At 45.4% G+C, this 277,138-nt stretch overlaps 3 protein-coding genes across 5 annotated transcripts; 2 read left to right on the top strand and 1 right to left on the bottom strand.

Moving 5' to 3' along the window:
- The first annotated feature begins 579 nt into the window (after nt 1–579).
- SHCBP1L (SHC binding and spindle associated 1 like) lies at nt 580–117,359 on the top strand. Its single transcript, XM_044302388.1, has 9 exons — nt 580–996; nt 21,520–21,734; nt 46,137–46,223; nt 67,688–67,906; nt 80,241–80,346; nt 82,606–82,759; nt 93,089–93,339; nt 113,625–113,750; nt 115,245–117,359. The coding sequence occupies exons 1-9, from the start codon at nt 580–582 to the stop codon at nt 115,491–115,493; spliced, it is 1,824 nt and encodes a 607-aa protein (XP_044158323.1). The 3' UTR covers nt 115,494–117,359.
- Nucleotides 117,360–119,003: 1,644 nt separating this feature from the next.
- On the bottom strand, nt 119,004–166,193 carry DHX9 (DExH-box helicase 9). 3 transcript variants are annotated; one of them, XM_044301102.1, is made up of 28 exons: nt 166,079–166,193; nt 163,972–164,107; nt 154,843–154,983; nt 154,536–154,689; nt 152,769–152,899; nt 152,487–152,635; nt 150,079–150,125; nt 149,680–149,816; nt 147,998–148,087; nt 146,504–146,665; nt 144,702–144,779; nt 144,373–144,564; nt 144,160–144,301; nt 143,990–144,072; nt 143,418–143,574; nt 136,423–136,529; nt 135,256–135,469; nt 135,054–135,148; nt 134,749–134,822; nt 133,565–133,717; nt 131,837–131,997; nt 131,644–131,755; nt 131,398–131,559; nt 131,188–131,315; nt 130,845–131,074; nt 129,146–129,261; nt 126,847–127,047; nt 119,004–119,561 (listed from the first exon to the last, which is right to left on the bottom strand). In XM_044301102.1, exons 2-28 carry the CDS (start codon nt 164,080–164,082, stop codon nt 119,189–119,191), a joined length of 3,900 nt encoding a protein of 1,299 aa, XP_044157037.1. In that variant the 5' UTR covers nt 164,083–164,107; nt 166,079–166,193; the 3' UTR covers nt 119,004–119,188. The 3 variants fall into 3 exon arrangements, with proteins under 3 accessions (XP_044157037.1, XP_044157038.1, XP_044157039.1); XM_044301103.1 differs by lacking the exons at nt 152,769–152,899; nt 154,536–154,689; nt 154,843–154,983; nt 163,972–164,107; nt 166,079–166,193 and adding an exon at nt 150,432–150,491 and having other exon boundaries at nt 152,487–152,523; XM_044301104.1 differs by lacking the exons at nt 152,769–152,899; nt 154,536–154,689; nt 154,843–154,983; nt 163,972–164,107; nt 166,079–166,193 and having other exon boundaries at nt 150,079–150,122; nt 152,483–152,602.
- Nucleotides 166,194–172,288: 6,095 nt separating this feature from the next.
- NPL (N-acetylneuraminate pyruvate lyase) lies at nt 172,289–193,299 on the top strand. The gene is made up of 13 exons (XM_044300815.1): nt 172,289–172,368; nt 174,813–174,872; nt 175,025–175,096; nt 178,197–178,270; nt 183,331–183,418; nt 184,404–184,461; nt 185,607–185,682; nt 187,712–187,804; nt 189,293–189,435; nt 189,544–189,590; nt 190,479–190,563; nt 191,723–191,762; nt 192,990–193,299. Exons 3-13 carry the CDS (start codon nt 175,029–175,031, stop codon nt 193,133–193,135), a joined length of 918 nt encoding a protein of 305 aa, XP_044156750.1. The 5' UTR covers nt 172,289–172,368; nt 174,813–174,872; nt 175,025–175,028; the 3' UTR covers nt 193,136–193,299.
- Nucleotides 193,300–277,138: the final 83,839 nt, after the last annotated feature.

Genomic DNA, 277,138 nt, shown 5'->3' on the forward strand with positions numbered 1-277,138 from the left:
CGGGACAATAGCCTCGTGGTAACCCAACATGCACAGCATCATTGTAATCTATGATGCTGTGTGCACGATCAATGCCGCTCCGGGATATATGGCGCGCTCATGGACTGTATGTCTCAGAGGGCATACGGTCGTGTGCATCTATTGAAATGAATGGTTCTGCATACGGTCCGAAAAAAAAAAACTACAAACGGAACGGACACTGAAAGAAAATGCGTTTGTGTGCATGAGCCCTTAGGCTTAGCGAGGGCACTGGCTGTCTCTTCTGGAGGTCACTGCAGATTTTTATGTGAGAATTTGAAAGTTTATAGCAAAATGTAAAATACAAATAAAATGTGCATTATTCTATGCCACTAGTCTGCACCCTATGGCTGAGCTCCCCTGACTACCACTCCCATAATTCTCTGACTTCTCTTCACCATTAGAGCGCAACAGGAGTCAGGACAAGGAAGTAGCGCGGTTCCCGCTAGTGTTACACGTGACGAAATGCTGCACAACCATTGGCTCTCCCAGCTTAGGCGGGAAACGCGAGCGGCGAGTCAGTCCGTTAGACTTGAAATGGCGACAGGAGGCAGTGACGTGATGTCGCAGTTCGAAATGTCCGCGGTCTCTGCAGAGCTGTACGCAGAGCCGGTGTTAAAACGCGAAGAAACCGCCATGCTCATGTCGTCCGCCCGTCCTAAAATACCAAAAGCCAATAATTTAAGCCCTTTCAAATACCCGTTTTCGCCGACAGGGTCGGAAGGCAGTCCCACACTGCGCTCCGTGTTCGCGTCACCTAGAAACCCCAAGATGGCCGGTACCCGCCGGGGGCACCGCAAGCTGCAGTTACCGCCGTGCCTGGACGCAGCTTTGGGGGATGAGTGGGAGGTTGAGGAGCCGCGGCATGGATCTGCCGCCAAGGCTCAGCCTCTGCCGCCTATCTACGTGTCCGGGGTGACGCTGTCTGTGCAGGAGAGGATCTCCTTGTACTGCGATCAGATCCTGCGACATTGCAAGGTGCCCTGACTGGAATGTCATGGGGGGGGTGTACAATATTTCACAATCTGCCCTTCCTACTAGAACTCCCAACATACTCTTGACAGGATGAAGCCGCATTAGTCAGAACTGATGCAAAGGAACACTGGTTTAGTTGCCCATAGCAACCAATCAGGATGACCAAAGGAGCTCTGAAAGGTGGAATCTGATTGGTTGCTATGGGCAGTTAAACCAGTTTCCTTTGCACCAGTTTTGATAAATCTCCCCCAATAAGTTACAGATCTGAGATCTTAAAGGGATATTCCAGTAACGAGTTTTACCATATTCACTGGATAACTTAGATCTGGGGGGCTCACTGATCAGGAGGACATGGGGCCTTGTGTACCCCATATTGACTGAGCATGCATACCGCCAACCCATTCTCTATGGATAACTTAGATCTGGGGGGCTCACTGATCAGGAGGACATGGGGCCTTGTGTACCCCATATTGACTGAGCATGCATACCGCCAACCCATTCTCTATGGGACTGCGTGCTATCTACGTCATTCGCATACAGTTTTAGTGGAGCCGCTGCATGACTGCTCGACCACCATATGGGATAAGGGGACCACCTGTTCTAATGCGTCCCAGCGGTTGGACCCTCCTGCTCTAACAGTTATCCCCTATTCACTAACGGCTTGTAACTGCAGTAGCCTTTTAAGCTGGCCATACACATAAGAGTTTGAGACCAGCGATGTCCTCCGCAGCATGGGGAGGAGGGATCACTATGCCATCTCTCGTCCCCATGCAGGACAGCGGTGTGCCGGCGTCAGATTGTGATTACACATCACAATCTTTCATCCGGCAATCAGAGGCAGTATTAGACTGCCAGACGATCGCTAACAACTGTCATAAGTGATCAGGCAGTAAATCTGCCCGTCTAATATACCCCTTAAGGGGTTGTCCGGGTTCAGAGCTTGAACCAGGACATACCCATATTTTCACCCAGGCAGCCCCCCTGATGTTAGCATCGGAGCATTTCATGCTCCGGTGTGCTCCCTTGCCCTGCGCAGGGCAAGGGCTCTTTTATTTACAAAAACACACTGCCGGGCAGAGGCTTCCACCCAGCAGTTTAAGTGACGTCACCGGCTCTGATGGGCGGGCCTTAGCGCTGCCCTAGCCATTTTATAGGCTAGGGCAGCGCTAAAGCCCGCCAATCAATACTGTTGATGTCACCGGGCTCACTACTAGGGGGAAGCCTCCACCTAGCAGCCCTAAGGAGAGCCTGGTATGTTACCGGAACTCCAGAAAATGCCTTTGCCCTGCGCGATTCAGCACAGGGCAAAGGAGAGCATCGGAGCATGAAATGCTCCTGTGCTCAAGTCAGGGGGGCTGCCTGGGTGAAAATGGGGATATGTCCGGGTACAGCTCTGAACCCGGAAAACCCCTTTAAACAGGTTTTATCACTTCAGCTAGTGGCATTTATCATGTAGTGAAAGTCAATACAAAGCACTTACTAATGTGCTGGGGTTGTCTATATTGCCTCCTTTGCTGGCTGGATCCATTCTTCCATCACATTATACACGGTTCGTTTGTAATCCATCAGTGGTGGTCGTGCTTGCACACTATAGAAATAAATGTCGACCTCTCTGGTGAACGGGCCGTGGGAACTCAAATAGGCTGTCTGTGGAGGTTCTCATTTATCCAGGTCATGGTATATCTGTAAAGAATAAATCAAGGCAACTGGACTTAATGTAGATTTCTTGAAAACATTTCACTCGTTCTTCCAACGAGCTTTCTCAATTCTGAGTGACTGTACAAGAATTCTCTGGGAATAAATATGTAACTGAATCAACATCTGGTAATTATACCCAGCATGGGGTTAAAGGTGTTGATGCCATTATCCTAATTGGAGTCAGTAGGTGATAAAGACTTCCCAGAAGTCAAGAGAATTCTTGTACAGCCACTCAGAATTGAGAAAGCTTGTTGGAAGAACCAGTGAAACGTTTTCAAGAAATCTACAGTACGTCCAGTTGCCTTGATTTATTCAAATAGGCTGGTCCTTTTTTTTTTTTTTTTTCTTTTTTTCTTTTTTCTTTTTAGAATAGCATAAAAGCATGACCACCACTGCTGGATTGCAGGGTGGTCGTAACCATGGAAACGAGCCATGTATAATGTAATGGAGAAATAAATCCAAACTGCAAAGGAGGCAATAAGGACAATCACAATACATTACTAAATGTCTTGTATTAACTTTCTCTACATGATAATTGCTATTTTCTGAAGTGAGACAACCCCTTTAAGCATTTATGACCTCCTATCAAATAAGAGATAAGGGTGCATAAAATAAATAAATAAATTAAGTGAAAGTAAAAAGTACGATTCAATAGTTACAAGAATAGATGCACTATTGTGGTGGATGCAAACAGTAACATCTGACTAAACCCTCACACTGATGTTAAAAATGAGACCTTTGCCAGTATATCCTTATATTAAGGACATACCTGAATCCGCGCACCACGCTAAGGTTTCTCAAGTGGCACAGGACCTAACGCTAAACCTACCTGTACCGTATGGGTAGTACCAGGAGCCAGTGGGCAAATTACAGCAGCGTAAGGTTCGACTCACAGCAAACAGCTCCCAGTTCCCTCCAGTGTGACTAACCACACATACAATGGGAGGAGGCGTAGAGTCCCATGGCTGGCTGATATGTTGCAGGCCTCACAGGTGCACCTAAATGCTGCCTATGGATGGTAATCAAGGCGCATTTAGATTTGAGTATATACACCTCCACATATAAATATACGATTTAAAGAGGACCTTTCATCGGGCAAAAAATTGTGAACTAAGTATCATGACATATACAGCGGCGCCCAGGGATCTCACTGCACTTACTATTATCCCTGGGCGCCGCTCCGTTCTCCTGCTATGCCCTCTGGTATGTTCGGTCACTTGGTTATAGTAGGAGGAGACTGCCCTTGTTCTCCTGGGCGTCTCCTTCTCCTAGGCTGTAGCGCTGGCCAATCGCAGCGCAGAGCTCACAGCCTGGGAGAAAAAAAACAGGAGAACAAGGGCAGTCTCCTACTATAACCAAGTCCCCTAAGTCTCCGCCTACTATAACCCACTGACCAAACATACCGGAGGGCATAGCGGGAGAATGGAGCAGCGCCCAGGGATAATAGTAAAGGCAGTGATATCCCTGGGCGCCGCTGTACAGATCATGACACTTAGTTCACAATGTTTTGCCAGGTGAAAGGTCCTCTTTAAATGACAAAAATGTCATGTCATTCCACATCCACACATTTTACCATCTGGTGTACGATGTCTCTGTGGCACTTGTGGTCTGCTGCGGGCGTCCTCCACTGTATGCATTTTTTCTCGCCCATTTTCCTTGGGGGACACAGACCTTGGGTATAGCTCAGCTCCCTAGGAGGCGTGACACTAAGTAAAACTGTTAAGCCCCTCCTCCATCAGCTATACCCTCAGCCTGGAGATAGAGGCTACCAGTTTTAGCTTAGTGTCCAAGGAGGCAAGACACTCCCTGCTACTGCAGGGCTGTTTTCTCCTTGTTATTTTTACTTTTTCTTCTAATTTTGTTATTTTATTTTTTCCTAGGGATACCAGAGACGCATTAGACCTCTCTGCTCTCCCGGGGTTGAGCTGCGCCAGTGCCAACTTATCTGCACTGCTGCCTCCCCCACAGAAGCAATAGGAGGATCTGGGCAGCAATGGCTCCCCTACATCCCGCCAGCTAGGGGGTCGCCCGCACGCCAAGCCCCTCTTCCAGCTTCCTGCCACTGCGGTGCCAGTGGCTGAAGGGGCGACCCTGCTGGAAAGGACTGAGGGTGAAGACGTCGGACGGTGAGATAGCTATTCCAGCCCATACCCCGTCCCTATCTGCAGCATCTACCCCTCTGGGTAAGGGGGGCACCCGTGGTCGCTCATTCTGAGCGCTCATCTGCAGGACAATGCAGCACAGCAGCATCCTCAGCACCCCCACGCCGTTCCCCCCCACGCTGCTATCTTTCTCAGATCCCACAGGTGCCCCCAAACCCTGGTACCATGCCTGTAAGGAACTTTTTCCGCGTGGGCAATCTGAGCCGCATTGCCTTGCATGTCAGGCCCCGGTGCAGGGCCCGCTTCCCGCTGCGCCCCCCGGTGCCTCTGAACCCCCTGACTGGGCTAGGTCTCTGTCTCAGGCGGTGGAAAGCCTTACACACGTAGTGGGCCGTCTCGTTGATAGACCGCCTCTCCCGCAGGCTGCCACAATCCCTGTCGCACCCGCTGGGACTACCGTTTCTGCCGCCCCCACTGGTTCCCTGCCTCCCAGCGAATCTTCCAGGGCCCGGCATACTCAGAAACGTTCAAGGGTTGAGCGCACATCTTCTCCAGATGCTTCGCTCTCTCCGCCATGCGTGCGAGCTCAGTCAAGTCTATCCTCTCAAAGGGATACGCTTTCTGAGGGAGAACTGGCGGATTCGGAGGTGGACATGGACTCAGAGCTTCCGTCCAAATTGGCGTCCGCGGTGGGGCATCTTGTCACTAGCATCCGTGATACCTTTCAGCTACACGATGACCCCCCCAGCTCTTAACAGGCCGGCGTGTCCTTTCTCCGCCCCAAACAGGCCTCCAAGGTTTTTCCCATACACGCTGATTTTTCTTCTGTGGTATCCAAGGCTTGGACTCGGCCTAACGTCCGCTTTATTACACCCAAAAAGCTGGACATTTGTTATCCCTTTCCAGCGGATTCTGTGACCACGTGGACATCCCCGCCTAAGGTTGATCCTCCCGTGGCTCGCCTGTCCAAAAGCACTACTATTCCTGTACAGGACGGATCTTCCCTCCAGTCTGTTGAGGACCGTCGTACGGAATCCCTCTCCAAGGCCATATTTACTGCCTCTGGTTCGGCCCTTAGACCGGTCTTTGCCTCCGCCTGGGTTGGCAAAGCGGTCTCTGAATGGGGTTTGCAACTGGAACGGGAGTTAGGGTCGGTCGTCCCTGTTCAGGACCTCCGTTCCTTAGCCCAACTAATTGTTCAGGCCGGAAAATTCGTCTGTGAGGCCTCCCTTGATGCGGGTGCCCTCATTGCCCGTTCCTCTGCCCTGGCAGTTTCTGTCAGGAGGGAACTCTGGCTGAAGGTTTGGGCGGCGGACGCCGCTTCCAAACGCTCTTTGGCCGGCCTACCATTCACGGGTTCCCGCCTGTTCGGAACCCGTCTGGACGAACTTATATCAGAGGCCACGGGTGGGAAGAGTACTCACCTCCCCCAGTCCAGGCCAATGGGCGCCCCCCGTGGTCGCGCTGGTTCGTCCCGTTTTCGGTCCTTTCGCAAGCCCTCCGGGTCTAGACCCGCGGCCAGTTCTTCTTCCTCTGGCCCAGCCCAGGATAGACGCAAGAAGCCGTTTTTTCGGACGCAACCTACCTGGCGCAAGTCCCAGCCTGCACGGGCTCCCACAGGCCAGCAGCCCTCTGCCTGAAGGTGCGCCCCCACCCACCCGTGTGGGGGGCCGCCTTCTCCTATTCAGGAACGTATGGCGGGCCCACATCTCAGACGCATGGGCGCTCGAGATTGTATCTTGCGGATACAAAATCGAATTTGCGTCCATTCCGCCAGACCGTTTCTTCCGATCCCGTCCTCCGCGAGATCCCGTACGAGTGGCCGCCTTCTTCGCGGCCATTCACTCTCTAATGGACAAGGGTGTCGTCGCCCCCGTGCCTCCGACGGAAAGGTTCAGGGGGTTCTACTCGAACCTCTTTGTGGTTCCCAAGAAGGAAGGCTCAGTGCGTCCGATCTTGGACCTAAAACGCCTGAACCGTTTTCTCCGACTGCAGAGATTCCGGATGGAGTCTCTCAGGTCCGCAGTGGCCTCCCTGGAAAGAGGGGATTTCATGGCCTCAATCGACATTCAGGATGCATACCTCCACGTTCCGGTTGCTCCATGTCATCACCGCTTCCTGCGCTTCGCGGTGGGGGACGATCACTTCCAATTCGTCGCCCTTCCCTTTGGTCTGGCGACGGCTCCTCGAGTGTTCACCAAGGTCCTGGCCCCTGTCTTGGCCCTTCTACGTTCAAGAAGTGTTTTTCTTCTCCCATACTTGGACGACATCCTGGTCAAGGCACCCTCCTTCTCTCAGACATCCCGCAGTGTGGAACTCACTCTGGAGACCCTGACGCGGTTCGGTTGGATTATCAACCACCCCAAATCTTCCCTTACCCCCTCCAGACGGCTGATCTTCCTGGGGATGCTCCTGGATACAGAGTTGGCGGAGGTCCGCCTTCCGTCGGACAAGCGTCTGGCCCTTCGCGGGTCGGTTCGCAGTCTCCTCCGTCATCACCGCCCTTCCCTCAGATCCAGCATGCGGTTGTTGGGAAAGATGGTTGCCTGTTTCGAAGCGGTGCCGTTCGCACAATTCCGATCCCGCACCTTTCAGAGGGCAATTCTGTCGGCCTGGGACAAATCACCGAGGAGTCTGGACAGGACCTTTCTTCTGCCTCCCCTGGCTCGGGCTTCCCTCGGCTGGTGGTTGCATATCCCTCTAAGGGGGAAGTCCTTCCTTCCACTGAACTGGCTGGTGATTACCACAGATGCCAGCTTACGGGGGTGGGGGGGGGGTTTTCCCTCCCCGGTCCGTCCAGGGCGTTTGGTCTCTATCGGAGTCCAGACTTCCAATCAATATTCTGGAACTGAGGGCGATTCTTCTGTCCCTCAGACACTAGACCCATCTGCTGAGGGGCCACCCTGTTCGGATCCAATCGGACAATGCCACGGCTGTGGCATACATAAACCATCAGGGAGGCAGCGCTGCAGCGATGCAAGAGGTGACCCTCATTCTCCTCTGGGCGGAGACGCACGTGCCGGCCTTATCTGCGATTTACATCCCGGGGGTGGACAACTGGGCGGCGGATTTCCTCAGCCGGTCCACCATCGACCCGGGAGAATGGTCCCTGCACCCAGAGGTGTTCGAAGCCCTTTGTCTTCGCTGGGGTCGCCCCGACGTGGACCTCATGGCCTCCAAATTCAACCACAAGGTCCCCCTATACCTGGCCAGGGCACGGGACCCGAAGGCATACGGCGCCGACGCGCTCGTCCTTCCGTGGCGCGAATTCTCCCTTCTGTACGTCTTTCCTCCTTTTCCCCTCCTGCCACGGGTTCTTCGGAGGATCGCGGCAGAGGGCGTCCCCGCGATTCTAATCGCCCCGGATTGGCCCCGCCGGTCTTGGTACGCCGACCTAATGTTGCTGTTGGCAGACGCACCGTGGCCACTGCCCTCCAGGGAAGACCTTCTCTCTCAGGGACCGATCTTCCACGAGCATTTAGGCTCGCTACGTTTGACGGCGTGGCTATTGAGACCGCCGTCTTAACGCGACGGGGTTTCTCCGCGGACGTAGTCCGCACCATGATCCGGGCTCGTAAGCCCGTATCCTCTAGGATCTACTATCGGGTTTGGAGGTCCTATCTGGGGTTCTGTGAGTCCCGGAGCATCCCACCTCTCCGGTTTTCTCTTCCCACAATCCTGTCCTTCCTCCAGTCGGGTCTGGACCTGGGGCTGTGCCTCAGTTCTCTGAAGGGTCAGATTTCGGCGCTGTCTATTCTTCTCCAGCGTCCCCTGGCCCCTCTAGGGCCAATTAAGACCTTCTTACAAGGGGTGGCTCACTCTGTTCCGCCGTACCGCCCTCCAGTTCCTTCCTGGGACCTGAATGTGGTGCTCTCGGCGCTCCAATCAGCCCCCTTCGAGCCTTTACGGGAGGTCTCCCTTCGCCTTCTGTCCTGCAAGGTCATCTTTCTTGTGGCCGTCACGTCTCTCCGACGGGTGTCGGAGTTAGCGGCTCTTTCTTGCTCCGAACCTTTCCTGATCTTCCACCAGGATAAGGTTGTGCTTCGGCCTGTCCCCCGACTTTCCTGCCAAAGGTGGTCTCCGCCTTTCACATCAATGAGGACATCGTCCTTCCGTCGCTCTGTCCCTCTCCTTCCCACCCCAGAGAACGGGAACTGCACCGTCTGGATGTGGTCAGGGCGTTGAGGATTTACTTGGAGGTCACCGGGTCCTTTCGGCGCACGGACTCCCTGTTTGTGGTTCCGGAGGGTTCGCGCAGAGGGTTGGCGGTCTCCAAGGTGGCTATTGCCCGTTTCATTAAACTGGCGGTGTCTGAGGCTTATCGAGCCAAGGGCAGACCTCCGCCTTTCGGCGTCACTGCTCATTCCACCAGAGCAGTCGGAGCTTCCTGGGCGCAGAGGCATCGGGCCTCGGCTGAACAGTTGTGCAAAGCAGCCACTTGGTCCTCTCTGCACACTTTCACAAAGTTCTATAGGGTGCATACGCATTCATCAGCGGATGCTGCTTTGGGCCGCCTGGTTTTGCAGGCAGCGGTTTCCTGATGCTCTGGTGGTGTTCCGCCTTGGGTTTGTGGTCCCTCCCTTCTTGGACTGCTCTTGAACGTCCCAAGGTCTGTGTCCCCCAAGGAAAATGGGCGAGAAAAGGAGATTTTTTGTATAACTTACCAGTTAAATCTCTTTCTCGCTCTTCCTTGGGGGACACAGCACCCACCCTTCTGTGTTTGGTTACAGGGTTATGGTCTGGCGCCCCGTTGGGTTGCTGGCTGGTTGTTTCCGTTATTGGTTGTTATCCTTTCACTACTTGGACACGCAACTGGTAGCCTCTATCTCCAGGCTGAGGGTATAGCTGATGGAGGAGGGGCTTAACAGTTTTACTTACTGTCACGCCTCCTAGGGAGCTGAGCTATACCCAAGGTCTGTGTCCCCCAAGGAAGAGCGAGAAAGAGATTTAACTGGTAAGTTATACAAAAAATCTCCTTTTTGCTGGGGATCACCCTTAGCAACAGACCACAAGCACAGTATCTGCTCCCCCGAGCATAAATGCACAACTGCATTTGGGGTTGAGCATTTCCTGCCTTTTGAGACCATGTATTTTTGTCATTTAAATCGTAAAAAGTACAATTCACAAAGAAATTGTGCCACTGTGCTTTTTTTTACCCCGTGAAATTTTGGCAAAAAATTGTGCATGTCAGGCCACGACCATTTCCCACAAAGCCATGCCACTTTCTGGTAAGACATGTCCGTTTTCGGATCTAGGCGCAGGCAATTTTTTTGGACCTAGATGCTCTAAATTGCCAAACATTTTGGTGCCATTTATGCCTGGAGGATAGTGCTGCTCAGTCCTGATGAAAGGATCGGAGAATTCCGAAAGCGTTGGATAGGAAGTTTGTTCCTTGCAAGTCTCCGTAGGAGTATGACGTCACATGGGGCCTTGGTTAATGCACTCAGTGGAGTGAGCGGCTGCCGGCCTGCACCATTGATTCATTTTGTGAACCAAGTGGATGCCTGCGCTATCCTTGTGGAGTTTATTACTGTCTACGAGCAGCACTATCCTCCAGTGACCCCTGGTGACTTTACAAGTGGATCACTATAATTACAGCAGGCACCATCTTAGTGATTCTATGGCCATCCATTATTATAAAGTGGTGAAAGTTGATGAGGATACCTCTAGGTATGTGAACAGGAATACTTCTTAGGCTAACTCGTGAGTACTTATCAGTGTTTTATTGTGTTCCCATATACTTTGTGAGGATAGCAGGTGCTTCTCTTGTACTCAGCAGCAGAACCAGCCAGCAGCAGGGTTTATCATTATCAAAGCCAAATATTACTTTTTGTCACAGAATGACACTTTGCTAAATGACTCTATTTTTGCCATGTATAAGACATTTTTATAGTAATGAAATAATATTACTTGTTGAATACTCATTTACTTTGTAATATTTATAGGCTGACGAAGTGGATGAAGCACTTTGTAGGTACCTTTCAGAGAAGTTAAAGAAGAAAAATAAGTGGATTGGGGTTTGGAAAACAAATCCTGAGCTTTTTTTTCATAAATATGAAGAACGTGCTATACATTATGTTGGACTTCTTGTTGAGGTATGTATTTGTAATTTCTGCTTGATATACTAGTAATGAAACCAAACATAGAACATTTCTACCTTACTAGTAATGTAACAGGCATAGAACATGTCTACCTAACTAGTAATGTAAATTGGTCACGTGTAAAGGCCCTTTTAAACTAGTCAAGGATAGGGTTAATTTTAAGGAACAAATGTTTATAAGACTGCTCGGTTATGATAATTGGCCTGGGTAAGGGTGTGTCGCGTTCGGGTATGGGAGGCAAACACCACACCGAACATAGGAGGGAAAGGGGTGAGGGAATAAGGCCTGGAAACTAGGGAAAAGAGATAGACACCTCCTAGTAAAACATTAATCAAAGTCCTGACTGACTTCCAGTATGAACAGACACCAGAGGTAGGTGAGTTCATAGACAGGAATACCTAAAGTCCTAACTCACCCTATAGGACCCTGGTACTAATGTCAGGACTGAGACAACCTGTTCCTCAAAAAGGAAAGACGAACAGGAATCTTCCTCAGGCCTTAATACAAATGGTAAAAATTAAAGGAGTAAGCCAGCACTTCCCATATTACCTCTTGTGCAAGGACCCGATCCAGTCCGTAGCTAGTCTAGGAAAACAAAAAGGAATGTCCAGCACTGAGATGAATAAAAGTCTTCAATCTTTATTTCATAAATTTAAAAAGAATACACTTCTTTAGCTGGACAGCGGTAACACTACCAAAGTGTTACCACTGTCCATCTGAAGAAGTGTATTCTTTTTAAATTTATTAAATAAAGATTGAAGACTTTTATTCATCTCAGTGCTGGACATCCCTTTTTGTTTTCCTTAATACAAATGACAGGGAAATGAAACACCCAAAATAACCCAAACAAAATACAAAAGGGAAAGAAAACACTTAACTTCAAGTGGCTATGGCAGCACCAGGAACTCAGCCAAGATCCACACACAAGCAATTTACAACTGAAACTGAAGCTTTAAACCTCATGGCATAGTGGGAGAAACAACAATAAATAGAGAAGGTTGATGATCATAATAGCCACACCTGGGAAAAGAAGGTGTGGCAGGCACCAGAAACAACACAGACGTCATTCGATCCAAACAGAAAACATGTCAGATCAAACCACGTGTTGCCAGTCTCACCGATCTCCTGCCACCTGTCACGGAAACATCCCTGACAGGGTGATGTTACACATATCTTTTTGTTGTTGTGTGATATTTTTCTGTGTTTTATTTTTTTATGGGTAAAACATGGACATCAAATGTCTTTCACCTGTAAAAACTGCAAAATTATTGCCAAAACCACAGGTGGTGTTTTTGATGCTGTTTTAACCACTCCTCAACCGCAAGATCAGAATAGGCTGAACATATACCGTATTTTTCGCCCTACAAGAGGCACCGACCCATAAGACACACCTAGGTTTTATAGGAGGACAATAAGAAACAAATATTTTTAATTAGACCTCAAGTCAGACCACCAATCAGACCCCCAATGTTAATCAGACCTCATATTGCCTCAGATCACCCCCAGCATCCCCATATTGCCCCAGATAATCCCCTCAGCAGCCCCATATTGCCTCAGATTACCCCCCAGCAGCCCCATATTTCCTCATGTTTTATAAAATTAAAACCCACTGAAGGCTACTTTCGCACTAGCGTTTTCGCTTTCCGTTTCTGAGATCTGTCATAGGCTCTCAAAAGCGGTCTAAAATGGATCAATTTTGCCCTAATGCATTCTGAATGGAAAAGGATCCGCTCAGAATGTATCAGTTTGCCTCCGTTCAGTCACCATTCCGCTCCGGAGGCGGACACCAAAACCCTGCCTGCAGCGTTTTTCTGTCCACGATGTCGTGCGGAGCAAGACACAATAGAAAACGGATCCGTCCCCCATTGACTTTCAATGGTGTTCAAGACGGATCCGCCATGTCTATAGAAGACATAATACAACCGGATCCGTTCATGACGGATGCATGCGGTTGTATTATTGTAACTGAAGCGTTTTTGTAGACCCGTCATGTGACAGTAGCCTTACCTCTCCTGCTCCTGGACGCTGCTGCTCCTCACCACCCACGATCTTCTTCCTTTCTGCTGACGGCTGTGCTGTGAACTGGCGCACAGCTTGTGGTCACAGAGCGCCCTCACGCTTTGCACAGCCACTGCACAGACGAGGACCAGGAAGCGGTGAGTACAGAGCCTTCACCACTTCCCAGTCCTCCGGTACTAATGAGTGCTTCCATAATGGAAGCGCTTATAAGTATTCGCCCCATAAGAAGCAGGAGCATCCCCCCCCCCCACTTTTAGGGGGAAAAATGCATCCTATGGGGCAAAAAATACGGTACATAGGCTTTTTGCAGCGTTTTTGTGCACATTTGTGGTTTTAGTGACTTTTTTTTGCACTAATTAATTATCTTTATTTCAAATGAAGACATTTAGGCCTCGTTCACACTTCAGTGTTTAGTCAGTGATTTCCATCAGTGATTTGTGAGCCAAAACCAGGTGCGGCTCTGAACACAGAACAGGAGCAGATCTTTCCCTTCTACCTCATGTCTGTGGAGGCTCCACTTCTGGTTTTGGCTCACAAATCACTGATGGAAATCCCTGACCAAACACTGAAGTGTGAACGAGGCCTTAAACAGATACCAGAAAACATCAATATGCAAGAAAAAAAAAAGAAAAAAGCCAATATGCCAACCACCAATGTATTTATTGTGAAGTCAGGCACATGTGATTGTACATTTTTTGTGGGGATAACACCAGCTCCAGATGTTAGCTGAAAGTGTATGGGAAATATAAAATGCAGGGCAGATAAGCATTTTGGGGCACATTTATTAAGACTGGTGTTTTAGGCGCTGGTCTTAATAAGCCCTATTGCTGGCAGTGGATCGTCAAAGTTATGTAGAGGCGCTGGTGCTGGCCTTTATATAACTTTGGCGGCTCCATCGTCGCTTCTAAATGTAAGACAACTTTTTTGCTGTCTTAAATTTAGACCATTTTCTACGACTAAACCAGATGTAGAAAATGTAGAAAATGATGAATTAGACAGCCCTGCCGGCCCATCCCCTTTCCCGCCACACTCCCTTTTTCTAGACCTGGCATGAGCGGCAAAGAATTTGCAGATTCTGCCGCACCATGGCGTGCGACAGAATCTGCACCGGATATACGCAACAAAAGTGATTGTTTTGCCTAGTGGCATTTTATTTTCTAAATGGTGGCTTTTTTGTCTCTTACATAGGGAATGTTTTGGTTTTAGTGCAAAAGGGTACACATTTTATAATGTCAAAATTATCCAGTACAAACAGATTAGTGTAATGTTCTCAATCAAAACATCCCGAAAGCAACACAACAGTCTAAACAGTGTGAGATTTGAAGAAAATACATGTAAAAGCTTGTTTTACCAAACTTACTGTATATGCATCACTAGCACAACTTGCATTAAAAAATTGCTGTGTATGAATGTGTAGACACAACAAAGGTCAGAAATCACTTCAAAACTGAACTGGCTCTAAAATTGTTAATTTAGACAGAAGCATATTTTCATTTTGGGCATGTGGAAACATGGGTACAGAGCACTAGAAAGGAATCTTTGTATGCTAAACCAATCATAGCACATCTAGCTATTATCAGCTTTGACTAGTGTAAGCACCAGGTCCAGACAGACTAATGGGGGAATTTTATAAAATATTAAAAGACCAGCTAGGGACTACCTTAACTACAGTATTTAATTCTGCATTAGGGGAGGGAAGCCTTCCAAAGTCCTCTTTGTTGGCTTTTATAAAACTTTTGTTAAAACCTGGCAAAAACGAGTTAAACCCAGAGTCCTATAGATCTACATCATTAATCAATGTAGATGCTAAATTACTGTCAAAGATCATTGCGGTTAGATTAGGATCTATTATGCCTTCTGTGATAGACCCCGTACAGGTGGGCTTTACCCAAGGCAGGGCAGCTGTGACCAACATACAAACAGTATTGGCGGTTCTGGATACAGTCCAGCACTGGCCTCGCCAGGGAGAAGCACCAGCTCTGTTAACGTTGGATGCAGAAAAGGCTTTCGATAATGTCAGGTGGAGCTGGCTGGGGTCAGTGCTGGACAGGATGGGGTTTGAAGGCCCTTTTCGAAAATTGTTGGGACATATTTATAGGCAGCCGCAATTAAGAATTCATACTGTAGGTCCTCTGTCCACCCTTTTTGACTTACGAATTTTTAAGGGCATTATGGTGGGTATGCAAGAAGTTAAAATAGCATTATTCGCAGATAATATTATTTTAATTTTAGATAACCCGATCAAGCACATTCCTAGCACATCCCTAAAATATTTGCTGCACTGACAGAATTTGGTAGATACTCGGGATACAAAGTGAACTTATCTAAGTGTGAGTTTTTAGATTTAGGGGGCAATACAGGCAGAGGCATCTTAATGCACAAGATTCATGGGATTGGACCCAAGGGACCATATTAAGTATCTAGGAATAAAGATAGGTCGCTTCCCTGCTTCCCTATATAACCTGAATTATATACCCCTATTGGAAAAGATATTCTCTGATTTGAAAAGATGGAATCAACTTCCGCTTAATTTGGTAGGGAGATGTCACCTAGTAAAGATGTCATGTTTTGGTAAGCTTTTATACCCATTACAAACGATTGCAGTATTGCTGAAACACAAGGACATAGCAACACTAAATTCCCACTTTCTTTAATATGGGCGGGAAAGAGACCTAGGATTGCCCTGGACAAACTTATGACACCCAAGTTAGAGGGGGGAGTGAACTTCCCTAATGTGAGGGAATATAATCTGGCTTGTTTATTACGCCATATTTTAGACTGGAAAAAGAACACCAGTTATTACCCCAACTTGCCATTGGAAATAAATTGTCACTGCCTTTGGTTGCGCTTTGACACTGTTGCCACACTTGCGGTTGCCTGCGGCAACGTGTTGTTGTGAAAGCATGCAGTGGCAGTGTCTCGGCCTTCTGGGTGATTGCCATGACATGGTTGCCACGCATGCTGTTGCCGGTGGTAACGTGTGGTTGGGTATGCTTGTGTGTGCACTTCATCTTTAAGTGGCTTCCTTCCTCTGTCTGATGTTTGAAGGGTTAACTCCCTTCCTAGTATTTTGTGAACTCTGGGTTTATGTGTGTGTGGCTGCTTGGGCTATTTAGCCTCTGCTTGATGCCTGAAGCTCCGTATTCCTCCAGCCTTGGTGTATGCTGGTGGTTCACTGTTCCTGGCTTTTACCATCTGTCCAGTGAGGGCCACCCTTGTGGTCATTGATGTTATTATGGTGTCTCTTTCCCTTCTTATCTTTTGGTTTGCGTGGGTTATGTTCAGGGTGTTGTATGTCTTGTGTTGTGTTACATGGCTGGTGATGTTTGGTGTCCAGCATATTCGCTAGACATTCCCCTGTCTCAAGTTTATTGCAGCTATGGGTGTCCTGGGTTCCTGTGTGGTTGTGGTTTGTCCTTTAATGTTGGTGTGGACAGCAGCACTTGTGCACGGGTTCCAGTCAGTGTGTCTGTGGCAGGTAAGTGTGTTATGGGTTTCGCTTACCTGCCAACTCCATATGCTGTATGTGTTCCCCTCTCCTTGCAGCCTGGCCTCAGATAGAGACTCGTGTTCCTCCATGATTGGGATGAACAGGTTGTCTCTTCCCGACTCCTTGGTGAGGGATTACCAGGGCGACTCAGCGTCTCTAGGAATCCAGAGTATGAGCCGTCCTACCATCGGGGTCCGCTCATATGGTAAGGAGTCAGGGAGAGGATAATGGACGCTGTAGGAGATGACCTGGTCCCTTATTACTCTTTTTGACCAGGCTGATACCCTTTTACCCTTTGACACCGCACGGTGGGGTTTTTTCCACCACTCCCCACTGTGACAGAAGTATGGTACATCCATGGAACCTAATGGCTTTGGTACACTCCAGAATCTTCCACCAGAAGTGAGACGATCTATCCTTTTTAGAGATACACTTATTACCTAAAAAATTATACGAAAAGTATTTAATCTCTCCTTTCAGTGCTTTAAACACTCACCCTTATGGGAATCACCGGATTTTAGGGAAGGCATGACAAGTTGTCTATACCGAAGCTGGAAGGAAAAGGGAATTTATAGAGTAGGACACTTGATACATGATAAGGAACCTAGGTGGTTAACATTGGAAGAATTATGTTGTAATTATGGTCTCCAAGGCCCTCAATACTTTCCCTACCATCAAATTCGGCACTATTGCAGAGCAAAACTAAGGGATATCTCCAGGGAAGCCCCCTCAAATGCCTTTGACACTCTTCTTTTCTCAAACTCCAAATATTCTGTTTTGAATCTTTACCACTTCCTTAGAGGCAAGTTGCTTTTAGGAGATATCCATACAATATTTAAAGGGTGGGCACAACAGTTGGGGGAACAAGAGGTGGAAAAAGAGATTATAAGCAGATGGTCAGATTTTTTTTTTCCCAACGGTAATTTTTATTGGTTTTTGATACATTTTAAAGTTATAGTTATAAGACAATCGCCCAAAAACATAAAACTATAGCTCCCAGAACATGGAGACACTAAAACATCATTAACACATGTGGAATTATATACATAACAAAAAAGTGTGAAACAACTGAAAATATGTCATATTCTAGGTTCTTCAAAGTAGCCACCTTTTGCTTTGATTACTGTTTTGCACACTCTTGGCATTCTCTTGATGAGCTTCAGGAGGTAGTCACCTGAAATGGTTTTCACTTCACAGGCGTGCCCTGTCAGGTTTAATAAGTGGGATTTCTTGCCTTATAAATGGGGTTGGGACCATCAGTTGCGTTGTGGAGAAGTCAGGTGGATACACAGCTGATCGTCTTACTGAATAGACTGTTAGAATTTGCATTATGGCAAGAAAAAAGCAGCTAAGTAAAGAAAAACGAGTGGCCATCATTACTTTAAGAAATGAAGGTCAGTCAGTCCGAAAAATTGGGAAAACTTTGAAAGTGTCCCCAAGTGCAGTCACAAAAACCATCAAGCGCTACAAAGAAACTGGCTCACATGCGGACCACCCCAGGAAAGGAAGACCAAGAGTCACCTCTGCTGCGGAGGATAAGTTTATCTGAGTCACCAGCCTCAGAAATCGCAGGTTAACAGCAGCTCAGATTAGAGACCAGGTCAATGCCACACAGAGTTCTAGCAGCAGACACATCTCTAGAACAACTGTTAAGAGGAGACTGTGTGAATCAGGCCTTCATGGTAGAATATCTGCTAGGAAACCACTGCTAAGGACAGGCAACAAGCAGAAGAGACTTGTTTGGGCTAAAGAACACAATGAATGGACATTAGACCAGTGGAAATCTGTGCTTTGGTCTGATGAGTCCAAATTTGAGATCTTTGGTTCCAACCACCGTGTCTTTGTGAGACGCAGAAAAGGTGAACGGATGGACTCTACATGCCTGGTTCCCACCGTGAAGCATGGAGGAGGAGGTGTGATGGTGTGGGGGTGCTTTGCTGGTGACACTGTTGGGGATTTATTCAAAATTGAAGGCATACTGAAACAGCATGGCCACCACAGCATCTTGCAGCGGCATGCTATTCCATCCGGTTTGCGTTTAGTTGGACCATCATTTATTTTTCAACAGGACAATGACCCCAAACCCACCTCCAGGCTGTGTAAGGGCTATTTGACCATGAAGGAGAGTGATGGGGTGCTGCGCCAGATGACCTGGCCTCCACAGTCACCGGACCTGAACCCAATCGAGATGGTTTGGGCTGAGCTGGACCGCAGAGTGAAGGCAAAAGGGCCAACAAGTGCTAAGCATCTCTGGGAACTCCTTCAAGACTGTTGGAAGACCATTTCAGGTGACTACCTCTTGAAGCTCATCAAGAGAATCCCAAGAGTGTGCAAAGCAGTAATCAAAGCAAAAGGTGGCTACTTTGAAGAACCTAGAATATGACATATTTTCAGTTGTTTCACACTTTTTTGTTATGTATATAATTCCACATGTGTTAATTCATAGTTTTGATGCCTTCAGTGTGAATCTACAATTGTCATAGTCATGAAAATAAAGAAAACTCTTTGAATGAGAAGGTGTGTCCAAACTTTTGTGTATATATACGTATATCCCATATACACACACACGTGTTTGTTTTGTATATAGAAGGATTAGTTATTATATTTTTTATAATATAGATATAACAGGTAAATAATGTTAACATTAGTTTTGAAATGGTCAGATTTTATAAAACATATCATATCTGAAAACTGGAGAGAAACTCAGTTAAAATTCATGCATAGGGCAATATACCCTTTTAATTTACCTCCTTCGGCCCACATGCCTGATAGACAAACAAAATGCTCCGAACAAACTTCCAATCTATACCATGGCCTTTGGGGGTGCCAGTCCTTAACGGTCTTCTGGGATGAAGTCTACTCTATGGTCAAAAACTCCTGTACCCTGGTGAAAACCCATATTCATACATGTGGAGGGGAACCCGATGCCATAGTTGGTCAATCTACTCATCTGCCTTCGGTGGCACATACTATTATCATGGCAGCCAAAAAATGCATCTTAACAAACTGGCTAATTCCACAACCCCCAAACAATAAACAGGTAATTTTGGCTATAAAAAAGCCTTATGGTTGGAACAACTGTTAGCAGCAAGAGAGAAAGAAAACCAGACAAAAAAGTTTTTCAAGACATGGAAACACTTTATTACTAGATACTGTGATGATATAGAGAGAGAATTGGTGGTTAATCCTTTCAGACACACCAACTGGTATATTATGGAGGAACTCAAGCGTACTTTACGGAAATTACGGAAGGTAACCCCTAGTATTTAGACTATAAATATCATCTCGGCTGTATTATCCTGGATAAGGAAAGACGTGGCTTAGGTTCACACTACTTTATTCGTGCTGAAGTAACATACTCATAGGGACAGTTATATTGTTATGGGTTACAAAATCGTTCACGATTGCTCAATGTGAAATCTGATTGTATTGTAAGTATCACTTTTGCAATAATGTACACTGTTTTCTTGTACTGATACATAATACTTGTAAAATCAAATAAGAAGCAAAAAATAAGTAAATTGAAAAATGCCTCCGCTCCTCTGCTCCAGTGCTCTTCTTCCTCCTGCTGTCGGCTGTGCTGTGATCTGCCGCGCACAGCGTGAGGTCACAGAGCGCCATCACGCTGTGCGCAGCCGACAGCCGAGGACAAGGAAGTGGTGAGTACAGAGCCTTCACCGCTTCCTGGTCCTCCGGTACTAATGAGCGCTTCCATTATGGAAGCGCTCATTAGTATACACCCCATAAGACTCAGGGGCATTTCCCCCCCACTTATGGGGCAAAAAATACGGTAAATTTGATTAGCTTCATAGAATTCAGCGCTTATACTGAGCCATAATAAGTCTGTGTACATGGGGCCTAAAGCCGCCCTTACACATTAAAACATTTGGCCAAGTGCTCAATTTGCAAACCGTGTTTTCTATTAACTCCCGTACCTACACTTGCTCGGGTGACTGTTTATTTTTATTTCAATGGGACAAGGTGAATAGGCTGCTTATTCTCCCATGGCAACAAAGGACTGGGCTTCTTAAAATCCAAATACCTGGTCTTTCTTTTCAGGGAAGAGTCAGGTGAACTATACACATCCATTGATCCCGAAGAAATTGGTAGATTCACCTAAGTTTTAAGTAGAGTGGCCCCTCAAATTTCAATATTAATTTGTTCCAAGACAACCATTGTATTTTGAAATTATTGGAAGTTGAGTAATCAGTTCCAAAGCCCTAAAATGTCATCCAAGATGAAAGAAAATGAAGATTTAAGAAACATAAGCAGGTAACAAAGACAGATAAAACAAGTCCTTACATATAACAGTTAGGAATAGCTGCTAACTAGCAACTAATACAGGTATTAACCAGTGGTCTTGATTGGATGGATCTGAGTCTTAGACATTGTATGCTGAGTCTAGTTTTAACTTACGATGGGTCAGAAAAGACCATTGTATGTTGAAAATATTGTATCTTGAGAGATTAATGTGTTGGACACTTTAAAGGGGTTCTCCAGAAAAACATTGAGAGTTTAAACTCAGCAGAAAAAGATAGTTTTGACAGTTTGTTACCAAATCTTCTTGTTCAGCTGCATTTACTTATAGGCTCCCTTCCCTTCATTGGTCTTTTGGTCCCCACCCTGTAAACTTCCGGATGGATGGAGTCACGTGTGCTACTGCAGTCATTGACAGGCCTCAGCGATGATGTGCCCCCAAGAGGCACATCACTGCTGGGTCACATGCTTCTTGGGGACACATCAACTCTAAAGCTAGTCATTGGCTGCAGCAGTACATGTGACGCCGTCTGTCTGGAAGTATACAGGAGGGGTACCGGAAGACCGCAGAAGGGAACCAGGATGGAACGAGGAGCGGGTAATTATGATTTAAAAAAAAATCTAGATAACCCCTTTAAAGCTGCCATAGAGGAGCAGTTTTAATTGGATTAACAGAGATGTATGGCTGAATGAAATGTCCACCTAATCATTGGATGTTCCAGTAGTCAGAATCATGGTAATTATTGTTGTCAGGGTGCTGTCATATGTAATCTATGATGCTTCATAGTTTTTTTTTTCTTTTGAACATACTCAAAAGTGAAATCCAATAGATATACAAGTTATTTTTGTTTGTTTTTAGGTTACTTGCAAGCCTTGCCCAAATGTATCTTCTTACTTAATAGCCAGAATTCACATTGCAGAACCATTTTCTTCCAATATTGCTAACATGCAAAGAGATTTATTTGATGATTTTCTGGAACAACTTGGTCACTGTGTGCCTCTGCTAGAGATCTACCCTATTAAAGGACAGGATGATGTGACCTGTGAAATTGCACAAGCTTTGGAAATTGTAAGGTACGAGCATTTGCATACTATTTTTTTTTTTTTTATCAGATTTTTATTAACAATTTCCCCCCCCAATGTACATAGAGAAAAGAAAAAAAACAAAAAAGACCATCAGAGGATACATGAATGGGTACATACATTACCATTGGACATTTAGAAAATTAGTAGGACATCTTCATTTATCACATCCAACTTTCGATACGCAATGTACATGATACAGAGAAATACCCCTTCAACTGTAGTACATATTAATTTTACATAAACCACACCAATCCCTCCCACCCACCCCCCATACAGCGATGAGACGGGCACCGCACCACCAATATAGGTATAATGTGTCAGAGCACCAGGAAAAAAAACTCTCTACCTATAAGCTCCACACCCATCCTTTCCTAGATATACTTTTCACTAAGCTCCTTCTCTCCGGGTCACCCACCACAATCCCCCATCCCAGTTCCGATGTCGTGTATGCCTTTTCCAAAATCACACATATCTCGGAGGCCACTCCTTCCAACACAGCCAAAAGATCTATAAGCCAAGCTATATCGCCATGGTCCTGTATGCTACCCATTTGTCCCAAATTTTGGTAAACTTGGCTAAGCATTGCCTTTTAGTATATACACTTTTTTCCAGGCAAAGGATCTCGGCCAGTCTGGTCAAAAATTCAGCCCTAGATGGTGGCTGGGGACTAAGCTAGTATTTAGCAATTAATTTCCTGGCCTGAAAAAAGCAGACGCTGAACTCCCAGGCGTGAATTTCGTTTTTTAATGTCCAATATTCCCAACACACGCTCCCGGACCAGGCGGGACCACAATTTGATATGCATCTTTCATACAAGTTAGTACGCCTGTCCAAAATGTCCAAAGTTCTGTACACTCCCAGAACATGTGTATCAGGGATACAGAACTCTCCCCACATCTAGGGCAGGAGGCATTGTTCCTAACCCCGATCTTGAACAGAAAGGATGGAGTCCAATATACCCGGTGAACAAGAAATAATTGGGACATACGCTGTTCCTCGCACAGTGATAGCTGAGGTGTCATTGCCAATACTGCTTTCCATTGTTCCTCTGAGAGAGAACCAACCTCCCCTTCCCATTTTTGTTTGACTACTAAGGAATCATGTTTCACAGATTTCACAAACAAGTTCCTATATATGGAAGATATTAATCCACTCGAGGAGTCACTGGTGAGAATCTGTTGTAACAATGGGACTGTTGTTCATGTAAGCGACACAGATTTTGCCTGACCCTGGAATGCGTGTCGCAACTGCAAAAATTGATAAAAGGGTGTATGAGGAAGGGCAAACTCATCTCTGAATTGCTCAAATGATTTAAACACACCATCTCTTTGCAAAAACCTCACACCCTTCCGTTCCCAAGGAGAGAACCCTTCCAGGCGAAATATTTCAGATAACTGAGGATTCCTCCATAGAGGAGTGACCTGAGTGAAGCCCCGTACAGACAGCAAGTCACGACACTTATGCCAAACCTTATGTATAAAATTAAGTGTAGGATGTCCCACTAACTTGTCAGCGAGACCGCCATGTTCCAATAGGGCTACAGGAGATTCATTTTCTATAATGTGTGCTATCAGCCGCACAGATGCGTTATCCCCAGCAGTCCTTCCCCAACCCCTAAGCTGCTGCATCTGTGAGGAAATAAATATACCATATTTTTCGCCCCTTAAGATGCACTTTTTTCCCCCAAAGTAGGGGAAAATGCCCCTGCATCTTATGGGGCGAATACTAAAGAGCGCTTCCATTATGGAAGCGCTCATTAGTACCGGAGGACCAGGAAGCGGTGAAGGCTCTGTACTCACCGCTTCCTGGTCCTCGGCTGTCGGCTGTGAAGGCTGCGCACAGCGTGAGGGCGCTCTGTGACCTCACGCTGTGTGCGCCTGTTCACAGCACAGCAGGAGGAAGAGGATCGCAATGTGAGGAGCGGCGGCGTGCAGGAGAGGTAAGTGGGTTTTTTATGTTGTGATTTGAGGCTGAATTATGGCTGGGGGCTGCTCATATATTACTGGGGGCTGAGTACATATGGCTGGGGGCTGATTATATGATGGGGGGGTCTCATCTGAGGTCTGATTGGGGGTCTTCTTTATATTGGGCTCTGATCTGAGGTCTGATTGGGGGTCATTCACATTGGGGTCTGATCTGAGATCTTATTAACATCGGGGATCTGATTGGGGCTGTGAGCTGAGGCCTGATTAACATTGGGGGTCTGATTGCTGATCTGAGGTCTAATGAAAAATATTTTATTGTTACTAAAACCTAGGTACGTCTTATGGGCCGGTGCGTCTTATAGGGTGAAAAATACGGTAGTCATGGACTAGGAATAGAGAGACCCCCTGCATCTTTCCCTCTCTGTAAAGTATCCAACCGGATCCTGGCCTGTTTTTTTGCACCATATCAGGCTTCTAAACAACCTTTGTATTCTAAAAAAGATTTGTTGTGGAATTGACACAGGGGAGTTATGTCTAACATACATATGCTTTGGCATAAGAATCACTTTAAGGAGATTACTTCTATCTATTTCAGACATTGGTAGTTTACACCTCGCATAGATTTTTTTAAGACATTTTGTTCAGGAGTGGATCTATATTATTTTTCACGTAATGCCTAATGTTTGATGAAACCACGATTCCCAAATACTTGAAGTTGCGGGCAACCTGCAGCTGGGTTGACAAGAGTGCTGGCCAGCAGGCATCGGGTCTGACGGAAACAGAACGGACTTGTCCCAATTTATACGAAGACCAGACCGGTCTCCAAAATCCTGTATAAGGGACATTATGGGGCCCAACGACCCTTCCACATCTCCCACATATATGAGCATGTCGTCTGCATACAGGGACACGCGTTCCTCTCTGGCTCCCATGGAGAATCCCACAATTCTATCCGAAGATCGAAGTAAGCATGCAAGTGGCTCAATTGCAATGGCAAATAGAAGGGGGGACGGCGGGCATCCCTGATGTGTACCTCTTCCTAGCTCAAAGACTTCTGATGTACCACCAATAGCTCTGATCCTAGCTTTGGGACTACAATATAATAGTTGGACCCAAGATATAAAGGTGTTCCCAAATCCCATGATTTGCAGCACCTCCCATAGATATTTCCATTCAACGCTATCAAAGGCTTTGGCAGCATGAAGGGATAGTATGGCCCGGCTTCTTGCCGATTCTGTCTGCCTCTGAATATTAAGAAGTAGCCGTCTAAGGGTAATTGAGGTAGATTTATCAGGCATAAAACCAGCTTAATCACTATGTATAATTTGCATACTATTTTTAATAAATAGGTTTACTGATTGTAACGTGAATTGGAATAAGTTTATACTGCCTAAGGGAATAAATGTATTTACTTAGGCTACTTTCACACTTGCGCTTGATCGGATCCGTTCTGAACGGATCCGATCATATTAATGCAGACGGAGGCTCCGTTCAGTACGGATCCGTCTGCATTAATAACTTTAAAAAAATTCGCAAGTGCGCAAGTAGCCTGCGCGGATCCGTTCAGACTTTCAATGTAAAGTCAATGGGGGACGGATCCGCTTGAAGATTGAGCCATATGGTGACATCTTCAAGCGGATCCGTTCCCATTGACTTACATTGTAAGTCTGAACGGATCCGCACGCCTCCGCACGGCCAGGCGGACACCCGAACGCTGCAAGCAGCGTTCAGCTGTCCGCCTGTCCGTGCGGAGGCGAGCGGAGCGGAGGCTGAACGCCGCCAGACTGATGCAGTCTGAGCGGATCCGCTCCATTCAGACTGCATCAGGGCTGGACGGAGGCGTTCGGGTCCGCTCGTGAGCTCCTTCAAATGGAGCTCACGAGCGGACCGACGAACGCTAGTGTGAAAGTAGCCTAAGTGTGATTAAATATAAAACAGACAAATCACATGCAGAATAACAAAAGGTAAATAATCATCAGTACCCTACATATGCAATATGGGGTAGTCCTTCAGTCAGCCATATTATAACACATGAAATGGAGAAAGATAGTAAAGGACGGCTCACCTACTGACTGGTGATGTATAGGTGCTCAAAACTAGTGCTGTGCCCTATTCACCAAATAAATGCAAACTGAAAAATTGAATGGCACTCTGATAGATGGAATCACATAAATTCTATGTAGAATAAATAGAAATGTAATGTTAAATTCAATCAATATCAATAAAATCAATGCATATGTAATATATCAAAATATCAAAAGATATGTAAATCAGGAAATAAAAGTAAAAATAATAAAAAAATATTTTTTAAACACGATAATGTCTAGAATATCGGGTAATGCCAAAGACTTGTGGGTCATATTGGTCCAGATGGTCCAATTGCGCTTAAGGTGTTGTGATATATGATCACCGTAGTAGGTCTTATGATGTTATAGGCGACTTTATATAATAGTACATATAGCTGAACAGAAAGGCCTAGGCACGACGTGTAAGGCCTCTTTCACACTTGTGTTGTCCGGATCTGGCGTGTACTCCACTTGCCGGAATTACACGCCGGATCCGGAAAAACGCAAGTGTACTGAAAGCATTTGAAGACGGATCCGTCTTCAAAATGCTTTCAGGGTTACTATGGCACCCAGGACGCTATTAAAGTCCTGGTTGCCATAGTAGGAGCGGGGGAGCGGTATACTTACAGTCCGCGCGGCTCCCGGGGCGCTCCAGAGTGACGTCAGAGCGCCCCATGTGCATGGATGACGTGCCATGCGATCACGTCATCCATGCGCGTGGGGCGCCCTGACGTCACTCTGGAGCGCCCCGGGAGCCGCACGGATGGTAAGTATACTGCTCCCCGCTACACTTTACCATGGCTGCCAGGACTTTAGCGTCCCGGCAGCCATGGTAATCACTCTAAAAAAGCTAAACATCGGATCCGGCAATGCGCCGAAACGACGTTTAGCTTAAGGCCGGATCCGGATCAATGCCTTTCAATGGGCATTCATTCCGGAACCGGCCTTGCGGCAAGTCTTCAGGATTTTTGGCCGGAGCAAAAAGCGCAGCATGCTGCAGTATTTTCTCCGGCCAAAAAACATTCCGTTCCGGAACTGAAGACATCCTGATGCATCCTGAACGGATTTCACTCCATTCAGAATGCATTAGGATAAAACTGATCAGGATTCTTCCAGCATAGAGCCCCAACGACAGAACTCTATGCCGGAAGAAAAGAACGCAAGTGTCAAAGAGCCCTAAGTCTTCCTAGAGGATACTGGTTAAAGTCAAAGGGTTCCCAAATGGACAGTGTACTCAATATATAAATTGATATAGTTGATTATAATGAAACGGTCTCCCTCATTCTATCTTGAACGTTGTTTCTTATATTGATATTGTGCACAGGATGATACACCTTGATTTAGTCACAATTGTTGCAAATATATCTCTCGTTGTTGGTTTGAAATAGCTTGAAATTCAACTAGAATAATAGTAAGATGTTGTTATTCATAATAGGTTTATCTGTGATTTCAAATAGTCCTCCAATGGATATAGTTTGATCAGACTGTTTGGTCAAACTTGGTATGATAGAAGTTAATGGTACTCACAGTTCAGTGTTCATTCGTGGCGTCCCACGCGTGATGGCTGAAAGGTAAGCTTACCGATAGCTGTATTCAATACAGGGATCCCTCGTTTAGATCATCCATACAGCAGGTACATTCCGCTATGTCTTTGAAGCGGTAAAATACTATACCAGGCTGTTGTTTTATCGCAGTCCCGAAATCCTGGCTTTCTATTCTATCAGCTCAGTTTTTTTAGCGTCCCACCTGTCTCTGGCTGTGTAGAGTTCAGGCGTTAGGAATATGTTGGCTGAGTATTTCTTCCTATAGAGAGCCGGCTACGGGCTACCACTACCAGTAGATGTCTTCAGTGGAGCGCTTCACTTAGTGGTGCATCGATCAATGTTTGCAATCATATCTCCGGCTATTATGACAAATGACCAAGTGTGTTGTCCACGCCAGACGCGTTTCGGAGACTCTACTGTCTCCTTCCTCAGTGGCCTTTACTAGCTCAGTGTAGCCACTGAGGAAGGAGACAGTATCTGAACTTTCATCAATTTATATATTGAGTACGCTGTCCATTTGGGAACCTTTTGACTTTAACCAGTATCCTCTAGGAAGACTTACACATCGTGCCTAGGCCTTTCTGTTCAGCTATATGTACTATTACATAAAGTCGCCTATAACATCATAAGACCTACTACGGTGATCATATATCACACCACCTTAGGCGCAATTGTACCATCTGGACCAATTCGACCCACAAGTCTTTGGCATTGCCTGATATTCTAGACATTAGCGTGTTTAAAAAATATTTTTTATTATTTTTACTTTTATTTTCTCATTTACATATCTTTTGATATTTTTATATATCACATATGCATTGATTTTATTGATATTGATGGCATTTAACATTAAGTTTCTATTTATTGTACATTTATGTGATTCCATCTATCAGAGTGCCCATTCAATTTTACAGTTTGCATTTATTTGGTGAATAGGGCGCAGCACTAGTTTGGAGCACCTATACATCACCAGTCAGTAGGTGAGCCGTCCTTTACTATCTTTCCTCCTTTTCATGTGTTATAATATGGCTGACTGAAGGACTACCCCATATTGCATATGTAGGGTACTGATGATTATTTACCTTTTGTTATTCTGCATGTGATTTGTCTGTTTTATATTTAATCACACTTAGTAAATACATTTATTTCCTCATTTACATATCTTTTGATATTTTTATATATTACATATGCATTGATTTTATTGATATTGATTGAATTTAACATTACATTTCTATTTATTGTGCATAGAATTTATGTGATTCCATCTATCAGAGTTCCCATTCAATTTTTCAGTTTATATTATAACACATGGCTTTATACCATGTTATAACAATGACTGACACCCCAGGGTGTATAAGAGATTGCACAAATCAATACATCCTTCCTAGGATGAAGTTCCAAGTGGAGTCCCAACTTATTTATGTGTGAAACGGAGTTTAAACCTTTTAGCCTCTCCGTCAATGTGCATGTCTCGGAAATCACTCAGGAATGTGATCTTATCAACAAAATGGGGATGGGTACTAACTACGTCTAACCCACTACATTACGAGGCACATCATTAAACTGAAAGGTAATATAAAAGAGACAGAATTAAAGCGGACAGGACCAATCAGTACTTAAAAAATACCCTTACAATACATTCCACGCCTGGTTCTTCAACTTTAATTAATTTTCAATTACTAACATCAGGACCTATTCTACATATATAGCCCAGTCATTTGACAGAAAACCACATTGGAACCATTGGTTTTAAAAAAAATATAAAAAAAAACCTGTGCATTGGACTAACAAGGAGGGAAGGGATGCAAATGAGCTCTTAACAAGCTCTGCCTCTAATGCCACCACATATAAGGCAGATATCCTACCCTAAGGATTAACAAGAAATGTCTCACTGAGGTCTTCTTCACGTCTGATCTTTTTGTATAACAAAGTTTATGGTGCAAAGTCCATTATTTCTATGCACCGTACAGCTTTTACCCCTTCTTTCTTTGTGTTGAAGTATGAGGGCATAGCAGGTGTAATCACAATTCTGAGTGCTGGTTTCAGAGCCTCTTATCAGTGGGTGTAAGTTCATAGCCTTGTCTGTGGGAGGAGCATTGACACTGTGACCTCCTCCTCCCCTCACTGGTCTACAGTTCGTTGCATCAGCACTGCTGGTTGGTCAGGAAGTTTTGGGCAAGGCCTTGTTCAGCATGGCAGACTGGTTTTTGAAGTCTTTTCTTGTTGGGTGGCAGTCAGGTCACTGAAAGCTGTGTCTTACCACACCTTGTCGTTGACTTGGGCACTCCCTGGACACTGCTGAGATTGCCAGTCCTGACTCTGATACAGCCTGTACTTAGGGAAGACAAACTGGCACAGTTCGACATTATCATTTTTATTTATGAATCGTTTTTTTTTTATTGTAATTTTTAATTACAGTACATATAAATAAAAGGTATAACAAATACAAGTCATAAAACAAAAAAAATAAGGACAAAAAATATATATAACTGGACATTAATATTAAGACACAGGTGTAACATATATGCTTTTAAATATTTAGTTTCCCTAGGTAGTTTTTTAAATTTTTCTACCATTCTGCGTGTTGGAATGGAGTCATCAGATTTTCTATTTCGTGAGTTTGCAAATGTGTTTAAATAAAAGTTTTCCATTAAAAAAAAATAATAATTGTTTTTTTCTTTGTTATTTAATGTATCTATTCTCTCCATACACATCATGCATTTCATTTGGGATATTACTTCTGAAGTTGTGGGAGTTGATTGGTGTATCCAAGAGATCATGATACATTTTTTTAGCTACTAATAGTGTGGCATGTATTATTTGTGGAATTTGTGATGTTTGATTTTTTCCCGTCTTTCTTTGTTATGGAAAATATATAATATCGGGTCTAGTGGTATATTTATTTTCCAGTGTGCTTCTCTATATTGTTAGATGTTTTTCCAGAAGTTTTGAATGTTGTTACACATCCATAATCTATACCATCGGTCTGTGTTTGAGTTGCATTTAGGACAGGTTGTTATTTTTTGGGATTTTTATCATTTTATGGGATGTTAATTCCTAGATATGCTTTATGTATTATTTTGAAGAAGGTTTCTTTCCATCTTTTGCTATATGTACATTTTTTAACTTTTGACTATGCTTCTAATATTTTTTTTGTATGCTTTGATATGAAATCTGAAGGGCCTATGTCTTAAAAAGTTTTTGAATATGTGCACATGAATAGAAATTTTGTAAGTTTTTATATAGGTTTGAGATTGATGGATGTGTCTCATGAATCCTTTAAGGTAACCAGTGTTGCGAATGCCCAGGTTCCCATTCGTATTAGCGGGACCAAACTACCCTCTCTATGTGACACCCTAGCCACAATAAGCATATTAATTTGCCCAAATCCCACTTCTGACACCAAGTGTTTCATAACATGAATTCATAAGATTTGAGAATGAATAAGCTTACGCAGACTAAGTGAATAAATATATTTACTAAGTGTGATTAAATATAAGATTACACATACAAATCACATACAGAATAGTACAAAGTAAATAATCATCACTGGCCTTCAATACAATATGGGGGGACTCTTGAGTCGGTCATGTTATAAAACATGGCAGTCTACCACTGTACAACACATGACTCACACCCCAGGGTGTACAAGAGATAGGGAAAATCAATACTTATATCCTACCTAGAATGAAGTCTTCAATGGAATGCCAACTAATGTATGTGTGTGTAACATAGTTTAACCCCTTAGGGACACAGCCTTTTTACACCTTAGGACCAGGCCATTTTTTGCAAATCTGACCAGTGTCACTTTAAGTGCTGATAACTTTAAAACGCTTTGACTTATCCAGGCCGTTCTGAGATTGTTTTTTCGTCACATATTGTACTTCATGACACTGGTAAAATGAAGTCAAAAAAATTATTTTTTTTGCACAAAATAATACCTAATTTACCAAAAAATCTCAAAAATTTGCAAATTTCAAAGTTTCAGTTTCTCTACTTCTGTAATACATAGTAATACCCCCAAAAATTGTGATGATTTGACATTCCCCATATGTCTACTTCATGTTTGTAGCATTTTGGGAATGATATTTTATTTTTTGGGGATGTTACAAGGCTTAGAAGTTTAGAAGCAAATTTTGAAAATTTTCAGAAATCTTCAAAATCCCACTTTTTATGGACCAGTTCAGGTTTGAAGTCATATTGTGAGGCTTAGATAATAGAAAACTCCCAAAAATGACCCCATCTAAGAAACTACACCCCTCAAGGTATTCAAAACTGATTTTACACACGTCGTTAACCCTTTAGGTGTTGCACAAGAGTTATTGGCAAATGGGGATGAAATTTGAGAATTTCATTTTTTTGTCTATTTTTCCATTTTCACCCATTTTTTCCACTAACAAAGCAAGGGTTAACAGCCAAACAAGACTGTATCTTTATTGCCCTGACTCTGCCGTTTACATAAACACCCCATATGTGGCCGTAAACTACTGTACGGCCACACAGCGGGGCGTAGAGTGAAAGGTGCGCCGTTTGGTTTTTGGAAGTCAGATTTTGCTGGACTGGTTTTTTGACACCATGTCCCATTTGAAGCCCCCTGATGCACCCCTAGAGTAGAAACTCCATAAAAGTGACCCCATCTAAGAAACTACACCCCTCAAGGTATTCAAAACTGATTTTACATACATTTTTAACCCTTTAGGTGTTGCACAAGATTTAATGGAAAATAGAGATACAATTTCCAAATTTCACTTTTTTGGCAGATTTTCCATTTTAATATTTTTTTTTCCAGTTACAAAGAAAGAGTTAACAGCCAAACAAAACTCATTATTCATGGCCCTAATTCTGTAGTTTACAGAAACACCCCATATGTGGTCGTAAACCACTGTACGGGCACACGGCGGGGCGCAGAAGGAAAGGAATGCCATACGGTTTTTGGAAGGCAGATTTTGCTGGACTGGTTTTTTGACACCATGTCCCATTTGAAGCCCCCCTGATGCACCCCTAGAGTAGAAACTCAAAAAAAGTGACCCCATTTTAGAAACTACGGGATATGGTGGCAGTTTTGTTGGTACTAGTTTAGGGTACATATGATTTTTGGTTGCTCTATATTACACTTTTTGTGCGGCAAGGTAACAAGAAATACCTTTTTGGCACAGTTTTTTTTTTGTTATTTACAACATTCATCTGACAGGGTAGATCATGTGGTAATTTTATAGAGCAGGTTGTCACGGACGCGGCGATACCTAATATGTATACAATTTTTTTTATTTATGTAAGTTTTACACAATGATTTCATTTTTAAAACAAAAAAAGTTTTAGTGTCTACATAGTCTAAGAGCCATAGTTGTTTCAGTTTTTGGGCGATTATCTTGAGTAGGGTCTCATTTTTTGCGGGATGAGATGACGGTTTGATTGGCACTATTTTGGGGTGCATATGATTTTTTGATCGCTTGCTATTGCACTTTTTGTGATGTAAGATGACCAAAAATTGCTTTTTTTACACCGTTTTTATTTTTATTTTTTTACGGTGGTCACCTGAGGGGTTAGGTCATGTGATATTTTTATAGAGCCGGTCCATACGGACGCGGCAATAACCAATATGTATACTTTTTTTTATTTATGTAAGTTTTACACAATGATTTCATTTTTGAAACAAAAAAAATGATGTTTTAGTGTTTTCATAGTCTAAGAGCCATAGTTTTTTCAGTTTTTGGGCGATTATCTTAAGTAGGGTCTCATTTTTTGCGGGATGAGATGACGGTTTGATTGTTACAATTTTGGCGTACATGCGACTTTTTTGATCACTTTTATTACCTTTTTTTGGGAAGTAAGGTGGGCAAAATTTCAATTTTATCATAGTTTTAAAGGGGTTGTCCCACTTTGCTGTTTCAATCTTACCAGCAGTAAATGTCCTGATAACTTCCTGGTTCTCAGGCAGTTGAGTGAAGGCCACGCCTCCTCATGACTCACCCTCAGAGCTCAGTCCGTGCTCGTTCATGTGGATGAGTCATCCACATGGAGCCTGCAGAGTATGTAAAGCCCATCCCCCTGCTGGGGAATCACTCAGTGACCACTGACCAATGCTAGTGAACTAATGGAGTAACTTGTGGCTGTCCTGCATTCTAATACACTTTTACACATAAAACCTGTGTTACAAACCCATTCTGTGCAGCAAAAACAATAAATCACTACAGCCCAAATGCATGTTAGCTAGTAGCCATATGATCTGTGCTAGATATAGATAGATATATTCACTGACTTATTACCCAGCTTTCCCGGTATCAGATATTATCACTGACTTATTACCCAGCTTTCCCGGTATCAGATATTATCACTGACTTATTACCCAGCTTTCCCGGTATCAGATATTATCACTGACTTATTACCCAGCTTTCCCGGAGTACAATATTATCACTGACTTATTACCCAGCTTTCCCGGTGTACAATAATATTACAGACTTATTACCCAGCTTTCCCGGTGTACAATAATATTACAGACTTATTACCCAGCTTTCCCGGTGTACAATATTATCACTGACTTATTACCCAGCTTTCCCGGTGTACAATATTATCACTGACTTATTACCCAGCTTTCCCGGTGAACAATATTATCACTGACTTATTACCCAGCTTTCCCGGTAAAGCTGGGTAATAAGTCAGTGATAATATCTGATACCGGGAAAGCTGGGTAATAAGTCAGTGATAATATTGTTCACCGGGAAAGCTGGGTAATAAGTCAGTGATAATATTGTACACCGGGAAAGCTGGGTAATAAGTCATTGATAATATCTGATACCGGGAAAGCTGGGTAATAAGTCTGTAATATTATTGTACACCGGGAAAGCTGGGTAATAAGTCAGTGATAATATTGTACACCGGGAAAGCTGGGTAATAAGTCAGTGATAATATTGTACACCGGGAAAGCTGGGTAATAAGTCAGTGATAATATCTGATACCGGGAAAGCTGGGTAATAAGTCAGTGATAATATCTGATACGGGGAAAGCTGGGTAATAAGTCAGTGATAATATCTGATACCGGGAAAGCTGGGTAATAAGTCAGTGATAATATCTGATACGGGGAAAGCTGGGTAATAAGTCAGTGATAATATCTGATACCGGGAAAGCTGGGTAATAAGTCTTATAGACTTATTACCCAGCTTTCCCGGTGTCTGATATTATCACTGACCTATTACCCAGCTTATATGGGGGGGGGGCATCTGTGGAGGGCACTTATGGGGTGGGGGCATCTGTGGAGGGCACTTATGGGGTGGGGGCATCTGTGGAGTGCATTTATGGGGTGGGGGCATCTGTGGATGGCACTTATGGGGTGGGGGGGCATCTGTGGATGGCACTTATGGGGTGGGGGGGCATCTGTGGAGGGCACTTATGGGGTGGGGGGGGGGATCTGTGGATTGCTGCCTGGACTCCTTCTGGGCGCCGGAGCACACGGCGTCCTCGGTTGCTATGACGCCGTGCGCTCCCTCATGCTGCCGGAAAACAGTAATACACTGCTATGATCTATAAGATGTATCACTGTATTCCGGTGGCAGGAGGGAGCGCACGGCGTCATAGCAACCGAGGACGCTGTGTGCTCCGGCGCCCAGAAGGAGTCGGCCCGTGACTAATAGGGCCCAGGGGAGCATATCAATCACTAACCTCTGCCACCGTGATCTTCCAGGGCCCTCCTCCCTCCTCTAGAATCTGCAGGACAGCAGCGTAGCAGGCAGACAGTCTCTCTCCCCGGCACTATCTCCAGCATGCAGGACACGCCTCCCCAGCTTGTAAAACAGCCATGCGTGCGCGTTCTCGAGCGGCCGGCTGGGGAGAAGGTAGGACATTGTGCGCAGGCGCGGCACATACAAGCCCCGCAAGTAGCTGGCCGTATCCATGGGATACAGGTAGACAACAGAGGCGCAGATGAAGGCATTTTTCAGGAGAACCGTGCAAGTTAGGAAATGGAAGTTATTTAGAAGATTATTCAAGGACACTTGGGGAAACTGATTAACAGCAATTAATGAAATGGGACAACCCCTTTAAATTTTTTATTTTTATGGCGTTCACCGTTCGGGTAAAGTAACATTACCGTTTTATAGATCAGGTCGTTACGGACGCGGCGATACCAAACATGTGTAGGGAATTTAATTTTTTTCATTTTTAATCAGTGATAAATGTGTTTTTTGATTTTTACTTTTTTTTCACTTTTTTTCACTTTTTTTTTTTACCCAGACCCACTTGGTTCTTGAAGATCCAGTGGGTCTGATGTCTATATAATACAGTACTGTACTCTATATAGGGTACTGCACTGTATTTTACTTACACTGAACAGATCTATGCTTTCAGCACAGATATGTTCAGCACCATTGACAGCAGGACGCCTGAGCAGGCGTCCTGTTGCCATGGGAACCTTCCCCGTCTGCCACAACTTCGCAGACGGGGAAGGGTAAGGACTGGGGTGTCGGGGGGCTGTCTGGGGGCTCTCTCCCTCTCCCATCGGGGGGCTGCAAAGGCACAGCAGCCCCCCGATCGGAGAGGGAGGGAGCTCCCTGCGCTGTTAACCTTTTCCATACAGCGGTCCGTACGGACCGCTGTATGGAAAGGGTTAAACGGCTGACATCGCATCAACGATGTCAGCCGTTTATACCAGGGTGCCAGCAATGTGCTGGCACCCTGGTATACCCACTCTACACCAACGATTACGCAATGGGAGGCGGGCGGGGGATCGCGATCCCGCCTGCCGCACCGCCTGCCTCCCGCACCGCCCGCACCGCCCGCAACCCTCCCCCTGCACCACCCGCCCACATAATATCATTCAGGGGTGCAGGGGGAGGAATTCTGGGCATTGTAAAGTTTCTGATCCCCGCGGTCAGGGACCGCGGGGATCAGAAACGGCAAAAAGCGCATCAAACCGCAGGTCTGAATTGACCTGCGGTTTGTTGCAATCGCCGACATGGGGGGGTCACGGGACCCCCCCGCGCATTTAGCCTAGGTGCCTGCTCAATGATTTGTGCAGGCACCTTGTTCCGATCACTGCCAGCCGGGCGGCAGTGATCGAAACAACACATGACGTACCGGTACATCATGTGTCCTTAAGTACCAGGGCATCATGACGTACCGGTACGTCATGTGTCCTGAAGAGGTTAAACCTTTTAGCTCCTCCTCCAGTGTGCATGTTTCTGATATCACTCAGGAATGTGATCTTATCAACACAATGGGGGATGGGTACTAACTATCTGTAACCCACTACAGTACAAGGCACATCATTACACAGAAAATTAATACAAAAAAGACAGAATTAAAGGGGACAGAACCAATTAGTACTTAAAAATACCCTTACAATACACTGATGAAGAGATGTGTTCAGACAGATCTGTTCACAAGTGTTGAAAACCAGCAGTTTTATTTTTGCTGTCAGATGTTAAATTGAAGCGAGTTGTACTTTTCAAAAAAAAAATTTTTTGACTCAACTAGGTATAAATAAACAGAGTAGTTTTCTAAGCATGCTGCTGTTTCTTAAATTATGATTTGATATATTCCTCTAGGAGCAACGGGGTGTTGCCATTACACCTAGAGGCTCCGCTCTCTCTGCAACTGTCACACCCTCTGCACTTTGATTGACAGGCCAGGTGTAATGATGTTTTCACTGCCTAGCTCTGTCAATAAAAGTGCAGAGGGCCACGGCAGTTGCAGAGAAAGCGGAGCCTTTAAGTGTAACAGCAATGCCCCCATTGCTTCTAAAGGCTTATTTACATATATTTTAAAAATCGTTTTTCTTAGCAATGTGGGCACATATGAACATGGGACCAACACAGCTGCCAATTGCACATGTAACAGGTCAGCCAACTTCATAGGTACAAATCTGCTGACAGATGCCCTGTAAATGGATTCTTCGAGACTGGAACCCCTTTTCAGATGGCCAGGCAGTGTGCAAGGGTTAAAAAAAGACATCTCACCTATCACAGATACTCTGGGTCCAGTGCAAAGCTCCATTCTCCTACCCTTCCTGCTCACGTCACTGCTGAGGCCATTGATTGGCAGTGGTGACATGCATGTAGACAGCACTTAACACTTCCAGTCCAGCAGTAGGAGCAGGAATCTCAGATCTGCATCCATCCATTCTTGTACTTTGCCTGGCCAACTGAAAAGGGGTTCCCAGTCTCAGATAATCCCTTTCCATATTAGAATTTTTAGGAACCATTTCCATTTACATATGGAAAGAAATATGACTGCAGGATCAGATTCTACAAGATTTGTTTAAAGTTCCTTTGGCAAAATTTTAGTCCACAAGTGAACCTTTGGAGGGTGGTTATATCCATCGTTCAGTGGATTCAGAACAGAAACCATGACACAAGTTTGAAAAGAGCTATACCTTTTCTTTGCATCTTTTCAACAAATGTCTTCTCTATTAGGGTGCTGCCACATGTTGCTGCTGTGCTGCATTTTTGGTGCAAAAAAAATGCCAAAATGTGTTTTTTGTATCAACAAACCCGCGTTTATGCTGCATTTTCATTTAGCAAGGTAAAACTCACAGCAGACTTAAATTACATTAATGTAACTCAATTTTGTTATTAACCTCTTCAAGCGACAGCCAGTTTGGACCAAATGCTGAAGCCCCATTTTTCAAATTTGACACGTGTCACTTTAGGCTACTTTCACACTAGCGTTCGGGCGGATCCGTTCAGAACGGATCCGCCCATAATAATGCAGACGGAGGCTCCGTTCAGTACGGATCCGTCTGCATTATTTTAGCAAAAAAAAGCTAAGTGTGGAAATAGCCTGGGACGGATCCGTCCAGACTTTCAATGTAAAGTCAATGGGGGACGGATCCGCTTGAAGATTGAGCCACATTGTGGCATCTTCAAACGGATCCGTCCCCATTGACTTACATTGTAAGTCTGGACGGATCCGCACGCCTCCGCACGGCCAGGCGGACACCCGAACGCTGCAAGCAGCGTTCAGCTGTCCGCCTGTCCGTGCGGAGGCGAGCGGAGCGGAGGCTGAACGCCACCAGACTGATGCAGTCTGAGCGGATCCGCCTCCATTCAGACTGCATCAGGGGTGGACGGCTGCGTTCGGGTCCGCTCGTGAGCTCCTTCAAACGGAGCTCACGAACGGAATACCGAACGCTAGTGTGAAAGCAGCCTTATGTGGTAATAACTTTGGAACACTTTTACTTATCCAAGCCATCCTGAGATTGTTTTCTCATTACACATTGTACTTCATGTTAGTGGTGAATTTGAGTTGATACATTTTTACTTTTATGCATAAATAAATCCAAAATTTGCCAAAATCTTTGAAAAATTCACTATTCTCAAAATTAGAATTTCTTTGCTTGTCATACTTCATAAATAGTTATCACCTTACATTTCCCTCATGTCTACTTTATGTTGGCACCATTTTGTAATTGTCATTTTTTTTTTTTTAGGAAGTTAGAAGGCTTAGAAGTTTAGAAGCACATTTTTAAACTTTTAAGAAATAGTCCAAAACCCACTTTTTTAAGGACCATCTCAGTTATGAAGTCACTTTGTGGGGTGTACACAGTAAAACCCACCCATTTTAAAAATTAAACCCCTCAAGTTAAAAACTGATTTTACAAACTTTATTAACCCTTTAGTTTTCCTGTAACAAAGCAAGGATTAACAGCCAAAGAAACCTCAATATTTATTACCCTGATTCTGCAGTTTACATAAACACCCCATATGTGGTCGTAAACTGCTTTATGGGCACACGGCAGGGTGCAGAGGGAAAGGAGTGCCTTATTGCTAACGGAGGGCAGATTTTGCTGAAATGGTTTCCTGGTGCAATGTCACGTTTGAAGAGACCCTGAGGTACCCCTAGAAAGAAAACCCCAAAAAGTGACTCCATTTTGGAAACTACCCTCCTCAAGGAATAAATCTAGTGGTGAAGTGAATGCTTTGACCCAACAAGCGTTTCATAGAATTTAGAAACACATGGCTGTGAAAATGAAAAATGTACTTTTATTTCCAATATAAAGTTGCTTTAGCACCAAATTTTTCATTTTCACAAGAGTTAAAAGGAGAAAATGCACCCCATAATTTGTTATGCATTTTTTCCTGAATATGGCAACACCTCATGCGTGGTCATAAACCGCTGTTTGGGGGCATAGCAGCATTCTGAAGGGTAAAAGCGGCATCAGGATTTTCTAACATGTAATTTGCTGAAATTAGTTTAGGGCCCATAACATTTGTATTTTTTTCACTAATGTAGTTGTTTGGGGGCTTGTTTTTTTGCAAGACGGTCTGTAGTTTTTGTTGGTATCATTTTGGGGTACATATGTCTTTTTGATCAGTGTCAATGTCAGTTCTGTCAGTATTTTTTATTGGGTTCCTCTTGTGGTAAATATTATATAATTGTTTTATTCTCTGGGTTGATACTGTTATGGCGATACTAAATTTATGTAGTTTTTTCGTTTGACTACTTTTTCAGCAAAAATCACTTTTGTGTTTAAAAATAAATTATATTTTGCATCGCCATATACCGGTACTAAAGTCCATAACATTCATATCTTTTTGCCAATGTAGCTGTTTGGGGCCTTGTTTTTTGCGGGGCGGGCTGGAGTTTTTATTGGCATCATTTTGGGGTACATATATCTTTTTGATCACTTTTTATATCATTTTTTGTAGAGGTGAAGTGGTCAAAAATAGCAATTCTGTCAGTGTTGTTTACTTCAATTTTTTTTATAGGGTTCCTCTTGTGGTAAATTGTATATGATTATTTTATTCTTTGGGTTGATACAGTTATGATGATACTAAATTTATGTATTTTTTTATGTTTTACTACTTTTTCAGCAATAAAATCAATTTTGTGTTAAAATAAATTATATTTTGCATCGCCATATGCTAAAGTCCATAACTTTTGTGTAATTTTTTTCTACATTATTTTTTATGGCCTTCACAGCAACGGATTAGTTATATGATACTTTTATAGATCAGGTCGTTACGGATGCGGCGATACCAATTATGTGTTTTTTTAATTTAAGTTTTTTTTAATGACATAAATGAACGGATATGAGAAAAGACAATTTTATTTTATTTTTATATACATTTTAATTTATTTTTTACTTTTCTTTTTATTTATCAAGACCCATCTGGATCTTGAAGATCCAGTGGGCCTGATGGCTATACAGTGCATCGCAATAGTCATCTATTGCAATGCACTGTATAGTCAGTGCTACTCTTACACCAAGGCCCCTTTCACACAAGCAAGTTTTTTGTGCGGGTGCAATGCGTGACATGAACGCATAGCACCCGCACTGAATCCTGACCCATTAATTTCAATGTGTCTGTGTACATGAGCTTTTTTTTTTTCACACATCAGTTCTGCGTTGTGTGAAAAACGCAGCATGTTCTATATTCTTCAGCATGTTCTAAAACGCAGCCCTGGCCCCATAGAAGTGAATGGGGCTTCAGTGAAAAACGCATTGCATCCGCAAGCAAGTGCGGATGCAATACCAGGGCTCCAGATGGCGACCAAAATGGTCGCCAATGCGACTTAGTATTTACAAATGGCGACAAGACTTTTTAGTCTTGTCGCCATTTGCGACTAGACCCTCCGCGGCAGCTCTGCAGTTGAACAGCGGCGGGCACAGGAGCTGATAGTTCTCTGCCCCGCCGCCGATGTTCTTCTCAGTCTGATGCAGTGAGTCACAGCACAGCACACATAGAGAGTGAGACGCTGGCAGCAGGGAGGGGAGGGGCTCGGGAGGAGTGTAATCTGATCCTAGAGTGGAAGCTGCTTCTGCCAGCCCCTCCCCTCCCACCAACCAATCACCGACCAGAGCTGAGGGGGCAAGGCAAGCACTAGCAGCTCTGAGTCACTGACAAGTACAGGGAGAAAGAATCGAATGAGTCGCAGGTGAAAAGAACTAAAGATCCGACTTAGTTAGTGACTCATTTGATTCTTTCTTAGACTCCCTGTACAGTGCGCCCCCCCAACTCCCCAGTATAAGAAACATTGGTGGCACAGTGTGCCCCCCCCCCCAACACCCCAGTATAAGAAACATTGGTGGCACAGTGTGCCCCCCCCCCCCCCAGTATAAGAAACATTGGTGGCACAGTGTACCCCCCCCCAGTATAAGAAACATTGGTGGCACAGTGGGAAGTGCCAATGAGGGTTAAATAATAATTTAAAAAAATTAAGTCACCTCCTCCAGTTGATCGCGTAGCTGCCGGTCTCCTGTTCTTTCTTCAGGACCTGTGGTGATGTCACTGAGTTCATCACATGGTCCATTACCATGGTGATGAAATGAATCATGTGACGTATCATGTGATGAGCACAGTGATGTCACCACAGGTCCTTTGACAGGTCCTGAAGAAAGAACAGGAGACGATCAATTGGAGGAGGTGAGTTAATTTTTATTTATTTTTTTAACCCTTATTGGCACTGCCCACTGCGCCACCAATGTTCATTATATTGAGGGGGGGGCACACTGCACCACCAATGTTTATTATATTGGGGTGTTGGGGGGGGGTGCACACTGCGCCACCAATGTTTATTATATTGAGGGGGGCACACTGCGCCCCCCAATGTTTATTATACTGGGGGGGGTGCGCACTGCGCCACCAATGTTTCTTATATTGGGGGGGCGCACTGCACCACCAATGTTTATCAAACTGGGGTGTTGGGGGGGCGCACTACGCCACCAATGTTTATCAAACTGGGGTGTTGGGGGGGCGCACTACGCCACCAATGTTTATCAAACTGGGGTGTTGGGGGGGCGCACTACGCCACCAATGTTTATCAAACTGGGGTGTTGGGGGGGCGCACTGCGCCACCAATGTTTATCAAACTGGGGTGTTGGGGGGGCGCACTACGCCACCAATGTTTATTATATTGGGGAGCACACTGCGCCACCAATGTTTATCATACTGGGGTGATGGGGGGCGCACTGCGCCACCAATGTTAATTATATTGACCTTCTACTATGCATTCTGTATTAAAGAATGCTATTATTTTCCCTTAGAACCATGTTATAAGGGAAAATAATACAGGGAATAGACTTTCATCCTAGCAACCATGAGTGAAAATCGCACCGCATCCGCACTTGCTTGCGGATGCTTGCGATTTTCACGCAGCCCCATTAGCTTCTATGGGGCCTGCGTTGCGTGAAAAACACACAACATAGAGCATGCTGTGATTTTCACGCAACGCACAAGTGATGTGTGAAAATCACCCCTCATGTGCACAGCCCCATAAAAGTGAATGGGTCCGGATTTAGTGCGGGTGCATTCCGGTATTTTGAATGCCAGATTCGGCACTAATACATTCCTATGGGAAAAAATGCTGGATCCGGCATTCAGGCAAATCTTCATTTTTTTTCCGCCGGAGATAAAACCGTAGCATGCTTTTAAACCGTAGAATGCATAGGGATATGCCTGATCAGTTCTTTTCCGATATTGAGCCCCTAGGACGGAACTCTATGCCGGAAAAGAAAAACACTAGTGTGAAAGTACCCTAAAATATTAAGTTTAAATCCCCCCTTTCCCAATTTTACATATAAAATTTATAAAGAATAAATAAACACATTACATAGCGCTGTCCAAACTATTAAATTATTAAAAAATATCTCCTATGCGGTGAGCATTCACCATTTTTTTGTCACCTTGTCACCCCAGAAAATAGGATAGGACTGTTCTATTATGGGCCGAACATTTCATAAAATGTGAAATGCATGCTGCTTTTTTTGGTGTTGTGTTTTTTTTTTGTTTTGTTTTTTGCGCGGTATTGAGTTACGCAATACTTTTTTATGGTGAAGAAAGCGAATCAAAATTTTGGTATCAAAACAACCCTATGCCGATCTGATCGGAGTAGCGTTGTCACGATACCAAAATTTTGATTCGGTTTCGATTTGGCGACTAAAAATTTGATTTGGCTCCTAAATTTTTCAGTTCAGGAGCCAATGGCTACCAGGTATTTTTTTTAGTCTGGAGCACTGAATACGTTTTTCACTGATGGTTGCTAAGAGATGTTTGTAAACCTTCAGTTTTTTATCACGCGCATGAAAAACGCATTGCACACACGTGGAAAAAACTGAACGCAATCGCAGACAAAACTGACTGAACTTGCTTGCAAAATGGTGCGAGTTTCACTGAATGCACCCTGAACGCATCCAGAGCCAATCTGTCACGGTCGTGTGAAGTACATGGCAGCCCGGTGGACCGATGCAAGAGAGAGGGAGCTCCCTCCCTCTCAACCCAATTGATGCCCCGGGGGCGGCCGCTGACCTCGGCAACTATGGGGTTAAATAGCCGTGATCGGTGCCAGCAGATTTCGGCTGTAGCAGCAGAGTGTCAGCTGTAAGTTACAGCAGACACTCTCTGCTGATGGCGGCGGCTCCATTCCTGAGCTGCTGCCATCAGAGCCGGCACAGAGGACATCACAGCAGGGTGGATCTGGGGGCGATGGGGGACAATGGCCACATGTGGGGGCACTTAAATTTGACGGGCACTGGGGGCAAGGTGGCAGTCATGCCTGATTTCAGGCTGTGATCTCCAGCGTGGAGATCACAGCCTGAAACCGGCATTTTTCTCAATGAAGCGCTCCGATTGGTTAGTCTGCAGATACTAACCAATCGGAGTGCTTGCTGGAAAGGGACCACGCTGATTGGTCCCTTGCCGACTTCCCCAGTGTCTCTGCTCTCCGGGAGAGCGGAGACATCGGGGCTGTGACACTTAGCCCCGGTGTGCAGATTGGACGTGACTGTACGTTCAAATGCAGTAAGTTACTTACAATTTGGACGTACAGTTATGTCCAAATGTGTGTAAGGGTTAAAGGGGTTATCTTGGAAAAAAATTTAATTGTTGGCAACACATGCCTTGTGTTACACTAGGGGATGTGCTGCCTACAAACAATATTTTATTATGTCTGAACTAAGGTGGACTGCCCGATTCTCAGGCAGATTATTAGGAACGCTCGCTCCCGACAATCTACCCATCTAAATGTGGCGCCCATCACCTGATGAATGAGCAAAATGCTTGTTCAGCAAAATGCTTGATCACCCGATGAACAAGCATTTTGCTCATTCATCAGGTGATGCAGGCACATTCATCATCATTTCTAGGAAGCCAGTTCATACAATCTAAACAGCGATCTGCTGCCCAGAAACAATGATTCTGTATGGGAATTGGAATAGCGACTGCTTATCCTCATGCTGTGAATGAGATCGCTGTATGTAAATCCTTCACTGAACGAGCATCTGACTGTCGGAAAGGAACGCTTCCTTCCCTACAATCGGCTGTAACATTGTGCGGTGTAAACCTGCCTTAAAAGATTACCCCATGTAAAGGGGCCTTAAGATTTAGCCATCTGATAACATGACCACACAAAGCACAAGGATAACACACATATCAACATCCAGTCTCTGGAAGTTGATATGAAGAGGGATTATATGTACAGGTTGAGGCTGAAGAATAGTGCAAAACTATAGCTTCAGTATTCATAACTGAAGAGAACAGAACACAAGTATATTAACATGAAAAGATACACTATCCAAGTTTTATCTATACACTACACATGTTCAATGTGAGCTCCATTGGTAATATGGCAGATGTCTAGACAGTACTCCAGTTCTGTCCAGACGTGTCAGCATATCCTCGGATATAAACTCCACTTTTTCAGTGATGCATTGTCTCAGGTCGTTCAGATCCTGTGCCTGGAGGTGCAGATACATTGAGTTCTTGCTGTAGCCTTGCAGAGAGAAGTTGCATGGTGTTAGATCTGGTGATCATGGAGGCCAGGTCAGAATTTGGTGAATCGTTCATAAGATACCATACTGTAGTTTGTTGCTCTTGGAGTTTCATAGTGGACCAACAAAAAGAGAAAACATAGATCACACATGCTATGCATTAATCTATTGTTGCTTCTCAGTGTAATTAGTATTACACAGTGCTATAATCCACATACTCTATACACGGTATTTGTATATGTTTTGGTCAAAATGCATAAATCCAGTCATCACATCAAGGTTGCCTCTACGAGTTGGTAACCTATTTTAATTTGATGCCACAACACTGCACCAGCGGGCGGCATGACCCTGCAGTTCAACAGCACCCCTGCTGTTAGACTGAGCCCCCTTGGATCTGGGCCCCACCAACCCACAGGCACAGCAACCATGCAGTATTGCACAAAGTGAACAGATGTCAAAAGTTCAACTTTCCATGAGCTCTCAGGAACTCCAGCCGAGACCTAGTAGGAATTTATTAACCCTTATGCAGTCTCCTACCAGTTGAAAACCCTTAAGCCGAATGGGAGGAGTGCTGATACCATGAGGGAACAAAAAGCATTATAAAGTATACCAACAAAAAGACAAAAACATGGATTAACATTGCTTCTCAGTGTAATAAGTACTGTACAGTCCCATGAACTACATACTGTACACAAGCCATGTATTTTTGTGTGGAATAGTTTCATACTAGTCAGCCTGTCCAACTTTCTAAGACTATGCGTGTACACAGATGGAAACCTGTTCACTGTCTCTTGAAGTCTTTGGGCTCCCAGAATTTTCCCTTTGCCTAAATAGCCAGTGGTTTCAAATTGCTTCACCCAACAGAAATGCAGTTTCTACACAGAGCACATTTGCCAAATTTGTTCAGAAAATTCTGCTGTACTTTCACAACAGACCCCGTTCTTGCAGATACAAATATTTGCATTACTTTAACTACCATCTTCTTTGAATCACCCTTTATTTAGTGTCAGTATTTCCCCCAACCATGATTTAAACTTGTCTGCTCGACTGCAAGACGTAAGTTATCCAGTGTGAGTTTTGTTTTTAGGCTTCACATACTATCATATTGGGCCGTTTGGACATTTTGCTTCAGTTAATCATTGTATTTATTTTAGATTCTTTTTTGATTACCTTTGGAGAGACTGGGATGACGAAGAAAACTGTGAAAATTATTCTGTCGTTATTGAAGAAAGGATCAAATTGTAAGTATTCATTTTTCTGACATTAATTTATTTGTGTAAGCCTTTGATTAAATGGGTTGTCCACGTTTTTGAACTGTTAAAGGGATTCTGTCATCAGATTTGAGGCCTATAACCTAAACATATAGGTCCCTACTAATACCCTGAATCCGAAACTGACCTTATTAAATGCGCCTGTGGCTCTATTATCATATAAAACAGGTTTATATAACGTGTCACTCACGTACCAAATGTGTCCAAGGGGACGTCTCATCATGCAGGGTGCCCGGCTGCAGCCATCTCCTTTTGGTGCTCAGCGCCGCCTTCCGACTAGAAATCGCCGCCCTCCCTTTCAATAGAGCCGCCTACCTCACGTCATCGCCGCCTCTCTAACCTCAGCGCCGCCTCTGAAATCGCTGCAATAAGGCGGTCAAGGCAGGTTTGAGCGAAGTGCGCCACCCGGCGCATGCACACTTCGCTTAACGAGGCCGCTGCCAGGAGTCCACACGCGCGGCATCTGGCTGAGGAGAGCGTATGCGGCGCTGGGGTTAGAGAGGCGGCGATGACGTGAGGTAGGCGGCTCTATTGGCTCACAGGCGCATTTAATAAGGTCAGTTTCGGATTCAGGGTATTAGTAGGGACCTGGCCATATGTTTAGGTTATAGGCCTCAAATCTGATGACAGAATCCCTTTAACTGTCATTAACAGCATGTTGTACCCGTTAAAAACATGATACTCACCTGCTCCCTTCAGTGGTCTTTTGGTCTCTGTCATGTAAAATTCCAGACAGATGGCGTTGTGTGTGCCACTGCAGCCAATGACGCATCACTGCTTGGTCACGTGACTACCCATTTTGTGATTCATACTTACTGCTTATCCCATAGAACTGGTGAATTGATAGAATTGAGAAATGCTTTCTCAGCTCTTCCCATAACTCTCATAGACTTCATTGGGGGAAAGCAACTGGCGTTAATCTGCCAGGACCCTCATACTCCAACAGGTGAGGGCACTGGAGGTGTAGGCATTCCAAGAATGTGTGAGCTAGGAATTGCCCCTTCAACGTATTTTCAGTTTCTACTTAGATTTTAGTTTGTGCAGTAAAAAAAAATAAGTTTCTTCTGTTAAACCTCATTATTAAAACTTTATTATTAAACCTTATTATTATTATTATATATAAATAACGAGATTTTTGTGAACTCACCTGTAAAATCTCTTTCTCGCTTAGTTCATTGGGGGACACAGGACCATGGGTATAGTTATTTGCTGCCACTAGGAAGCGACACTAGGCTGACAACTGTTAGCTCCTCCTCTGCCAGCTATACCCCCTCCAGCCTGGAGAGAGCATATTAGTTTGTGCTTTAGCAGTAGGAGAAGCAGAAAGTAAACTGAAAAACAAACTAGAACTGCACACAGCCTTAGGACCAAACCAGAACCGTGGTCCCAACTGGCAACCAACTGCCCCTACATGCCGCACTAAGAAAATTGGGTGGGTGCTGTGTCCCCCAATGAACTAAGCGAGAAAGAGATTTTACAGGTGAGTTCACAAAAATCTAGTTTCTCGCTCGTATCATTGGGGAACACAGGACCGTGGGACGTCCTAAAGCAGTCCACGGGGAGGGAAAACCAGAACCCTCACGGAAGTTACTACACTGCGGCCTGCAAGACCCTGCGGCCCAGAGCAGCATCTGCCAAGGCCAGAGAATGCACCTGGTAAAATCCTGTGAACGTGTGCAAGGAGGACCAAGTCGCAGCCTTACACAATTGAGACGCAGATGCATGGTGAAATTGAGCCCAAGAAGCCCTGACCGCTCTGGTAGAGTGGGCTGTGATCCCAGGGGGATGTGCCTTGTCCCGGGAGCGGTATGCCTCGGCAATCGCTGACTGAATCCACCTGGCAATCGTCACCTTGGAGGCCACCAATATCTTGTAAGGACCTTCAGGGACTACGAACAAAGAGTCCGTACGCCGAAAAGGATCAGAAACGGACAGGTAGATCTTCAAAGCCCGCACCACATGAAGCCGATAGAGCATGCGCTCTCTCGGATGAGAAGGCTGCGGGCAGAACGAGGGAAAAACAATGTGCTCGTTGACATGAAAGGCCGACACCACTTTCGGCTGAAAAGAAGGCACTGGGCGGATCACCACTTTATCTTGGTGAAACACCAGAAAGGGCTCCTTGCAAGAAAGGGCTGCCCGTTCCGAAACTCTCCTGATCGACGTGATGGCCACTAAAAAGGCCACTTTCCAGGAGAGAAAGTGAAGAGAGACCGCACTCAAAGGCTCGAATGGAGTATCCTGGAGCGATGCAATGGGGGAGTCCCAAGAATGCAATGGGGGACGATAAGGAGGCACTGTGTGAGCCACCCCCTGCAGAAATGTCTTGACAGGGCCTAACCCAGCCAGGGAACGCTGGAAAACAATGGTAGGGCTGAGATCTGTCCCTACAATGAACTAAGCGCGAGTCCAGGTTCCAATCCGAACTGAAGAAATGCCAGAATAATAGGAAGGGAGAACTGTCTGGGAGGGAGACCACGTTCCTCACAGAAATGCAGGAAGGACTTCCAAGTCCTGTAATAGATTTTGGACGACGTGGGTTTTCTGGCCTTGATCATCGTTCGAATGACCGTATCAGAGAAACCTCTCCTCCTTAGAAGGAAGGTTTTAATAGCCATGCTGTCAAATGTAGTGTATCTAAACGCTGGTGGAAGACCGGACGCTGTGAGAGAAGATCGGCCCTGAGCGGAAGGGGCCACGGTGTGTCCCCTAGAAGAAGAATGAGGTCGGAGTACCACGCTCGGCGAGGCCAATCCGGGGCGATCAGGATCGTCCGGATACCCTCCATCCTGATTCTGTGCAGAATCCGAGGCAGAAGAGGAAGGGGTGGGAAGACGTACAGGAGAGAAAAACTGTCCCATGGCGCCACGAGCGCGTCTACGTCCTACGCCTTGGGGTCTTTTGCGCAAGAGAAGAAGCAAGAGATCTTGTAATTGAGTCTGGACGCCATCAAGTCCACGTCCAGTTGGCCCCAACGAAGACAGAGCGCCTCGAACACCTCCGCATGGAGGGACCACTCCCCAGGGTCCACCGTCGTCCGGCTGAGAAAATCCGCTGTCCAATTGTCCACTCCCGGGATGTAAACTGCTGAGATCACCGGAACATGGGCTTCCGCCCACTGTAGGATCTTTGCGGATTCCTTCATCACCGCAAGGCTGCGGGTCCCCCCTTGGTGGTTGATATAAGCTACAGCGTGGCATTGTCCGACTGTACCCTGAGTGGACGGCCCTCCAAATGGCCCGGAGCTTCTAGATGTTGATGGGAAGTTTGGACTCCGATGGAGACCAAACGCCCTGGACTGTCCGGATGGCGAAAACTCCGCCCCAACCTTGAAGGCTGGCGTGGTGATGACCGTCCATATCACTGGGAGAAAGGACTTCCCCACTTCCAGGTGCGCAGGTGCGATCCACCATCTGAGTGCCGACCGTACCTGTCGAGACAGGTGAATCCAGGGAATCCGAGGATTTGTCCCAGGACGACAATATGGCACGTTGAAATGACCGGGTGTGGAATTGTGTGAACGGAACTGCCTCGAAGGAGGCTACCATCGCACCCAGTATCCGCATACAATTGCGAATTGACGGGCTTCGGCACTGGAGAAGAAGATGGACCGACCGCTGAAGATCCAGCTTCTTGTCTGGAGGGAGGAGTACCAACACCGCGCCCAAATCCAATATCATGCCCAGGAACCTGATCTGTGTGGAGGGACGCAGGGGAGACTTCTGAAGGTTCACCAGCCAGCCGAAGCGAGAGAGCATGCCAAAGGTGATCCGTAGACTTCCTTCGCACTGAGCGACTGTTGGAGCCTTGATCAGGATGTCGTCATGATAGGGGAGCAGAGTAATGCCCCTGGATTGCAGAAGGGCATGGAGGGGAGTGAGTACCTTAGTTAATAGCTGCTAAGCTGTCGCCAAGCCGAAGGGCAGGGCGACAAACTGGTAATGGCACGACTGAATAGTGAAATGGAGAAAGCGTTGGTGGGCGGCTGCGATGGGGATGTGCAAGTAGGCGTCCTGAATATCTATGGACGCTAGGAATTCCCCTAAAACCAACAAAGCAACCACGGAGTGAAGGGACTCTATTCTGAATCGTTAACACGGATTAACCGGTTTACCACCTTGAGATCTGGTGGTAAACCGGTTAGCGCCATATTTTTTGGGAACCATGAACAGGTTTGAATAAAAACCCGTAAATCGTTCCTCCAGAGGAACTGGAGTTATCACACCCTGTGCGAGGAGGGAAGAATACCGCCTGGAAGAATGCCGCAGCCCGAACTGGGGGGTTGTGAGAGGAAAAAACAGTTGGGAGGGGTGGATGTGAACTCTATTTTGTACCCCGAGGTTACGATCTCGAGTGCCCATGTGTCCGAGATGTGAGCCCGCCAGGTCTCCTGAAAAAGGAGGAGACGACTCCCCACCCGCGAGGGCGGGGGCGCTCCTTCATGCGGAAGATTTCTTGCTGGAAGAGGAACGTGGCTGCTGAGCACGCGGGCGCCAGACTGGTTGGGGTTTAAAAGACGTTTTTTTCCGCTGGTCCTGTGTGGGCAGCCTGGCAGACATGTTAGCCGCTGGACGGGTGCCAGAGGACTGAGAATGGGAAGCCGAAGCCCTAGGACGAAATATACGCTTTGTTTTTGGCTGTTGAAGATGGGTGCTCTTTCCACCCATCGCTTCCGAAATGATTTTGTCTAGTCGGATACCGAAGAGTCGGGACCCAGCAAAAATAAGGCCCGAAAGTGATCGCTTAGAGGAGGAATCTGCTGCCCAAACTTTAAGCCAGAGTTCTCGGCAGAGAGATACCACAAGGGCCAAGGAGCGTGCGACCATAGCCCCAGCGTCCAGGGCCGCCTCACAAAGATATTTCCCTGCCTGAGAGATTAGAACCGCCAAGGATTAAAGCTCAGCTGGGGGAAGATCCACCGTCAAGTCCTGGTTCAAACGGAGGGCCCACTCCGAGAACCGCTTTGGCCACCCAGGCAGAAGTGAAAATGGGCCGTAGTGCTGAGCAACTGGCCGTAAAGACGGACTTGGCGAGAGACTCTATGCGATGTTCCACAGGGTCATGGAGAGAGGATCCGTCGGCTACTGGAATAGTCGTATTTTAAGCAAGGCGAGCGACCTGGGGATCCACCTTTTGGAGGAGAGGAACATTTCGCCACACACTCAGTGGGCAAAGGATATAGCAGAAGCAGAAGACTGTTCCGGATCCACATCCTAGTCCGAATCTGCAATCTCCCCCTCCGACATTGCGTCTGCCAGGAGGGAGGCATCCATAAATCAACGAAACCGCAGCACTCTCTCGTCTCTTTTTGTATCCTTTATTCCATCAAATGTATGCAATATTTCGACCAGAGCGGTCTTTTTCAAGCAACTGACAATAACTCATTACCAGGTTTAAATATCCTCCTTGTAGGAGGGGCTACCACACATGTCATAACAAATCACAGCAATGTTAAAATAGTATAGGGTAAGGCATCCTTTCAAATCACCAAATCAGCACTTACTTTAGAACGCCCAGTGGAATGCTGGTGGGATGTAGGGTCATCATATCCCAAGGTGTCACGCCAGTAAGTCAGCGTCCCCTTAGCTCCTGTGCGCTTGCGCAGGCGTGTCGGGACAGAATACGTGTCCAAAAACTTTTGTATATCGGCGTCCCTTATTTCACAGTGCGCCGGGTGCCAGAGCGGAACTAGTGCATGCGCATATGCGCGTTCAATGTGCGCAGATGCACCAGGACAGAGCTCACGCAGGTGCACCTGCTTACTGCTAGTCCATGGTCCTATTGCGCAAGCGCTCAAGAAGGGGCTCACGCACAAATACGCAGCTGTCTAGCGCAATATTAGGCATCTAGGTAGTTCAACTATATCATAGGACGGACAATAAATGAGAAGACATACAGTGTTTTATAATGATATATAACTGGGGGTGTTATCAAATAGACAATTATCTGACTCAACACTCTTAATTAAGGCCTCTTTCACACTTGCGTTGTCCGGATCCGGCGTGTACTCCACTTGCCGGAATTACACGCCGGATCCGGAAAAATGCAAGTGAACTGAAAGCATTTGAAGACGGATCCGTCTTCAAAATGTGTTCAGTGTTACTATGGCAGCCAGGACGCTATTAAATTTCTGGTTGCCATAGTAGTAGTGGGGAGCGGGGGAGCAGTATACTTACCATCCGTGCGGCTCCCGGGGCGCTCCAGAATGACGTTAGAGCGCCCCATGCGTGTGGGGCGCCCTGACGTCACTCTGGAGCGCCCCGGGAGCCGCACGGACGGTAAGTATACTGCTCCCCACTACACTTTACCATAGCTGCCAGGACTTTAGCATCCCGGCAGCCATGGTAACCATTCAGAAAAAGCTAAACGTCGGATCTGGCAATGCGCCGAAACGACGTTTAGCTTAAGGCCGGGACCGGATCAATGCCTTTCAATGGGCATTAATTCCAGATCCGGCCTTGCGGCAAGTCTTCAGGATTTTTGGCCGGAGCAAAAAGCGCAGCACGCTGGTCACAATAGGACTGGGGCACCCCCCGGGGGACGGGGGGATGCCCCTTTGTTCCATGCGACCGCCATTGCGTATGGTAAATGCCATCTCCATCCTACCTGTAGGAGGAGGCAATTTGCCATGTACATCTGACCAAAAAGTGGAGGGATGTGAAGTGACCCATCCCTGGGTCCCCCACTCCCTCAAGGGGTTACCATTCACACCAGCCGAAACACCTAGCTATAGTGAGATCGTACAATAATAGAAAATAAAATAATTAATGGCCAATAAAGTAAATAGACTGTCTCAGGGGATTGGTGTGTATACACTTGTTGATACCTATGTTCTGTATATACAAAGAACAAAATTACCCAGTTGATAAGGGTTCTAATAGCACTCAACTTATTGTTATTATAGTCCACTTGTGTGGTCATGTTATAGCTACCAAAGCCCAACCAGTCAATTGTAAGGGAGAATTCTGTCACTGTGACCCTGCCCACCAGACGTCCACTCGGGGTCCAATCTGTTAAAGAGGACCTTTCACTAGAATAAAACATCTAAACTAACTATACAGACATGGAGAGTGGCACCCAGGGATCTCCCTGCACATACTGTTATACCTGGGCGCCGCTCCGTTCTCCCGGTATAGCCTCCGGTATCTTCATAGTTAGGCTCCACCCAGGGGAACCTGCCGGCGTCTCATTCTCCCATGCTGTAGCGCTGGCCAATCGCAGTGCTCAGCTCATAGCCTGAGAGGCTTTTTTTGATCGGCCAGCGCTACCGCATGGGAGAATGAGACGCCGGCAGGTTCCCCTGGGTGGAGCCTTCGCCTAACTATGAAGATACCGGAGGCTATACCGGGAGAATGGAGCGGCGCCCAGGTATAACAGTAAGTGCAGGGAGATCCCTGGGCACCGCTCTCCATGTCTGTGTAGTTAGTTTAGATGTATTATTCTATTGAAAGGTCCTCTTTAAAATAAAGACATATATTTGTCTCTATACTCATAACCAAACGGTTAGGCACAATACTTTAAATGAATTGTGTAGTACTCAGTATGAAAAACTGGTTTAGTGGGCGTGGCTAACGGCCGACATGAGCGGTCGCACCTGATCTGAGCTCCGGCTCCCGTTTACCATCCTGAGCCATCCTGAGTGCTAGAGCAGCTTTGTACTTCACCTGAAGCGGCAGACGACAGCTTGGATCCTTCCTACAGTCCGTGATGGGCCCCAGCAAAGCGCAAGCCGCGGCGGACCGGCTGAAAGAATTTGCGCGCCAGGAGACCCAACATGGCGCCGCGGCGAGTGGAACGCCCCGCTCTCAGCACAACCGAGGTCAGGCGGCGTTGCAGGCGGCTGCGGACGAACCTGAGGCGGTGGAACTTACCCCAAAAGAGGCGCATGATCAGCTGATGGCCGCGATATTGGTGTGCCAGACCTCCCTCACGACTAAGATAGAAGAGGTACGCATGGATGTGGGCCTCCTCAGGCATGATGTCCAGCAATTAAGGGACAGAGTGCGGGGGACGGAGGATGGGATCTCCGAGCTGGAGGACCTTACACGCCCGCTGCCTGCCAAGATCCAAGCCTTGGAGGGTTCAGTTTCCTTATGGCAGCAAAAGTGCGACGACCTGGAGAACAGGGCCAGGAGGAACAACGTGCGCATACTGGGCCTGCCTGAGAGGACGGAGGGGCAGGATCCTGCGGCATTTCTGGAGGCCTGGTTTAAATCGACCTTTCCTGAGGCGGCATTTTCTATGGCGTATGCAGTTGAGAGGGCCCACAGGGTGCCGGCGCATCCGCCGCCTCCGGGAGCCCCGCCTAGACCGCTCCTGGCCCGCATGCTGAATTGGAAAGACCGTGATTTGATCCTTACCCACGCCAGGAAAAAGCAGACCGTCATGCACGAGAATGCCAAGGTGTCTTTGTTCCCCCATTTTTCCGCTGACCTGCAGAAGAGGAGGGCGACCTTCGTTGCTGTGAAGAGGCGACTTCGGGACATGAACTTACCATATTCTATGGCTTACCCCGCCAGGTTGCGGGTGGTGGATGGCGACAGATCAATCTTTTTTACAGATCCCAAAGAGGCGGATGACTGGGTCGCAAGGAAAAGGCGAAGATCACCGCCACCACCATAAAGCACGGCAGCACATCAGCAACCCACCTTTGTTATACCCAAGGGACCTTAAGGGTCGGCCGGGACGTATTCTGCACATACGGGTGGTGCTTAGTTGCCCGAACGAGACACCGGGCTGACATTCTGATTTCGGCGTGAGTTATACTGTTTCACTGTTTATATGCATTTGATGATAGCTGCAAGCACGACCTATATCGTGCTAAGGGAGATGGTCAGATACCGGCATGTTCTGTTTTCCACCCCGTGACATGCTGGTCCCTGAATATGTAGCCACACAGGAGATATTACCTGTATTTTGGTATTATGCAATGTTTTTTAATGCTAGTTTAAGGCATGGTTGGTTCACATTTATGTTGTTTTATTGTGTATGGGCACTGTATGGTATGACATTGCTAGTAGGCGGCAGGATATATGTGACATGATGGGGAGGAGTCTGCACAGGGGTCCCTGGAGGGTAGACGGCCTTGTTTGTAGCTGGATGACACAGGTGATATGGCTGCCTTCATGTTAATGTCGTGGAATGTGAAGGGCCTGGGAGCTCCGGGTAAGAGAATATCCGTGTTTGCGCATGTCCGTAGATATAACCCACATTTGCTTTGCTTACAAGAGACCCACCTCACAGCCGAAACGGCATCTAGATTACAGAAACCCTGGGTCCAATGGTCCAGTCACTCTTTTGGTACTTCCCATTCAAGAGGAGTGTCCATACTTGTTAACCGTTCTATTAGGTGGGAGCCGCATGCAGTTGAGTCTGATACAGAGGGCAGGTATATTTTTGTCCATGCGCATGTGAATACTATGCCGTTTGTGATTTTAAACATTTATTGCCCCCCACCTGCTAACATGTCACTTCTGCAGACCGCGGCTACTTTTGTCGCTCAATATCCACATGCTGGGTTACTGTATGTGGGGGATTTCAACATGGTTATGGACCTGAGGTTAGACCGATTCCATGCTAATCCGGTTTCCACGCCGTCTGGTGCGCCGAGTTTATTGGCGTCCTGGATTGTGGAGATGGGATGGTTGGACCTGTGGAAGGAGAAACATCCGGACTCCATAGAGTATTCCTGTTTCACTCCCTCCTCCGGTGCAATGTCTAGGATCGACTACGTGTTTGGTTCCCCTGAGGTGTGCCTGGGATTGTCAGATATTTCTCATGGTCCCAGGAGTGTCTCAGATCATGCGCCGTTATTAGTAAGGCTGAATGATTCACGGGAAAGGAGGTCTGGGACGAAGCTGAGAATTCACCCTTTCTGGCTCACCCTCCTGAAAGATCAGGACAGGATTCCTGATCAGTTGCGAGTGTTTCTAGCAGTGCAGGATGTGGATACGAATCCATTATTATTGTGGAATATAATGTCCAGCAGTATTGATCCCCTTAAAACATAACTTTTACTAGTCAGATCATAAAAAAGGTACCACTGTGGTGGTTCACCAGTGCATAAGTGAAAAAGACAAACAACAATAATAATAGATGCAGGGATATGTCTGGGAGCTAGTCGTAAAGACTCCACTACGAGAGGGATGAGTGAACACAGGGCAGCAAAATGGGAGCAATGGGTATGCCTATACTCTCCCTAAGCTCACCCTGGCTATAACCTCAGCCCAGGGACGTCCCCTTATGGTGGAGACTCCCTGTCCTCGTTCCTGGGCTGACTGCCCTGCGTTTACCCTCCTCTTTACAATTAACAAAAATTGCTCCACAGACCATAAGTAGGTGTAGTCATGTGTCCCTGGTGGGAAAGAAAAAAAATTCCTACAGGGACACTAGGATGGATAGGACCAATCAAGATCGATACAGTAGGGTGAATTGAATCAATATCACCTATACCCTATAGAGCCAAGCCCGGGTGCACCAGTCAATGCATTCCCAGGTTGGTTCTAAATGAAGCCCCAACGCGTTTCCCCTATCACTAGGTTCATCAGGGGGCATATGTGGTCAGAGATACAACCATCACAGAAAGAATTATATGGTCAGAAATGCAACCATCACACAAGATAGGTTAAAGATACTTAAGATAAGGTGAGGCAACAGGACCAGAGACGCAGATGATGTTTAGGCATAGGACCAAGGGACCCATTTGATATGTCCCACCTGTAAGAAATAAAAATGCTCTCAGTTCATGTACTAGACACAGTACAATGCATTTGTATCCCCTATATCTCCTTCAAATCAGCACTTACTCAATGTCCCGTGCAGTCAGGAGGAAAGAGAGCCCACATGATACGGGCCAATACGTCACTTAGGGATCTGTGAGCAAAAATTCAAGCATGGTGTGAAACACACTACATGCTACAGTGATGTAAATTTTCAATAGATTGTCCAGACTTACATTTAACCTGCGTCCTGGTGTCGTCCTGTTCCTCCTCTCATTCACACACACTCCCGTTCCCTTAAGTAGCCACCCACCAGTTGTGTCTGATTCATGCTGATTAGTATGTTTAACTTCCGGCCTGAGAATCGTGTATACACGTCATGAGTCGTCCCTCATGTAGTTGGAGGTACATACCGGAGCATTCTGAGCCGGCCGGGCCACGTGGAACGCACTCGGAACTAACATCCGGTTGCGTGGAACGCACAGCTACGTCACTTCCGGTCCGTACGGCGCCTCATCCAGGTGGAACGCATGGGGCAGTCACATCCTGTTGTATGGACCGCAGACTCACTCCCCATCCGTTCCATCAGTCGAATCGCTTCTATTCAGCGCAGATATCATCACATTAGAGGCAAGGTAGCGCAATGCTCAATACATTAAACCAGTCACTTACATATAGCATAGTGCTTATTATTCTGGCGTTCTATTCGGGAAAGGGGGCGGGGTCTGGGAGCTATTGATGATGCAGTATTGTACTTTTCACTAAAGGTGTATTACTATTATAAATGAGACACCTAAGGCACATTGGATGAGCAATGTGCAACCTGGATACTTTAAAGTAGTATCCTACTTTTATCATGGCTATTGGTAAAATTACCGACGTGGCGCTACTTTATGACAGCGGGATAGAGGAAAACGTACGGCCCCATGAATAACCGTCCCTGGAGGGAAGTAGATCATAGGAAACAGGAGAACGTAAGTCTCTCATTGATCCCTAATGGTGCCTGGGATCTGAAGCGGTGAATCCACATGCATTCTTTTTGGAGGATTTTACGGTCCCAATCGCCACCCCTTGGAGATACAGGGATGGTTTCCAGGACCGAAAATCGCAAGCACTTAGGGTCGCCACCGTGCACATCAATTACATGTGACGCGACGGGTGTGATCTTTTTCTTCACCACGTCGTTCACGTGTTCACAGATTCGACGCCTGACCTCACGGATAGTTTTGCCTATGTAGTCCAAGGGGCAAGGGCATTGGCACAGATAGACCGCACCCTTGCTTCTGCAGTTGTAAAAATCTCTGATTTCATAGGCTTGACCAGTTACTGAACAGATGTTAGATTTTGCGGTGGATATGAACGCACAGGCTTTGCAGGAGCCACATTTAAACATCCCGCAAGGTTTCCGGTCCAGCCAAGTGCCGGCTCCAGTTGGTGCACTGTAATGGCTATGAACCAAGCGGTCTCTTATGCTCCTCCCCCGCCTATAAGTAACGCTCGGTTGCTTAGTCAGTACATCCTTCAGGTCAGGGTCCATGTGGAGAATTGGCCAGTACCTTTTCAGGACTGACATTACTTCCACATTTGCACAGTCGAATACAGATATTAAGCGTATAGGTTGTTGTACACTCTGTACCTTAGGTTTCGGGACAAGTAATTCGGTACGCTCCCTGCTTGCGGCGTTCCGAAACGCCCCTCCGAGGACTGTTTGAGGATATCCCCTCTCTCTGAATCTCGTCTGTAATTTCCTGGCCTCAGTGTGAAACGTCTTACCCTCGGAGCAGTTTCTCCGGGTCCTCAAATACTGACCCTTTGGTATGCCACGTTTAAGCGGTAGAGGGTGATGGCTCTCCCAATGCAACAACGAGTTGGTCGCGGTGTCCTTTCTGAATAAGTTGGCAGTGAGTTTTTCTCCCTCCCTGGTTATCCGTACATCAAGGAAGGGGATAGAGTGATGGTCAAACTCAAAAGTAAATCGCAGACCAACATCGTTGTTGTTAAGGGACCCCACAAACTCCTGGAGCTCACCCGACCCACCCTTCCAAATCACGAAAATGTCGTCTATATATCTTGTCCAGAAGGTGATCTTCTCGGACCACCAGGTCTCCCTATCTGGAAACACGACAGTGTCCTCCCACCAGCCCAGGAAGAGGTTGGCATAAGTGGGGGCGCAGGGGCTCCCCATTGCCGTCCCCCTGAGCTGGTGGTAGAACCGCGAATTGAAGAGAAAAAAGTTGTGGGTCAGGGTGAACTCCAGGAGCCTGAGCACAAAGATGTTATGCGCCCTGCAGTGGATGTCCCTAGTCTTCAGGTAGTATTCAGTAGCAGAGATCCCCTTCGTATGTGGGATAGAGCTATAAAGGGACTCGACATCTATGCTTGCCAGTATGCAGTCCTTGTCCATATTGATCGCGTCGATCTTGCTGAGGAAGTCCATCGTGTCCCTCGTATATGAGGGTAAAGACACGACGAACTCCCTCAGCACACGATCGACGTAGATCCCACAGTTCTGGGTCAGGGAGTTAACCCCGGAGACAATGGGGCGCCCCTTGAGGGGTATAACCCCCTTATGGATTTTGGGTAATCCGTAGAAGGTAGCAATGGTGGAGTGAGCGGGAAGGAGAAAGTTGTACTCAGCCGCCGAAATCAATCTGTCTACTAGAGCGTCAGTCAAGATGATCTTCAAGTCCTCGTAGAAGGGGGTCAGGGGGTTCGTATCCAGCACCCTATAACCTTCCCTATCTTTCAGAAGATTCAAACACATAGTCTGATACGCTACATGGTCAAGAATGACCAAATTGCCACCCTTATCAGAGGGTTTGATGATTATAGATTTATCTTTCTCAAGGGCAGTCAGGGCTGACATCTCCATTCGAGACAGATTGAAGTGGCGGGGAGACATTCCCTCAAATCTCTCCAGCTCACTCGTCACCATTTGCATAAATATATCCACACATTCGTATTTTATGGGTGGGGGCATCTTTGTACTTGTTGGTTTAAGATTGGTATATGGTCCCTGACCTGGGCACCGGCTACCTTCCTCCCCCAGTTCACAGAGGGTCTGCAAAGAGGCAAGATCACATTCACTCAGGCCGAGTCTGGCACATGTTTGTCTATCATTATCCCTAAAGAATTTGTGCCACTTAAGGCGTCTAGCAAATAGGCTCAGGTCCTTAATCCACGTGAATAGACAGAAATTAGTGGTTGGAACAAATGACAAACCCTTACTCAGTACCCCTAGTTCAAGTACACTTAGGGACCGAGATGATAAATTCACAACTTGGAGCCCATCCTTCAGGTTCTGTCGGCTTTGTTCCCCCCCCCCGAAGATTGTAAGGGATCTGACTTTTCTCTAAAAAAGACGCCGAGGCGCATGCAGGGGAATGTGACGACGGAAAATTGTTGGAGGCAGCACCAGATGTTTGAGATGATGAGCCAGAGGGATAGGATGCTGGCCCGGTGGAGTAATTTACCCCCCCCCGGACGACCCCTCCCGCTTGTTCCTCCCTTCTGCCATCGTCGTCTGCCCCTTCTCCCAGTCTGTGTCGAGCCTCTACCCCTATAGTTCCCACCTGATAATTCGGTGTCGGAGGAGTCCACCTCCGATGTGGACACCTCAGACACCAAAGGTGCGGAGCCAGTGGGTTGTTGTTGGTAGGCCCTGTTCTCTCTAAATTCCGAGAGGTCACGGAGGAACTGTCTATGCTTTCTCTCTTTTATGACAGTTTGAAACCTTTCAACCGACACTTGGAGAGAAGCTTCCCGTCTAGAGAAATCTGGGTCGTCTTTATAGGCGAGGGCAATATCAATTTGTTCCTGAAGGCTAGCAGATGTTTTTTCAAACATCAATTTCTCCTCATCAAGGAGGATTTGCATGAGGTTCAGTGAACTAAGTGTCAGTTGTTCCTCCCACCTGGTTATGAGGGATGGTGATACGATACGTTCTGCCGATTTAACTTGGAGACGAAGTCCTTTTGGGACTATCTTGTGTTCCAAGTAACTCTCGAAACAACGTATCTCCCACCAAGATTTAATGTTGTCTTTGTATTTGTTATAAAGGTCCCAAAAGACCTGTTTACACGAGGCTGATGTACTGAGTCCCGGAATCTCTCTGTCAGAGAAGATATCCTGCGCTTCTTTCAATAAGGCATCGGTAAATAAAGTGCCAGATAAAAAATTTGCCATAATGTATCTAAGAATAAATGTCCAGCTTATTCAATATAGATCAATGAAAAAGGATCTAAAGTTCACAGTATAATGTCCAGCAGTATTGATCCCCTTAAAACATAACTTTTACTAGTCAGATCATAAAAAAGGTACCACTGTGGTGGTTCACCAGTGCATAAGTGAAAAAGACAAACAACAATAATAATAGATGCAGGGATATGTCTGGGAGCTAGTCGTAAAGACTCCACTACGAGAGGGATGAGTGAACACAGGGCAGCAAAATGGGAGCAATGGGTATGCCTATACTCTCCCTAAGCTCACCCTGGCTATAACCTCAGCCCAGGGACGTCCCCTTATGGTGGAGACTCCCTGTCCTCGTTCCTGGGCTGACTGCCCTGCGTTTACCCTCCTCTTTACAATTAACAAAAATTGCTCCACAGACCATAAGTAGGTGTGGTCATGTGTCCCTGGTGGGAAAGAAAAAAAATTCCTACAGGGACACTAGGATGGATAGGACCAATCAAGATCGATACAGTAGGGTGAATTGAATCAATATCACCTATACCCTATAGAGCCAAGCCCGGGTGCACCAGTCAATGCATTCCCAGGTTGGTTCTAAATGAAGCCCCAACGCGTTTCCCCTATCACTAGGTTCATCAGGGGGCATATGTGGTCAGAGATACAACCATCACAGAAAGAATTATATGGTCAGAAATGCAACCATCACACAAGATAGGTTAAAGATACTTAAGATAAGGTGAGGCAACAGGACCAGAGACGCAGATGATGTTTAGGCATAGGACCAAGGGACCCATTTGATATGTCCCACCTGTAAGAAATAAAAATGCTCTCAGTTCATGTACTAGACACAGTACAATGCATTTGTATCCCCTATATCTCCTTCAAATCAGCACTTACTCAATGTCCCGTGCAGTCAGGAGGAAAGAGAGCCCACATGATACGGGCCAATACGTCACTTAGGGATCTGTGAGCAAAAATTCAAGCATGGTGTGAAACACACTACATGCTACAGTGATGTAAATTTTCAATAGATTGTCCAGACTTACATTTAACCTGCGTCCTGGTGTCGTCCTGTTCCTCCTCTCATTCACACACACTCCCGTTCCCTTAAGTAGCCACCCACCAGTTGTGTCTGATTCATGCTGATTAGTATGTTTAACTTCCGGCCTGAGAATCGTGTATACACGTCATGAGTCGTCCCTCATGTAGTTGGAGGTACATACCGGAGCATTCTGAGCCGGCCGGGCCACGTGGAACGCACTCGGAACTAACATCCGGTTGCGTGGAACGCACAGCTACGTCACTTCCGGTCCGTACGGCGCCTCATCCAGGTGGAACGCATGGGGCAGTCACATCCTGTTGTATGGACCGCAGACTCACTCCCCATCCGTTCCATCAGTCGAATCGCTTCTACTCAGCGCAGATATCATCACATTAGAGGCAAGGTAGCGCAATGCTCAATACATTAAACCAGTCACTTACATATAGCATAGTGCTTATTATTCTGGCGTTCTATTCGGGAAAGGGGGCGGGGTCTGGGAGCTATTGATGATGCAGTATTGTACTTTTCACTAAAGGTGTATTACTATTATAAATGAGACACCTAAGGCACATTGGATGAGCAATGTGCAACCTGGATACTTTAAAGTAGTATCCTACTTTTATCATGGCTATTGGTAAAATTACCGACGTGGCGCTACTTTATGACAGCGGGATAGAGGAAAACGTACGGCCCCATGAATAACCGTCCCTGGAGGGAAGTAGATCATAGGAAACAGGAGAACGTAAGTCTCTCATTGATCCCTAATGGTGCCTGGGATCTGAAGCGGTGAATCCACATGCATTCTTTTTGGAGGATTTTACGGTCCCAATCGCCACCCCTTGGAGATACAGGGATGGTTTCCAGGACCGAAAATCGCAAGCACTTAGGGTCGCCACCGTGCACATCAATTACATGTGACGCGACGGGTGTGATCTTTTTCTTCACCACGTCGTTCACGTGTTCACAGATTCGACGCCTGACCTCACGGATAGTTTTGCCTATGTAGTCCAAGGGGCAAGGGCATTGGCACAGATAGACCGCACCCTTGCTTCTGCAGTTGTAAAAATCTCTGATTTCATTCATCTCTGATTTCATTATTATTGTGGGACACCCTTAAAGCTTACCTCAGGGGATGTCTTAAATCTTCTATATCTTATATCAAGAGGGAGACCAGGGAGAAGGAGGACTCCTTTAACACATGTGTCAGGGAGGCTGAAGCGAGATTTGCAGCGGATCCCTCTGAGGGAAACAGGCAGGACTGGTTGCAGAAGGGCAGGATGTATCTGGTACACTTGCATGAAAAGAGTAACCGGAAAATGTTCTTTTATAAACAGCAGGCTTTCGAGGTGGGAGATAGGGCTGGGAGAGTATTGGCGCAGATTGTCCATAGGAATTCGGCAGCCCCGCCGGTTCTGCGTATAAAGGCCCCGGATGGCGAGGTGAGGGACTCTGTGCCAGATATCCTATCGAGTTTTGCCGACTTTTATCGCGATTTATACCGATCACGAACGGAGCACTCGGAGGTAGAACTGGAGGCTTATTTAGCTGAGATAGACCATCCGACTTTATCAGTGGAGGACAGTAGGGTGTTAGAGGAGGCCATAACTGTTGAGGAGATACAGGAAGCTATAGAAGACCTGGCAAACGGGAAGGCCCCTGGTCCTGATGGCCTGCCATTAGAGATATATGCTAAATATGTAGATATACTTGGGCCTCAACATAAGGTGATGTTCCAGGAGGCGTGGAGGTTGGGTAGGTTACCTGATTCTTTGTATGAAGCGACTATAGTAGTACTTTTGAAGCCGGATAAGGATCCAGTGGAATGTGCCTCCTATCGGCCGATATCTTTGCTGAACCTTGACTATAAGATTCTGACAAAGATCTTCGCCAATAGGTTGAACAAGATGATAGCCAGCATAATACATAGTGATCAGACTGGGTTCATACCTGGACGCTCGACCTCTAGTAATATCCGTAGGGCTCAAGTCATAGCCCAAATTGGTACTCAGGATGACAGGCAGTGGGCCTTGGCCTCGCTCGATACCGCGAAGGCATTCGATTCGCTAGAATGGTCCTATCTGATGAAGGTAATGGAGAAGTTTGGCTTCGGTCCTGGGTTTCTTCAGTGGATTCGGATATTGTATAACAGTCCCAGAGCCAATGTCTTGGTGAATGGTACCACCTCAGCTTATTTTGATTTACAAAGGGGTACGAGGCAGGGTTGCCCTCTTTCCCCTATCCTGTTTGCAATTGCCATTGAACATCTGGCTCTTCGCATTCAACGGGATCAGATATATACGGGTGTCGAGCTAGGGGGCAGGGAGGACAGAGTAGGCCTGTACGCAGACGATCTCATATTGTTCATCAGTAGGTTGGAGGTGTCTTTGCCACGAGCGATCAGTATTATAGAGACGTTTGGGCGGTATTCGGGTTTACATATCAACTGGACCAAGTCGGCTCTCATGCCTTTATGGAACGCCGACTGGCCCACTGATTATCATAATCTGAAGATTGTAGATCATTTTAAATATTTGGGGATCTTCATTACCAAGGAGCCGAGAGAGGCGTACGCCAGAAATGTTGCCCCTTTGGAATCTGTTTTTTCTAGCAAGTTTGCAGTCTGGAAATTGCTGCCTATATCTATTATGGGACGGATTAACTTGATAAAGATGATCCTATTACCCAAGGGGCTATATTTGTTGGAACATGCCTGCACTCCAATATCTAGGACTTTTTTTGATCGGCTTCATTCCTTAATGGTGCAGTTTATCTGGGGCAAGGCCAGACATAAATTAGCCTTACACACGTTACAGAGGACCAGGATGCTGGGTGGTGCTGCTCTCCCGGATTTTCACTTGTACTTCCTTGCGGGTCAATTGAGATTTTTGGCTGGTTGGGTTAATGGGCAGCCTCTTGTGAATATGGAATATTACCTGCAGCAGTATTTGGGGTTGTCCAGTTTATGGCCAGTGTTAGAAGGGGCAGGGTCGCTATTGGGGAAACTATTGCAGATTCACAAGCTGGCACATCAAGTTTGGAAAGACTCCAAATTGAGGCGTTATCAGGATTGGGCAGATGATATACCCCTGTGGGATAATCCGTTGCTTCCCCATTTGCAGTCCATAGAGGGAACTCAGGTTTGGGCATCTTTAGGGATACATGCGCTGCGTGATTTGTATAAGAATGGTGTTCTTTGTTCCTTTTCCCAAATTCAGGAGAAATTTGGCCTGGAGCGTACCCAATTTTTTTAGATACTTGCAGATCAGACATGCCCTGCAGGTACAGTTTAGGGATCCGAGCAGGGCCATCTCTTCATATCCCTTAATCGGTGTAGTAAAATCACAAGGACCTAGGGGTTTGATTTCAGCCCTTTATACTTACCTGCTGGGGTTGCGAATGTCCTCACAACCCATTCTAGCCGAAGCCAGGTGGAAGGTTAATATTCCTCATCTTACTGCAGAGGATTGGACGGATGCGTTGGAGGCTGTCACCTCTGTGTCACCCTCGGTTAACAACAGACTGATACAGTTATATATGTTGCACCGTAGTTATTTGACTCCTACCAGGCTGCATAAGATGGGGAGGATGCCTCAGCCTAATTGCCTTAGATGCTTACAGACTAACGCGGACTTCTGGCACATGATGTGGGAATGCTCCCATATCAGATTATACTGGCAGGATATCCTTAGAGTTTTGTCGTCATTGGGTATGGGTCCGATTCTGCTATGTCCCAAGGTATGTCTGCTGGGTGTATTTGACAATGACGGGTGGTCGCATTACAATAAAATTCTACTCAGTGAATCCCTGTTTATGGCCCGCAAAGTGATAGCCCTCAAGTGGATGGCGGAGGATCTTCCTACTGTGGGTATTTGGAAAAGGCTAGTGAATCAGATCATCCCATACGAAAAAGTACTATATGTGAATAGGAAGTGCCCTGACAAATTTCAGAAAGTTTGGGGTCTATGGTGCGACTCTACTTTAACCATTTCGCCCAATTCTGTAAGGTCAGACAACTCCTGAGAGGGGTATAGCACCTCTAAGTTTTCTCCCAATTGATTTGTTTGTCCACACTGTGCTCGCGAAGGAAATGATGACATCTGTATGACTGTATACTCTTTATTTATTGTACTGTACCGTATGACACTCCGGTATGTTTTCATCATTCTTGCTGTACCTACTGTATGTGATTTTACGATATGCATATGTATATGCCATGTATGTGCCTTGTTACAATTTTTTCAATAAAACGAGTTAAAAAAAAAAAAAAAATGGTTTAGTCTATTTCTCATTGCTGTGTTGTTTCACCCACATAGAGTAGCCCATGTGGGTAAGGCACTATATATTATGTACTCTGACTTACAAGTATAGTATCTTTTAATAGGGTACCTTTTCCCAGTTCTAGGGTGTGTGAAACTATCTCCCTTAGGCCGAATGCACACGGCCGTGTTTCACGGCCGTGAGCGGTCCGTGGAACCACGGGCTGGATTCCTGCTGAGAGCAGGAGCGAACGGCGTCATTGGTTGCTATGACGCTGTGCGCTCCCTGCTGCCACCGCAATACAGTAATACACTGGTATGATCTATATGCTCACGGCCGTGTGCATTCGGCCTAAGGGAGATAGTTTCATCCTATATATATATATTTACAGCCAGCGAGGGTCCTTCCTCCACTGCGCTTGCGCTGAATACCAAACGGCACAGGCACAATATTTCCACCGCACTCGGCCAGGCAGGAGGATGTGAACGCTGTCTGGGCCTGTCATTTAAGTTTTGGAGGGCGTGGACAGAGGTGGGAGAAAGGAGTAAGGCCCCACCTGCTCTTAGAGGCTAATTTGAATATAATAAAAGTAACATTTCTGCAGTAACGGGAGCATGTTTAAAACTGGACTAGCCTAGTTAGGTTCAGCTGACATTAGCACATCGCTAATGTCAGCCAGGTTATTAGTGTTATTTCTATTGACAGAAGCCCTTTAAAAAATTGTGAAAATGACTCTGTATCCTTCAAAAATTGCATCACTGCATGCCATTTGGGGATGCCTCACCGCTGAGGCAAGTCATTAGTTGCAGCGGTGCAAGTGACCCTGTCCATTAAGGATGTTGATATGCGGGGACTAGAAGTGCAGTAAAAATAGCCCAGGACCCATGGAGGAGGAACAGAGTGGCAGGGAGCAGATAAATTATACTTCCTTGAGGCTCGTCTCCGTCGTGGCCTGCTATTGGGTGCACCCCCGAACTACCCATGCTGGATGCTTTGATCTAAATGACGGGGAGATGCAGCGGCAGCCATGCAGGGATCTGGAGCGACGCAGGTACCGGGGAGCAGGTAAGTATAATCCACACAAGGGGCCCGGGCATTGGGGGGGATATTTTAGATATCCGATATTCCTTTAAGGAACTTACAATGTATAGCTAGTAGTTCTACAATAGTAATATGTTTCTCTTTAGCTGATTTTATGAAATGGATAAAATTGAGGTTTACTGTTATAGGTATGGTGACATTCAGGATGGAAACATTCCTTTTCCTATTGCCCAGCGTTTTAAGAAAACTCTTGAGAAATACAGGAACAAGCGTTTAGAACTAATTGAATTTCAGAGTAAGATAAAGGACGACCCTTCAGTTTCAGAAGCTGTTGATTGTTGGCATAAATTCTATGAAGTCCAAATGTTAAGTGGCTTATTGAAAATGTGGGAATATTTACGGCTCAGGTAAAAACAAATTTATGATACACTTTAAGACTTTACACAACCAATACCAGTAAATGCTTTTTTTAATCATTTTTTTGTGATGGGGGGGGTGGGGGGGGGTTATTGGGTGTAATAAGTTTCATTATTTTAATAGGTCATAGCTTCTCTTTGAAGTAGCTGATGAAGACCTACTTGTTATTGAGGAACAGTCCCACCTGAGCATCGGTACAGGGAGGAGGAGACACCAGGGTTTCTCAATGGGCGTGTCCTTCTCCCTGGCTGTGATGCTCTCCGCTGTGATTTGATCGCGGCACAGCCAAGGAGAAGGAGACGCCCATTGAGAAACCCCGGCGTCTCCTCCTCCATGTACCGATGCTCAGTATTAACATACTGGGCGGGAAAACAGCGGGGGGCACAGCGCGGTGTACAAGCAATATTTCAAAAAAACAGGCAGAGTTGCAGCATCAGCAGGGAGTACCTGGCAAAGAAAGGTATTTAATTGAACAAAAAAAAATTTCTATGAAAGGTCCTCTTCAAATCATTGATGTTTCATACACATATAAAAATAAAAGGAGGTATTTATTTTCATACCTCTTAACAGAGGTTTTATTAAATTATTGATGTATTACTACCAGTGCTTGCAAGAATGTAAATATATTCCAAGACATTACTTCTAGTATTTGCAAGAATGTCATTATATTCCTAAGACATTACTACTTGCACTTTCAATAATTTAATTATACCCTATTCCTAAAGCATATATTTCTCTACAATTCCCAGTACAGATTTGAGTAAATAATTATTTTCTGTGATTCATGCTGGATACATGTCTGGAAAGTTCAAGCAATAGGTAATATTTGGGGTTTTAGTCATTAGACCAAGACAGATGCGGTCAGGCCATAGACTTTACAGGCATGCCCAGGGGTGCCACCCAAGCCCACGGCCATCAGCCATGTACATAATGATCTGATGCTCTAAGCATTAATTAATGCTAGGAGCATCAGGTGCTTGGCCAACAGCCATAGTAGCCCTCCTGAACTCAACTGTATCACCATCTTCAGGTCAGAAATACAGTTGAATACTGTGGTGAAGGCGGCAGTATATTGTGCTGCACTGTGGTATTTTCTTCTGCTGAGGCAGTATTTTGTGCTATACTGTGCTGTTTGGTTCTGCTTTGGCAGTATTTTGTGCTGCACTACAATACTGCAGGCCCTGCCTACTCGTGTTGGCCCTCCTTTTGTCAATTTGGATCCGCCTATAACATGGGGCAACTTTTATTTCTCGCCCATTTCCTTGGGGGACACAGAAGACCTTGGGTATAGCTCAGCTCCCTAGGAGGCGTGACACTAATTGAAAACTGTTAAGCCCCTCCTCCAGCAGCTATACCCTCAGCCTGGAGAGAGAGACTGCCAGTTTTTTGCTTAGTGTCCAAGGAGGCAAGACACTCCCTACTCTGCAGGGCTGTTTTCTCCTTGTTGTTTACATTTTTATTTTTATTTTATTTTTTTATTTTTCTTCCAGACCATCATGGACAACAGAGACGCAATAGACCTCTCTGTTTCTCCCGGGGTTGAGCTGCGCCAGTGCCAGTCACCGGCACTGCTGCCTCCCCCACAGAAGGCAAGGTGGACCAGGGCAGTGCAGCTCCCCTGCATCTCGCCAGCGCAAGGGTCGCCCGCACGCAAAGTCCCTCTTCCAGCGTCCTGGCACTACGGTGCCAGTAGCTGAAGGGGCGACCCTGCTGAAACGGACCGAGGGTGAAGACGGCTGATGGTGAGAGAGTGGCTTCTCCAGCCCTATGTCCCCCATCACCACCCCGGTCTCCTGCGTGACAGACCCCCATACTGGTGCCTCTGGACCCTTCCCCTGCTGGACCTAGGCTGGCCCCTGGGGTGCCGCAGGGCGACAATCTGCTTCACCCTCTCCAGTTTCCCTCCTGACCTCCATAGCAGAATCTGCAACATGGTTCTGCCGCACTGCCTCCCTTCTCCCTGTGAGAGGAATGCTGCTAAGGGCCTGGAGGCCCACACCTAGCTGCCCCTGACGGAGGGGTTATGCGGCGTCCCTCCTCTATCCTCACGGGCACCCGGTCTCATGGTCCCCCCATCCTCAGGTTACCGGTGCGATGTTCAGGGCCAGGGGCCCGCTCCTGACCGAGACGCAGGGCCCTCTCTTCCGGCCCGCGGGGTGGGCACCCGCGGCCGGCATATACTTTAGCGAGATGCTCCATCAGGCCCCGGCCGACCGCTGGTGTATTCCGGTCGGCCGGATGCCGCAAATTTTGGCCCAGGCTTCGTGGCCTGCTGGGCCCCAATTCTGGCCCGCGGGGTGGGCACCCGCGGCCGGTATGTACATACGCACTCCGGCTCCCTCCAGGTCCCGGCCGACTGCCGGCACGTGTTGGTCGGCCGGGCGCCGCAAAAAATGTTGGCCCCGTCTCGTGGCCTACTAGGCCGCAAATTTCCGGCCTCGGTTGGGGGGGCGGGGAACTTCTCCAGGCGTGAATTTTTCCCGCCGGAGGTTTCCCCGTCCCCAGTGTATCGCTGCGATGCCCCACCCGCCGGACGGCGGGATACCTGTTAACCTTTTGGGTACTGGCCATCTGCAGGGGCCGGCTCCCATCTACAGGAGATCCTCTAAGATATGGCCTTCCTCATAGGCTTGTATGACTGGCCCATTTCCTGCCTCTCGGAGAGGCTGTGCCCCTGTATGGTGGCCCCATTCATGCCTCAGCGAGGCTGTGTTTAAAAAAAAAAAATTATAATACAAAATAATAATAAAAGAAATATATAAAAATAACGGAATTCTTGTTGGCTGCGCAGGATGCTGCAGCCTGATCTCAGTAGTGCTGGCCGTATGCATGACCCCCTCCCATAGGCGGCATGTCGCGCTCCCCAGCTGCGGCGCTGGCTAGGTGCATGTTCCCCTTCTAGGCGGACCCTTGCCCTCTCCTGGGATTCGGCGCTGGCCAAGTGCATGCGGCCCTTTCTATAGGCAGAATCGTCATCCTCTCCAGTTACGGTGCTGGCCATGTGCATGACCCCCTTTCCTAGGCGGAATACTGTACTCTCCCTGGCTGCGGGCTGGCCTTGTGCATGACCCCCTTCTATAGGCGGAATACTGCACCTTCACCGGATATGGTGCTGGCCACGTGCACGACCCCCTTCCATAGGCAGAACGCTGCACTCTCGCTGGATTCGCTGCCAGCCATATGCATGACCCCCTTCCGTAGGCGGAATTCTGCAATCTCTTCCCTCAGGCGGCATACATACAACCTCACCGACTGGGGTAATTCTCTCGCCGGTAAGTTGCTGGCCATGTGCACGACCCCCTTCCATGGCGGGGTGCTTGCACTATCACTGGATCCGCTGCTGGCCACGTGCACAACCTCCTCCCCCCTTCCATGGGCGGTGTGCTGCACTCTCACTGGATTCGCTGCCGGCCATGGGCATGCCTTATGCCTTCTTTCCTCAGGCGGCATACATACACTCTCACTGTCTGTGGTTGTTCTCTCGCCGGTACGTTCCTGGCCATGTGCATGACCCCCATACATGGCGGGGTACTTGCACTCTCACTGGATGCAATGCTGGCCATGTACATGACCCCCTTTTCTGGGCGGAATACTGCACTCTCACCGGATACGTTGCTGGCCATGAGCATGGCCCTCTTCCATGGGTGGAATGCTTGCACTCCCATTGGATACGGTGCTGGCCTTGTGCATGTCCACCCCTCATTCCATGGGCGGAATTTTGCATGCTCACGTGAGTCACAGCTGTCCTTGTATATGCTGTGCTGGACTCGTAAATGTCCCCCTGCATTGGCGGGGTAGTTGCACTCTCACGAAATTCAGTGTTGGGTGAATTATTGCACAATCACTTGATGCTAGGATAACGCTGTGCATGTCCCCCTTTCACTAGGCGGACCTCCTGCGTTCCTACTGGATACTGTGCGACCATGTGCATGGCCCCCTTCTGGGCGGAATATGGTATGTCCTACTTCTCTGAAGTTGGTACTGGCCTTTGGCATCACCCGCTTTTGGGGCGGGCCTTTGCACTCTTGCCGACTGCAGTGTTTGCCAGGTACTTTCCCCCCTTTCCGGGCGGACTGCTTGCGTTCCGTCGCATGCCGTACTAGTCTTGGGCATGACTCCCTTCCAGGCTGCACTTTGCACTTTCGTAGATACTGTGGGACTCTGTGGCTGATCCCCCTCGCAGAGTGACTATTTTGCAGTGAGCGGACGTTCTTGTGCGCTCTGTGCGTTGTTTGGGCCGTGTATGCCTTCTCCTCCCGTAGGTGGGTTGGCCTTCTCATTGCTTAAGGGGCTGCTCGTACGTATGCCTCCCTTCCTCCTGCGACATACTTGTTACTCTTGGGGTACGATGCTTGCTGCAAGTCTTGCACTCTTCTCTGAAGAGATCATTCTGCTTCCACCTAACCCGGACGGGCTCTACTTGCTCTCTGCTGCGCCGAGTTAGGCGGTACTCATTCTCGGGTTTAGATTGTATATTGCGGTTCCGTTGTCACGGTATCCACCATATGTACCCATTCATCCTCCCGCTGCATTGTTTCCCTGCGCAAGCGGTCACATGGACGAGAGTGATGTCTGCAGCGCCCCTCGAATTCTACGTTGGCCCTGGCGGGACTACGGTTCCCTCGCCTACTACCATTTCCTCCTCTTCGGATGCATTGTGGTATGAGTCCTTCCTATTGGCGCCCTCTGCGCTTCAGTTCTGCTCTGCTTCCAGGTTCAGGCCGCTCTTCTCGGGAAGGTCACCCAACTTCTCTTGGGTGCTTGATTACCCAGGTCCAGGGGACCTCCACTTTGGGGTCTTCAGGGTATTCGCCTTCTGCGAGACGGTGAGACGGGTGTCTCACGGAGTAGCAGGTGTTCTACTTGCAGGTGTTCTACCTTTGAGCTGTCCTACTATGACTACCCTGTTACCCACTCCTCCTGTCGGTGGAGGGTGTTATGCCGGCCCATGTCTCGATCTGCTTTTTCTCGCCGTCTCTGTGTTGGCTCCCGCTCGGGGCATATCACTCCGATGTGGCTTCTGCCCTGGCCAGGCTTCAGAGGCTGTTCCTTCACTGCCCTCCCCTCTGGGGAGAACATGGTTGTTCACTTGGATGGTTTCGGTGTTCCTTGTGGCCTCGTACAGTCTCCCTCGTTCACACTGGCTGTACTAGCTGTGCGCCATTTACTGGGTCTACCGCATTCTGTCTCCCGCTTGGGTGCAGATTGCGTTTTTCATTCTAGGCGATGGTCCTGCGGTAAACTTACCTTTGCGGTAACTTGGGAGGACCACCCTTTGGTCAGGATTGTCCTTAGTTCTCCCGCACCGGGATGGTAGAACCCCTCCCTCTGGTGGCAACATCGACAGGACTTTAGCCTGTCTTGTCCTGGCATCTGTGGGTTCCTTCCTTCTGCTCCCCCACTCCGGGTGGATATGAGACGACGTTGCTCGGGGGCCGACGGGACCAGTTTTGCCGGACTCTTGTGCCCGAGTTACTGGTCCGCGCCTGATCACATTGTTTTTTTTCCTGCTTGCCCAGGCGATTCCAGCGGGCACGCTAGTGTTCGCTCCCGACCGTGCTTCCTCCAGGATCTATTATCGGACTTAGAGTTCTTACCTGGGGTTCTGTGGGAAGTGAGGTGTTCCCCCACTCTGCCTTTTCTCTCCCCATGGTTCTGTCCTTCTCCAGTCCGGTCTGGACCTGGGAATCTGTTCCTTGAAGGGTCAAGTATCGGCACTGTCCATCCTCTTCCAGCATTCCCTGGCCCCTCTTGGGCCTGTCAAGTCCTTATTCCACGGGGTGGCTCTTTGGTTCCTCTGTACCGTCCCTACCGGAACTACGTGCTGAGCTCTCGGCGCACCAAGCTTTTCCTTGGAGGCTGTTACAGAAGTTCTCTCTACTCCTTCTGTCCTGTACGGTTGTGTTTTCTATAGCCATCGTGTCTCTCAAACGGGTGTCTGAATGGCGGCCCTTCTTATTCCGAGCCGTCTGTCCTTTCCCGGGACAGGTCTGTTCTTCGTCCCTTCCTTCTGCAGCTGGTATATGCCTTTCACTCAACAAGGCCATCTTCTTCCCCTTTCCACCCCCGGGAACGGACAATTCACTGATTTGACGTTGTTCGGGCCTTGCAGTTTTACTTGGAGGTCACCAGCTCTTGTCGACGCTCGGTCTCTTGTGGTTCCAAGAGGTCTGCACAAAGGTTTGTTGGCCTCAAGGGTGGCTTTTTTCCTGCTTCATCAGATGGCTATAGCTGCGGTTACCGCACCAAGGGCAGGGTTTCGCCTTTGGGGTCACTGTTCATTCCATCAGTGCGGTCGGTGCCTCCTGGGCCGGAGACATTGAGCTTCGGCCGCGCAATTGTGCAAGGCGGCCACCAGTCAGTCTTGCACGCCTTACCAAGTTCTACAGGGTGCATACTCAGGCTTTTGGCGGATGCTGCCTTGGGCCGCCTGGTTTTGCAGGCGGTGGTTCCTTGGTGCCTTCGGGTGCTTCGGCTTGGAGCTGTGGTCCCTCCCCTCTTGGACTGCTCTCGAACGTCCCAAGGTCTTCTGTGTCCCCAAGGAAATGGGCGAGAAAACAAGATTTTTGTATAACTTACCAGTAAAATCTCTTTCTCGCTCTTCCTTGGGGGAAACAGCACCCACCCATTCATAGTTTTTTTCTACATGGTTTCTGGACTTGGTTTACCCCGTTTGGTAGTTGGCTTGTTGGTTCCATTTGTTGGACATTGCCTTTTTCTCACTACTTGGACACGCAACTGGCAGTCTCTCTCTCCAGGCTGAGGGTATAGCTGCTGGAGGAGGGGCTTAACAGTTTTCACTTAGTGTCACGCCTCCTAGGGAGCTGAGCTATACCCAAGGTCTTCTGTGTCCCCCAAGGAAGAGCGAGAAAGAGATTTTACTGGTAAGTTATACAAAAATCTCTTTTTTTTCCAGGGCCACTTTATAAGTTCCCTTTTCATGAACAAGGAAATTTTGGGTCTTCATGACCAGAGCAAAATTTAGCAGGGATTTATTTAAATCCCTGTTGTTTCTATGCTTAGGAGTCCAGGGAGTGGTCTTAGTCACTGACAGCCTTCCCCATATTGGTATGCATTCAGAGAGAGCTATCAGTTACTGATTAGGACAGCCCACTGGACTCCTCTAAGTACAGAATGAGCAGGGATTTAAACAACAAATAACAAGTTTTACTGAATATTTTCCCCAAAACACTGGACATCAATCTGCTCAGCTCCTTCAGCCTTGTAACATGATGCTGGCAGACCAGACTGCTTGTTCAATGCAACAGGTTCACTCTAAATTGGGAGTGAACATCAATTAATTTTGTAGCTCTTAGGCCCCTTTCACACGGGCAAATTTTCCGTGCGGGTGCAATGTGTGACGTGAACGCATTACACCCGCACTGAATCCTGACCCATTCATTTTAATGGGGCTGTGTACATGAGGGATGTTTTTCACGCATCACTTGTGTGTTGCGTGGAAATCGCTGCATATTCTATATTCAGCGTTTTTCACGCAACGCAGGCACCATAGAAGTGAATGGGGCTGCGTGAAAATCAAGTGCGGATGCAATGCGATTTTCACGAATAGTTGCTAAGGAGTTGATGTTAATAAATAGGGATAAGCCCTGGGACCCCATTAAAGTCCATTTACTTTATTATTTTTATTATAACATGGTTATAATGAAAAATAATAGCATTTTTTAATACAGAATGCTAAGTAAAATTTCCATTAAGGGTTAAAAAATAAAAAAAATTACTTATGTTATGTTATGTTACTAAGTCCTTGTATAGCCCTCTAGAGGAACTCAATCTGATCGAAGCGCTTGGCGCTTACTAATCTCATCCACTTGATCGCGCAGACTTTATCGCCTTCTTTCTTCTTCCCTCTTCTTGCAGGTCCTGCTGAATGAAGATAGAAGCGCTATTACGTCATCAAAGGTCCTTTTGCAGGTTGAACGTGTGAATGAAGCCTCATTTTGGGAAAAATAGTTAGTCATTCATTTTGTTATGCTCATATATTATTCAATAAATAATAATTACTCTAAATTAATTCTCTCATTTTCCTGTGCATATTGGTGTCAAATATGTGCACATTCTTTAACATATGGCATTGCTACAGTGCCAAAAAACCTGTTATAGTTTTAAATGTATTAACCTCTTAGCTTTAGATGCAGCCTCTGTACATCTATAATAATCATGCAAGTACAGAAATATTTTAAAAAGTACATAGGGCCCAGTTAGAATATGCAAACATTGGTGGCCATGGGTAAGGATTATTACCGTAGTTTGATGTAACATATAATCTGCATGACAGGAACATATTAATATCTGAGCATCTGACACCCTTGCAAAACCCCTTCATGTCATGCAGAATGTTCAAAATCAGTGGAGTTGGGAGCGGTGGGCACTTTTTGATCCCTGTGTGTGTGTGTATATATTCCCTCCAAACATATATATATATATATATATATATATATATATACACACTTTTTTTTTTACATTTTATGGTATTCATTGATCTTTTTTACTATGGGGGTATAGGTTAGCAGGGGACACATTATTTATGTGTTCCCTGTTGTCCCCATATACAGATCACTGATAACAGCAATCTAACAGTAACAGCCCATAGATCACTGTTGCCAGACCTGTCATGTCCCCTGAGAAGTAAACTGACAGTGTACCTTTATTGTTTGTGGTTGTCACGGATGGTGTAACAGAAAACAAGAAGTTACAAATAAGGATCCGACTGGCTTGATCCGAAACTAAGGAACAAAAGGGTGACCCCTATTTAAACCCTGAAACTCTCCCTGTCTTCTCAGCCCATGCAAAGATCTCTATGATAGAAAATTGCATGCCCTCGTGCCTCGACTGTATGACACCTGAACACCCTATAATAGTGAGGGGACACGACCACCGGCTCCCTACACTTAATATGGAGGGAGTCAGGGTCACCTAGGATCAAGCAAACAGGAAAACAGAAATAAATGAACAGACTTATCTGTAGAAGCATCAGTTGTAGCATCCAGCATGTACACACTCCAGGTATAAACCGCAAAGTGATGCAGTATGGGAGGGGATTTAAAGGGATGCGATCAGTGCAACTAGATGACAGCTGAGAGAGGGAAACGAGATGACAAAACGAAAGCAAAACAAAAGAACCTTAAGCAGGAGGTTCTGAAGAACGTCTGTCAGAGCTTCTCAGATGTCTGGCGGTGACAGTGGTCCTCTGATTGCAGATAATTTCTATTGGCCTCCCCCTTCCCCTGCAATTAATGTGATTACTTTCTGTACCCAATATGCTAATTCTTGAAGAAGTGACAACCGGGTGGACTTCACCACCCACTGTAAAAGGAGTGTGGACTTAGGCCACTCTGACATTGTCCTTTTAGTGTGAACGGAGCAGCTGCAGCATAGTGATCACTCCACTGAAGCTGTTCTGACACTGGGCAGCGTCAGAGCAGTTTAGATGACATATGACATGCTTGTGCTGAAACTGCAACAAGAATTCACATATTCATAGTTTTTTTTCCATTATGCAGATTCCCTTTTCTCTCAGTAATATTGGAAGGAATGGAGCCCGTGTAAAGGTCCACATCCTTAGTGGAGACACTATATCGGCGCAAATGGACGACCAGATTAGTATTAGATTCAAACTTCTCTTTATTCAAGGTTGACAATGCGTTTCGGAGCAGATAATACTCCTTTTTCAAGTCTAAAAAACATATGTGTATCTACAAGCGTGTGATAAGAAGTGCAAATACAAAACATTAAAGACAGCTAAAATGGTTAATAATCATGATAAGATCGAGGATAAGGTTAGTGTTTGATCAGTCTTAGTTACGAAAAAACAATTCATAATAGTTAATAATTGATTATAGTTAATAATAATAATAGAGGGAAAAGCAAACAATTTACAGGTGTTAATATGGATTAAAATATCAATATATAAATAAATAGGGGAATAAATAAATAAATATACATACACATCAGTATGTGGCAAAAATTTAATGGAGGTAATTGCATTTAAAAAAAATCAGGGGTAAATGCCCAATGTATACCTGAACATACATATATAAATATATATACACACACACACAAGTTGTATGTGCATGTATGTTAGTGTGAGGAATACCAAGGGAAACCATAGCACGCTGTTTAAAACCAGATATATTGAAAGAATTAATAAAATAAATATAATTAATAAATTAGTTGTTTATTGTTTGAGTTCCAAATGATGATATTTTGTATATAGTATATAGTGATTGTTAATTGATGAAGTGGGTGAATGTGGCAGGTGTGTAGTGTATGGGGAGGGCATGTGTATGATGGAAAGAGACTAAAGCATAAGAATAGAAGCAGGTTTATTGTATACAGAACGCCAATGTTTGATTTTAAGTGTGGTGTCGTGTGCAGACTACAACATAACACAACAACACAATATGACTATTGGAGCAGTGTGACTGCGACTGGGGAGTGATGGGTACGGGCTGGGGGCCAAAGATAGGAGGGGAGGGGGGAGCTGTAGATATATTGAATTGACAGGGTGCGCTAAAGTGGGTGAGAAAAATGTATTTATTATGTTTATTCTGCGCAGCGTGATGCACACTGGGGGAGAGAAAAAGAACAGTGATATGGTGGAGGAGGCTGGCCGCTGGCGGCGGAGTTCGGGTGCCGAAGGAGAGACTGAGTGGTCTCGCATCTTCTCCGCTAGGCAGCGGAAGGCACGCTGTGATAGCCACAAAGCCGTGGGGGAGAATATCTGTACGGGTGCAGAGGGGGTGATGGGAGTTCAGACAGTTAACCCAGGGCTGATGGAAGGAGCAGTAGGGAAAAGGGGGTAATGGAGGTTACCTTTTGTGCCAGTAGCTAATGATCGTAGGTTCATCCTGCTTCCGATGATGCTGGGCGCGATAGCAAGCTGGACGGAGTGCGCCAATTTTTGAAAAGGAACAGGGGGTGTGAACTGAGGTTGATTGATGGTGGGAGGGAGAGGAACATGTACATTGATTTGGCTGATTGGTGACAGTAAGGAGGGGGCTGGTGTGATGGAGGATGTAGGGAGGGGGATTGAGGATGTGAAAAAGAGAGAGGGAAAACGACTACTGGGCTTGAATGGGAGAGAGAGAGAAAAAAATACAAAAAAAACCTGAGAGCTACAAAAATAAGGTTTAACAAGTTATTATGAGGTGTGATGGCAGAGAGAAGTAGCAATGGAAAAGCGAGGGTGGGTGGGACTGGATGGGGGGTAGGGGGTAACCTAGTAAGGAACACGTACTGGAGGGGACTGGATGGGAGAAGGGTAGCTGAGGAGAAAAATAGGGCTTTGAATAGGTGGACCGGCTGGTTTTAAACAGCGTGCTATGGTTTCCCTTGGGTATTCCTCACACTAACATACATGCACATACAACTTGTGTGTGTATGTGTGTATATATATATTTATATATGTATGTTCAGGTATACATTAGGCATTTACCCCTGATTTTTCTTAACGCAATTGCCTCCATTAAATTTTAGCCACATACTGATGTGTATATATTTTATTTATTTATTCCTCTATTTATGTATTTATATATTGATATTTTAATCCATATTAACACCTGTACATTTTTTGCTTTTCCCTCTATTATTATTATTATTAACTATAATCAATTATTAACTATTATGAATAGTTTTTTCGTAACTAAGACTGATCAAACACTAACCTTATCCTCAATTTTATCATGATTATTAACCATTTAAGCTATCTTGAATGTTTTGTATTTGCACTTCTTTTCACACGCTTGTAGATACACATATGTTTTTTAGACTTCAAAAAGGAGTATTATCTGCTTCGAAACGCATTGTCAACCTTGAATAAAGAGAAGTTTGAATCTAATACTCACCTGGTCGTCCAGTTGCGCCGATATAGTTTCTCCACCAAGGGTGTGGACCTTTACACGGGCTCCATCCCTTCCAATATTACTGTTCAACTCACAAGGGCTGGCAACCCATCAAAGTGAGGACTAGACGACACTGGCAGCACCGACCTCCCACTATCACCTACATACACTTGTGTTGTGCCTACGCTCGCACAACCACACAAGGTGAGCCTAATCATCCCAAAAGACCCTTCCTTTAACGTACATACCACCCTATGAGCGCCTTTCCCCCTCTTGTTGCCCTCTTCTGCTTTTCTCTCAGTTGAATGCTCATGTTAAGCAGTTTTGTACGCAGAATTCTGTATGGAAAATGTGCCAAAATCCACTAAAAAAGTTTTTTTTTTGTTTTTTTCATGGATTTTTATTGCTTGTTTTTATGTATAAACATTGCTTTATTAATCATTTCACTTCTTAAAAATTACAGAGCTCATGGACCATTTTTCCCAAGAGTTCTAAGACGTAAAAAAGGTCCAAGAAATTCAGGAGAAGTTGTGACGCATGTTGTGGCAAAAATAATGACTGCAGACATGGTAAGAACTAAGTGTGAGCTACCATATAGCAGAAATACTTGGCGGTTTTCCTAACTCCTATAGAGTTTGTATGGAGCAGCAGGGCAGATTTAGGACTGCCACTCCATACAAACTCTTTACTTCCTATAGTCGATTGGGTGAGGAGAAAAATTTAATTCAAGAACCTGTTAGTAGTGATCAGTGATGGTCCCACCTGATGCTTAGGTTGGCCTTTCTTTTTCTAAACAATAAGCTCTGCATGTAAAACGTGTAAAAACCTCTATGGGCAGGTGAATTTTATGTATCAAGAAATAATCACATTCAGAAAAGACAACTACTGAGTTACATGCAATCTGTACCTCACACTATAAATTGTCAGTTTATTACCATTTTTATACCTTAAATCTTTTGTAGTCCCTGACAGTTTGGGAATAATAAGAAGCCTTGATATTTTAATACAGAGGCCAGTTTTAGCCATGAGTTGCAAGCTTTTTCAAAGTAATTTACATTATAACACTAATAGTTGTTTTTTGTCCAGATTAGAAGGGAGAGTATGTCACACTGGTACTTTATATAAAGACAAATTATACTTTTCTTCCTGAGTATATGCCTTTGTAAATGCAGTACAATATCCTATTGGCTATAGATGGTACAGATTGTCTTTGCATGTTATTGCCAAGTCTTTAATCTACAAGAATACTTTGATCTTATTCCATTTTGAGATTACATTGAAATGACATATATACTTACTTCTGAAGGCTGTATTACACAGCCCGATTCTGCTGGCGATTGTCAGGTGGGAAGCGTTCCTTCCCAGCAATCTCCTGCTCGCTAGCGGAGAAAACATGCTGATATTACATGCAGCGATCTCCTCCTCAGTATAGGGAGGAGCAATCGTTATACCATCGCTCTTCCAAATACTGAATCATTGTTTTCCGGCAGCAGATAGTGATTAGACACCACAAACTGCCACCTGCAAATGATAGTTTTTAAATTTGTCAAAAGATTTGGATTATCCGATGAACTAGTGTTTTCTCGTTCATCGGGTAATCAGCGGCAGTATTACACTGCCAGATGGACGCTAATGATTATCTGGCAGAAAATCTGCCCGTCTAATACAGGCTTAAGTCTTCAAATCCATTACTATACATTGAATATTATCTGATACTATGCTAAGAAATGTTATCTTTTCCATATGTTTATAGTTCACAATGAATTATTATAAGTCTAAAGCTTGTATTACATGGGTAGATAATCGTGCAGATCATTGCTAACAAGCATGCATAGTAACACTCGTTAGCCATGATCTGGCAGTGTAAACCTGCCACTGATTACTTTCAAACGATAAAATCAATCAATCGATCGTGCTGTCTAATCACAATCTGCCACTGGCAGAGCGCATATTGACAAAAAAACTTTCTTTTTTGGGGAATGGAAACCCCACAAATGGCACCAAAGGTATTTTTTCATGCTGTATATGTGGGTTGTAATCTGATGGTAATTAGTTTACTATGGAAAAACAAGGTGACAGATTCCCTCTAAAGGAAGAGCAGGACAAACATACCTTTTGTGGAGCTTTTATCATCAGGTATCAATATGTGTGAATATGAAGTTTTATTCTGCCAGTTTCTTCTCTCAAGTGCTTATGGTGGAGCTTCACAGTGAAGTGCCCTTTGCTTCACAGCCTTTCCTCTCTGCTCTGATTCACAGATGTAGCATCCAGCCAAAACACCACTACAGTTGTCACTTTGGCAACATAAAACCCCACATATTAAAATCAGCATGCCATTGATACTGCACAGTGAAGAGAATGGCAGCAGGGCCAGCTCCATTCATTACACAATGGACATTGCTGTGTAGTTCCAATGCTGAATTCCTGAACTGGGGCTACTTGGGAACAGCCGATTGGAAGGGTGCCTGTGTCGGTCATCAATAGTAAAATACTGGATAAACCCCTTTACTCTATCTCCTGATCCATACAGTTACTGCCTTGGATTAAGTATAACTATAACAAACGCCTGATATTCAACCAGAATTTACCCCTTGAATGTTAACCTTGGTCTTCACCCTTGAATGTTGACTTTGGCAGTGCAGTACAACGCTGCAAAATTCAAACAGGTTCTCAACTATATAGATTGCTCAAGAAAAACAATTGTGGCATTTTAATATGGGCATGGTAGTAATATAGCAAGCATGATGTTACTGGACTGTTTAGATACTTAGACCTTTTGATTTTCTTGTGTGTTACATAAACTTTACATTGGTCATTTTTTTTTATAGGTGAAAGAATATGCTCCAGACACACTAATTCAGCAGCATAATAATTTGGATACTGCTTTAGAGAATAGTTATTGTGGGGATACTATAGTGATTTTTCCTGGGGAATATAAGGCTGAAGCAATGGCTATGTTGACAGAAGACATCACCATTAAAGGTTAAAATTTAATGTTTAAAATGGTCCTCCTATAATCTTGTACAATATGCTTTCTAATGGTTCAAGAATCCCCTGTAATATGGCAATGTACTCTTGAAAATGTACCACCTACCCCAAACATGCATGGAACTCTAGGAACTAAAAAAAAATGTTCTGAGCTACCGATACCATGAACAGCTCTTATCACTTATTTAAAATAATTACATCCTGTTATCTGGTAACAGTGAATTACAGTCCTAATTGGAAGTGTTTCAAAAGTTAAAATACTAGAAGCAGCAGGTGTGGATACTCTTTGCTGTGGAGTAGAATTTGAAAAGTGACTAAATAAATCTGTTTAAAGAGTTATTCTGGTAACTTCAAGCTGTCCCACTGAGAATGGGGGTCCGTGCCCCCATCTTGATGGAATAGCTGGTCAGGCATGTGCCCCACCCTGCTCCATTCATTTTTTTATTGGATTGCACCCAATAGCCATGTACATCATCACCTATATCTGGTAGTGTTACATTGGTGACCCGTGCCTATGCTGCCCCACTACTGGAGGTCTGACATCTGGCAGCAGGCTGGGTGCTGGTGCCTTGTATGGTTGTTGGGGATACCCTTCATTAAACTTCACCATATTCTGCAGTATTGTAAGGGTTAAATCCTTCTTTGGTTCTCTGTGCAGCTACTAGGCTGTTTCTAATGTGTTAATCAGCTTCTGTTATATATGCTGTTCTGTTTGTCTCATTCTCTGCCTAAGCAATAGGTTTTGGTTCTAGCTTGTTAGTCCCAGTGTTTGGTGTGCCGTTTCATTTGTTTGCCTGCCTGTGTACAGACCTTTGCCTTATTCCTGACTCTGACTCTCCACTGGGCCTGATTATCATATTGTCCTTTGTTGCCTGCCCTGACATTGGACTTGTTTCACAGATTTGCACTGTGCTTGCCCTGACCTCGGCCTGTTGCTGACAAAGAGTTTTGTCTGATCCCTCGGTTTCCCACACTGGTGTCTAAGAGAGCCTAGGTCAGCTCTCAACTACACTGAGAGTACTCCCGGAAGTAGTGGTCTGATGGGTTCTCTGCACCAATGTCCAGATACATGTATAGGGGTTAAAGGGTTAGTACCAGGGTACTGCCAGGATAACGCCCTAAGGTTTAGCCCAAAGTCAAACCAACTGGTTGAAACGGTAGTTCCACACCCACTGTCTATAACAGGTACTCCTGTAGAGAATTAATGGATTCATGCTCAACCTGCTGCTCTATCAGGACAAGGATACAGGACATCTGTCCTTGGAATTGTTGGGGGTCCCAGCAATCTGCCCCAAATGATAGTTGTCCCCCATCTAGTGGCTAGGGGAAAATTTGAAGTTCCCATTTCAGATTACATGGATGGATTAAAAGACCCATTTATTGTTTTATTTTGCGCTGATTTATGTCAGTTGTAGAGAAAAAAATAATACAGAGTAATTAGTAAATCCCCTACTATGTTCAGCAAATGATGCACTATAATGACGTCCATGTGAGTGGGCCTCACAGTATGGTATATTATATACTTTTGTGCGTAATTACCGGTAAGAGCAATTATTGTTTTCCCCTCACCCATGACGGCACCCATGCGAGACTAAACTATAAGACAAAGAAAAATTAGGGAGGGGGGGGGGGGGGGACAGCTTGTAGCACTTTCCTCCCAAAGGCCGCATCTGAATCAAGATGCAGTCTGTAATGTCTAAAAAAAAGTATGGGGAGAGCTCCAAGTAGCGGCTCTACAAATCTGGACCAAAGAAGCATCTGCCCAAGAGGTCGCAATGGCCCTGATATGAGCTCCAAACCCCGTTGGAGGAGGCAGGCTAAGGGAAGAATAGGCAAGAGAAATAGCATTCTTCACCCATCTAGCAATAACACTAGTGAAAACTTTGCGGCCCCTACAATTTCCCTGAAACCGGATAAGGAGTTTTTCATCTATCATCCAAGGTGATGTGGAATCTAGGTAAAACACTAGACACCTCCTGACATCTAGGCAATGAAAATTTTCTTCTAACGTATTGAGTGGGTCTGGGCAAAAAGAAGGTAGTATCACATCCTGACTTCTGTGAAAATCTGAGACCACCACCTTGGGTTGGAAAAATGGAATTGGTCTAATGATCACTTTATGCTCCAAAATCGTGTTATAGGGAGGGAAGGCAGAAAAAGCTTGAATCTCAGATACCCGTCTAGCCGAGGTTATTGCTAGAAGGAAGGCCATTTTAAAAGAAAGCATATTGATAGAGATTTTGCTTAATGGTTCAAACGGCTTCTGAGATAGGGCCGAAATAACAGTATTCAAATCCCAGGGAGGAGACAATTGTCTTAAGGAAGGATATAACCTGGAGGCTGCTGACAAGAATCTTTTAATCCATGGATGATCAGCTAACCTATAATCAAAGAAATATGAACCTTTAGTGTGGAAGCCTTAAAGGGAACCTGTCACCAGTTTTATGGTGTCCTAATTAAGGGCAACATAAATAAGTGACTGATTCTCTTAGCAAAATGCTGGGTCACTTTCTTTAATTGACCCAGTCAATCTGCCAACATCTTGTATTAAAAAGCACCAGCTGATAATGATGAGTCATGAATATTTATCAGCTCCTGACTCTCCCCGCCTACCTGCTGCTGATTGACAGTTATTTTCCATATGAATCAGCAGCAGGTGGGCAGGGGAGTGGCTATATCTCTGAATTAAAAAAAACGCTGGACTCACTGACATTACGCTGGACTCAAATCAGCTCATTATCATGCGGCATGTGGCATCTTTGTGTGTATATTATGAGGTAACCATCTGTCACACCAGTAAGTGAATACATCTAAGGCACCTTTTAGTAGTTAATGATTGTATATAATTAGTTATATTATAATCAAATATCCACATGACAGGTTCCCTTTAAGATTCCTATCTATCCCCAACATAGTGTATAAGGCCATAAAAGACATTTGTCCATCCAGTTGCCCTACTTGTAAAAAATCTAGCATCCTTGGTATTTCTGGAGATTTAAAGGTATCTGGGTTCTGACCTAGGAAGGTAGAAAAAATATTCAAAATTTTAATATATTTTTTAGAGGTAACCGCCTTCATACTTTTTAGCAAGGTGGAAACCACATTGTCTGACAATCCCCTTCCCGACCAGACTTCCCTTTCAAAATACATGCTGAAAGATGAAGGACTTCTGGGCTGGGATGAATTAGCGGACCCTGGTAAAGAAGATCCTCTCTCAATGGTAGGGACCATAGAGGCTGTTCTGCCAACCTCAGAAGATTTGAATACCAGAACCTCTTGGGACACTTTGGAGCTATCAGAATAACCGAGGCTTCCTCTCTCTATTTTCTTCAATACTTGTGGGATAAGGCAAAATGAAGGGAAGGCGTACCCTAATTGGCTCCAGTCCTGTGCTAACCCGTCCATTGCTGATGACCTGTCCAAATGATTGAGGGAGAAAATATTTTCTACTTTCCTGTTGACTCTTCTGGACTATCTGCAAAAATATTTCTTTGTTCAGACACCATTCTCCCTGTTTTATGGAACCTCAACTGAGGAAGTCCGCAATAACATTCTCCTTCCCCTTCAGATGCACCACTGATAGGAAAAACATTTTTCTTTCTGCTATGCAAAAGATCTCCTGGCATAGATGTAGGAGGGAAGAGACTCTTGTTCCTCCTTGACGGTTTATGTAGGCCACCACTATTGAATTGTCCGAATGAAACACAATCTTCCTGTTTTTTATTTCCGGAAGAGGGACCGTCAGTGCCATCTCTACTGCTTTTAACTCCTTGAAATTGGAGTCTGCTTTTCTTGTAATCAGATCCCACCTCCCTTGCCAGTATCTGTTCTGGGAGTGGGCTCCCCAACCTCAAGGGCTGCCATTTGTGGTAATTATGGTCTGGTCTGGAAATGTCCATGGAACTCCTGCTGATAGACGTTCTGGTACCATCCACCACAGCAGGGAGCATCTTGCCTTTGAGGAAAGGTGGAATTTTTGATCCAAGGAACAAGGGGAGCAGTCTACAATCTTAGAATGTCTGCCTGAAGATCTCTGGAGTGGATTATGTGCATAAGGTACTGCTGAGATTGCTGATGTCATCTGCCCTAGTACCGCCATTGCTTCCATGAAAGTACAGTGGTAGGACAGGAAGACTGACCATATTTGTGCCCTAATCGACTCTCTTCTTTGAGGTGGAAGAAAACTTTTTTGTAAACTGAATCCCCCCAAAAACCGCAAACTTGAGAAGGAATCAGATTAGATTTTTTCCAGTTGATTATCCATCCTAGATTTTCTAAAGTGGAGCAGAGGAATTTCATATCTTTTTCTTTTGACTGGGAGACTATCAAAAAATTGCGTCCAGATAGGGTACCAGAGTAATTCCTGACTGTCTTGAAAAACCCGCTAACTCCGCTACTACTTTGGTGTAGACTCTTGGAGCTTGCGCTACCCACGAAGGGAAGCGCTCTGTATTGGAGATGCAGCATCTTCCCCTGAACCCAGACTGCTGTTCTTAAAAACTTTTTGGAGGAGGAATGGATTGGAACATGGTAATACGCATCCTCCAGATCCAGGCTTGCCATCCAGCAATCCTGAAAGAGGAGGTTCACAGTTGTTTTTATCCTCTACATTCAAAATTTCTTGTAGACCAGGGATTTATTCAGTTTCTTCAGATTTAAAATAACCCTGAATGTTCCATTTGGTTTCTTTACCAAAAACAAAGGGGCATAGAACCCTTTGCCCCTCTCTGTCTTGGGGACTGGACAAACTACTCCCTTGTCTAAGAGAGAAAAAAATCTCAGATTATAAAGCTTTCCTTTTTTCTGGATTTTTGGGAAGAGAAAAGAACTCCAGACGGAATCTGTTTTTACTATTACACTTAGGATCCACTTGTTCTGAGAAATGGACCTCCAGGCTGGGAAGAACTGAGACAGTCTTCCTCCCACCTGACTTCTGGTGTCATTGCGGTTTGTCTTTTGGTCTGTTTTCCTGGGTTTTAAACAAATAAAACCCAGATCTTTTAGGAAATTTTTCTCTTTCACTTCTATTACTTTGCCTACCCCTTTGTCTTTTAAAACTGGCCTGGGGTTTACGGAAAAAAAATACGTTTTCATCGGAACCAGAAACCCAGTCTTTTTGTCAGGAGGCTCTCTCTAAGATGTAATCTAGAGAAGAACCAAACAAACTAGAACCTTCACATGGGAGGCAGCAAAGTCTAGACTTTGCCTGATTTAATCCAAATAGCATGCCTTGCTGCATTTGACATCGCATCTGCTCTGTCAGAAAAAACAGACCAGTAGAAGTGTCTGCAAGGAAATCTGCTGCCTTGAGGAAGGTTCGGAGGGAGGATAGTAAGTCCTCTCTAGGAGTTTTGTCTCTAATATGAGATCCTAGTTGACCTAACCATAACCTTAATGACCTGGAGACCCAAAAGGCGGCAATGGGCGGCCTGAGACTTGTAGAAGCACATTCCCAAGTACGTTTAAGATAAACGTCTGCTCTTTTATCTAAAGGATCTCCTAAACAGCCTAAATCATCAAACGGAAGAGCCAATTTTATGGGGCTACTTTAGCTACAGGGGCATCTACAGAAGAAGGTTCTGTCCCATACGCCCGCCACTGACTCTTCAAATGGATATTTTTTATTAACAGAATTCGGTATAATTTTTTTTTCCATCCTTTCTTAATCAGTGCTTCTATGTTCTTATGAATGGAGAAAACTCTATGGCATTTAGGGCCAAGGCCCTCAAAAACCTGGTCAGCGATAGTCTTAGGCTGTTTTACGTCCTCCAATTGCATTGTTGTTTTTACGTCTTTTAACAAAGGCTCAGTATCTTCAGGTGGAAATAGCGCTTTCCCCGCTGAATCCTCATCTGAAGACATAAAATCAGAAGATAAATCCTGACCTGATTCTATGTCTTCGTCTTCCCCAGAAAGATCAGAGAATTAGAGGTACGGCTTTCTGGTGATTTCGGACGGCCCCGACTGAAGGATTTAAAGAAAGACTTCAGATTGTACCAAGGCCTTAATGGTTTTAGATAAGCTATGGGATTCTTCCATGACTAACTTATCTATACAAGCTTGACATAGTGGTTTAGCATATGAAGCTGACAACGCTACTCTACATCCTCCACATTCTTTATGTTTAGTTTTGCCGGAAGATTTCTTAGTTTTTTTTTGCTACCTACAAAAAAGCAAACACCCCCCAAATTTATTAGTAGAGGATCAATCTCACCAATTCGTAGAGTCAAGCTTTCCCACTCCTCAGGTCCAATACCAGGCTTGTGGGCCTCGAGGTTTCCAAGGGATCGGCGCGTCTGGCTTCACCTGGTTCCGATAGGTTTCCCGGAGTCTCCAGATTCTGCACAGCACTGTGTGCGCACCAAGGCTGGCTGTCCCCTCCTACTGCTGACTTATTACGCGCCTCGGCTCCTTTTAACACCAAGTCCAAAAAAAGCCTAATCCATGGGGAAGGTGAGCCCTCCCCTTTCCGGTTAGCGCTGCCGAAAACGGCCTCAATGCACCGGAAGAAGCCGCCCCGGCGCGCATGTTTGGAACGCATCGGGAGCACGCTCCGCAACTTTGGAATTGCACTACTATGGACCGGGAGCCACCTGAACACAGCCACAGCGGCTCCCCAATGAGACTTGGGAGGAGGCAGGAAGCAGGACAGACTTGGGCGACGGTTGCCTCAGGAGACTTACGCCGCCAGGGATAGGTCCCGCTACAGTGTTGTAGACCTGGACCTCCCCCAGCCCCCCAAGGTGAGAACCTAAAAAAAGAGGGAACTCCTCAGGTACCTCCTATCCGGAGGACAGGAAACCTGAACTGAGGTGTGGTGGGGGTGTGAACCATTTTATCTCTTCAGGTTTCCTGTCCTGGATGGGAGGTCCTAGTCGCATGGGTGAGGGGAAAATGTCATCTTTTAAGGACTGACCAGAGGGGGAGGGGGGAAAAACATGTCTACATGTTTAATAAAATGTATACTGCTGATGATTGCTAATATTTTTGGTTGGGACTTTCCTGTTTGTATTGTTAAGAGAAATTACAAGATGTCCAAATGGGATCTGGGCATGATAGTACATTTGCCTGTAATGTAGTGGTACAGGAGACAGTTTTCTATAAATTAGTAGAAAAAAATACAAAATAAGTAACTAAATTCATGATTGGTGTCAAAATTAAAAACAGTGTGAACCTTGGGTGCTTTCTTTTAGCATCAGCAAAATGTTTATCTGCATGCCAGAAAAAACATTACAGGACGTTTTACAACTGGAGATTTAAAGCTTTTGTTAGAAGTTAAAAGCGGTCTTGGTTTAAGCAAGAATTATGCTCTGTGGTGTCAAAATTATTAATATGAGAAAGAAACACTAATGCCTGTTTCAATGAAATCTGTTATATCAGGCTGCTGATATAACAGGAACGTGGCTTACATCCAAAAGTTAAACTAACTTTTTAATGCAATCATATTCAACAAAGATTGTAGCGGGAAACCATACAGACATGATCCGACAACTTATCCACTCGGTTTTAGATTGTTTTTTTTGCAGTGTAACTGACAATGGGAAATGTCATTGAAAGTAATTTTGTTATGGTAACAATCATTTATTTATTTTTTTACTATTAACCAGCTATTTGATTCTTTCTAAATTTGTGAAAATGTGTTTCATTTATGAGAAAAGACTTTTTTTTGTGTAGTGTTATATTGATTTTTGGGCCAAGTAAACTATGTGAGATTCCACTGTTTGCCTTCTCTTGTTAAATGGCATCTGTCACCACAAAGGACTATGTCAAACAGACAGCAGTTATTCATCCACACTTGCAAGCAGAGTCCCATGATGGTATCTCCTTATGATCAATCACCAATCCTCCAAAAAATACTTTTTATAATATGCAAGTTACCCTCTAGGTGCAAAAAGGGCAGTGTTGTTGCACCCAGAAGCTCCCCTCTGCTGTAATGGAAAGGACAGGCAGTCCCTGAAGTCTTGTGGGATCGTGTTCTGTACAAGCGCAGTAATGGGGTGGAGACCATCTGGCAGATGAGCAATCTCCATCACTTTACTGCACATGTACAGAATGCGATACCTACGAGACTTCAGGTACTGCCTGTCCTGTTCATTACAGTGGTGGGGGCATGGCATAGAAGACAAAGAGGGGAGCCTCTGGGTGCAAAAGCACCACCCTCTTTGCACCTAGGGGGTCATTTGCATATTATAAAAGGATTTTTTTTTCCCCTGAAGATTGACAGAACATATGGAGATGCCAGAGACCTTATGGGGCTCTGCGTGCAAGTGCTGATGGACAAGCTGTCGACAGTTTGCCATAGTGGTATTTGGTGACAGAGGCTCTAAAGGTTAGTGACTTTAAAGGGATATATTTATTTTACTTTTGGGAAAGGGTGGTGATTTGAATTTTAATACTTTTTTTGCCTCTATAGGAACCTATGTGCGGCAGCCTTGGATCATTCAGAAGGACCGAGGCTACCGCACACAACATCTAGCTCTCCTGATCCTCGCTAACGGGAGCTGTTTTTTGAGCTCTGAGTTGCGGTGGTTACATTTGACCTGAGGAGTTAAACGGTTTCTGTCACCTGAAAAATTGATATTGAGCTGGCTGACTTTAGCGATGTGCTAATGTCAGCTGAACATAACTATATTAGTGCCATCTTATTGAGAAAAACAAACTTTTGAGCCTCTAGGAGCAGAGGGTGTTGCCCCTGCTTCTAGAGGCTCTGTTCTCCCACCTCTGGCCACGCCCTGCTACACTAGATTGACAGGGCCAGGCATCGTTGGTCTCCTACCTCCGGCCCTGTCTGCAGTGTAAATCTTGCGCCGTTCAGTGAGGACGGCGCAAGACTGCAGGCGCAGTGAGGAAGCTGGCAGCCGGTGAGCACCCTTCACTCACTGCGCCTGTGCCGAATACTGAACACAGCAAGATTTACACTGCAGACAGGGTCGGAGGTAGGAGACCAACGATGCCTGGCCCTATCAATCTAGTGTAGCAGGGCGTGGCCAGAGATGGGAGAACAGAGCTTCTAGGAGCAAGGGCAACGCCCCCCTGCTTCTAGAGGCTCATTAGCAGATTATAAAAGTTTGTTTTTCTCAATAACGGCGGCAGGCAGTGAGATGGCACTAATATAGTTATGTTCAGCTGACATTAGCACATTGCTAATGTCAGCCAGCTTAAGGGTCCATTCACACATCCGTAATTTGGGTCCGCATTCGTTCTGCAATTTGTGGACCCATTCACTTTCAATGGGGCTAGAACAGATGCGAATCTGCATTTCCAGGATCCGCATCTGTTTTTTCAGGATCTGTTTTTTCGGGATCCACAATTCCGTTCCTGAAAAAAATAGAACATGTCCTATTCTTGTCCGCAATTGCGGTCCAGAAAAGGCATTTTCTATTATAGTGTCTGTGATGTGCGGTCTGCAAATTGCGAATCGCACATTGCAGGTGTCCGTGTTTATCCACAAAACACTTACGGACGTGTGAATGGACCCTAATACCCATTTTTCAGGTGACAGAAACCCTTTAAATGTATGCAGTCGACGTTCTCTTTGATCGCGTTCATTAACCCCAGGTGTCTGGTGTTTGAAACAGCAGGCACCCAGCGGCTGTGGCAGCCGCCACTGTATATTTACTCTAGGTGGTCGGGGTTAAACATTTCCCATTAAAATCAATAGTCTTCATTTTCTATAAACCTTATTTCTCTTACAGATTTATGTCGACATTAAAGGGATTGGCCCATCTCTTACATTGGCGGTATATCGCTAGGATATGCCCAATGTCTGATAGGTGCAGGTTCCATCTGTGGAACCCGCACCTATACTTGGAACAGAGCTTGCAAAGTGTCGGAGGGCGCACCGCGCACGCGCGGCCATCCTACATTAATTTCTATTGGCGTACCGAAAATAGCCAAGCGGAGCGATGGGCTATTTTCAGAAGTCCCATTGAAATTAATGGGAAGTGCACGGGCGGCCACCACTCCATTCACTTATACGGGGTTTATGGAGCTGAGCCAGCTCCCGCCTATTTTCAGCACTCCCATGTGCCCAATGGCATTTTGCAGACGCCATTCTAAGTATAGAACCTCTAGGACCTGCTTCTATCAGACATTGAAAAGAAATGAATATCGCTAGGATATGCCCTCAATGTCCAAGATGAGAATACCCTTTACCCTTTAATGTTTCGTTTTATATTTGCATTTTTTACTTATGTGAAAGTTTCTTGTTTGCCCTGAGCATCTTCATATTGCGCTTTTATTGAGATTGGTGCCAGTTATTTGTATACTGTTTTTTTTTTAACACAATTGCTTTTGAAAGTAATTTTTACAAATCTTTTGTAGGCATTGGGAAGAAAGAAGAAATAATAATTGCTTCACTTCCTTCGAGCGATAATTTTGTTGTTTCCAGAGCACAAAATATAAAAATCATTCACCTCACATTAAGACAGAAAGGGACGTTTGATGGCATAGTAGTTGTGGAATCTGGCCATCTGACTCTTCAAGATTGTGATCTCCAGTGTGATGGGACTGGCGTTTGTGTTCTTACCGGAGCAGCGTTAACAATGAAAGATTGTGAAATAAGTGGCTCACAGGTAAACTATGAAGACTTAAGGAATGTACCTGCCATGGACAGTGATGGCATATTGTCTTAAAGGGGACCTGTCACCACTCCTGACATGTCTGTTTTAGTAGCTACTTGCTTCCCCCATGTAATAACAATTCTGGAGCATCTATTCTTATGAGACTAAATATTCCTTTATAATTGTTACTAGAAGTTATAAATCAATTGCTAGCAGCTTGCAGTAAAGGTACAGATGGTTGTTACTAGTTGGGGGGGTGTCCCTGTACAGTCTGAAACCAGCAGCACTACTACCCACTACTAGTAACACCCAGCAGTACCTTTACTGCATACTGCTCGCAATTTATTTGTAAATTTCTAGCAGGAATATACAGGAATGGCAGAACACAGAGTCATAAGAATAGAGGCTCGAGAATTGTTATTACATGTGGAATGCAAGTAGTTACAAAAACAGACAGTGATAATATATTAAATAGGGCATGTTAAATAGGTGGGATTGGACCCCACTGACCTTGTGAAGGAAGGAGCCACAGCTACTTTATATGATGATACTAGTTCAGTGTTTCCCAACCAGTGTGCCTCCAGCTGTTGCAAAACTACAACTCCCAGCATGCCCGGACAGTCTTTGGTTGTGCGGGCATGCTGGGAGTTGTAGTTTTGCAACAGCTGGAGGCACACTGGTTGGGAAACACTGTACTAGTTGACTGATTAGATGTTGTGATTGTGGCTCCCTACTAGTCCCTAGAGAGCTCAAGATTGGTAGTGATGTTGTGTGGGAAAACCTTTGAAAGACCACTGCCACGTACCAATTTCAGCTCCTTCATTCATTCATAGGGTATAAAAGTGATGTGGTGCATAAACCTTTTTAATAAAAATATTTAAGTTTTACGGTGCCCTAACTGCTTAGTTTTAACAGTTCCAGCGCGTGTCAGTGAGTCCTCATATTTATGAGCACCTGGCTCTCCCTGCCACTGACTGACAGTCACAGTGGGCAGGGAGAGACAGCAGCTGATGAATATTCAGGACTCATCGACATGCACTGGATCTGTTCAATACAGGAATTTAGCAAAACAGCTGGGTCAAATGAAGAAAGTGGGATCTGGCACCTTTTATGTTGTCCTTAGTAAACCATAAAACTGGTGACAGATTCCCAGTGACAACGTATCCAACCACTACCAGTGCTCAGTTCACCAGCAATATCAAATGCAGTAATCTAGAGGCTGACTTTCATGTATGCTGTTAATAAAAACAATATATCCAATAAAGGAATAGTTATCTTCTAGGTCATCAACCCTCTACTGATGAGAGAGGGATAGACACAAAAACTACACAAAGTTAATACCAGGGTACACTGTGCCACCCACCAATCCGGTGCTGGAGTGGTAAGTAAGGCCAAACACAGACTAGTGAATTCAGTGCAAGAAACTCGCTATGTGTGGCAGTTCTGAAGTCTGCTCCTCTGACAGGATCTCACAACATTACAATGATTTATAATGCTGTGTAACCCTGAGAGACCAGAATATTGTCAGTATAATTAAATACATTTCAGGTCTCTCAGCATTATAAATCATTGTAATGCTGTGAGATCCTGTCAGAGGAGCAGAGTTCAGAATGGGAACTCACACTGCCACACGCACTAAAGTCACTTGTCTGTGCTTGGCCTTAAAGGGGTTGTCTGCTTTTTTTATATTGATGACCTGGGGTAAGTATTTAAAAAAATGCCAACCTGGTGGGGTTTTCTCATGCAGTGATGATGGGATTGAGGAAAAATGTCCATCAAAAGGGCACCCTGCAGATGTAAACAACTCATCGACAGACGTGATCAGAGGAGGCTGTCAAGAATTGTTCTGATGAACAGGCAGTGGACAGTCATGCATATTGGAGCACAGTATGATGCTCCATGTTTGAACACACAACTTGTCAGCAGTTGACCAGTTTGAGTACCATTGCTGTTTAAGGGAAACAGAAAGGCAAGACTCTAGTAGGCAAAAGAGTGCAAAAATTGGATCACTGAGCAGAAGAAAAAAAATCCTGATTACTCGTTCCGTGCAGATGCGAGCACCTTCCTGTCAGGTGTCAAATAGTGTTGAGCGAACTTGTGTTTTCAAGTTAGGCGTACAAGGTTCGGGTTATCTATTAAGAGTTCCGTTATAGGATAGGAGATAACTATTAGATCGTGGGGGTCCTACCACTGGGACCCCCACTGATCATGAGAATGGGGGCCTCATACCCTCTATTCATTTCTATGGGAGTTCTGCAGATAGCAGAGTACAAAGCTCAGCTATCTCCAGAATTCCCATGGAAATGAATGGCTACAAGCACGCCCAAAAAGCTGCTCTGTTTATTTCAGGAATACCCCTTTAACTAAGCATTGTTGTCAACCAAGTTCATCCCTTTGTGACAGCTATTTACTCTGTGAGAGGAGGACACTTTCAGCAGGACAATGCACCATTCCTCAAGGGTTGTAATCATGGATTGATTCCTGTAACATGACAGTGAGTTTTCCTTGCTTCCCTGACCGCCACAGTCCCAGGATCTTACTCCTACATGGCATCTCTGGGACGAGGTAGATTGGGCTGGTCAGATCAGTACCTCCATCTAATTTGTGGCAACTGTGAGAAGCTGTCCTCTTGGCATGGGCCAGTAGTCCAGCAGAACAATTTCAATACGTAGTAAAAGCCATACTTCAATGAATTGCCATGGTCCAATGTTCTTTTTACTAGATGGATCTCTCTGCCAATCTAATGGACAAAATCAATATCTGGGCAACGAAGCCACTTTAAAAAGCCATTTTATTCAGTGTGGATGTAAAGCCTGAATCCAGTCCACCCATAAAAAAAACTAAGGACAAATTCTGTTTAACCATATATATTATGGAATAGCTGTGCATGCAATCGAATAACATCTAATAGTGTGCAAAAAATAGATTTTATTTTTAGGCCTTATCACTAAACCATTGTACAGTTAAATGTTTTTAAAGTGTAACTCATACTCGTAACTCAATATTCAACATTTCTGTAATATACTTTATTAGGGAAATGCGTTGAAAGAATTTTCCTAGCAACACACTAAGGCTACATGCACACGACCGTATGTGTTTTGCGGTCCACAAAAAAAAAAAACAGATGACATCCGTATGCCATCCGTTTTTTTTGCGGCTCCATTGTAACATTGGACAAGAATAGGACATGTTCTATTTTTTGTGGGGCTACGGAACGGACATACGGATGCAGATAGCACACTGTCCGCATTTTTTGTGGAACCGTTGAAATGAATGGGTCTGCATCCTATCCACAAAAAAAACGGAACGGAAACAAAATACATTCGTGTGCATGAGGCCTAAGTGAGCTAGCTAAGAAGGATCCTTCAGCATTCTACTAAGCATTGAAGATGACTACAGCTCCTCTCCTCCTCCTATATTCCCAGTGTCTCGTAGTGATGATGGTCGGTTTTCTAATAGATCATTAAAGTTTGTTAATGGCCCTTTATGGTAATTAGCTGCTAAGTACCCTGCTTTTCCCTGTCGTCCTAACCAGCAGCACAAGTGGGGATTCCTCCCCTGTGAAGCCGGTCAGGCGGAATTTTTGTTGAAAAAGAAAATTACTGCCAAGTATCATTAATTAACTAATTAAACCCACCCCTATATAGGATTCCCCACCCTGGCAGGAGGTGCTCTTTTTCTGTCCTGTGAGCCTAGGACAGGCTAGACTCCCAAGCTGGAGTCTCTTTACATCTTCTTAAATTTACTGCCTTTTTTCTTTTTGGAATACCTGCTGAGGTGCCAGGCCCCTGTGTTCATGGATGTGCCATTTCAGCATCCGTTTTTTTCTCTGCCGCTAAAGCTTCGGTCGGCCGGCGCTCCTACTGCAACCCGGAAGTACTTCATCTGACGACTTCCAGAGGGGCGTGCGGCTGCTAGTATTTTCTTCACCTCCTGTCCTCGATGCGCGTCCAAGGACAGAAGGCAGGGGCATCTGGTCTTTCCTCTGCCGACCGCTCCGGAGTTCTGAAGCTTCGGGCGGTCGGCGCTACTGCGGGTGTCCCGGAAGTGCGTCCGTCATCTGACGACTTCCGTTCGGGCGCGTGGCGTTTGCCGCCGCTACTACAGTCCTGATTGCAAAAATTCATATTTAGTATGGCTGGATCTTTTTTTTTTTTTTTTTTCCATATTTTATTAATTTATAATGCAAAAATTCATATCCATATTACAGTTATAATATTATAAAATCCTTCAGTCCGTAAATTTGTGATTTACAACATGATTAAGAATAATTTCATACAAGTATCCATGCTTGACATATTGTTGTCTATACAGGGGAAAAAGGTCAGGGGCCCGCAGCCCGGGCGGCCACCAGGGAGCGAGCGCGCGCCCCGCGCTCTCTCCCCCGATCATGGGTAAGAAATTGACAGGATTGACAACCATGTAACCATTCATCCGATACTCACATTAACCGTACGTAGCGGGCCTACTGCAATCTTTGATCGCAAGCATTTCATAAAACAAGTTTGGGGGTCCAGCAGTCTTCTATCGCAGTGGAAAAGGAACCTCTTACATATTTTGCTGCCTCATCCCCATGTAGTTAAATTAAGAGTTTAATGCCCGACTTAACCGTACCTCACATATGTCCACATTAGTGTCTCACATATAAAGGGACTCAACTCGAGTATCACTCGGTGATCACCGGCATTTAGGGAAAATGTAAACATGAGCACTACCTAAAACCGGCTCTGTCCCGCTGAGAGAACACCTCTTGGTACCCATACAACATGTGTCATATCACTGCCTGCAGTCGAGCCACATGTCTGACAGAGAGAGCCGCGTCCTAGGGCACACCCAGTCACCGGGCTGCCCAATAACCCGGGCCCCGGGTCCCCGCCCATAGCCGGCACGGTACTATGGTTCAATTAAAAATTTTAGCCATTGTTTAATGCCGGAAGGTCCCGCCATCCCCCAGCATTCCTAGAGATACTCCAGTACCCAAATGCAACTTCACCTCCTTTACTATTTATGATTCATATAGAAAAGGCCGGACTAATAGGATCATCCCCAGCCCACCCCGCCAAGCCCCCCCCCCCCCCCCCACCTTGCAAGAAAAAAAAAAAAAAAAAAAGAATAAAATATATAACCCAGATTAATTATTTAGGCTTGTCCCACTCTGCCCACAATTTGCCCCACTTTAGATAGGATCCTCTTTGTTTATACAAAATCCTCTCATAACTTTTCACTTTCTCAACCAAGCTTAACCAGTGGTTGCAATCTGGAGCAGAAGAACAAAACCATAATCTAGAGATGAGAAGCCTGGCCAAAAACATTACCTTGATCAATAGTTGGCGTTTTATAGGCTGGTAATTAACCTCTGATAAATCTCCCAGGACCCATATCCTGGGGGACAGAGGGACAACAATATTAAGTTTACGAGCCAAGTTAATTTGGACCGATCTCCAATAGCTGCTCACCATTGGGCAGTCCCAAAACAAATGTAGATGATCTGCCTCGGAATCGCCACAGCGTGGGCAGTCAGAGGAGGCTCTAAGTCCTCTCCTATATAACCACATAGGTGTCACATATATTTTGTGCAAAATATTGAATTGTACAACAGTGTGATTAAAATTGTGTGAAACGAATTTTAAACTTTCCCCTATATTCTCCCAATCTGGGGGACCCATCTCTAGAAGTGCAAAAGACCAGGATCTTTGTCCTGGAGAAAGAACACCCAAAAAAAATTCTTTCATTAAGTGTCTATAACAATGTGATATTTTAATTCTCGTGACAGCTTTTTTACAGAGTAAGTCATGTAGAAATTGAGGAGTATCTATAGAAAAAAAGGTGACTATTCAAAGTACTAGAAAGTGCTGACCTCAATTGAAAGTATGCATACCAAGCCACCTCACCCAAGTTTGTTCTTTGCCTTAGCTCCGTCAGGGACAGGATTTGTCCGCCGCTGACCACCTGATATAAGTACTGAACATTCTTAGTCCTCCAATACTGGCAACAACCCAAATCCCTTAACTCCAAGAGCTTTGAATTATGCCATAGTGGAGTACAAATAAGTGATGCCTTGACTCCACACCAGCTCCTTATAACCAACCACGTCTTTATAGCCATTCTACAAAAAAGTGTATACCCAGTCTGTGGATTTGATAAGTAATCGGACTCCAATACGGTAAAAAAGTCCGAAAAACCTGAGTCTTTCACCACTCTGTTGCAGAAATGGCTACTTTCCCAATCATTAAAAAAACAAAGTTGAGAGGCCACAAAATAGCCATTAAAATAAGGGAGGTTAAGACCTCCCTGATTATAGGGCATGGAAAAATAGAGTGCCTTCAGTCTCACGCGCTTCCTCCCCCATAGTAGATCATTAAGCATCCGCTCTATCAATCTAAAATACTTGTCCGTGATCCATACAGGCGAGTTGCGCAGGACATACAGAACCTGGGGCAACACTACCATTTTTATTAGAGAGATTCTATCCGCTCTTGCGGGCAGGAGTTTTTGCCATATCTTAATTTTGGCCCTCAGCTTTTTCAGCAGGGGAATCAAATTGAGTTGTAAGTATTCCTGAGGTTTGGCAGAGACTGAAATCCCCAGGTATTTTATTGAATCGGAGATTGTTAGCTGGTTGTCCCAGTCGCCTCGCAACTCATCTATAGGGAGGAGAACAGTCTTCTCCCAATTAATCTGCAAACCAGACGGAGCAGAAAAAGAACCCACCAAATCCATTATTCGAGGAAGAGTGGTTTCTGTTTGATGGACAAAAAACAGGATGTCGTCTGCATAGAGGGATACACGATCATGGTTCCCCATTACGCCGAAGCCGGACACCTGCAAGTCTTGCCTAATACTAACTGCTAAGGGTTCAATATAAATGTTAAACAAGAGGGGGGAAAGAGGACATCCTTGACGGGTGCCTCTTCCTAGGGAAAAACTCTCAGTGATCGTATCATTAATCCTAATCCTGGCAACTGGAGAGCCATATAATAACTGCACCATCGACATAAATCTCGGACCAAATCCCATTTTTTTCATCACCTCCCAGAGAAAGATCCACTCCACCCTGTCGAAGGCTTTAGTAGCATCCAACGACAGGATGGAGCGGGAGCCGCACCCCGGGGACTGAATATTCATAAATAACCTATGCAAATTATGATGGGTGCCTCTCTTTGGCATAAAGCCATTTTGATCTGGGTGGATAATGGTGGATATGACCCGCGAAAGCCTCCTAGCCAAAACTTTTGATAGTAACTAGCGTCAGTATTTAGTAAAGAAATTGGTCTATAGGAACTCATTTCTATCGGGTCTTTATCCTTTTTGGGAATTAGAACAATAAGAGCTTCCATCATAGAGCATAGTATGGCTGGATCTTAACAAGGTTCAAAGTAGAGCTTCAACATGCAACAAGAAGAAATGAGAGTGAGACAAAACATTTTTTGAGTATTCAATTAATTGAAAATAACAAATAAACTGAAACAGGCTGTTTTTCAGCTGATCCAAATTTTAGGACCACATGCCTTTAAAAGGCCAAATCTGTGCAAAGATGTGGATTCATTGTCATTTTCTGTCAGGTAGTCTCACGTTGTGATGACAAAGGCAAAAAAACTCTCTTTTTGAACGTGGTCGGGTTGTTGAACTGCATAAGCAGGTTCTCTCACAGCAAGCCATCGCTGCTGAGGTGGGACGCAGTAAGACAGTCATTTGGAATTTCTTAAATGATCCTGAGGGTTATGGAACAAAAAAGTCAAGTGGAAGACCCCAAACAAATTTCACCAGCACTGAGCCGGAGGATCCAATTGGCTGTCCGTCAAGACACTGGACGATCCTCGACCCAAATTAAAGCCCTTACTGGTGCTGACTGCAGCCCCATAACCATCAGACGGCATCTGAGACTGAAGGGCTTCAAAAACAAAATACGTCTTCAAAGACCTCGTCTCCTTGAACGCCACAGAACTGCTCGTTTGGACTTTACAAGAGAGCACCAAACATGGGACATTCAAAGGTGGAAGAAAGTTTTATTCTCTGATGAGAATTTTTTTTACATTGATGGTCCTGATGGTTTCCAACGTTACTGGCATGACAAGCAGAAACCACCTGAGATGTTTTCTACGCGCCGCAGTGGAGGGGGCGCCATAATGGTCTGGGAGGCTTTTTCCTTCAGTGGAACGATGGAGCTTCAGGAAGTGCAGGGGCGTCAAACGGCCGCTGGCTATGTCCAGATGTTGCAGAGAGAATTCCTCATGACTGAGGGCCCTCGTCTGTGTGGTAACGACTGGATTTTTCAACAGGACAACGCTACAGTACACAATGCCCGCAGGACAAGGGACTTCTTCCAGGAGAATACATCACTCTTTTCGCCCATCCTGCGTGTTCCCCTAATCTAAATCCAATTGAGAATCTTTGGGGATGGTTGGCAAGGTAAGTTTACAAAAATGGACAACAGTTCCAGACAGTAGATGGCCTTCGTGCGGCCGTCTTCACCACTTGGAGAAATGTTCCCACTCACCTCATGGAAACGCATGCATCAAGCATGCCGAAACGAACTTTTGAAGTGATGAACAATAACAGCGGAGCTACTCATTACTGAGTTCATGTTTGAAAGTTGGATTTCTGTTTTGGGGGGGTTTAGTTTTTTTTTGGAGGTGTGGTCCTAAACTTTTGATCAGCTGAAAAACAGCCTGTTTCAGTTTATTTGTTGTTTTCATTCAATTGAATTCTCAAAAAATGTTTTGTCTCACTCCCATTTCTTCTTGTTGCATATTGAAGCTCTACTTGGAACCTTCTTAAGATCCAGCCATGCTAAATATGATTTTTATGCCATTTGTCAAGTGGTCTTAAACTTTTGATCAGATCTTAAACTTTTGATCAGGACTGTATTTTCTTCACCTCCTGTCCTCTATGCGTGGCTGAGGACAGGAGGCAGTGGCCAACTATATATTATTTTAGACTTTTAGGTATAGTTTTTTCTAGAATGCCGCCTCAGCTGAGTCGGGCCTTTCATTCTGACCTCACTTCCGGGTAGGAGGTTATCTCCGCCCTCTGGCTATTTAAGCCAGTCTTCCTAGCTCAGGGTGGCAGGAGTAAGGATTCTGCTCCAGTCACATTCAGAGCTGCACTTCCCGGGTTAGGTGTTCAGTCGAGATCCTGCTAGTGTGCTACACTTTGCCTCAATATGACATCTCCAGGTTCCGGACATGGGAAATCTACGCAAAAACAGAGGCATCTTGCGTGTTCTAATTGTGGCACTCCATTGCCAGATTCAGATGAGTTCCATCGTTGCCCTGGCTGTCGGCCCATGCCTCTCAGTATGGAGCCTACAGTCCGTGATATGTTTTCCTGGATGAAGGAATTTATGGACACTTCCATTACGGAGATAAAGAATGCGGTCTCTGGTAGGAGACCTAGACAGGCCTCTCCTGGTCCTCTCTCTATGTCCAAAGAGGTTATTTCGGTCGAGGATGATTCCTCTTCTGAGGAGGAGGGTTCGGCTTTTCATTTTCTGTCCGAAAAGACTCAACGTCTACCACACTCCATCAGGTCAAGGGACCAGGATGTTGAGCTTCCAGGGGGCCAAGGGGCTTTAAAGTGGAGGAGTCTCTAAGGAAACTAATGGAAACAGAGATTCAAATTTATGTTTTTCCCTGCAGGAAAAAGAGTCTGATCTTTGGATACCACCTCCGAAAGTCGATATGGCGATATCTAAACTTTCTAAGAGGACCCTCGTGCCATCTGATGATGTCAGTAATCTTCAGGACCCCCTGGACAGATGAGCGAAATGCACCCTTAGACACAATTATACTGCCGCAGCTGCCTCAGCATCAGTTGCTATCACATCATGTGAGGTAGCAAATTTTATAAGCGCCCACGTCCTTCAGATCCAATCCGATTTAGAGTCTGGTGTGGCAAGAAATGATGTCCTGGACCAATTCAAGACCCTCCTCCTTGGTATCGATTTCCTATGTGATGCTGCAACCCAACATCTTAAACTAGCAGCCAAGACTATGGCTCTTTCTTCAGCCAGTAGACGCCCCCTTTGGCTCAGACCGTGGGTAGCAGATAGCACCTCAAAGTTTAATCTGTGTGGTCTCCCATATGAGCCTGGAAGATTGTTTGGGTCAGAACTCTATCGCTTGATGGAGAGCTTGGCGGACAAGAAGGGGAAGTGCCTTCCACAACAGACCTTTCGAGGCCGGGGAAGAGCTAGAGGATGGGGAAATCAGATTTTGTCCAGGTCCCAGAAACGCTCTGAAAGCCGCAGACGCGGTAAAGGTCGCGGTCGTGGGAAAGACCGCAAGGCTGACCCATGACTCTCATCAGCCTTCTACAAGTCACCCTCCCCTACCCCCTCCAGTTACGCTACACGTGGCACTATCCCCCAATCCTCCAGTCGGAGTACGTTTAAGTTTGTTCAGGAATTTTTGGCTTCAAGAAATTCCGGATCCCTGGGTTTTGGATGTAGTGACATCCGGGTACAAAATCGAGTTTATTCCCCCCCCCTCAGGAGAAGTTTATCCTGACAAAACCCCTTTCCCACGACAAGCAGCTAGTCTTGGAGGACTCTGTTCTTCAGTACGTCCAAAAGAGAGCTCTGGAGGAGGACCCCCCTCGCAAACAGGGTCAAGGGGTCTATTCCCCGGGTTTTCTTGTCCCAAAGCCGTCGGGCGATTGGCGGATGATTATCGAACTATGCTATCTAAATCGCTTTATCAAGCAAAAGCGCTTCCGGGTGGAGACCATGCGATCAGTAATCAATATTCTGAATCCCGGAGACCTTATGGTCACCATAGATCTTCATGTTCCTGTCCATCCAGCACACAGGAAGTATCTGAGAGTTGCTGTATCCATAAAAGGGGTGGTGAAGCACTACCAGTTTGCTGTACTGCCTTTTGGCATCTCCTCCGCCCCCCCACACCTTCACCAAGGTTGTGGCTCCGGTTGTCACCCAGCTCAGGCTTCAAGGACTAGAGATCGTCCCATACTTAGACGACTGGCTTTTAAAAGCCGCCACTCTAGACGTCTTGCAATCTCATCTTCAGCTGGCTCTTCAACGCCTAGGCTGGCATATAAAATTTCTGGGGTTTGTGATCAATTCCACATGACTCTTTCTCTGGAAAGGAAAGATCGTGTAATAAGAGCAGCGGAGTTCCTTCTGGTACCCAGGCGAGTTTCCATCAGAACTCTTATGAAGATGTTAGGCCACATGTCAGCATCTGCAGAGGCAGTTCCTTGGGGCTTGTGGCATCTACGTCCCCTTCTAGAGGAAGTGTTAGCGGTTTAGAAGTCCGTTCTTCACTCAGGTGGTGGAAAAACCTATCAGACGGGAGGTCCTTGATTCAACCTCGTTGACCACGGACTCCTCCCTTCTAGGTTGGGGAGCCCATCTGGAGGAGAATCCAGTACAAGGTACTTGGAGTCCTCAAGAGAAACTTCTCATGCAATATGAGAGAGTTGAGAGCAGTCCGTCTAGCTCTCAATCATTTTGCTCCTCTTATCCGCAACAGGGCGGTGAGAGTTCGTACCGACAATACGACAGTAGTCTTCTACATCAACAGACAGGGAGGCACAAGATCACAACTACTCCTCAGAGAAGTGAGTTTAATTCTTTCCTAGGCAGAGACCAACGTATTCCACCTAACAGCGGTTCATATCAGGGGAGATCTCAACATAGTTGCAGATCGCCTGAGTCGAGGCCTTCTAGTTCCAGGCGAGTGGTCGCTAAGCAAGGGCATCTTCACCAGGATAACCCAGCGCTGGGGAACATCAGAGAGAGATCGATTTGATGGCAACTCAACTAAACGCCAAGGTGAACAGGTTCTGCTCCCTTTAGCAAGGAGGACAATCCTGTAGCGATAGATGCTCTGTCCATAACATGGAGGTTTAGGCTGGCTTACGTATTTCCTCCATTTTCCATGATACCAAGGGTATTGATAAAAATCAAGCAAGACCAGACCTCAGTGATTGGCCAGAATGGAATGATGGCAAAGAGGTCTTGGTTCACCCAGCTGATGAGTCACGGTGTGTATTGGAGACTTCCCCTAACGCAGGACCTAGTGTATCAGGACACATATTCCTGCCTAGATCTGAGGAGACTCAGTCTGACAGCCTGGAGATTGACAGGTGCCTACTAGAAGCTAGAGGGCTTTTAGCTGAGGTCTTGAGAACAATTTCACACTCCAGGGCGGAGTCTACAAATAAGAAGTATTCCAGGATAAACAAGATCTTCCTTCAATGGTGTGCTGATAAAGAGGTAGTAGCCTCAGATCCTCCTCTTTCAGCTATTTAACATTTTTTTTTAGGATGGTCTGGACAAGGGTCTGAGTCCATATCTCTGCTTTATTTGCCTGTCTTGGCAGATCTCTTTCTTAAGACCCCCTAATCAGGAAGTTCCTTAACCCCTTTAGGACACAGCCTTATTTCACCTTAACCAACTCAGCCCCCCTAGCCTAAACCCCCTTACAGACCAAACCACTTTTTACAATTCTGCACTTAACTACTTTCACGGTTTATTGCTCGGTCATACAACTTACCACCCAAATTAATTTTACCTCCTTTTCTTCTCACTAATAGAGCTTTAATTTGGTGGTATTTCATTGCTGCTGACAACTTTTTTTTATATTAATCGAAATTGACCGAAATTTTTGCAAAAAAATGACATTTTTCACTTTCTGTTGTAAAATTTTTCAAATAAAACTACATTTCTATATAATTTTTTCTCAAAATTTATTGTTCTACATGTCTTTGATTTAGAAAATGCAATAAGTGTATATTTATGGGTTTGGGTAAAAGTTATAGCGTTTACAAACTATGTGAATTTACGCACTTTGACTTTCTGAGCACCTGTCATGTTTCCTGAGGTTCTACAATGCCCACACAGTAGAAACACCCCACAAATTACCCCATTTCGGAAAGTAGACACCCTAAGGTATTCACTGATGGGCATAGTGAGTTCATGGAAGTTTTAATTTTTTGTCACAAGTTAGTGGAAAATGATAATATTTTTTTTTCTCTTACAAAGTCTCATATTCCACTAACTTGTGACAAAAAATAAAATATTACATGAACTCACCATACCCCTCACGGAATACCTTGGGGTGTCTTCTTTCCAAAATGGGGTCACTTGTGGGGTATTTATACTGCCCTGGCATTTTAGGGGACCTAAAGCGTGAGAGGTAGTTTGGAATCCAAATGCGTAAAAAATGCCCTGTGAAATCGTAAAGATACTCATTGGAATTTGGGCCCCTTTGCCCACCAAGGCTGCAAAAAAGTGTCACACATGTGGTATCGCCATACTCAGGAGAAGTAGGGCAATGTGTTTTGGGGTTTATTTTTACATATACCCATACTATGTGAGATAAATATCTCTGTAAAAGACAACTTTTCCCAATTTTTTATACAAAGTTGTCATTTTACAGAGATATTTCTCTCACCCAGCATGGGTATATGTAAAAATACACCCCAAAACACATTGCCCTACTTCTCCTGAGTACGGCGATACCACATGTGTGACACTTATTTGCAGCCTAGGTGCGCAAAAGGGGCCCAAATTTCTTTTAAGAGGGCATTTTTAGGCATTTGGATTCCAGACTTCTTCTCACGCTTTAGGGCCCCTAAAATGCCAGGGCAGTATAAATACCCCACATGTGACCATATTTTGGAAAGAAGACACCCCAAGGTATTCCGTGAGGGGCATGGCGAGTTCATAGAAGGTTTTTTTTTGGCACAAGTTAGCGGAAATTGATATTTTTTTTAGTTTTTTCTCACAAAGTCTCCCTTTCCGCTAAATTGTGACAAAAAGTTCAATCTTTCATGGACTCAATATGACCCTCAGCGATTACCTTGGGGTCTCTACTTTCCGAAATGGGGTTATTTGTGGTGTGTGTTTACTGTTCTGGCATTTTGGGTAGGGCTAAATTGTGAGCAACCCTGTAAAGCCTAAAGGTACTCGTTGGACTTTCGGCCCCTTTACGCACCTAGGCTGCAAAAAAGTGTCACACATGGTATCGCCGTACTCACGAAAAGTAGGGCAATGTGTTTTGGGGTGTTTTTTTTTACATATACCCATGCTGGGTGAAAGAAATATCTCTGTAAAATGACAACTTTGTATAAAAAAAAAAGGGAAAAGTTGTCTTTTACAGACATATTTATCTCACCCAGCATGGGTATATGTAAAAATACACCCCATAACACATTGCCCTACTTCTCCTGAGTACGGCGATACCACATGTGTGACACTTTTTTGCAGCCTAGGTGCGCAAAGGGGCAGTATAAATACCCCACAAGTGACCCCATTTTGGAAAGAAGACACCCCAAGGTACTCCGTGAGGGGCATGGCGAGTTCCTAGAATATCTTTTTTTTTGGCACACGTTAGCGGGATATTATTATTTTTTTCTCTTACAAAGTCTCATATTCCACTAAGGGCTCTTTCACACTTGCGTTCTTTTCTTACGGCATAGAGTTCCGTTGTCGGGGCTCTATGCCGGAAGAATCCTGATCAGGATTATCCCCATGCATTCTGAATGGAGATAAATCCGTTCAGGATGCATCAGGATGTCTTCAGTTCCGGACCGGAACGTTTTTTGGCCAGAGAAAATACAGCAGCATGCTGCGCTTTTTGCTCCGGCCAAAAATCCTGAAGACTTGCCGCAAGGCCGGATCCGGAATTAATGCCCATTGAAAGACATTGATCCGGATCCGGCCTTAAGCTAAACGTCGTTTCTGCGCATTGCCGGATCCGACGTTTAGCTTTTTCTGAATGGTTACCATGGCTGCCGGGACGCTAAAGTCCTGGCAGCCATGGTAAAGTGTAGTGGGGAGCAGTATACTTACCGTCCGTGCGGCTCCCGGGGCGCTCCAGAGTGACGTCAGGGCGCCCCAAGCGCATGAATCACGTGATCGCATGGCACGTCATCCATGCGCATGGGGCGCTCCGACGTCATTCTGGAGCTGCACGGACTGTAAGTATACCGCTCCCCACTACTACTATGGCAACCAGGACTTTAATAGCGTCCTGGCTGCCATAGTAACACTGAAAGCATTTGCTTTCAGTTCACTTGCGTTTTTCCGGATCCGGCGTGTAATTCCGGCAAGTGGAGTAGACGCCGGATCCGGACAACGCAAGTGTGAAAAAAACTTGTGACAAAAAATTAAATTTTACATGAACTCGCCATGCCCCTCACAAAATACCTTGGGGTGTCTTCTTTCCAAAATGGGGTCACTTGTGGGGTATTTATACTTCCCTGGCATTTTAGGGGCCCTAAAGCGTGAGAAGTCTGGTATATAAATGTCTAAAAAATTTTACGCATTTGGATTCCGTGAGAGGTATGGTGAGTTCATGTGAGATTTTATTTTTTGTCACAAGTTAGTGGAATATGAGACTTTGAAAAAAAATAAAAATAATAATTTCCGCAAAAAAATCTTCTATGAAGTCGCCATGCCCCTCAAAAGTGATCTTTATAGCGCTGCAGCGATTTTACGGTGTTTTTGCAGTGATCAGAAGAAAATAATTCTGCCACTGCGGTGGGGCGGACTGAACGCAAGTGTGCGCACAAGATCAGGTTTGTTCGGGCGAACACTGCGTTTTTTGTAGAGCCTATAGAACATGTCCTATTCTTGTCCGCAATTGCGGACAAGAAAAGGCATTTTCTATATAGTTCTGGCAATGAGCGTATAAGCAAAATGCGGAAAGCACATTGCCGGTGTCCGTGTTTTGTGGATCAGTGGATCTGCAAAACACATACGGACGTCTGAATGGAGCCTTACAGGGGGGTGATCAGGGGTTAATAAGTGACAGGAGGGGGGGGTAGTGTAGTGTGGTGCTTGATGCTACTTATTACAGAGCTGCCTGTGTCCTCTGGTCGATCCAAGCAAAAGGGACCACCAGAGGACCAGGTAGCAGGTATATCGGACGCTGTTAACAAAACAGTGTCTGATATACCTTTCAAGGGTTAAAAAAAATCGCATCTACAGCCTGCCAGCGAATGATCGCCGCTGGCAGGCTATAGATCAACTGGTTTACCTTCCGATCCTGTGAGCGCGCGTTCACAGGAAATCTCGCCTCTCGCGAGATGACGCGCCGATGCGTCCACGAGGAATAACCTGGCCGCCCGCAGGACGCATAACTTTAAAATGCTTTGACTTATCCAGGCCATTCTGAGACTGTTTTTTCGTCACATATTGTACTTCATGACACTGGTAGACTGAAAAAATCATTTTTATTTATAAAAAAAAATACCAAATTTACCAAAAATGCGTAAAAATAATTTCCACTAACAAAGCAAGGGTTAACAGCCAAACAAGACTGTATCTTTATTGCCCTGCCGTTTATAGAAACACCCCATATGTGGCCGTACACTACTGTACGGCCACGCAGCGGGGCATAGAGGGAAAGGAGCGCCATGTGGTTTTTGGAGGGCTGATTTTTATGGACAGGTTTATTTACACCGTGTCCTGTTTCAACCACCCTGATGCACCCCTGGAGTGGAAACTACAAGATAAGGTGGCGGTTTTGTGGGGACTAATTTTAGGGTACATATGATTTTTGGTTGCTCTATATTACATTTTTGTGAGGTAAGGTTACCAAAAATTTAAATTCTGAAATTTTATCTCCATTTGCCATTAACTGTTTAGGAACACCTAAAGGGTTAATAAAGTTTATAAAATCAGTTTTGAATACCTTGAGGGGTGTAGTTTCTTAGATGGGGTCACTTTTAGGGAGTTTCTACTCTAGGGGTGCATCAGGGGGGCTTCAAAAGGGACATGGTGTCAATAAAAAAAGGCTATCAAAATCGGCCTTCCAGAAACCATGTCGGTCCTTTCCTTTTGCGCCCTGCCTTTTAGTGATACAGCAGTTTACGACCACAAATGTGGCGTTTCTGTAAACTGCAGTATCAGGGTAATAAATATTAAGTTTTGTTTGGTTGTTAACCCTTGCTTTGTTACCGGAAAAAACAGTTTTTAATATTTTTTTTGACCGTGTTAATCTGGGGGGTTAGGTCATGGGGTATTTTTATAGAGGCGATTCTTACAGACGCGGCCATACCTAATAAGTCTACTTTTTTTTAAAATTATTTAGGTTTTAGACTATATTATCCTTTTTGATCCCCAAATTTTTTGGGGGTATCTAATGTCTAAGAGTCATTTTATTTTTATTTTTGCCGATTGTATTAGATAGGGGCTAATTTTTTGTGGGATTAGAGTATGGTTTTAATGGCACTTTTTTGGGGGCTATATGACTTTTTGATCGCTTGCTATTAAACTTTTTGTTACGTAAGGTGACAAAATGAATTATTTTTTTGCACCTTTTTTTATTTATTTATTTTTTGGACCATGTTAATCTGGGGGGTTAGATCATGGGGTATTTTTATAGAGGAGATTATTACCGACGCGGCGATACCCTAATTTGTATATATTTTTTTTTAATTATTTTAGTTTTACAAACTTTTTGAACAAATTTTTTGGGGTGTCAAGTCTGAGAACCATAGTTTTTATATCCGATTGTCAGTGGCTAAATTGGGATATAAATTTAGTACTCCATGGAAGTGTGGTACTCCCTGAAGCAACCAATAATGCAGAGGCCCGGATGAGCGAGGCACGTGTCACATTGAGTAGTGGTGTCCTTCCGTATCCCCCTCCTGTGACACACACTGCACCTTTTTTGGGTCCGTCCCTTCTTTCCAGTATGGGGGACCACACCTGGAAAGTGTTGGCCAGGGACGATCCGGGCGCCTCCAGTTCCCGAGGTACTCCGGCCTGCTCTTTCCCGGGCCGAAAAAATCAGGGCCTTGAGGACTGCCTCATAGAACTGAAGGAATGTCCCTATATCTGACCAGCAACAGGTTTCCTGTGATAAGGGCACGGGTCTCACCCCTTGGGATAGGTACCTGGAGAGGGTGGGCAGGGAGGCCGCGTTGATTTTTCCACACGGTCCCACAAGCGGACGTGGATCTGGCGGCAAGGGACTGGGACAAGGGGATACTAGTATAAAAGCTATCCACGTACAGGTGGTAACCCTTATCTAGCAGTGGGTGCATAAGGTCCCACACAAGTTTCCCGCTAACACCCAGAGGGGGGGGGACATTCTGGGGGTTGAATACGGTAATCTCGCCCCTCGTACACACAAAACTTGTAAGTGTACCCTGAGGTACTCTCACAAAGTTTGTACAGCTTCACGCCATACCTCGCCCGCTTTGAGGGAACATACTGGCAGAAAATGAGTCTCCCCTTGAACGCAATGAGAGACTCTTCAACCGCGACCTCCCTTCCAGGTACATAGGCCTGTACAAATTTGGCCCCAAAGTGATCGATGACTGGCCTGATTTTGTACAGGCGGTCAGACAGGATCACCTCGGGGGAGGGGGACATGCTGCATTATCTGAATAATGCAGGCATTTCCGAATGGCCTCAAATCGGGAGCGTGTCATGGCCGTACTGTAAAGTGGGGTCTGGTACAGGACGTCCCCACTCCAGTAATGCCTGATACTAGGTTTCTTGACTAGGCCCATATGCAGCACAAGGCCCCAAAATGTCCTCATCTCGGCTGCCCTGACCGGCGTTCAGCCACTGGGCCTAGCCAAAAAGGAGCCTGGGTGTTGAGCAACGAACTGTTGGGCGTACAGGTTCGTCTGCTCCACCATTAGATTTACCAGTTAGTCACTGAAAAAATGACAAAAAAAAAAAGTCATATTCAGTGAAGCCCACTGTGGAAATCTGGATTCCAGGTTGGCCTACAAAATAAGGAATCGCAGGCTCAAATCGCTCTGGGTTACACTAGACAAGTTCACCGGCAGGGGGCTCGGTTGGATTTAACTGGTGGGCCAGAAAACTAGTACGAGCCCCAGAGCTGCTCGTACTAGGGTGGGCCACAGGGTCCCTAATATGGCGGTCCCCTTGCTCCGCCTTGGGGGCGTCTCCACCGCCTTGGGGGCTCATCATCATTGCTAGATGATGAGGAGGACGCGGATGACAACAGGAAAGTGGGGTCATCCTCTTCCTCACTGGGACTCTTGGATTCGGAGGCAAGCTGGGCGTATGCCTCCTCGGCCGAGAACATCCGGCGGGCCATAGGGGAGTGTGTGTCTGCGTGTGTATGTGCATGCGTGTAAATCTTTATTTGGTGTGTGTGGGGGCACGGGTGTTCGCAGACTTATCCCTAAAACTAACAGAAAAATGAAAAATTCTAAACTGCTGATCAACCGTCCGAAGTTGATCAGTGGTGGGGTGTGCAATGCGCTAACAGTGGCCGGACACTAAGAGTGCCAGCGTACACACACAAAAAAAAAACTGCCTGCGCCCCCAAAAAGTTGGGGGGGGGGGGGGGGGGGGGTCTAGGGTCACACAAACTGATCCTTAGGGTGATGCAAGAAAACTTTTTTTTCCCCCCACTAACTTTCCTTTATAGCCCTGCCCGGGCGCCGCACACTGACCACCAATGTTATAAATACAATAGAGGGGGGGCCGCACACTGGCCACCAATGATATTCAAACTGGGGAGGGAGGGGGGTCTGCCCCCTGCTCTCTTACAGGGGGATATGAAAAGCACAATTAACCCCTTCAGATGCGGCACCTGAGGTTAATTGTGCTGATCACAGTCCCCTGTAAGAGATTGGGTGCTGCCAGGCAGCAGTCATGTACACAGTTTGTAGTATATTCTAACTAGAAGCGTCCCCATCACCATGGAAACGCCTCTGTGTTAGAATATATTGTCGGATATGAGTTTTCACGATGTAACTCAAATCCGATGGTATATTCTAACAGAGGCGTTCCCATGGTGATGGGGACGCTTCAAGTTAAAATATACCATCAGATTGGAGAAAACTCCGATCCGATGGTATAAAAGGGACTCCTGACTTTACATTGAAAGTCTATGGGGACGGATCGGTTTGCAATTGCACCATATTGTGTCAACGTCAAACGGATCCGTCCCCATTGACTTGCATTGTAATTCAGGACGGATCCGTTTGGCTCCGCACGGCCAGGCGGACACCAAAACGACTTTTTTTTTCATGTCCGTGGATCCTCCAAAAATCAAGGAAGACCCACGGACAAAAAAACGGTCACGGACCAACAGAACCCCGTTTTGCGGACCGTGAAAAAATACTGTCGTGTGCATGAGGCCTAAAACACATCGTTCAATCACTTGGCAGCCAATTTTCATACAAGGTATGCTAGCACTGATTAATACAGGTATGTATAGTATAAGCTAGTATCATCCCCTTTGTCAGTGTCAATGTTTTTCCTGGAGAAGGAGGAGTAAAATAAAAAAATTGGTGACAGACTACTTTTAATTGTACACACCTTTTATTTAAAGGGTGCAGGTATTGAAATATACCCAGGCAGTGGCGCCATACTTGACCGAAACAAGATCCATAACTGTAATAACTTCAAATCTACCGATGGCTTAGCAAGCGACCAAGGAGGTGGGATTAAGTTGAAGGTAAGATTACACGCAGTTTAGGCTACTTTCACATTAGCGTTCGGGGCTCCGCTTGTGAGTTCCGTTTAAAGGCTCTCACAAGCGGCCCCGAACGCATCCGTCCAACCCTAATGCATTCTGAGTGGATGCGGATCCGCTCAGAATGCATCAGTCTGGCACCATCTGTTTTCCGCTCCGCTCAGCAGGCGGACGCAAACGGATCCGTCCAGACTTACAATGTAAGTCAATGGGGACGGATCCATTTGAATTTGACACAATATGGCTCAATTTTCAAACAGATCCGTCCCCCATTGACTTTCAATGTGAAGTCTGGACGGATCCGTCTGAAGCTACTTTCACACTTAGAATTTTTTCTACAATATAATGCAGATGGATCTGTTCTGAACGGATCCCATAGTCTGCATTATATGAGCGGATCTGTCTGGGCAGACCCCAGACGGATCCGCTCTGAACGCAAGTGTGAAAGTAGCCTTACATTTATGATATACAACAAATTACAAAGGATCTATTCACATGAGATTCATAAGACTCCAATGCACATAATGGATCCATTGCACTAAACACAGACTAAGTATAAACAAAAAAAAAAAAAAGTATAAACAAAATGTATGCTTAACCTTTTGGAAACTGAAAACCTATATAAAACCTTTGCAGCCGTTTCTAGGCTCTAACACACCTTTAAAAAAAAAAAAAGCAGCAACTTATGGAAAAATGCATCCACATTACAGCCGTCTAAGGCCTTATACACGTCAGGGACTCAGACAGCACATGTACCTGTTCACTTTGTGTGTATTCATACATCTGTGTTTTAGCATGGTCCGTGGTCCATTTTGGCTGGGTCCGATTGTATTAAATGAAAAATGAGCCAAAAAAGAAATAAAAATGGATCCGGCGACATTGACTTAAGTGCTGGATCCGGTTTGTTCTGTTTTGAAGTACTTAACTCATTATAGTGATAAGTAGGGGTCTCAACAATTGGACAAAAGTTTTTCAAAGTGCAGGTACACTTTAAAGGGTTTCCAGCATTTTTTAATTGCTGGCCGACATATACCCTCACCAATTAACTGTTCTCAAATAGCTCCAGTGCTAGAACTACATAGCTCCATCCAATGTATGTATCAAATGGTTGTTACTCTGCTCTCACACTGGGGTTAATGGAAGCTGAACTGCAGTAATCTGGCCACTACACACTGGCTAGAGCTGTGCTTCTGTCACACCCACTGACCTAAGGTTATGTCATTAATATCTAGAACCTGGGGAACCCCTTTAAGAAATAAAAACTGTATTCAGTGGTAGATATCCACTTCAAAGCAGGCATCAAGCTCCACAGAGATGTTCTGCACATTATTAATCACAATAACCTGCCACATTTCCAGCGTGCACCGTGAAAGGTTAGGAGTAAAAGACTGAATTTTGCATTGTATGCTGCAGATGTTCGCGAAGGACTTGTGCTTCAAAGCATTTTGATGTTTAGTTTTTTTTTTTTGCTTAAAGGTTATTCCTGCACCAGTAGTGAAGCTGAGCAATAACCACATATACAACAACAAGGGTTACGGTATTACGATTGTGCAGCCTAAAAGGAGATTGGTTAACATGCAGAATTTTATGATGGAAGACGCAGCAGCTGGAGACAGGAAGGAGGAAGACATGCTGACAGCAGCTATAGAAAGTCTCAGCCTGGACATGGACAGTAACAGTGTAGAAGAAAACTCTCTGGGAAAAGTTGGAACAGTCCTGACATAGAAGCACATAGTGGAATGGTGGTCGGGGCAACTTTATTTCTGCGTTTAATAGGAGTTTAAGTTTGCGTTAAAGAGGACCTGTCACCACAAAATGCAATGCAATCTGCAGGCAGAGTGTTAGAGCAGGAAAAGCCAAGCAGATTAAGATTTAGTTTTGTAGGAAATTATTCAGTAAAACCTGCAATTTATATATTTCTATTTTGGCTTTTTTCACTGCCTATTGGTACAGGAGGGAGGTGTTCTGCACAATGCTGTCAGTCACCGATAACACCTCCTCCCTGTACCAATTTCCACAGGATGTGGAAAAAGCGAAGGTATAATCTTTTCCCGCAAAACTATCATAACATGCTGCCTGCAGATTGCACTTCATTTTTTGGTGACCAGTCCTCTTTAAAGGAGTTTCTCATCTGAGACATTGGTGGCATAGCGGTAGGATATGCCATCCAAGTTAAATAGCTGCAGGTACCACCTCCAGAATGGGATCCCCAAAAGGAGTGCTGGCTCAGCTATTTCTGGCATTACGATAAAAATGAATGGAGCGGTGCTGCACTTGTGCAGTACACTCTTTGTTAATTTTGTGGGATTTCCAATAATAGCCAAGCACGCACTCAATTTCTTGGGACTCCAATAGAAACGAATGGAGCGCCCACAAAGAGGTGCAGGTTTCATATGCCATCTAAGCCCTAGATGAGAATCCCTTTAAAGTGTGATGTTGTAAGCATTTTAACTGATTGTTGGCCACATGGTTCATACCATAGGAAATAGTTGTTTGGCAGTTTGTTTGCAAAAGCGTCTAAAAGCTTTTTCCATGATGCATTAATTCTCAGCTTGTGTAACTTAAAGAGGTATTACAGCAAAATGAAAAAAAAACACCAGCAAGATTCTAGTGCTGTAAAAAGAAAAAAACAAGATGGTGCAGAGGGTCCTCACCATGCTCCACTTCCTGCTGACTCAGCATGGCAGAAAATGGTTGGGAAGACCACTCAGCAAATCGCTGACTAAGCAGCATTCCCCAGCCATTTCCTGCTGTGGAGAGCAGTCAGCAGGAAGTGGAGCACGGCAGGGACCCCCCACACCACATGAACATCAGGGAGGTGGTGGGTAAGCTGGTTTATTTATTATCTTACAGCAATAGGATGTCGCTGAAAGTCAATTTTATTTTGCTGGAACTGGTTTTTATTGGGACACCTGCCTTGATGTTTGGCAGCCATACATTTCTAAATTTCATTCTTAGCTCATGCTATTAATATAAAAAAGTTCCCTGGTTGATAGCATTATACATATACAGAACAGGTGAAACGTTGCAGACATTAGCATTTCACTAAGTTGCAAAATGTGTTACATTCACAGCAGATTCGATGCAGACATTTCTGTGACTGAAAATCAGTTGCATTTATCTGGATGGGATTATTTTGAGGGTGAGGCCCATTCAGATTGGAACAGTTGCAGATTTTGGAAGGTATTTTATTAGTTTAAGAGGTTATGTTAGAAGAGCACTGTGAAAAAACAATGCTTAATGTGTGAAATATCAATAAAAGGAAGATACGTGCCTTCTGTGAACTGGAGAATTGAACAGCTCTTCGTTAACTGCAGTATATATTTCCAGTTTTTGGAGTTATGTAGTGGTAGACTAATCAGTATACAATCTTGCTGCATTTACTTGGAAATACAGATAGGTGGGCACTCCACGTGACACTGAGGAAATGGGGAGAGGTTCCAAAACTGAAACCAATGCGACCACCATGTTCCTTTTTCCCCCACAGAATTTCTGAAAATAAGAGGGATAACCTTGCTTGCTATGGGCAACTACTTTGCACCAGTTGTGATACATCTCCTTCAATATGAACACATTTATGTGGGTGCCGTATTTGAGATCAGTGTGCTCGAGGTCTTTTTTATATGGTCATAACTGTCACCTCCATACAGTTTCCAAATACAGATAAAATAAATACATATTTTCTGACCCTAATGGACATATATTATTATTTTTCATTTCTCCAGCTCATGGTAGAAACTAAAATTACATTAGTCTCCCTTTGTCCACGTACAAATTCTGCACAGTAATACAAAGACATTGATGTTGTAGGGTTAAGGCAACCAGATTTAAAGGCATCTGTCACCTATACAATGCTGCGCTCACTGAAGGCACCATAGCGTAGTAACAGACCTGCTGATTGCAGAGGCCTGTCACTTCTGTGCTGGCAGTCTGTTCTTTTAGAGTAGCCAGCACTTCGAGGAAGAGGAGTCTGATCAAGCTTGCTGCCCCCTACCTCTGAACTATCATTTATAGGTTTCTTTCCTTTGCACAAGAGTTCTATCATAGGCAGCATAGTACAGGTTCAGTAACTGTTCAGTCATTTTGCCCCTTTCCAGGGTATACAAAGCACTGTTGGAGACCCAAAAAATAAAGACTAGTTTCTGACAAGCATGTTCATTCAAACTAGGGCTGCAACGATTAAGCGACGTTATCGATAATATTTGATAAGGGGATTTGTTGACAACGAATCCAGTTATCGAATAATCTGCCGATTCGTTGCTATGCCTGCGGGTCCTTGAACTTTAGATCACCGCATCTTTATTACCTTACAATGAAGCTCCAGTAACAGGCAGAGTGGGCGGCGGCGTAACGTCCCTTACTCACGTGACGCGCATGCTCCGCCTGCTTCATTCATAAAGTAGGTGGAGCAGGCGCGTCACGTGAGTAAGATGTTACACCGCCCGCTCTGCCTATTACTGGAGCTTCATTGTAAGGTAAAAGAAGATGCAGTGATTTAAAATAAGAGTTACTGCCGGTTAAGGAATACTGCTTTGAGCAGCGGGGCCAGGGCTGTTATGGGGAAGGGGGGGGGGGAGATCTGTGGATGACACTGCTATGGGGGAGATTGTGGATGACACATAGCATAAGATGCTATATAGTGCCATCCACAGATCTCTCTCTCCCCCCCCCCTCCCCCGTAACAGTGCCATCCACAGATCCCCCCCCCCTCCCCCGTAACAGTGCCATCCACAGATCCCCCCCCCAGTAACAGTGCCATTCACAATTTGTTTTAATATGGCCTCTTGTCATTTTGGTGTTTTTTCCCAATTAATCGGTGAAATTATCGACAAATAATAGTTAGCTGCAGCCCTAATTCAAACACATGCCATGTGTGAGAATTATTTCCTGTTCCAAAATCTGCTCCTGTGACTGATTCACAGCTGTAGTTTCCTGCCCGACCTCTGCTGTGATGAACTGTACTTACATAAAGCAGTCAGAGTCCATTATAGCAGAGCTCAGGTAGGAACCACATATAATAATACGTTTAATGCAGTGAGCCTGTCACAGGCACATCGTTCAGGACAGGAAATAACATGCTAGTCTGAAACTAGCCTAATTGTCATATACATACATAATTACACACACACACACACACACACACACACATACACTTGACCTTTAACTAGATATAGATTGCCAAGTGCTTAATTTAAAGGATCTTTTTCCAAATATTTGGAAATAAAACACTCAAAAAATATTTAAATGTAGGATTTATTTAAAATCAAATAAGTTTGTAATTTTTTACTGGATACAGTGAAAAAAAAAAAAAAAAAAAAACAATTGGAACACTACTTGTACAAAGGACATGTCTACTGCCTTGAACAGCAGCAACGAGCACAAAACCTTCCACTGGTGAAATGAAATTTGCAACTAAGTCTTTAGAATCCACCACGTGACTGACCCCTGAAACCACCTCCTCCAAAGCCACCACTTTGTCCTTGGTATCCACCTCTGAATCCTCCACGATTTCCACCTCTGTAGCCACCGCCTTGATTTCCACCTCTGTAGCCACCGCCTTGATTTCCTCCCCTGTAGCCACCGCCTTGATTTCCTCCCCTGTAGCCTCCACCATAGCTGCCACCCCTAAAACCACCACCACCACCACCACCACCTCTGAATCCCCGATATCCAGAGCCTCCATAGCCACCTCCTGAGTTGGAACCACCACGGTAGCCGCCGCCGCCACCTCGATTACCCTGGAAACCTCCATCTAATCGAGCCATCTTAGGTGGTCGAGGCCCATCTCCAAATCTGAAGACAAATTGTAAAATAATTAACGTGTTATACTACGGTCTAAAAAAAATAATGTAAGCATTCAACACTGCAACTATCTGTGAAGCAAACGACTGCTCCATGGTAGCTTTGGCTGTTATTTCAGGGTGCATAAGGGGAGATTCACACCTGGGGAAAGGGAAGGGGGGTATTTATCATAATTGGAATATTTGAAGTCAGTTTTGCTTGAGTCTGCGTTGGAGTACTTTGTCACATTTATCAAATGTCTCATGCTGTTTGATAAAAATGTGTTATCCTTAAAGAGGACCTTTCACTAGAATAAAAAATGTAAACTAAGCATACAGACATTGAGAGCGGCGCCCAGGGATCTTCCTGCACTTACTATTATCCCTGGGCGCCGCTTCGGTATCTTCATATGTTCGGCTCAACTGTGTGGAGCCTGCCGGCGTCTCCTTCTCCCAGGCTGTAGCGCTGGCCAATCGCAGTGCTCAGTCAGCGCTACAGCCTGGGAGATAGAGACATCGGCAGGCCCCACCCAGTTGAGCCGAACATATGAAGATACCGGAGCCGATAGCGGGAGAACGGAGCGGCACCCAGGGATAATAGTAAGTGAATGGAGATCCCTGGGCGCCGCTCTCAATGTCTGTATACTTAGTTCACATTTTTTATTCTAGTGAAAGGTTCTCTTTAAACCTAACACTTGTCTAGAAAAGCTACTCCAGTTTTCCTACTCAATCCTCCTACTGCAGTGATAAATCTACCCCATGGTGTTTTTACATCTTGGCTTTGGCCACTGCAAATCTGATGCAAACTACACGTGTTACATGCAATTTAACCTCTCACAATGCAGAGTAAAGACATGTAAGACATCCAGATCTGCAGATAATTGACTGCGGCCAAATCTACTGTGAAAATATTCCAATGTGGATCTCCCCTTCATGACAAACATTCTTTCCAAGCACAAAACTTGCCTCCCCCCCACCCTCACATGCCTCTTGACTGTGGCACACACTTAGAAATGTCTCCCAATTTGATACGTATTTTTGTGCTTAAGTGTTTTTTGTTTTTTTTTTAAACCTCTCCAGTTCAAAAAAAAAATCTGAGTGAACTATGCAGCATATGAAGGGCTTTGCAACAATAAAAGGGCTTGTACAGGTTCTGAGAAACATGACTGCTTTCTTCCAAAATGTTCTAAGTAAAAATTTGTCATTATTTCATTAGTATATTAAAATACAACTTTCTCGCCCAGTTTCCTTGGGGGACACAGAAGACCTTGGGTATAGCTCATCTCCATAGGAGGCGTGACACTAAGTGAAAACTGTTAGCCCCTCCTCCACAGCTATACCCTCAGCCTGGAGAGAGAGACTGCCAGTTTTTTGCTTAGTGTCCAAGGAGGCAAGACACTCCCTGCTCTGCAGGGCTGATTCTCCTTGTTTTAATTTTTGATTTTTACTTTTTTCTTTTCTTTTTGTTCCAGAACATCAGGGACAACAGAGACGCACTAGACCTCTCTGTTTCTCCCGGGGTCGAGCTGCGCCACTGCCGGTCATCCGCACTGCTGCCTCCCCCACAGAAGGCAAGGTGGATCAGGGCAGCCCAGCTCCCCTACATCCCGCCAGCACAAGGGTCGCCCGCACGCCAAGTCCCTCTTCCAGCGTCCTGCCACTACGGTGCCAGTAGCTGAAGGGGCGACCCTGCTGGAACGGACCGAGGGTGAAGACGGCTATGGTGAGAGATTGGCTTCTCCAGCCCTACGTCCCCCCCCTCACCCCTCACCCCACCCCGGTCTCCTGCGTGCCTGACCCCCATACTGACAGGGCCTCTGGACCCTTTTGTCCCTGCTAGCCCTAGGCTGGCCCTGGCTGCACAGGGCGACATTCTGCTCCCATAGGACATTGGCACCCTTCTTCCTGCAAGAAGGATGCCTGGGGAGCTGCACCTAGCTGCCCCTGACGTAGGGGTTAGGCAGGCTTCCCACCCTCACAGACCCGGTCTCAGGGTCCCCCTCCCTCTTACCGGCCACTGCTTCAGGGCCAGAGGGCCCGCGCCTTGCTGCCCCTGACCCATCACGGGCACCGGTCCGGTCAGCACTAATATATCCGGTGCGGCCGGGCGCCGCAAAAGATTTTAGGCTCCGCGGCTCCCGCGGCGGTCCGCCATTCCAGGCCCCCTTACTTCCGGCCGGCGGGGTGGGCTCCCGCGGCCAGCGAGCCACCATTCCGGTCCCTGTCTCTTCCGGCCGGCCGGGTGGGCTCCCGCGCCGGCAAACCGCCATTACGGGCCCCTGTCTCTTCTGGCCGGCGGGGTGGGCTCCCGCGGCCGGCATTGGGCTATGCCCCAGCAGGTGGCGGTCGGCGGGGCTCCGCTACTTTGGTCCCAGGCTTCGGCCTGCTGGGCCGCAATCCCGACCGGCCCGCGGGGTGGGCTCCCGTGGCCGGTTTGAAGCGCCTTTCTGCCGCAGGTCCCGGCGGTATGACGGGCCGGGCGCCGCAATTTAGCCCCCGGCTTCGCGGCCTACTAGGCCGCAATATTCCGGCCTCTGGTGGAGGGGGCGGGAACTTCTCCAGGCGCGAATTTTCCCGCCTGGAGGTTCCTCCGCCCCCAGGGGATCGCACGCCGCCCTCCAGGCCGGATCCCTGTTAACCCTTTGGGTGCAGGCCGGCTCCCAAAAATGGGTCTGTATAGTTGGCCCCCCTTTTTTCTCTGTCTCTCAGGGCCCCTATATGGTGGCTCCCCTTTAGCCTCAGAGGCTGAGTTTAAATAATAATTAAAAAAAAAAAAAAAAAAAAAAAAAATGAAATAACATAAAAATAATAGATCATGTTTTCTATTGGGCTGCGCTTGACGCTGCAGCCTCATCAGTAATGCTGCATGTCTGCATGACCTCTTTCCACAGGCGGCATGGTGTTGCGCTCCCAGCCTGCGTCGCTGCTAGGGCATTTCCCCTTTTAGGCGGTTTTCTTGCCTCTTCCAGGATACGGCGCTGGCCAAGTGCATTCGGCCCTCTGTAGGCAGCATTCATAATCTCTCCAGTTATGGTGCCTGCCATGTGCATCCCCCCCCCCCTCCTAGGCGGGCTACTGCACTCTCCCTGGCTGGCCATGTGCATGACCCCCTTCTTAGGCGGAATGCTGCACCTTCACCGGATACGGTGCTGGCCTTGTGCACGACCCCCTTCCATAAGCGGAACGCTGCACTCTCTGGATTTGCTGCCGGCCATGTGCGTGACCCCCTTCCTGGGCGGAACGCAGCACTCTCACGGGATCTGTTGCCGATCATGTGCATGCCCCCCTTTTTTTAGGCGGGATACTGCACTTTCACCGGATACGGTACTGGCTATGTGCACGACCCCCTTCCATAGGCGGAATGCTGCACTCTCGCAGATGTGCTATGATGTACTTATGTACTATGTTATTGTGCTGCACTCTCACTGGTTGCGCTGCCGGCCATTTTTTAGGCGGTATGCTGCACTCTCATTGGATTCCCTGCCGGCCTTGGGTATGCCTCCTTCCCTCAGGCAGCATACATACATCCCTCTGTCTTTGGGTGTTTCCTCGCAGGTACGTTGCTGGCCACGTGCATGTACCCCATACATGGCAGGGTGCTTGCTCTCTCGCTGGATCCGCTGTCGGCCATAGGCATGACCCCTCTTCCGTAGGCGGTGTACGCACTCTTGCTGGATTCGCTGCCAGCCAGGGGCATGCCTTCCTTCCTCAGGCGACATGCACGCGTTCTTAGTGACTGTGTTTGTCTCTCGCCAGTACGTTGCTGGCCATGTGTATGACTCCCATGCATGGCGGTGTGCTCGCACTCTCCCTGGAGGAGATGCTGGCCATGTGCTTTACCCCCTTTTTTCTGGGCGGTGTGCTACACTCTCACCGGATACATTGCTGGCCATGAGAATGGCCCTCTAACATGGGTGGAACGCTTGCACTTCCATTGGATACGGTGCTGGCCTTGTGCGTGACCACCTCACTTCAGGGCAGGATTTGGCACGCTCATGGGATTCACGGCTGTCCTTATATGGCTGGGTTGGACTTGTACATGTCCCCATTCATTGGCAGAGTAGTTACTCTCTCGCTGAGTTCAGTGTTGGGTGTATTATTGCACACTCCTTTAATGCTAGGATGCCCCTGTGCATGTTCCCCTTTCACTAGGTGGACCTCCTGCGTTCCTGCTGGTTTATAGGGTATGTCCTGCTTCTCTGAAGTAGGTTCGGCCTTAGGCATCACTCCCTTTTGGGACGGGTCTTTGCACTCTTGCCAACTGCAGTTGGCCAGGTACAATTTCCCCCCTTTCGGGGTGGACTGATTGCGTTCCATCGCATGCTATACTGGTTTTGTGCATAACTCCCTTTCAGGTTGCACTTTGCGATTCCGTACATGCTGTTGCGCTCTGGGACGAGCCCCCCTTTTTTTCTAGGTGGGTTGGCCTTCTCGCTGCTTGCGGGGCTGCTCGTTCGTATGCCTCACCTGCTTCCTGCGGCATACCTTTGTTTCTTGGGAGACTATGCTTGCCGCCAGCCTTGCACTCGTCCCTAGGGAGTTCATTCTGTCCTCCTGACCGGACAGGCTCTATTTCTCTCTGCTGCACCGAGCTGGGTGGTGCTCATTCATTTAGTTGGCCTTTCATTCCAGGGAGTGTTCGTGGGTCCTAGATGCATGCCCTTTGCGTCCTTCTGCAGCATTGCTTCCCTGCGCAAGTGGTCACATGGTCGAGAGTGCTGTTGTCTGAGGCGCCTCTCGAATTCGTCATTGGCGCTGGCAGGACTGCGGTTCCCTTGCCTGCCGCAATTTCCTCCTCTTCGGATGCAGTGTGGTATGAGTCCTTCCTCTTGGCGCCTCTACGCTTCTGTCTGATCTGCTACCGGGTTCGGGCTGCTCTTCTCGGGACGGTCACCCAACTTCTCTTGGGTGCTGGATTACCCAGGTCCGGAGGACCTCCGCCTTGGGTTCTTCAAGGTATTCGCCTTCTGCGAGGCGGTGGACCGGGCGTCTCACAGTGTAGCGGGTTCTGCCTTTGAGCTGTCCTATGGCTTCCCTGTTGCCCACTCCTCCTCCTTTCGGTTGGAGGGTGTTATGTTGGCCTCTGTCTCGACTGCCTCTTTTCGCCGGCTTTGTTTGGCTCCCGCTCTATACAGATCACTCCGATGTGGCTTCCCGCCAGACTTCGGAGGCTGTGTTTTCACTGTCCTCCCCTCTGGGGTGAGCATGGTTGTTCCTGTGGATGGTTCCAGTGTTCCTTTTGGCCTCGTACTGTCTCCCTTGTTCACGCTGGCTGTATTAGCTGTGTGCTTGTTTACCGAGTCTACCGCGTTCTGTCCTCCCGCTGGGTGCAGATTGCGTGGCCCGTTCTAAGACGATGGTCCTGATGTAGACTTACCTTCTCGATAACTTGGGGGGGACTACCTTTTCGGTTCAGATTGTCCTTTGATCCCACACAGGGGCTGTACAACGTGGTTACATCAGCATGGACTTTAGCCTGCCTTCTCCTGGCATCTGGCGGATCCTTTGGGTTCTTTCCATCTGTCCTTCTGCTCCCCCATTCGGGTGGATGCGGGTCAACGTTGTTCGAGGGCCGACGGGGCTAGTTTTGTCGACCCTTCTGCCCGTGTTACTGGTCTGCGCCTGCTCTCATTGGGTTTTCGCCTGCTTGCCAGGCGACTCCAGCGGGTTCACTGCTGTCCACTCCTGGCTGTGTCTCGTCCAGGATCTGTCGTAAGACTTAGGGTTTCTTGTCTGGGGTTCTGTGGGAAGCTGTGCATTCCCCACTCTGAAGTTCTTTCCCCATGGTTCTGTCTTTTAGTTGAGGTGTCAAGTGTCGGCGCTGTTCTTTCTCTTCCAGCGTTCCCGGCCCTCTGGGCCTGCCAAGACCTTCTTCCTCGGAGTGGCTCTTTGGTTCCTCTGTACTGTCCTTCGGTACCGCCCTGGGGACTATATCCTGAGCTCTCGGCGCTCCGATCTTGCCCTTGGAGCCGTTACAGGAGTTCTCTCTATCCTTCTGTCCTGTACGGTTGTGTTCCGTATCAGTCGTGTCTCTGACGGGTGCCGGCATGGCCCCCTTTTTTTGTTACGAGCTTTCTGTCTTTTCCCGGACAGGGCTGTTCTGCATCTCGTTTCTTCCTTCCTTCCTTCTGAAGGTGGTGTTGCCTTTCGCTTCAACACCTCACCTATTTGGACGTTGTTTGGGCCTGGCCGTTTTTTACTTGGAGATCTCCGACTCTTGCAGTCGTTCGGCCTCTTGGGGTTCCAGGAGGTCTGTGCATAGGGTTGACAGACTCCAGGGTGGTTTTTCCTCCGCTTGATCAGTTTGGCTATTGCTGAGGTTATCGCACCTAGGGCAGGATTCTGTCTTGGTGTCACCGTTCCTTTCACCAGAGCGGTCGGTGCCTCCTGGGCCGGAGGCATTGGGCTTCGGCCGTGCATTTGGGCACGGCGGCCACAGGTCTGCCTTGCACGCCTTACTGAGTTCTACAGGGTGCATACTCTGACTTTGGCAGATGCTGCCTTACCCCGCCTGGGTTTACAGGCGGCGGTTCATTGATGCCTTTCGGGTGCTTCACCTTGGTGCTGTGGTCCCTCCCCCTTTTGGACTGCTTTTGAACGTCCCAAGGTCTTCTGTGTCCCCCAAGGAAACTGGGCGAGAAAACGAGATTTTTGTATAACTTACCAGTAAAATCTCTTTCTCGCTCTTTCCTTGGGGGACACAGCACCCACCCATTAATTGTTTTTTCTCTGTGCGTTTTCCGAGTTTTTGTTACCCGTTGGGTAGTTGGCTTGTTGGTTCCTTGTTGGACTTTGCCTTTTCTCACTGCTTGGACACGCAACTGGCAGTCTCTCTCTCCAGGCTGAGGGTATAGCTGTGGAGGAGGGGCTAACAGTTTTCACTTAGTGTCACGCCTCCTATGGAGATGAGCTATACCCAAGGTCTTCTGTGTCCCCCAAGGAAAGAGCGAGAAAGAGATTTTACTGGTAAGTTATACAAAAATCTCGTTTTTGTCTCAAAAACAGTGAGGGGAGGTCACCACAGCTCCTATGCCAGTTTTCTGGCTTTAAAAAGTTGCAAATACACAGACTTGATAAATTTCCGCCAGGTAAATTGCAGGTTGTGCGCACTATTGATGCTTAGCTCCATTCACTTTAATGCAGCTGAACTGTAATATCAGACATGACAAATGTCTGTTTGTGGAAGGAAGCAGCCATGTTTTTCTGAACCTGTACTACCCCTCTTTACACAACTGTATTTTGACTGCTCCAGTATCACTGCATTGTGTAAAGTGGCCCGGAGCACCTCGGTTACTTACCTGGAATTTCCAATCATAAGATTAATCCCGGCTGTGGATGGCTTGGATAATAAGCGAATCATGTTCAGCAGCTTCTCATTGACCGGATCCAGTTGAGACAAAATGTCTGGTTGTTTAGTAACTTCTACAACAAGAGCTTCCAATGCAGATTTCAGGGCAGTAATGGAAGCGGCATCCTCATGGAGCATGGACAACTTGATCCTGTGGAGTAGACAATTCTATACTTTACCACACAGTAGTACCATAAATATGTATCCAAAACAATCCAAGATAAATACAGCAACTCTAAAACACTCCTATTTAAAAGGGGTTGCCCGTGTTCAGAGCTAAACCTTGACATAGTCCCATTTTCACCCAGGCAGCCCCCCTTATCTTAGCATCGGAGCATTTGATGAACCCAGACAACCCTTTTAAGTCATATGGCAAAAAGTATCCAAAGCATTAACCTGTATAATGTCTACTCATTTTGCCTCTGGTGAACACTACATACAGTATAAATAGGTAAAGATCCATGTAAATGCTCATGCACACGACCGTAGTGTCGGTCCAAATCTGATCCGAATTTTTTACGGATCAGGTGGGGACTCAAACACTTCAATGGGGCCGCAAAAGATCCCCATGTGCTGACCGCATATCTGTATGCCTGTTCTGCGGCCCCTAAAAAAAAAAAAAAAAAGCTGGACAAGAATAGGCATTTGTAATATACTGCAGGAGCTGTGGAAGAGGAAAATGCTGGTTGCACGCAACCATTATCGCAAAAACAGATACTGTCATACTTTTATTCCGGCCGCCTCTCGGAATGTTTGCCGTGCTCCCGCCAAAACTCCGGCCCGCCCCCATTATAGTCAATGGGGCCGGAGCGGTAGTCCGCGTGCACTAGCGGGCCTTAGGCTGGGCTGATGCTTTTTTAAGGCGACCCAGTCTAAGCGCTGCACGGGGCACATGAGCGCCGCGGCCTGCTCTAACAGCCTGAACCAGCAGGGGTGCCGATCCGGGCTGTTTAACACTTTTCACCCGCCGCATGTAAAGCGCTGACAGAGGGACCAGACTCCATCTGTCTCCCATTGGCACCCCGCAAATGCAATCGCGGGGTGCCTGTGTGTGAAGGCTGGCTATGGTCTCGTGTAGGCCCCAGACCAGCCTTTAGTAATTTCCAGCAGGCTGCTCCTCTCTGGCGCCTGCTGGTCAATGTCAGAATAGAAGTGATATTAAAATGCAATGTACTATAGGAAAAATGCATTGCATTTGCATCAGAATGTTGTCTGTTATAGTCCCCTTGTGGGAGTTTTATTGCAAAAAAGAGTACTAAGGGGGGGGGGGGGGGAGAGAAACACCTAAGAATAAAGATTATGTTATTTATGCTGAAAAATGAACACCATAAAATTTATAACTTAAAAACGCAGTGGCAGTATTGCTGTTTTTCCCATCTCCCTCCCAGAAAGAGTTAAATCAGAAGGTTATGTGTACCCCAAAATGGCATCATTATAAACTACAACTTGTCCCGCAAAAAACAAGCCCTCAAAGCTATATAGACACAAAAATAAAAAATAAGTGAATAGCTCTTGGAACGCGACAATGAAAAAAGGAAGAAAAACACTTAGCAAGGCCCAAAACAGGCTGTTCACTAAGGGGTTAAGTTACAAAACCGCTGCGGGGATGGTCATTTACAAGGATTTCTTCTAGTTTTTGGGTGCACAAAAGTAAATTTTTGCATGAACTGCATTTTGTGACTTTTTGCCTTTCCCCACCACTATTGACACGTTTTAAAAAAAAAGTGGCTGAGCTTAGCAGAAGGGACGGTGCCGCTGCGGCCTGACATTACGATTACCCCCAGAAACTAGTGAATGGAAACTGGGAGCTTGGGTCTCCTATTCTGGTAATCATGGGGCCCTATGCGATCATATATATGTATAGGAGATTTTATTTTTATCCCCCCCCCCCAAAGTCACATGAACTCTGCTCCATAATCAGCCATGCACCTATATAAATTAGACACGAGTAGGAGTGGCTTTCTGCCTCTGAATGTAAACAAGGTCTCCACTCACTGACAGAAAGTGATATTAAAATGATGAGTGAGCATTTGAAACAATATGCAGATTTTTCGATTACTCGTAAAACAGAAGAAATCACACCAGAGGCACAGTACAAGAATGCAGGTCAGCTGCTGCAGAGTTTCTCAGCTTTACAGTACAACATATGGGAAAATAACTGCTACAGCAGGACATCTGGCCTGAATCAGACCGTGGAACCACCTCCACAAATTTACACACATGCATAATGAACACGTCAGTATACATACCAATCATCCAAGATTATCATCTGACCATCTGACATGACTTTTTTGGAGCCGAAGAGCAGCAGCTGTAAGGGGCTCACCATGGTCATCACTTTAGCAGAAATAGCTCTTGTACGGATCTGAGAGCAAATAATACAGTTAACATATGTGCACCAAACCTTAAGATGGCAGACAAATGACTGATTACATTGGCGAAGCAGTCAGTGCATGCGCAGTAGAAGAGGCCTTGGTCTGGCGAGGCTCTACTGCACATGAGCCAATGTATCATCCCCACAGCGCTTGCATGAGAGGACAGGGGAAAGCAGAAAGACATACTGTAGCAAATGCCTGGCTCTGTCCATCAAACTGCAAAGGGAGGGGCTGGAGGCAGAAGGAGATTTTTTTGTGCACCGAGGACAGTGCCACACCCAACTCATTTGTATATTAAAGGGGTTGTCCCACGAAAAATATTCTAGTTTTCAAACCAGCACCTGGATCTGAATACTTTTATAATTGCATGTAATTAAAAATTTTGCATAGCCACAAAGTTATTCAATAAAATGTATCTGTAGAGCGCCACCTGCTGTTTTTTTTATTTTATTTTTTTATTTCTTTGTCCATGAGATGGCCGCACATGATCAGTTCCATCCTTCAACTGCCTCCTGAGCTGATAGGGAGAGCATGGACATAATTGATATAAATCTAGCAGAGCAATGAATGGGGAGATCTCTGGATCCATGTGAGGTACAGGGCTGGTTCTAGCTTTGTTAGAAAGAGACTGTCCTATACTATGTGATGTCAGTGTTTAAATTTTTTACATAAATCATGGGATAACCCCTTTAAAACACTCAAATCTGAAAAGTGAGGTGAATTGGGTATAGTTTATCAGCGGTGTTAATGCTGGCAGAGAGCCTAAAAAGTGACTAGAAAAAGCATAACCTGTTCACAAAAGCATGTCTTTCTCCATTAACATTTGCAGAAAGCAGTTAAACAGATATCCTGCAGTCAAACAAATGTCTCATTCCTCCCTGCCTCTCCATCTGGGGACACACTGTGCACTAACATGAGCTCACAGGCAAACTTTTTTTCGTCACATTATATACTGTGTCCAGGTGTTACGACCACCCTGCAATCCAGCAGCAGTGGCCTTGCTTACACACTATAGGAAAAGGCACCAACCTCTCTGGTGGCTGAGACCACAGGAGTGTGCATAGGCCAGAGCATTTTTGCTATAGTGTGCAAGCACGACCACCACTGCTGGATTGTGGTCGTAACCCGTGGAAATGAGCAGTGTATAAACACAATGGAAAAATGAATCCAGCAAGCAAAGGAGGCAATATGGACAATCACAATACATTAGTAAGTGCCTTGCATTTACTTTGTCTACATGATAAATGCCATTGCTGAAGTGAGAGAACCCTTTTAACAGTATAAATTTTTCTTAAGCCAAGATAAAAACCACCAGTGTGAACACAACCCAATTTTGTTGTATTTACCTAGCTATAAAAATGTTCAGCGTTAGCCTTTTTACAATGCATTTTTACATTCTTCCTGCCAATGTTTTTTACAATCTGCTTTATTGGAAGACCGACATAATGGAAAATGACAAGGCTGAGAGAGTTATGCAAGGAGTGGAATGTTCAACACGCTGGGAGAAATGTCATGAAATGATTCAACCTCATAATCTCGGAGATGCAGGACATTTTGTTACGCAGCTATTTACCTTTTCCCCGAAAACAAAGAACGGGGAGGGATACTTCATGTCTTGGCTGCTGAAGGGGCAGTTAACAGATGATTTGTGGATCAGCGCGTTGCGCCCCTCGGTTGTGAGGATTTTTCGTTTATCCTTGTGGTAACAAACATTGGGGTAAGCCCCAAATGCCAGCAGTGAGATGACGAGATCCAGGTTATTATCGGGGCCGGTGTTATTGAAGACTTGATTCATTAAACATTCTAAGAAAAAAAAATATATATAAAAATTGGGAAGAAGTCCAAAACAAAGTCACGTCATTACACATGCACGAAGAATGATAAGAGTGATCCGCTGAACTCTGGACGGCCTTTACCTTCAGGAAACCCTGAATTTATCAAGATGTCTTTCAGCTGCACTTTTGCTTCCCATGTCATGCGCAAGGTTGACATGTTGAGACGCTTGTGTTCACAAAATCTGATCTCTGCGTCTTCTCCTCCCATTCTTAAAGGAAAGGAGACAATAAATGAAATAAGGATACAGACTCCATCAACATAGCCATTCGTTTTAAGTCCAGCTTACGTACCTTGCATCATCCCAGGCTTGAAACACAGACAGAAGGGCCACATGATCGGAATATCGGTTACCAGAAAAGTTTCTATGCACATATCCCAGTCTCCGACCTTCACTGATGAACGGCTCGGGGAAACATGTGGCAGAAGAAATTGTGCAAACTGCATCTCCAACACTGCAATGCAAGATAATTATTATTTCTTAACGTTGGCGATTTGAGTAAAAACCATCTTTAAAGCAGAATCTCCAAAGTACTTACTAGAAGATGCAACCAATGATCATCATTTTTCCCAGTCGTGGCTCAATTGGCAATTTAGCCAATATTTTTCCTAGTGGAGTTAGCTCATCATTCGAGTCCAAAGCGTCAAGCTCTAAAGACAAAGCCAAAACGAAAAAATAATAAAATCTTATTCTGCATGGACACTACCGACAACCTGAAGTAGACAACTTACCCCTCAGTGTGTGCTCAGCTTCTATGACAGCATCCAACGGGGGAGGTTCTATGGCCTTTGATAAAAATTGTCCAATGCCACCCAATCGTAGTAGTTTAATGCTTAGAGCTACCTCATGCAAAGGAGTACGGAATATTTCTGGTGTAAGGTGATTCTCCAAGCTAGAAAATACATTAGCTAAATTACAGAAGATCATCAAAGCACAGACAATGTTTTTCATCAATCTAATCCATTCAAAGACCAATCGACCCACCTAAGACCCTTTCACACGAACCATTTTTCCACGGGGGTGCAATGCGCGACGTGAACGCATAGCACTGGCACTGAATCCTGACCCATTCATTTCAATGAGTCTGTGTACATGAGCGTTTCACGCAGCCCTGGCCCCATAGAAGTGAATGGGGCTGCATGAAAAACGCATTGCATCCACAAGCAAGTGCGGGTGCTAGGGGTGCACCGAAATGAAAATTCTGGTCCGAAACCGAAAATTCAGGATACCCCTTGACCGAAACTGCCTTTTTGCCCAAATACTTTTAAAAGACCCCCCACCCCATAACAGTGCCATCCACAGACCCCCCACCCACCCCATAACAGTGCCATCCACAGACCCCCCACCCACCCCATAACAGTGCCATCCACAGACCCCCCCCCATTGCAGCTCCAGTACAGACTAGTTATAAAATGTGTACAATTAATAAGGATTCTATTCATGAGGCCCCCTCTGCAGTAGAACATTCAATATAGCCACATCCTACTCACAGGGCTGTTATCTTAATGCTGGCCGGCCGGGCAGACGAGCGGCAGCGTCACAACTGACGTCATGTGCCCTGCCTACTTTCTGAATGAAGGAGGCGGCGCAGGCATGTGACGTCAGTCGTGACGCTGCTGCTCGTCTGCCCGGCCGGCCAGCATTAAGATGACAGCCCTGTGAGTAGGATGTGGCTATATTGAATGTTCTACTGCAGAGGGGGCCTCATGAATAGAATGCTTATTAATTGCACACATTTTATAACTACTGGAGCTGGGGGGCCGGAGAACAGTGAACGCACCGGCCCCCAGCTCCTCCTCCCAGTCCCTCCCCGCTATTTCCGGCCGATATGTACAAATATTGGCAGAAACAGATTAGGTGCATTTTCGGCCGCCGAAATGTCGGTGCACCCCTAGCGGGTGCGATACGTTTTTCACTGATGGTTGTTAAGAGATGTTGTTTTTCAAACCTTCAGTTTTTTAATCACGCATTGCACCAGAGCGAAAAAAAAAACTGAACGCAATTGCAGATAAAACTGACAGAACTTGCTTGCAAAATAGTGTGAGTTTCACTAAACGCATCCGGACCTAATCCGCCACGCTCAACTGAAAGAGGCCCAAGGGTGGCTGCACGCGCTGAAGATTTACGTGCAGAAAATACACATGAAATCTGCACAAAACACTAATTTGCACTATTTATTGCATTTTTTTTAGTGCAGATTGGATGCAGATTTCCCCCAGACCTCACACTTTCATTCAAAGGGTGAGAGCCACACAAAAAAAAAAAAAAGTTCATGCTGTAGATTTCTAAATCCACACAGCAGACCAATTCTGCACCTAAGGAAATTGTTGTTACTGTATTATGCTGAGTGTTTTCTGCACGAAATCCGCAAAGAAAAGCTGTGCGTAATCCGCACCATGTGCAGCCACCCCAATACACCTAACCATTTCCAAACTTCTAGCCAAAACCAAGCTTCTTACCGTTCAAATCGTGCCCTACTGCACAGGTGGAAACAAAACCCTGCCCGCACACGTCCTGCTCTTCCTTTCCTCTGCTCAAGATTGGTTTTGGAAGCCCAGACAGTAGCATAATTTGTCATATTGTTGTGAGACGTAAACAGCTTCACTTTTTGCCTGAAAGCATAAAATGTTTATTTTTTATTAAGCGTTTTCCACATATCAGGTGTCCAGTTCCTTGTTTCAGGCACAGATGTGGGCATGCATGCTCTCACAGCTACGCTTCCCACTGTGGTCAATAAATTCACAGCTATCTCTGCTAGGAGGCGCATGAGACCAATCATAGGGTCCTCAGTAGTGATGAGCGAACTTCTGTTTTAGAAGTTTGGGTTAGCGCAGAATTATGTTATGAATCCCGTAACCACGGATCATTAGGGTCCCTGGTCACAGGATCCATAACGCAATTCTGCGCTAACTCGAACTTCTAAAATAGAAGTTCGCTCATCACTAGTATTCAACACCAAAACCTTTAGATAAAATTACAGGCATAACCCAGTGATAGATGCCGCAAATTAAATTGTAGGTTTATAGCAATGCTGAAAATGTGCACCCATACACGAGACAGCCATTTCTGCCAACTGCACCACAAACTAGCACATCAATAGAGAGGTGTAAGTCACTCCCAAACACTTCGGGCATCAGGAATGCTGGGATCCAACATGTCCAGTTCACCTTTCTGCCAAAATTCAGCTGGCAGACCTCCATACACAAGATTGTTGTCTAGTCACTTTAATATCCACAGGATATGATATAAATATCTGATATAACTTAGAACATATCCTGTCTGGTGGGGGTCTGACAACCCCTCTGATCAGCTGTTTGAGAAGGCAGCAGAATGTGCTTGGTATTGCAGCTCAGCCCCCTTCACTTTAATGGAGCTGGCTGCGCTTAGTGCCCTCACGTTCAGTCACATGGCCTAGGCTAAGCTGCAAGAAGGCGGTGGTGTTACGATGAACGCCACTGCATTCTCAAACAGCTGATCGTTGGGAGTCCAGTAAAGAAAACCCGTTTAAGTGCTAGTTTGTGCTGTTTTGTAAGACTAAACGATCAAGACAATATTCCACGTTTTTGACAGACTATTGGTTCAACTGTGATACCACAGATCAACCATCTTTAATCTCATAAATGTCTTCTTCATGTGCACTTACTTGCAGGAGTCTATGACATAAACCACATCATTTATAGTGATACTGGTTTCAGCAATATTTGTGGACAGAATAACCTGTGGGATTTAAAATAAACACGTATGAATGACAGGAGGCAATGGATGCACCACATTATAAACCTACATTGTGCTCAGGTTCACAGCTATACTCACAATTTAGCAGCTTAAATACTAAAGCGTTTTATAATGGTTTCATTGCGTAATAGTAAGAGCCACTTTAATATGGCAGCGCATTTATCACCATCAGGGACATTCTGAAAACATTTATGCGATTAACGGCATTTTTACCTTGATTATACCATTTGGAACAGGGTCAAACGCCTTTCTTTGCTCCTCTCGCGGTATCTGGGAATGCAGTGGTAAAATCCGGTAATGATGGCTACCTATATTTAAAATAAATAAATATAAAAGTCAAATTTGACACATGGGACCCCAATGCAATCCCACAATCACTATGGATACATTATAAAGCAAGGGTTGATAGCCTTACCAAAATGAGGGTTCGACTCGAGATGCTTCTGCATGGCATAAATGAGATTCCAGCCAGGTAAAAACACCAGCACAGCACCAGGTACGTTGAGGGTTTCAATGTATTTTAAGAGCGCTTCAATAAGTTCTAAAGGAGTTTCCTTCTCAGTCAGTTGCGACAGTGAACGGCGAGTCTCGGGGCCGTAACCATCGCCACATATCAGATTGCAATTGGTCTGCAGGAATATGAAAAGGATTAGTACACTTACATTTGGAAGAGAGAAAAAAAAAAACTTTAAAAGGGTTATCCTGGAACAGACAATGATGACATGCTCAGGATAGCTCATCATTATCACATCAGTGGGGGTTCAAGTCCCGACACCCCTGCAGATCAGTTGTTTCAAGGAGTCGCTGTGCTTACCGGAGCTCTGGTGAGCGATGGAAAGCTGCTGGAAGCCTGCAAGAACAGCACCATTCATGGTATAGTGACTGTGCTTGGTACTGCAGCTCAACCCCCATTTACTTAAATGGGGCTGAGCTGCAACTAGGCCGTGTGACTGATCTGCACACCCTTGATGGTGGGTGCTCGTAGAGGACATACGTCAATCTATTCCAAGGAGAAATCCACGGCACACCAGAGGTCCTTATTAGAAAGTGCTTTTAATGCATAACATTTCGTTTACATCATTTTGTTCCATCCAGAGAAAGTATAAATATAACAGGCCAAAAACGAAACACCAACATTTCAGTCGTGTAGCAACCTTTATCAAGGGATCTGTGGCCTAAGTGACAGCTCTGAGCTCTGGAAGCGAACCAGGAGAGGACTCTCGGCATAACAGAAACGGGACGGATCTGTTATGCAGCCCATAGACTTCTATGACGGAATTAATAACAGAATACCTCTAAAGGCATTCCGTTACGGAATTGCGTTATGGTCCGTGGTAACGGAATCCATAACACAATTCACCAAATACCACAAAACGAACCGCAAACAAATTTCAAAATATGAAATTTGCTCATCTCTAAATCAAAAACTTACTCGAGGGAAAACACCTGTAAAAGGCTGAAAACCAATTAAAAGAAAAGATTCTGGAAAGAAACACTAATCACTTGCTTGTGAGGATCCCAACATCCATCAAACTCCAGCTACAGCACATGTAACCTGACATTGTGAGCAATAAATATTTACATCATCATCATCTCCTCCTCCTCCTTCTTCATCTTTGTCTTTCCTCTTTCTTTCCTGTGGGGGTGGTCTGAACTGAGTCATTTGAATGCTGTCTTCTAAGAAGTACTCTAGAATATAAAAAACAATTTAAGAAAAAAGGAGATTTTTGTATAACTTACCAGTTAAATCTCTTTCTCGCTCTTCCTTGGGGGACACAGACCTTGGGTATAGCTCAGCTCCCTAGGAGGCGTGACACTAAGTAAAACTGTTAAGCCCCTCCTCCATCAGCTATACCCTCAGCCTGGAGATAGAGGCTACCAGTTGCGTGTCCAAGTAGTGAAAGGATAACAACCAACAATGGAAACAACCAGCCAGCAACCCAACGGGGCGCCAGACCATAACCCCGTAACCAAACACAGAAGGGTGGGTGCTGTGTCCCCCAAGGAAGAGCGAGAAAGAGATTTAACTGGTAAGTTATACAAAAATCTCCTTTTCTCGCCCATTTTCCTTGGGGGACACAGACCTTGGGACGTTCAAGAGCAGTCCAAGAAGGGAGGGACCACAAACCCAAGGCGGACCACCACCGGAGCATCAGGAAACCGCTGCCTGCAAAACCAGGCGGCCCAAAGCAGCATCCGCTGATGCATGCGTATGCACTCTATAGAACCTTGTGAAAGTGTGCAGAGAGGACCAAGTGGCTGCTTTGCACAACTGTTCAGCCGAGGCCCGATGCCTCTGCGCCCAGGAAGCCCCGACTGCTCTGGTGGAATGAGCAGTGACGCTGAAAGGCGGAGCTCTACCCTTGGCTCGATAAGCCTCAGACACCGCCAGTTTAATGAAACGGGCAATAGCCACCTTGGAGACCGCCAAACCCTTGCGCGAACCCTCCGGAACCACAAACAGGGAGTCCGTGCGCCGAAAGGATCCGGTGACCTCCAGGTAAATCTTCAACGCCCTGACCACATCCAGACGGTGCAGTTCCCGTTCTCTGGGGTGGGAAGAAGAGGGACAGAGCGACGGAAGGACGATGTCCTCATTGATGTGAAAGGCGGAGACCACCTTTGGCAGGAAGGACGGGACAGGCCGAAGCACAACCTTATCCTGGTGGAAGATCAGGAAAGGTTCGGAGCAAGAAAGAGCCGCTAACTCCGACACCCGTCGGAGAGATGTGATGGCCACAAGAAAGATGACCTTGCAGGACAGAAGGCGAGGGGAGACCTCCCGTAAAGGCTCGAAGGGGGCTGATTGGAGCGCCGAGAGCACCACATTCAGGTCCCAGGATGGAACTGGAGGGCGGTACGGCGGTACAGAGTGAGCCACCCCTTGTAAGAAGGTCTTAATTGGCCCCAGAGGGGCCAGGGGACGCTGGAGAAGAATAGACAGCGCCGAAATCTGTCCCTTCAGAGAACTGAGGCTCAGCCCCAGGTCCAGACCCGACTGGAGGAAGGACAGGATCGTGGGAAGAGAAAACCGGAGAGGTGGGATGCTCCGGGACTCACAGAACCCCAGATAGGACCTCCAAACCCGATAGTAGATCCTAGAGGACACGGGCTTACGAGCACGGATCATGGTGCGGACTACGTCCGCGGAGAAACCCCGTCGCGTTAAGACGGCGGTCTCAATAGCCACGCCGTCAAACGTAGCGAGCCTAAATGCTCGTGGAAGATCGGTCCCTGAGAGAGAAGGTCTTCCCTGGAGGGCAGTGGCCACGGTGCGTCTGCCAACAGCAACATTAGGTCGGCGTACCAAGACCGGCGGGGCCAATCCGGGGCGATCAGAATCGCGGGAACGCCCTCTGCCGCGATCCTCCGAAGAACCCGTGGCAGGAGGGGGAAAGGAGGAAAGACGTACAGAAGGGAGAATTCGCGCCACGGAAGGACGAGCGCGTCGGCGCCGTACGCCTTCGGGTCCCGTGCCCTGGCCAGGTATCGGGGGACCTTGTGGTTGAATTTGGAAGCCATGAGGTCCACGTCGGGGCGACCCCAGCGAAGACAAAGGGCTTCGAACACCTCTGGGTGCAGGGACCATTCTCCCGGGTCGATGGTGGACCGGCTGAGGAAATCCGCCGCCCAGTTGTCCACCCCCGGGATGTAAATCGCGGATAAGGCCGGCACGTGCGCCTCCGCCCAGAGGAGAATGAGGGCCACCTCTTGCATCGCAGCAGCGCTGCGAGTGCCTCCCTGATGGTTTATGTATGCCACAGCCGTGGCATTGTCCGATTGGATCCGAACAGGGTGGCCCCTCAGTAGATGGGTCCAGTGTCTGAGGGACAGAAGAATCGCCCTCAGTTCCAGAATATTGATTGGAAGTCTGGACTCCGATAGAGACCAAACGCCCTGGACGGACCGGGGAGGGAAAACCCCCCCCCACCCCCGTAAGCTGGCATCGGTGGTAATCACCAGCCAGTTCAATGGGAGGAAGGACCTCCCCCGTAGAGGGATATGCAACCACCAGCTGAGGGAAGCCCGAGCCAGGGGAGGCAGAAGAAAGGTCCTGTCCAGACTCCTCGGTGATTTGTCCCAGGCCGACAGAATTGCCCTCTGAAAGGTGCGGGATCGGAATTGTGCGAACGGCACCGCTTCGAAACAGGCAACCATCTTCCCCAACAACCGCATGCTGGATCTGAGGGAAGGGCGGTGATGACGGAGGAGACTGCGAACAGACCCGCAAAGGGCCAGACGCTTGTCCGACGGGAGGCGGACCTCCGCCAACTCCGTATCCAGGAGCATCCCCAGGAAGATCAGCCGTCTGGAGGGGGTAAGGGAAGACTTGGGGTGGTTGATGATCCAACCGAACCGCGTCAGGGTCTCCAGAGTGAGTCCCACACTGCCGGATGCCTGAGAGAAGGAGGGTGCCTTGACCAAGATGTCGTCCAAGTAAGGGAGAAGAAAAACACTTCTTGAACGCAGAAGGGCCAAGACAGGGGCCAGGACCTTGGTGAATACTCGAGGAGCCGTCGCCAGACCAAAGGGAAGGGCGACGAATTGGAAGTGATCGTCCCCCACTGCGAAGCGCAGGAAGCGGTGATGACATGGAGCAACCGGAACGTGGAGATATGCATCCTGAACGTCGATTGAGGCCATGAAATCCCCTCTTTCCAGGGAGGCCACCGCGGACCTGAGAGACTCCATCCGGAATCTCTGCAGTCGGAGAAAACGGTTCAGGCGCTTTAGGTCCAAGATCGGTCGCACTGAGCCTCCTTCTTGGGAACCACAAAGAGGTTCGAGTAGAACCCCCTGAACCTTTCCGTCGGAGGCACGGGGGCGACGACACCCTTGTCCGTTAGAGAGCGAATGGCCGTGAAGAAGGCGGCCGCTCGTACAGGATCCCGCGGAGGACGGGACCGGAAGAAACGGTCTGGCGGAATGGACGCAAATTCGATCTTGTATCCGCAAGATACAACCTCGAGCGCCCATGCGTCTGAGATGTGGGCCCGCCATACGTTCCTGAACAGTAGAAGGCGGCCCCCCACCCGGGTGGGTGGGGGCGCACCTTCAGGCAGAGGGCTGCTGGCCTGTGGGAGCCCGTGTGGGCTGGGGCTTGCGCCAGGTAGATTGCGTCCGAAAAAACGGCTTCTTGCGTCTATCCTGGGCTGGGCCAGAGGAAGAAGAACCGGCCGCGGGTCTAGACCCGGTGGGCTTGCGAAAGGACCGAAAACGGGACGAACCAGCGCGACCACGGGGGGCGCCCCTCGGCCTGGACTGGGGGAGGTGAGTACTCTTCCCACCCGTGGCCTCAGATATAAGTTCGTCCAGACGGGTTCCGAACAAGCGGGAACCCGTGAATGGTAGGCCAGCCAAAGAGCGTTTGGAAGCGGCGTCCGCCGCCCAAACCTTCAGCCAGAGTTCCCTCCTGACAGAAACTGCCAGGGCAGAGGAACGGGCAATGAGGGCACCCGCATCAAGAGAGGCCTCACAGACAAATTTTCCGGCCTGGACAATTAGTTGGGCTAAGGAACGGAGGTCCTGTAGAGGGACGTCCGACCCTAACTCCCGTTCCAGTTGCAAACCCCATTCAGAGACCGCTTTACCAGCCCAGGCGGAGGCAAAGACCGGTCTAAGGGCCGAACCAGAGGCAGTAAATATGGCCTTGGAGAGGGATTCCGTACGACGGTCCTCAGCAGACTGGAGGGAAGATCCGTCTTGTACAGGAATAGTAGTGCTTTTGGACAGGCGAGCCACGGGAGGATCAACCTTAGGCGGGGACGTCCACGTGGTCACAGAATCCGCTGGAAAGGGATAACAAATGTCCAGCTTTTTGGGTGTAACAAAGCGGACGTTAGGCCGGGTCCAAGCCTTGGACACCACAGAAGAAAAATCAGCGTGGATGGGAAAGACCTTGGAGGCCTGTCTGGGGCGAAGAAAGGACACGCCGGCCTGTTCAGAGCTGGGGGGGTCATCGTGTATGTGAAAGGTATCACGGATGCTAGTGATAAGATGCCCCACCGCGGACGCCAATTTGGACGGAAGCTCTGAGTCCATGTCCACGTCCGAATCCGCCAGTTCTCCCTCAGAAGGCGTATCCCTTTGAGAGGATAGACTTGACTGAGCTCGCACGCATGGCGGAGAGAGCGAAGCATCTGGAGAAGATGTGCGCTCAACCCTTGAACGTTTCTGAATATGCCGGGCCCTGGAAGATTCGCTGGGAGGCAGGGAATCAGTGGGGGCGGCAGAAACGGTAGTCCCAGCGGGTGCGACAGGGATTGTGGCAGCCTGCGGGAGAGGCGGTCTATCCACGAGACGGCCCACTACGTGTGTAAGGCTTTCCACCGCCTGAGACAGAGACCTAGCCCAGTCAGGGGGTTCAGAGGCACCGGGGGGCGCAGCGGAAAGCGGGCCCTGCACCGGGGCCTGACATGCAAGGCAATGCGGCTCAGATTGCCCACGCGGAAAAAGTTCCTTGCAGGCGGTACAGGCATGGTACCAGGGTTTGGGGGCACCCGTGGGATCTGACATGTTGAAAAAGTGGTCGTACCCTGATACAGAGACCACAAGGGGTTGCAGCAGCTATGACCAGGAGGGTTAGGAGAGGGTTAACTGTCCTACCAGTGTCAGAAGAACGTCAGGAGTGAAGTCCAGATCAACAGCTGCAGAAAGGCAGCAACAGCAGAGAGCGTGCGTCCCAGAAACGCAATCTATGCACCAGGAGTCTCCCACGTGGCTCAGCTTCCAGAACGGAGTGAGGAAGCGCGGCAAAAAACCTCAGCAGAGGCGCGGGAAGAAGCTCCGCCCCCTACACGTTTGAATGTCTCCTGTGAAGGAGAACGTAACTCCGCCCCCAATGACGCGCGCGCGCGAAAAAAGAGCACGCCCCCTGCTGCCGTGACTCTCAGGTTTATGCAGGAGCGTGAGAAACGAAAACCTTTGTCCGTAGAATAAGGCCCGCAGGCCCAAGTGCGCGGCGATATGCAGGTGGGTGACCTCACCGAGCCTCCTCTGTCACAATGTCCCCCGCCGAGCCCGAACTCAGCCATTGGGGAGCGGAAGCAGCCGCAGATGGGGAGATCTACAGAGCGCTCAAATGACGACCACGGGTGACAAATAGAGAAAAAATTACAACAAGGAGAAAACAGCCCTGCAGTAGCAGGGAGTGTCTTGCCTCCTTGGACACTAAGCTAAAACTGGTAGCCTCTATCTCCAGGCTGAGGGTATAGCTGATGGAGGAGGGGCTTAACAGTTTTACTTAGTGTCACGCCTCCTAGGGAGCTGAGCTATACCCAAGGTCTGTGTCCCCCAAGGAAAATGGGCGAGAAATCACAATTTGTTTGTCTGGTTGATACTGTAATGTGGCTGGGGCTACCCAATTAATGCAATAGATCTCTCAATGCCAGTGTTAATATGAAGTGCACTGGAAAAGATGTGCCAAATCTCTTAATAAATCGGGAGCATTTCTTGGGGTCCATGTGGCAGAAAAGCATATCGCCAGGGGCAAACTCACATTAGCATCATTATTTATGCCAACTGAATGCCATGAGTTATAGTAAACTTTTTTTAGCTGTAGGAGGCCACGGCCCTCCCCCTAAGTCCTGTCCATATTTGCACAAATGTTGTAACTGACTTTTTTTAAATGTACTTGCTACTTTTTTTAAATGGCAAGAAATTTGGCCTGCACAAAAACTTGCGGCTCTTGCCATTTAAAGTGTTTTTGCAAAGAAGAGTGGGCAAATCTTGCCAAGTCAAAGTGTGCCATGCTGATAGACTCATACCCCAAAAGACTGAGTGCTGTAATAAAATCAAAAGGCACTTCAACAAAGTATTAGTTTAAGGGTGTGCACACTTATGCAACCATATTTTATTTTTAATTTTTTTCTTCCCTCTACCTAAAGGATTTCAGTTTGTTTTTCAAGTGAGTGGTACAGTTTATAGGTCAAATTAAAAAAGGTGGAAAAGTTCTGACATTTATCTTTGTATCATTTTTTTACAGCACAGAAACCTGACATTTTAACAGGGGTGTGTAGACTTTTTTTTTATATAAACTGTATAAAGAACTTTGCTTCTAAAAACAACATGGTGCTCAAAGATGGAGAGAGATTATTTTTAAAGGAAGCAATTATGTTTTATGAAGTCGGTATGGATGATCAGCATGATACTATCCATATATCAGATGCGTTAGTTTCTGTAGGTTGAAATTGCTGGACGGATACCATGATGTGTACTGACAACTAATACAGCACAAAATATACCTGTAGTGTATAGGGAACCCCCCCATAGCTTCCATTCTTTGGGTCATTTACTAATCTCACAAATGTTGCAATGCTGACTTACAAATTTAACATTTATAATGTGACATCTAGTGGCCAAAATTTTATTTTAGAAAAAGTTAAGAATTCTGGTGGGAAAAAAGCTAATTTTGGAGCACACCATTTTTGCGACGCTTATGTAATTTTACGTGGGCATGGTTAGCCATGTTAATTAGGTGTACGACAGATCAACTGAGGCCCTTCCCCAAAAGATAAATTACCCTTTTTTTGCAAGTACTGTGTAGATGAGAATATTGACAGTGAACCAGAAACATACCTTGCACAGGAAATGTTCGACCAAACACCTCAATGATGGGACAATTAAAGAAATATTCACAAAACATGCTGGTATCTATGGTGGCTGACATGAGGATAACTCTAATGTCTGGGAAAGCTTGGATGACATCCCGCAGTACCACAAGCAAAAAATCAGTCTAGAGGACAGAGGAAAAATAAAAAAATAGATGGAGAATGAGAAATTGTAAAAGGACATAAAATGCTTAATTTTTAACTGGTATGCCAGCTTGTTTAATCAGATTAGAACAGATCATACCTGCACTCAGTAAATGGGGTCAACAGGGTGCGGGTGACCATCATTCTAATTAAACAAAGCCACGAGTCTCTCCTTGATACTTAGATCATAACTGGTATAATTAGCTTTATTATAAATTCTGAAATGGTCTAATACAGATGATTGGCAGGGATGCTGGGAGTCAGACATCCACTGATCAGATACTGATGGCCTATCATGAGGACAGGCCATCAATATGAAAATTTCGGATGACCCCTTTATATAATTAGACAAAATAATCAGGTCCTCTGTACATAGAGATCCATTATGAGACTCACATTAATATCACGCTCGTGTATTTCATCCACAATCACGTGACTAATTCCTCTGATCCCAGCTTCCAGTTTCCGCAGGAGCACACCTAGGAGACATAAGCGCATAATGATCAGTGTTCACACTTTATAAATTGTGAAAGCAGCAAATGCAGCTTTAAAAAAAAGACACTCACCGACTGTGCAGAACATCACACTGGCATGAGGACGAGGCAGCACAGACTCAAAACGGACACTATAACCGCAGCTCTTTCCGATTTCTTCTCCCCTCTCGTAAGCAACTCGCTCGGCCACAGACACAGCACTGATTCTACGGGGCTAAGGACAACACTGTGAATTTTCAGCCATAACTAAATCACATACCTAATGGAATTTGCTTATAATTCTACCTGGGTCACCACAATGTTACACTGGGCGGCTTGGTCATTGCGAATAAACTCGTCCAGAATGTACTGCGGAACTTGGGTGGTTTTACCGCAGCCGGTAGCGCCACGAATGATCACAACAGAGTTGTTGTTTATCGCACTCATGATTTCATTCTCAAAGTTCTTGACAGGGAGAGTTTCTCGCTCCTGCAGAATCTGTGGGATAATGAACAGGCTGGTAAAACTAAATGAAAGTCAATATGCGCCTCAATCACTGCTCTAAAAGGCAAATGTCACAACGCATTAAACTCGCACGTGAAACAATAGGAATCATTTCTGAAAGGATCACTCACTGGCTGCAGGTCCTTATCATTTTCCATTTGGTACATCAGCTCATTCTTCAGGTCTGCACTGATCTGCTCATGAGTTGCCTAATAGCCAATAAAAAAAAAAGTGGAAATGGAGTTATAATATTTCAATAAATCAATGAAAGATTATCTGTAATTAAAGTTAGTAACCTCAGTGTCAAGGTATTTCTCCTAATAGCTAGATGCTGAACTAAAGTACCGCACGCAATGCCTGTCTGCTGCATCAAAAGCTAAGATAGGGTTATAGGTTATAAGTATTATTTTTATCCCTTTATAAAGCAATGCTCCATTTGCTCTGCTAGATTCTCTTCAGGCTAGCAGCTCAGTGGCAGTGTCCTGTCTTTGGGGAGTGTCCTTTCAGCTGCAGCTCACTCCCTCTAACCATCACAACTTTTAAACCACAGATATGGCAGGTGTCAGTTAAAGGATGGAACTGAGCCTGTGTGACCACCCAAGTAGGTGGATGTGCACATTACTATACAGATAAAAAAAGGGTGTATATATTTTGCTCAGTATTATGAAATGCACTTTTAGCAAGAAAAAAAAAAAAAAAAATTGTGCTTCTTATAATCCGCAGTCAGGACGGTCCAGCAGTAATAGACCTCCCCTGACTGCTTCCTTAATGATCACACACACACAACACTCATACAGCAAGAGCTGTGCCCGCTCAGAGGACTGAAACTGAAAACAAAAAATTACTTCCTCCACAAGCTGCGAGATGCAAACTGTACTTGCCAGGACCTTCAATGATGACACCGGTGGGAAGGACCAGATAAAAGGGCAGAAAAATTTGTAAGGCCTCATGCACACGACCATTGTGTGCATCCGCGGCCGTTGTTCTGTTTTTTTCCCGCTGACCCATTGACTTTCAATGGGTCCGCGATCAGCGTTTCAAAGTCCGTAAAAAAATAAGACGTGTCCCATTTTTTTTCACGAACAACGGTTAATGGACCCATTCGAGTCAATGGGTCCGTGAAAAATCACAGATGCACACAAGATTGTCATCCGTGTCCGTGATCCGTGTCTGTTTTTTCCTATCATTTCAAAGGCAAACTTGACTTAGATTATTTTTTTTCATTTTTCATGTCCGTGGATCCTCCAAAAATCAAGGAAGACCCACGGAAGGAAAAAAACGGACACGGATCACGGAAACCGTTTTTGCAGACCGCAAAAAAAAAAAAAAAAAAAAAACGTCCGTGTGCATGAGGCCTAAAGCTGCACCCACTGATGTCACCCAACGGTGACATCATGGAAGATGTTGGCAGCACAGCTGTCATCTGGCAGCTTGGGGAGGACCTTTAACTGAGGTATTTCTATTAAAAGATGCATGTTGCAAAGCTGTGTATGTGTACAGAGAACACAGGGTCGCAGAGACCAAATTGCAATCCTTTAACTGCAACCCAAATAAGTAAGCTTTACGTTACTGTCCAAACTGTAAAGTTATAGAACTTGCTGTTAAAGGACCTGGTAATGGCTGGAAGCATTGATAGATTCAAAGAGGCTCTGTCACCTGGTTCCAGCATACCCTAATAGTCATATAGCCGTAGGGCTCTTAACACCGATAAACAGCTTTCATTCCCTTCTCCAAGGTCCGTTTTAGCTGTAAAAGCGACTTTTATAAATATTTAAATGAGCAACTGGAGCACTCGGAGGCTGGGTTACGCCTTCCGAGCACGGCTTCTGCCACGCCCTCAGGAATGATACCGCTGCCCTGCATGTTCTAATAACGCCCTTAATGCATTTCACTGGCATTAAAAAAAATTAATCAATTTTCCACTAATACTCACAAATGCAAGAGGACCTTCATCAATGTTGCTGCTGGTCCACGGGTTCCAGTTCTCTTGTGGTGGGGACCAGGGTACCACACCAGATAAGCTCTGCCGCTGGGAAGGTTCAAATTGTACTAACTTTCCCTGATTAAGGGCCACTGGATGGCTAGGATCCTCGGGCTGTGAATGAGAACAGAAGAAACATTGCATAACTCGTTGATAGGCTTGTTACTGTTGTGCAGAGTTATACTGAGGGATCTTCAAGTGACAGGGGAGTCATGCTAGTACATACCTGTTACAGTTTTGGACTATTATGTGCAACACTAACAGTACTGAGAATAGTAATGCAGAAGAGTTCCAGATTACCATTTTATTTTCATTTCCTACTGCCCTGTGCTCAAAGCAGTGCTGAAATACACAGGCGAGACTGAGTCCTGTCTGACTTTAGTCTCTCTTTTGTCTGACTTGCACACAGTGGCCACAGTCCCTCCCCTCCTCCTCCTATCTGTTCTTATTGGTGGCGCAGTGGCCACAGTCCCTCCTCCTCCTACTCTGTTCTCATTGGTGGCGCAGTGGCCACAGTCCCTCCCCTCCTCCTCCTCCTCCACTGTGCCGGCTCAGGAGAACATGGTGCGTGCCGAGAGCGGCGCATGCCATGTTCTACCGCGATATGGTGATCTAAACAAAATCTCTATCGTTGGACAAATTTATATAGTTTATGTTGCATATCATCTATATCGCCCACCCCTACACGTGACCACAATGGAGTGCAGGAAAATGGAGCAACACAGATACACAATCATTGTTAGTAAGTGATAGTTAATTTATCTACCCCCCCCCACCCTGCTCAATGAATGGCCTCTGAACACGTCACAAAGCACGTCTAGAACTCTCATTAGAAGTCAGGCTACTTTCACACTGCGGTTTCAGGGTCCGCCTGAGATCCGTTTCAAGGCTCTCACAAGCGGCCCTAAACGGATCAGTTGAGCCCCAATGCATTCTGAATGGATGCGGATCCATTCAGAATACATCAGTTTGGCTCCGTTCCACCTCCATTCCGCTCTGGAGGCGGACACCAAAACATTGCTTGCAGCGTTTTGGTGTCCGCCTGGCGGTGTGGAGCCATACGGATCCGTCCTGACTTACAATGTAAGTCAATGGAGACTGATCCATTCACATTGACACAATATTGGTGCAATTGGAAACTGATCCGTCCCCTATTGACTTTCAATGTAAAGTCAGGACGGATCCGTTTGACTTAGACTTTTTTTGACTAAGTGTATGCAGACGGATCCGCACCCAACGCAGGTGTGAAAGTAGCCTCAACAAGTTCCCTTGTGGCTGCTGTGAAGCCCACCTCTAAATAGTGTTAACAGCTCAGGCAAGATGGCTGCCCCCATAACTATAACAAATAAAATAAAATCTACAATTAAAAAAATCTGTTCATAAAATAAGAAGATTCACAACCAGTGGAATTCGGTTCTCTACTGGTCAGGATGAGGCAATACTTACTGGATAAGGTAGCTCAAGGTTAAGTTCATGGATAACACTGGCCAGCTGCTTTTGAATATCAGGTGAAAGGTTCACTTCATATGGTTCAATCTGTATATATTGAGAATAAAATATCCAAGATCAGACAAATGGAAAGAATATCAAGTAGCCTATTATATGCAAATGTGTAATTTCAAGCTTCTGGCCCCTGAAACTGTAATAGGGTCTTCAATGTCACCCTGCGGGGAAGATTTGGCAAAACCGATGTAAAGAAAAAAACAATTGGCTCAGTTGCCCATAGCAACCAGATTCTACCTTTCATTTTTCAGAGCTCATGTGGAAAATGAAAGGTGGAACCTAAATTTATTGTTATGGGCACCTAAACCAGTTCTACTTTACACCAGTTTTGATAAATCTCCCCCTGTGTGTTTTTGTGCACCTCATACCTACACAGCAGTACATATGAACACAAGTAATGCAACAACTGTACTATGGGGGTCATTTATGAAGCTGAAATATGCCCATTATTAGTTTATTAACTAATTGTTGCGCCGCAATCTGACTTCTCCCCGCTCACGCCAGGTCTAAAATGGTGGGCGGGGAAGGGCTGGCAGGCCAGTCTCATTTACCATTTTCTACGCCTGTTTCAGGCGCAGAAAAAGATCTAAATGTAAGAAAGCAAGGAAGCAGTCTTACATTTAGAAGCGGCGGTGGATCTGCCGAAGTTATGAGAAGACGCCAGTCTTAATAAATGACCCCCTATGTCTATATTTCTGTCAGTTTACTACACCAGCACAGGACCAATGCCATTCGGCAAGGTGACTAATCAACCCTACAAAAATCAGCAACAATCAGGTTTTGCATAAAGGTGTTTTCTAGTTTTAATGTTTGGTTTTTTTTAAATTAAGTGCCTGTCCCATGAAAAAGAAGATTCAGGGGACAGGAGAACACGAATCAGCAAATACGGATGATATTTGTGTTCATACTTGTCTGCAAAACATACACGAATAGGACTGCGGAATGGATGGTGAGCTGTCTTTTTTGCTGACCCAAAGAAACAAACTGATCCATGTGTGATCCTCAAAAAAAATGCGAACCAAAAATACAGCTGTGTCAACGGGGCCTGAATGTTACAATGCTCGTTCATAATAATCAGCCCATATAAACGTCTTGCCGATGTAGCACATTAAATCCTCGTATCTGGGCACCAGATGGTGCTGTACGAACAGCGATATGCTGCCCAGAAATAATAAATCTGTATGAGGACGAGTGATCCCAGTAGCGATTGCTACATGTAAATGCAGCTCTGTACCTCCACTGACAGAGGCGTCTACAGAGGACGTGGCCCTCCTTTGACAACTAGGGAAGTGTATGGGACTCAAATATATGCTACATTCACATGGGATGGTATTGGTGCTGTAGCGCAACAAGTTCATGACACCATAGACAAAATTGTATGCATGTAATTATATATTTTTTTTTAGCAATTTCCATGAAAAATTTACAGAAAATAAATGTGAGCACTCAGTACTAGGCTGTGTTATTGCTGGCCCGTTTAATTTCGAGCTGGCTTTTAAAGTGGACTTAAAGTGGTATTCCAGTTCTTAAAGTGGATAGGAAATAACTTGAAACTGGAATACTCCTTTAACATGCAACACAAGACCAGACAAGTCTTAGTCATCTGCTCGCTGTAGACAACTCACCGATTCACCTTCCTTCTTTTTGGTCTGTCCAGAGTATGCTTCTATGATCCCCAAGTGATACAACTGCCGCACAATTGACAGAGAACACGACTGTGCAGCCAACCTTTTGTTAGATCCATGTTCTCGGGCATGTATGCCTATAAGACAAGCACAGAATACTAAAACAAGTTCTCCTTCCTTATCCCCTACACCCGGACTCTGAACCGGGTAGGGGGATATGAAGAGAAATGGAGAGAAATGAAGTGCCACAGCCTAATTTTTAACGTTATGTAGTTCCATCAAAAACCAGCAGATAGCGACAGATGCGGTTTGTTTTCAAAATGCACATGACTGGACAGGAAACGTGTGTCACATAAAATCCACCCCAGAAAGTCCCAGACAAGACAGGTATAAACTTACTGCGTCCAAGCTGCTTAACATACAAGTTCATTTCAGCAAAAAAACTCCTGCAAAAACAGACAGAGGCTTGAAATTCATAGATGACAAACCCCCTGTACACCCCCGGAAACAGAGGATATTTTAACATTCAATATACAGGGCTTATAATAACCAGAGAAGTGCACATACACGCATACATGGCACATTAAAATGGAGTTAGTAGAACTACGTTTTCAATCAATGCACACAGTAAATAAACTAGAAATAAATATAACTAAACACACAACCATTGCTCTAGCACAGGACACAATAGTTAGTCGCAACTCGTGCCACTGCAGGGGACCAGCCAGTCTTCCAACCCAAGCGTCACTGACCTGCTCATCTCTCCCTAGCAGACAGCGCCTGTGTGTTTCTCAGTCGGCCTTTGGTTTAACCTGAAGAAAGTGACACCAGGAATCAGCAAGTGGCAAATATATTCACATGGGATTACTTAGTCCAGCCTAAGCTTTAGCCCATGTCTTAAAGAAAATAAAAAAGCTGATTCCTGCAGTCACCAGATTTCATCCCAACAACCATAGCCTGCAATGCTTAACTGTTTCAATGCAAACAGTAAAACATAATGCAATGACAAGAGTATGGAACTATTCTGAATAGGAGGGAGGGGGGCGGCTAAGATTGTAAGACAATCTGAATTTAAAACATTATGCACCCCCTCCTTTTATATCTCTTGCAATAAAGTTGTTATACGACAACAGCGCAATACACAATTTTGAAGTGTACGAGATTTACTGGGAGGAACGGCGGTGGCTCCCTGTAATGCTCTTTCACAACGACAGGCTGAGAAACACACATGCACTGTGAGAGGACTGTACTGAGGAGGTTGCTGGCATAGGGAAGGATATTGGGAATCGCGTATCTGTCAGATGTTTCAGAGAAGTGTGTGCAGGTCCATGAAACCTGGTCCATGTAACTACCACATTTGCGTACTGGACGGTCTGGAACTCATAGCAACAGAGGATCACTTTCCTAATTCACTGAATCAGTGATCTATGATGCTGTGAGTTCCAACCCAACGCGGGGCTACTGTCCCATGCTCAGTGTTTCATTTGAACACAAGAGTCTGGAACTCATAGCAACAGAGGATCACACATTTCCCAAACTCACTATCATAGTGATTTATGATACTGTGAGTTCCGGCCCAACCACTGGTCTACTTTCCCATACTTACAGGACAGACTAGAACTCACAGCAGATGTTCACTATGAGGCAGTGATTTTGGGTCAGCCGAGCTGCTGTAGGTTGGGGAAATTTAGGTTGCCACATGTACCATGTTTCATGGACAGCTCAGCCATTCTGGCCTAACTCATCCATTCATTGAGGGGACAGGTGACCACGTATTCAGTACGACTTCTGCATGAAATACATATCCTTGCCACTAATAACATTAGTAGTCTTTGCTAAAGAGAAACATAACATGCCCACAGAGCCAGTTTAATCCGTAGACCTATGGCGTTTAAAGGGAACCAATCAACCAATTTATGCTGCCCTCAGCATAAGCATCACTGTGCATAGGGAGAAAGATATCAGTTACAGGTGGAGCCCACAGATCATGAATCTACTGGACTTGGTCCCTTACACTGCTGGCGTAGTGCTGCAACAAATAGTAAAGTCTACACAAATGCAGTGTATTCACACGTAAGTGAGAGGCCACTGAATTTAAATTGGATGACAGGCTTCTTTTTAACCATTTTCCTACAACCAAGCACTGGCCTCAGTGGTCACGCATCTATAAACAGCACGAGATAGCTGAGGCCAGGCCCCGCCTGCAGCAGTCATGTAAACGATTTAACGGCATGTAACTACTGCAGGCATAACGGGGATCAAGTGGCAGATAGACAGGACAGGCATGTTTAGTTTCTGCAGCACGCACATTAATTTCTGCAAACCTAATTCAGATTATTTGAGATATCCTGTGAATGTGAAAGATAAAACCTGCTCATAGTTTAAAAAAAAAAAAAAAAAAAAAAAGAAGGGGGAAAAACAAATGGCAAGTAGTATGGTAATTGCTAATATTCAGGTGTATATGGTTATACATCAGCTGCTTAGGATCCAGAAATATTTAGGCCAATGTTCTAAATAATTACTACATCTTTGTCAGTGTGAATATAAATGATGGTGACATTCAGGTCACACTACAAGATGGAGGGTGGCTGCGAGGTGCGAGTCCCAGCAGTGGGAGCCGCACCTATCAGACAATGGGCGCATATCCTAGCGATATGCCCCCATTGTCTGAGATGGGAAAACCCTTTAAACTTACTGGCAGCTAGAACTGAATAAAAATCAATGGCTGCCAATGAATGTTGTGGAAAAGCCCCAAAGTTCACAAATGGTAAGTAACCGATGTCTGCTGTTGCATGTGAAGGACATACTTGTTATGATCCGGCCCTACTTCGGAGTACTTATAATCGGCTTGTGACTTTTCCTTTTGAAAAAATTGATTGAGACGAGCTTTTGCATTCTCAAGAGTCCAGTTCCCATGCAAACCTGCATTCAAGTCCACCTCTTCGGACTCCAGCGTCTAAGCAGGGGAGAGAATAAAATGAATATGAGGCAGTGGGGAAAATAGGACACATGCAAAAGCTTCTTGTCACCAACGGTGCTAGGGTGAATCCATTTTCAATCAAGTCCCAACAAATCCTGAACCAACATACCGCTTGAGCATCCTGTTCGTCTCTTTTGGCATAGTAGTCTTTCAGATTGGCTCCACGGTCCCAGTTTGCACCACCAGTCTGTGGACCATATCCTGAACTGCCTGAAAAGTGCGAGCCTGAAGATGGCGCTTCTTAAATTAAGGGGGAAAAAAATAAAAATAGATAGTAACTTAACAGGGTTTTAACTCGTAGTCCTGTCACATCTCCTGACATGTCTGTTCTAACAAATACTTGCAATCCTTACGTAATAATTCTGGAGCATCTATTCTTATTACTATGTTGTGTCATAAACTATTATTGCAGCTAGAAGTTATTACTGAATTACTAGCAGTTTGCAATGAAGGTCCAGTTGGGCGGTGGGCCTACAAAGTCTGACATTAGCCGCACTGATTGGAAAGTGTCAGACTGTGTAGGGAGCCCCCCCTCCCCTCCAAATGGCAACACCCAGCTGGACCTCCACTGCAAACTGATAGTAATTCAGTAACTCTAGAAGGAATAAGAAACGACACAGTCATAAGAATAGTTGCTCAAGAAATATTATCACTTAGGCCAGGGATCATCAACTAGCAGTCAAAAGAGTGCGAGCGAGTAACAAATGTTATTTGCACATCTACTAAATTACACAAATGCCGACACGCAAGCAGACCCACATTTACACCTACAGAAGAACAGCAGATTGTCAGTAAGGAAGCGTTCCTTCCCGACATGCAGAGATCACCTCCACAGTATGGGAACGAGGGATGGCTATTGTGATTGCTCGTCCACATACAGCTGCATCGTTTGTGGGCAGCAGATCCCTGTTTAGACGGCAAGATCTGCTGCCCATAAACAATAATTTAGGTGCCTGCGTGAACGACAGTTTCACCCAAAGAACGAGCGTTTCGCTCATCCAATTGGATGATCGGCTGCACTTTATACAGATTGTCGGGAATGAGCGTTCACAGGAACTCTGCCCGATTAATTACATCTTAATTTGTAGACTGTCTGGATAAGCATCAAATTTATCATCATTGCTGATGCTGGGTGATAAATCTGGTACATCTTTACACCGTCTAGTCCAGTTTATACCAGCTATATGTGCACATTCTCTAAAAATCTGTCTCAATGCGCCAAAACTGTCCAATAATTTGGTCTAGTATGTGCCAGAATCATGGACTTAAGCTACATATATGTATCTAGCAGGTAGACTAAACCTTAAAACCAGGAAATGTTAAATAAAAAAGAGAGCAGCAGCACTGTGCAGGTGTAGTCGGGTGCAAAAGTCCTTAGGCTGTTCGGTCAATATGGTTGTAGGTATTGCAAAAACGAGGCAGCACTCCAGGATAAAGTAAAAAATGACCTTCTTTATTCCCCTGTGAAACGTTGCACAGGGGAATAAAGAAGGTCATTTTTTTACTTTATCCTGGAGTGCTGCCTCGTTTTTGCAATACCTACAACCATATTGACCGAACAGCCTAAGGTCAGAGGACTTTTGCACCCGACTACACCTGCACAGTGCTGCTGCTCTCTCTTTGCACACATTAATATTATATATATATATATATATATATATATATATATATATATATATATATATATATATATATATATATATATATATATATATATATATATATATATATACACACACACACACACACACGAGTCAACTGAATTACATTTTTCTAAAATGAGGTGATCCTAAACCCTGCAACAAACAATGCCAAGAAAGTGGCCCATTCTCTTAACCCAGGAGTACAATCTCATGCTGCATCTATTGCCACTTACCTCCTCCTCCACCACCACCACCTCCTCCTCCTCCTCCTCCACCACCACCTTCTGCCTTTATTGCCAAGTGTGGTGGCAATGGTCCTCCGGACGGGACACCAAATCCTTCATTTGTGAAGCCATCACCTCCATCGGTAGCATCTGCCTGTCCAGCCTGCAATAAAGATGCCGATCAAAGTCACCAAGTGAAAACCTTCCCTTTAGTGCTATAACCACAAAACATTCCCAGCACGAGTGAGAAATATGAACTTGTTGTATTACTTAAATGTATTATTTCATTCTAAAGATAGATTCACACATCACCTACCCCGAGTGCCGGTACTTCATCACTCCTCATTTCTCCAATTCTAACCAAGTAGTTCACAAAATCACGAGCCGCGTTACTCTGAGCATCCTTCTTGCTTGAAGAATTTCCCATGCCTGTGTAGTTGAAGCCATCCACACGAACCTAGTAAAGAAAATAAATTGTATTCATTAAAGGGATTATCCCATGGACAGAACATATCACCTAAACACAGGATAGGTTGGTGATAAGTGGCCAATGGCTGGACCCCAGCAATCCTGAGTGCAGGGCCCCTGAGCATCTGAGTGGTTGTGATCATGTTGCTCCACTGCACCATTCACTCCTATGGCACTGCCATTCATTTCTAGGTTGAGCATTCCTTTAAGAGCCTATAATGCAGCCTAACAGAAACGCCGTTAGTGGTAGAGCAGTGGCAGGCTGTGATGAACGAAGACAACAGCCATAGCTCACTAGCTGTATTGAGTGAACAGAAGGGTGAGTAAACATGGGCACAGGGAGAACTTTGCCATTAGGTTTTGTACTTAAAGGGAACCTGTCACCGGGATTTTGTGTATAGAGCTGAGGACATGGGTTGCTAGATGGCCGCTAGCACATCCGCAGTACCCAGCCCCCATAGCTCGGTGTGCTTTTATTGTGTAAAAGAAACGATTTGATACATATGCAAATTAACCGGAGAGGAGTCCTGTATGTGAGATGAGTCAGGGACAGGACTCATCTCAGGTTAATTTGCATATGTATAAAATATCTTTTTTTAAACAATAAAAGCACACAGAGCTATGGGGACTGGGTATTGCGGATGTGCTAGCGGCCATCTAGCAACCCATGTCCTCAGCTCTATACACAAAATCCCGGTGACCGGTTCCCTTTAAAGGGGTTCTCCGCTGATAGATATTTTACCATGTGCCAGCAGCCTGCCCCACTAAGCTAAGGATTCATACAGCTTCGCGCACCGTTTACATTCAGCTTAGCATCAGCACAGTTACAAGCTCCGCTGCAGTCAATGGGTGGCTTCAGCAGTGACATGACCACAAGGAGCCTGTCACTGCTGAAGTGCGGGGCCTGGAGGATGGAGACACTGGAAGCAGCATGAAGGAATGCAGCCACATGGACAAGGCAAGTATGAATCCTTAGCTTAGTGAGAGGCAGGCAGCTGGCACGTAATAAAATGTCATCATTACAGGAGAGCCCCTTTAACACCTTCAGGACCTTGGACGAGTATACTCGTCTTGGAGCAAGGGTACTTTTTATTTTATTTTATTTAATCTTTATTTTGTAAGCAAGGGTACTTAGCGCACCAGGACGAGTATACTCGTCCTGGCATTAAACTGTCACCATGTCTGCAGACATGGTGACAGCGCTGAGTGCCGGCTGTTACACACAGCCAGGCACCCAGGGTCAATGCCGAGGGGGGTCCTGTGAGCCCCCCATATCGGCGATCACTGCAAACCGCAGGTCAATTCAGACCTGCGGTTTGCATCGCTTTATGTAGTTTCTGATCCCTGCGGTCCCTGACCGCAGGGATCAGAAACTTAAAAATGGCCAAAGTTTAATTTTCTTTAATCCCCCCTGCACCCCTGAATGCATTTATGACGGCGGGGTGCAGGGGGGGCGGTTTGTGGGCGGTGCGGCAGGCGGGATCGCGATCCCTCGCCCGCCTCCCGCTGAATTTTCATTGGTGGTCAGTGGTACCAGAGTGTCAGCACATTGCTGTGATGTCAGCTGTAGGGCTGCAGCTAACGATTATTTGAATAATCGATTAGTTGCCGATTAATTTCTACGATTAATCGATTAATCGGGAAAAACGACAAAATTACAAAACAGAGAGGTTTATATGATCTTACTTGAAAAATTATGTTCAAAGGCCATATTAAAACAAATTGTGGACGACACTATTATGGGGGATCTGTGGACGACACTATTATGGGGGATCTGTGGACGACACTATTATGGGGGATCTGTGGACGACACTATTATGGGGGATCTGTGGACGACACTATTATGGGGGATCTGTGGACGACACTATTATGGGGGATCTGTGGACGACACTATTATGGGGGATCTGTGGACGACACTATTATGGGGGATCTGTGGACGACACTATTATGGGGGATCTGTGGACGACACTATTATGGGGGATCTGTGGACGACACTATTATGGGGGATCTGTGGACGACACTATTATGGGGGATCTGTGGACGACACTATTATGGGGGATCTGTGGACGACACTATTATGGGGGATCTGTGGACGACACTATTATGGGGGATCTGTGGACGACACTATTATGGGGGATCTGTGGACGACACTATTATGGGGGATCTGTGGACGACACTATTATGGGGGATCTGTGGACGACACTATTATGGGGGATCTGTGGACGACACTATTATGGGGGATCTGTGGACGACACTATTATGGGGGATCTGTGGACGACACTATTATGGGGGATCTGTGGACGACACTATTATGGGGGATCTGTGGACGACACTATTATGGGGGATCTGTGGACGACACTATTATGGGGGATCTGTGGACGACACTATTATGGGGGATCTGTGGACGACACTATTATGGGGGATCTGTGGACGACACTATTATGGGGGATCTGTGGACGACACTATTATGGGGGATCTGTGGACGACACTATTATGGGGGATCTGTGGACGACACTATTATGGGGGATCTGTGGACGACACTATTATGGGGGATCTGTGGACGACACTATTATGGGGGATCTGTGGACGACACTATTATGGGGGATCTGTGGACGACACTATTATGGGGGATCTGTGGACGACACTATTATGGGGGATCTGTGGACGACACTATTATGGGGGATCTGTGGACGACACTATTATGGGGGATCTGTGGACCACACTATTATGGGGGATCTGTGGACCACACTATTATGGGGGATCTGTGGACGACACTTATGGGGGATCTGTGGACGACACTATTATGGGGGATCTGTGGACGGCGTAGTTATGGAGAGGGGGATATGTGCACTGTTATGGGCATAACAGTGCACAGATCCCCCTTCCCATAGCAGTGCTATACACAGACCCCCCTCCCCATAGCAGTGCCATAGACAGATCCTCCCCCCTTCCCATAGCAGTGCCATAGACAGATCCCCCCCTAACAGCCCCGGCCCCGATGCTTGCATCTTTATTTTACCTTTTTACAATGACGCTCCCGCTCCTGTAACAGCCAGGCAGAGCGGACGGCGGCGTAACGTCACTCACTCACGTGACACGCCTGCTCCGCCTCCTTCATTCATGAAGTGGGCGGAGCGGGCGCGTCACGTGATTGAGTGACGTTACGCCGCCGTCCGCTCTGCCTGGCTGTTACAGGAGCGGGAGCGTCATTGTAAAAAGGTAAAATAAAGATGCAGCGCCCGCCCGCCCGCCCGAATAGCAACGAATCGGCGATTATTCGATAACTGGATTCGTCGACAACGAATCCAGTTATCGAATATAATCGATTACATCGATTAATCGTTGCAGCCCTAGTCAGCTGTTTCACCCTTTCCATACCACGGTCCGTATGGAAAGGGTTAAGTCAGGGAGCTCCCTCCCTCTGCCATCGGGGGGCTGCTGTGCCTTTGCAGCCCCCAGATGGATGGGGGTGGACAGAGGGAGGGAGCTCCCCCCCTTCCCCGTCTGCTCAGTTGTGGCAGACGGGGAAGGTTCCCATGGCAACAGGACGCCTTCTCAGGCGTCCTGCTGTCCATGGTGCTGAACAGATCTATGCTAAAAGCATAGATCTGTTCAGTGTAAGTAAAATACAGTACAGTACAATATATATTGTACTGTACTGTATTATACAGACATCAGACCTACTGGATCTTCAAGAACCAAGTGGGTCTGGGTCCAAAAAATGTTAAAAAAAAAAAAAGATAATAAAAAACACATTTATCACTGAATGAAAATTTAAAAAATGAAATACACTACACATTAGGTATCGCCGCGTCCGTAACGACCTGATCTATAAAACGGTCATGTTACTTTCCCTACACGGAGAATGCCATAAAAATAAAAAAATAAAAACTATCAGGAAATTGAAATTTTGCCCACCTTACTTCTCAAAAAAGGTAATAAAAGTGATCAAAAAAAAAAAGTCGCATGTACGCCGAAATAGTACCAATCAAACCGTCACCTCATCCCGCAACATGAGACAATGGCCCAAAAAATAAAAAAAACTATGGGGACACTATAACATGATTTTTTTTGTTTCAAAAATATTATTGTGTAAAACTTACATAAATAAAAAAAGTATACATATTAGGTATCGCCGCGTCCGTATCGACCAGCTCTATAATATCACATGAGCTAACCCCTCAGATGAACACCGTAAAAAATAAAAACTGTGCTAAATAAACAATTTTTTGTCACCTTACATTACAAAAAGTGTAATATGCACCCCAAAATAGCGCCAAACAGTCATCTCATCCCGCAAAAATCATACCCTACCCAAGATAATCGCCCAAAAACTGAAAAAACTATGGCTCTTAGACTATGGAAACACTAAAACATGATTTTTTTGTTTCAAAAATGAAATCATTGTGTAAAACTTACATAAATAAAAAAATTGTATACATATTAGGTATCGTCGCGTCCGTGACAACCTGCTCTATAAAAATACCACATGATCTAACCTGTCAGATGAATGTTGTAAATAACAAAACAAAAAAACGGTGCCAAAAAAGCTATTTCTTGTTACCTTGCCTCACAAAAAGTGTAATATAGAGTAGGGATCGACCGATATTGATTTTTTAGGTCCGATACCGATAATTTGTGAACTTTTAGGCAGATAGCCGATAATTTATACAGATATTATGTGAATTTTCATTTTTTTTTTTTTATTAAAAAATTCCTGCTGAAAATGAATGTTTATTTTTTTATTTTTTGTAAATCTTTCTTTTTCATTTATACTTAATATTTTTTTTACTAACTTTTAACCCCCTTAGGGACTAGAACCCTTGTCCTATTCACCCTGATAGAGCTCTATCAGGGTGAATAGGACTTCACACTCTCCCTGCTGCTCTGTGCACACAGCAGCATGGAGCTTACTATGGCAGCCAGGGCTTTAGTAGCGTCCTGGCTGCCATGGTAACCGATCGGAGCCCCAGCATTACACTGCTGGGACTCTGATCGGAGGAGGAGGGGATCCTGTGGCCACTGCCACCAATGATTAATACTGCGGGGGGGGGGGCGCACTGCGCCACCAATGTTAGTTAATACTGGGGTGGGGGGGGCCGCGGGCGCACTGCGCCACCAATGAAAATAAATCTCATTCATTCATATACAGGAGGCGGGAGCTGCAGAATCACATAGCCGGCTCCCGACATCTATGAGCGGTAGCTGCGATCCACGGCACCTGAGGGGTTAACTACCGTAGATCGCAGCTACTGCTCAGAGGTCGGGAGCCGGCTATGTGATTCTGCAGCCAGCTCCCGCCTCCTGTATATGAATGAGACTTATCTTCATTGGTGGCGCAGTGGCCATAGCTCCTCCCCTCCTCTCGTTCCCTGTCCTCCCATTGGCTGCAGCGGCAGCAGCAGCACAGGGGGGAGGGAGACACTGCTTCCTTCTCCCCTGTGCTGCAGAGGGAACACGGAGAGCGCTGTCAGCAGCGCGATCTGTGTTCCCGATTTGTTATCGGAATATCGGCAAAATAAATGCCGATACCAATAACAGTTAAAATCCTCAATATCGGTAAAACCGATAATCGGTCGATCCCTAATATAGAGCAACCAAAAATCATATGTACCCTAAACTAGTACCAACAAAACTTCCACCCTATGCCGTAGTTTCTAAAATGGGGTCACATTTTTGGAGTTTATACTCTAGGGGTGCATCAGGGGGCTTCAAATGGGACATGGTGTCCAAAAGAAAAAACTGTCTAGCAAAATCTGCCTTTCCAAAACCGTATGGCATTTCCTTCTGTCTCCTACCGTGTGCCCGTACAGTGGTTTACGACCACATATGGGGTGTTTCTGTAAACTACAGAATCAGGGCCATAAATAATAAGTTTTGTTTGGCTGCTAACCCTTGCTTTGTAACTAGAAAAAAAAAAATTTTAAATGGAAAATTTGCCCAAAAATTGAAATTCTGAAATGTCATCTCTATTTGCCAATAACTCTTGTGGAACACCTAAAGGGTTAACGACGTTTGTAAAATCAGTTTTGAATACCTTGAGGGGTGTAGTTTCTTAGATGGAGTCACTTTTATGGAGTTTCTACTCTAGGGGTGCATCATGGGGGCTTCAAATGGGACATGGTGTCACAAAAAATTAAAAAATAACTGTCTAGCAAAATCTGCCTTTCAAAAACGTATGGTATTCCTTTCCTTCTGCGCCCTGCCGTGTGCCAGTACAGTGGTTTATGACCACATATGGGGTGTTTCTGTAAACTACAGAATCAGAGCCATAAATATTGAGTCTTGTTGGCTGTTAACCCTTGCTTTGTAACTGGAAAAAATTATTAAAATGGAAAATATGCCCAAAAAGTTAAATTTTGAAATTGTATCTGTATTTTCCATTAATTCTTGTGGAACACCTAAAGGGTTAACAAAGTTTGTAAAATCAGTTTTGAATACCTTGAGGGGTGTAGTTTATAGAATGGTGTCATTTTTGGGTGGTTTCTATTATATAAGCCTCACAAAGTGACTTCAGACCTGAACTGGTCCCTAAAAATTGGGTTTTTGAAAAGTTCAGAACAATTTCAAGATTTGCTTCCAAACTTCTAAGCCTTGTAACATCCCCAAAATATAAAATATCATTCCCAAAATGATGCAAACATGAAGTAGACATATGGGGAATGTAAAGTAATAAATATGTTTGGAGGTATTACTATGTATTATAGAAGTAGAGAAATTGAAACTTGGAAATTTCCCATTTTTGATTTTTCTTGGGGTAAATTAGGTATTTTTTCTATAAATAATTTTTTTTTTTTTTTACTTCATTTTACCAGTGTCATGAAGTACAATATGTGCCGAAAAAACTAATCTCAGAATGGCCTGGATAAGTTAAAGCGTTTTAAAGTTATCACCACATAAAGTGACACCGGTCAGATTTGCAAAAAATGGCCTGGTCCTTAAGGTGAAAAGGAGCCGGGTCCTTAAGGTGTTAAAGAAGCACTCCCACAACATTTTTTATTCTCTGACCTGTAAGAAAGTCACATGATGTAAACTTTAGTGAAGGTAATTTTCTTAACAGTGGCTGTAGTTGAGAGTTATAACCTCCCTTCTGATCCTCAGCTGTGTCATGTGACCAGCAATCAGACTTCCAAATAACAGGGAACGAGAAGCCAGATTCTCTATGTATTACTATGGGAGCCTTAGACCCCTTGCAGACGAGCGTTCCTCCTGCAGCGATCCGCATCGCAGCACCCGGCCTGACCTCCCATTGCTGCCGGGAGTTACATAGCATTATATTGATTTATGATGCCATGTAACCCTTACAGTTCTGGAATGTACTGGATAACACTGGCAGCATTATGCCAGTGTTATCCAGTACATTCCAGAACTGTAAGGGTTACATAGCATCATAAATCAATATATAGCTGTGACCCCCCTCCGCAGCGATGGGAGTTCAGGCCGGGTGCTGCGATGCGGATCGCTGCAGGAGGAACGCTGGTCTGCAAGGGGCCTTAATGTTAGTCTCATAGAAATAAATAAAGTAGCAACTGTCTTCCTGGCCTGTGTCAGTTGGAGATCTGAGTGTTGGTCACATGACACAGCTGAGGATCAGAAGGGAGGTTATAACTCAAAAATACAGTCTACATCATGTACCTTTCAAACAGGTCAGATAAACACTCCACTGTTGGAGTGCTTCTTTAAATGCAGACAAAATGGGTAACCATTCACAGACTATCCTGCCTGCGCACCCACCAAGCTAGCTCTGGCACAGCACATCGGTACCGATGTGCTCTGCCAAGTTTTAGCTAATCGGAGCGGGCTCCTGCCTGTGCCCGCGCTCCTCTCAGCAAAAGGCTCTCCTACCAATGTGGTATAGAGAGCCTTGAGCTGAGAGGATCACGGGCACAGGCAGAAGCCCGCTCCGATCAGCCAAAAACCTGGCAGAGCACATCAGTACAGGGCTACGATGTGCTGTACCAGAATTAGCTTGGGAAGGGGCGGGAGCGCAAGCAGGACAGCGATCTGCGAGAGTTCTCCACAGCAGAAGAAATCTGTACCCCACTGACAAGCCAGCGCTTTACAGGAACAATTATTTTAAGAAGCAGTTCTATCATGAACTTCGGGTACCTTTTTAAGTTTCAAAATAACAATTCATTAATAAAATATATAACAAAAATTATTTTGGAGCTATTTAGAAGCATTTAAACTTATAAAAGTTTAACTACTCTTCAAAGGGGTTGGCCAGTTTCCTATATTGATGACCTATTCTCAGGATAGTAAAACAAATATGTAGAGCAGCACTCCTGTACCTTCCAGACTCCTTCAGACATGCAACAGCTAAAGCACCAGATCCGCGACGCATCACAGATAGATATTCCAAATAGAAGACGATGGCTGCATTTTCGGCCAAAGATTGTTTATTCACCAATTAGTCCATAAGAACATGTACAAAAAAGGTGCATAAAAAGCAGCAGCGTTCCGACAAAGACTAGGTATTATTTGAAACGTTGCCGCTTTTTATGCACCTTTTTTGTACATGTTCTTATTGACTAATTGGTGAATAAACAATCTTTGGCCAAAAATGCAGCCATCATCTTCTATTTGGAATATCTATTCTCAGGATGGGTGATCCATATCAGCTAAGCGGTGGTCCGGATAATGGCATGAGCGCTGCATTGTCTTCAAACAGCTGACCCTGGAGTCAGACCCCCACCGATCTGATATCGATGACCTATCCTGAGGATAGGTCACCAATATAAGAAGTTGGCCAACCCCTTTAATCAGCAGTCCTGTAGAAAATCTGAACGCTCAAGCGGATGACCAGGAGCGCAGCTGAGCAGGGGAAACTTAAAGGGGGCACCGCGCTACAACTGATCTACAAGCCTCTTCATTCTCAGGATCTGAGAGTCCCAGAAGTTGGACCCCAAGGATCAGAATATGGCCGAATATCCTAGGCATTCATCAGAATAACCCTGTAATGACAGGAACACTATACCTCACAAACAAACTTCTGTCGATTCTTATTTCCGGCTGAACGGATGTCGTAATTTGGAGTAACCTTCTTCTTCCCACACCAAGCGTACAGATAGTTCTTTACGTCAGCCATGATGGTACAAAGAATTTCTTGTGACCTGGAACACAGACTGTACTGTCAATACTCTCATACAGCATTTTCTTAAAAGCTCATCAAACTTTGGCAAAACTTCTGATATGCCATAGCGACCTATCAAAAGATTGATCGTGGGGGTCCGAGTGCCGAGATCCCAGGCGATCGCTAAAAAGAGGAGAGAGAAGTGCTCACAGAGCGTGGTTTCTCCTCGCTGCAGGAGATGTGACCATAGACTTCTACTGTGTCAGTCTGGTGCAGTGAGGAGACGCGCTACGTGATCCCCTCTCTCTAGCAATCAGTGGGAGGCTTGGCGCTCAGATCCCACCAATCAAGACCTTCGATATGTCACTATGACCTCATGCACACGACCGTTCCGTTTTTTGTAGTCCACAAATTGCGAATCCGCAAAACACAGAAGCCGCCCGCGTGCCTTCCGCTATTTGCCCATTGTAGAAATGCCTATTCTTGTCTGCAAAACAGACAAAAATAGGACATGTTATTTTTTATTTTTTTTTGCGGGGCCACGGAACGGAGCAACGGATGCGGACAGCACATGAGAGTGCTGTCCGCATCTTTTGCGGCCCCATTGAAGTGAACTGGTCCGCATCTGAGCTGCAGTTTTTTGAGGCTCGGGGGCGGACCCAAACAACAGCCGCGTGCATAAGGCCTATAGCATATGAAAACCTTTCACATGAATGGGGAGGGGGAACCATTAAAAAAAATACAAAGTTGCAGATAACCCCTTAAAAGACACAGTAACAAGAGAAACTTTAACGTTGGGGTCCTTATACACGTGAATTTTTACAGGCTTTTTCCAAAAATAATAAATAAATTAAAAAACTGCATGATGATTTTTTTATTTTATTTTTGAATCGGTCGGTTGTTCTTGGACACTATAGGAAAAGCTCCGGCCTCTCTGGTGGGAGAGCACATAGGCCGATGCTTTTTCCTATAGTGTGCAAGCACGTCCACCACTGCTGGATTGCAGGGCGGTTGTAACCACGGAAACAAGCAATGTATAATGTGATCATAAAAAGGAATCCAGCCAGCAAATGAGGCAATATGGACAATCGCAATACATTAGTAAGTGCCTTGTAATAACTTTCTCTACATCAGGCATGACCAAACTGCGGTCCTCCAGCTGTTGCAAAACTACAACTCCCAGCATGCCTGGGTAGCTTACAGCTATTAGTTTAGACAGTTTGGGCCGCAGTTTGGACATGCCTGCTCTACATGATACATGCTATTTGCTGAAGGGCCCTTTAAAAGGGGTTTTCCATCTGGCTATAGTCTGTGAATGAAGGGGAAGCGCTGGTTGCACGGGCCACGTTACAGTTCCCTGTACAGCCGCGTGGTCAGGGCGCCGCTGTACACTGGAAAAACCAGTAAAGGGGGTAGCGCCGCATCCCTTTCAGTCACAGGATGGGTGAGGGTCCAAATGACAAAAATGTATCTTTATTTACATAGTGCAACGTATTCCATAACGCCTTACAATGCAGAGGGTCCATGGACAGACGTTACAGGGTAACAGACCGCACAATGGGAGGGAGGCGCAGTTCCCGCACATACTGGGGGGAGATTTATCAAACTGGTGCAAAAGGAAAAACGGGCTTAGTTGCCTATAGCAACCAATCAGATCAGAAAGGAGCTCTGAAAAATGAAACAGGGAATCTAATTGGTTGCTATGGGAAACTAAGCCCGTTTTCCTTTACACTAGTTCTGATAAATCTTCCCCAATGGGTTGCTATGCCATATGTAGTCACCTCCACTGAGGAACACGACGGTCAGCCTGGACCCAGCACCACATGGCTGGTAACTGGCAACAAAAGCGTTAATACAAAGGCAGAGACTGCAGCAATATGGAGCCGGCAGGAAGACGCGCCTTATTCACAACGCAAACATACGGCAGCCAAACTCATTTTAAACTACGACATTATTAGCGCTGCGCCAACATAGCACAGGCTAGGAAGAGACTAAAGCGAGCGCTACTCACCGGGATGTTCGCACCTCAGCACCTACAGGCCACTGACTGGTCACAATACAACCACGAACAAAATGGCTGCGCGGATTTCACGCGCAGACACGTTGAGGCAAGCTGCGCATGCGCGAATCTGCATTGGCCAATCACAAAAGGCACTTACAACCGGAAGCAGTTTTTTCTCTCTCTTTGTTTCTAGAGGGGAAAAGGAAGAATTCCCGTCGCCATATTTGAATGGGGCATATTTTGGTAGAGAGTAGTATGCTTTTTTCTTCTTCTTTGCTTTAATCCTACAGCCGTTGAACATTAAACAGGAAGGTGTTTGCTTTCTGCATAGATTTGGAGGGTGGCGGCATAAAACTGAGGAAAACAATCAGAAACTGTAGATTTAACTTACACACCAATGTTGCCTCAAGTCTGAACATGAAGAGAGAGCCTGGGAAAGATATGGATTGTATGGGGTGTCAATATACACGCTGACTGCTTGAAGCCACCACTAGGGGGAGTTGAGGAGTTTGCTGTAGGACAGGGGTCAGCAAACTTAGCACTCCATCTGCTGTGAAACTACAACTCCCAGCATGCACACTTGCTCAGCTGTTCTTGTAACTTCCCTAGAAGTGAAAGGAGGATTCTGGGAGTTGTAGTTTTAGAACAGCTGGAGGGCCGGAGGTTGCTGATCCCTGCTGTAAGGTGTAAGCTTCCATGCTCTCTCTAGTGACGAGGTATTCCTATAACATAACTGTCCAATAGGTGCAGGGTCCCAGTGTTTGTAGAATAAAGACTGGGTTTACCTCCCATTTCTTTCATATGTTTAAGGCCTCTTGCACACGAACATATTTTCTTTCCGTGTCCGTACCGTTTTTTTTGGGGGGGGCCCGTATGCGGAACCATTCAATTCAATGGGTCCGCAAAAAAACGGAAGTTACTCCGTGTGCATTCCGTTTCCGTATATGTCCGTGTTTCAGTTCCGCCATAAAATTGAACATGTCCTAATTGTCCGCATTACGGACAAGGATAGTACCGTTCTATGAAAGCTGTTCTGTTCCACAAAATACGGAATGCACGCGAATAACATCCTTATTTTTTGCAGACCGCAAAATACATACGGTCGTGTGCAAGAGGCCTTATGCATATGTTGGCAAAAATGGATGCAAAAGCGTAGTACACTACACTGTTCCATCTCTTCAGGTCCAGTAAAAAAATAAATAAATAGATATATATATTTTAATCTTTTTTTCAATGGAACACTTTGGTTACCATTAGTGTTGATCGAGCACCGTAGTGCTCGGGGGCTCGGGCCAAACACATTGTGATATTCGGGGGCTCGACCGAGCCCCGAGTATAATGGAAGTCAATGGGAGAACCCGGGCATTAAACCAGGTACCCCCTGCTCTGAAGAGGGGAGGGTGTCTGGTTCATAGGAAAATGTCAGAAATTGTTGGTAACACCACCAAAATGGTTCTGTAACAGCATGGGGAGGATGTGTGGATGCATCTTGGACTCACTGGTCGCTGCTGGGAACGATGTTGTCCAAATAGTACGCCACTTTTACATAATGACAATAATACGCACAAAACCAAGGAAAAAAACTTGATTTTAGAGGAAAAATTTATAGAAAACATTATTTTCCTGAATATTTACTTGTATATAAAGTGTAAGTGCTGCCACAAATTACAAGAAGAGGCACTCCGATACACGCTTAGTTACACATAAAGGAGGGGATCATACACACCCTTTAAAAATTATGATTGATGGCCTGCTGGTGACCCTCAAAAACATTTGGAGCAGGGGCCTGCTGATCTGAACATCTAAAACATTATAGGCGGTGGCCTGCTGCCGCTTTGGCGACTCTAGTTAACCTGGGGCCGATGGCACGTCCCCGTGACGGCGACGATCTATTCGGATGTCTGGCCTATCAACTTTCGATGTAATTGTCAGCTCAAAACCATTGTAAACTACGGGTAACGGGGAATCAGTGTTTGATTCCAGAGAGGGAGCCTGAGAAACGGCTACCACATCCAAGGAAGGCAAGCGGGTGGTGCGCAAATCACCCACTCCCGACTCGTGGAGGTAGTGACGATAAATAACAATACAGGACTCTTAAGATGCCCTGTTATTGGAATGAGTAATAAAAAAATACAATGAATGTCACTGCGGTATTTTGGATGAGGAAACGTTAGCCAGGAGAGGCCCTGCTGCCGCTTTGTTGACTCTAGATAACTTCTGCCTGATCGATCCATTTGGATATCTGCTCTATCTACTTTCGATGTTCTTTTATGCGCCGACCATGGTGACCACAGGTAACGGGGAATCATTGTTCAATTTCGGAGAGGGAGCCTGATAAACGGCCACGGCTACTACTTCAAAGCAAGGCAGCATCAGTTGCGGGCCTGCAGGTGAGCTGGCCCTGTAAAAGATTTGAGTTGTAGGTGAGCTGACCCTGTAAAAGATTTTAGGTGCGGGCCTGCTGGTGAGCTGACCCTGTAAAACATTATATGCGAGTGCCTGCGGGTAAGCTGACCCCATAAAACATTATATGCGAGGTCCTGCAGCTGAGTTGACCCTCTAAAAAATTCTATGCAAGGGCCTGCATGTGAGCTGACCCTGTAAAAGATTTGAGTTGTGGGCCTGCATGTGAGCTGACCCAGTAAAAGATTTTAGGTGCGGGCCTGCTGGTGAGCTGAGGGGGAACCGACAAACCCAACTTGATTTTGATGGCTGCATTAATCACCATGCTGCTGCTGATGCTGCTTAAAAAACCTTAAACTGATTTAATCTAATTAAGGTTTCACGCACAAAACCAAAGTAAAAAATTGATTTTATAGGAAAAGATGATTGAAAACAATCTTTCCTGTATATTTACTTGCATATAAAGTGCAAGTGCTGCCAAAAATTACAAGGAAGAGGCACTCCGATACAACCTGTATATCACATAAAGGAGGGCCTCATTCACATTGAGTTGCGGGTCTGCAGGTGAGCTGACCATGTAAAAGATTTTAGGTTTGGGCCTGCAGGTGAGCTGACCCTGTAAAAGATTTGAGTTGCAGGCCTGCAGGTGAGCTGAGCCTGTAAAAAAATAGATGTGGGGCACATTTATCAAGCTCGTCTGTTTTTTAGACTGCAATTAGACTGTCAGTATTCACCTGTCAGTATTTTGTAGGCTATTTATTAAAAGTAGCACAGCAGGTGAATGAGGAGAGATGTCTTTGTATTAGGGCTCATTCACACGAACGTAAGGGCTCCGTGCTGCGGGCCGCATACGGCGGTTCCGCAATACACGGGTCACCAGCCGTGTGCATTCCGCATCACGGATACGGACCCATTCACTTAAATAGGTCCGCAAATCCGGAGATCCGGTGCGGAACGGATGAACGGAACAGAAGCACGGAACGGAACCCTACGGAGTGCTTCTGTGTTGTTCCTTTCAGTGCTTCCGTTCTGCAAATAGATAGAACTTGTTCTATCTTTTTGCGAAACGGACGGATCGTGGACCCCATTCAAGTGAATGGGTCTGCGATCCTCATGCGGCTGCCGCACGGTCGGTGCCCGTGCATTGCAGATCACAATTTGCGGTCCACAGCACGGGCACGGAGCCCTTACGTTCGTGTGAACAAGCCCTTAGTCAGGTCTCTGGTGATTTGATTTCAATTAGATTGGTCTAATTGGTATGCGCATGAAAAAAAGGCGCACGTCTACCCAAAAGTGCGCCTTTTAATGCAAAAATAGTCACACTTCGTCACTCAAAACTGATAAATAAAAAATTAGCCAACCCTAAAGTGGAGTAAGAATTAGAAATTTTTTGCACACATTTCAGTCATAAAAAAGGTGCACCTACATAAATAGATTGAAAAAAAGTCACAAAAATTAGACAACTGCAGAATTAGTCTTCAATATTGTCGAACAAGGTACAAATGGCTCCAAAACAGGCACACTTTCCATAGTAAATGCAATGAAAAAACTGTCTAAAACAGCAGGGCATATTTACTATAGTGCCTGCGCCAGTTTTTTTCTAAAAAAATACCAGGCCACATTTAAGTGTTTGCACCTGTTTTTAGTAAAAAAAAATGCTGTTTTAGGGTCTATTCACATGTCTGTAAATGTGTCCGCACCCGGCCGCGGACTCTGCAAAAATAGAACATGTCCTTTTCTTGTCCGCACAAGAATAGGCAGTTCTATGGGGGTGCAGGCCGGATGTATTACGGATCCGCAATGCACTACGGACATGTGAATGGACCCTTAGGCTAGGTCTACACGACGACATGTGTCGTGCGACAATAAGTCACAACTACACTGGGGCACGACTACACTACAACTTTTGTCGCACAACATTTTGTCGCACCAATGTCGCGCGACAATTTTTATAATGATAGTCTATGGTGTCGCAATGTGACAGTCGCAAAAAAAGTCGCGCTGCAGTCGCAGCATGTCGTGGCACCATAGACCATCATTTTAAAAATTGACAAATGTCGTCGTGTAGACATAGCCTTAGACAGTCTTATTTTTTTGTCGCATTTACTCATGAAATTGCACCTGTTTCGGAGGCTTTTACCTCCAAAACCTCTAAAACCTAGGTGTGTCTTATGGGCAGGTGCGTCGTATACGGCAAAAAATCTGGTATTTCTTCTTTTCTCCTCAGTGACGTCAGTGACAATATTAGAGAGCAGCAGGCACAACATGTGGGGGCAAAACCAGTATAATACAAGGTAGAAGGTCATTCTGAGGGCCCAACAACGTTGCCAGTGGTAAGTATAGTTAGGAAGTGCAGCTCGTGATCCCCAGGCGTGTGCACGGCTGTAAACTGTGGGCAATAGGAGTGGAAGGGGACTTCATTGAGGCGCGTTTCTGGGCTATGTCGCTCCCTTCATCAGGCAGACACCAAAATCTTTTGGTTTTGGTGTCTGCAGGATGAAGTGACTAATACGGCTCCAAAATGTATAGCTTATGAACCAGTATTGGTGTTTCATATGACCTGAGTTTGGATGGTGCGCCGCACTGAAGTCCCCTTCTACTCCTATGCGTTTCCTGGCCTATTGGTCCCTTCGTCAGCCAGACACAAAATCTTTTGGTTTTGGTGTCTGCCTGATGAAGGGCGCAACCTCCAGACTCAAGTGTTATGAAACTTCAATAATTTACTGGTACATAAGCTGTGAATTTTTGGGTTATATTGGTCCCTTTGTAAAAGCAGACACCAAAATCTTTTGTTTTTGGTGTCTGCCTGACGAAGTGACCAACACGGCTCCGAAATGTGTAGCTTATGTACCTATAGAGTATTGAAGTTTTATATCAATCACCTGAGTCTGGAGGTTGTGCCACACTGAAGTCTCCTTCTACACCTGCGCGTTTTGGGACCGCATTATTCCCTTCTTCAGACACACCAAAATCTTCTGGTTTTGGTGTCTGCCTGACAAAGGGACCAATACAGCCCTGAAACGCGTAGCTTATGTACCTATAGAGTATTGCAGTTTCATAGCACCTAAGTCTGGAAGCTGCACGCTGAAGTCCCCTTCTACAGTTTATGGATCTTGGTTCTGTCATAAGGGGGTTGAATTATTCGGAAATCAGATTGAGAGACATCAGTGTGCTATATGGAGCTATCTCACTATACAAAGCTTGATTCTTTATATTATGGGGGGTCGTTTATCAAACTGGTGTAAAGTAGAACTGGCTTAGTTGCCCATAGCAACCAATTAGATTCCACCTTTCATTTTGGACAACTCCTTTGGAAAATGAAAGGAGGAATCTGGTTGCTATGGACAACTAAGCCAGTTGTACTTTACACCAGTTTGATAAATGACCCCCTATGTGTATACCTTATGATCACATATGGCAGAATAGAAGGCTTTATGTCATTACACATAGATCATGCACAGTAAGACGGTGTCGGGTAAACAGCAACGATCAGCAAGTTTCTTTTTTGTCCACTTCCCTAAGAAAACCCTATGTCAGGTTTCTCTTATTGTGGGCAGTCCTGTGATCAGACGTGTCACATGATGCTGCAGAAGATCAGCTGATCAGTGCACAGACTTGTGGGAGTTGTAGTCTGAGGAGGACTAGTATGTGGTTAGGGCTGGTCAGGCAGTCATCAGAAAACTTGTGCACAGGTTGTGGGCGCCTCTATAGAGGCATACATCCTCCCACACACCCCACAGGGGAGGGCGGTATAATTTATGTCATACACAGAGCCTAATAACGAGGAGCTGGAGGACTACACGTCCCAGCATGCAGCAGGCAGTGGTCATGTGCTCCTAGCATATATAGCTCAGTTCCAGGAATGAGCACAACAGAGTGCAGAGGCTGCCAGCAAGGTATGGTACATGTGGGAAATGCTGGGGAGTAATGATGAATTTCAGCAAAGTCTGGATTTAAAGGGGTTTTCGACTAAAATAATATTATGACGTGACTGATTTGTTATAAAAGTATGATCGACATCTGGAAGCTGCACTATTCCAAAAAACAAGAGGGTGTTACTGCTGAAAGTGTGATGAGGTAGCTGTTAATACTGGGGGATCTGTTGTATAAAAATGTCGCAATATGAAACGTATAGGTATATTCACACGTAGCAGAATCGCTGCAGATTTGTGTTCAGATTTGCAGTGGAAAATCTGCGTGGTATTACAGTAGGAGCAAACCTCATTCACATGCTGCAAATGCGGGCTCAACTACACCGCTTATGCAGTACGTGCATTTTTTTAAATTAAAGAGACGCTCTGGAATTTATGGTGAAATCTGCAGTGGGTTTATTATATATATTTTTTTTGCTTTGCACTGTGTGGCTGCTTTCTTCCAAAAACACCCCTGTCCATGGATTGTGTCCTGTATTGCATCCCAAGTCCAATGGAGTCAATAGGGTAAGGTTGCAATACCGTGCACAGCCTGTAAACAGAGGGTGGCGCTGTTTATGGAAGAAAGCAGTCGTGTTTTTCTAACCCTGGACAACCCTTAAAGGCTATAAACACCTTTTGGGGGCCATTTTATTTTATTATTGCATTGTACTTATTTTGAGCTAAAAATCCTTTTTTTCAATTTGTCTTTATTAAAAATATAGAACCTTTATTTCTGTACAGAGCTGACATGCTGTAGTAGCTGCCTGTGGATTTTCTTTTCTGCCATCTGGGGAGCAGAGGAGACTCCTTATCTCTGCTCTCTGACCTTATAAACACACATTATAGCTCCGTTCTTATCTTACTGATAAGAATAGGGCTTAAATAAGTGTTCATGACCTCTCCGTATTAGAGATAAGGGTTATTAGATGACGAAAGTGAAAGTGCCAGTTACACAGAAAAACGGTTAACCTTTGTGACAGAATGGCTCAATATTTTTAATAAAAGCCAATTGAAAATATGATTTTTAGCCAAAAATGAATAAAATACAGTCATAAACAAAAATTGCCTACAATGGAATACATAGCCTTTAAAGGGGTTCTCTCACTTCAGCAAATGGCATTTATACACTGGTCGTTTCCATGGTCATCTGCAATCCAGCAGCAGTGGGCATTCTATAGGAAAAAGCACCAGCCTATGTGAGGTCCCAGACACCAGAGAAGCCACCGCTTTTTCCTATAATGTACAAGCATGTCCACTGGTGCTGGGTTACCGGGTGGTCGTAGCCATGGAAAAGAGCAGTGTATAATGTGCTGGAAAAGTAAATTCAGCCAGCAAATGAGGTAATATGGACAATCAAAATACATTAGTAAGTGACTTGTATTAACTTTTTCTACAGGATAAATGCCATTTTATCAAGTTGTTCACTTTTAGGGTCCATTCACACTTCCGCAACGTGTTTTGCGGATCCGCAAAACACGGACAGCGGCAATGTGCGTTCCGCATTTTGCGGGCCGCACATTGCCGGCACTATAGAATATGCCTATCCTTGTCCGCAATTGCGGACAAGAATAGGACATGTTCTATTTTTTTCGGGAACGGAATTGCGGACCCGGAAGTGCGGGTCCGCAATTCCGCGTCCGGGCAGCACATTGTGCTGCCCCATAGAAATGAATGGGTCCGCAATTCTGTTCCGCAAAATGCGGAACAAAATTGCAGAAGTGTGAATGGACCCTTAGGGTATGTTCACATGGAGGGTTTTTGGAGTGGATTTTGCACCTAAAATTCACACAAAAAATGCATGCAGAACTTCCCCATGAATTTCAATGGGGAATCTGTGTGTTAAAACACAATTTTTATTTATTTATTTTTTTGCTGGTAGATTTTAAAAAACCCACTGTGGGGAAAAAAGAAGTGCCCTGTCCATACTTGACGCAGATTCCGCGTCCAGAATTCCAATTGCAAATGGGCAGGAAAGAAGATGCATGTCAAATTCACATTGAAAAAACGCCCCAAAAAACCCTGATACTGATTCCACATCAGTGTGTTTTTTTTTTTTTTTTCAGCAGAGGAAATACTCCGTGTGAGCATACTCTTATAATGTATTTTGTCTTTACAAAACCCACAGTGGTGATCATACTTGCATGATTCCCACTGCGCCACACAGGTGACACATCACCACCATGGGTGCGGCCAAGTTGTGGAATCTGTATAAAAAAATAATTTTGATCAAATCGATGGAGTTCCTGTTATGTCACCAGTATTTATGCTGCAGTACGTGGTTTCTAGAGAGAAGGATGCAATTGTGCCGTCTCAGCATATCTGTATCCTGTTCGGCCGCCCTACATGACCCTTTGTTACCGTTCAGTCCAACAACTGAACTGGATGTGAAGGCCATGCTCTACTAACCTCCCGTCCTCTGCACACAGGCTGCTTACTCATCATCCATTTCACAGTTCTCCGAGTAAACCCGTTATTTCCACCGAGAGGTAAGTCACATTTTTCAAGCTGTCGTGCTGTGATTTGCCCTTCAAATGGCGACAATGCATATACACAGGCTTTTGTTTTCATGCCTTGGTTTGTGCACATGTATGTACTTTCCGTTATCATTTTATAACAAATTTTAAACATTTTTTAACAGAATAATGGCGTCTGATGGAAAGAGACTGAAGGGCCTTGTAGCTGCCACCTTCACACCAATGACTCTGAACAGGTAAGTGTGTTATTCACCTAAGACTGCACGTAGATGGGACCAGCTGCTGTGAAACTACAACTCCCAGCATGCACACTTACTTGGCTGTTGTAACTCCCATGGAAGTGAAAGGATGATTCTGGGAGTTGTAGTTTCAGAACAGCTGGAGTGCCTGAGGTTGCTGATCCCTGATCTAGTATATTCAAACACTTGACGGCACTTTGTGGTGTCTTTTGGGAAATTTCTTACCCGGTTGCATGAGATACAGAAACACCAACCTATAGTTTCCTTTTTTCCTTTTCTTTTTATTGCTCTAAATGGGTCCAAACATCTTTTTGTGATTTGTTTTATTGCCACAGAGCTCTAAACCCCTCCACAGCCATAAAATTAAAATGCTGTCTGCAGCTACCACTAGGTGGAGCTCTATGCTGAGAGATCCAACACGCCCCCTTCTGGGGGCAGCATGCAGTTGGTAATAAAAATGGAATAGTATCCGTATGCCACCCAAACGTCCCAGGGAAGGCTACCGCCTGTCCTGATTTCAACTGTATCTGCGTCCTCCTGTTGCTTCTGACACACATTGGGCACACTGTGCCTGGCTGTCTCAGCTCTTTGCTCTTCCACCACCTTCTGTGTTAGGGCTCATGCACACGAATATATCTACTTTCTGCTTCAGTTTTTTGCGAGCCGTATGCGGAACCATTCACTTCAACGGGTCCGCAAAAACAACAGAAGGTACTCCGTGCGTAGCTATGACACTGGGTGAATAAACCACGTTGATTCCTTGATTCTACTGGAGTGCGGCTGGCTCCTTTTTATTTTCTCTACTCCGTGTGCATTCAGTTTCTGTATTTCCGTTCAGCAAAAAAGTAGTGCATGTCCTATTATTGTCTGCAAATAACGGTCCAAGGGCCCCATTCAAGTCAATGGGTCCGCAAAAAATACGGAACGCACACGAAACACATCCGTATTTTGCGGATCCATACTGTAGAAATGCTATGCGCAGCCCATATTGCTCATGTGTTTGATTAATGAGTTACTGTTTCCGATCCGCAAAAAACGGATCGCATACGGATATGTTTTGTATAACGGAACGGAAGAGGACTTAAATCAGAGAAAAAAAAACCTCATATACGGAACAGATCCGTGAAAAACGGACCGCAAAACAACGGTCGTGTGTATGAGCCCTTAGAGAGAGCAGCAGGGAGGAGAAGGTTGTACCGGCAGAGCAGGAAGTGGAGTGTGGGGGAAGTATCCAAGTTATCTGGCAGGTCAGATCAGAAAAGGCTGTAGATGGGGAGGAAAGAACAAACCAGGAGGGAGAGATTACATAGTCTGTGTATGAGTGTAGCAAGAAAGCGGAGCACCCACGGCAAACACTGCAAGGGGAAGGGACTTTTTTTGGCTTCAGTGTCCCTCATGAGCAGTAGAAGCAGAAAGCGGTACAGGAATGAAGCTGTTCTCATACATGAGATCAAGTGAAGACAGCAGCATCCTGGACACAGATCTAAAATCCATCGGGTATTACTGGGAGGGACACAAACCCATGAGATATGTCTGAAGTAGATGGTGGTTGAAACTGAGCTTAAGGGATCTCCCCATGAATGATTAAATGAAGATTGCATACTAAAACGTAGTTAACATTAGTAATAGTAACCACTAGTAAGCATTGTTTTTTTTTACCTTGTGAAAGGTGTCCATAGCATTAATACAAATCTATAAAAAAAACTACTGTTTAGGGGCTGCTGTTCACCTCTCCTGCCACCCTTGTGGAAAGCATGTGGCTCTTGGGTCAGTGGTTCTCCTTTAAAGGGAACCTGTCATCAGGATTTTGTGTATAGAGCTGAGGACATAGGTTGCTAGATGGCCGCTAGCACATCCGCAATAGCCAGTCCCCATAGCTCTGTGTGCTTTTATTGTGTAAAAAAAAATGATTGATACATATGCAAATTCATCTGAGAGGAGTCCTGTCCCTGACTTATCTCGGGTTAATTTGCATATATCTCAAATCGGGGTTTTTGCACAATAAAAGCACACAGAGCTATGGGGACTGGGTATTGCGGATGTGCTAGCGGCCATCTAGCAACCCATGTCCTCAGCTCTATATACAAAATCCCAGTGACTGGTTCCCTTTAATCAGCCGTGCTAGTAAAACTATTGGTAACTGATTTTTGAGTGTTTGTAATAAGCTACATCTAAAGGCACCAAAGCAGATGGAAAGTGCTGTTACTGTTATTTTATAATGCAAGAAAATTGTAAAATGTAATAACTGATAGCTGTAGGCAGAGTGGGCATGCTGGGAGTTGTAGTTTTGCAGCAGCTGAAGAGCCTCAGGTTGGCCATCCCTGTACTATGGGCTTCCCACCTCATCAAATGTCCCAATTTGTGTGTCAATCCCTCCAAGACAACACATAATGCAAGCCCCCAATGCCCCAGTTCTGTGAAAAATGTCCACTTTTTTTTTTTCTTCTTTCAAGTAGAAGAAATTTTAAGGAAAAAATAGTAATAAAAACCTTGCCCTCCACCGTATTCACTTAATCTCACTTCTATGACAGAAAAAGTAGAACAGGTGTTTTACAACTATAGCGTGCTCTTCCTGAGCACCATATTTCTCACTATATACACTGATATATCTGCTTCTCCTCTATCACAAAGCTGTTCACCTGCAGCCACCACCAGGGGGAGCTCAGTGCATGGGAGTTTATATACTTACCATTGATCTCTTTGAACTGAGCTCCACCTAGTGGCTACTACGTGAAAAAACATTGTTTCCTGGAGAAGAGGAAGGATGCCAGCTTTGGGCCCCCTTGCATGGTCTGCCTACAATGAAGGTACGCCACTGGGAAAAGCCACAAGTCCATGCTTAAATTTTTTTTTTCCACCAAGCCCATACTATTTCTGTGGTATATGATGATTTCTGGATCCCCACAAGTACTGGGTCTCTACAGTTATGCCTCAGGGGTTCTGTGCTGAGAAAAATTGTCAACAGGAGTATTTACATGAGGTGACAACCCTGGAGTCTCTTCAGATATATTCAAGAAATAACGCATCATTCTGCTGTGTAGCTGCAAAATAGATGGAATTGGATCGATATGGTAACATTTTTCTTTCCTCTTTACAGTGCGGTCAATCTCCCCATCATCCAACAATATGTAGATTACTTGGTACATAAGCAGAAAGTAAAGAATATATTTGGTGAGTTTCTACAAATTTCACTTTTTGCCCAGTCCCAAAAGCCATTCCTTTGATGCAAACTTCCGGCCTAAATTCTTGAAGGGGGTTGTCCAGCTTTTTCTTCATGATCAGTTGATCGGTGGGGATCCGACACTGTGCACTTCTGCCGATCAGCTGTTGGGGTATAGCTACATCACCAGAACTACACTGCACCATCAACATTGTAGCGGGCAGCGCTGCTCCCACTGAAGTCAGTGGACGCAGCGCTGCAGTGATAAATGCTTGAATGCGGTCTACAAAAATGTTGACAGTGCTCGGTAGCTCCAGCACCAACTTTAAGCAACAGAGCTACACCTAAACAGGGGATCATCAGGGGTACGAGAGGCCAAACCCCCACCGATCAGATAGAGATGTAGTATTCTGAGGATTGGCCATCACTTTAAAAGGCTTCACAACCCTTTAATAAGAAGCGTAATAGTACTGCAAAAAGTTTTAAAGGCTATGTACACCTTTTGGGGCCAATTTTTTTTTTTTTTTTTATTATTGCATTGTTCTTATTTTGAGCTAAAAATCTTTTTTTTTCAATTGGTATTTATTAAAAATATGGAATTATTTTGTGTGTACAGAGATGGCTGCCTGTGTATTTTCTTTTCCGTCAGTTAGGGAGCTGACAGGCTCCTTATCTCTGCTCTCTATAACACCCATTATAGCTCAGTTCTTATCTTATTTATAAGCGTATGACTTAAATAAGTGTTTATGACCTCTTAGTAAATTAGAGATTAGGTTTATTAGATGACCGCCACAAAGTGAAAGTAGCAGTCACGCAGTTAGAAACAGTTAAACCTTTGTGACAGAATGGCACAATATTTTTAATAAAGGCCAATTGAAAATGATTGTTAGCCAAAAATGAGTAAAATGCAACGATGAACAAAAATTGCCTCTGAAAGTATACAGCTAGGTGCATGTATATTTGGACAGAGACAACATTTTTCTAATTTCTGTTCTGTACATTACCCCAATGGTTTTTGAACAAAGCAATTCAGATGCAGTCGAAGTTCAGACTTTCAGCTTTAATTCAGTGGGTTGAACAAAATGATTGCCTAAAAATTTGGAAATAAAGCATTTTTTTAAACTCGATCCCTTGATTTTAGGGGCTCAAATAATTGGACAAATTAAATAATTGTAACTAAAATGTTAATTTCTAATACTTGGTTGAAAACCCTTTGTTGGCAATGACTGCCTGAAGTCTTGAACTCATGGACATCACTAGACGCTGTTTCCTCATTTTTAATGCTCGGCCTTTAGTGCAGCGGTTTTCAGTTGCTGTTTGTGATTTGCTCTATTGGGTTCAGATCAGGTGACTGACTCGGCCATTCAAGAATATTCCACTTCTTTGCTTTAAAAAACTCCTGGGTTGCTTTGGCTTTGTTTTGGGTCATTGTCCATCTGTGTTATGAAACGCCGACCAATCAGTTTGGCTGCATTTGAGCACACAGTATGTCTCTGAAAACCCCAGAATTCATCCGGCTGCTTCTGTCCTTTGTCACATCATCAATAAACACTAGGGACCCAGTGCCCCCAGCAGCCATGCATGCCCAAGCCATCACACTGCCTCCACCGTGTTTTACAGATGATGTGGTATGCTTTGGATCATGAACTGTACTATGCCTTCACCATACTTTTTTCTTTCCATCATTCTGGTAGAGGTTGATCTTGGTTTCATCTGTCCAAAGAATGTTCTTCCAGAAGTGTGCTGTTTTTTTAAGATGTTTTTGAGCAAAGTCCAATCTAGCCTTCTTATTCTTGATGCTTATGAGTGGCTTGCACTGTGCAGTGAACCCTCTATTTACTTTCATGCAGTCTTCTCTTTATGGTACATTTGGATATTGATACACCTGTATCTTTGAGTGTTGTTCACTTGGTTCACTGTTGTGAAGGGGTTTCTCTTCACCATAGTAATTATTCTGCAATCATCCACCACTGTTGTCTTCCATGGGTGTTCAGGTCTTTTTGCATTGTGGAGGTCACCAGTGCTTTCTTTCTGTCAGGATGTACCAAACTGTAGATTTTGCCACTCCTAATAGTGTAGCAATTTTTTCGGTTGTTTTTTGTCTTTTGCAGATGAATGATGGCTTGTTTCAACTGCATGGAGAGCTCCTTTGACTGCATGTTTTAGTTCTCAGCAAAATCTTCAAAATGCAAGCACCACACCTCAAATCAACTCCAGGCCTTTTATGTGCTTAACCCTTTCATGACCAAGGGTCATTGATGCCCCAGTGTCCAGGTCAAAATTTTCAAATCTGACATGCGTCACTTTATGTGGTAATAGCTTTGGAACACTTTTACTTATCCACGCCATTCTGAGATTGTTTTCTCGTGACACATTGTACTTCATGATAGTCATATATTTGAGTCAATATATTTCACCTTTATTTATGAAAAAATCCCAAATTTACCAAAAATTAGGAAAAATTCACAATTTTCCAAATTTCAATTTCTCTGCGTCTAAAACAGAAAGTGATACCTAATAAAATATTTATTACTTAACATTCCCCATATGTCTACTTTATGTTGGCATCATTTTGGAAATGTCATTTTATTTTTTTAGGGCGTTAGAAGACTTAGAAGTTTAGAAGCAATTCTTACAATTTTTAAGAAAATTTCCAAAACCCACTTTTTAAGGACTAGTTCAGGTCTGAAGTCACTTTGTGGGGCTTACATAGTGGAAACCCCCATAAATGACCCCATTGTAGAAACTACACCCCTTAAGTTACTCAAAACTGATTTTACAAACTTTGTTAACCCTTTAGGCGTTCCACAAGAGTTAAGGGAAAATGGAGACGAAATTTAAAAATTTCACTTTTTTGGCAGATTTTCCATTTTATATATTTTTTTTCTTTAACACATTGAGAGTTAACAGCCAAACAAAACTCAATATTTATTACTCTGATTCTGCGGTTTACAGAAACACCCCACATGTGGTCGTAAACTGCTGTACGGGCACACGGCAGGGCGAAGAAGGAAAGGAATGCCATACGGTTTTTGGTAGGCAGATTGTGCTGGATTGGTTTTCTGAACGCCATATGTTTTTTATTTTTCTGCCGATCGTCTTGTGCAGGGGCTCGTTTTTTGCAGAAAGTGTTGAGGTTTTTATTGGTACCATTTTTGGGTACATAGGATTTTTTGATCATTCATTATTACACTTTATAGGGCAAGGTGACCCAAAAATTGGCTGTTTTGGAACAGTTTTCATTTATTTATTTTTACAGAGTTCATCTGAGGAGTTAGGTCATGTGATAGTTTTATAGAGAAGATCGTTACGGACGTGGAAATACCTAATATGTATACTTTTTCTTATTTATTTAAGTTTTACACAATAATAGTATTTCTGAAACCAAAAAAATGATGTTTTAGTGTCTCTATAGTCTGAGAGCCATAGCTTTTTTATTTTTTGGGCGATTGTCTTAAATAAGGTATCATTTTTTGCGGGACGAAGTGACGGTTTGATTGGTACTATTTTGGGGGTCATAAGCCTTTTTGATCGCTTGCTGTTGCACTTTTTGTGATGTAAGGTGACAAAAATAGCTTTTTTGGCACTGTTTTTTTTATTTTATTTTTATGGTGTTTATCGGACGGGGTCCATCACGTGATATATTTATAGAGACGGTCGTTACGGACGCGGTGACACCTAATATGTGTATTTTATTTTTTCATTTTTTTATAGGAAAAGGCAGTCTTTTTTTTTATTTACATTTTAATTTATTTATTGATTTATTTTTACTTTTATTATTTTCACTTTTTTTTTTATCAGTTCCCTCTTGGATCTTGAAGATCCAGTGGGGCTGATAGTTGTACTATACTTTGCAATGCTCTTGCATTGCAAAGTATAATACTCCCAGACTGCCTGTAGGTGGCAGCACTGGACGCCTTTGCCATGGCAACCGGACGCTTTTGCAAAGCGTCCGGTTGCCATGGCAACCATCGGGCGCTGCGATCACAGCGCTGCAGCCCCGATGGTGGAGAGAGGGAGCCCCCTCCCTCTGTTAACCCGATGGATGCCGCAACCGCAGCATCTATCGGGTTACAGGAGAGTGTCAGCATAGAGCTGACACTCTGCTGATGGCGGCGGCTCAGGAATGGAGCCGCCGCCATCACACACACAGAATGGGGAATCGGGGGGTAGGGACAATATTGAGGGAGGCTGGGGCAGGAGGGGCGGCCAGAAAATTAATGCAGGGGGCGGGGAGGGGGCGGACCGCATGCCAATCAGGGCAGGAGGAAGCACATGAGCGCCGGCTGGGAACAGATCAGCGAGGCACAGATCGGGGTAGGGGGGGACCACAGAGGGGCACCAAAGGCTTGGAGGATCGGGGGGCATGAGGAACACTATCGGCTTTCAGGCTCTGATCTGCAGAGCGCAGATCAGAGCCTGAAACCGGCATTTTTTCACTGCCGCGATCCGATTGGTTAGTCTGCACAGACTAACCAATCGGATCGATTGCCGGCAAGGGGCCACTCCGATTGGTCCCTTGCCGGCATTACTGCACTGTATGCTGTCCGTGACAGCATACAGGGCAGGGGCAGAAGCTTTAATCCAAGCGCTTTGCAGCGCTTGGATTAAAGAGCTGCCAGAACGTTTATATACGTGGTAGCTGCACGGGGTATGTGCAGCTATCACGTATATATAGATTGCGGTCGTGAAAGGGTTAATTGAGAATGAAATAAAGAAGGAATTGCCCACACCTGCCCATGAAACAGTCTTTGAGTCAAGTCTTTGTCCAATTACTTTTGGTCCCTTTAAAAAAACAGGGTGCCACCTGTAAATGAGCTGAAACTCCTAAACCCTTCATCCAATTTTAATGTGGATACCCTCAAATGAAAGCTAAAAGTCTGGACTTTATGTCCATTATATAACTTGAATATGTTTTAGTAAACGGGGAAATGTATCTGATTGTGGTTATAATTGGGTATAGATGAAATCTCATGTGACCTTCCTGAGATGACCCTATATGGGGAAATTCTAGGTTATCGATAATTTATTTAGTTTTTTTTTTCATTGTGTGACTTTGCATGTTCTACAGTCAATGGGACAACAGGAGAAGGGATGTCTCTCAGTGTCCAGGAGAGAAAGAGGCTTACTGAGGAGTGGGTGACGCATGCCAGAGGCAAGTGAGTAATACGGGCTGAGGGTGAAGCTGTAGAGAAGATGATTTTACATTGACTTAAGCAAATTCCTAATATATTCAATTCAGTCATGTCAGAGTAAATGTCACAGATAAACATGTAAATCTATATTTTACTAGGGTCATTTATAGTTTTTTTTAACTGTTCTAATGGGAGTCTGTCAGCAGTTCTGTGCTAAACTTTTGACGGCACTAGATAGGAACTGGGGAAAGCAGTATAAACATAGCTTTTGTGGAAGTTTTTATCATCAGGAGTAGTGTGACTATGCAGTTTTATTCTACCAGGTTCTGCTCCTGCCCCTGCCTAAGCAGTGTCGGACTGGGCTGTCTAGGGCCCACCAGTAAAAAATTTATTTTGGGGGCCCACCATACGGATACATCCAAATATTATCTGCTCCCACAGCAGTAGACAACAGCAACGTTGAGAAGGCAGGTCACTAGGAAAGGGAGATACTTCCGCTGTACCTAAAAGTTATCTCAGCCACATGAACGTGTCTATAATAAACTGGGTAGTTTTTTAAATATTCTACCCATTTTTATTTTTTATATGAACTTAGGCCGGTTGAGGTGCTGTATGCTGCCTATCTATATGTAGTGCAGTAAGTCTACTGTACTTTGTGCCATTTTTGCAGGAGGTGGAAGAAAAGCGGCCCACCGTGCTCAGGGGCCCACCGGGGGATTCACCTGTACCCCTGTGGGCCAGTCTGAACCTGGATGAGCTTCACTGTGAAGTGCTTTGTGCATTGACCTGCTTCATTGCAGTAGCAGAATAAAAGCTCATATTGTCTATACTCCTGATAATAAAAGCTCCTCAAAAGGTATATTTGTCCTGCTGCCCCTATCACCAAATTAATGCTGTCAGCAGCTTAGCATGGTCAAAAACTACTGAGAGACTCCCTTTACCATTCTTTTTAAAGTAAACCTATACAGTAATTAGGGCCATGGTCACTTAGTTTCCTCTCCTTTTATAGGATGGACAATGTAGTTGTACATGTTGGTTGTCTGAGCCTGGAGGACGCCAAAGATTTGGTGAGTGTTTGTGATGTTTGGTTTCCAGAATAACTTGGTGCCCACACAGATATAGGAATGCGCTTGAAGACGACTTTCACACTCGCGTTTTTGCTGGATCCTGCAGGGTTTAGCAAAAAACGCTTCCTTTACTGATAATACACCCATCTGAGTCCGTTATGAACTGATCCGTTTGTATTATCTTTAACATTGCAAGACTGATCCGTCATGAACTCCATTGAAAGTCAATGGAGGATGGATCCGTTTTCTATTGTGTTAGAGAAAACAGATCTATCCCCGTTGACTTGCATTGGCAGTCATGCCAGATCCGTCTTGCTCTGCTTTCCATCCTGGGATGCGATCTACAACATGTTGCGTTTTGCTCTCCGTTATGAGAACGCAACTAAACGGAACGGAATACATTTTGGAGCATTCTGTTCAGTTCAGTTTTGTCCCCATTGACAATGAATGGGGAAAAAACGGAAGCATATTTTTTTTTTTCCCCCTGTATTAAGCCCCCATGACGGATCTCAATACCGGAAAACTAAAACGCTAGTGTGAAAGTAGTCTAACGCTGAATGTACTAAGATTTACTACTGGTAGAAGAATTCACTGACTGCATGAGCTTCAATTAATCATCCACAGACCTGTGTAACGCCAGGACCATGGCCAGGTCTGAAGTAGGTGTACACATCACAATAAAGAAGTATTTTATTTTGCTCATGTCTTCTCCTCCTACCTCTTCTGCATCTTCTTGGTCTTATTCCAACTATCCAAAAACTATCATAACTTCAAAGAGGACCTGTCGTCTCTCCTGACATGTCAGTTTTAATAATAAATACTTGCACCCCACATTCTAACGCATGTTCCCTCATATCTATCTTATTCCTCCTAGAAATGTATCAATAAATTGACAGTTGGGTGCTACCATTTCCCTTTTGTCAAAAGGGTGTGCCCCTACACTGTCCAGCTCAGTCAGACATGCCTCCAGCTGGTAATACCCATTCATACATTTCCAGTAGGAATAACGGAGGAACAGCACCATGTAATGTTATAAGAAAGAAAGCAGAATTCTTATGTTATGGGGAATAACAACTACCGGTATTTCCTGAAGCAGACATGTCAGGCGAGGTGACAGCTCCTCTATAATTGTTGTTCTTCACCAGGCCGCTCACGCTGCTTCCTGTGGAGCTGATGCCATCTCTGCTGTTAGCCCTTCATTCATGAAACCTTCTTGTCCAGGTAGTATACAGAGATGGCTGCTGATCCTTCATGGATATTACAGGAATAGATTCTTTGGCACGTCTTGAGATAATGAGGGTGGTAGTTAGGACCTCACTATAAGCGGAGAGCCATATCCAGCCACATACAACAAGTCTAGTCAATGGGGCAGAGTTACTATTACTGCCCGTAGACCAGGCAGACGGAAAATGCACCGAGTCAGTGCACTGGAGTTACTAGACATGTTGGGCTACTGTCACACCGGCGTTTCTGGGTCCGCTTGTGAAATCCGTTTAGGGCTCTCACAAGCCGCCCCAAACGGTTTAATTTTGCCCTTAATGCATTCTGAATGGATAAGGATCCGCTCAGAATGCTTCAGTTTGGCTCCGTTCCGTCTCCATTCCGCTTTGGACGCTTGCAGCGTTTTGGTGTCAGTCTGACGAAACTGAGCCAAACGGATCCGTCCTGATACACAACGTAAGTCAATCTGGCACAATAGAAAACTGATCCGTCCCCTATTGACTTTCAGTGGTGTTCAAGACGGATCCATCTTGGCTATGTTAAAGATAATACAAACTGATCCGTTCTGAACGGATGCAGACGGTTGTATTATCTGAACGGATCCGTCTGTGCAGATCCATGACGGATCCGCACCAAACGAGAGTGTAAAAGTAGCCTTAGACATTTTCCTCTCTCAAAGGCCTCATGCACACACTTTTTGCAGATTGGATGTGAACCAATTTATTTTAATGGGGCTTCAAAAAAATGCAGAAAGCACATATGTGCCCGCATTGCTGAGAAAAATGTTTTAATGTTTCCAAATAAGCTTCTAGGAGCAATGGGGGCGTTACCGTTACTCCGAGAGGCTCTGCTATCTGCAACTGCCGCCCCCTCTTACAGGACCAGGCAGTGAAAACATAACATCTGCCTGGCCCTGTCAAAGTGCAGAGGCTGTGGCCGTTGCAGAGAGCAGAGCCTCTAGGTGTAATGGTAACGCCCCCGTTGCTCCTAGAGCCTCATTTGCATATATGAAAACATCATCATTTTTTTCTCAGCAATGCGGGCACATAGGAACATGGGACCAACCCAGATACATGTGCACTTGGCAGCTGAAGGCAACCGGTCAGCCAGTTTCATAGGTACAAAACTGCTGACAGCTGCCCTGTAAGGCTGGCCTCACCTATCAGTTGTGATCAGCCAGTTGTTTTATGCAAGGAGCCAGACACTACTGATATGTGAACTGCAGTTCAGTGCACAGGTCCGGTGTCTATACACTGGTGGTAACGGACAGAAAAACGGAGCATGCAGCGTTTTTTTGTTCGGCACTATTTGACATCCAGCATCATAACTCATGCATCGGACGTATGAGAACAATCCCATAGAAAGCTATGAGATCAGTTCTGGCTACAGTTCTCTTTTGGTGTCTGCTTCACGCCAGAGGGGAACGAAACTGGATTGCTAGATATACATAAAGGGGCGCTAAAATCTGGTGCATTCCAGAACTAGTCTTAGGCTACATTCACACTAGTGTTAATATTTTCCGGTATTGAGATTCGTCATAGGGTCTCAATACCGGAAAAAAACACTTCCGTTTTGTCCCCATTCATTGTCAATGGGGACTGAACTGAACAGAACGGAATGCTTTAAAATGCATCGCACCCGCACTTGCTTCCGGATTCAATGTGTTTTTCATTGAAGCCCCATTCACTTCTGTGGGGCCAGGGATGCATGAAAAGCGCTGAATATAGAACATGAGCATTTTTTTTCTCGCATCAGTTCTGCGTTGCATGAAAAACGCAGCATGTGCACAGACCCATTGAAATGAATGGGTCAGGATTCAGTGCGGGTGCTATGTGTTCACGTCACGCATTGGACCCGCATGGAAAACTCGCTCGTGTGAAAGTGGCGATACGGGTACCCCAATGATAAATGTAAATTTATTTATTTTTGTTCTATGGTTTTTCTTCAATGTTATTGTGTAAGATATATACTAGACTGCTAGTAAATTGTGAATTCCTCTGCCACGTATTACATTTTTTTTCCCCCACAGATGCTCTAGTCATGTACCTCAAAGAAGTGGCTGCGGCTGCACCAAGTCTCCCGTTCTATTATTACCACATTCCAAGCCTCACCGGTGTAACATGTGAGTATGGAGCATCCTTAGGGCTCGTGCACACGGCCATGCATTGGGAACTGAAATTTGAAGTCCCCAATGTACGGGCAACACCTGTGCAGATTCCGCAGACGGATCCAGACCCATTCAACTTGAACAAGTTCTATTTTTTTGCAGTGCGGAGGCACGGAGAGAATTCCACGGAAGCACTCTGTAATGCCTCCGTTCCGCACTGCACCTTCCGGATTGCACTTGAATGGGTCCGCATCCGTGATGCGGTGCACAAACGACCGGTGCCCGTATATTGCGCACCCACTGTTTGCGGGCCGCAATACTGCCCCGGCCATCTGCATGAGCCCTTAAAGGAATACCTAAGCGATATCTCCATGTTTGTAACAGTTTTTAATGTTGTAATGTACGTAGAATAAAAAAAAAAAATGACGCCACTTTGGTTAAAAATCTCCCGCCGTTTTGTGCTTGCCGCTCCTATGCTGACCTGGTTAGATTAAACAACCAAACTCCATACCGTCTAATCCGATTTCTCGGTGACATCAATTACATATGTTAGAAAGAAGCAGGAGACCGATGAACGAGAGTAGCGGGGAGATCTGCACTGCCTGATCTGCAGCAATATTTGATAAATGTGGAGCATCAGTAAAGATAACACTTTAGCCTACAAATGTTAGACCAGTTTTTCTGCCACCCCCTTCTAGACCGAGATTGCGCCATTTTTGTGCCTTTTTCATAAAGTTGCATCTGATAAGACTACTGACCTAGCTAACAGTACCTACTTTCTGATCTGCATTTTTGTGTTCTGTCCACATCAGCATGTCCGTTCCGCGGCCCTGCAAAAAATAAAAAGAGCATGACCTATTTTTGTCCGTTTTGCGGACAAGAAGACAAGAATAGGCATTTGTTTGATAGTGCGGCACCAGCAGAAGGGTAAAATGCAGGATGCACGCAGTCCCTGGTTTGTGGAGCCACGATTTGCAGACTACAAAATGGACACCGTCATGTAAATAGATCTGTTAAAGGGACTGTCACAAAACATATTTTACATTTTTTCAAACCTGGATCTGAATACTTTTGTAATTGCAAGTAGTTAAAAATTGAGTATAGCCACTGACTTATTCGATAAACTGTATTTGTATAGCGCCATCTGCTGTCTGTTATTTTTCCTTTATTTATTTTTTTGTCCATCTCACGAAGCTGGTCGCACACGCTTAGTTTAAATCTTCAACTCCACCAGCCATATGTTCTGTTATAAGTTGTGGTTACAGGGAGAGACCTGCAGCAGAAAGGACACACTCCCTGAGCTGCCAGGCGGAAGAGAATATAGCAGAAGAATTAGGGAGATCTCTGGATCCATGTGAGGTACAGGGCTGGTTCTGGCTTTGTTAGAAAGAGATTGTTGTGTACAATATGTGATTTTCATTTTTTTTTTTTACATCAGTTATGGCACAACCCCTTTACGTTTCCACACAGTATGAATAGGAATGGATATTTTGTCTCCTACAGTTCGGGTGAGTGATCTGACCGGCAGGATGAAAGCTCACATCCCATCATTCCGAGGAGTGAAGTTCACAGACACCAACCTTTTTGACTTCAGTTTGTGCATCCATAGATATAAAGAACATGACTTTCTGTACGGCGTGGACGAGGCAAGCGTTTAATTATTCTAACGCCTCATTGACATCTTAATACATGAGGTGGCGGAGGTCGGCAGGATTTACTCAAAGCTCCTATTTTCTTTTTGTCTCTTTTCACAGCAACTTTTGGGGGGCTTGGTATTTGGGGCTTATGGAGCGGTGGGCAGGTAAAGCAGAACAAGCTTCGTTCATTTATTATTTTAACCTAACCGAACAGCATTAAAGGGGTTGTCCAGGATTTTGATATTGATGGTGTGTCCTCAGGATAACCCATTAATATTACCCAGAAGGTGGGGCCATCACTAGTAATAGGGGCCAGCAATACCATATTGCGACACATTATAACACCCCAACCAGGGGTGGACTGGGAACTAAAAGTGGCCCCGGAAAAAAATGTTTTAAAGTGGCCCCATGTTGCAGGCGGGTCCATTCTGAAAAAAGGCTACATAATGGACAGGGACAACAGAAGTAGTAGGGGCAGCAATACCATAGCGCAGAGTAATATACCTCCACAGCCAATACCACAGTGCAGCACAAAATACTGCCACCTGTGCCCCAGTATTCAACTGTATCGCTGTCCTGAGGACGTCAATACAGTTGAATTCGGGAGGGCTGCTGGCCAGGTGAGTAGGAGAGAATCTGATCATTATGTACCCAGGTTGTGAGGAGGGCTGGAGTGGCCCTCCTAGCCACTGGCCCAACAGGAAATTTCCGTGTAGGGTCTATGGCCAATCAGCCCCTGGCCCCAGCAGAGCCAAATACCACACTGCATCACAAAACAAGAAGATACCTCCCCACACACTGCCCCTCTGCGGTGGCCAGGGCCAGCTGCCACATTCTGTTCTCCTACTCCAGTTTCCTTAGGGTCCATTCGCACGTCCATGTGTGTTTTGCGGATCCGCAAAACGCGGACATTGCCAACACTTAATAGAAAATGCCTATTCTTGTCCGCAATTGCGGACAAAAATAGGACATGTTCTATTTTTTTTCGGGAACGAAATTGCGGACTTTTTATTTCCTCCTGGGTTCACTGGAAATGAATACTTTTTCCACAGCACATACAACTACTTGGGTGCGACCACCAATACTATGCTGACTGCGTATGAGGAAGGAGACCTAGAAAAAGCCAGGAAGATTCAGGTGTGTTAAACTCTCAATAGGCGGACACCTCCTGTTTTCTGTAGCTTTGCTGTTCTAGGCTGAACCATGTAAATAAGTATAAGCTCCTTAAATTTTTAAAAGGGGTTGTCCAGGATTAAAAAAATATATATAAAAAATGGCTGCTTCCTGAAAAAGCGCCTGTCCACAGTGATTGTGTGGATTTGCATCTCAGTGCCTTTAAAGGATTTGTCCGGGATTTTAATACCAATAGCTTATCCTCAGGATAGGTCATAAATATCTGATTGGTGGGGCTCCGACTCCTAGCACCCCCACTGATCAACTGTTGGAAGAGGAGCTGGCACTCCGGTAACAGTTGTGACCTCTTCGTAGGCCACAGACGTCACATTCATTGGTCACCTGGCCTAAACGCAGCTCAGTCCCTTTCAAGCGAATAGGCCTGAGCTGCAATACCAAGCACAGCCACAATCCAATGTATGGCGCTGTGCTTGTAAACTGAGAGGAGGCTGATTCTCCCTCCGATCTGATATTAATGACCTATCCTAAGGATAGGCTATCAAATTAGGCTCCTTTCACATCTGCGTTCAGGTGTCCGCTCGTGAGCTCCGTTTGAAGGGGCTCACGAGCGGCCCTGAACGCAGCCGTCTGGCCCTAATGCATTCTCAGTGGAGGCGGATCCACTGAGAATGCATCCGTCTGCCAGCGCTCAGCCTCCGCTCCGCTCAGTGAGCGGACACCTGAACGCTGCAAGCAGCGTTCGGGTGTCCGCCTGGCCGGGCGGAGGCGAGCGGATCCGTTCCGACTTACAATGTGAATGCATCCGCTTGAAGATGACACCACATGGCTCAATCTTCAAGCGGATCCGTCCCCCATTGACTTTCAATGTAATGTCGGAACGGATCCGCTCAGGCTACTTTCACACTTAGAAAATTTTTCTAAGTTTAATGCAGACGGATCCGTTCTGAACGGAGCCACCGTCTGCATTAATATGAGCGGATCCGTTCAGAACGGATCCGATCGAACGCAGGTGTGAAAGTAGCCTAACCAGTTTAAAAGGGTTTTCTAAGACTTCAGTGAATTTCAGATGCCATATCAAGAGAGAGATCCAAAATTATATAATTCATAACAGAATTTTTTTTAAATGTTGATAATTATTTTGTTCTTGTTCTTTTTATTTCAGTTCGCCATACAGGAGTTCATAGCTTTTGTATTTGCCCAGGGTAAGTCACTGTTAAAGTATCTAACTAAACTGTGTTCCTCTGCACAGAACAAAGGCCTCCTATGTCTAGCATATACATTTATTTAAAATGACACTAAAATCAGAATTTCCCGTAAAGAGTATTCCTACCATAGTAAGTAATGGCAGATCTCTAGGATATGCCATTGTTTACTGAGATGGGGGTCCAGTACTCAGACCTCCACAATATCTTCAGAATGAAGGGACCAGAGTGCACCTTAGTGATTCAAGGACAAGAACAATTTGCCATGCTTTAAAAGCTCTGCCGACGGCTATCTGAAATGTATTGCCAACTTAAAACGGGCTTGTTCGTTTTAATAGAGCTGTATGGGAACTTTTTGCTGAGTGGGTGGCAGGGAGTGCAGGAGAAAAGCCAAAGGGACCTTGGTCCCATCATTCTTTGGACTGTTGGTTCCATAAGGTTGGACCCTCAGACTATCCTAATGATACACCGTAATATTCGATGGTGAGAAACCCCCTTTAAAGATTGTATTATAATATTACTTGATAAACAAATAAAAAAACTAAAACTCAAATTGGCGGTGGCTTGAAAGTTGAGAACCACTAATTGTTAAAAATGGGAAAATAATAATGGCGTAAAGTTGCACATTGTGGCACACGCCATATGTGCTTCATAATTTGTGACTTTTTAGGCTTCTTGACACTTTTCTGAAGTCCCGCAAAAAATGGTTTGGGGCTTTGCGTGGCCCGCTGGATTTACTATGCCTGGTGTAAGTTATAGCTGACGTCCCCACCAGTCCCCGGTTGTCGTAGACTTCAGTATCTGGTGCACGGCAGGGCATAGGTGCATCTAATTTAATAGTAATCTGCCTCTTATTAAATTAGGCACATATTCCAGCACAAAGGTACGCCAGTCTTGATAAATCTCCCAAAATGAGTCTGCCTTTTTCCTGAAACTGCACCATTCTTTTCCTTAGGCCGCATGTGGTATTGTAGCTCATTCCCACTGTTACAAGCAGTGGATGTGGATCCACTGTGTCAACCAACTGGTTTGACTTTTTGGTTCAATCCTGAGAGAATTATTCTGGCGAGAAAGTAGCCTAAGCTGCAATAATGGCACAAACAATGGACAAGTGAGGCACGGTTTCTGAAAGAAGGCAGCCATGTTTTTGTAAGTCTGTACTACCCCAGTAAGATGTCCATCAGAATACCTCTGTTTTTTTTTTTTTTTTCCATTTCTTCTTTGAAGGCTGGGGATTACCAGAATTTAAACACATCATGTCTACAGTATCTGGAATTGACCTTGGACCTCCAAGAGCACCGCTGATCTCCGGTTTCAAACCAGAGCATCCAGAAATAATCAGAGAAGAAATGAAGAGGCTAAATCTTATATGAAGAGGCGTTGGCACGACTGAGCGTATAATGGTTGTGACCAGCAAGTCATTTTTGCTAAAATTACATACATTCTTTACAGGTCAAACACAAGTTTTAAAACTAATTTTCTGAAGATAGCACTTTTTTAACCACTACTTATAGAAAATCAAACTGAAGGTATAGAAGTGAGGGCCTAAAAAAGGGTCATTTAAAAAATATGGTGGAAAGGAGGGATGCATTCCCCATGTAAAAACAGTTCTGGGACATCTATCCTTATGTCTCTATGTTGTGCCATTCCTTTATCATTTCTAATAGAAGTTATAAATGAATTGCAAAATATACTGGAATAAGTTTCAAAAATGGTACCAAGGAAACCATATCTTGTCCCGCAAAAACAAGCCCTTATACAGCTACATTGGTGGAAAAATGAATAACTTCTGACCCCTGGAAGGAGACAACATAAAATAACTATTGTTTTTGCATGAGACATGCTATTATGCAAAAGAAGTAAACAAAAAAAAAAAAAACATACCGTATATACTCGAGTATAAGCCGACCCGAGTATAAGCCGAGGCCCCTAATTTTACCCCCAAAAAATGGGAAAAATTATTGACTCGAGTATAAGACTAGGGTGGGAAATGCAGCTATAATGCAGAGTGTATGTGTATATAATGCACACACTCTACATTATATACACACATCTGCAAGAGGGTGACTCAGATTGATGGGAGTCTGACTCTGACTCCCTGTATTTAATGCAGAGTGTGTGCATTATATACACACACACTCTGCATTAAATACAGGGAGCCATCCACAGATCTCCCCCCTAAACAGTGCCATCCACAGATCCCCCCCTAAACAGTGCCATCCACAGATCCCCCTAAACAGTGCCATCCACAGATCCCCCCCTCCCCTAAACAGTGCCATGATGGCACTGTTTAGGGGAGGGGGGATCTGTGGATGGCACTGTAGGGGGATCTGTGGATGGCACTGCCATCCACAGATCCCCCTCCCCGACGCTCACAGCAGTATATTTATAAAGTAGTATTTATCAGTAACCTTTAACTTTGGATATCTTACTTTGTCTTTGCTCCGGTAATAGCAGGCAGTGCGGGGAGCGGCGCTCACTCACTGACGTCACGCGCCTGCTCCCACTAGGCGGCGCAGGCGCGTGACGTCAGTGAGTGAGCGCCGCCCCCCGCACTGCCAGCTATTACCGGAGCAAAGACAAAGTAAGATAGTAGACTCGAGTATAAGACGAGGGGGCTTTTTGAGCACAAAAATATGTGCCAAAAAACTCGTCTTATACTCGAGTATATACGGTATGCGGTATTGCCATAATCCTACTGCCCCATGCAATAAAAGTAACATGCTAATTATGCTGCATGGTGAACGTCTTAAATTATTTTCTTTTGCAAAATCCCCCGGCACTAGTTATACTTTGCTTCAATTTTCCTAGACTTATTCCATGAAATACACTTCTGCTGTAATGTCATTACTTTGAAGATCTATGTATTTTTGCACTTTTGTATCTCTGCATTGATCTGTGGCTGGCGCAGCACTTGAATTTGACTAACTAGGAAAATGCATGAGATGAACTGGCCATATGAAAAAAGAGAATGTAATAAAGAGATTTTTTTCACACCTTGTTTACTTCTATTTTGAATAAAATTTATAATTTGCATGGTTGGCAGAAATAATTGCTCTCAGCGGTTAATGGTGGGTTTACATGGCTCTTTAGTCAGGAAAATTATCGGGGACAAACTTTCCAAGAAATGCTTGTTCCTGACAATCTGCGGTCTAAGGCCTCATGCACACAACTGTTTGTATTTTGTGGTCTGCAGAAAAACAGATCCGCAAAAACTATGGACAACGTCCGTGTGCATTCTGTATTTTGCGAAACTGAACCGCTGGCCCCTGATAGAACAGTACTATCCTTGTCCGTAATGTGGACAATAATAGGACATGTATACGGAATGAATGATTCCGTATACGGTACGCAAAGGAACGGACATGGAAAGAAAATACATTTGTGTGCATGAGGCCTAAAGGTGATGGAGTAAAACACTCCTTCAGGTAAAACTGTTGTTCGTGCAGGCACCTAAATGATCATTTGTGGGCTGCAGATTGTGCCGTCTAAACTGCGATCTGCAGCCCGGAAACAATGCAGGTCCGTACACCAGGGAGCTGGTGTAGATTTGAGGTATAAGCTACATTTCCAGGCGTAGATTACAATGTGCTAGGCTATCTATGCCCGACTGTGCACCACTTCCCTTTGGCCTCTTTCACACAAACGGTAAGGATTGCGCCAGGGTGCGTTCCGTGAAGTTGTCAGTTTTGTCTGCGATTGCGTTCAGTGTTTCAGGTTTTTCCACGCGGGTGCATTCTAGGGTTGTATCGATACTTTCAGACCCAGATAGATATGATACCGGGTCTTACTATTTACCGATACTAGGCTGCGCTGCTGCTCAGCCTAGTATCGGTTAAAGAGCATGGCATGCGCCGCTCTCAGCATGCGCCATGTTCTCTTCACTAGCACAGTGGAGAAGTATGGAGTCACTGCCTCCCGCCTCACTGTGACGCTGCTGCCAACGATGGGGAGATGGCAGGGAGGAGGAGGGGAGGGGCTGTGGCCACTGCACCACCAATGAATGTAAAACCTATTAAATCAAGTATATGCAGCGGGTGCCTGCAGTGGTATCACATATCCGACACCCGGCCTCAATAACAAGGCATGCGATCCCCTGAACCACGGCAAATAACCCTTCAGGTGCCACACGCTGCTGACACCCACTGCCTCCTATACTGGAATTAATCTATTAATGATATTCATTGGTGGCGCAATGCACCCCCCCCACCCCCAGTATTACAAATTATAGCCATTGGTGGCACAGTGCACCCACCCCAGTATTAGTATCATTGCTGGCGCAGTGGCCACAAGCGCCCCCCCCCCCCCCATTGTTATATTCATTGGTGGCAGTGGCCACAGGATCCCTCCTCTTCATTGGTGGCAGTGGCAGCTTCTGATCGGAGCCCCAGCAGTGTTATCGCGGGGCTCCGATCGGTTACCATGGCGGCCGGGAGCTACTGAAGCCCTGGCTGCCATGGTAATCTCCCTGCTGCTGTGTGCACAAAGCACAGGGCAGCAGGGAGAGTGTGATGTCCTATTCACCCTAATAGAGCTCTATCAGGGTGAATAGGACAAGGGTTCTAGCCCCTAAGGGGGCTACTAGTAAATGAAAAGTAAAAAAAAAAAAAGATAAAAAATATACTAAGTTTAAATTGCCACCTTTCCAAATTTTACATAGAAATTTACAAACAATAAAAAATAAACATATTAGATATTGCCACGCCTGAAAAAGTGTGAACTATTAAAGTATAAAAAAAATATTTCCTATGCGGTGAACGCCGTAACAGACAAATTATCAAAACCGCGCGATTTGCCTTTTTTAGTCACATTGTACCCCCCAAAAATAGGATAGAACTGTTCTATTATGGGCCGGACGTTCCATAAAATATAGAATGCACACTGCTTTTTGGTGTTTTTAATTTTTTTCTGCGTGGTATCGAATCGTATTGAGTATCGCAATACTTTTTTATGGTATTGAAATTGATGCATGCATTGCACCTGTGCAGAAAACTCACTCATGTGAAAGAGGCCTAAGGGTCCAAGTACTACAAAGGCTGAGTTTACATCATGTTTTTGTTTTGCGTTTAAATGGTTTCTACTATCAGAAATACCGTTATGTAGCTGACTGATATAGCGATGCGCTAATGTCCGCACTACATAACTGTATGTTTATTACATTTCTCCCTGCAGCAGTTCTGATAAAATAAGCACTTTTACAATATGCTAATGAGCCTCTAGGTGCTATGTGGGCGTAAAATCTGCACCTAGAGGCTCCGTCCACTCACCCTTTCTCCCGCCCAGGTCCCCTGTTCTGCCCGCCCTGTTCCTCTTGATTGAAGTCACGGTTCGCAGCATCGCTGATGAAATCCCGTGCCTGCGCCGTTCACTTCTGTATTCGGCGCAGTGAGTGAAGGCCGCTCTCCTGGTGCCGGCTTCCTCATTGTGACATAGTCAGCGCAGGCGCAGTGAGGAATCCGGCACCAGAAACGCATCATTCACTCACTGCACCTGTGCCGAATACAGAAGTGAACGGCGCAGGCGTGGGATTTCGTCAGCGATGCTGTGAACTGTCACATCAATCAAGAGGAGCGGGGCGGGCAGAACAGGGGACCTGGGCGGGATAAAGGGTGAGAAGACGGAGCCTCAGCCGGTGCTGATTCTACGCCCACATAGCACCTAGAGGCTCATTAGCATATTAAAGTGCTTTTTTTTTTATCAGCACGGCTGCAGGAAGAAATGTAATAAACACACTGTTATGTAGTGTTGACATTAGTGCATCGCTATATCAGTCAGCTACATAACAGTATTTCTGATGGTAGAAACCCTTTAACTTATACCAAAAAATGTATTCATTAAATGGTCACTAGTGTTGAGCGAGCATGCTCGGCTGAAAACCTGTTCGGCTCGAGCATTGCTATGCTCGGCACATGGCGGTACTCGGCTGAGTACCGCATATGCTCGAGCGCCATGCTAGAGTCTCCTGCCCGCACATTTTGGCTACTGGCATTACAGTGATTGGCTGGCCGGAACTAGCTATATAGCGCCCGATGACGCGGGTTTGACTCATTGTGAGTCAGGGAGAGCTGCACTTAGGAAGGGACAGATAGTGTAGGGAGTGTGATCGCAATATATTCAATAGAAAAATGTTTCAAAGACCCAAAAGTCCTTTTAAGGACTATTGTGTGTGGTGGCAGGTTTTTCCCATACGTTGCAATACTTTTTGGATAGAGGGTGTCTGCAGTGAATTGTCACATGTGCGCTGCAATACCGTGTGTCAGTGTCAGATATTGGGAAAAATATTACTGACGACAAATATATTTTTTCTATAATTTATCCACACTTTGCCTATAAACGGTGTCTGCAGTAAATTGTCACATCTGCGCTGCAATAGCGCGCGTGTGTGTCTCAGGGCCAGATATTGGGAAAAATATTAGCGAAAACAATTATATTTTTTTCCATAATTTATCCACAGTTTTCCTATAAACAGTCCCTTATAACATTTAATATGAAGAAGGCGAGCATTAAGGGAAGGGGAAGTGTCTGTGATGGTGCGCGCAGAGGCCGTGGCGAAACTGTGTCTGCTGCCAGAGCACAAGATAAACAATCATCCAAGATACCTAGCTTCATGTCCCAGTTTGCAGGGAGGCGCAGGACACCACCATTGAATGTGCCCCACCGACTCTGGCAGCTGACATGCGTTTGGTTTCTACATGTAGGAGTACAGCATGTACACTGCGTGGGACCTGCAGAGTGACTGGGGAACCCAGTGTAAGGTCTGTAGTTTTGTGAAGGAGTAAAATTGCTGCAGCTACTGCCCTTATACAAGTACTGGCTCCCCTAGCAACAGGATCACGATGGAGTAGTATGCGAAAACATGCCTCCCAACCATCCCAAATCTGGCGGGACTGTTCCGGATTTCGGGGGCTGACCCGTGGTCTTCGAACAGCTGAGGTATTTCCCGCTCTCAGCTGTCTCTGTATCCATAGGACTCAGAGACTGTTGCTTGTAATGGTGAAGCAGGGAGCCATCTGCTCTCTGCTTCACCATTCTGCTCAGCTGCTGGCGCTCCCCAGCAGCAGACAGATGCCATCAGACATCCCACTGCTGGGCTGTGTAGGATCGGTGCAGGTCCAGTCTGTGCGCTCCTCCTACACAGCCCAGCAGGCAGTATGTGCGACCACATGGTGCCTGCTGGTGAGCGCAGGATATGTTCTGAGGATGATCGAAGGAACTTTTTTTTATTATTAAGGGGGGCACTACTGAAGGGAGCATAATCTGGGCACACAACTACTGTGAAGGGGACATATGTGGGCACATAAGTACTGTGAAGGGGAAACATCTGGACACAACTACTGTGAAGTGGGCACATGTGGGTACATAACTACTGTGAAGGGGCACATCTGCGTATAACAACTGTGAAAGGGCACATCTGGGCAGTGGCGTTGCAAGGGGGGTGCGGGCCGCACCGGGTGACACCAGTCTGATGGGGTGTCACCCGCCCCCACCGGCCGCCGGACTGACTTACTATGTGTATTCTGACTGAGCTGATCGAGTGAAACAGCTCAGTCAGATAGCCGGCAGCAGCAGGCAGTGTAATAGGAGCCGAGAGTGGAAGCTAGCCCCGCCCCTCCCCGCCCTCCAACCAATCAGAGGCAGCCAGCAGTCCAGCACTGACTCACAGCACAGGGTGAGTCGCAGGGACTCAGAGAATCGTCTGAGGTTATTAGTTAAAAGAATCGTGTCACCGAGTCCCTGCCAGGCTCCCTGCTCTGCGGCTCCCTGTCCCCTGACAAGGAAGGGGGGCTGTATTGCATGTAGCAGAGCTGTGTGTGTATAGGGTGCTATAGGGGGGTATAGATTGCATGTAGCAGAGCTGTGTGTGTAACTGTGTGTGTATAGGGTGCCTGTAGCAGAGTAGGAAGCCTGGCAGGTACTCGGTAACAGGATTCTTTTAACTAATAAACTCTTAGACAATTATCTAAATCCCTGCAATAACTATACAGTGTAATTACATCAGTCTGCTCCACTGCATTCACTGCAGCAGAGCTGTGTTTGCCAGGAGCGAGTCCCTCCAGACCTTCGGTTCACTTGAGAGCCGACTCATGCGCATTGATCTTCAGTTCACTTGCTTCTGCCGGCTCAGGAAGTGAACCGAAAATCCGATTCATGAAAAAGATCCGAACTTCCCATCTCTAAATTGTGTAAGCCTACGTGCCAGCCTACGTGTGTGCCGTGCGGTGCGTGCGGCGCTCAGGTCCAAGGAGGCGTGACTGAGTCCGTCAGTGGGGCCGCGGCGGATGGCAGCGCCTGCGTAGCTGTCTGGAGGACTCTGGATGGAGGGAGGCGAGGAGGTGGAGCTGCTCTGCTGTGGCCTGTAAAGCTGCCTCTCCAGGCTGGCAGCAGAAGAACACAGAGAAGACTGAGTGAGGCACAACTTGTTGGCCGACCCTGCTGGACTGGAGAAGACAACTTAAGGCTGAGACTGGAGCCAGGACCCGACCCCACTCCAGCCGGACCCCAGTGATATATCAGGTACAGTATTACTGATCATTCTCAGCCCAGAGGAGCTGCTGAGTTGATTAGAGGGGGGGGGGGGGGGGGCTGTATTGTAAAAGAGGGGGAGAGAAGAGATGGGGGACAAAATGTACAACGTGTCCATGCTATGGAGCCTGGAGGGGAAGAAAAGAAGTGTGCCACCCCCCTCCAACATTGTCGGTCATCATGTCACCCCACCTGATGGTGCAGACTCCAACATTGTCCCCCATTAGGGAGCATAATGGACAGGGGGCTTACATGGGGGCATGATGGATGGGGGCTGGCGGCTGACATGGGGGGCATGATGGATGGGGTCTGACGGCTGACATGGGGGGCATGATGGATGGGGGCTGACAGCTGACATGGGCATGATGGATGGGGCATGACGGCTGTCATGGGCATGATGGATGGGGTGCTGACGGCTGACATGGGGGGCTGACATGAGGGCATGATGGCTGACATGAGGGGCATGATAGATGGGGGCTGACGGCTGATATGGGGGCTGATTTGAGGTATGATTAACATTGGGGGTCTGACCTGAGGTATAATGGAAAATATTGTTTCTTATTATACTCCTCTAAAACCTATGTGCGTCTTATAGGGCGAAAAGTACAGTCCTCAAACCAGCGATTGAAGCAGAGCGAAGATACCAGGACCACACAGAGGAGAAGCCAGCTGCTGCAGACAGAACCAGGACCAGGTGAGCTGCGGGCGGGGGTCGCCGAGATGTAGCTTCGCTTGCGTTGCCAAAAAATCCTTGCACCTGCCCTGGTCACGTCCGCGTGACAGCAGTGACTCACTCACACAGGCGGCCCGCCCAGTGTCTTCAGCTTGTCGTCGTCCTCCAGTGGCCAAATCCTGCGCCTGTGCCGAGGATCTGGGTGTTCGCGCCTGCGCACTGGTTTTCCGATTACTAGCAGAAGCATCGGAATATCCAGTGCGCAGGCGCAGGCCCGTACAGTGACACTCCTGCAAGCGCCGCATCGGAGGGCTGTTGGAGCTGCCAGCCTCCTGACTTTGGCAATAGCAATATTTTTACTGCACAGTACGTGTCCCCTATATTTATATATAATAAACAAAGAGTCCCACAGTACATAATGTGGGCAAAATATACCTAATTACATAACATTCCCAATAAATAAACTTATTTTTATGTGAAAAAAGGCTATTTTACATTTTTATTAGTGATACTCTTTGGTGCCAGGGGGTGTACCCTGGCATTTTTATTATGGTACACCACCTGGCACCAAAGTGTATCACTTTAAAAAAAAATAAAAAAAATAGCCATTTTTCACATAAAAATAAGTTTATGTATTGGGAATGGTATGTAATTAGGTATATTTTGCCCACATTATGTACCACATGATATAACTAAATTATTATTAACTTAGGCTACTTTCACACTTGCGTTCAGAGCGGATCCGTCTCAGACGGATCCGCTCATATAATGCAGGCGGCGGCTCCGTTCAGTACGGATCCGTCTAAATTATATTGTTAAAATATCAGACGGATCCGTCCAGACTTTCAATGTAAAGTCAATGGGGGACGGATCCGCTTGAAGATTGAGCCACATTGTGTCATCTTCAAACGGATCCGTCCCCATTGACTTACATTGTAAGTCTGGACGGATCCGCACGCCTCCGCACTGCCAGGCTGCAAGCAGCGTTCAGGTGTCCGCCTGCTGAGCGGAGCGGAGGCTGAACGCTGCCAGACTGATGCATTCTGAGCGGATCCGCGTCCACTCAGAATGCATTAGGGCAGTACGGATGCGTTCGGGGCTGCTTGTGAGAGCCTTCAAACGGAACTCACAAGCGGAGCCCCGAACGCTAGTGTGAAAGTAGCCTAAATTATTGTACCACATTATATAACTAAATCATTATATAACTAAATTATTGGTTATATGACTAAAAAATTATTGCTTCCGGGGGTGACACCATTTTCTACCGCACTGGGTGACACCAGCCCTAGCAACGCCACTGCATCTGGGCATAACTACTGTCAAGGGGCACACATGAGCACATACCTACTGTGAAGGAGGCACATCTGGGCATAACTACTGTGAAGGGGGGCACATGTGGGTACATAGCTACTGTGATTTTGGCACATCTGAGCATAACTACTGTAAAGGGGCACATCTGGGCATGACTACTGTGAAGGGGGCACATAGCTACTGTGCATGGGGCAATGTGGTCATGACTACTGTGAAGGGGGCACATGTGGGCATAACTACTGTTTGGTGACACAAAGGGGTAATAACTACTATGTGGGGGCATAAAGGTGACTGGGGGAACATAGTTATGGTTTGGCTGGAGTTAGAGGTGTGAAGTAGCATGAAAAAATTTGACGCGGTGGTCTATGCGCACCGCATATATTGTCCCTGTTTGTGACTTTCAAAAGTTTGGAGATATGCAAGTGGCCTCTACTTACCTCCATGCATCTGTGTGAGAACCCCCCGGGCATGCCCATTTACGTCATTGCAGAAAAGGGTAAAAGGCAGTTCATAATTTGGTAGCCCTAACGCTGGTGGGGAAACGAAAAGTGCCTCTCCTTTATGAAAGGCTTCCTGGGCTTCTAGTGGGACCTCGAACGGATCTGATGTAAGAGTGTCATAGAGTGGATGTAAGAGAACTGAAGCACCATAAATCCACTCTGGGCAGTAGCCCGGTATAGACTCAATAGCTTGGATTTCCTCTGGACAGGTGCTTTATACCTGCTGAAATACAATGTCCCAAAAATGTCACAGTTGGTAGTATTGCAACTTGTACTTGGAGGCATTACAACCATTTGCATCTAAAAATGGGAACAATCTAGCCGTCTCCTTCGCGCAGGCATCCTGGTCATCACAGACTAGCAATAAATCCTCAACATGCTGTAGAAGCTGTGCGGTCTCATATATGGGGCACCATCCATGCAGCACGGTCACTAGTGCAGTGCTATAAAGTATGTGACTGTAAGCCGCACCCTTGGACAGGACTGTCCAAAAGAATTCTTGTGCTGCGTGATTAAAAGCAAACAAAGACTGACATTGTTCTGCCGGAGGCACAAAAAAAGAAAGCATTTGCTGAATCTACTACAGTAAAACACGTAGGTGTCATGGCAAGTACATTTCTAGATTGCTCCAGTTTCTAAGAGGGACTAGAAAAACTTCATTCACCTCTTGGGCAGCATTCAAAGGATACTGACATTAGTACAGGGAGGGGACGTACGGTAATTCTGTTTAATTTGAATCACTGCAGGAGCTGTGGGCATAGTGCCAGGGTCCGTAGTCCTTATTACTGGTAGCCCCAAAAGTGTCTGAGACTTGTGACATGATTTCCTGTGACAATTGTAATCTACTGGTCTCAGGAAAGTTAGACATATGATAGACAGCGTACATTTTGATCAACTCCTCTTTCAATCTCATGCGACACACTCAGTCAACATTTGACTTTCTCAGTGAGATCACTGTTCTTCAAACATGAAGAAACATGTTTGTGTCAACATGAATTGATTTCACTTGGCTTTGTCTAAACAACCTCCTTTTGGCATCCAAGCTTTTCTGGACATTCTCCTACAACGTCTTTCCCTCTTCGTGACAAGACTATTTCTATGGTCAGGGTCCCACAACTCCCAGAGATACTGCTTTTTATATTCCCCATCTGGTCCTATTGTACTAGCTTCTTCTCAAGCATTGAATTTATTGATCCTACAAGTCTTTTCTGATTACTGGAATTGCTGATCCTACCAGCCTCTCCTGAGTTCTGAAATTATTGATCCTATGAGCCTCTCCTGAGTTCTGGAATTGCTGATTCTACCAGGCTCTCCTGAGTTCTGAAATTATTGATCCTACCAGCCTCTACTGATTACTGGATTTATTGATCCTACCAGCCTCTCCTGAGTAGTGGAATCATTGATCCTACCAGCCTCTTCTAAGTACTGGAATCATTGATCCTACCAGCTTTTCCTAAGTACTGGAATTATTGATCCTACCAGCCACTACCTTCCTTAACATTTTCAAGAACAACCAAACTATGAAAATGACAAATCCCAAAACACACTGCGCCATCAAAATCTTACAGCCTCTGCCTCTTGGTTCCTGGTCACTGTCACACCAAAACTTCACACACACAATGCTTCACAATCACACTTGTAGCATTTGACCTATCGGATAAACTCATTTAACCTCTTCAGGACCCTGCCATTTTTTCACCTTAAGGACTAGGCCATTGTTTGCTAATCTGACCAGTGTCACTTTATGTGGTGATAACTTTAAAACGCTTTTACTTATCCAAGCCATCCTGAGATTGTTTTCTCGTCACATATTGTACTTTATTAAACTAGTAAATTTCAGTCAAAAAATTTCATTTTTATTTATAAAACAATTTGGAAAAATTTGCAATTTTCTAAGTTCTTATTTCTCTGCTTTTAAAACAGATAGTGATACCTTCTGAAATAGTTATTACTTTACATTTCCCATATGTCTACTTCATGTTTGGATCATTTTGTAAATTACATTTTCTTTTTTTGGGACGTTAGAAGGCTTAGAAGTTTTGAAGCAAATCTTGAAATTGTTTTAGAAAATTTCCAAAACCCATTTTTTAAGGACCAGTTCAGGTCTGAAGTCACTTTGTGAGGCTTACATAATAGAACCCACCCATAAATGGCCCCATTTTAGAAACTACACTCCTCAAGGTATTTCAAAACTGATTTTACAAACTTTCTTAACCTTTTAAGGTGTTCCACAAGAATTCAAGGAAAATGTAGATTCAATTTCAGTTTTTTTTTTGCAGATTTTCCATTTTAATCCATTTTTTTCCAGTAACAAAGCAAGGATTAACAGCCAAACAAAACTCAATATTTATTGCCTTGATTCTGTAGTTTACAGAAACACCCCATATGTGGTCGTAAACTACTGTTCAGGCACACGGCAGGGCGCAGAAGACAAGGAACGCCATATGGTTTTTGGAAGGCAGATTTCACTGGGATTATTTTAAGTTGCCATGTCACATTTGAAGACCCCCTGATGCACCCTTAGAGTAGAAACTCCCAAAAAGTTACCCCGTTTTGGAAACTACACCCCTCAAGGTATTCAAAACTTATTTTACAAACTTTGTTAACCATTTAGCTGTTCCACAAGAATTAAAGGAAAATGTAGATGAAATTTCCGATTTTTTTTGGGCAGATTTTCCATTTTAATCATTTTTTTCCAGTAACAAAGCAAAGGTTAACAGCCAAACAAAATTCAATATTTATTATTCTGATTCTGTAGTTTACAGAACCACCCCATATGTGGTCGTAAACTGCAGTACGGGCACACGGCAGGGCGCAGAAGAAAAGTAACGCCATATGGCTTTTGGAAGGCAGCAATTTCACTGGGATAATTTTAAGTTGCCATGTCACATTTGAAGACCCCCTGATGCATCCCTCAAGTAGAAACTCACAAAAAATGACCCCATTTTGGAAACTACCGGATAAGGTGGCCGTTTTGATGGTACTATTTTAGGGTACATATGATTTTTGGTTGCTCTCTATTAGGCCTCTTTAACATGGGCGTGTGCGGCCCGTTGCTGTATTGTGGACCGCATTTGTGGATCCGCAATACACGGGTGCCGTTCTGTGGGCATTTCGCATCACGGATGTGGACCCATTCATTTGAATGGGTCCGCAAATCTGGAAATGCGGAATGGTGCGGAACGGAACCCTACGGAAAAACTACGGAGTGCTTCCATGGGGTTTCGTCCCATACTTCCGTTCCGAAAAAAGATAGAACGACCGGATCCTGGACCCATTCAAGTGAATGGGTCCGCGATCCGATGTGGCTTCCCCACGGACTGTGCTCATGCATTGCGGCCTGCATTTTGCGGGCCGCAGCAAGACCACGGGGCGCACACTTTTTGTGAGGCAAGGTAACAAAGAAAAGCTGTTTTGGTACAGTTTTTATGTTTTGTTATTTACAATTGTCATCTGACAGGTTAGATCATGTGGTATTTTTATAGAGCAGGTTGTTATGGACGCGACAACTTTTTTGGTTGTTTGTTTCAGTTTTACATAATAAAGCATTTTTGAAAAAAAATATTTTTTAGTGGCTCCATAATCTGAAAGCCATAGTTCTTTTTATTTTTTGGGCGATTGTCTTAGGTAGGGCCTCATTTTTTTTCGGTATGAGATGACGGTTTGATTGGTACTATTATAGGGTGCGTATGACTTTTTGATCGCTTGGTATTACACTTTTTGTGATGTAAGGTGACAAAAAATGGCTTTTTTTTTTACACCGTTTTTATTTTTTTTACGGTGGTCATCTGAGTGGTTAGGTCATATGATATTTTATAGAGCAGGTCGTTAGTCGTGGCAATACCTAATATGTATACTTTTTTATTTTATTTTATTTAAGTTTTACACAATAATATCATTTTTGAATCTCATGTTTTAGTGTCTCCATAAGGCCTCATGCACACCACCGGTTTTTTTTAAGGTCCGCAAAAACAGGGTCCGTAGGTCCGTGATCCGTGACCGTTTTTTCGTCCGTGGGTCTTCCTTGATTTTTGGAGGATCCACTGACATGAAAAATGAAAAAAAAAATCGAAGTCAAGTTTGCCATTGAAATGATAGGAAAAAACGGACACGGATCACGGACACGGATGACAATCTTGTGTGCATCCGTGTTTTTTCACTGACCCATTGACTTGAATGGGTCCGTGAACCGTTGGCCGTGAAAAAAATAGGACAGGTCATATTTTTTTCACGGCCAGGAAACACGGATCACGGATGCGGCTGCCAAACGGTGCATTTTCCGATTTTTCCACGGACCCATTGAAAGTCAATAGGTCCGTTGAAAAAAACTGAAAACGGCACAACGGCCACGGATGCACACAACGGTCGTGTGCATGAGGCCTAAGTCTGAGAGCCATATTTTTTTATATTTTTTGGGCGATTGTCTTTGGTAGGGTATCATTTTTGCAGGATGAGATGACGGTTTGACTGGCACTATTTTGGGGTGCATATGACTTTTTGATCGCTTGCTATTACACTTTTTGTGATGTAAGGAGACAAAAAATGGCTTTTTTGACACCGCTTTTATTTAATATTTTTTACGGTGTTCACCTGAGGGGTTAGGTCATGTGGAATTTTTATAGAGCAGGTTGTTATGAACGCGGCGATACCTGATATGTCTACTTTTTTTTTTTTTTTTTTTTTTTTAGATTTAACACAAAAAAAGCATTTTTGAAACAAAATCATGTTTTAGTGTCTCCATAGTCTGAGAGCAATATATATATATTTTTGTTTGGGTGATTGGCTTTAGTAGGGGCTAATTTTTTGCAGGATGAGGTGACGGTTAGATTGGAACTTTTTGGTGGGCATACGCCTTTTTGATCGCTTGGTGTTGCACTTTTAGTGATGTAAGGTGACAAAAAAAATAATTTTACCACAGTTTTTATTTTTATTTTTTTGACGGTGTTCACCTGAGGGGTTAGGTCATGTGATATTTTTATAGAGCCTGTCGATACGGACGCAGCCTTATTTAATATGTCTACTTTTCTTTTTTTTCCCTATTTTTTAGATTTTTCTTTTACTTTATTATGGGAATAGGACACTTTTAAATTTAAATTTAATTTTTTTTTTTTACTTTATTTTTTAAACTTCTTTTTCCACTTTATTTTTTGTCCCACTCTGGGACTTCAAATTTTGGGGGTCTGATCCCCTTTACAATGCATTACAATACTTCTGTATTGTAATGCATTGGCTAAAAGTGTATTACACACTGTAATACACTTACAGCCTGCTTCCTGTGAGATCCAGGGGGCTGGATCTCACAAGCTGTAACGGAAGGCAGCCACGATGCCTAAGGAAGGCATCGAGCTGCCTTCCTTGCCATCGGGTCCCCATCACAGCGATTGCCACCCCGCACCCGGCAGGATCCCGCACGTGCGAGGGTTAATGCGGCGGCATCAGTGTTTTCACCGATGCCTGCGCATACAGCAGGGGTCTGGCTATCAGTGACTGCCGGATCCCTGCCGCTGATCGAGCGGGCGCAGCTCCTGCACCCGCCCAATCAGCCCGCCGTACATGTACGTCGCTGGTCCTTAAGTCACGTCTACCAGCACCACGGGTAATTAAAGGGTTAAAGTGTAACCGTCATGTTTTCATTTAACAAAAAACAAGTTTAGCACATGTTACTGCTGCAGCAGCATTATGCATAAAGCAATCTTTAATTTCTTCATATACCACTGTTTTCCTTCAGTTTTTCCCTTAGTTATGGCTGTTTAAACATTTACAATATGAAGACCTTCTCAAGATGGCTTCTCTGCCAGTTCTCTGAGGCCAAAACTGCTTTCCCTCATTTCCCATACACACTTGCTGTAGCCAGCAGCTCCCTGCCAGCCAATCAGATTGGATAACTGAGAGACACGCCTCCTCACTCTGAAACCTAAAATGCAGGCATGCAGTGTGAAGGACTGCAGTGGAAGGAGCAGTGGAAAAGGACAGGAGACATTAATAAAAGCTGTTATTATAAGGTAATTAAAGATCTTTTGACAATCATTGACAGACTAACACAGGTATACATGTCTAGCTCTAATAAACTAGCAAATACAAAAAAAAGACCGTTACACTTTAAAGGGTAACTGTCATATATATATTTTTTATGTAATGGGATTGGTCTGACTAAGTGTACCTTAGTTCCCTAGTTAATACTTTTGTATAGGTACTGAATCACGTAGTAAGTGCAGCATGTTCTTTCCTCCCCCAGGCATTTCAGTGGTGCAGCTAAAACATCGTTGCAAGGTGTCCTCCGTCTCCTATCTTCTATATACAGAAGACGGAGGACGTAGTGGTGGGCAGCCCAGCACGCTGCGCGTGTGGGATAGTGCTGATATTCGCAATAAAAATTCTCGATTACAATATTCGCGATCAACTATTCAGGAGGAAGAGGGCGTGTTTAAGTCTGGAGAAAGCCGATTGGTTGGGGTGAAGCTGCGCATTCCCGAGATGAGCCGAATGAATTCTAGGTAGTTAGGGAGGGAGGTCTTCGCCTCAGGGTAAGGGCATTGGCGGCCATCTTGAGAAGATAGTCAGAAAGAAGTCTTGTGAGGAGCGGTTGCTATGGACGGAATCTTATTAAACATATGGTATGTGAACACAATAATTAGTGATTATGGATTATCACCACAGCAGCAACAACATATATGAAAATTTAGTTTTGAGTAAAAAAATGAAGTTTCTCCTTTAAGTTCTGGTCGGAGACTCTGGGTCCGTCTGGACTTGTGACCCCGAACTGGGAAAGAAAATGTTAAAAATAACGGTTCTTACCTTACCCGCTCTTATCTTGCAGAGTCCGGGGCAGTTGCCCCTCGTGTTGGGCCCCAAAGCCTCACTTCAAATAATGGGTTTTGACATCTATGAAAACTGTTAGAGTACCCTTTTGCTATTTATATATACGCTTTATTAATTGCATCTTTATGGTGATTTCACCTATATCCCATGGTGGTTTCATTTATTAGCACCACCATATTTGGGGCAGTTTTATTGAACTCTCTTCTGGGGAGACTCCTTTGTATTAGTTTCTGGGCCTCGGCATAGCATATTATGTCATTCAAATGCAAAAACACAAATGCAATAGCACTCTGCAAACCAGCACTCTGCCCTGCCTCTATGCTGGATGTTGAATGAGGCATTGGTGTACATTTTGGCCAAAGCGTAATAAGCCACTCACCACGTCAAGGTCGCCTCCATGAGTGGTCCCTAACACTAGTTCCTACCTGTTATGGGCCATGACAGCCACACAAAGTCCAGGGAGCGCAGGTACAGCATGCCCGCCATGTTCTATCTTTTGTGTGAATGGGGCCTTATTGGTTTGCCAAAACTAGGTCTGGGTCAAAAACACAGAACAGGAGGAAATCTTTGCATTATACCTGATCTCTGAGTAGGCTTCACTACTGGTTTTGGCTCATGATCACTGATGGAAATAACTGACCAAATAACTGAAGCGTGAACTCGACCTAACTGAGCAGAACAACAGATATAACTAGCTGTGGCGTGAACTGACCCTTAATCGTACAATGTACTGTTCCACAGCTTACTTAGATTAAGAAACATGCACAATACTTGCTGGGCATCGGATTGTTGTTTCGACAAGTGTCTCATCCGGCGTGTCTCTCTCCATCTGATGTCAGATTTAGCAGATGAGAGGGTCTGTAAACCCCTTTTAAATAAATATTCATGAGTCTATATATAATACAAAATCCCCCCTCACCTTGGGCTTAAATCAGTGCATTCCAGAGGCTGGAAGCACTTCATGAGTTTAAAGGGCATCTGTCTGCAGATTTGTTTCTAGGACACTAGCTGACCTGTTGGCAGCTGAAGGCTTCTGTGTTGGTCCCATGTTCATATGTCCCCACATTGCTGAGAAAAATTACTGTATGTTTTAATATATGCAAATGAGACTCTAGGAGCAACGGGGGCGTTGCCGTTACACCTAGAGGCTCTGCAACTGCTGTGCCCACTGCAGTTTGATTGACAGGGCCAGGTGTTAGGATGTTTTCACTGCCTGGTCCTGTCAGTCAAAGTGCAGAGGGTGCTGCAGTTACAGAGAGACCCCTCCACCCTGCTACGTCAGAAGATAAGGAAACCTATCTAATGGTCGCAGGTTTACCTCTGTGCTGAATATGCTGAAGCTGAATAAAAGAGAACTCTTTTCAATTCAGCAAATATTTGTCATTCTGTATAATTGTATGATATACATGTAATACTGTTCTATCATAATAAACATTTTATCTGCATTATAGTAATAATTGTTATAAAAAAAAGGTTGTTATTGTTTTGTTCCTATGTATGTCTAATATAGACAAATAGTAATGTATGATATATGCTGAATAAATGCTTTGTTAAAGTCATATTTTTTAGCTGCATGTGTTAGCATAATGTATCTTAAGGGCTCTTTCACACGAGCGGATGCCGTGCGTGACATCCGCTCCGTGAAAGAGTGCCAAGACCCGATGCAGACTGCAGAGGCAGGGAGCATTATCAGTCATGTTAATGCTCCGTGCCTCTGCAGTCTGCATCGGGTCTTGGCACTCTTTCACGGAGCGGTTGTCACGCACGGCATCCGCTCGTGTGAAACAGCCCTAAGGCTACTTTCACACTAGATAACAATAATTTTTACAAAGACAGGTGCACTCTGCGGTCTTACTAAACTCTCATACTGATGTAAAATTGAGAGATTAGCCAACATATCCTACTGTGGAGGACATATCTGAGCCCGAGCACCGCGCCAAGGTTTCTCAAGTAGCTCGGGACCTAACACTAACCCTACCTGTGCCATATGGGCAATACCAGGAGCCAGTGGGCGAATTACAGGCGCGCAAACTCACAGTTACCTCCAGCATGCTTTCACACTAGCATTTTAGTTTTCCGGTGTTGAAATCCGTCATAGGGGCTCAATACCGGAAAAGAACGCTTCAGTTTTATCCCCATTCATTGTCAATGGGGACAAAACTGAACTGAACAGAACGGAATGCTTCAAAATGCATTCCGCTCAGTTTAGTTGCGTTCCCATAACGGAGAGCAACATGTTGTTGTAGTTTACTTTCCGTATTTACCCTCAATGCAAGTCAATGGGGACGGATCAGTTTTCTCTGCCACAATAGAAAACGGATCTGTCTTCCATTAACTTTCAATGGAGTTTATGACGGATCCGTCTTGGCTATGTTAAAGATAATACAACTGGATCATAACGGATGCAGATGGGTGTATTATCAGTACCGGAAGCGTTTTTACTGAACCATGCCGGATCCAGTAAAAACGCTAGTGTGAAAGTAGCCTAAGATGAATGCAACACCAGTCATCTTTCCCGTCAGATCAAAACATATTGAAACCTATCTCATGGCCTCAGGCTCATCTCTATGTTGAAAATGCTGAAATTGACTATGTGACCTCTATTTATTTTGGTCCACACACCCTTAATATCATTTTTATTCTTGAAGATATTACAGCATAATTCAGTGATGCTATCAGAAGTAAGTCCCGCAGCTCCAGTCCTTAGACTAAGGGTCCATTCACACGTCCGCAAAATGTGTCCGCACCAGTTCCGCAATTTCTGCGGAACAGATGCAGACCCATTCATTTTCAATGGGGCCGGAATGTGCTGTCCACATCCACATTTGCAGATATGCACTTTTGGATCCGCACTTCCATTCCGCAAAAAAATAGAACATGTCCTATTCTTGTCCGCAATTGCGAACAAGAAAAGGCATTTTCTATGAGAGTGCCAGCGATGTGCGGTCCGCAAAATGTGGAACGCACATTGCCGGTGTCCGTGTTTTGAGGATCGGCAATTTGCGGATCCACAAAACACATACGGAAGTGTGAGTGGACCCTAAGGGTACTTTCACACTTGCGTTAAACTTTTCTCGTATTTAGTTCCGTCCTAGGGGCTCAGTTTTATCCTAATGCATTCTGAATGGAGAGGAATCCGTTCAGTATACTGTACATCAGGATGTCTTCAGTTCAGTCACTGTACGATTTTTGGACGGAGAAAATACCGCAGCATGCTGCAGTATTTTATCCCTCCAAAATTCCAGAACACTTGCCGGAATGCCTTGGTTCACATTCTCTTATACATAATTCAATCCTCCTTAATTGTGTTATTGGGGGGAAATTGCGGCTTGATACTACAGATTTTAGGGTGTTTGCATTCTTTTTTCCATAAGTAAATCCGTTAATCCTTAATTGTATAATTGGGGTGAAATTGCAGCCTGATACCACAGATTGTAGGGTGTCCATGTTCTCTTATATATAAGTACATCCATTCGTTCTTGTTTCAGGGGTGAAATTGCGCCCTGACACTACTTCTATTTTACACTTACAGTTACTGTTACAGTACAGTATGTCCAAGAGACTGGTGCCAGGCTTCGTTTGACATGTGCTGGCGGCCATCTTGGTTTCTGGGTTTCTTGAAGCCTCCCACCCTGCGGCTTCTCCTTCCCACTGGGAGGAGCTGGATGCCTAGCTCATATATATAGAAGGTCTGTGGCTTCAGTTCCTTGCTTGGTCCTCCTGTGTTCACATGCTTCTAAGACTGCTGCTGCTTCTGGTTCCTGATCCTGGCCTCGTCTGACTACCCCGTTGGTTCCTGATCCTGGCTTCGTCTGACTACCCCGTTGGTTCCTGATCCTGGCTTCGTCTGACTACCCCGTTGGTTCCTGATCCTGGCTTCGTCTGACCACCCTCCTGGTTCCTGACCTCTGTCTACGCAAGACCCTGCTTCGGTTTAGCCATCCGTTTGGACTTTTGCTACGGCTTGATTTCCAATAAAGCCTTCTTATTTCCACTCATCTCTGTTGTACGTCTGGTTCATGGTTCCATGACATTAGGACCAAGCCATGAATTCTGACGGTACAGGGCCATCCTCGCTACCTACGCTGGTTGCCAGACTTGATCAGCAGGATCACCTGTTGGGTCGGTTCGCTGTGGCGTTGCAAACCCTGCTTGAACGCACGGCTCATTTCGCTTCCGTTGCCGATGGGTCGGTTGTCGCTCCTGGGCCCGCTCCTACTGCCGCCCCGGTTGTTGCGCCAGAGTCTACCCCTACACCTGTTGCTGCGCCTGCGGTGTCTCGGGGTATGACCGGTTCTGCCCCCCTTCCACAGCGCTTTGGGGGAGAGCCAACTCAGTGCCGAGGTTTCCTTAACCAGGTGGGCATTTATTTCGAGTTGCTGCCACATGCCTTTCCTACTGAGAGATCAAAGGTGGGCTTCTTGATCTCGCTGCTCTCGGACAAGGCCTTGGCCTGGGCCAGCCCTTTATGGGAGAACAACAATCCGGTGGTTGCCGAGTTTTCCGGTTTTGTTGCTTCTCTTCGGAAGGTATTCGATGTGCCGGCTCGTGCTGCCTCTGCTGCGAAGCTCCTTATGTCCATCAGACAGGGTTCACGATCCGTAGCTGAATACGCCATTGAGTTTCGTACCCTGGCAGCAGAGGTGGGCTGGAATAATGAGGCTCTGGTCGCTGCTTTCTCTTATGGTCTCTCGGATGCCTTGAAGGATGAGGTTGCAGCTAAGGACCTACCAGTGGAGCTCGAGTCTCTTATTTCTTTCCTGATTTTGATTGACACTAGACTCAGGGAGAGACCTTCCTTTAAGGAGAGCCTGCGGAGGTCTCCTAACAGATTGGCGCCTACGTTTGCTGTCTCACCCGTGCCTCCCTCTCCTCCCACGCCTCCTGGGGATGACTTGTCTGGGGGTGAACCCATGCAGCGGGGGTTTGCTCGCCTGTCCGAGGGGGAGAGGGCACTCCGGAGACGCGAGGGCCGATGCATGTACTGTGGTCTCGGTGGGCATTTTCGGTTGGCATGTCCGAACCGTCCGGGAGAACGCTCGCACCTGAGGTCCTGTCGGGGGCAGATCTTGGGTGGAGTCTCCTCGTCCCCGGTTTCCCGTGTTGACAAACCACTGATCACGGTTGTCCTCTCCTGGGTCGGGGGCTCGGTGACGACCCAGGCGTTGGTGGACTCTGGTGCTGGTGGTTTGTTCATTGATAGAGTGTTCGTTGCCGCCAATTCCATTCCTCTGCAGCCTCGAGGTTCCCCACTGGCTCTTGAGGCGATAGACGGCAGACCCCTTCTGCCGCCACACGTGACTCATGAGACCCTTCCAGTGGGGATAGCCATTGGTGCTGTTCACAGAGAGTCGGTCTGTCTCCAGGTTATTTCGTCTCCACACTACTCGGTGGTCTTGGGGTACCCCTGGCTCCAGAAGCATAATCCGACTTTCGATTGGAGATCGGTCGAGATCCTCTCGTGGTCACTGCAGTGTGGGGTTAGTTGCATCCATGGGCCTGTCAAGTTGCTGTGTACTTCCTCGGACTCTCTGTTGCCTCCTGAATACGAAGAGTACCGGGATGTATTCGATAAGGTGCGCGCGGTTGCCCTACCTCCGCACCGCCCATACGATTGTGCCATAGAGTTACAATCCGGTGCCGTTCCTCCTCGTGGCAAAGTCTATCCACTGTCGGTAGCGGAGAATGAGGCCATGGAGGAGTACGTGAGGGAGGCGCTTTCACGCGGACACATTCGCAAATCCTCGTCCCCGGCAGGGGCTGGATTTTTCTTTGTGAAAAAGAAGGGTGGTGAGTTGAGGCCTTGCATCGATTACAGGGGTCTCAATCGCATCACGATCAAGAACGCTTACCCGATACCCTTGATTTCCGAGCTGTTCGATCGCCTCAAAGGGGCCACGGTCTTTACCAAACTCGACCTGAGGGCGGCATATAACCTGGTAAGGATCAAGGCGGGCGATGAGTGGAAGACCGCGTTTAACACCAGGACCGGTCATTATGAATCCTTGGTTATGCCCTTTGGGTTGTGCAATGCGCCCGCAGTCTTCCAGGAATTCATCAACAATGTTTTCCGTGACCTGTTGCAGCAGTGTGTGGTGGTCTATTTGGATGACATCTTGGTATATTCTGAATCCATGGAGGCCCACATTATGGATGTCAGACGAGTGTTGCAACGGTTACGAGAGAACAGGCTGTTCGGTAAGCTTGAGAAATGCGAATTTCACCGATCCCAGGTAACCTTCTTAGGTTACATCATTTCCGCTGAGGGGTTCTCCATGGATCCTGAGAAGGTTTCGGCTCTCTTACAGTGGCCCCAGCCCAGTGGTCTCCGTGCCCTGCAGCGCTTTTTGGACTTCGCCAATTATTATCGGAAGTTCATCAGGGACTTTTCCATGCTAGCCAAGCCTCTCACGGATCTGACCAGGAAGGGCAGTAATTTCCAGGTCTGGCCGCTCGAGGCCATCCGAGCTTTTGAGGCTCTAAAGTCCGCCTTTGTGTCGGCTCCGATTCTGTCGCATCCCAACCCTGGGTTGCCCTTTGTCCTCGAGGTGGACGCGTCTGAGACGGGAGTAGGCGCCCTTCTGTCTCAGCGTAGAACACCAGAGGGTCCTCTGCTTCCCTGTGGGTTTTACTCCCGGAAACTGTCTTCCGCGGAGTGCAACTATCAGATTGGTGACAGGGAGTTATTGGCCATCGTGCAGGCCCTTAAAGAATGGAGGCACTTGCTCGAGGGCTCGGTGGTTCCGGTTCTCATCCTGACGGACCACAAGAATCTGACCTACCTTTCTGAGGCCAAGAGATTGACACCACGTCAGGCCAGATGGGCTCTGTTCTTGTCACGTTTTAATTACGTGGTCTCCTACCTACCCGGTTCCAAGAACATCAGAGCGGATGCCTTATCACGGCAGTACTCCGAGCTGTCCGGGGAGGAGTCGATTCCGACTTTGGTCATACCTCCGAATCAGATCCTGGCCGCCATTCGCACCATCCTGACCTCTCCCCTGGGTGAGCAGATTTTGGCGGCTCAATCTGGTGCTCCCTCTGGGAGACCCAACGGCAGGTGTTTTGTGCCTGAGGAGTTGCGCACTCGGTTGTTGCGAACCTACCATAACTCCAAGGCCGCGGGGCATCCTGGAAAGAACCAGCTGTCCTGGGCTGTTTCACGTCTGTTCTGGTGGCCTTCTCTACGTTCCGACATCGCCGCATATGTAGCGGCATGCTCCGTTTGTGCCCAGAGTAAGTCCCCTCGGCACCTTCCGTTGGGCCTTTTGCAACCCATAGCCACCGGGGAGCGCCCATGGTCACACCTGGGGATAGATTTCATTGTGGACCTCCCTGCATCCCGAGGCCATACGGTCATTCTCATGATTGTGGACCGGTTTTCCAAAATGTGCCACTGTGTTCCTCTCAAGAAGTTACCCTCTGCACAAGAGTTGGCCACGATTTTCGCCAGGGAGGTCTTCCGGTTGCACGGTTTGCCCAAGGAGATTGTGTCGGATCGGGGGAGTCAGTTTGTGTCCAGGTTCTGGCGCGCCTTTTGCTCCCAGTTGGGGATTCATCTCTCTTTCTCCTCGGCCTACCACCCTCAGTCCAATGGGGCCGCAGAACGATCTAATCAGGCCTTGGAGCAATTCCTTCGTTGCTATGTCTCCGATCACCAAGACAATTGGGTTGACCTCCTGCCTTGGGCTGAGTTTGCCAGGAACACGGCGGTGAACTCTTCCTCTGGGACGTCTCCCTTCATGGCCAATTATGGGTTCCAACCTGCCGTGTTACCGGAGGTATTCTCTCCCCAGGATACTCCGGCTGTGGAGGATCACCTTTCCGTCCTACGTGCTTCTTGGGTACAGATCCAGAGGTCCCTTGAGGTCTCTGCGCAGCGCCAGAGACTCCAGGCTGATCGCAGACGAGCGCCCGCTCCTTCCTACCAGGTCGGAGACCGTGTATGGTTGTCCACCCGCAACCTCAACCTTCGAGTGCCCACTCCCAAGCTGGTGCCTCGCTTTGTTGGTCCCTTCCGAGTGCTTCGCAGGGTAAACCCGGTAGCCTATGCCCTTGCGCTTCCTCCTGGCATGCGGATCTCCAACGTGTTTCATGTCTCCCTGTTGAAGCCGTTGGTGTGTAATCGTTTCACTTCCTCGGTTCCTCGGCCCCGTCCGGTCCAAGTGGGCAATCATGAGGAATATGAGGTGAGCAATATCCTGGACTCACGCCTGGTCCGTGGTCGGTTGCAGTTTTTGGTCCATTGGCGTGGTTATGGTCCAGAGGAGTGTTCCTGGGTTCCCTCCGCAGATGTCCATGCTCCTGCTTTGCTCCGAGCCTTCCACGCACGCTTCCCTCAGAAACCGTTCCTTACTCCGCGGAGGAGGGGCCCTTGAGGGGGAGGTACTGTCATGGTCTTACCTTCGTTTGACATGTGCTGGCGGCCATCTTGGTTTCTGGGTTTCTTGTAGCCTCCCACCCTGCGGCTTCTCCTTCCCACTGGGAGGAGCTGGATGCCTAGCTCATATATATAGAAGGTCTGTGGCTTCAGTTCCTTGCTTGGTCCTCCTGTGTTCACATGCTTCTAAGACTGCTGCTGCTTCTGGTTCCTGATCCTGGCCTCGTCTGACTACCCCGTTGGTTCCTGATCCTGGCTTCGTCTGACTACCCCGTTGGTTCCTGATCCTGGCTTCGTCTGACTACCCCGTTGGTTCCTGATCCTGGCTTCGTCTGACCACCCTCCTGGTTCCTGACCTCTGTCTACGCAAGACCCTGCTTCGGTTTAGCCATCCGTTTGGACTTTTGCTACGGCTTGATTTCCAATAAAGCCTTCTTATTTCCACTCATCTCTGTTGTACGTCTGGTTCATGGTTCCATGACACAGGCCCTTCTAAGGGAACAGGCATGGCCAAAATGTTTCTGGAGCTGGCAGAAGTAGCAGCTGAAGGTGGGTGGAAGCAGCAGTCGCAGCGACAGGCCAGAGCTGCCAGTGTCATCCAGTGGCCGTGTTTTGACCAGCAACCCAATGAATGGTTCACTCAGTCTTCAACATGATCTCAAGTGACATTAGACACCCCTAGCCAGGAGGAGTTGGTAGGTTCCTCTGACACCACACTTAGTTGGCATGGCCCAGGAACAAGCTCTGTGCCCCACTTGGCATGAACCTGCCTCTTTCATTTTCTGTTCCTTCTGCTTGGGAAGGATTATATGCCGTTGGCTTTGCTCCACTTTTCAGCCAGGACGAGCTTATTGAGGACAGCCAGCAGCTTCTGCCCAGCCAAGATGTGGAGGAGAGATATGCTGCTTCCTCCGGTAGTCAGGCAAGTAGCGACGATGAGATTTGTGTGGGAGCAGGTGTTGCGAGCGGGCAGGCACGTAGCCCTGAGACTGGTGAGAGTGACATGCAGACAGTAGTGGATAATGATGTAGCCGATCGCACGTGGAAGCCAGGTGAAGAGGGGGCTTCATCATCATCAGGGAGTGAGGGTGGCAGCTTGTGCTTGAGGCAGCAGCTGAGCTAGCAGGGTGATAGCGTGGCTGTAAGTCAGCAGGTTGGCAGCAGTTTGAGATCTGCAGCCAAACGTGCCCGGGATAGACCGTCTGCTACTCAGGAGCCTACCTGTCCGGAAAGAACTAGCGGTGCATGAGTTTACGGAGGAAGCGGCAGCAGGCAGTCAGCTCGGAGCGGTGGGGGGAAAATGCCATACTCGCCAGTGTGGGAATTTTTCATCAAGCTGCAAGAGGACGTTAGACATTGGTACAATCTGTGGGCAGGAGATGAAATGTGGCCAGGGTGCCAGTATTGGCACCACAGCTCTGCATCAACACATGCAGTGTCACCATAAAGTGGCCTGGGAAAATCATGGCGCTAATGTAGTGGTACACCCTGAAGCAGCAACTGCTGGATCACCCAGTGGCCTTCACCCCTCATCAAGCAGTCAAGGCTCCACCACCTCAGCAGAAGGGAGCTGTGTTTCCTTCCCATCATCTACTGGTCCTGATGCTCCTGCTCCTCCTCCTCCTAGTCACTTGTTTTATCAGCAATCGATTGCCAAGGCATGCACTCCTCAGTATGCGTGCACTCCTCAAATGGCACAGAAGCTAAACGTGCTACTGGCCAAGTTGCTGGTACTGCAGTCCCTACCTTTTCATGTGGTGGGCTCTGCACCTTTCAGAGAACTGATGGCTTGTGCCAAACCAAGGTGGAGAGTCCCAAGCCGTCATTACTTCTCCAAAAAGGCTGTACCAGCAAAGCAGATGTATGTTGAACAGAAGGTGGGCCAGTCCTTGAGCCTGTCGGTGTCTGCTAAAGTTCCCTGCAGTTCCGATGTGTGGAGCTGTAGCTTCGGTCCAGGACAATATATGTCCTTTATGGCCCACTGGGTAAATGTGTTTCCTGTCCAGCCAAAACACCAACTTGGCCAGGTTACGGCAATGCTGCCTCCGCAGTCTCAAGCTGTGAGTCCTGCGCCAATGTCCTCCTCTGCCTCCTCATCCTCCACTGCAGGCACAATTCAGAGTGCTCCTCCAGCATACGAATGAAGACACACTAGGAAGGAACTACTGAGGAAATCGAATCGTGGCTTTCTTCATGCCAACTGAAAATTGGAACCATGGTCACCAACAACAGGAAGAACATTGTGTCAACGCTGCGTCAAGGAGGCCTGACCCTTGCCCCTGCATGGCGCATATCTTTAATCTGGTTATAAAGCGGTTCCTGAAGTCTTTAACCCAACTGCAAGACATCCTGAAAATGGCCAGGAAACTGTGCATGCACTTCAGCCACTCTTACCCTGCAACTGCAGAGTAGCGTTCCCCAACATCACCTGATATGTGACGTTTCCACCCATTAGAACGCCACACTCCACATGTTGGACCGACTAAATGAGCAGAGGAAGGCCGTAAATGATCTCTTGTTGATGAAGGCGGACAGGAGCACTCCCCTGTGTAACTTTGATGTTACCCAGAGGCAGCTCATGCGTGACACCTACCGTTTGCTCGGGCCCTTTGAGGAGGCCGCTTTATTTGTCAGTCGCCAGGACTACTCGATAAATTACGTCATTCCGCAGATGCTGATAAATCTGGCTTGCCAGGGGACAGGAGATGTGGCACCAACATCTCACGCCACCTGAGCCCTGGGGGGGCTAAACTGGCAGAGGAGGAGGACATTCACGCACAAGCAATGTATACAGAAATGGTTGGTTTTGCTACACAAGTGACAGGAGAAGAGCAGGAGGAGCTAGAGGGGGATGAGGAAGACTGGGCAGATGACCACGACACACCATGGCAGTATGCAGTGGAGATAAAGGCAGGGAGTCCCTCCGAGTGCCTTGCACAAATGGCCAGATGCATGCTGCATATTGACAGCTGTATTGACACTATTCGGCAGAGGAATGACTACTGGCTCTCCAACATGTTAGACCCTTGCTACTGCTCCAAAATGGGGGCTTTTTTCCCACCCGCTGAGAGGGAGTATAAACTCAACTACTATCGAGACATCCTATGTAGTCAGTTGGCTGCTGCCTATGTGCGCCATCGCCCATCCTCACGATGGTCTGAGCGGGGGGCCCTCTGCGCTCAGGCTTCACTGTCATAACTGCTGTAGGGGGTGGGGAGGCAGGAGCAGCACCAGTTCCATCAGCAGCAACTTAAGTTGGGAGTCTTTAATGAACACTTTTCTTCACCCATCTACTGAAGAAACCACCCACATATTGGCATAGTTGGACTGCACCTTGCCACTGCACATCCAAGATCCCCTGGACTACTGGGCAGCCAAACTTGATTTGTGGCCGCAACTGGTCGAGTTTGCCCTGGACAAGCTTTCCTGCCTGGCCAGTAGTGTGGCATCAGAGCAGGTGTTTAGTGGGGCTGGGGGCATAGTGGAGAGACTGATCTTTGTGACGATAAATCAGGTGTGAATTATCCTGGATTTCCACACGCCAGTGCCTGATGCATGAGACTAGATCATTCTGGGTGCCACACCCAAACTTTGTGGGAAAGAAACTCGTTTCTTCTGGCCACCTGCTTCACTATTCTGATGCTGCCACCTGCCTGATGTCACACACCTACTGCCTCTGCTGTCATGTTCTCCTGCCACGCACCATCTCGTGCTGTTACTGCCACTGCTGTTCCCCCCCACCCTGTGACTGGTCCATTATGTTGACTCCTCATTCGTTTGCCACCCTCACCACTCTGTGACTGACTACTATGTTGACTCCTCATGCGTTACCACCATCACAACTGTATGACTGACCACTATGTTGACTCCTCATGACTAGTGAGGGGGGGGGGGGGAATAGTTACCTCAAGGAGAACTCGCCTTTCCTCAAAAAATGTTGAGAGACTGACCTTTGTGAACATGAATCAGGCATGGATCAGCCAGGATTTCCACACGCCAGTGCCTGATGCATCAGACTAGATCATTCTGGGTGCCACACTAACACCAAAACCTTGTGAAAAAAGACCAGTTTCTTCTGGCCACTTGCTTCAGCCACTATTCTGATGCTGCCACCCGGCTGATGCCGCACACCTACTACCTCTGCTGCCATCTTCTCCTGCTGCCACCCACAATCTTGTGCTGTTACTACCACTGCTGTCGCCCTCACCTCCCCACTCTGTGACTGGGCCACTGTGTTGACTCCTCAGTTGGTTGCCACCCTACCCAATCTGTGACTGGGCCACTGTGTTGACTCCTAAATCAGTTCTCACCCTACCCACTCTGTGACTGGGCCACTATGTTGACTCCTCATGCAGTTGCCACCCTCACCACTCTGTGACTGGGCCACTATGTTGACTCCTCATGCGGTTTCCACCCTCCCCACTCTTTGACTGGGCCACTATGTTGACTCTGCATGTAGTTGCCATCCTCCCAACTCTGTGACTGGGCCACTGTGTTGACTCCTCTTACTGCTGCCACCCTGACTGGGCTACCATGTTGACTCCTCATGCGGTTGTCACCCTCCTCACTCTGTGACTGGGCCACTATGTTGACTCTTCATGCGGTTGCCACCCTCCCTACCCTGTGACTGGGTTACTATGTTGACTCCTCATGCAGTTGCCACCCTCCCTACTCTGTGACGGGGCCACTGTGTTGACTTCTCATGTAGTTTCCACCCACACCACTCTGTCATTGGGTCACTGTGTTGACCACTCATGCGTTTGCCACCGTCCCCACTCTGTGACGGGGCCACTAGTGTTCCTGTTTGGCTTGTTGACATCACCATTTATTTTACCCTTCTTCTGATCTGTCTGAAGGATGGAAAAATGAAAAACACAATGGATCCTGTCTTTGGAGCATCCGTAAGGCCTCTACCACACAGTCCTTATTTTGCATCAGAATATGCTCATGATTTGTAAGCCAATTGCAGGAGTGGGTAAAAAACACAGAAGACATGCAAATATTCCAAAACATGTCTGTTTTGGATCCACTCCTGGTTTATTTATTTTTTGGCCTTAGCAATACTGATCAAATGCTGACCGTTTGAAGGCACAGGAACAGTTTTTTGGGGTTGTTCTTGTGACGGATCAGAAGAAGAGAAAAATAAACAGTGACGTCAACACAAACTTACTGCTGACACCCTCTCCACTCTGTCGGTGGGCACTACTTGTATCAGCATGTAACAGAACAGGCTCTGTAGAAATCTATGTGAAATCAGCTGACGGTGTGAAAGGAGTGCGCTCTTTCACTATAGTACAATCTTGGGCCACTGCATGGTTCTTTATACCCGACACTAACATTGACCTGTAAGGCTGAGTTCACACTTGAGTTATTTGGCGAGTTTTGGCCCTGTAACTGTCCAAATAAGTGAAATGTGAAGTGATTCTAAGAGTGACGCCTGTTAACTGCCTGTCATACTGACGCACAGTAACTATTTCACTACCACAGTTGACTAGCTATGCATGTTTCTGCAATGCACAGTGTTGTACAGCAGTATACAGACTCTCTGCAGCCAGGAAAGTGGCAGAGGGAGTAGCCCCAGGGAGCTCCGGTGGGGCTCAAATTAGGGGCTACAATATTATCTGCCTGCAGTGGCAGAGGGTTAGTCCCGGGCTGGCAGACCAGACATGGTAGCCAGGGAAAAAAATAAATATTATGCTCAGGGGGAGCTCTGCTTGGTGGTAAAAAGGGGAAGGTGCTGGTTGTTTTTGTCTTGTTTGTGTTCGAGTGAGTGTTTAAACTCATGGGACAGTGAGTTGGTAGCCTGAGAATAAGGAAGTAAGATGGCGCCCTGATCATGTGTTTCCCCCTGAGAGGAAGGACTGTGAAGAGTTGAGTCCGGTTGTGGTCCTCAGGGAGGGTTGTGTCTTGTCTGTCTGTGTACCATGGGTGTACCGTGTCTCTGTTGCCCGGTGAATATTTGGTGGCCCTGCCGCTGGTGGCTGAGGTGTATGAAGGGACACAGAGCGACGTCATGATTTTGGAATGTATGATAGCGAGTAAAATGTCTGCAATACTAACAAACTAACAAGGTACTGAGTGTGTGTGTATGAAGCTCCAGAAAATGTTATTTGTTAATTAGTTCAAAGACTTGTGTGTGTCACTGTATGGGAGACGTTTCTCTATGTCTGTTCTACATTGAATGTTATGTCTGTGCGGACCAGGAATGTGACCTTGTGTGTTGCAAAATAGAAAACTGACTAGTAGAGGAAGGTCGCACAGCCAGGTTTACTGTGAGTGAAATCACCTCTACTGATGTGATGATGAGGTCAAATGAAGAGTTAAATCGAGAATGAAAAAAAGAATCGTCACAGAGATATAGGGAGGTGTGTGCTCCCTATTTAGGCCAAAAAGGAGTGAAATTATCACAAAGTTTCTCACAGGAGTGAACACAGGACATTCGGCCTTGAATTAAGTACATTCTATTCTAGATATTATAAAAAAACAATGCAAGCACCAGCATGAAAATAAGTATAAAAAATTAGTCTGGACAAAAATGTATGATGAACAGACAAGTAATTATTTTTACATGCTACTGATACTACCCTTCAAGATGGCGCTAAGAGACCCTACCACACCCCCAGCAGCCATATTAGCTACGGTAACTTCTTCACCAGTGGCCATCTTGATAGGGGCTTAGCCTGAATGGGCTCTGCACCTCATGGTGCCATTGAGACATAGGTTGCTAGGGGCTTGGGTTTTCTGCCCTTTCCCCTGTTCTGTTTCCCTGTGTTTTTATCTTCCCCAGGTGATGTGAGCCAGCTGGATACCGGGCAGCTTCAGGATTGGTCAGTGAGGCTGAGGGGCCAGTGATTATTATTGGTTAAGTCGGTTGCTGTCTGGTTGCTGGGCCCTGTTCTAATTTTATCCAGGTCCTGGATTGGTTGGTGGAGCGGTTCGGCGGGAAGTCTTCCTATTTAAGAAGGTATCATACCTGAAGAGTTCAGTCGTCGTGTCAAGATCAGAGAAGAGGCTTGTCCACGTCGGTGAAGAGGTCCGGAGGCGTCGGCGGTGAAGAAGGAGCTCCGGGTGTCGGCATCTGAAGGAAGAAAACGGCGGTGTGAAGCAGCGGTGAAGCGGCGCCTGAAGCGATAAGTGGGGCGAGTGTCGTTTGGATTCTGCGGCCCCTGAAGCAAAGAAGACCAGCAGCGGAAGAAGGGTTTGCGGCTGAAGATGGACCCTAGCAGTACAGAGGCTCTCCTCGGCCACATTCGCAATAGAGCTCTTACCTGTGGCGGCGATGAATGGCTGCGCAGGTTGTTGGCCGGGGAGGTGCTGATGTCGCAGGGTACCGGTACGCAGCGAAACGAAAGAGTCGGGACGGCGCATGCGCCGGAAGTGGCGGTGCCAAGTTTTCATCATGTCGCGGCCGGAAGTTCGTCATCACCGGTGGCGAACCAGGAAGTGGGAGTCGCCGCTGGGGAGCTGCCGTCGGCCACCGCTACAAGGAGCTCCAGCAGGAGGAAGAGACCCAGGAGGGTCTATTCGCCGCAGAGGACCAGCAATCAGGGCAGGCACCAGCAGTCTCCTCCCAGGTCGGCGGTCTCGCAGCCTGGTTTCGAGGAGATAGCTGTGTCGCCGCCTGAAGACCTCATTCAGCCACCCAGGGGTGAGATTGCAGACAGGCAGTCATTGCTGTCTATTAACCCTAACATGTCTTTTTTGCAGGATTTAGCTGCATTGTTGTCAGATTTAGCTAAGGGAAATAGAGTAGGTTCAGTGCAGCCAGCGGAATCGCCATCAGTGGCGTGGGTGGATCCCCCTTTGCCGGCGGCTAGTTTGGCTTCTGGCGGAGGGGGTCCGGTTTTTGAAAATGCGGTAGGGGTTAATGAAGCATGTTTAAAGGAAGCATTGTCATGTGAAGCTTCTCCTCTGGGTTTTCATCTGTCTAATGTGGTAAAGGAGAAAATTTGGCGGCGTGAGTATGTGGACATTTTGTCTCTACTGCCGTCTGCCAAAGAGGTTTTTAAGGTAGATAAAAAGACGGATGAAAAATCAGAGGAAGAAAGGCGAAGGGGTATTGTTAAATCATTTAACAATTGGTTACAGGCTTTTTCAATTTATGCTTCCATTTTAGTTAGTAAGTATCCGCAACTGGGAGTGGGTCTGTTTCAGCATATTGATACTATATTGGAAGCTTATCGTAATTTCGGTGGGCTTTCATGGTTTCATTATGATGAAACCTTTAGACAAAAGTTGGCGGTGCATCCGGGATTGAAATGGGGTAACAAAGACGTAGGTTTATGGTTGAGTTTAATGTTACCTCAAAGGACGGTGTCAAGCAATAGGCAGCAGGTTGCAGGTTCACAGAGTTCGTTTAAGAAGGGCTTATGTTTTGCCTTTAACGAATCGGCGTGCAAATGGTTGAGTTCGTGCAGGTATAAACATGAATGCTCCATTTGTGCGGGCCCGCATCCAATGTTTAGGTGTTTTAAAAGGCCCTTTGGATCTCAGCAGGTTGCCAATAACCGGGAGTATTCAAGGGGCGCGGACTCCAGTGATCCTGCAAAACATGCTGCCTTGGCTAGAAATATACCCAAACAAGGAGAAAGCAGAGTTATTAATTAAGGGTTTTTCAGTGGGTTTTTTCGTTCCTACTTTTAAAGGGCCAGGTTGTCTTTTAAGTGATAATTTGAGGTCAGTTTCAGAGAATATGGATATTGTTAGAGAGAAAATTGTTAAAGAAGTAGCATCTGGTAGGGTAGCAGGCCCCTTTTGTTACCCCCCTTTTGAAGATTTTCGTGTTTCCCCTCTAGGTTTAGTGCCTAAGAAAGCTATGAATGAGTTTAGGATTATTCATCATTTATCTTATCCAGAAAAATGCTCGTTGAATGATGAAATCGATGATCAGTTATGTTCAGTCTCTTACAGTTCCTTTGATGATGCTATAAAATTATTAAATTCATTTGGTAAAGATTGTTTAGTGGCAAAGGCAGACATTAAATCCGCTTTTCGTTTATTGCCGGTATGCCCTGAGGGTTTCAACTCCTTAGGTTTTCAATTTGATGGGAGTTTTTTCTATGATATGTGTTTGCCCATGGGTTTTTCTTTGTCATGTTCTTATTTTGAATCTTTTTCGTCGTTCCTTCACTGGGTTTGCATGTTTAATGTTAAAGTTGGTGGTTTGCTACATTATTTAGATGACTTTTTGTTTATTGGTCCAGCAGGTTCAGAGGTTTGTTTTAGTTTATTGAATCGTTTTTATGAAGTATGTAGGTTTTTTGGTGTTCCGCTAGCGGTAGAGAAAACTGTGTTACCTTGTTGTTCTATTGAGTTTTTAGGCATAACTATTGACACCGTTGCAATGGAGTTTAGGTTGCCAGGTGAGAAAATTGAGAAGTTGTTGTCGTTAATTAGGAGAATGTTGTTAGCTAAGAAGACAACTTTAAAGGAGCTGCAAAGTCTATTGGGTTTGTTTGCTTTTGCGTCTAGGGTGATTCCAGTTGGTAGGATTTTTTCTAGGAGGTTGTATATGGCTACGAGTGGAGTGAAGTCTCCAGGAGCTCATGTCCGTTTGAAGAAAGAGCTTAAGGATGATTTGAGAGTATGGGAGGAATTTTTAGTTAATTTTAATGGAGCAAGTATTTGGCAAGGCGAATTTGTGGAGGCAGCTGAGTTGAGGCTGTTTACTGATGCATCGGGTTCTTGGGGTTATGGGGCATTTCTAGATGGTCAGTGGTCAGCGGAGGCGTGGCCGGAGTCATGGAGATCGGAGGGGTTCACGAGGAATTTAGTTTTATTGGAGTTGTTCCCGGTGGTAGTGTCCTTAGTAATATGGGGTTGTGAGTTGGCTAATAAGAGGGTGTTATTATATACTGATAATAAAGGTGTATTATTTGCAGTAAATTGCTTATCATCTAATAATAAATTAGTAGTGAAGTTGTTGCAGGTTTTGGTTAGATGTTGCCTGGCCAGAAACGTTTGGTTGAAGGCGAAGTATTTACCAAGTAAAGAAAACGTAATAGCAGATTCTCTTTCTCGTGCACAGTGGAAGGAGTTTCAAAGGCTGGTTCCAGACGCGAAGAAGGAAGGCATCCCTTGTCCGGCTTACTTATGGGAAGTAATTTGGCATTAATGAATGAGCTCATTCGGAATTCGTTAGCACCTAATACGTGGAGTGGGTATGAATTAGCTTGGAATAAATGGTTGGGTTTTTGTAGAGATAGGAATGTTGGGGTTTTTGAAGGTGACATGGGTTCAATTTTAGATTTTAGTTGTAGTTTAGTTAGGATGGGTCTGGGTTATTCGGCTATTCAGAAGACACTGGCTGGTATTTCTTTCTTTTTTAAATTAGCAGGTCTTGCTCCGATTAATAGTTCCTTTATTGTGAAGCAGTTGTTGAAGGGTATTCGGAAAGATTCGTTTGTAGCTGATATGCGTCGGCCGGTTACTTTTGAGCTGTTAAAGAGGTTAGTGTCGGTTTTAGAGCAGGTAGCGTCTTCTTTGTTTGAGTTCCGGCTGTTTAAAGTGGCATTTGTTTTAGCATTTTTTGGGGCCTTTAGATTAAGTGAGTTAGTGGCACCAAATACTCAGTCAGTGTCTCCATTAGGTTTGTTGGATGTTAAGTTGGGTAGTGATTCAGTTTTGATTTCAGTGTCAAAGTCGAAAACAGATCAGTTGGGGAAAGGTTTGGTTTTTTCCTTGAATAAGCTGGGTAATTCGGAAGTTTGTCCTGTTCAGTCAGTTAAGGAATTTTTAACGGTTCGCCCGGTTGGCGCTAGTTCTTTTTTGATTCATGAGAATGGTTCGTCTTTATCTAAATTTCAGTTCAATGCTGTTTTTAAGAAATGTTTATGCTTGTTGGGTTTAGGTTCTGAGCGTTATTCATCTCACTCCTTTCGTATCGGGGCAGCTACGGAAGCTTCTAGATTGGGTTTAGATGGAGCTCTGATAAAGAGAATTGGTAGGTGGGAGTCGGACTGCTATAGAGCATATGTTAGACCTAATCTAGTGTGATGATTATAATTCTTTTTCAGATTCTGAAGAGATTAGAATTTGGATTATGGGACATTCGTTCATTTTCTGGGCTGAAAGGAGATCTTCGGTCCGTAATTATTCCCAGCAAGTATTTTTCAATATTCCATCTGTTTGTATATATTGGTTTGGGTTCAGAGGTATGAAATGGAGTCAAGTGGTTCCTATTTTGAAAGGGGAGTTACAGTCACACTTACCTCCGCATGTGATTATTTTCCACGTGGGTGGGAATGATTTAGGTAGAAATAAAACGCTAGATTTGTTAGCTGAAATGAAGAGAGATTTAGTTTTTATTAATAAGCGCATCCCTGGGGTGGTTTTGATTTTTTCAGAGATTATCCCTCGTTTTTTGTGGAACAATCCTCAGCTGAGATTTTTAGATAAGATTCGTAGAAGGATTAATCGAGGCTTGGAGAAATTCATGCCAATAGTGAATGGGTGGTCTCATCGTCATTTGGAGTTGGAGGGGTCAATCCGTGGGTTATATCGAGAGGATTTGGTTCACCTCTCGGATATTGGGCTTGACATTTTTATTAATGGTTTGCAAGTAATGATTGAAAGGGCTGCGGTTTTATTGGTGGGGGGGGGCAAGTGCGGATAAATCCTCACTTGCCTGTTGGGGTTAGTCGCTCAGAATTCTGGGTGGATTTAAATTAATTCAGTAAATGGACTTGAATATTATTAATTTGGTTTTATATTGGTTTTAATGGTTGAGTTATGTAACCCCTAATAAGTTAATAAAGACCGCGGCCTTTTCATCCACTTGGTGTGTTTGTGTATTATTACATTTGTTGTAAGGTTATTGTTGAATATGGCACCATGATAGGGGCTTAGCCTGAATGGGCTCTGCACCTCATGGTGCCATTGAGACATAGGTTGCTAGGGGCTTGGGTTTTCTGCCCTTTCCCCTGTTCTGTTTCCCTGTGTTTTTATCTTCCCCAGGTGATGTGAGCCAGCTGGATACCGGGCAGCTTCAGGATTGGTCAGTGAGGCTGAGGGGCCAGTGATTATTATTGGTTAAGTCGGTTGCTGTCTGGTTGCTGGGCCCTGTTCTAATTTTATCCAGGTCCTGGATTGGTTGGTGGAGCGGTTCGGCGGGAAGTCTTCCTATTTAAGAAGGTATCGTACCTGAAGAGTTCAGTCGTCGTGTCAAGATCAGAGAAGAGGCTTGTCCCGCCCACCCTCCCTGAACGTTTTGTCGCGGTCTTTGTTTCTTTGAGGGGGGGGTTAGTCGCTCAGAATTCTGGGTGGATTTAAATTAATTCAGTAAATGGACTTGAATATTATTAATTTGGTTTTATATTGGTTTTAATGGTTGAGTTATGTAACCCCTAATAAGTTAATAAAGACCGCGGCCTTTTCATCCACTTGGTGTGTTTGTGTATTATTAAATTTGTTGTAAGGTTATTGTTGAATATGGCACCATAACTAATCCAATTTCTGGTCTACCTGCCATCTTAACTCCTGCAACTTCCGGCCAGCCCAGTGGCCATCTTAACTGAGGGAACTTCCTGCCTGGCAGCCATCTGACACGGCTACAAACATGAAAAAATACACATATTAGCACCATATAGAGTACTGAATTCAGTAAGTGCTGGATATATGCAGTGTCCCACTACCCTTGTGGGTACCGCAAAGTCGTAGTGTTATGCTTTGTATGCTTTATATAACCTGTTTTATGCTGCAGTGCATCTTTATGCATAATCCCTGACTACAGATGTGTTAGATTCCCTGAGCTGAAGTGGTCCACAGACTCAGAAGAATATTAATTCAGAAAGCACTAGAGAAACAGACACTCAAAGGCCCCTTTCACACGGGCGAGTATTCCACGCGAATGCGATGCGTGAGTTGAACGCATTGCACCCGCACTGAATCCTGACCCATTCATTTCTATGGGGCTGTTCACATGAGCGGTGATTTTCACGCATCACTTATGCGTTGCTTGAAAAATGCAGCATGCTCTATTTTGTGCGTTTTTTTACGTAAAGCAGGCCCCATAGAAATGAATGGGGTTGCGTGAAAATCGCGAGCATCCGCAAGCAAGTGCGGATGCGGTGCGATTTTCACGCATGGTTGCTAGAAGACGATCGGGATGGAGACCCGATCATTATTATTTTCCCTTATAACATGGTTATAAGGGAAAATAATAGCATTCTGAATACAGAATGCGTAGTAAAATGGCGCTGGAGGGGTTAAAAAATAAATAAAATAAAATTGAACTCACCATAGTCCATTTGATCGTGATGCAGGCATCTCCTTCTGTCTTCATCTTAGCTGTGTGGAGGAACAGGACCTGTGGTGACGTCACTCAGGTCATCACATGATCCATCACCATGGTAAAAGATCATGATGACCGGAGTCACATCACCACAGGTCCTGTTCCTCCACACAGCTAAGATGAAGACAGAAGGAGATGCTGGCTTCGCGATCAAGTGGACTAAGGTGAGTTAAATTATTTATAAAAAAAATGTAACCCCTCCAGCGCTATTTTACTATGCATTCTGTATTCAGAATGCTATTATTTTCCCTTATAACCAGGTTATGAGGGAAAATAATACAATCTACAGAACACCGATCCCAAGCCCGAACTTCTTTACAGAAACATGCGCGATTTTTCTCACACGAGTGTTCCTGCAACGCACCCGCACATTTTCCCGCAACGCCCGTGTGAAAGAGGCCAAAGGGTTACGGCCATCACTATACGCCCCTTAGGACCTTTGGAGTCAAAAGTGAAGGATTTACCGGCCTCCGGCAGCCTCACTAACCTGCACTGGGATAACAGGGACCAGCGTAGAAGTCCTCTACCAGTAAGCATAAAAATTATATTATTAATAGCCTAAGAGACAGACATCACACCTGTGAGCAGTGGACCTCTTGCAGCTTTACCTCTCTCCATCTTACCCTGGGTTCACACCTGAGCGTTCCGAAAGGAGCGCTCTGTATGCGCGATTGTACGGGCGTTTGCAATCGCGCATACAGAGACAAGCGAACGCCCATTGTCGCCCGTTCCCGAAAGTCTATGTACGGGAACGCGCGACAAACGCCCCAAAAAAAGCTCAAGAACTTGTTTGAGCGTCGGGTGTTTTACAGCGCGATCGTACGCGCTGTAAAACGCCCAGGTGAGAACCATTCCCATAGGGAAGCATTGGTTTCTCCTTGTTGAGCTGTATTTCATGTCTGGATGTACTAGAGACTGTTTAATACTGGGATGTTACCATTACCAGGATCAATGTTTAGTAAAAGTTATAAGTTGGATTGCACCATCCTTGTCTGTTTCCAATTTCTCAGTTAACACTACAGTAAATGGTTGTACCACCATAAAAGGTACTGGCGTCACGACTTCAAGGGACCTTGCCATAGGCACATTAATACAGACCATCAAGGGCACCTCGAACCACCATCTGGCCTGTGTCCCTTACACCAGAGTGTGCCCCAGAGAATTCCTGTGCCGTTCTCATCACTTATGCAGGCCTGCCCCGGGACGACGTAACCGTGAGTAACCAGAACTGTATTTATCTCCGCCCACCTAATGCTCACACCAGGACCTCACATATAATTCCCCTGTCGGTCTGGCATACTAGATATACAGTACAGACCAAAAGTTTGGACACACCTTCTCATTCAAAGAGTTTTCTTTATTTTCATGACTATGAAAACTGTAGATTCACACTGAAGGCATCAAAACTATGAATTAACACATGTGGAATTATATACATAACAAAAAAGTGTGAAACAACTGAAAATATGTCATATTCTAGGTTCTTCAAAGTAGTCACCTTTTGCTTTGATTACTGCTTTGCACACTCTTGGCATTCTCTTGATGAGCTTCAAGAGGTAGTCACCTGAAATGGTCTTCCAACAGTCTTGAAGGAGTTCCCAGAGATTCTTAGCACTTGTTGGCCCTTTTGCCTTCACTCTGCGGTCCAGCTCACCCCAAACCATCTCGATTGGGTTCAGCTCCGGTGACTGTGGAGGCCAGGTCATCTGGCGCAGCACCCCTTCACTCTTCTTCGTGGTCAAATAGCCCTTACACAGCCTGGAGGTGTGTTTGGGGTCATTGTCCTGTTGAAAACTAAATGATGGTCCAACTAAACGCAAACCGGATGGAATAGCATGCCGCTGCAAGATGCTGTGGTAGCCATGCTGGTTCAGTATGCCTTTAATTTTGAATAAATCCCCAACAGTGTCACCAGCAAAGCACCCCCACACCATCACACCTCCTCCTTCATGCTTCTCGGTGGGAACCAGGCATGTAGAGTCCATCCGTTCACCTTTTCTGCGTCGCACAAAGACACGGTGGTTGGAACCAAAGATCTCAAATTTGGACTCATCATACCAAAGCACAGATTTCCACTCGTACAATGTCCATTCCTTGTGTTCTTTAGCCCAAACAAGTCTCTTCTGCTTGTTGCCTGTCCTTAGCAGTGGTTTCCTAGCAGATATTCTACCATGAAGGCCTGATTCACACAGTCTCCTCTTAACAGTTGTTCTAGAGATGTGTCTGCTGCTAGAACTCTGTGTGGCATTGGCGATTTCTGAGGCTGGTGACTCGGATGAACTTATCCTCCGCAGCAGAGGTGACTCTTGGTCTTCCTTTCCTGGGGCGGTCCGCATGTCAGCCAGTTTCTTTGTAGCGCTTGATGGTTTTTGTGACTGCACTTGGGGACACTTTCAAAGTTTTCCCAATTTTTCAGACCGACTGACCTTCATTTCTTAAAGTAATGATGGCCACTCGTTTTTCTTTACTTAGCTGCTTTTTTCTTGCCATAATACAAATTCTAACAGTCTATTCAGTAGGACTATCAGCTGTGTATCCACCTGACTTCTTTACAACGCAATTGATGGTCCCAACCCCATTTATAAGGCAAGAAATTCCACTTATTAAACCTGACAGGGCACACCTGTGAAGTGAAAACCATTTCAGATGACTACCTCTTGAAGCTCATCAAGAGAATGCCAAGAGTGTGCAAAGCAGTAATCAAAGCATAAGGTGGCTACTTTGAAGAACCTAGAATATGACATATTTTCAGTTGTTTCACACTTTTTTGTTTTGTATATAATTCCACATGTGTTAAGTCATAGTTTTGATGCCTTCAGTGTGAATCTACAATTTTCATAGTCATGAAAATAAAGAAAACTCTTTGAATGAGAAGGTGTGTCCAAACTTTTGGTCTGTACTGTACATATACCTGTATTTAGTTATTACTGGTTGTATTGTTTAATTGCTTAATTAGATGAAATGCCTTAACTTCTATGTTTGTGTTTCTTTTACTAGGGTTAAGTCAGCACTTGGAGGCAACTTCATCTCAATTCAAAGACAGATCCTGTTCTTTCTGTCTTTCATTTGATGTTGCTGAAGAATGCTAACCTTGAGATAAGATGCTGCAGAAGTAGTAAGGAAGAAAGAATGCAGACAGGCAGTGAAGGACATCAGCAAGCTAATAATAGGTGTAGACCATCCCCTGATGGTAAACGGAATCCAGAGTAGTGAGAGAAAAGCATGTAGGGAAATAAAGGGTGGCTGAAAGATAACACGCTCACAGAACAGGCAGAAGTCTGGCTGTGAGTAATGAGGAGAGTGTATATAGGAGGTGTAAAGAGACAGAGAAAGTCGGGTTATGAATGTTATCATGATAATGTTAAACCACCTCCCAAACAGAGAAAGGAAAAAGTAAGTCTGCCACCCTATAATGGTCCTGGGGGATGGACCTGCAGAGTCTGCAGGCCGCAAAACCCAGATGGGAGAGAGTGTTGTGCTGTGTGTGGTACTCCTCGTCCATACCACATGAAAGGATTGTATTCTTTGTTGACCGTGCCCGGATCACTGTCTGTCCCCACAGACACCCATGTTTTTAGGGATGGCTGGAGAGGCAGTGAGAATGACACAAAGACAGGTGAGGGGGAAAAGTTAGACCAAGATTAGGAAACCATCCAGTATCAGCTGTGCACTTAAACATTTTAGCAGATTCAAGTCTGGTCCAAATTATATCCCTCACTCTGGGTGATAAAGAAGTAGTCCTGTTTTTTATTGATAATGGAGCAGCCAAGACAGTTGTGCACAGCAAACATGTCCTCCCTTGACTTAATCTCCACGGACACCCGTTCTTGTGTAGAAGTGGATGGGAAAGTAGTACACTCCCCTTTTAACACAACCCATCTGTGTTAGATTTGCCCTTAACCAAGAAGTGCTTTCCCGTTTGCTGGTCAGTAATAACCCCCCCCCCCTATTGCCTCCTGGGTGTAGACTTGCTTGCAAAAGTACATCCCAGCATCTCATACCAGGAGGATGTGAAACTCACAGGTGCCCTCAATGACCAGGAACTTTGTTTGTTGGCCGTTAGTGATAAAACTCCATGGTCCATGTTTGTGTCAGTACTCCCCGCAGAAAGAGAAGGAAGCCCTGCTTGCGGGACCCACGGATGTTGGCAAGCTCCCAGTTCCTCCTGTGGAAGTGGAGAAGAAACCTGGTGCCCCACTTCCCAGGAAGATGCAGTATCTCTTGAGTATGGAACAGTCAGATGCCATATCTCAAATAGTCCGATACTTTTTGAAAAAGGGGTTATCAAGGAGATTGTATCCCCTTTCTAACACTATTTTGTACCCTGTGAAAAATAAAAGTGAGAAGGGAAAACCCACCCAGTACCACATAGTACGTGACCTACGTGCTGTCAATGAAGCCACAGTTTGTAACAGCCCCATTGTGCCCAGTACACACACCTTGTTGGCTCAGGTTCCCACTAGCCCTACCCACTCCACTGTGATTGATTTGACAAATGTTTTCTTTTCAGTACCACTACATTCAGACAGTTGGTAGTTGTTTGCCTTCACACATGAGGGTAAACAGGATACCTGGGTGGTACTGCTGCAGGGAGCCCAGAAACATGAATGCACTGAGGACATTTTTGGGCCTTATTGCAGACCTTGGATCCGCAAGTTAGATGTAGCCTCTTTATGATTCTTTATCTTTTAGTCCCTTCCACTTTATAAATGATGGGTAGATACCTTTATACCCTAAACCTGGCCATTTTGTGCTCCCCCGCACTGGGCCTATCAGATTATTACATTTAGATTGTATTGTATAGAAGTAAATGGCCATGCCTCAGCTGTCCTCACCCAACTGCATGGGCAGCAACAACGCTCTGTAGAATATTATTCAGCAAGTCTCGACCCCATGGCCAGAGGTGCCCCTTACTGCATCAGAGCTGTAGCAGTTGTACAAGCCATGCTTGATAAAAGCTCTGAGATAGTCCTGAACCACAAAAGTGACAGTACTTGATCCTCATGAAAGTACAACCCAAAAATCTTTTTGTTGCCCGCGCCATTTGAGAATGCTCCATTTTGTTGCCTAAGAATGTTACTGTCCAAAGGTGTGATACGTTGAATCCTGCCAACCTGTTGTCTCTGGAGCAAGGGGGGAGGGAAGAGTTAGGGCATTTAAAAAAATGATGATGTCACGAGAGACAGTGGGATTTGACCAGATGGTAAATCAGTCATTAGATAATCCAGATCATGTGCTCTTTGTGGATGGATCGAGGTATGGCCAGGATGGCAGGTACTACACACAGGTTGGGCAGTGGTGATTAAACAAAGCACTAAAAAGCAGAGTCTTTACCACCACACATGTCTGCCCAAGAAGCTAAGAGCTCTGGAGATGGCTTGCAGATACGCAGAGGAAAAAGCAGCCAACATTAACGCTGATTCCAGGTATAGCCCATAACTATGGGCCCATTTGGAAGCCAGAGACTTCATGACCATTTCAGGTAAACCCATGAAAATGTGGAAGCAGTGAGGTCTCTTATGGAAGCCCTCATGTCACCAACTTGAGAGCGGTGATAAAAATAAAGGTCACTGTAAAACAGACTCAGAGGAGGCAAAGGGAAAAGCCAAGGCAGATCAGGTGGCAACAATGGCTGCCAAATTGCCTAGGCAGACTCTCCTGTTTCCCTGGAAGTTCTTAAGACCTTACAGAACCAGACAGGGAAGGGACTAGTGGATGTAAAAAGGGGGGACTGCAAATGAGGAAGGCCTAATACAGTTCCAAGGGAAACTCTGCCTTCCCAGGTCCCTCTAATCCATGATGGCACAGGCAACCCGTGGGGTACCGCACCAGTCAAAAAACTACTTTGTGTGATATAGTACATGGTATGCCCGAGAGTTCAGCACTGTAGCAGCCAGATATCCTAAAGGATGTATGATTTGTGCCCATAACAACGTCGACAAGGTGGTTAAGGTACCCCAGAATCACACGTCTTGCCCTTTGTATCTGTTTCAACGCTTGCAGACTACATTTAACTACCCAAGGTGGGCATGTATGAGTATGTATTGGTGTGTGATGAGTTGTTTTCAGGATGGCCAGAAGCATACCCGGTAGAAGATTATGGCTGAAGTTGTATGCAGGTATGGGGTACCTGAGACCATTGAAAGTGACAAAGGTGTTCACTTTACAGGTGAAGTGATGCAGGAGATGATGAAGGTTTTGGGTGTAGAACAGGCCTTGCATGCTTCGTACCATCCACAAAGCAGCGGTAGGGTAGGAAAAAAGGAACTGAATGGGACACTAAAGTTAAAGATTCAAAAAGCCATGAACAGAGTGCCTGCTGGTAGCCCTCTTTTCAGTAAGGTATACCCCTAACCGTAAGACAGGCCTTAGTCCCTATAAGGTCCTTTTTGGGTCAGCCCCTAGGACAGGATTGTATTTCCCACAGCAGCTCCAGATGCAACATGGTTGTCTGACAGATTATGTGATCAGTTTGCACAAGCATTTCACTAAAGTACTCTCTCGAGTTTTTGCTTCACTTCCAGATCTTGAAAAAGTACCAGAAACCCACCCACTTGTGTCTGGAGATTGGGTGGTGGTAAAAAGACACTTTAGAAAAGTCCTCAAACCCTGTTATGATGGTCCAAGTGTTGCTGACCACAAGCACATCAGTGAAGCTCAAAGGAAATACTAATTGGATCTACGCCAGTCATTGCAAGAAAATGTTGAGTCTTGTGTGCTGTTGTTTCCCCTTGTGTGACTGCTGACCCTGACTCAGAGAATATGGATTTCAATTGAGATAGTAAAAATAGGTTTCTGAGCTGTGAAAAAATGGTGTAAAAGGAAGAACAAAGCTGTTACAGTCCGATACTTCCAGCCCAGTGACCCATGGATAGTATTGCCCAAAGATTCCCAGTATTAATAGTTTTTATGCTCACAATAATCGAGAAGTGACCACTCAACCTCGTCCCCATATATTCTGTATTAGGGATAGGTGAGAATCTGACTTCCCATTGTATAAGTCCATTGCGAGGGAGTCTATCCAATAGGTATAGGTTGTCTCCAAAGTGGTGAAACAACCAACAGGTACAATGGGACAGATTGTAGAACCTACTTGGATTAGGGACAGCGTTAGGCCAATTGAAATGGCATCAAAGGGGGGACTGATCTAGATGTGGATATCGTTTTTGATTAAGTAAGATGGCTCCCATATCCACCAGCTTTCAGCTAACGTCTTATTCACTTAATTTCCAAGAGAACCCTCCTCCTTGATGTGTCATATATGAAGTATACTGGACTGCTGCTAGTGTGAAGCCATTACAATATGGCGCTTGCACTTAGATGTTTACATAGTTTGCATACCAGATTTAGTAAAACAATACACAATGAGCAGATGCCAAGTGTTATATCTTTTCTTGTTTTGGTATTCTAGCCAATGTAACAATGCCACGAGCCTCAGGGGGGATGCCCCCTGTGATGTACATATATACTGCTTAACTTCCTGTAATAAATAAGAAACTGCTTTGACCCTTGCCTGGTGTCAGTGTGGGTTCTTCCATGCATGTAAAATCCTAGGAGCAGAACAATTTGGTGCAGTGGAGCAAAAGTAATTAGTCCCGATTGAGGGCGTCTTCAACATCTCATAAAACTTTATTAATGTTGGGCAATTTCCAGGGCTTAGATTTCTTCATCTGGGTTTTGACAGTTCTGGATAATTCCAAATTAAAATATGTATTTTCACCTAAATTTTAGACCATTAACATTTCTGCATTATCACATAATGGACTCTTATAGGGGTGAATATTCTGTGTTTGTGATTGTCACTGGGCATGGAGGAAGGGATTGGTACATATGTCTTATATTGATATGAAACTAGGCTGGATACAATGTAAACTGTCAGTATAAGGTTTGGACTGTCTTTAAAGCTCTAGTTATAAAGAAGAATGTTACCTATCTTACAGATTTTTGGGAAAATGGAAAGGAAAAATTGCTAAAATGATGAAATACACAAACTACAACTATATGAAAACACTAAATGTGAAGGAAAGTTACAGAACTTTTCATTATACTGTACATTCATTACAGGGGTTGCCTTAGCTGCACATTCTTTCTTAGAAAAATGGGGTTGTCCAATTAATTACAAACTTTCCCCATGCCACCTAATTCCACCGACGACAGTGACTGGCTGTGGTGGCTATTCTTCTATGTCTCCACTGCAGCCTTGTATACAAACAGTGGGAGGGGTAAAGCACCATTGGTTCTGACAACAGCGGGGAAGAAAGAGGACTTATCATATTGAGGACTGCGTTTTTTTTCTATACTTAGAAAGCTAACACATATTACTGGTTTCATTATATTCATGTTTTGTGCCTGTGAATAAAGCAGTAATATGTATTATCTTTGTAAGCATAGAAATCCGCTCTTCTCAATGTGGTAAGGCTCCAGTAAGTAGTGTATAGGATATGTACATTCTAGGATACAGCTATAGGACACAGCTTAGCCCTCACTTATGCCGATGCCTAGCTCTGTCAATCAAGGGTAGGGAAGAATGTGCAGAGCACAGGGTGTGTTACAAAAGCAGTGCTCCAAGGATTCAGCCCCATCCCCTGGTGCTTCAACTTACTCATTTACATATGAATACAATTACAGATAACTTTGCAGCTCTTTAGCATACAGACAAAAGAAAGGTATTGTTTTAATCAGCATGGTGTGCCCTCCCAGGCAGTATGCCTAGTTTCAAAGGGTTGATCATGCTGACAGAACCTCTTTGCTGCTGCTCTCCAGACTGGCTAATAGACAGTTGGTGGTTATTGAGTATGATGACTATATATCCTAAGGGAAAAAATCTAAATTAAAGTGCTTGTAGACTATGAAGATAAAGTTTTAATATAACAAAGATTTGAACTATAGATTGGACTATTTATTCATGTACACAATTTTTCTCATTGCTCAGTACTGGCTGTATACACACACAATAGTACATATATCACTTTCTATTACATCATTTTCTACATAGGACATTGTCATGAAACAGGGGTGAGGAAGAGTTCAAGGTCTCCACCCAGAACTATCAGCTACTAGTATTCCTAAATCACTACAATTAGAAGAAAGTAAGGCTACTCTTAGGTCGTCCACTACAAGGCCAGATGGACTTGGTTGCTAGGAACCCAGGTTATGTCTGGGAAGGTAGCAGAAAATAGATGCAAGCTCACTAGTAGCAGACCTACTGGAATGACCAGGGAGGGCACAAAATAGTAGTTGGCAAGCAGGGTCAAGACAAGTAAAGATAGTTACAGTAAAAAACAGGAAACAAGGGGTTAATCTAGAAATAAGCCAAATACAGTTCACAGTTCACTAGGAGAATCAAAAGAAGCCAGATCATCAGACAAAGGTCAGGTTACCAGTAGTTCAAATGCAGGAATTGAGAGTAGCACAAGTGCACAGGAGCCAGGACACATACAAATTACAGGCAAGGGCATACAGAGAGTTTCCCTCTCCTGGCTCTGGGATTGGACACCCAGCCAGGGACCTGCCAACCCTCCTGAAATAGCCATCCGTAGGATCATGTATTGTTAGGGTCCTGACAGACATGTTATCTCTTACAAAAACCTATATGATTCCATAACAAATGCTGATGATGAGGTTGAGGTGGTAATCCCGTTTCGATAAGACCCAATATATGTATCCAGTACAGGTTCCCGTTTTACCGTCACATATCCACCATAGACAGTGATCGCTCCTGCATGTATGGCTGATGTACACAGATCCGAATCCTGGAAAGAACATGACAAAAACTGAGGTGCTGTATATACACATCATTATAACACATCTGAATGGATCCTATGTGCACGTTGTATCATCGGTTGATAGTGTATGAATTGTAGAATGTCAGAAAATTACTTTTACCGAAAGCCACACAGAGCATAATGGAGTCCACACACAACCAATAGAGAGCTATACAGACCCAGTCAATGCATTTTGTGCATCTGTATTGGTACTGTATTTTCATATTAATTGGTTTGAAATCTCAGGCTGTCATACCTCCTAACCATCCGGGATTTGGTGGTACAGTCCTGGATTTCAGCGGCTGTCCTGCAGTCCCGAGACGGATGAGGTATGTCCCAGTTTCAATTGTATCTATGTCCTGAAGATGCAGATACAGTTGAATGCAGATAGTAGGAATAACTACTGTGTGGAGCAGCATAACTACTGTGTGGAGCAGCATAACTACTGTGTGGGGGCACCATGGGGGAATAACTACTGTATGGGCATTAAGTGGGAATAACTCATGTGTGGAGGCTCTAAGAGGGTAAAACTACTGTATGTGGCACTAAGGGGACATAACTACTATGTGGGGGCTCAAAGGGTGAATAACTATTATATGGGGCACTAAGGGGAAATAACTACTGTGGGGTGCTAATAAGGGGCCATAACTGCTGTATTGGGCACTAAGGGGGCATAACTACTATGTGGGGTCTCTAAGAGGAAATAACTTCTGTTTGGGGCACTAAGGGGGAACAACTACTGTGTGGGGGCTCAAAGGGGGAATAACTATTGTATGGGGCACTAAGGTGGAATAACTACTATGTGGGAGCTCTAAGTGGGATTAACTACTGTATGGGGCACTAAAGGGGCATACGTACTGTGTGGTAGCAATAAGAGGACATAACTACTGTGTCGGGCACTAAGAGGGAATAACTACTGTGTATGGGCAATAAGGGAACATAAATACTGTATGGGGCACTAAAGAGGCATAACTACTGTGTGGGGCCAATAAGGGTGCATAACTACTGTGTGGGGGCATTAAAGGGGAGCTATGCTGGATAGGGAGTGTCATTAGGTGGAGTTGTTTCTCCTTGAGCTTTTCAAAAGTTGGGAGCTATGACAATTTCTTTAAACAAAAAAAAACTAAAAAAAAAAACTGCTGAACTTGCCAGCTAGCTGAAGCAGTGGAAGGGTGGCTCATGGAGAATGAGACTTGTCGAGATCGCTGATGGCCATGCTGACTCACTGCGAAGCATTTCCTTACCCTGGCATATGCAGCTGACAAGGCCACATTTACTAGTTCTGGCCTATTATATTTAATAGCAGTGTACCGTGCGTCATATTCCTGAAGGCAGCACAGGTCTATTCAAGAATACAGTCAGGTCACACCCTTCTAGGTGGGAGCCATTGATCAAAGATAAAAAGCAGCTAGAAACAGAGGAAAAATTCATGAAACTTTCTTACGGATGAGTAAATGTCAGTTCCCCAAACAGAATAATATGAAATGCATTTTGCTGGGCACAGAACCCTATGAAAAAAAGAAAAGAGAAATGGTGAGAATTAATCAGCATCATTCAGCAAATCTACATACACATAATTTTAGTCACTTATATAGCACTGACATATTTCGCAGCGCTTTACAGACATTATCGTCACGCTGTCCCTAGTGGAGCTCACAATCTAAGGCCTCTTGCACATGACTGTATGTATTTTGCGGTCCGCAAAAAACGAATCTGCAAAAAATACAGATGACATCCGTGTGCATTCTGTATTTGCAGGACGGAACAGCTGGCGCCTAATAGAACAGTACTATGCTTGTCTGTAATGCGGACAATAATAGGACATGTTTTTTATTTTTTTGCAGAACGGATATACGGAAATGGAATGCACATGGAGTATCTTCAGTTTTTTCTGTTGACCCATTGAAAGGATTGGTTCTGTATACGGACCGCAAATTAAATGGAACGGAAATGGAATGAAAATACGTTTGTGTGCAAGAGGCCTAAATTGCCTATCGGTATGTCTTTGGAGTTTGGGAGGAAACTAGTGTACCTGGAGGAAACCCAGGGAGAACATGCAAACTCCATGCAGATGTTGTCCTTGGTCAGATTCAAACATTGCACCCTAGTGTGGCAAGGCACCAGTGCCAACCACTGACCTATTGTGCTCCCGCAAAGGCAGTTTTTTGCTGCTCTAACAAAGGCTTCTTTCACATGAGCGATATGGAATGAGCCAGGGTCTGTTCAGGGCAAAACTGATGGTTAAATTTAATCAGTTTCGTCTGAGATTGCATTCATTTGCCTCTTTCAAGTGGTCAGTATTTGGTCAGTATTTTGCATCAGTATTTGTAGGGCTACATTCACACTGGCGTTTTGGCTTTCTGTTTGTGAGATCCGTTCAGGGCTCTCACACGCAGTCCAAAACGGATCAGTTTTGCCCAAATGCATTCTGAATGGAAAAGGATCCGCTCAGAATGCATCAGTTTGCCTCCGATCAGTCTCCATTCTGCGCTGGAGGCGGACACCAAAACGCTGCCTGTGGCGTTTTGCTGTCCGCTTGACGAAACTGAGCCAAACGGATCCATCCTGGCACACAATGTAAGGGCTCATTCACACGAACTTCAATGGGTCCGCAAATACGGAGATGCGGAACGGAAGCACGGAACGGAACACTACGGAAGCACTACGGAGTGCTTCCTGGGGTTCCGTTCCGTGCCTCCGCACCGCAAAAAGATCGAACTTGCTCTATCTCTTTACGGAACGGAGGGATCACGGACCCTTTCAAGTGAATGGGTCCGCGATCCCCATGTGGCCGGACCACGGTCGGTGCCTGTGCATTGCGAACCACAATTTGCGGTCGTGTGAACGAGCCCTATAAGTCAATGGGGGGTGGATCCGTTTTCTCTGACACAATCTGGCACAATAGAAAACGGATCCGTCTCCCTTTGACTTTCAATGGAGTTAATGACGGATCCGTCTTGGCCATGTTACAGATAATACAAACGGATCCGTTCATGACGGATGCATGCGGTTGTATTATTGTAACGGATCCGTTTTTGCAGGTCCATGACGGATCCGCCCAAAGTGTGCGAGTGTGAAAGTAGCCTAAGCCAAAACCTGACGTGTAACCTACAGAGAAAAGATATAATAGAAATATGTGTGCTTCTTCTGTGTTTTGGAATCAGTCCTGGTTTTGGCAAATACTGATGCAAAATGCGGACCGTGTGAAAGAGGCCTTAGGCCCCAACTTTTGTAGAACAGAATGTCCTGCCCTCTATAGAACTGCCCTATCCTTGTCTGTAAAACGGACAATAATAGGACATGTTCTATCTTTTTTGCAGGACTGCGGAACGGACATACGATGAGGACAGCACATGGTCACCAAAAATATGTTCGCGTGCAAGAGCCCTTAGTTTCATTTTTTTTGCAATCAGTTTTTGATGCGTTTTTTCACGTGCGTGAAGAAAAACAGAAGAATAACACTCAACATCTCCTAGCGACCATCAGTGAAAAATGCATTGTATCCGGGTGCTGTCTGTTTTTCATGCAAGCCCCATTCATTTTTATGAAAAGAGGTGAGACTAGGGTGCCCTGAGGGTCTATGGCCGGCCCTCAGTGCACGTAACAGCTCATTTGCAGAATGCAACAACAGATTTAATAAATAAAGGTACCATTGTATTACTCTCTGTAAGCCCTACCAGGCATTATGCTTGGTTTAATATGCAAACTCGTACTGACAGACTCCCTTTAAAGGGAACCTGTCACCAGGATTTTGGGTATAGAGCTGAGGACATGGGCTGCTAGATGGCCGCTAGCACATCCGCAATACCCAGTCCCCATAGCTCTCATAAAATTGGACTCATCTCCGGACACAGGACTCATATCAGGTTCATTTGCATATGGATCAAAACGGTTTTTTAACATAAGAGCACACAGAGCTATGGGGACTGGGTATTGCAGATGTGCTAGCGGCCATCTAGCAACCCATATCCCCAGCTCTATGCACAAAATCCTGGTGACAGGTTCCCTTTAAAGAAAAATTGTTACCACTGCTGGAATTACATAGTTGCCTAGGCTGAAAAAAGGACACAGGTCCATCAAATTTAACCTCTCCCCGATCATTTATGCAACATTAATTGGAAGATTAATTATCATCCACAATGCCTTTTGGCTGTTAGAAAAGCATGTAACCCTTATTTTTTGGAACGCTGACATAGTTTCTGCCATTATTACCTCCTGAGGTATGGTATTCGACAGTTTCACTACACTTACTGTAAAGAATCCATTCCTCTACTGTTTAAATGTCTGTTTTAGTAACTACTTGCATTCCCCATGTAATAACAGTTCTGGAGAATCTTTTCATATATTTTGTGCCATTCCCCTATTATTTCTTGTAGAAATTTATGTTTGCAATGAAGGTCCAGATGGGTGGTACTAGTTGGGGGGAGGGGGGGGGGGGTGTGACACTGGCAGCACTGATTGGACAGATGGACATTTAATGCAAACGACTGAATTCATTCATAAACTTCTTTTAGGGAAATGGCACAACATAGAACCATAAGATTAGATGTTCCAGGCAGGGGCGTAATGATCACAGTTGCAGGGGGTGCGACCGAGACTGGGCCCAGCGGGGGTGGGAGTGGGGGTTTGTTTCTGGGGCTGATGGGCCCGGGGCGAGGGAAGTGAGTGCTCATCTCTCTACATTCATCTGTATCGCTGTCCTGAGGTCAGAAGCACTATGGAGGCAGAACTAAGGGGCATTTATACTGGCACATATGGGGAACACTGCTGAGTTGGGGAGGGGAGAGGAGCACTATGGGGCATTTACTTGGGGACCATATAGGGGCATATTATACTGGCACATTATGGGGGGCACTATGGGGAAGGGTGGGAGTAGCACTATGGGTGCATTTTTTGGGGACAATGTATAGCAGCATTTTATATTGGCACAATATGGGGGCACTATGGGGAATGGAGAAAAGGAGCACTATGGGGACATCTACTGGGGGCACTATATAGGGACATTTTATACTAGCACATTATGGGGCACTATGGGGATATTAGCTCAACTAGGGGCACTAAGAGGGGATATTTTTTGTACTGGAACACAGAACAGGGGCATGTTTGTACTAGTGCACATTATTAGGGGCATTTTGTACAATGGCACACATTATAGTGGAGCATTTTTGTACTGTCGCACATTAGAGGGTATTTTTCTACTGTCACGTTATAATGAGAATTATTCCAACTGGGGGCATTATTGTGGGCTTTCTAACTACTGGGGACTATGGGGAACATGATTACTAGTATGGGCACTAAGGGAGCATTATTACTTCTGGGGCACAATGGGGACATGTTGGGAGCCCTGTAGGAGAACTATTACTACTAAGTGCACTCTAGCAAATAATTATTACTATTGGTATGACTTTTGAGAGCACTATTCTCGGAACTGCCTGCTTCCGGTGACCGCATTTGTTTCAGACCAGCTCGCGGCGCAGGCACAGGTAAGGGCTTACCTGTGCCTCGCCGGACTTGTGATTTAAGATGGCAGCCCGCATGTGTTTGCGGGCGAATATGGTGAACTGGCCATCACTGTACACCAATGCCTCTTGTATAAGCATGCAGTCCAGGGGCAGTACACTGTATATTGCTCTGAGAAGCAAGGCTAATTAGATCAAAGCATAGCTTGTGGATGTGCGATCCAGTTCTGTTTTTCTCCATTCGCAATAATAGAAAAATTGCCCCCAAAGGTGTACATAGCCTTTACACTCAATCAATTTCATCACATGGATTTCATTAGAGTAAGGGACATTAAAACAGGTCACTTATATTTTATAAATTGGGGCATAATTTAATTTGTAGGGGTTGGGGAGTCCACACATGGTGTAGACGCTGTGGGTTTGTGTAGTGGTCCGTAGTGATTGCCAGTTCGCCGTGTTTGACCGCGAACACATGCAAGCTGCCATCTTAACTGACAAGTCCGACGATGCACAGGTAAGCCCTTACCTGTGCCTATGCGCGACGCGTTCTGAAATGAAATGCGGTCACCGCGAGCAGGCAGTTCCGAGAACAGCCTCCGGGGGCCTTCATCGGTCTGTTCTCGGAACTGCCTGCACCCGGAGACCGCATTTCATTTCAGACCGGCTCGTCGGACTTGTCAGTTAAGATGGCAGCTTGCATGTGTTTGCGGGCGAACACGGCGAAATAGCCATCACTGGTGGTTAGCGGCACTGTTTACAATACACTGTGTACTACAACACATTCGGACATATTATGGGGAGGGGGCTCCAATCCAAAGTTTGCCCTGGGACCCATGGAACTCTAGGTACACCACTGGTTCCAGGCTCCAGATTGCAAGGGAATGCAAGTGGTTACTAAAACAGACATGTCAGGAGAGGTGACAGCTCCTCTAATGCTGAAGGGAAAGAATGACAATGACAAGCATTTGTAGTGCTTTTCTCATAGGGACTCAGGGATAATTGTGTGGCTGGGGAGATTCCCAATACGCAACCATACTATGCATTTCCAAAATTTCCTGTGACAACATATATCTATATATGCCTAAAGGGGTTGTCGCTAGGATATGTCCCCAATGTCTGATAGGTGCAGGTCCCACCTCTGGGACCCAGACCTATCCTTAGAACAGATCCCCGCAAAGTGCAGGAGGGCGCACTGCGCAAGTGTGACCGCTCAGCTATGTTTGGAAGTCCATTGAAATGAATAGGAAGCGCACCGTGCAAAATGTGGTTACCGCTCTATTCACTTCTATGGAGCTTACGGAAATAGCCGAGCCAGTGCTCGGCTATTTTCAGCAGTCCCATAGAAATGAAAGGAGGGCACATGTGCAGTGTGCTCTGCTGCACTTTGCGGGCTCCGTTCTAAGGATAGGTGCAGGTCCCAGAGGTAGATAGCAATATGCCACCAATGTCCAAATTAGGTAATCCAATTTAAATTGTCCAGACTATATGTAAGCAGCTTCTGCAGAGTTATGCCTCATTCACACATCAGTGTTTAGTCAGTGATTTCCATTAGTGATTTTGAGCCAAAACCAGCTGTGGCTCTAAACACAGAACAGGTGCAGATCTTTCCCTTAGGCCTCTTTCACATGGGCGTCTTATTTTTGGCCCGGATAAGAGGCGGGTGCGTTGCGGGAAAATGCGCGATTTTTCCACGCGAGTACAAAACATTGTAATGCGTTTTGCACTCGCGTGAGAAAAATCGCGCATGTTTGGTACCCAAACCCGAACTTCTTCACAGAAGTTCGGGCTTGGGATTGATGTTCTGAAGATTGTATTATTTTCTCTTATAACATGGTTATAAGGGAAAATAATAGCATTCTGAATACAGAATGCATAGTAAAACAGCGCTGGAGGGGTTAAAAAAAATAAAAATAATTTAACTCACCTTAGTCCACTTGATCACGAAGCCCGGCATCTCCTTTGTTGAATAGGACCTGTGGTGAGCATTAAATACAGGTAAAGGACCTTTGATGACGTCACTCCGGTCATCACACGGTCTTTTACCAGATCATGTGAAAGATCATGTGACGTACCATGTGATGACCGGAGTGACGTCATCAAAGGTCCTTTACCTGTATTTAATGCTCACCACAGGTCATATTCAACAAAGGAGACACAAGGAGATGCCGGGCTTCACGATCAAGTGGACTAAGGTGAGTTAAATTATTATTTATTTATTTTTAACCCCTCCAGCGCTGTTTTACTATGCATTCTATATTCAGAATGCTATTATTTTCCCTTATAACCATGTTATAAGGGAAAATAATAATGATCGGGTCTCCATCCCGATCGTCTCCTAGCAACCGTGCGTGAAAATCGCACCGCATCCGCACTTGCTTGCGGATGCTATTCGATTTTTACGCTTCCCATTCACTTCTATGGGGCCTGCGTCTCGTGAAAATCGGACAATATAGAGCATGCTGCGATTTTCACTCAACGCACAAGTGATGCGTGAAAATCACCGCTCATGTGAACAGCCCCTTAGAAGTGAATGGGTCAGGATTCAGTGCGGGTGCAATGCGTTCACCGCACGCATCACACCCGCACGGAAAACTCGCCCGTGTGAAAGGGGCCTTATACCTTATGTCTGTGGAGGCTCCAATCCTGGTTTTGCTCACAATCACTGATGGAAATCACTGACCAAACACTGATGTGTGGATGAGGCATTAGTCCTTATACTGCATACATACACTGGTGCTTGAAAGTTTTTTAACATTTCAGAATTTTCTATATTTTTGATAAATTTGACCTAAAAGTACATCAGAATTTCACACAAGTCCTAAAAGTAAAGATAACCAAAGATAATCAAACAAGTCAAAAATAATACACTCGTCATTTATTTATTAAGGATAATGATCCAATATCACATCTGTGAGTGATAAAAGTATGTGACCCTTTGCTTTCAGTATGTGATATGACCCCCTTGTGCAGCAATAACTGCAATTAAACATTTCCGGTAACTGTTTATTATGCCTGCACTGTATTTTAGCCTATTCCTCCATATAAAACAGTTTCAACTCTGTTATGTTGGTGGGTATCCTCTATGAACTGCTTGCTTCAGGTCTTTCCAACTTTATTTGTTGTCCCAATTTTGTAAGTTATCTTTTAATCACAGTATAGGGGATAACTAACTGATTGCTGGGGTCTAACCGCTGGGAACTCCACCGAGCCCGAGAACGGGGTCTCATTCCCTCAATATAATGGAGCGTCAGCTTGGGCATGTGTCCTTCTGCTCCCTTCATTCTCTATTGGACTGCTAGACATAGCAGAATACAGTGCTCAGCTATTTCCGGCAGTCCTGTAGAGAATGAATTGTGCGGTGCATGCTCGACCTGCCAGTCTATAAAATCGGGGGAGGGGATGAGGTTTTTATGTTGGAATGCTGTATTTTCTATTCTCCAAACATAAGGATTCTCATTTAAACCAAATAGATCTATTTTTGTCTCATCTGTCCACCAAACATTGGGGGACATTTATGAAGACCGGCAATTTTAGATGCCGGTCTTCATCCCTCCTGCACTGGCAGTTCATCCACCTAAGTTATGGAGAGGTGCCGGCCTCTACATAACTTAGGCAGACTATGAGCCAGTCTGATGAGCATCAGCAACTCTTTTTCAGAGGTCCTCAGAAATCATCTTTGTTCATGCCGTGATGCACTTCCACAAACATATGTTATGAAGATCAGACTTAGATAGATCCCCAGTTCTTTAAAGGGGTTCTGATATTGATATAGGGATTTTGATATTGATGGCCTATCCCCTGGATAGTTCACAAATATGAGACAGGCAGGGGTCTGAGTCCAGGCATCCCTGCTGATCAACTGGTCGACTAGGCTGCGACACTCCTTAAGCACTTAGGCTTCCTCCAAGGCCAGTGACGTCACCGTACATTGATCACATGGCCTAGGCGCAGCTCAGTTCCATTCAAATGAATGGGCCTGAGCTGCAATACCAAGCACACTCACTATCCAGACGTGCTATCCTTGGTAAGCTATGAGGAGGCAGCAGCGCTCACCAAAGCTCCAGTGAACGCATCACTCCTCCCTGCGGGCAGAGGGGTTCTTAGCTATAATCTGCACTCCTCCTGGTGGCATCCCCCTCCTGGCTCTAAGCAGAACTAGCTCTCTGGCGCAGAGTTCCTTTCGTGCATATAGGGTGTGTTCGGACGTGTATCTCCTCCTTATGTGAAGCAGCAAGCTCATGCCTCCTATTTTCCCAGCCTATGGCTGGTCTGCCTGAACAACTTTGGTTCCTAGCTTGGTCTAGTTCCTGTGAGCGAAGGTGTTACTGTGATTTCTGCCTTTACTGTGTACTGGACCCTGTATCTTGTTTTACGAACCTTGCCTTACTGCCGCCTGCCCTGACCTCGGACCTCATTTACGGACTTTGCCATATTGCTGCCTGTCCTGACCTCGGACTCTGTACCCAGACCTTACCTTGCATCCATCTGATCAGCCTCTGGCCACCTAGCACCCGCTAGCTGACCCGTTCCATCTGGAGTCCAGTCCAGTGGGTCCTCCCCCAGGTTCTTGTGTCCTGGTGTTCCAAGCCCCCCTCAGAGGTAGGACATGGTGTACCCCACACTTAGTCATCCTCCTCTGAGGAGGTTGGTCATGTGGGACAGTGGGTTCGCACCTGCTGGCCATAACAATAGGCCATCAATACTAAAGTGTCACGATGGGGAGTGGGGGAAACCCTTCACCGTACAATGTCTGGGAAGAAAGGAATGCCACCATGCCTGAAACCAAGGATAAGGGAGCAGGACACCTCCTAGCACATCCCTAATCCTCGCCTTGACTTCCTAACCGCATGAGCGAACCCAGATGGTAGGAGGGCTCATGCACTGGAACCTCAGACCCTAACTGGCCCTGATGATTCCTGGGATAAAGGTCAAGAAAAGGAGACGACCAGTTCATCCACAACATGGATGAACAGGGGTCTCCAGCAGACCTAACAGCAAGTAGAAGAGCAGACAGCAAGCAGAGGACAAACTTGACATGTAAGGTTTCTGTGGCAGAATGACATCAGACCCCAGGACCAAGACGTTACTTACTTGCCCACAACAACTAAAAGGAACGAGTCGTCTGCACCACCACCACTGGATCCTGTGAAAAGCCTCCGCAGCCCAAACACACAAATTCTGGACTCAGTACAAACACCAAACACAGGAGCAGTAGTAACTGCCTGGAGCACCATGCAGCAAGATGCATGGCGGACCAAGACAGCACTGCTTAACTGAGTTGTAGTTCCCCCTCCGGGGAACCCCAGGGACCCTCTTCTGTAGGTACAGACAAACAAGGAAAAATGTCAAACAACCATGCTGGACTACAAGCACCAAATAGATCAGACATGGAACACCAAATGACATACAACAAACACCCTGTAAATCACACACCATATTCAAAACAACAAGTAAGGATAGGTAAAGGAAAAGAAACAAAGGAAAGACAAGGGGATGACATTGCAAATGACATCGATGTCAAACTAGGATGGCCCTCAAGCTGGACAGATGGAAAGGTCAGGATGGCAGCATAACACCAGCTCAATCAGAAGCTCAAGTCAACTCTGACCTCAGGCTCCAAACACCACTACTTTAAGGCCTCTTTCATGCGGGCGTTCCGGATTTGCTCCGGATATGTCGCGTGTGCATTGCTGGAAAACCGCGCGAATAGGCACGCAATTGCAGTCAGTTTTTTCTGCGCGAGTGCAATGCGTTTTGCACGCGTGTGAGAAAAAATGGAATATCGTACCCAGACCCGAACCCGGACTTCTTCACTAAAGTTCGGGTTTGGGTTAGGTGTTCTATTAATTTTATTATTTTCCCTTATAACATGGTCTTAAAGAAAAATAATAGCATTCTTTATACAGAATGCTTACTAAAATGTGGCTTGAGGGGTTAAATAATAATAATAATTAACTCACCTCGTCCTCTTGTTCGCGCAGCTGGCATCGTCTTCTTTTTTCATCTTTCAGGACCTGCAAAAGGACCTTTGGTGACGTAATCGCGCTCACCACGTGGTGAGCAGGGTGACGTCAGCGCAGGTCCTGCTCATGTGGTGAGCGCGATTATGTCATCAAAGGTCCTTTTGCAGGTCCTGAGAAAGAAGAAGAAAGAAGACATGACGGCTGCGTGAACAAGAAGAAGAGGTGAGTTAATTTTTTGTAATTTTTTTTAGCCCCTCAAGCCACATTTTAGTAAGCATTCTGTATTAAGAATGCTATTATTTTCCTTTATAACCATGTTACAAGGGAAAATAATACAGTAAATTGACTTTTATCAATTTACTAACATCATCTCCTAGCAACCATGCGTGAAAATCGCATTGCATCCGCACTTGCTTGCGGATGCTATGCGATTTTCACGCATCCCCATTCATTTCTATGGGGCCTGCGTTGCGTGAAAAACGCTGAATATAGAACAGAACATGCTGTGATTTTCACGCGATGCACAAGTGATGCGTGAAAATCACAGCTCACCTGAGCAGCCCCATTGAAGTAAATGGGTCCGGATTCAGTACGGGTGCAATGCGTTCACCTCACGCATTGCACCCGCGTGTAATTCTCGCTCGTGTGAAAGGGGCCTAAGAGCCAAGAGGCCATACCCAGCTCAACCTTGCTCACACCTTAACTCCGTGCACCCCAGAAAGGAAGGGCAATAGCCGTAAAGGGAAAGCACACATGCAAGCAATGCAACAACACTTTGCCACCAGCAACCAGCATGCGCGGCGAAAGTGTCACAGCAAACTACCATCAATCCGTGACATAAAGTCCCGGAGAACACCCTTAAAAAAACTGGTTGCCCACTCATGCCACTGATCATTCCATTGATTAAAAAAACCTGACTCTAATTTCACCTTTAATTCATATGCTAATATCAAAGGTTCATATACTTTTGCCGATATCTGAGTGGCAAAAGTATGTTAACTTTTGAGATTAGCATATCATTTGAAGGTGAAATTAGAGTCAAGTTTTTTTATATTGGATCATTTTCCTCAGTAAATAAATAAATTACCAAGTCTAATATTTTGATTTGGTTATCTTTATTTTTAGGACTTCTGATGTGGAAATCTGATTTATTCAGAAATATATGCAGAAATCTAGAACATTGTGAAGGGTTAACAAACTTTAACATACGACTGTAGTAATGTTACTTACAGGAGTGGGTCTCCATCCAAGTAATCTAAAGAGGTATAGCAGCCAACTAGTCCTGTAAGGGAGAATAGAACAGAGAGACAGGGTATGTTAGGATGTATTCACAGTTTGCAGTTTAGTGAAATTTTATTTGCGTGTTTTTATTTTATTTAGCCAAAACTTAACATAGATCAAGCAAAAAGGAAAATCATAAGCTGTTATTTACACTGTGCAGTTATTGTACAGTTTTAGTAATTTTATTTTGACAAAGCTGGAATTAGACCCAAAAATGAGACGTAGAAATACATCTTTAGGGTCCACCCTTACTTTTGACTAATGAAAAGGCTCATTAGAAACCTGCATAAAATCATGTTTGCATTGTTCTTTACCACAGTATGTGTTTTAATTTTTTTTATTCAGCCGTTTATATTATTTTGAAATTATAATAAAAAGAACTCGTTACCCACTGACCTTTATGTCAGAAAAAGTGAGACAGGCAGGTACTCATTCTTAACAGTATTGGAGGATCACCAGACATGAAGGAAAGTAAAAAAAAATCTAAGTCAAGTTTGCCATGCAAATGATAGGAAAAAAAAAGGACGCGGACGCGGATGACAATCTTGTGTGCCTCCGTGTTTTTTCACGGACCCATTGACTTGAATGGGTCCGCGAACCGTTGTCCGTGAAAAAAATAGGACAGGTCATATTTTTTTCACGGACTGGAAACACGGATCACAGACGCGGATGACAAACGGTTTCAATGGGTCCGCAGAAAATCAATGAAAACGGAACAACGGACGCGGGACACAACAACGGTCGTGTGCATGAGGCCTAATTCTCAATGTATTTACAACAGACAACTGCCATAAATACATTGATAAATCCCCACCAGACAGGTGTAAATCGCTGTTACCCTTTACATAATATATTTGTAAAGCTGGCTGCTTGTAGCCACCACTAGGTGGAGCTCAATACAGTCACTGTAAAAAATCTCTTTGCACTGAGCTCCCCCAAGTGGCAACTACATGAAAGTGCAGTGCTTTTATGTGGTTAAGAGAAGAAGAACAGCCTCGGGTCCCTCCTCCCCAAAGCCCCATAGCTGTTGTGTGATCTACCTACATTGAAGGTACGCCACTGAACTTGATATCACCAGTTTAAGCATGTCTCTATGCTGTTAGCACGTACTTGCCAACTTAACTGGAACATCCAGGAGACTCCTAGAAAAAGGGGAGACCTGACTCCCAGAAAAGTTGGCAAATCTCCTGGATGCCAGAGAAGCCCCTAGCTATGTGTGTGACACCGCAGCCCCGGCAGTCAAATAACAGGTAATGGAGGGGTGGCACAGAACAAAAAAAGGGCGTGGCCTAAAATATATTTTTGGGCGTGTCATGAAATAAAATGGGTGTGACTTGGAAAAAGCAGCATGTCTGATATAAAAATTTTACAGTGGCGCATGTAGCACAACACGTACCACTCTGTCCTGGAGACATCTACCAAAAAGTTGTCAGGTATGTATTAGCACTGATTGTCAGACTATACAGGGACACACTCCTTTGACAAGGACAAGCGCGGTATTTCAGTGGTTTTGATTTTATTGATAAAATACTCTTGAAAACTGAGAGAATATGGAAAATATTGCAAGGTATTCTTACCAATGTCAATTGCAGCTATTGTGACAGCTTTGGAGAGTGTACTACTCATGAGAAAAGTAGCAGAAGTACTATTGATACCAGCAGTAGTAGTAGTGGTAGAAGTAACAGGAGTTGTAGCAGGGACAGTGCTGGCAGGAATAGTAGGTGGAGTAGTCACACTGGCAGACACACTGACAGGAGTAACAGATGCTGTAGCAGGGATAGTGCTGGCAGGAATAGTAGGAGGAGTAGTCACCCTGGCGGACACACTGGCAGGGGTAACAGGAGCTGTAGCAGGGATAGTGCTGGCAGGAATATTAGGTGAAGTAGTCACACTGGCCGGCACACTGGCAGGAGTAACAGGAGCTGTAGCAGGGATAGTGCTGGCAGGAATATTAGGTGAAGTAGTCACCCTGGCGGACACACTGGCAAGAGTAACAGGAGCTGTAGCAGGGATAGTGCTGGCAGGAATATTAGGTGAAGTAGTCACACTGGCCGGCACACTGGCAGGAGTAATAGGAGCTGTAGAAGGGACAGTGCTAGCAGGAATAGTAGCTGGAGTAGTCACACTGGCGGACACACTGGCAGGAGTAACAGGAGCTGTAGCAGGGAAAGTGCTAGCAGGAATAGTTGGAGGAGTAGTCACACTAGCGGACACACTGGCAGGAGTAACAGGAGCTGTAGCAGGGACAGTGCTAGCAGGAATAGTAGGAGGAGTAGTCACACTGGCGGACACACTGGCAGGAGTAATAGGAGCTGTAGCAGGGACAGTGCTGGCAGGAATAGTAGGAGGAGTAGTCACACTGGCGGACACACTGGCAGGAGTAACAGGAGCTGTAGCAGGGACAGTGCTAGCAGGAATAGTAGGAGGAGTAGTCACACTGGCGGACACACTGGCAGGAGTAACAGGAGCTGTAGCAGGGAAAGTGCTAGCAGGAATAGTTGGAGGAGTAGTCACACTAGCGGACACACTGGCAGGAGTAACAGGAGCTGTAGCAGGGACAGTGCTAGCAGGAATAGTAGGAGGAGTAGTCACACTAGCGGACACACTGGCAGGAGTAACAGGAGCTGTAGCAGGGATAGTGCTGACAGGAATTCTAGGGGGAGTAGTCACACTGGCCGACGCAGATGTTGCTATAGCAGAAGTAGTAATACTACTAGAAGCCACTGTCTGTATTGTTGAAGCAGGAAAGGTAAAGGATGTGGTAGATACTCCATAATTTAGGCTGATTATTCCATTCATAATGGATCCATAGTACTTCTGTTGGCCTGGCACCTTCTGCACCGTAATGTACCCTCCTCCATTAGAAAGTCTACCAGCATGGATAGCAGCAAGGCATACGGGTGTGTTCTGTAGAGCAGATGAAGACAACTATAATGAGCCATACAAACATCAAGATATTCAACTGAAAAACACACAAGAGGCCTTACTTTTATTTACAGTTATATGATGCTTTCAAGATTCCCCCCCGCCTCCAACCTAAAGCAGCCCCCTGGTCTCTGAGGGTTGCTGGAAGGCATGATGATCAGCTGTTATAGTCCAGGATCTGTGAACAGAGCACAGTCTAGGTTTTCTGGGTTCAGAGCTGTACCCGGATGTATACCCATCTTCATCCCTCCAGCCCCCCCTGACATGAGCATCGGAGCCTTTTATGCTCCGGTGCTCTCCTTTGCCCTGTGCTGGATCACGCAGGGCAAAGGAATTATTTGGAGATCCGGTGACATACTGGGCTGCCCATGGGGAAGGCTAGGTGAGGCTTCTGGCAAGCAGTGAGCCCAGTGACATCACCGGCACTAATGGGCAGGCTTTAGTGCTGCCTTAGCCTGTAAAACTGCTAGGGCAGCGCTATAGCCCGCCAATCAGAGCCGGTGAAGTCATTGGGAACACTGCTAGGGGGAAGTCTCCGCCCAGCAGTGTAATAATATAAACAAAAAATCCCTTGCCCTGTGCGATCCAGCGCAGGGAAAAAGAAAGAATTGGAGCATGAAATGCTCGGATGCTCTTGTCAGGGGGGCTGGAGGGGTGAAGATGGGGGTTTGTCCAGGTTCAGCTGATTGCAGCTAAGCTGTAGGCACAGATAACAGCTCAACTACAATGGAGCTGAGCTAAAAAACATTGAAAGAGCTGGATAGCATGCACTCTGCCTGCCCTTACCTCGGCATGTTCCTGACTACATTTTGACCCCCTTGGTGTTACGCACCTTTGTCTCTTGACCCCTGTACATGGGCCTTCAACCAAGCAGAGACTACTCCAGGAGGTGGCGGCCTGGTAGTTCCTCTGCAGTAAAGTCCAGATCCCTGTACAGGGGTTACGGAGTGAAGACCAGGGAACTACCAGGATAACGCCCTTAGGATTAGCCCCCAAATCAAATCTGTTCAGTTGATTCAGTGGTTCCACACCCACTCTATAACACAAGCATCACTGTGTATTAATACTATATCCTGTAATTGGGCATATTGTATAATAAATGGGTTCTATCTCTATAAGGACTCACCCGCTGTAAAGGACAATTTGCTATGAAATAATATACAGTCCTTTTACCTCTGTATAGATGTCTGTTCCCCATACAGAAAGATATTTGCTTATACATCCAGATGGGCAATAAACACTATAACATAAAAGGAATATAATAATATTAGTATCTAAAAAAAATCTCTGCAGTCAAATATATTAGTTACTAACATTTTCGCTACCAAAGTTGTTGGATTTTCAATCATCTTGAAATGAATTAAAGTTCTTGTCCCACAAAAAATATTCTACATTTTTCAAACCAGCACTTGGATCTGAATACTTTTGCATTGGCATGTAATTAAAAATTTTGTATAGCTGCTCGGTTATTTAATAAAATGTATCTGTATAGCGCCATCTGCTGTTTGCTCTTTTTCTTATTTCTCTGTCCACTTCGCTGAGGTGCACACACATGCTCAGTTTTATCCTTTAACTGCCACGAGTCAGCTCTTCTTTTAGAAGCTGTGACAGTTACTGGGAGAGAGATGCAGCAGAAAGGACACATCCCAGATCCCCTGAGCTGCCAGCTTGAAATAAATCTATCAGAGCAATTGGAGCAATGAATGGGGAGATGTCTGGATCCATGTGAGGTACAGGGGCTGGTTTTAGATTGTCATTGGCATGCTGCGCCATTTTATCCAGGATTTCTGATGGAATCTGCAATGGAAGCTCCCAATAGAGCTTTCAACCACCCATAGTAAAGGGTGATGAGGTTCTGTAGTAAAACATTGCCTTTCAGGCTCTTGTATTACCACCAAATTTTAGGGTCCATATTACTTCTCCAACACAGACCTCGTACAGTTCTACTGAAGCATAGTGTTACCACCATAAGATTCGGTGGCAATCTACATTTGGGTCACTAGTGCAGCTGTAATATTTGTAAGGTGGGTCTTAGGATGAAACCACCCAACCAGTGATGATGTAGAGGAAAGGCGCAAAAGCGATAACTTGGTACTCACTCGGAAGTATCACTTGACAGATTATTTGATGTCGTAGAGCAGGGAACTAAAACTGAAATAACAATTGTAGAAGTTGAAACATACTGTATCTCACAAGGTGTTACATACTATATGCACAAGGAAAATCCATTAATGGTTAGCAAACTCTCCTGACTCTTAGGGTACAGCCACGCGGTCAAGTTTCTGCATGCAGTTTTGGAAGCCAAAATCAGGAGTGAATTATAAAAGGAAAGATAATATAAAAAACACAGATATGACTTCTCTTCTTTCTTGAATTCATTCTTGGTCTTGGCTTCCAAAACAGCATCAGGTAATCTGACCATGTGACCCTTAAGTGATCTGCAGATTTCTCTGCATGTAATCTGCATGAAATCCACACCAAAACTGTATAAAAATACGCACGTACATCCACACTGTTTATTGAGGTTTTGGTACTTTTTTGTGCAATTATTTAGTATTTGTTGTGGATTTTTGGGAGGATTTTCTGTTTAAGGTAGCTGCACACCTTATGGATTATGTGAGATTTTTCCATGTGCATTTTTGTGCAGAAAAACTACAGCATAAGGCCTTTTGCACACGAACATCCGAAGTCGATTTGCATAATACTTTGTTTGAATACTGTATGGAGCGAGCTCCGTACAGTATTAGAATGTATTGGCTCCCATGAGCCGAAGTTATTACTTCACAAAGTCTCGCGAGACTTTGCATAATAACTTCATAAATCAATTTCTACTGTAAAAACCCATTTCCCGAACTCAGGTTCGGTTCCAAGGTAGCACTTGGAACCGAACCCGAGTTCAGGAAAAAAAAATTTACAGTAAAAATTGATTTATGAAGTTATTATGTGAAGTCTTGCTAGTTTTTAATTCTCATATTTATCATAAAAGATCTAAACTTGAGTGCTATAATAATTGTAGTTAAAAATTCATGTTAATATTACCTGCATATCCAAGTGGACATGACTCTATCTGTGCACCTGTAGAAAAAAAAATTGACCCATACATCATTGCACAGCCATTTTAAAGAAGCACTCTGTTGTTTTTTTAACTTATATTACTAACTCACCACCACTATTATTCTAGCAGGAATAATTCATGCACACGGCCGTTGCCCGGCTGTGCCCTTATTGCGGCCCGCAAACAGCCCATTCAAATCCAGAAAGGAGCGGTGCTTAACGAAGGCACAGACTCTCACAGAAGCACTGTGGAGTGCTTTGTGGGGTTTCTCTCCGTGCCTCCGCACGGATCACAGACCCATTGAAGTTGAATGGGTCCGGATCAGTCTATGGCAACCGCACGTATGGTGCCCTTGCATTGGTGACCACAAATTGCGTTCCCCAATGCACGTAACGGCCAGTACACGTTTGTGTGCATGAGCCCTAACTCAATTGCATCCATACATTTTAAAGCTTTTAATTTTGGGAACCTGGTCGTGTGATCTCACGTCTGACTACTTGATATAATTGCGTAACCAGGAACTTGTTCTCTCCCTGTGGCCTACTTCCTATGAACTAGAGAATGACATTGTTACCAATCAGATCCCACCTGGCAGCTCTCAGGCCCCTCTCCTATCTCTGTGTATCCCTGTATTCTGTTGATGATATAATGTCTCCCCTATCTAAACGGCCAGGTGTGGAGATATATAGTAGGTGATTGTATACAGTGATTAGCTGCTGGTATATAAACCGGACTCCAGACTCACACTGCCTGTCTATACCATCTGTGTGTGCTGACTCTCCAGTGTATGGGATGCAGCTTTACAATGCATGCCTCCTATGTGTCCCTCTTTTTGACCCAAGTCTCTCAGTCCCTTTTTGATCCTTAAATGTCCCTCTTTTTGACCAGAAGAATTAATGCATAAATGTACATTAATAAATGTACTATATTGATCCTTACTAAAGTTTCTGTATGGTTTCTACTCGTATATTAGACAACAATATGACATGTGGACGCAAGTGGAGATGAAACGCCGCCCCTTGGGCAGAATGAAGACACTTCTACCAGGTTATAAAACTTCAGTTTACTGTATTTATAAGGTGGACAGGGGGGATACTTATATGATTTTAATACACTTTAAGACCTGTACTGTCATATATATGCCTAAGGCCGAATGCACACGGCCGTTGTTCACAGCCGTGAGCGGTCCGTGGAACCACGGGCTGGATTCCTGCTGAGAGCAGGAGCGCACGGCGTCATTGGTTGCTATGACGCCGTGCGCTCCCTGCTGCCACCGCAGTACAGTAATACACTGGTATAGATCATACCAGTGTATTACTGTACTGTGGCGGCAGCAGGGAGCGCACGGCGTCATAGCAACCAATGACGCCGTGCGCTCCTGCTCTCAGCAGGAATCCAGGCCGCGGCTCCACGGACCGCTCACGGCCGTGTGCATTCGGCCTAAATATGATTATTGGGCCTGTCAGTGTCCCTTTAAATTGATATTGAAGCACAAGAAAAAAATTGTCCCAGGGGCTCCACATGTTGTAAAAAAAATAAAGGAACTCATCTAACCGAACCCCCGCTGCTATAATTGTGACGAGTCAGTAATTATGCTTTGGGCGGAGTTAGAGTCGTGTCCTAGTATAAAAAAAAAACGCTGTGATGCGCACCGCACATATTGTCCCCCTTTGCGATTTTCAAAAGTTGGGAGGTATGCAATGGTCTCCCTTCCTCCTGCATGTAAAAGCTGACAGGGGAGAGAGAGATGACTGGACAAACAGGGCAGAGAGGCTCAAGCTGCATCACATAGGAGAACATGGAGACCGTACAGTGTGAGGGGACAGCAGCTGTGTCACTAATCTGTCATGGCTGCCCTTAAAGGACACAGAGTGTGGTGAGACTCCGCCCCCTCTGCAAGGCCAGGCATGATGGGAAATGTAGGATTCATAAGGAAAACCATATCTGAGGGGAGAAAGAATCAAGATGGCTGTCAAGCCACAAATTAAACATTAAATAAAACAGGTATACACAAGGCATACACAAGAGCCTGTATCATATTCTTTATTAATGGCCTCTACTGCACTATATAAGCAAAGAAACTAAATCGTCAGCGCAGTGAAACCCCCGTTTGCATAAAGAATAAAAGTATTTTTGTTCTTGTGAACGCCTCAACTGTTTTTCACAAGTCAGGCCATCCTACCAGCTCGGTTTGATGGGGTTGATCCTGCTTGCAGGCCCTGTTTAAGGCAGCTTTTAGTTATCTTACTTTGTTTCAGAATATTATTTTTGGAGAAAAATGTCAAAACTGTAGACAAAATTGAGGTGCAGAGGTGAATCTGGGCCAATGTTCTGATTTGTTAAGATCACGATTAGCGTTGAGGGAATTGAAGCTTCCGAAGTGGACTTCGATTTGAATTTCAGGAAAAAATTAGACTCTTCACAAAGCAGAATTTCCTTACGCTTCATGGTAACTAATCAATTTTTCCTATAATGGTGGCTAAAAGTAAAAAAAAAGTATACTCATCTCATCCACTTGATTGCGGAGAAGTCGTCTGCTCCCATCTTGATTGAAGAAAACCCGCCAAAGGACCTGCTGTGAGTGTGAAGACGTTACCATGTGATCACGCTGGTCACGGGTGGTGATGTCATAGTTAGTGTTGAGCGCGAATATTCGAAAAGCGATTTTTTTTTCGCGAATATCGCAACTTCGCGAATATTTCGAATATAGTGCTATATATTCGTAAAAACGAATATTCGGTTTTTTTTTTGTTTTTTTTTTTCACAAAATTACAGTACACATATAATTGATTGTTTCCCAAAGGTCCAACAGCTCAGATCTTACTCACATTGCCTAGAAAGTGATTGAGGCGCAAATCTTCGTAAGGCGATTTTATTAGCGCACATGCGAATATCGGCACGTCCCAGAACAGAGGCAAAGGGCTTTGCATTCATACATTAGTGAATTGAGTTGCGAATCTTCGTAAGGCGATTTTATTAGCGCACATGCGAATATCTACACTTGTCCCAGAACAGAGGCACAGGGCTTTGCATTACATTAGTGATTGAATTGAGCTGCGAATCTTCGTGAGGCGATTTTATTAACGCAAATGCGAAAATCTACACTTGTCCCCAGAACAGAGAGGCAAAGGCCTGTGCATTCATATAGTATAGCACCATATTCGCGAATACGTAGAACTTCGTAAAATTCGATTTACGAATATTCGTATTTTTTATTTTACTTTCCACCTTACAGATGACATTGATCTGTACTCTGTCAACTACTGTCATCACCCCCCACTGTTTCTCGATTGATTCCCAAAAGTCCAAAAGCTCAGATCTTACTCACATTGCCTAGAAAGTGATTGAGGCGCGAATATTCGTAAGGCGATTTTATTAGCGCACATGCGAATATCTACACTTGTCCCAGAACAGAGGCAAAGGGCTTTGCATTCTTACATTAGTGATTGAATTGAGCTGCGAATCTTCGTGAGGCGATTTTATTAACGCAAATGCGAAAATCTACACTTGTCCCCAGAACAGAGAGGCAAAGGCCTGTGCATTCATATAGTATAGCACCATATTCGCGAATACGTAGAACTTCGTAAAATTCGATTTACGAATATTCGTATTTTTTATTTTACTTTCCACCTTACAGATGACATTGATCTGTACTCTGTCAACTACTGTCATCACCCCCCACTGTATCTCGATTGATTCCCAAAAGTCCAAAAGCTCAGATCTTACTCACATTGCCTAGAAAGTGATTGAGGCGCGAATCTTTGTTAGGCGATTTTATTAGCGCACAGGCGAATATCAGCACTTGTCCCAGAACAGAGGCAAAGGGCTTTGCATTCTTACATTAGTGATTGAATTGAGTTGCGAATCTTCGTAAGGCGATTTCATTAGCGCACATGCGAATTTTGCATCTCATAATATGTATTATGCGATGCGAAAATTCGAATTATCGCATATGCGAAATAATAACGAATTCGAATATTCGCGAATATTTTACCAAAATTATTTCGAATATTCGCGAAATTTCGCGAATTCGAATATGGGACATGCCGCTCAACACTAGTCATAGTGACACTCACCACAGGTCATTTAATGGGTTTTCTTCATTTAAGATGGGAGCGGACGACCTCTCCGCGATCAAGTGGATGAGGTGAGTATACATTTTTTTTTAACCCCGGATTAACCCCTGAGCACCTGGATGTGAGTCTCAGATGCTGCAATCACTGTTGAACGTGGAATCTGAGGGATTAAATGATCGGGGGGGGGGGGGGGCAGCATGATCACCATTCTCTGTCCATATAATGGAAGGCGATTCGTAATGAAGTAATTTGTAATGAATAGAAATTCTTGATGAAGTTTGGCAAAGCTGCCGAATCGAATTTTTCAAAACTTCGCTTATCTCTCATCACAATGATGAAGTCTGTAAACGTGAACCATCTCTGATTTTCAGAATAAAGGCGCTCTATAAAAGGCTCAAACCCCATCGGCAACGCTCAGAGATTTTGATTGCTGGAAACCTGCCAATAATCCCAGTTGCCATTTCTCCTTACATGTTACTGTATCTGAACTACAGTTTTAAAATATTTAAAGGGGTTTTCCAGGATTTGGATAGGTTATCAGTATTTGATCGGTGGGGTCTGACACCTGATCAGCTGTATGAGAAGGCACCGGCGCTCGCAGTAACACCACGTCCTTCTCTTAGCTCACCAAGCACAGCGCCATACATTATATAGTGGCTATGATTGGTATTGCAGCTCAGTTCCATTCATTTCATTCAGGGCTGAGCTGCGCCTAGGCCATGTGACTGATAAATGGGATGTCACATGGCCTAAGCAAAGCTGTGCTGTGACTGTGGTTTCACTGTGAGAGCCAGTGGATTCTCAAACAGCTGATTTGTGGGGGTCCCGACTGTTAAACCCCCACGATTCAGTCTGAAATCCCAGAAAACCCCTTTAATAACAATTTGGTTTAAAAAAGTAAAGCCTTGTTCACATCTGCATCAGAAATTGTTCTCTCGACCTCCATCAAAAACAGTGGAGAGAAAAGTCCTGCATGCAGACTTCTGAACGGAGACCAAGCATACCTCATTATACTCAATGGGGCACATTTACTAAGGGACTTGTGAATATTTTAGTGTAAAATAGGTATAAGCCCACTTTTTAAACAACAATATTTAGTCGCACTGCCAGTTTTTCGCTGTGTCCACCAGTTGGGAATGACGGACAGGCACATGTTGGGGGCCTTGGTAGTGCTGGGACTCCAGCCTCGGCAAATTTACTAACATTTACGCCTCGAAAAGATGTAAATATTGGCAAAAACCTCTGGCTGGCGGAATTTTTACGACAGGCGCAAGGACTGCCACAGATGTGCCCAATTTATGATGAGGCACATGCAACAGCAGCGCAAGGGGGAAACTAAAACCAGGGTAAAAAGGCGGCAGAATCTGTCACTTGCGTTATTTTTTGTTGTTTTGCTCCTATAATTGAGAAGAACAGTGAAAATAAATAACGCAAGTGTGAAAGAGGCATTATTGGTTAAAATGACAAAAACACTGGTGGGGTCATTTGTCAAACTGGTGTAAAGTAGAACAGGCTTAGTTGCCCATACCAACCAATCAGATTCGACCTTTCATTTTTGACAGCTCCTTTGGAAAATGAAAGGTGGAATCTGATTGGTTGCTATGGGCAACCAAGCCAGTTCTCCTTTACAGAGCATGCTTTGGTTTTAAAGATGCTTTATCAATTCCCATTCATCAAGACTGTACGTTGTGCACTGCGGTGAAAACTGAGGCAAAATCTCTAAAACACGCGGTGAGAGCCTTGATGTGTGCGGATGTTCTCAGTGATTTGCTATCATTTATGAAAAGTAAAGGTCACCAATTCCTATGTAATGTAAAATTTTCATACCTGCGTTCCTGAAAATGGAAACAGCAATGAGAATGGAAGGTAACAGGTTCATCCTGTGATAGATAAAAAGATCAGTTAGGGCTGAGGTTGAGAACATGGAGAATATGAATTGTGTCTACTGACATAAAGGCTACATGCACAAGACCGTTCCGTTTTTTGCGTTCCGCAAACTGCAGATCCGCAAAAAACTGAAGCCGCTCGTGTACCTTCCGCAAATGGCAGAACGGAACGGGCGGCCCATTGTAGAAATGCCTATTCTTGTCCGCAAAACGGACAAGAATAGGACATGTTATATTTTTTTGTGGGGCTACGGAACAGAGCAACGGATGCGGACAGTGAAGTGAATAGGTCTGCATTCGAGCCGCAAAAACTGCGGCTCGGATGCGGACCAGAACTACGGTGGTGTGCATGAGGCCAGAGTTAGAAACTTATTAGCGGTTTAGAAAATATTGACAGGCCCTCCATTTTTACGATAAATGCCAGAAACCGAATTCTAACATATTGCCGCCATGCAAAATCTGTAAGGCCCCTTTCACACGAGCGAGTTTTCCGCACGGGTGCAATGTGTGACGTGAACGCATTGCGCCCGCACTGAATCCGGACCCATTCATTTCAATAGGTCTGTGAACATGAGCGTTGGTTTTCCCGCATCACTTGTGCGTTGTGTGAAAAATCTCAGCATGTTCTATATTCTGCGTTTTTCAGGCAGCCCTGGCCCCATAGAAGTGAATGGGGCTGCGTGAAAAACGCATCACATCCACAAGCAAGTGCGAATGCGATGCGTTTTTTACTCATGGTTGCTAAGAGATGTTGTTTGTAAACCTTCCGTTTTTTATCACACGCGTGAAAAACGCATCAATGCGCATTTCACCCGTGCGGAAAAAACGAAACCACTGAACGCAATCGCAGACAAAACTGACTGAACTTGCTTGTGAAATGGTGCGAGTTTTCCTGAACGCATCCGGAGCTAATCCGTCACGCTCATGTGCAAGAGGCCTAAGAGTTTTCCAACTTTATATGCAGTTTATAGTATTTTTATGCTCTTATATGGTGTTGGGAACCTTTAGGAACCAGTTCACGGTGGCACCCTGCTTTATGCCTCTAAAAATGCACACAATGATGTCACTGCAAAAGTATAGTTTTTGCAGTTATGTCACGGAACACGTATAATACAGCATGCAAATAGCGCTCCTTGTGATGTCACAGTACAGAGATAAGGCATACAGTGATGTCACAGTACATGCATAATTCTGACAGTGATGCAAAAGCACTTAAAGAAATGCTCCCTGTCACAGTATAGGGATTGTGCACACAGTAATGTCACAGTACAGGGATTATGAAATCAGTGATACCACAGTACAGGGATTGTTCACACAGTGATGTCATAGTACAGAGTGTCACCGCCAGTTCTGTGAGAAGATCTGGCAGACGTTTTTCTCTACCTCTTGTATGATGTTCTTTGTTTTGGTTTCACTTTCTCATCTCCTTTCCTTCTGCCAGGTGTCACTTATTTCGACTAATCTTCTTCCTTTATAATCCCTCCCATACTGCCTCACTTTGCGGTTTATACTACTTCCTGGATGAGGTGTTCACTGCTGGAGGCTGCTTCTGCTGTTTGTACAGATAAGTCTTTTACTTTATTGTGTTTCTTTGCTGGCTTGATTCTAGGTGACCCTGACTCCGTCCATATTAAGTGCAGGGAGCCGGTGGTCGTGTCCCCTCACTATTATAGGGTTTTCAGGTGTCACACAGTATTAGGTACGCGGGCATGCAATCGTCTACCATACAGACCCTTGCATGTGCATAGCAGTCAGGCAGAGCTCTTAGGCCTCTTTCACACGGGCGTCAGTTTTTTTGCCCGGATAAGAGCCGGGTGCGTTGCGGGAAAATGCGCGATTTTTTCTGCGCGAGTGCCAAACATTGTCATGCGTTGCACTCGCGTGAGAAAAATCGCGCATGTTTGCTACCCAAATCCGAACTTCTTCATAGAAGTTCGGGCTTGTGATTGATGTTCTGAAGATTGTATTATTTTCCCTTATAACATGGTTATAAGGGAAAATAATAGCATTCTGAATACAGAATGCATAGTAAACCAGTGATTCACCATGGTAAAAGACCATGTGATGACCGGAGTGACGTCATCGAAGGTCCTTAACCGATATTTAATGGAGCAGCTCACCCCAGGTCCTGTTCAACTTCAGCGCAGAGGATACAGAAGGAGATGCCGGGCTTCGCGAGCAAGTGGACTAAGGTGAGTTAAATTTTTTTTTAATTTTTTTTAACCCCTCTAGCGCTGGTTTACTATGCATTCTGTATTCAGAATGCTATTATTTTCCCTTATAACCATGTTATAAGGGAAAATAATAATGATCGGGTCTCCATCCCGATCGTCTCCTAGCAACCGTGCGTGCAAATCGCACGGCATCCGTACTTGCTTGCGGATGCCATCCGATTTTCACACACCCCATTCACTTCTATGGGGCCTGCGTCACGTCAGAATCGGACAATATAGAGCATGCTGCGATTTCAACTGAACGCACAAGTGATGCGTTAAAAACATCGCTCATGTGCACAGCCCCATAGAAATGAATGGGTCAGGATTTAGTGCGGGTGCCATACGTTCGCCGCACGGATCGCACCCGCACGGAAAACTCGCCCGTGTGAAAGGGGCCTTAGGGTTTTATAGGGCTCACCTATAAGCTCCTTAGTTTGGGATCAAGCCAGTCGCTCGTTTATTTATATGTTCCAGCTATCTGCTAACTTTATCCGTTACACAGAGACTGTGCACACAGTGATGTCATAGTACAGAGATTGTGCACACAGTTATGTCATAGTACAGGGACTGTGCACACAGTGATGTCATAGTACAGGGATTATAAAATCTGTGATATCACAGTACAAGCATTGTTCACATACTGATATCACAGTACAGGCATTGTTCACACAGTGATGTCACAGTGCAGGGATTATGAAATCAGTGATGTCACAGTACACAGAATGATCAAACACAGTGATGTCACAATACAGGGATTATGAACTCAGTAATATCACAGTACAGGCATTGTGCACACAGTGATGTCACAGTGCAGGGATTATGAAATCAGTGATGTCACAGTACAGGGAATGATCAAACACAGTGATGTCACAGTACAGGGATTATGAACTCAGTAATATCACAGTACAGGCATTGTGCACACAGTGATGTCCAATACAGGGATTGTGCACACAGTTTTTTCATAGTACAGGGATTGTTTACACAGTGATGTCACAGTACTCGGATTATGAACTCAGTAATATCACAGTACAGGGATTGTGCACACAGTGATGTCATAGTACAGAGATTATGCACACAATGATGTCCTTGTACAGGGATTGTTCACACAGAGATGTCACAGTACAGGGATTATGAAATCATTGATATCACAGTAAAGGCATTGTGCACACAGTGATGTCCAATACAGGGATTGTGCACACAGTGATATCATAGTACAGCATTTAAGAACAAAGTACCGTAATATCACTGTCAAGTTATTTACACATAATGATGTCATAGTAGAGGGTTTACGAACACAGTGATGTCACAGTACAGGAATAATGAGGCTAGACCACCAGTATTTTCAGTATGTCAGTACTGGAAAACCTCTTGGCCTCTGACTGTGTATTTAAGTGCAACTTTGAGCCCTGACAGTGGGAGAATTAGGGGAAGTAGGAAAATAAAAAATTGTGATCTGCACTCCTTATCTGCATTGGTACTCATGTATTACTATAGATAATCTGGGGTGACAGATTCCCTTTAAAGGGAACCTGTCTGCGGAAAAACCCATCCTAAACCGCCAGCAGTACCTTCAAGTAGTCGGCAGTGAGTTTCTAATCATTTTCTTACTGCATTCTGATGAGGCAGAAGTATGAAAAACTTTCTTTTATCCTCCGATATTTTACAGTCAGGCTTGAAGTCAAGGGGGCAGCGGCCTCCTTGCTTCAAGTCAAGGCAACCGCTCCCCTCTCCCTGCCCCTTTGCTGTGACTGACAGCGCATATGCCCGACAGCCGGCTGACTTTGCCGAACAGCCGGCTGTCAGTCACAGAAGAAAGGGCAGGGAAGGGGAAGCGGTTACCTTGACTTGAATCAAGAAGGTGACAAATTCAGGTGATGACACAGGAACATCCTTTGGTGTTACATGAGGATTTTGCTCCGGATCTTGCTGCGGATGAACCTCAAATTCTGCTTCTATAAACTGAAGCCGTAAAATCCCCTCTAAAAACCTGCAACCTACTTTACAAGCCGTAGATTGGATCCATAAAGTTTTTCCATTATGTGTATATGAGGTTTTCGAAATCGTACTGCAAATATGCCATGCCTGAACTCACCCCTAGGCATCTTACCCGACTTTGGTTAACCCCTTAGTTACCACCCATACGCCTTTTTATGGCGGTCACTAAGGGGCCTTAGGCTGTTTGGTTTTTTACGACGGCCCCGTCTAAGTGCTGCACGGGTCCCCCGTGCAGCGGGGAGCAGGGACGCAGCTCTCACATGAAAGCCGCGGTCCTGCTGTAATAGCCCAGACTGGCAGGAGTGCCGATCTGGGCTGTTTAAGACTTTACATGCCGCGGGCAATGGCGCCCGCCACATGAAAAGTGCAAATGCGATCACGAGGTGCCAATGTGTGTGAAGGATGCCCAGACCAGCCTTGAGTAATTTCCAGCAGGCTGCGCCTGCTGGTCAATGTCAGAATAGCATTGCCATTAAAATGCAGTGCACTGTAGGGATCAAAAGCAATAAAAATGCTGTCTGTTATAGTACCCATGTGTGACTGTTAAGTGGTAAAAAAAACAAAAAAAAACCATTTATTCAATGAAAAAAATTCCATTAAGAAAATTACACTTTTTGGGCAAAAAAATTGCAAAAAAAAAAATTCATCCCCATATGTTTGGTATTGTCGCGTCCATAACTACCCGGGCTACATAAATATCATGTAAATTATCCCCTACGATTAACGCTGTAAAAAAATAAAAATAAATATAGAATTGCTAATTTTTTCCTATTTGCTACCGAAAAAACTTAATAACAAGCGATCAAAAAGCGCCATTTACTACAAAATGATACCAATGAAAAATACAAGTCGTCCCCCAAAAATCAAGGCCTCACGCAACTCCATATGAAGAAAAATAAAAAAGTTATGGGTCTTGGGAAGTAGCAATGCAAAAACATTTATTTCTTTAAAAAAAGGGGTTTTATTGCAAAAACTTAGTAAAACGTTAAAAAAACTATGTATTTGGTATCACTGTAATCGTACTGACCCAGAGAATAAAGATATTATGTTATTTATACTGAGAAATGATCGCCATAAAATTTATAACTTAAAAACGCAGTGGCAGTATTGCTATTTTTCCCATCTCCCTCTCAGAAAGAGTTCATAAAAGTTCATCGGAAAGTTATGTGTACCCCAAAATGGCGCCATTAAAAACTACAACTTGTCCCTCAAACAACAAGCCCTCATAAAGCTATATAGACGGAAAAATAAAAAAGTTATAGCTCTTGGAACGCGACCATGAAAAAAGGAAAAAATTAAAACGCTTGGTCAGTAAGGCCCAAAACAGGCTGGTCACTAAGGGGTTAAAGGTTACATTCACATACGGTAGATTTGATTTCAGGCATCTGAATGAGATTGTTTCTAAAGCAATGAATCCACCCCCCCCCCCCCCCCCAATATTCATGTAATGTATAAAACCATTGCATAGATTTTAGCAACAAATCTGCAATGTGTCAATCTAATGTAATAAAATCAGTCACATTACCTGTTCATAGGGTCGCTCCTGCTCATGGTTTTCTTGTATCAGTGATTTTAAAATTTCATTAGCTCCCAGTCGCCTACGCAGTTTTACATTTTATTTTACTAGGTAATCATAGTGCGTTGTACTGAAAATAAATGACTTTACTTATGGAAATATTGTTCTGGACTTCCAGGTGGCAAGTATGTGTGCACAGAAGCAAAATCAAATAATGGCAGAGATCTGCAAGCCTGTAGGTGAGCAAAAAACTACCTTTATGAAACGTTTTACTTTGTTCTGTTGCATTGGGATTTATCCCCTTTCGAAACGATGGGGAAAAACAGCACAAAAAGTTATACACCAAAAGCATTATGTAAGGCTATGTTGACATCTGCGCCAATTTTTCAGTTTTTCTGTTCCATTCTAGGAACAGACAAACAAAAAGGGCAACGCCAGGATCCATCATACAACAGAAACGAACAGCGTCTGACAGATGCCATTGACTCTAAGGGAATACATTAGATTTTCACCAGGAAACATTGCATTTTACTGGACAAAATAAAAAGTGCTGATTTTTTTAATGGAATCTGTGATGGATGCCTGTAATGCAGATGGGAACTTGAGCCACAGTCAGAAAGCTTTGTGCGGTGAGAGATAAACAATCCGTATAACAGCTGCATCTCCTGCGGTTCACCTTAACCTGAACGCTCAGCATCTTGTTAATTTATGATTCAGTGAGTTCCTGCCTGACGGTGAGTCTTCTGTACTGTACTCACACCATCATATATTAGAAACTCACAGCATCATAAATCACCATGATGTTATGAGTTTTGGTCAGGTGAGTCGCGGTCGGTGTGGGAGATATGTTTTTGACATGGACCGTTTTTGCAGGTCCTCAGACGGCCATCTGGCTAGCTTTAGGCCTCATGCACACGACCGTTGTTTGGGTCCGCATCCGAGCCGCCGTTTTGGCGGCTCGGATGTGGACCCATTCACTTTAATGGGGCCGCAAAAGATGTGGACAGCACTCCATGTGCTGTCTGCATCCGTGGCTCCGTTCCGCGGCCCTGTTAAAAAAAATATAACATGTCCTATCCTTGTCCGCGCTTTGCAGGACAACAATAGGCATTTATAATGCCGGCTCCCATTCCGTTCCGCAAATTGCGGAAGGCAACACGGACGGCTTCCGTTTTTTGCAGACCGCAAAAAACGGCACAGCCGTGTGCATGAGGCCTTATGCTGTGGGACTGCTGGAGATAACCAGCATTGGACTGAAGTCCCTTGGGCCCAACCGAGGAAATAATTCCTTTAGGGCCCTGTTTTAGGATCCATTCACACGTCCGTAGAATGGGTCCGACCCATTCATTCTCTATGGGGCCGAAAGAGATACGGACAGCACACAGTGCGCTGTCCACATCTGCATTTTCGGAGTGCGGTCCCGATCTTCTGGTCCGCGGCTCCCCAAAAAAATAGAACATGTCCTATTCTTGTCCGCAATAGCGGACAAGAATAGGCAGTTCTATGAGGGTTCCGGCCGGGTGTATGACGGATCCGCAATACACTACGGACGTGTGAATGGACTCTTATTAGGGGTCCATTATTCTCAGAGCTTCGGCCCACCGGAGGATCCTCTGGTTCTCTGGTGGGCCAGTCCGACCCTGGAGGTAACCTTAGTGCTACCTGTCCCTTAGACATGGAATAGAGTGGGAGTGCACATGTGTGACCACCGCTGCTCTGGAACATGAGTTCGGGCGTCTCAGCGGTTGGATTGCCAATCATCATAGACTTTTCACCTATCTACAGTATAGTTGTTTGTAGGGTAATCCTTTTAATGTCTCATCCGAACTGATAATAAGAATATATTTAGCTGTTTCCATGGTAAAACCGCTATATGGCTTATTGATTGCTGTGATATTGTTAAAAAATTGGTAGACTGTAGGGGTGGAGGAAAGTGAGTGTATGGCAATGAAATAATGAACGCGCTAACAAAGACTCTCGAGTCGGCAGCAATATAAGATTTCACATTGCAACAGTGCCATCTGGTGGTTGATCTTCAAATACAGATCGCAGATCGTACGCTAGATGGGTTTTAGAGCTTTTGCTAACAGTTGGCATCAAAGTAGAGTGATAGATCTATGAAGTTGATTAATTGTGATTTTCTTGGTCATTAGGTGCATTTATTGGCATACTTGGATAGTGGTTTGCGACATATGACTAAATTGGTACCACAAGACAGCTCAAACAAGGGGTAGTCCTCACCCTATTTATAGAAATCATGCTAGGTCACACAGCAAAGCAGTGATTAGTATTCCCATTGTCTATAATAACTTGCTGCACTGTAGTCCAGATTGACAACCTTCACAGACCAGTTGTGAACAAGAAGTGGATCAGAAAGTGTCCGTCTAAAATCACTTAGTGTATGGTCTGCTCTGTCTGAAGTTCACAGTATTGAAGACATGTGCCCTACCCCCACCTACCAGATCATGCTAGAGTTATGATTGACTGCATTAGAAACTGTAATATTTTATTTGCTTTGATCTCCCCCTTGTGGCACCTGTAAATGCAGTCTTTTCATGTTGGGAACAAAAGGCGTTTAATGCCGGGACCCCCTCCGCCCCTCCCCGTAGCAGTCACGTGGGGTGCCGCTATTGAAGGTACACCTCTGTACGTCTATCTTTTAAGGGGTTAAAACAGCTTTTTCACACATAGAACTACAAAATCTCTGCTTCCCTTCCCACGATTAGAGTTAAAGCGCCGGGTCTTCTCAGGTCCCAGTGTGGGTCCCTCAGTGATCAGATGCTGATGACCTATCCATAGGACAGGTCATGAAATACAAATAGTCAGATAACTCCTTTAAGGTTAGGGTTACATGGGGATCTTGAGCTTATACCCATTGCACAACCAACGATCACTGTGTAGCTCTGCAATCACTGAACTGATTAACGTTGCAGCATGACTCACAAGTTTGCGGCAACCACTAGACCAGAATTACAAAAAAATCCAACCCTGCAACATTTTTTTTGCGATTCTAGGGCCGTGACAACTTGCTTCCTCCAATGTGATCCCATTCATTTAAATGGCTGCAATGCTACACAGTGATCATTGGTAGCGCGATGGATGCCGTGGCCAAGGTCGGCTCCCCGGCCTATCCTTATATGCATTTTATGCAATGATTGAGCTCCCTCTAATGGTGGCAACAGGCAAAAGTTATGACTGATCACTGGTCACTCCCCTCCACTACGAACCCAACAGCAATTGTGTTGTCTACTTCTTTGGGAGGAAGGCTACTCCGATTACCTCTATGGAACTTTAAATACATGCACAGTTCTTTTGTCACATCAACACCATTTTGTCAAAAAATATGCCATACATACTGTGATTGACAGGTATATTTATTTTGGTGTGCAGTACAACAAATCAATACATTGAAAGGATTGAAGATTATTTCATGATTCAACTAGAGGTAAATGAGACAAAAAGATCATCCTAATATCATATATGGTCCACAAGCCCCCCCCCCCCCACTAGACGGATCGCTGTGACCTATTGAATCAATTAGAAGCCTCCATATATATTTTAATAAAATAAAAATAAATTAATCCAAACATTACATCTTATGTACTACAAAAGATCTAGGCCAGGATCCTTAATCACTGCTGGTGACTCCATTCCTTGTAGAACCGATGTCATCATCCTGCATTGGTGGCTTCTCTACTGTTATTTACCCTCCATTGTTGGTCAAGAGTCCAGCATGACTTTCACACTAATTTATTAGCTTCATTTGTAAAAAAAAAAAAAAAAAAGAAGTAAAGAGACAGATTAATGGAGGAAGTTTTGGAATTTTTTATTTTTTGAGCATTTCTATGTTAAGTATAATTTTAAACCGTTTATATGACCTCAGGTTGTTGGGGTTTTTGGTAGTTATTAAATAACTGACAGGAAACCCTCATTGGACTTCCATCAGATAATGTGTAGTAGAGCAACAAAAAGAGGAGATAGAGAAAATATTTTACTGCAAAAGGAGGCACAAAATATAATAAAAACTAGGGAGTTGGGCCCTCTTGGGTTAAACTACAGGAATTACCTTAGAGTGTTTTTATAGAACATCTCCTAAGGGAGTGTAATACTGTAAGGTTAGGGTGAAATTCCCCGTCTCTCGGGTATACAGTCCTGAAAGAAGAAGAAAGAAGACGATGCCGGCTGTGCGAACAAGAGGATGAGGTGAGTTCATTTTTTTAACCCCTCAAGCCACATTTTAGTAAGCATTCTGTATTAAGAATGCTATTATTTTCCCTTATAACCATGTTATAAGGGAAAATAATAAAATCTACAGAACACCTAACCTAAACCCGAACTTCAGTGAAGAAGTCTGAGTTCGGTTCTAGGATACCACATTAAGTTCTTTTATCACGCACGTTCAAAACGCATTGCACTCCGCGCAATAAAAACTGAACAACGCAACCCATTCGCTGCCAAAACTGACTGAAATTGCGTGCGCACTCTCGCGGGTTTCCCAGAATGTACACATGACACATCTGCAGCAAATCCGGGACGCCCGTGTGAAAGAGGCCTATGGGGCCAGGGCTGCATGAAAAATGCAGAATATAGAACATGCTGCATTTTTCACGCAAAGCAGAACTGATGCCTGAAAAAAACGCTCATGTACACAGACCCATTGAAATGACTGGGTCAGGATTCAGTGCGGGTGCTATGCATTCACGTCATGCATGGCACCTGCGTGGAAAACTTGCTTGTGTGAAAGGGGCCTTATTCTTACCTTTCCCACTTTTTTTAATTTTCTTCCATCCATCCCCTACCACCCCTTTGCACTACAGAACTTTAAGGCTCCTTTCGGAGGAGCGAGCTCCACGATCCGGACTCGCAGCGTGAGTATGGAGCAGCACCCGTCCTGACCTCCCAGCACTGACGGGGTCGTATAACACTGACAGCATTATGTCAGTGTTATCTAATACATTCCAGAACTGTAAGGGTTACATAGCATTATAAATCAATATAATGTTATGCAACCCCGTCAGTGCTGGCAGGAGCGTGGAACTCGCTAGTCTGAAAGGGGCTCAAAACTACCGGCACATGGTGCAGATTCCATGCTGATTCTTGTGCTGAAAAACCACAGCCTAATATAGTACCAGCAAAATGTATGAGATTTCACAAATCTCATGTACAGGTCCTTCTCAAAAAAATTAGCATATTGTGATAAAGTTCATTATTTTCTGTAATGTACTGATAAACATTAGACTTTCATATATTTTAGATTCATTACACACCAACTGAAGTAGTTCAAGCCTTTTATTGTTTTAATATTGATGATTTTGGCATACAGCTCATGAAAACCCAAATTTCCTATCTAAAAAAATTAGCATATTTCATCCGACCAATAAAAGAAAAGTGTTTTTAATACAAAAAAAGTCAACCTTCAAATAATGATGTTCAGTTATGCACTCAATACTTGGTCGGGAATCCTTTTGCAGAAATGACTGTTTCAATGTGGCGTGGCATGGAGGCAATCAGCCTGTGGCACTGCTGAGGTGTTATGGAGGCCCAGGATGCTTCGATAGCGGCCTTAAGCTCATCCAGAGTGTTGGGTCTTGAGTCTCTCAACTTTCTCTTCCCAATATCCCACAGATTCTCTATAGGGTTCAGGTCAGGAGAGTTGGCAGGCCAATTGAGCACAGTAATACAATGGTCAGTAAACCATTTACCAGTGGTTTTGGCCAGGGCCATCTTTACCAAGGGGCAAAAG

The sequence above is a fragment of the Bufo gargarizans genome, chromosome 7 (genome assembly GCF_014858855.1).
Source record: "Bufo gargarizans isolate SCDJY-AF-19 chromosome 7, ASM1485885v1, whole genome shotgun sequence".
NCBI classification, from domain to species: domain Eukaryota; kingdom Metazoa; phylum Chordata; class Amphibia; order Anura; family Bufonidae; genus Bufo; species Bufo gargarizans.

Coding starts and splice junctions, on each gene's coding strand:
- NPL (XM_044300815.1), top strand. CDS start 175,029: ATGGCGTCTGATGGAAAGAGACTGAAGGGCCTTGTAGCTGCCACCTTC. Junction 175,097..178,196: donor ACACCAATGACTCTGAACAG/GTAAGTGTGTTA, acceptor TCCTCTTTACAG/TGCGGTCAATCTCCCCATCA. Junction 184,462..185,606: donor TGGAGGACGCCAAAGATTTG/GTGAGTGTTTGT, acceptor GTTCTTCACCAG/GCCGCTCACGCTGCTTCCTG.
- SHCBP1L (XM_044302388.1), top strand. CDS start 580: ATGTCGCAGTTCGAAATGTCCGCGGTCTCTGCAGAGCTGTACGCAGAG. Junction 997..21,519: donor AGATCCTGCGACATTGCAAG/GTGCCCTGACTG, acceptor GTTTGTTTTTAG/GTTACTTGCAAGCCTTGCCC. Junction 67,907..80,240: donor TGGGAATATTTACGGCTCAG/GTAAAAACAAAT, acceptor TAAAAATTACAG/AGCTCATGGACCATTTTTCC.
- DHX9 (XM_044301102.1), bottom strand. CDS start 164,082: ATGGCTGACGTAAAGAACTATCTGTACGCTTGGTGTGGGAAGAAGAAG. Junction 154,984..163,971: donor GACAGAAGTTTGTTTGTGAG/GTATAGTGTTCC, acceptor TTTCTTTACTAG/GTTCGTGTGGATGGCTTCAA. Junction 134,823..135,053: donor TTCCAAATGGTATAATCAAG/GTAAAAATGCCG, acceptor TAAATCCCACAG/GTTATTCTGTCCACAAATAT.